Raw genomic sequence first — 286,557 nt, forward strand, 5'->3', positions numbered from 1 at the left:
CTTTTGGCCAATATGTGTTGACTTTGATTGGCTAGAGGTTGCCCTCTTCACATTATTTATATATGAGCTTACTGACAAATACACATTTAATGGATGTGTGACGGGAATTACATCATTGTGCAATCTATATTGATTCATATTCATTAATATTCTTTCAATTTATTTGATATATTTGAAGAGGAATTTTGTTAATTTCATTGATCATTTGAAAATGGTATCGAACTCAAATATATTCCAATACATTTAGATTTATTTTGAAACGACCTTTGGATCAAAATACAGTTTTATTTTCATATTTGTTCCCATTTCTTGTCACATTTCCTATCCAGGGTGTTCTGTGCACTTCTTGGTTTCTTTTACATCTAATTTCATTTAAAAAAGAGAAGCATTGCACATATTTGTACCAAATCTCTCATACACTCTTTCAACATTCGCCAAAACAATCCCATTTCCCTGAACTCAACACCAGTTGTCTACAGCATCACTCATCATCTCGGTGCACTGTGCTGACTTGACAGAAGCAGCATGAGTACTATTGCCTTTTGATAGCAATGAAATCTCATCGCGAGTGCACATGACCTCCCCTCGGTGGCTCCCTCAGCGTGTGTGGCCCTCGGCATGGTTGTCAGGGGAAACATTTGTGCCAAAGACAAAACGTGTGTTCACTACAGGCATGCACTTGTGTGTGTGGGCTGCGAGACGTGTCCATGTATGTCATCTCCGAACATTAACAAGTGTAAGTAGCCATCGAGGTGATGGTGAACTGTTGAACTCGAATGTGATCCTGCGTGGCACAACATCACAGCACCCTAAATCGAGCCGGCTCCTGAGAGCAACTTCTCCACCCCGCCCCATGCAACAGTCAACAGAGTGGTGTCGGCACTTGTCTCTGGGGTGCACCGATATGGGTTGAGATGGAGGTCGGGAACTGAAATGCATGGAAAGACTTGCAGCTGTCCAACACTTAGCCCGGGCCATGCCCATGCCTCTGCATTAGGATCACTCACTTTCTCCATTCTGCTGCAAACTGGGATAAAAAATGAAGGGAGAAAGGCATCCTTGACAGCTGGGCGCCGGTGAACCCTGGCTGACCTTGAGGCCACGCAGGGCCGGACTGGACTGCGTGCTGAAGCTCCACCAGCCATCATCACATCCTGATAAAAACCACCCAGTGAGGTTTTAGCTGCTGCTGCAGGCACAAGCTCACCTTGACCTGAAAATGTGTCCTCCAGACATGAGTTTCACCAATAAAACAGACAGTAAAAACTACAAAAATAAGTGAATAAATGAGTGTGTCTTGTGTCCCCCCCACACACACAAATTTAGTGAGTGCCATGGCCTTCTTAAATCCAGTGTTTTGGTCCAATCTCACTATATATGTGTGTGTGTGTGCATGCCTTTCTGCCTGCCAAACTGTATTCCACCTTTGAATCCCAGCATGTGTGTGTGTGTGTGTGTGTGTGTGTGTGTGTGTTTGCATCATGTCTCAAATTAAGTCAAGCTTTACCCTAAGATGAAACCAAATCATGCGTTCACTCTCTCTAACAAGGGAAGCATGCTCACAATTACCCAAGATGTCAGATCACTCAAGCTAATGACAATAATCACCCCGGAGACCCGCTCTGCCATTCGCCCATGCATGGGATTTAATTACAAGCTATTTCCCCCCTCTTATTGCTATCCTGGAATTAAAACCCATCAGACACATCATATCTGATAACTCTGACCGCCTGCTGCATTGATACAGTCATACAGTCATACTTGCCCTCCTCATTACCCTTCAACCCATCACAGAGCCTTGTCCCCTCATCTTAGCTCGTCACCAGCAGCCTTTTCCCTTTCCCTTCAATCTGCCTGCATGATAATTGGGGCCCGTTTGAAAGGTCCTACTCCGTCTGTCCAACTCAACGAGCCATTATTCTAATCTGGAGATGTGAAATTGCCTCTAATTTTCCCTGATGCCCCTCGTCAATTGCCTCTTCTTCCCCAAGCTCGCATGGGGAAGGCACATAATGATCAAGGAAAATGGTACAAGGGTGTGTGTATATATATATATATATATATATATATATAAAGAAGGAGATGTTATGTAACACAATGCTTGTCGTCGTGTGAGAACGTCAGCTCGGAGGAGAGAAACCACAGAGTTCTGCTGCTTTGTTCTTCAGAGGAACACCACGGCTGGCTTTGGACCTCTGGAACAAGGCTTCCCCTTCTTTGACGATAAGGTAAGACAAGACAGTGTAGCCGCATGACACGGTGACATGGTGACATGGTGACCACAGCTTGAATAGAGCCGTGTTGGTTTTGAATGCAACACGATGTGTGAGTGTCCGCGGGCCATTGCTGTTTATAAACAATATAGTGTTATCTTAGAAATAACAGCGGTGCAAGATTTCAGCGAGAAAAGTGCAGAACTAATTGCGTTAATTAGTTGATATGGTAACTATAGCAAACACACGAGCTACACACAAATGACATGTCTCCCATAACAACTTATGGTTCGTTGTTGACCTATACTCCCTTTGTGGATGACATCACACACATTGTGTCTAATGTTTGCCAGACAGCTAACAGCAGAGTGATGAAAGGAAGAAAGAAAGTGGCTGTTTATTTAACTGGTTTCATGAGTCCAAACCTAATATAATTGAGTGTAAATATAGAAAAAGCTCATTTAAACAGTGTCACCGCCAAATCGTGCAAATCTGTGCAAACGGCCGTAAATCAGGTGCACGTTTATTGGGGGACTCGGATAACCATTTGTTATCTTATCATGTCAACGGCGAGTGTTCTGCTTGAGCTCACTCGAGACGAGAGAGAAGGAGAAGCTTGTTAAAATGCATTTAGCCTCTTCTCCTCGCGGCAGGCATGTGCACAGACATTTTGGGGGGCAGGTGCTCAAACCCAAAAAAAGGGCACCCAATGCCAAAAAAAACTCTGACAGAGTTGAAGCATAAGCAGCAATACACCGATGAAGCTGTCCTCGACCTGCATTTCTCATGGCAGCATCAGACCGCTAGCTTACATTTTCTTTATGAATAAAGATGAATTATTGTATAGCAACAACAGTACACACGTTCTGGTTGGCTAATGGGTCGTCATGCCAGCCACGTATTGCCCTCCTGGTCTGATACGGATCCGTACTGCCCTCTTACATCATTTTCCAAATGAGCGAAATTGATAGACATCAACCAAAGAGGAGTGGTCCTCAAACTAAGGCCCGCAGGCCGAATACGGCCCGCCTCCACATTTGACCCGGACCTCTGAACAACACCAGAGGCCTTATGATTTTTTTTTCAGTCTGGCCACGCAAATTAGCCCCTGTTAAATAGAACGGAATAAGAATGATCTCTCTCTCTCTCTTCTCTCTCCTCTCTTCTCTCTCCTCTCTCTTCTCTCTTCTCTCTTCTCTCTTCTCTCTCTCTCCCTCTCTCTATATTCTCTAAACATAACTAACGTCAGTAAACAGCTGCAAGGCTTTGAAATCACGGATTTCGTGAGTTTTTGTTTGTTTATTTGTTTAGGAAACGTCGGACCAGTTGTGACGTCATGTTTTCAGCAGCGCTAATGTTGTGGTTGATTTATCACAAAACAACATGAGGGGACAAACACCGTCATGACCTGTATGTCTGATGCTGCGGGTCAGAGGAGAAGGAGGTGCACCCTTTTGGTGGCGCGAGGAGACCTGCGCGAGCACTAAGTGGAGGAGGAGGAGGGAGGGGCGCGGCGGGGGGAGGGGAGGGGAGGGGGAGGGGGCTCGTGAGCGTCGCGGAGCATGTCGGGGCGAAATTCTCAAATAAATGCCCCGTCGGATATTAAAACACATTTGGGGGGACTTGATGACAGAGAGAGTAATTTTTATTCTTAAATACTGATGAATGAAGAAAAAGTGTCTCCAGCAAAAAGGGCAAAAGGGGCTGGTGCTTGAGCACCACTAGGGCTCTATCTGCACGTGCCTGCCTCGCGGACTGGGTCTCTGGCGCATGGAGTGGCCTCCGTCCTCCGTTCGGTGTAAAAAGAAATGAGTTGGTTTTAGAGATCGAAGAAAAATATATTCTAGATACATTAAATGTGTTAAAATATGAAAACGGTATTGTCGTCAATGCTGACTTTCAAATTCGAATAAACAATTAGGAAGTCACGTATCGCTCTTATCCTATAGGTCCGTGAGTAAAAGTCACACTGCAACCACCGTGCGTAAAGGTGGCAGTCCACATCCCATGGTTCACTATATGGGAACTGTTTTTTTGGCCATGTTGGTTTAAAAAAAAATGCTTTGATAAAACATTCGTCAAAATCCACGACCGGGTTATTGACACACTGCAGCTGATGTTCCGGTTTTAAATGATACGTGCTGATCTGTGAGTGCATGGTTAATAATAAAACTCTGTACACATTGAGGCCGTATTTCATCAACTCAGACTATGTGCCTTTTACGGGTTGATGATTACAATCACACGTTCATGTATCTGCCTTTCAATGACTTTAACATATACATAAAAAAGCTGACTAATAAAGCAGCAACACCAACACACCACACACACTCAAAAAAACGATTCAAGCCCTTCTTAGAGGTGACACATTTAAATATTGTTTGATACATTTAAATAAATCAATTACAAAACGAAGATATTTATATTGAATGGGTGTAACACAAAATGTATGAATACTTTCATTTATTAGATTTATTTAGGTTACACTCACAAAAACGATTCAAGCCCTTCTTCGAGGTGAGACATTTAAATATTGTTTGATACATTTAAATAAATCAATTACAAAAATAGATATTTATATTTAATGGGTGTAACACAAAATGTATGAATACTTTCATTTATTAGATTTATTTAGGTTAGATGGTGTGCATATCAACTCAAAATAAATGTGTTTCATTGAGGACTACCCTTTGCGCATGCGCCAGCTGAAAATCAGTTGTTTACATGAGGTGACGACATTTTCAGAGCTGTACGGTGGTGTAGTGGCTAGCACTGTCGCCTCACAGCCAGAGGCCCGTGGGTTCAATTCCCAGTCCGGGCGTTCCTTTTGTGTGGATTTTGCATATTTTGTGAGTTAGTTAGTTTATATTTTGAGTTGGACAAACACAAATTAATTAAATTTAATGAATATAGTTATTTTATTTTAGATGTATTTGATACAAATGAGTTGGACTAACTTAATTACATTTTATTGCACTGATGTGCTAAATTTGAGTTGGAGTTGCATATAATTATTGGATGGAAAACCTGCCAACAATTTAATTGAGTTCATCCAATGAGTCATTTCTTTGAGTGCACATAATATCCATCCAACAGCCATTTATTAGCATAATGCTCACAGCATGTGGACCATGCAGCTGAAACTCATTTCCTAAACACGTAGATCCATGCACACAATCATTTTAAATGCTTTAACAAAAATGCAGAGTCTCTTGGTAATCTGCACTCACTCCAAGGAAGTGAGAAGTTGCAGTGAAAACAAATCGAAAAAATATATTTGACGCCTTGTCGAATATTTCTGCTGTAAAAATTGTATTCAAAACGCACACAGAACACAAATAATATGAACACGGTATCTTAAAAACACACATTTGAACACAATTCAGTACATTTTCTAAAGAGACGGCCTCGAGAGCAAACCAGCAAGTTCATTGGAGCCGAGCCCCGTGGGCTGCATCTCAATCCACTCACATCATCTGAGGCCTGGGCATCGCGTCCTGGTGGAGGTGGTTGGGATACCAGTGGCCGAAGGTCATGTAATTGTTTGGGTGCATTTGGGCTCCTTTGTTGGCCACGGAGACCTCCCAACGCGGGGGCATCCCGGGTGAGCAGGGGGACACGGAGCTGGTGCTGTGGAGATGTTCGCCCTCGGATCCGCTGCCTCGCTTTATGATCTTTTTATACTTGGATCGCTTATTCTGAAACCATATTTTCACCTAAAAAAAAAAGAGACAGAGAGAGAAAATGCACATCACTGTTATTGCTGTTAACAATCAGTCATAAAAAAAGGAAAATCATACCGCAAATGGCTTTTGTTGTTGTCAGCGCAGCAAAACTTTCCACCAAATTAAACTCGATACACTTCACAGATTTGAGTCTTCTTTGTGTTTATGTAAATCCCCGGATGCACTCGACTGAGTGGCATTAAAACTGAACTCTCCTATTGTTCGCTGCTCTAAGAGTAATGGTGCATGAGTGTGACAGCAACCAACCGAGACCGACATGTGTTCTTGTGAAATAGAAACAGCTCCAACGCCTTTTGGGGACCGTTTTTATTTCACAATACTTTCACGTGTTTTTAATCTAAGCCAATTTCGGCTGATTTCAAAATAAAATACATATTTATTTGTTTTACACGAGGGCGATGGTGTTAAAATGCGTTAAAAAGCTCAATTTAAACACTTAAAAAACTACAACAACAGCACGAAAGGCAGCACGTGACCGAGGTAATTGTTGAGATTGAGGAAGCAGCTCAGATGACAGAGTAGATTTAATTTGTTTATTGCTCATTCTTAAAATGTAAAACAAAAAGTCAAACTACTTTAGGCAGCGACATCTGAAGACTTCTTTGTTCCAGTGGAGAATGATACGTTGACAGTGACACGTGCACCTGCTGTCTCTCCAAAAATATATGTGCACACATGCGCGTATAGAATTATTCCCATTCTTCAAGATCTCAGCATTTCCAAACATTTACTGCTCGAGAAATCGCATTCTGAATGAGTGAAATTGCAGTTAAACACAACAACGGCAATAACAAATACAGTTATTGTAAATAATAATATTTTAAATAATTGTAAATAAATTTAGTATTGAGTATAACTGGTTTAATTTGCATTTTGTTTGCTATAACATAGAAAATGTCCCTACTTCTATAAATAAAAAATAAATAATTATTCTGATAATTTTGGAACTGCAGTCATGCTGCATTCAAAGACCTTCGAGGACCTGGCTCGACAAAGGAAATAAAGGCATGAAAAATAAGTACAGTAAATAAGACATTCATTAAAGGATCAAGTTACAAATCACAACAAGTTGGTCTCTCATTTGATCTCCTGCAGCGCTGTCATCCTGCATAATACAGCAATTAAGAGGTTTCCCTTTCCAGATTTCAACATCCACTTTCTCTCATACATTTCTCCATGTTTTAAGTTCGATCAATTAAAAAACGATTAATATCTTACTATAATTAGCCAATATAAAATGCAGTTATGCTGTTTGAGGGGGAATATTAGGTGAATTATTATAAGTGCAACTTTCCTAATTACTCGCATTATTAGCATTAGCATTTATTAATAATAACCCCCAAAAATAATGCTACAAATATACAGCTATACTATTACTACTACTACTATTAATGATAATAATAATAATTTCCCCCATTATTAGCATTAGCATTTATTCATAATAACCCCCAAAAGAATAATGCTACAAATATACTACTACTACTGATAATAATAATAATAATAATAGGAATAATAGGAATAATAATAATAACAATAATACAAATAATAAGAATAATAGGAATAACAATAAGATAAGAATAACAACAATAACGACAACAATATTTCATGTAAATCCTCGACAATTTCCCGGATCCATTCGGGCCCGCTGGCTTAGTGGAAGGCCCACCTGAGTCTGGGTGAGTCCCAGTTTGGCCGCCAGGTCTGCGCGCTCCGGTAAGGCCAGGTACTGGGTCTGCTGGAAGCGCTGGTGCAGAGCCTGCAGCTGCAGACTGGAGTAGATGGTCCGAGGCTTCCGGATCTTCTTCCCCTTGCCATTGAGACGAACGTCCCGGCTCTCGATGGCCGTGGACTTGTCGCGGTCTTGTCGATTGAACAAAAGAATATTTTAATTTTGACATATAGACAAACAATACATGTCGTGGTCGACAGGCCCTGCACTGCATAGTGTGAACACCTAAAAGTATTTCAAATGGCTATCAAATGGCTATCATCTTAAATAAAGCGTCCCCAAATCACATGGCCATACATGGAGGGATTCATATGACACATGCATGCTTTGAGGGTAAAACTAGATAAGTGGAATCACCAATTAAACAGTATGGTCAATAACATTAATGGCACCGTCTGTCTTTATTGAATAACATGAGTGGTAAAGAGGGAGCATGGGAGGAGGTGTTTTGAATGTACAGGCCTTATTTGGACATTACTGACCTGCTGACGCATGCATATAACTTACACTTTTAATTTATCACATACTATATGACGGGGGGGGGGGGGGGGGGGGACATAGTATTTGTTCATTTACTAAACCTTGAACTTCACTGTTGTTCTCATTATCAAAATGCCAAATTGTCAATCAGCGCTCTGTGCGTAAAAACATTTTTCAGGGCATATCCTAATTGTATAGCCATGATAGAACAATTGAGTCCGGCTCGATTGGACTTCGCCACATACCTGTGTGCTCTAATCTGCTGTGGGCCAGACTGCTGCTGTTGCTGTGATTGCTGTGCTGGTAGGACATGTACGCAGACTGGGGATAAGTGTTCGCCGCGGCGGGGTAGGCGTAGCCCAGGGAGCGGCCATACGACGCGCTGCCGGGAAAAGGACTTTCGTGCTGGGAATGCGCGGCAGCATGCGCGCCATGGACGGGGTAAATGTGAGAGAGTCCAGGGGAGAGCTGCTGGTGTGCCGGATGTCCGTGGCCAAATTCTAGAAAGGCCGATTTGGAGGGATCTGAGGCGCTCAGACTGCCGGGCACGAACCCCATAGACATCATTAGCTAATATACGCGAGTCCATAAACCCCGTCGCTCTGAAGAGGCGTTCATGGGCTCTGTCGGGCAGCGAGGACAACTTGGAACGAATCCGCGCGCGCGTCCAAACGCTTTGCTCTTGAGTTTAGTTCCCCCGCCGTAATAGTGAGTTAGCGCCTGCATGCTCCATGTTTAGGAGGTCCCACAGCATCGAACACACGCGAGAGGGATCCTTCTTTACATCTTTGGAGGCGCCCGCATGATTCTTCAATCACACACACACACACACACACACACACACACACACACACACACACACACACACAAACACCTTCTTCTGCCTTGCAGATCCTCGGTCTCACTGGCATCCATCTGCGAGCTCTCTGATTGGTCTCCAGCAGCCAACTGTCACTGGAGCTCCTCCATTAAACTTTATTAACATGTGATGCAGAATGCAGCTCTGCAGCCAGCGGGGACCTCCTTCTTTGTAGATTATGACATGATTTGGGCATATGTAGAACATTTTTTATTATAATCGGTGTTGCGATGCTTAATATTGTGTATTAATATAATAATAATAATATCCTGAACACATGTACATGCTTTAGAATGTTGGATAACGTAATGAAAATCATAGCTAGATAGATTTATTTAACTTTGAATTTATTTGATATTGTGCCAATTTAATTCAGTTTCAAGAGGGTTCAATAATTAGGTCACAGAATATGTGCAATGTTGATATGATAGAGAAGAAAATGGCTAATAATGAGCTTACACAATCAAAATAAAAAAAGTTTGAGCTCTTATAATGTAATGTAAAATTTTATTTGTAAGTTTCGTTTATAAAGTTCATTAAGTTTCATTTTCAGTCACAACGTTTCTTAGAAACCCTAAATGAATAAAGAAATAATGTGCAGGTAAATTTATAAGTGTATTGGAACAGAATTTCCCTCCATGGTGCCTTCTGATGAACTATTAATATAAAGAGCTTAATGGTGAAGTCAACATCTCGCCATCACTCAGAACACTATTTTCTGATATTTAAAATTAAATTGTGGAGCAAATGTTCACATTTTCATCGTCAAATACACTTCAGGAAAATCCCTTAAGGACATGAGTAAATATACTTCACTGTCAGATTTGCATGAAAAATCGCAGTATGGATCAATGCTAGAATATACATCATGTGTTTGATTACAATATAATATATACAACTCAATGTGACAAGAATAACAAGCGGATCCAAAAGGGGGTTTGATGTCAGTTGTAAATGAGACACTAAATGTCAGGCTTTTAAAAATATGGTAACGATAAACCTATCAAAAGAGGAAGGGATTGTGGGACACATTACTGAGTCAGCAAAACAACTGCATGTAGTTGGGAGAGAACATGGTGACCAGGCTGAAAGAGCACCATGGCCTCCATGGTTCAGTCTCTATTGACTCATTCTCATCTACAGGTGGAGAAGACAAACAGTGGGAGAGAAAAAGGGGAGATCCAGCTATTATGACTATATTTTCAATACATTCTGTCACATTTCCTCTCAGCTAAATCACATACTGTGCAGTGAATATACAAGCACAGTGTTTGGTGGGTTGAGCTCCATGGCCAACCCTGTCATTTTGGTCATGTCCTGCCCATGCCTGCTACTGAAGCCAGCAGCCCTCTCCAAGGCCCTCTGGAGGCTGTTCTGCTCCCCGCAGGCCTCCACCGAGCCGCCTGAACTAAGCCACAAATTATCTTCATGGTCAAAATGTTCAGTCACCAAAAAAGAAAAAAAAGGGAAAAAAGACTGAGAAGCCATTTTCATATCGTGGATGCACGTTTCATACATGGAATGATATTATATAATGAGATAATGAAATTATGTGGCTATTTACAGCAGCAGCATTGATATAGCGCAACCCTGTATCACAAAAATTACGTTCCCCCAGACCTAAAATACAATTTGCAGTTACGTTTGACTGAAACGTATTTCTCTCCAAATTACGTTTGACTGAAACGTATTTCTCTCCAGATTACGTTTGTATTTGACGTATTATAATGACAAATACGTCTCTGATCAACGTATCTTTGCCGTTTGTTATCTCTCTTTTCTACAATGCTGTTATGAATTGTAAAAAGCGTCCTCTAGTCTTATTTATTATTATGTTATATGTTGTTTCGCCTGCGTATTATGACAGCAATAAGCGTTGTAACGGATCATATGAATTGGCGTGAAGACTTACTGCTGGTGACTCTCCTTTATTTTCTTTCTTTAATTAAAACACGTAAACTATCACCACCTTAACAGAGTTAGTCCCATACGGGTCAAATCAACTATTAAACTTGTTATAAAATGCGCATCTGTCCGTAATCAATACCATAAAGTTCACATTTTAACCTAAAAAAAGTGCGCTTCCTTTTAATCTTTCAAAATAAAAGTCTGATTTGTCTGTTAAGCGGAAGTAGTATAAAACGTCTATTTTTATTCAAACAATACAATATAAAAGGCATACATCAAAATCAATAAGGAAAATGCTAAACAGTCAAACAACTCAAAACAATAAACCCTTCATAGCGTTATTTACAGGCGTGTTTACTTCTCATCAAACAAAAAGAGCAGGTACCCGGAAAAATCTGGGAAATAATTTGGGAATTGTTAATAAAACATGATTTACCCTTCAACTTCGACTGATATGCATGCAAACTAATACATCGTTTCACACACACACACACACACACACACACACACACTGACAGAAACACATAGACACTCACATACGTACACACACACACAGGCAGAGACACACACATACTCACACACACACAGACACACACTCTCATACGCACACACTCTTACACACGCACGCACACACACACAGACAGACACACACTCACACACACAGAATGACAGACACACTCTCACACACAGACACACACTCAGACACACACATACAGACACTCACATACATACAAACACAGGAAGAATCACACACACGCACACACACACCCACACACACAAATACACATGCACACACACGCATACTCTGCAGACTGACCCATGACCTCCCAATTGTCTCTCAGATATAACCCTACTGCTTTATATTTAATATATTATATTTACCTAAATATAAGACTTTGAGGTCATGGGGGGAATCCTCTCCAAAACTTTCACAAGAGAAAATTGTCACCGTGCCAATAACCCTTGTACGATCCTTAAAACCAGTCTTTTAGTTAATTTTTCATACTTTCAATCAACTTAAAGATCTGGATTCTTTTCAGATTCAAAGAGGGGCATCTGAATATGAATACCCTAGAGTTTTGGACCGATAGCTCTGAGTTAAGGGCCCCAAAAACAGGGTCAAATTGGGCCCTTTTCTCTTAAATTTGCATATTTTTTGACAAGTGCAAAAATGGCCATAATCTCCTAAATATTTGTCCTGGAAATCCCAAATTGAACACAGACACTCAGGACAGGGCCTACAATGAGGTGATGGGGTGAAATTTCCTCCAAAACACTTTGACCCTTTGGACCTGTTTTTGGGGCCCTTAGCTCAGAGCTATTGGTCCAAAACTCTAGGGTATTCATATTCAGAGGCCCCTCTTTGAATCTGAAAAGAATCCAGATCTTTAAATTGATTGAAAGTATGAAAAATGTACTAAAAGACTGGTTTTAAGGATCATACAAGGGTTATTGGCACGGTGATAATTTTCTCTTGTGAAGGTTTTGGAGGGAATTCCCCTCATGACCTCAAAGTATTATATTTAGGTAGATATAATATATTTAATATAAAGCAGTAGGGTTATATCTGAGAGACACTTGGGAGGTCAAGGGTCAGTCTGCAGAGTATGCGTGTGTGTGCATGTGTATATGTGCGTGTGTGGATGTGTGTGTGAGTGTGTGTCTCTGCCTGTGTGTGTATGTATGTGAGTGTCTGTATGTGTGTCTGAGTGTGTGTGTGTGTGTGTGTCTGTCAATCTGTGTGTGTGTGTGTGTGTGAGTGTGTGTCTGTCTGTGTGTGTGCGTGTGTAAGAGTGTGTGTGTGCGTGTGTAAGAGTGTGTGTGTATGAGAGTGTGTGTCTGTGTGTGTGAGTATGTGTGTGTCTCTGCCTGTGTGTGTGTGTACGTATGTGAGTGTCTGTGTGTTTCTGTCAGTCAGTGCGTTTACATGCAATCGAATTATTGGCTTAGTCGGACTAAAATCAAATTATCCGTTTCATGTAAACACCTTTGTCGGACTATGTGCGGTCCGACTTCGATCCGATTAACACCCCTGGATAGCTCGGTCCGATCCAGTTGATAATTCGACTCTCGCGGCATGTAACGGTGAATTTGATTCGGAACTGGACTTTGCGTCTTTGCGCATGCTCGAGATCCCGCCGCCCTCCCTCCCTCCCATCCTCCCATGTCGTGACCCGGAAGTCGAAAGAGACGATAAATTAAATTCTCCGTGTACCTTCGGCGACGGCGTCTTCTCTCCGTTATCAACTCAGCCAATAGCGCCATTTGCATTCGCTGTACTCCTATTAACACCATGGAAGAATAATAGAGGGATGTAGCTTCGCCTTGCTCTCTGTTCGCCATCTTTCTCGAAATGTTGTGGTTGGTAGTGGTGAAGAGGTCAAGCGGAAATGGCTGTATCACCACGAGTTGTAATGAAAACAGCGCCACCTATCGTATCGGATATGACATGCTTTCGGCCAATGATTCGAATTACTCACTGCCATGTATATTGGGATAACAGCAGATCCCCCAAAAGATAGCATAGTCCGACTAAAGCAAGATTCGAATTATACCATCATGTAAACGCACTGAGTGTGTGTGTGTGTGTGTGTGTGTGTGAAACGATGTATTAGTTTGCATGCATATCAGTGGAAGTTGAAGGGTAAATCATGTTTTATTAACAATTCCCAAATTATTTCCCAGATTTTTCCGGATACCTGCTCTTTTTGTTTGATGAGAAGTAAACATGCCTGTAAATAACGCCATGAAGGGTTTATTGTTTTGAGTTGTTTGACTGTTTAGCATTTTCCTTATTGATTTTGATGTATGCCTTTTATATTGTATTGTTTGAATAGATATAGACATTTTATACTACTTCCGCTTAACAGATAAATCGGACTTTTATTTTGAAAGGTTAAAACGAAGCGCACTTTTTTTAGGTTAAAATGCGAACTTTATGGTATAGATTACGGACAGATGAGCATTTTATAACAAGTTTAATAGTTGATTTGACCCGTATGGGACTAACTCTGTTAACGTGGTGATAGTTTACGAGTTTTAATTAATGTATTGTCACCTAAAAAAATAAAATAAAGGAGAGTCACCAGCAGTAAGTCTTCACGCCAATTCATATGATCCGTTACAACGCTTATTGCTGTCATAATACGCAGGCGAAACAACATATAACATAATAATAAATAAGACTAGAGGACGCTTTTTACAATTCATAACAGCATTGTAGAAAAGAGAGATAACAACCGGCAAAGATACGTTGATTAGAGACGTATTTGTAATTAGAATACGTCAAATACAAACGTAATCTGGAGAGAAATATGTTTCAGTCAAACGTAATTTGGAGAGAAATACGTTTCAGTCAAACGTAACTGCAAATTGCATTTTAGGTCTGGGGGAACGTAATTTTTGTGATACAGGGTTGTATAGCGATATGGCATTTACAGTTGGCACGGTGACAGATTGATGTTGCAATAGCAGCAGGTGTTGCATTTCGCTCCCGTCTTACGCATGTTGAAAAACAACCTTTTGTGGGTGTACAGTTCACAGAAAAGTCCCACTTTTTGACAGATGAATGAGATCAGGGAGGCCAAATGAAGATAAACACAAATGCTTTGAAGACACATGAGGCCTATGGGGCAAATGTGTGCAGCTCTCTCGCTCTATCTCTCCTGTGAGGCACTATATACCAACCGCTGAATGCAAAGGATTGAGTCCATGAAGATCTGTCAAAAAAAGTGAGGCGGGGGGCCCGAAAGGTGTGGTGGGCACGAGGGGTGTGTATGAGGCAACGAGGGAGCAGGGAAAACAAGGAGGCTCTTTAGGGCTTGTAATTACGTCTGTATCGCTGTGGGTGAAGAACAAAGGCGAGCCCTGCAGTCACAGAGCAGGGATGGGTCCATCGCCGTGCGCTATACACGCACAGGGGATGATGTTGAAAACCGTCTGACTCCTGGTGCGGCACAGACTCATTGGCGCCTAACTGTCGCTGTTGCTGCATGTGTACATCTGCAGAGGTGTGTCTGACATAGGTGCGTGTTTTCTCTCTCTCTCTCTCTCTCTCTTACTCACTCTCATACACACACGCCAGTCGAGTTTGTCCATCACGCAGCTCTGATGCAGTGACAGCATTCTTTGTGTGTACAAACCAAGAGCACATTCCCAGGCAACTGTCGTGGCTGTGATCTTCCTCACCGGCACGTCATGTTTTACAAGTAACCCTGTGTAGCCGGGGCCCGAGCCGAGGCCCTGACTCAGACTGACAGTCCACGACCCCCGAAACAGGATGCCAGGATTTATTATCACAGGTTTATGCTCACCACATATGACAGACGCGAATATAAAGAGCCACATTTCACCAGCGCATGCCGTGATGGGTCTGAGGGAGAGAGTGTGGTTTGACCCCAATGATCCCACCAGAAATGCATTAAAAGGTGGACAAGCGGTGAGAAAATTTGAAAATACCTGCACAATAACCCACGTGTGCATTTCTAACCATGTGAAAAACAGATTTTCAATGATTTGTTCTGATTTTTAATGTTTTTGTATATGATGAATATTCCATCCACATGGAGCCATTTCCTTCTTTGCTTTTAAGCCATTCTGATTGGTCAATCATTTTGCATTCCCCCCTCATGTGTCATATATATGGAACACGATCCACATGCCCAACGCCTCCTGTTGTCCAATACTTTCCCATCAACAAAGCCAAATGCAAACACACATATGATGTAAGCTTTTTCTGCCTCAGGAAAGAGAAGAAGGGGGCGGAGGAGGAGCCACCGCCGAGCAGAGGATGAGATGAGCGGCCTAATCTGTCCTCCAGGCGCCAATAGGAGAACTGATGTCTGCGCGCTGGCGTCTCATTCCACAAGTGCAGCCACGTTGCCGCTGACATACGTGCATGTGCGCTCGCGGCGCGCGAGGGCCCGAAGAGTTCACCGGCGTTACGTTGTACGTCACTCACGTGTGAAGCGGCACATACACATCACCCTTTACTGCGGATCAGAAAAGAAAGACACATATTTATTTTAATGATTTAGGAGATTATTTCTATATGGTCTGTTTCTATGAGGCATCTGCATTACATTTGATTGACCAGTTTATTGATGATTGAGTATATATATATACATACATTAAATGCAAATGCAGTCTGTTGATGTGGACTGACGTTTGATTGATGTGATTTCTCCAATAATTATCGAAATATATGTCTTTTATTAGTATTTGCTCATTTAAATTAAGATTTAAATTAAGATTAAGATTTCACAATTTCCAAAAAGGGTGACATTATTTGAAATGTTTTGTTTCCTTATTAAAATGAATGTTTTTGAGGTATTAATTAGACACATTTTCCATTTTTAGCCAGCAAATTGTAGACTGTAATCAAAATATTAATGTTAATCTGCTGTTTTTGCATGTGTAAATATAAAAGGGCAATTAGCTTGGACACTTTTAATTCCTTTAAATTGTGCTTCTATATGTATCTGTCTTTGAAACCACGAATAAAATACAATTTAATAATACAATATTGAATGACCATAATTAATTTCCAATAGTGTTGGAACAAAAAAGGCAGTTCCTTTGCACATTTAATTTCATGAAAAAAAAGTTGCATTTTTCTCTGCAACTCTCCAAGTAAATAAAGTCATTAATCCTTGTACATTTCTTCTGTTTTAAATATTTATTTTGACACACGTTACCTGAATTGTTTTTATTGGAAAATTCTAACTAAAAGCCAAATAGTTGATTTAAAATCTAAGAAAAATCGGCCTAATTAAAGCTGAAGCTTCCCACAAACATCAAGCTATTCAATAAATAATCAAATAAATAAAATGAGGGAAAAACACACACAAACTATAGTTTGTGTGTGTTTTTCCAACGTTCACTTGGAACGTTTTTCGAAGTGAACACCAACGTTTCGTGGGAAACGGAGGAGTGTGTCTCTTGGCTCGAGCTCCGAATTCATCATTGACGTAATTGTTGCCAGACAGCGGATGACATGCAGCATCGCCAACCGCCGATGAGTTAGACCGTATACACTTTTAATTGATTGGTTGAATATCGATGCCTCGTCTGCAATCCTTTAACCGGAATACGCGCGTGTAAGCCAATCATTATGTAACCGGAACGCAGGCGCGGTGTCACGCGCCGCATCCGGTTCAAAACGGCTTTATTTACAGAGAAGGTTTCGGTCATGTATCTAAATTATACATTTGTTTTCATTTCTACCTCCGCATTGGTTGCGGCACAAATGCGCATTTGGTATGTTTCGACTGCCAGGCGCTGACACACAAACACACGCACACGCATACGCGCGCGCACACACACACACACACACACACACACACGCACACACACACACACACACACACACACACACACACACACACACACACACACACACACACACACACACAAGTCCCTATAGACTTCAGAGTCACGCAGTGTAACCTGTCCACACAGATGCAGGTGGAGCAGCTGATGGACATGCTAAGGGTCAGAGGCAGCATGTTGGGTTGCAGCCCAGTGCTCCGGCTGGAGCTGCACTAATAGTGTGTGTGTGTGTGTGTGTGTGTGTGTGCCTGCTCCACATCTGGAACAAAGAAGCCAGTCTGGGTCTATACACTCGGTGTTTACAGCTCTGTTGTTTTTTCACACTCCTCGCAAAAAAAAACCTTGCCCAAACACACATTCCAGACCCACCATCTCAACATGGGGGAACAAAAAATATACTATATTTTTCCACTGTAAATGTAGCCTCTAGTGCCAGGGGGAGGCCGGGTATACTGGCACGGATCAGTGGGGCGACAAGAGGGTGACAGTTGTCCATGAAGATCCTGGCCTGTATGGTGGCTGTGATGTGTCATCTGAGGTCAAAACACCTGGGGGGCGTGGCATCAACCGCTGGGTTTTTACAAGCTTTTGAGGAGATACCTGTCGCTACATTCTGGCAGTGTTTTTTAAGGACATCCACTCAGGCCATGTGTGAAGACAGTAAAGAATGAAGACTACAATCACAACGATTTCAGGCCACGCATCTCCTCTCCAGCGCTGGACCTGTTTATAACGAGCCACAGATGTTTAGACAAGAACATCATTTAAGTATGATGGTGTTTTGTTTAGCTCTTCCCTTTTGGAAGAGCAGATGAGTTAACATACGGAGGTGGAAAATACTGAACATACCCCATAATGATTTGCCCTGTGGGGAGTCACACATGCACGCCCAATCAACACACAATGACGCATGGCTCAGGGTTGTAAGGTTTAGACAGCAGTTCCTGCTGAAGACCGGTTTACCAGGTCCAAGGATTATCCATCTGAAGTTACCGGCTGCCCCTCGTGGGTAACGTGAAGCCCCCTTTGTGGTCTGCAGGGCAACAGTTTGTGAGGCATGGCGTCTGCTTTGAAAGGCCCGAGTTGACGAGGATGACAAGCCTCCGAGGATGAGACATCTGTCTGGGCGGTATGGACGGGTCGTCTGGACAAGTGACAGCGGGCACTCACTATTTCTCCATGTTATCAATGACATCAATATAGCCTGATGAGAATTTGAGGAAAACGCCACTTAGGTGTCAAAACAAGTTTGCAGCAAAGCACAAATACAGCAGTCCTCTTATTATGAATATCCAGTGAATAGAGATTTAATATTTGACCTGATATAGAGCCGGCACAGCCGTGAGGTCAAAGCCTTTTCTTTATAGCTATTCAATGGGGACAACTTGACGGGATCAAGTTCAGCTCCTGACAACAAGCCCTGGCTCTGTCAAGTGTTAAGTTCCATTGTGGCCGACACTAGCACACAATGGCCCCCCCATCACCCGGCCTATCCCACTCTGCCTCTCAAATGACAACATCTCTCAGAGAATATTTAGCAAAATTATTTTTTTAGAATCATGCAGCGTGGGAGTATAATTACAGGACTGTCTCAGAAAATTAGAATATTGTGATAAAGTTCTTTATTTTCTGTAATGCAATTAAAAAAACAAAAATGTCATGCATTCTGGATTCATTACAAATCAACTGAAATATTGCAAGCCTTTTATTCTTTTAATATTGCTGATTATGGCTTACAGCTTAAGAAAACTCTAAAATCCTATCTCATAAAATTTTAATATTTCCTCAGACCAAGTAAAAAAAAGATTTATAACAGCTGAGTGTTTGTCAAGGCTCAGGAAACCCTTGCAGGTGTTTCGAGTTAATTAGACAATTCAAGTGATTTGTTTAATACCCTACTAGTATACTTTTTCATGATATTCTAATATTTAGAGATAGGATATTTGAGTTTTCTTAAGCTGTAAGCCATAATCAGCAATATTAAAAGAATAAAAGGCTTGCAATATTTCAGTTGATTTGTAATGAATCCAGAATGCATGACATTTTTGTTTTTTGAATTGCATTACAGAAAATAAAGAACTTCATCACAATATTCTAATTTTCTGAGACAGTCCTGTATATATATATATAAATATTAAAAATATATATATATATTATATATAGATGTATATATAAATATAAAATATATATATATATTATATATAGATGTATATATATATATGTATATATATATTAATTTTTTGAATGTACATATGACAAAAATTGTAAATCATGATACCCAACAAGGTATTATGATGGAAGAGATTTAATGAAATATGGAAAGTTGAATGGGGCAGTGACAAGCAAATTTATAGAGCAACGTGGAGGGTTTATTGGCTTAAACACTGAGGTTGCCCCTCAATTGCCCCTCAGATTACCCCTCTGCTCGCCCTCCCTTCCCAGTGTGTTGGAATAAAGATCAGATATTCCTGACAATAAATCCCCCTAAATGTACCTTTTAAATCAAAAATTCTTTATACAATTTGCAGGTTATTTTTTTACTTAACCACTCATAATGACTTTAAATACAAATTACGGGTTACCCTAAACTGGAAAAGAATTTAAGGACAACTCTAAGAAGATTTCTCTCTCGTATTAAATGTGTATATAAGACGTGAACAAAAATGTAAGAACATATTTAAACCTGCAGCAGTGGATTGTTTGGCCACTTTGGGGGGCAAGAGAAACAAGCTGTGAAGCCAACGTTGACATATTATCACCTTGAAAACTAACACGGGGCAATTGTTGGCAAACACGGTCGTCTATTTACACATCCAGCAGTTCCATAGCAACATCAGCATTCCTCGAGAGATTAATGTTCAGTCCAATATTCCCGAGCTTTGTTTTTGATCTGCACCAACTCGTGAGAGAAATATCTGTGTCTTTAGCTAAATGCTCCACCATAAGCTACCACCGACTTGTTTCTCTGCTGTTTGCTGCTGGGCAGGTAGCTCACAGTGTCGTTTTTAGAGCTTTTACACTGAAAACAGCTTCTGACAACCAAAACAGGGAAGTTACTGATTAGAAAAACCCCCAAAAAGACCATAAAGAGGCAGAAAAACTCTGTAAAGTTCAAAAGTCAGGTGATTATTCTCTTTTTTTTATTTTTAAAGGACACCTTTCACACACAAGTACTCATGTGATACATAGCTGACATGAAACACATTCATTCTAGCAGTTTTATTTCGGGTTTTACAATTTCTTTTTCTTTCTTAACAAGTTCCTCCTCAAGAGTAACTTCAAGAAGGAAGAGGAGATGTTTTGTGTAAAACAAGCATGAATGAGTAAACAGTCACAGTAAACTACTAAGACGCCCGGCGTTTAAAGTTGGCTCCCCTGACCCCGGCCTCGTCCTGACCATTTTGCTGCAGTGCTTCAGGTGTTTAACCTTGTCATATTAAAGCGTTTGTCACTGCAGGGCTGGGGCCGGGGATTAAAAAAAAAAAGGGCCTGTGCTCCCAGATCATCAGATTGTCAGTTGCTGTCTGAAGCCTGCCAAGAAACATCAAAGACTTAGAGGACTCGCTCAATGTCATCTTTGAACCTCACACAGAACACGCCCTCTCTCTTTCTCCGTTTCCCTCCCCGCCTTCATTCTTGTCGCGCATCGGAAATCTACTTTGATAATTTGAAGCAAAAAAAGTTAGATCGATATCAATGAAATCCGTCCCGAGTTGGAAAAAAAGGAGAAAGACGTTTCGTGGGATTTGTTTTCAAGCGCTCTGTCGAGGTCTCAGTCTGAGCAAGCCCGGGTGTCAGGAGGAGCAGCCACCCGTCAGCTCCTGGCCAAGATTCGTGGCTGCGAATGAGTTACCTGAGGCGGAGATCAAAGTGAGGCAGAACACATATAGGCCTCAGCGTTGCAGGGCTTTCATCTTCTCCGACATCTCTGCTGGAATCATGCTTCTCCACCTGTCTGTCTTGTTTGAAGGCATTAAAGGACTGAAACTAAAAAAGGTCACGTTAAACAGACACATGAAAATTACCTGTCTGATACAAACATGACAGAACGCTCGTAAACAGGTCGATTCTGTGTGTTTTATTACTTTTTCTTCTTTCTTTTTTTTCATACTCGTCAAAACTAAAATAATCTGACCTTGCTTTCTCAAAGTGGAGCTCTCCTCACAGTGGAGGCCAGTCCAGTGGAGAGCTATTTGCATTCCACAAGTGAGAGTGAGGACAATTAAGCCATTTCCCCTCCAATCTATCTCCCTGCAGCCAGCCATCCAGGCAGCCCAGCAGATCAATGGGAAGTGCAGCTGCACAAGCCCATGTGTGCCAGGCTGTGAGCGGGAGAGGAGAGAAGATTGGGGTTAAAACCCTCCTGGCCCTCAGATTGGCTCCATACCTGCAGTCAAAGCACAGAGGAACCGGCAGCTGTTGGCAGGCAGAACACGTATAGAGGAAAGTTCTACCCCTCCCCATCTGTAAAAGCATTACAGGGTTTCTGGCTGTGCACTCATTGTTTATTTGGTTAACAATTGGAGCTAAAATGTCTATCATGTATTCAGCATCGTTTATAGCTGAAAGGAGGGAGCTCTCTAGTGGCTGCTAGTGTGCTCCCCCCCCCCCCCCCCCAGGCACCACAGACTGGCCACTCCAAAGTCAATTAGCCAAATCACTTCTCACAAAAGTAGCCGAGTTCTGCTTTCAGCGGCCTGCAGGCCCCCTCAGGTGTCACCGTGTTGGTTTAAAGGTGCGGGCAGCGAGCCTTGGTTTAAACTGCGTGGGATTAGAACAAACAAAAGAGCCATGGATATCTAGCTGCACCTGTGCAACTTGCTTCTCAAGGGCCGCTAATACAGGGAAAGCCTTTGGTCCAAATGGCGGGCGCTCAGAACCTAATCTCCCAGCTCTCGGGCCATGGCAGGTATCCGTTACCACTGTACCCGGCAGCAGAAACCGTCCCCGAAAACTTGGACACAATCGCACAGACGTCATGTGACAAGGACTTCCATCCCCGCTGCCCCCCGACCCGGTTCAGGTGATCAATCATTTACATGTGTAATTAGGAACGGGTGTCAAAACAGAAACTGTACACTGACTCGAAGGGCCCTGCGTGCAGCGAGCTGACATCAGACTTGGCAAGTCAGGGGTAGAGAGAGAGAGAGAGAGAGAGAGAGGGGTAAGACAATGAGATGGGGAGATGTGCAGGTTTTAGCTTCTTACCACCCATAGGGGGAGAAATCCTCTTCAGTATATTGAGTTATGATATGCATATGGCTGTTTATATGGATGTTTATATATATTCTGTTCATATGGATGTTCATAAGGATGTTTATATGTGTTTATATGGATGTTTATATGGATGTTAATATGTTTATATGGATGTTCATATGTTTATATGGATGTTTATATGTTTATATGGATGTTTATATGGATGTACATATGGATGTACATATGGATGTTTATATGGATGTTTATATGTTTGTATGGATGTTTATATGTTTATATGGATGTTTATATGGATATTCATATGGATGTTTATATGGATGTTTATATGGATGTTTATATGGATGTTTGTATGGATGTTTATATGTTTATATGGATGTTTATATGTTTATATGGATGTTTATATGGATGTTTATATGGATGTTTATATGGATGTCCATATGGATGTTTATATGGATGTTTATATGGATGTTTATATGGATGTTTATATGTTTATATGGATGCTTATATGTTTATATGGATGTTTATATGGATATTCATATGGATGTTTATATGGATGTTTATATGGATGTGTATATGTTTATATGGATGTTTACATGTTTATATGGATGTTCATATGGATGTTTATATGGATGTTTAGATGTATTTTTATATGTTTATATGGATGTTTATATGGATGTGTATATGTCTATATGGATGTTTATATGGATGTTCATATATTTATATAGATGTTTATATGGATGTTTATATGTTCATATGGATGTTTATATGTCTGTTAATATGGATGTGCACATTTTCTTATGGATGTTTATATGGATACATGGATATATAGATATATGGTGCTTTCATTAATGGTGTGTGGTACTTTATTGCATTCATACCTGTATTTTGAATACAACCATAACCCTTAAAAAATTAAAACATGTGAAGCCGAGCCGTGTTTGTTTGTTTGTAAAGGCCTGACCGTCTTAAAGGGCTTCGTAATAACACCAACATTCTGGATACTGAAACTAAAATCATGGGAAAAGTGAATCTCCGGCTGCAGATCAACAGATCATCTAGTTCCTAAGTCAAGTGGTTCAATCCTCTCCTGAGTGGCCAACAAGCCATTCAGCCAATGTGAGGTCATAACAAGGGATTACACCGCAACAACGAACACGTCCAGTGTAAACGGATGCTTTGAATACACGTGACAAAAAGGACAAGGGACGCTGTGACATTTTTTTTTTAAAGATCGTCTTTTTCACGTGTGGCCCGAGCTCAAACAACAACAAATGCAGCTACAGTAAGAATCTGATCGGAATTTGCAAAAAATAAAAAATAAAATAAAAATAATCTCCGGCTGGGGTCTTTGTGACGTTTTCCCACGGTCAATGGGCGTGTCGGTAACCGGGCAGGAGAATGCAGAAATACCACTGCCCAATAATCCACCTGTCACCTGAGGGGGATAGGTGTGGTGCTGCGGGGCTAAGGAGGGGATATGTGCAGGTTACCGTGACTTATGATGGACTCATCCAGCCACCACCTCAGAGCCCAGGGGGTGTTTGAAAGAGCCGGTCTGGGGAACTTAGTTTAGAGTTTCCCAGTGAAGAGTGGCTGAGCTTTGAAGAGGCAGGTCCAGTAATGAATTAGGAGTATTGTCTGCTCGGAGGGAGAAGCCTCCGGGTGGGACATCAGATCAAAGGAGGTCCTTCTTTATTACTTATACAGCGTCGGTTCAGGTATGCAACTGGACAGAGCAGAGGGCAGACACGGTGACCCTTACCAAAAGGTCTCGGACTGACGATCCTAAAATACATTTATGAGGAAGGTTTGTTATGACAAGAAAACTCATGATCATCATCATATTTGTGAAAGTAAACCGTTCAACGATGGTCATATTCAATATCATTACATTGCATTACATTTAGCTGATGCTTTTATTCAATGCACATCGAATAGATTGAAAGAAAAACCTGCTAACCACTGACCCACAGTCCCTCAAATCTCGACCCACATATCAACAAACCTGCTACAGACTTGATCAAAGCTTTTGTGCTGGAGACTTCTTTTTTTCCCTGCCATGAGATATTGTAAGTAAGCAGAAATCGGGCCACCGAGTCTTTTTACAGTGCAGCGGCCCGGTGGAATGCACTGACCGCTCCTCTCAGGTGGCCCCTCTCAGTCCTGGGGCTGCGCCGGCCTCTCGCGGGGTCATCCTCCCGTGACTTTGTCCTCGGCGTGGACCGGGAACCACAGACCTCCACTTTGATGTCAAAGTGGTCGGGCTTAGAGGATGAGGCAACGACGCGAGAGACACACCTGGATGGAGTGGAACTAAACGGGAACTTCAGATGGTGCAGGAGCAGATGTACAATATAGAATGGTTTATAACACAATAAAGCTTAAACTTAAACTAATCGGAAGCTACATCTTCTAAAACTAGTCTTACTATTACATGTGACTATGCTGAATAAGCAATTATCTCACAGAAAAACTAGCAGAACACTCGATAAATCTTATAATAATGCAAGTATGCCCCTGACTTTTTCATCTGGCGCCATCATCACATTAAATTTCCAATTTCTCCAGTACTTTTGGTTCATGAACAAACACCTGCACACCTTTCCAAATGTAACACACGCTCTGATTGGCTCACACAAACCAACTAGCTTGCTGCACGGTAACAGGAAGGTGTATATAATAAAAAATGCACCATCATATCGCAGAGTTTGTGAGTTGGGTATGAACTTAAATGTTGATTCCAATGTTGTGTACAATTGACATTTATGGACATAAATCTTTTGAAAATTAATGATTTAACAAGGGCTCAACCCTAACATGCCCAAGTGTGATAAGTATGATGTACATCCTTTGCTTTTTTTATTTCACGTCCTTTTTGCTTTACATCCAGTTTTATCTTTGTAAGATGAATATATTTCCACATTTGTTTATGATATTGACAGGTTGTTAAAACCTTTAAAACAAATGCCCATTCACACAAGTTAACCCTTAAATAACGCACCAACACACATGCAACATTGTCTGGTTCTGACTGTAAATATATGATACAATATATTTATATAATATTTTAAATATCACGACTGCAAAAAATATTTTATTTTAAATCACATTTCGGGGTGCATGACTGGCCAGTTGCTGTCCCCACTGTTTATATGTTAAGCGGGGCAACCCAAGGGATGCCTATTCCTCAAAATGGTTGACAATGGCGCCCATTGATTGACAGACTGAATCAAATAAGCTGCAGAAAGTAATATTTATTTGAATGCAATAATTATTGGCTCATCAAAAAGTCGTCACACGAAGTGTCCACTGACGACGACGACGACAACCCCCCCCCCCCCCCCCCCCCGATGAGGACGAGCGTGGCCTCTCGATGTGGTGGATTGCTTTCCTGTGGGAAGAGTTGCTCTCCCGGTCGGCCATTTTTCCGATCCGTTTCACGCCAGCTGGGACCGCTGCTCAGCCACCCGGCCGTAATGTCATAATTGTCCTGTTCCCCCTGCTCCTCTCCAGCCACGGGGACACAATGGATGGCAGCTTATAGGGCCGAGAGTGAAAAGGGCCCCCGGCTATAACTGGGTGGGTCCCAGATTACTCCCACACCTGCTGCTCTCACCTTGGCACTGTGAATGACTGTCCGGGCCACGAGGAGGAAACCAGCTCTTTAGTTTATATTAATGACGTCCAAACCAAGTGAAGAAATGGCTAGCGCGCTGTTTGTCATTCGGTGTGCCTACACTTTTATTATCTTCTTCACTGATACAACAAATTAAATAAATCAGCTGTGCGCCACAACACACTTGAAAACAAACATGACCCAGCAGTGAAGCTCCCCAGAACTCAATTAGCCCTGATGACTCGACAAGGGGGAGCTCGTGTTTAAATCAACCACGGAAATTATTGCTAGGGAGACACATAATTGATTCAGCCCCCCCCCCCCCCCCCTCCCCCTGGACAACAAAACTATTACTTATTTCTGTTTGTCAGCGATGACAACAGGAGTTTAGAGGAGCAGGAGGGGAAAACAAAACTGCTCACGTGGGACCAGACCTCCTCATACGGGGCGGCAAACGGCTTCTCTGTGCATTACAATATCTATGCATTACAATAAAAGGAAATACACGTAGAAATCTTTTTTATTCAACATTTCTTTGGGGCATACATTCTATATAATTCTCATAGATCATAAAAGTTAATAAAAATGTAAAAGTGAATATGTTTTTGGTAACCTCACTTATTATTCATCCCTGGTGAATACTGTATACAGCCTGGTGAAAACATAAGCACCAAAACAATACTGGGGGCCGCTGGGGACTAGTGAACAGGTGTCTACTGCGTATATGTGTGTGTAACCTCATCAGTGGAGGTAAATGAAACCACAATGCCATCTGCCATAAGTGCATGTATCACCTCTTATAGCTGTAGGTACACAGAGAAATAACTGATGCGATGAGAGTGTAACCGAAAATCTCTTTTTAAATAATCCATGTCCACGTTAATCCTCGTCTTCTCAAACATCTCCTTATAAGTCACTGTATAGCTAATTTGTGGCGGACGTAGGGCCGCCGCCGGGTAGCGATGTACTTCCTGTGGGTCCGTCCCTCAGTCTGGCCCACCGAGAGATCTCACGATAAAGGTTTACGGGTCTGTTCCTCGCCAGCTGCCTCCTCTGGTCACGTTAACTCGGACCTCATTAGTCATAATCTGCTCCCATGGGCCGGTCTTGAAAACCTCAGCCTGCATGGCAACTGCATAGAAATGCTCGGAGCGAAACGTTCCTCTTATATGCCTGACCAACCCCACTCAACAAAAAACAACCGGTTATCTGATGGAAATCTTTGGCGGTCCTCCCGGGTTGAATGAGGCGGTACAACTTCAGATCACAGACATAGCTACTTCTCAATATCTGCATGTGTGGACACATATGCCTCATGGTGGAAAGGCAGCCGAGTATAGGAGAGTTTATCAGATTATAGCCACCAAACCAGCCAAAAAACATTCATATAAATTTTAAAGAACGTCGGCATATTTGGTCGTGGTCGTGGACAGCGAGAAAAAACTCAGTATCGAGCAATGACCTCGGGATAGGAATCCTGGGCTGAGGAATTTAGTCGAGCTTAAGCGAACACAACGGACTGGTAGCAGAATGACAGATCCTGCTCATATCCAAACATGCAACCTCTCCGTCGGCTGTGTTGGGGCCAGCACCTCAAACACATCCATATTTCAGTGACAGAAGGATCCGGGGTGAAACAACCTGTTTACCTGTAATCTGCTTCAAGAGGAGCGAAGCAGGCCCGTAACGAATGGGAGGCCGGTGAGATGATCTGCCTTCGGGAGACCGCGTCGAGAGCTGGAAAATATAGAAAGACAAGCTATAGCTTCAGTTGAACAGCGCTTTTTGGTAGAGTCATCAAATCAATTCCAGCAAACATCCCAGAATGATTCAATGTAAAGAAAGTATCAAAGACGTAGTTCTACTTTGTAGTTAAATATTTAACATTGATTCCAACACTGACATAATAAGGACATCTTATTCATAAAATTCAGTATATTTATTTATATATATATATATATTCAGTGCAATGTGATATATAAATACCATATAATATAAATATTGTATAATATGAATCTCATATATATATATATATATATATATATATATATATATAAATATATTCAATTCAGTTTCAATTCAATTCAGTTTATTTGTATAGCCCAATTTCACAAATTACAAATTTGTCTCGGAGTGCTTTACAATCTGTACACATAGACATCCCTGCCCCAGGAAAAACTCCCAAATAACCCTTCAGGGGGAAAAAAATGGAAGAAACCTTCAGGAGAGCAACAGAGGAGGATCCCTCTCCAGGATGGACAGATGCAATACAGGACTGTCTCAGAAAATTAGAATATTGTGATGAAGTTCTTTATTTTCTGTAATGCAATTCAAAAAACAAAAATGTCATGCATTCTGGATTCATTACAAATCAACTGAAATATTGCAAGCCTTTTATTCTTTTAATATTGCTGATTATGGCTTACAGCTTAAGAAAACTCAAATATCCTATCTCTAAATATTAGAATATCATGAAAAAGTATACTAGTAGGGTATTAAACAAATCACTTGAATTGTCTAATTAACTCGAAACACCTGCAAGGGTTTCCTGAGCCTTGACAAACACTCAGCTGTTATAAATCTTTTTTTTACTTGGTCTGAGGAAATATTAAAATTTTATGAGATAGGATTTTAGAGTTTTCTTAAGCTGTAAGCCATAATCAGCAATATTAAAAGAATAAAAGGCTTGCAATATTTCAGTTGATTTGTAATGAATCCAGAATGCATGACATTTTTGTTTTTTTAATTGCATTACAGAAAATAAAGAACTTTATCACAATATTCTAATTTTCTGAGACAGTCCTGTATATGTAATGTGTACAGAAGGACATATTTTGAGTTTAAATACATTCAATGACTGTGACAGAGTGTATGAATAGTTCATAGTCGGCATATTCCACGATGGAGACCTCCACGATCCATCAGGCAGATGGCGGTGGGGAGGAGGAGTGGGCGGAGTCTCAACAGGACAGTGGCGTAGTCAGGAGCAGGAATTCCACGACCCAGACCTCGATGATCCATCAGGCAGATAGGATCTATGTCGTCTCATAGGGTCCGATGACCCCATGAGACGTGAAGTCAAAAGGACTCCGGGGAGAAAGCAGAGTTAGTAACGTGTGATTGAGAGATGAAAATTCATCCTTAAGGAGAGAAAAAAGAGGAGATAGGTACTCAGTGCATCCTAAAACGTCCCCCGGCAGCTATAAGCCTATATATAGCCCATATATAAAATCTAATAGAACATGTCTACATATTAATATTATTAAAATAATGTATATTCCATGTTGCCAAAACACAAATATTGACAATTTGCATTGTTAAGAAATCTACTTAATATTATTATGATCATTTTTTCTACTTTTTTTGTGTCCAAGGTGGGTGGCCCTCTTTATGGTCTAGCCGCCCCTGTATATAAAGTGTGCATTTAAGATGAGAAAACCAATAAAAGTCAGTGGTGCAAGATCTCCCAAATGAAGTCCAAGTAAACAAAGTCAAATAAACGATGTGGAGGACATTTAGCTTTCAAACAATCCATAGTTAACGTCAGAGGTAAATACCGCATTTAGTTATTTATTTAAATCTTTCCCCAGGTCGTCACGTTTTCCCTGCCTCTTTAGTGTCATTGTGATGCAGCTTTCTGCTCGAGGCCCTGAAGGCCACGAGAGCCCAACACGGCTCAGGGGGGGTCACCTTCCATTGTTTGGCGTAAGAATTAAAAACCCTTCTGTTTTGTCGTCTTTTCCCCCCTTTTCTGCTTTACCTTTTTCTCCAGTACGCACTCGGTGAAGAGCTATAGGAGGAATGCTGTATTAAGTCTGGACAACAATGACAACAAAAACATCAACAAAAGCAGAAGGGCCAAACCCGACTAAGTTACATCCCCGTGACATACAATGCCCCCTGCCCACCCTCCATTTCCAACCCAACCCCTGCTCCCCTGCCAAGCCAAGAATGCTGCGGGACAGTGACCTCTCCACCCGAGAGCCCCATCTCGGTTTCTCAGGAAGATTAGAAGGTTGTGGAGGAACTGGGAGTGTCCCGTGAAGCTCGCTGCTGATCCCATGTTGGACGAGGAGTCCAGCTTCCTGCAGGAGGACTATAGGCTTGAATTTCATGCACGTATTGTTCCAACCTTGTAGGGTTTTTGTGCTTCATTGGTTTGGCTATAACTAAAAAATGTCAAACCAATGCACAGCAGTTTTCTATTTCTGAGACATGCATTATGAATAACTGAACGCAGCCTCGTTAAAAGGCCTCCTCCTTCTCCTCCTGTTAGCAAACATTACAGTGTGATTGGTGATTTTTTTTTTTCATGAGATCCGCTTTCAAAACATGGGTTTTCCATTTCCTTCCGTGTTGCTGTTGGAGCGCTGCCCAATGTAACACCCTGTTCATTTAGTGTCTGTCTCCCAAGTGATGGTTCATTCCCTGCACCTGCCCTCAGCCCCTCCTGTTGTTTCATTCCCTTCACCTGCCCCCAGCCACTCCTGTCTCCCTGATCACCGATGCCCCACACCTGTGTTTTTCCCCCTTATATATTTACCTTCGTCCTTTTGCCTTAGTGAAACAAGTTTTTTCATTTCACTCTAAAACCTGGAGTCCAGCCTGTTTCTCTGCACCTGAGCTTCACCCATGACAACCCCGTGACAACCCCGTGACAACCCCGTGATACCCAAAGCCAACGTCCCAGCCGTCTGCGAGGCTCCCCGAGAGAACAGAGCCACAGGGAGCACCATCAGGTGTGTTCCTCATGCCGGGGAGCTCGTCAGCAGCTGTCTGGGTGGCAACAGTGGCCCAGGAACTCCCACTGGTTATTACACGGGGAGCAGGACGGCATAACCGCAGCCTCTCTAGGGTCTGCATGTTGTAGATGATAAAATGAACATTGAATAAAACATACAGAGCTTCACTTTTTGTATTATGCTATTAATTGTAGTGTGGCTCGAGATATGACATGGTTCATAAATTGATCGCCACTTTGAAAATTGGATGGTTTGCGGACACATTCATGGTCACCACAGGATGAATACTTTATTTTTTGGGGGTGAATATCCATAAGCATTGGATGGATTACCATGAAGTTTGGTACTCATATCAATTCCCCTTTGCCGATCTCTCATCTAATATTTAGGATTTTTGACAGCTGCTTCTGGGATGGTTGAAATAATGCGTGCGTGGTGTCTTGAGCCTTAAGAATTTTAAAAAATTGTAAAGGATAGGTTGGACTTAATTTAAAATCGGCTAAGAAAATGGAAGCGAGTTATGGTGCACACATTTAAATAACATTTACCAAGACTTTCATAACCTTTGAAAATAAATTACCAGAAGGTTTGCTGTTTATCTGTGACCAAATAAACCAACTTCACAGACTTAGTGACGCATGGCAAAAAAATAAAAAAGGGAGATGACATCTATACATCTGCACGGCACATTTAAGGATTACCTCAACCATAAAAAGGTCACACTCTGTTACACGGGGGGAGGAAAGAAAAACAACAGCAATAGTGGCAGAAAGAAAAAGAAAAAACTCCTGACACACTCCAGATATTAACATCTCTGCAACAGCTGGGTGTTTCCTCTGCAGACCAAAAAGAAAAGAAAAGAGTTTTCTGCTATTAAAGCAGAAAGTTTGAGATTCCAGCGTCAAGATAAAAAGCACGTATAGGCCTGATAACCCGGGTTACCGCCATTATTACAAAGTGTTACCAGATGCTGCCATAACACAATCATCAGTCTCCAGGTTATCAAATGTGTTCTTTATTTTCTTTATATCACATTTCCCAATTGGTATCCTCTTTGACACGTATTGTTGTTTTCTCAAAGTTGGTGACAAACACCTACATGCTGTAACACGTACATGTATAAGGCATTAGGATGTGCTACTTTAAGGGAATCAGAGAATCAGCCTTTTGTTTCTGTTGAGCTGGCAGTTGGGTGGTGGCAGTGCCTGGGGATTACAGGGGTGTAAGAGGGTAATAACTAGCCCCAAGCTTCTTATCAAGCAGTCGCCTTAAACTGTCAGGAAACAGGTAATCATGAACAAAGCTTGTCAACAAAATACTTACAATTTGACCTTTTGGGCACGTTAAAAAGTCTGTTGGCAAAGTTTTAAACTATTTCAGTAACTGAGATGGAGCTAATGACATTTACCTACTGTGTTTATATCATTAATGCGTCCTTTAAAAAAAAAGAAGAGTAGTGACACATACATTTATAGTCTCGTTTTCCATTTGTAGAAGAATAGAAGAAAAGGTGAGTGTCACATTATACGATGTTTGCGAATAGTCTGAAAGAAAATCACGTATCAAAATATCAGCGTTAATCCAAGTATTCACATCCTGTACACCGCAGTACATATTGATGTCTGCATATATAATTTTGTACATATTTTAAACACATTGGCCAAACTATTGAGCATTTCCACTATGCAAATGAAGTGCCACACATAATCAATATTGCTTAAACGTGTCAGATCCCCGTCATACTCAGGCTACAGTGGGTCTTGTGGGTATAGACCATGCACAGGTCTGTCTTTGGGTTCACTTTGACTCATTGGCTCGCAGGTCGAAGCAGTTTAAATGCATTGCTCTCCTGCGAATATCTATCCCCCCCCCCCCCCCCCCCCACACACACACACACTCAATGATTCATTTCTGCAGGAAGTTGCAGATTTGTGTGCATCTAGGTGCGGCGGAAACCCAATCCATCAGGGCAGAGCAAGACGGGTGGGCCCGCACTGTCTGACATTATCCAGACACCTCCGTGACAGCTCGGGCTTCACTGCTGACACAAGTGTTGCCGGCAACATAAGCTGGCATTGAGGGCCGAGAGAACGCCGAGGAAACAAGTAGCTGCAAATCAGAAAATGTTGAAATGAAAGAGCTGGCTTGTTGTCGAGCAGGATTTCTGTCAAGCTAAAAGACATTTCTCCTGAAAGATCACAATAACACAAATACAACGCGTTGTTGTCACGCATACAACATCTAATATTGAAGCTATATCTGTGTTAATATTAATTCAATTATATAATCCTGTGTTTCTTCAGAAATTGAATTATTTCGTGTACAATCTCACCGCTTCCTACTCATTTCAGTTCAATCACAGATCTCTAATTGTCATATCGAATGTCTCTCAGGCCCAACAGGAGCGTGTCCTCTCTTTGTTCAGGTCCATTTGCTAATCCACACAACCGGCTTCCTACTGCAATCAAAACTTTGTAAACTTCACAACTTCTGCTGCTTTATTTCAACCTCCCTCTGACCACAAAGAGGTCTAAATCGACCCAATTACTTACTGCTTCCTTAAATGCTCCAACCAGATGAACTGATACTTGCCAGGAATGGCTCTGTGATAACTATTTGTTGATATTGTGCATCCTGTGAAATGTCTTCTTCTTGAGCATCCCCAATGTGACTTTGGGGGAATTTCTGAAGGGCACTGATAGAAATAGGATCCACTTCCATTTCAGACAAATCAATCCTGCAGATAGAGGCTTTCCTGCCTATATGGAAGCTTTTGTTTTGTTGTTTTAATCAAAACTTTTTGCTCTTTTAGGAATGCAAAACGTTTTCAATTAACATCCACTTGCAGAACAGTCCCATCCTGTAGTGCTACGTAAACAGCAATGCCACCGAGAGACAGTGAGGGTGACAGATGAGCCTCTCCTCTCTGAGTGGGCTACCATATGGTAGCACTCAAGGAAAGTAAGGGTCTGCTGGCCCACCAGTAATTAGTAGACGGCCTCATGTTCGTATTTCTTTTAATAGCTCAACACGGCCCAGTGTGGACTAAAAATAAACAGGGCAATTATAGGCGGCAAGGAAGGGCATCATTTGAGGGGTCCGACCTTTGAACCCTGTGTCAGAGCCCATAGAGAGGTGTCCATGTGGACCACCTGCACCCCTCTGAGCCCCTGGGGAAAGGAGCCATGTTATGTTTATGTTAGGGGTCAGGCGCAGAGGTATAAGCAATTGTAGGGTGAACTAGATGTGTGAGTAAATACTGTCTATTTATATCACAAGAGGAGGCTAAATGCTCGCTGTGTTTTGGAAATGCAACGGGGGCAACAGCCGGTTTGCAAGTTCAAACTTATCCATGAGGTTTTCACTCAATGGAACTCGATGAATCACAAAATTTAAAACAGGCCGCGGCAGAGTATTCGATGTCATGAAGATGGCTCGTGAAAAGACCCCTGGCTAGATCGCCATGGTAATATGCCGCAGACCTAATAACACATGCTCCCAAATGTCGTTATGTATTGAAATTGGCTTCTAAAAAGGTTCCCTTCACTCATCGACTCTTTTGGATATGGCGTCACCACTCTTGCAAAATCCTGTGGAACTTGATGAAAGAAGTGTAAGAGGTTCTCTTTGGAGGAGGGAGGGGGAGGGGGGGGGATATATCTGATGATATTCCCTATGAGTGATGAGTGATATCTTGTCTCAGCTGAGGTGATACGTTATACATGTAAACTTGTACGCCGTGAAAAGCCGTGCAATAAGAGGAGAACACTGATTTGCCAAAGGAAGCTACAAACAGATGGTGATGAAAGAAAATATTCAATCAGGAATACATGCAGCACAAATAATATCCAATCAATAAAATGCCTTTCACTTTGATTGGACCAAACACTAAAGTGATGTCCATTGTCAGACTTAAATGCTATTCTTGAGTTTAACTTTGTAATCTGCTTCATCAAGTCTAGTAAGAGCGGTGGAAAGTGCCATATCTTATCCTTGATTTAAAAGAAAAATAGAAATTAAGAAGATATGAAATAGCTTTTTTATTTTTTTAATCACATACTATACCTCAAACAACAAATCATTGTGCTGGTGAGATTAGAGTAAAACAGAATGACCAAATAAGGTCTGTTAGTTTGTTGTAACCTGAAGCTACAGTGACTTCCTGTTTACATCATTGATTCCTTCCTATTGGAAAGTCCAGCACATGTTTCCTTATCCTCATTACATAAGACTTTTACAGCGAAGACTCGTGCAGCAAAAACATGATTATTTACTTTGTATGGTAGTAGCAACTTTAATGCATCACAAGCAGAGATACTGTCTCTTTTAACCAAGCATTTTTCTTCCTCGTAAACATGGAAACCTACATTTTCCACAATGCAATTCAACCGTCAACTGCTCAGTCAGAGAAGTGAGTTTGTTACGCTACTCGTGTCGACTGTAGCTTTGAGCCGCTGGCCTAAAACAAGATGAAGAGCAGGCTACAGAGGTCTGCTAGGACTTTATACATTAATATCCATTTATAGATTAGCTCTCATGACTCAACGACCTGATTCTAAAAAAATATTCTTGAAACACTTTAACAGCTCTCTATGATGGACGATTGGATCATGTCAGACTTGTCGCAAACGCCTTGATGTACAGCACAGAGATGTTTAATTCCCATTCCCCCTCCCCACGCATAAGTGTGTTTTCTTTCAATTACGTCGTCGGCTTCAGTTCGAATCTCTTTCTCTGCACAAGCAAGTCGGCCGGCGCAGATGTTCACATCAGTGCAAGAACAACAACAAAAGTCTTTGACACCTGGCAACTCTCAAACAGAACTTGGCACCAAAGAAGCTGCGAGGCTGTCTCGGACCGACCTTTCACCTTTCGTGATGTCAATGATCCCTCGGACCAATTAGATGCTGGAAGCCGTCCTTGGACTCGCCTGGCCTCGGACGCAAAGACAAATGATTCTATCAGATTAAATGTTTTTTAATGGCAGACAGAGAGGCCAAGTGTGGGTCTTTCACTAGAAGCCATATGTGCATTGCTCTAGTTATCACTGCAAATGAGGCTCATTTGTAACCAATATGTGAATGAAAAGTTAAGCTCATGGCAGCGATGTGGAGGAAAACGTCTTGTTCAGCGGCGTGACAATTTATTTCCTAATGTCAATATCACTCCATCATCAACGTGTCCTCAGATGTGATTGACCATGAGAATAACTAGCTGGCTGTAACACAACATGGAGTCATATCATGTAGCTCTGCATTTGAAGCGGATTATGGCCAATATGATCTGACCTCAATCTGCCAAGAGAAACAGCGAGAGCAGACCACACATCCACAGGCCTCGCTATTTTTAAAACCCACATTTGGACCAGGTCGCTCGGCGCCCACCACAGCAAAGGCTGCTGGACCCATCATCCAACCCCACACATATAGACATTGTCCCTGAGACTAGAGCTTCAAAGGACCAGCACGGTCAAACATTGTATTTTCAGTCTCTAGTTCTGGGCCACACAGTAGGGCAAACTGGACCTTATGTAATGGGATGATTTTCCACATATACATGCAGAGGCCTATGATCACCCATCCATCTCAGGGAACGGGTTGTGGGGTCCTTCACCTGGCTGCGTGGTGACCTGGCCATTCCTACGGCCCCATGTCAGTGGATTAATCCCCCCTATCCCCAGGAGAAGAAAGACCCCCGCACCACTTATGAAGCGTTTGTTCTTCCTGTCAACCTTCAATTGAGGATAATTGTCTCTTTTAGATCTCAAGAGCCTGTGATCTGCCATCCATTGAGCCCAAAAGGAGGTTAGGTTTCACCTTAGGTTGGCGTATGGGGGGGCAGATTAAACATCAAAAGGTTAAAACTGGATTCATCAGAGGAGCAGTCCTATTATGTTGTGTGTGTTGCGCAACGTCTGACACTGAGTGACAGCATCGCTGTATCATAGACGATGTAATGTGAGGGTAAAAAGGATCGCTGCAGGTATCTGGGTTAAACTGGTGTTACTGGTGTTATGCAAAAGGTTATTCACAAATCATTCCTATGAGGTGTCTGGGATTCTGTTTACTGGTTCGGTTTTTTTTCTTTTCTGACTACTTCAGCCCCCTCTGGTTTTTCCTTCACTCACACATGGAGCAACAATGCTATTCAGCTTCAATTCAAATTTGCATCACGGTTCCAGCGCTGCGGACATCAGAGAGGACATCAGAGAGGTCTTCCTTCCCTTCCTGCCTTTGCTCTCCTCTTTAACACCCGCAGCTGGCCGGGTCACATAATCGCCTCCTGTAGCACAACAGCTGGGCACCAGCGAGAGCATCAGGCCGCCGACTGATCGGTGGTTCGGAACCATTTTCAACCTCTGAGTTCAACTCAGATTTTGCCTTATAGCTCACAAGAGTCGTGCACGACACATAAACACATCACACACACACAACCTTTCTTCCCTCCGTCTGTCACACACACACACACAGTCTGAATTGTGGGTCAGTGCCTCATGTGGTGACAATGTGTGCGCTGTGCTGTGGCAGTGGAGGCAGCAGTCAGTCTGTAAAAAGAGGAAGTGGTGCTGTATACCCCTGAGGACTAGGGTCCCGGGAAAGAATGTTTATCCTGTCCACCAGCCTTTGATCTTTTACTGTTAATCACTTCCTGCACACTGTATATGAACTAAGCAGCTCTGTGCTGCAGCGCCGAGGCCCGGCAGCCATTTTGAAATTTATTAACAGAGAGAGAGAGCTTGAAATCACGCTCTCTCTCTCTCTCGTGGCGCTTTTTGGATTCACATGCGATGAATGTTCTGACCACTGAGAACAAATATATTACAGTTGGGAACATGCCTAATTGTCTTCTGACATAGTGTTGGCCACATTGTGCGGGACTTCCAGGAACAGCAAGCATAACGAATTACAGTAAAGATGCCACGCTCGAAGGCTCCAATGTGCATCTACCACACCAATGCGGTCGCAGCGGCGGTGACGTTTTGGAGGCTTTATAATTCATATTCCCTGCCAGTGCTGCAAAAGTCTCCAACCCTCAATGCCACCGATCCCACGAGGAGGGACACAAATGTTCTCTCTCGTAGCGGCAGACGGGGGATGTCTGGCTTTTTCGCTCTCACACTCTCGCAGATGCACACCACCCTGGGTGCGAGACCCTGTGCAACCAACACACCTAAACCATGCACATTTTACCCCCTCCCCCCCCCCCCCACCACCACCACCCTCGAGCATCTGAGAGCATTTATGCAGCTCTGGAATTCAGAGGGTCTAAAACCCCACACCTGGCAAAGTAGAGATCTGCAACCAAGGACATTGAGGGACATAAGAGAAGACAAAAGCCTCGCTGTGTAACTGTTGCACTGTGTTGGCAGAAATCATACACATGCAAAGCGCACGCAGACAAAAGTGCATGACAGGTTGGAAAGCACCCGTCGCCTGCGGTAGCAGGCCACTTGGTGTGTTGCTCGGTGTGCCAGTGGGTGGATGCGTCGTTGAAAGACTACAAGCATTCACTCCTTTTGTCTCTTGAGTGATCGGCTCGCATTGTAGTCGCTCCAGTAGATCGCGTGTGTGCGTCGTGGAACTGCTTTGAGAGTGTCATCACAAGACGAGCGAAGGATTTGTGAAGGTTTTTGCTTCTATTCATTTTGGATTGTGTGAGTAGAGCAGTGTGTTTGTGTGTGTGTGTGTGTGTACATGAGTGTCTGTCAGGAGCTTTGTTTTAAAGGTCTCTCCTATCACTCATTCAGCAATGGCCTGCAGCCTGTTCTGAAGCATGCATCCTGCTTGAATAGGCCCTCCTTGCGCTCTCCGTCTCTCACACACTCACTAAAACTATGCACACACAGACACACCACATAAAACAATGAAATAAAAGCACAGTAGTGAAGAGCCATTGTTACTCTGTAGTTTGTATTTCCATACAAACTTCCCCATTATTGCGATACAAAGTTATTACAATCTCTCTGAGCTTAAAACAACCACGGTGCACGTCAATACGCAAAGCCGCAAAGCATGCACACAAACCACAAACACTGCCGTTACACAACTAGTGAATTTAAAAGTTGCACGTCTGACTAATTCGGAAGGTTATAATGTCTGCATGTTTTTCTGTGACTATGTACGTGTGTGTGTGTGTGTTCACTTTCCTCTGACGGAGCTTGCGTGACTGGTGTGGAGTGTGAGTAGAGATTGGAAAGGTTCCTCTACCGCCTCAGGTGGAAATAGCAGTGTGTTGTGTGCGTTTAACCTCTTTTAATCCCACAGCAACTTTTTAAAAGGGCATGTAAAACAGCAAGCACCCTCAGGTAGCTGCTCAGCACACACGGGCATTATCAAAATGTTTACATGCGTGGACACTTGAGTTCCCACAAAGCTCTTGAGCCACCATGTCGAATACGTGCAAAGACAGTAAGATTTGTGGGATAAGAAACTCTGCATAATATATTTGCCGAATTAAAAGTTAAGCTTCGCGTGTTTACAATGCGGACTCATGCGTGCAGCTCACAGTCTCCTCTCCATTACTCATCTCAACAGGTTTCAGCAGCTGTCTGCGACTTAGTGCAGTCGAGGTGAGTCAGACCACGCTGTCCAGTGTGACTCACTCGCCCATCGTCATCCAGAGACCAAAACATTATTTATCTTCTTAACCAGTGTTTATTGAGTGAAACCTAACCAGCACGCTGGTCGTATCCTAGCCGCCGCTGGCACTTTGACATAGCTGCAGAAATTCCCACCTAGAGCTACAGGTCTGAGACCCTCAGCTCCTTTCAAATCCAGATTGTTTGCCGTTGCCTTGAACAACATTCAAGGATATCAATCAGCAATGACCAAGACCCACCATCAGTCAGCGCAGCCCGGGCGTTAGAGGTGATGTACTTTCGAGAGTGGATCAAGCAGGCGAAAAAGACACCTCAAACCTCTTAGTCCCTAATAAGCAGCACAATGTGACCCGACCCAGTTTGCCAAGCTTTAATTCATATGACAGTATTTCACAAGGTGTATTTTCTTTTCTCAATATAAACATTTTGTATTAATGTTGTGGACAATTTTCTTTCTTTAAATTGAATTCTGACCTTTTTTATAAAAAATGTTAGACACAACTCTTTTTAATACCAATGTCAATAATCATGTGAGATGGGATTTTTTCAGATTTTTTATATTTCCGCAATTTTAATTTTATTTCTCGCTTTTTAATGTTTTAATGAATGCTCTTAATTGTTTAAATCTTGTTTTCTTATGTTGAATGCTTCTAATGGTTTTCTGTGGAACACTTTTAATTCTCTTGTTGTTGGAATGCGCTATACAAATAAGATTGCCTTAGCCCTGTATAACCACCGTCATCTACTGGAGGCTGCAGAGCAGCTTAGCTCAAGCAGCCGGGGGTTAAGAGTCAACTAAATGTACAATGAAGACTTTCTGTGAGTGAGTCATCACTTTTACTTCTTTCAATTCAACAACTCTCTGCAGGCAATTGGAACCGGCCTGACTCTCTATTCTGTATACGTGTTATATTGTCACCACGATAATAGCTTACACGTTTACAACTGTGATAATGATGATAATTACAATGGATTTGATTATAAAGGAGGTTTTCGTTTTAGTTGTCGGGTCATGTCTCTTTCATGTTTGATTCGCTCACGTGCACGTAATCTTGTAAAATAAAAACGTTAAACAGATTATTTACAAAAATAAATAAAGGAATGAGCACATGCAAAGGATTTCATTCAACCGCAGAGATGCAGATGATAGAAGATGATGGACGAGTTGGAGGTGAAGAGACTACAGTCAGCATTATGCTAACATATGCTCACTTAGTTAAGCGTGTTAGCATGCTAACATTTGCTTCATGACATAAACACATGTAGAGCTGAGGTTGACAGGAATGTCATTTGTTTTGCAGGCATAAACCAAACTGTTGGACCAAAAGAAATGTTGACCTGATATTATTTTTTCCTGAGAGGGAGCCATGAATTTCAGCAGCAAATCTCATGACCCATCCATCCGACAGGGACCGACCCGCGACCTCTAGAGATGCGTCGCTAGCACGCAGAGCTTTGTTGTGATCATTACGGCAACAACTAAAACGTCCTCAGTGATCCAATCGATGCCACATTTGAGTTCGGTCTCTGGTTCTTTTGTCGTGTTGTTTCAAAGAGCAAGGCCAGAAGAGCTGTGATTCCTGATTCTCTGTTAACGTTGTTTGTGTTTCTTTCATTTGTCTCGAGCGCGGCAGATGTCGCTGCTCACGCTAACGACACAGCTCTCCCATTCCCTCCAAACCACCCACCGTTGTCGTTCAAAGGCAAAATGCAATTCTTATGTAATGTGGAGACGTTAAAAAAAAAGAGAAGCGTGGCAAAGAAAGAGGTAGAGTTTGGCTAGCCCCGAGCTAATGGGATGGGATAGGATGGAAAAAGGTGGGGTGGAGGGAGGCACCCTGCTGGTTCCCAGTACAAGTGACAGAGTGACAGGTGGAGAGGGCTGTCCCGTGTGTGTGTGTGTGTGTGTGTGTGTGTGTGTGTGTGTGTGTGTGTAAGCAACAGAGAACGGGGCCTTAGGGATGGGGGGTTCACGTGTTCTACTCTTGTTCTGACAGGTAGAAACCCCTTCCCCCATCCCCCCTCTTTCCCAACGACCCCTCCCCTCAACCCCATCACCATCCAGTATCCACGCAGCGCCCAACAGTTTCTTTTTTTTGTATTCCATCTCGGGGTTCAATCTGGTCAGTGCAGCCCCCTCGTGCTCCCGTCGGTGGGCGTGGGGCAGCTTAAAGATTCCCATCTGCTGTCCTTGACTTGGTGCCAGGTGTCCGTCTCTGATGCAGGAAGTACTGGGAATTGTTGAGGCTTTGCTTCCTGGTTGATTTTAATGCTCGGGTTCGAGAGCATTAAATGATATTTGTGTTGGAAGCATGAATAAAAGTATTGATACTTACCATCGCATTGAAGAAAGACAGGCTTTGTCTCTTGCTTTGATGGTTGCTAATATTAAAGAGATTGCTTGGGACATGTTTGTGCTAAGCGAGCCATAGTTCTTTTAAAACTTGTCGTAACATGAAACCAAATTTGAATCTTTCAAATAAGTTTTAAAAAACCTGCTCAACATATTCAGTTTTGATTTACATCTCTGGGGTTGAAGTTAGATTACATTGGGTTTGGGTTTTTTGAGGTTATGGTGAGGTTTTGGACATAGTTTCACTTTCTTTATTGCAACATACCACCCTGAGCCCACACAGTACTCTCTTTGTATATCTGCAAAAGTGAACATTCATTTTTCATATTAAAAAAACTGTGAGGAAGTTGCAAATGTGGAAAAATCTCCAGCTTCAGTTTTGGCTTGTGCTCGGTGTTCTTCATCCTATAAATGAACTTAATATCCCAAAGAACTGAACTACTATAATTACTTAAAATACATTACTTCCGTGAATACTTATTTTTGTAAAACACAGGAATGTATTACTTTGTTCTATGCCATGGTAATAAGATGAATACTAAAACACTTTATCATGTTGACTTATGTGTGTGTGTGTGTGTGTGTGTGTGTGTGTGTGTGTGTGTGTGTGTGTGTGTGTGTGTGCCAGTCTGCAGGAGACAGGGAAGTGGTGGCCTGGTGCCAGTAAACACAGAGCTTTTGTTTGTGGGAATCGGCCTCAGGTGCAGTTGACCTCTGACCTGTGAGCCTGCAGGTTGAACAAAGGGCCATTAAGGGGAGCTGGCCATGTCTCCACTCCAGAACGACTGAGACAGAGAGGTTTACAGGAAGCGTGCACGGGGTCAAGACTTGATGCAGATGACGACGTGGACATATGGATCATATACTTTGCCAGCATTTGAAAAAAAATACACAACTCCATCATAATCACAATACAACAATTGGTGGTCCGGGTCTAATAAATCAATAAATGGAACTTTTCTTACACCCAATCCAAGTCATCTCACATTTAACATTAATCAGTTCACTGGATATTTTTTGGGGGGACCGCCACCCATCAAACAAGCGCTGACAGCCGCAATCGACACTTGTGAATCCAGACTAGGTCACTTCATCATCATCTGATCACTGAAACAAGGGTCCCTTGGAAGTACCCCCATGTCCCCTCCGTCACCGCTAGAACAAAGTGGAGACGGGGGCTTGTCCTTCGGGCTGTAGCTGGTGACAGGTAAGTCCCTTGAAACCAGCAGCTACACACAATGGATCTTAGTGTCTCGTCGGACCCTGAGGGTACAATGGGGTCACTCAGTCAGAAAGCGTTGGGGTGTGCGGGGCACCCCGTGCACTGACTGCCTTTACACCTGAAACTGATCGGTAATAACACAAATCTCCACTGAACACACACACTTGCTCCTGCTTGCATGTTTTGCGTGCTGGTTGTTTATGATTTGCATGTTAATCCTGCTGTACTGTATGTGCATCAAGCCAGGAAACAGTCCTCTGGTGTCTTCCCTCCTCCATCTCTCTGGCTCAACACTGCCACCCAGTGATCGCATCCAGGGAAATATCACAATATCACCCAGTCAGTCGTCAGGCTTCGGGGTCCGGAGGCCTGCGGTTAGGTAGACAACATGACCTCACTGTCATGGGACAGGATGGGATTTTCCACTGCACCCCCACAGCGAGTCTGCCCAGACCCCCACCCTCCGTACACCAGGATGCTAACAAAGACCTGTGCTCGGCATAGTCAGAAAAGTGTGCAGTGGACACCTCCATATGTCTCAAAATGTGATGTATAGTTCACAGTGGGCCGTCTCTAATGAAGCTGCTATGATTTTCTTCCCCGGTTATCAGGTGGTTCTTTTCTTTCATTCTAAAGGTGCGACTGTGGGTCAGTGGTTCGCAAGTGTTTTAATCAGGAGGTTGGTGGTTCAATCCCCGCCCTGGTCGATGTGAGCGAGACACTTCACCCTGTATGATCTCTGTAGCTGAGTCTAGGGTATATGAATGTAACGTGTAAGTAGCTTTCATGAAAGCGACAGCTAAATGTGATGTAAATGCAACACGCCAGGTGGAACTCTAAAGGTAGCCCGGCCTGTTCTCCCTGCTTTGATCAATTACTTAGCAATGAGGAATGGTTCTCTCACTGTGCCAACTGAGATCTGTTGCACAGTGGCACATTCCTGAATAAGATTAACAATGACACCAATTGTGTTAATCAAAACAAGAAGATAATAGAAGTTGCGTGCGTGTCAATCTTCTTCTTGTTCTGAGGCACGTAAGCGAGGTTAGAGCTGAGACTCATTTGTCAGGTAATAAGTGTCTCGGTCCCCTTGAGTTCATTGTCTTCTGCTATTATCCTAATAGAGAGCATCATTAGTGGTTCTCCTGGGGAGGCGAGCGGGCTGTCAAAATGCAGATGTAATTAGTGATGGGGAGGAAACAGGAGCTGAGTGGGCCCGTCACAGCGCCTCGGAGATCATATAGGTAAAGGTGGCTGAATAATTCAAAGTGGACGCCAGTGGAGCTGCTGCTTTCCCCCTTAAGCTGAGGATGGAATTCAATCGTATGCTCATATTATTACATAAACCACTATCTTCGGGGCTGTAATCACATCACATAATCGCGGTGTATATAATGTGAAATGGATCACTTGAACCCACAGAGGCTGCAGTTCCCCCACAGAGCTTTGTAGTACTTTTTTTCATTGTTTTCCAGCTCCTAACTCTATCGTTGGTTCACTCTTACTGTTTCGGACCAAAAAAAACTGTACGCTAACGGCAGATATTCTTTTGAGATCACAATGAAATGCCAAATCATGCCAGTGGGTGTATCGTAGAAGGCTAATGGCCCCTTCTCTACTTCTTACCACCCTATTTCCACCAACCTTGCTCTGACCACACCCATCTCTGCCCTCATGTTGATCTCAACTATAACATCTGTAGAGTCACAAAACTAAATCTTATGCAAAGAGCCTCTTCGTCCGATTGTTACATTAAATTACCAACAAAAAGTGTTCAAAATTGCGAATAAAAAATGGTTTAGTGTAAAAATCTAACTTTGTATTTTTCTTTTTGGGCCTGTTTGTAACTGGTAATGTCCAGAAGTCCGTCCCCTGTGAGCTCATGGCAATCCAACTACAGCCAGATGTTTTTTTTTTAACTTTCTAAATCACTCTAATGAAGGCAAAAATACTTTAAAATAAATAACAAAAATATTCGCTTTTTAAAAAATCTGACAAAAGCACTGCACATTGTATTAAAAGCTCACAGCGATTTTAAGTGTGCTGCGTTTCATTCTAACAGATCTGTTACGGTCTGTGGTGCGGAGGACCCAATCTCAACTGGAGTTTCTTGAAAAAAAACCACTTTCTTCTCAAGACAGGAACACGGACGAACACCACACGGAACAAAAAGGGACGATCCGACAACAGAAGGACACAGATTAAATACACAGGGGAACGAGACACAGGTGGGGACACAGGTGGAAACAATCAGGAAAGAAACAGACACGCACAGAGAGGAAAGAGCAGGGAAACAGGAAACGAGACAGGGACTTCAACATAAAACAGGAAACAACTCAAATCCTAACACTACCCCCCCTTAAAAGATGGCTTCCAGATGTCCCAAAGTTCAACACGGGTGGGTGGAGGGGAGCCGGAGGAGGGGCCAAGGGTATGGCGGACAGAGTCCGGGGGGCGGGCCGGAGGACGACCACCCGGCCGAGGGACAAGCTCCGGGGGGCGGGCCGGAGGACAGGAACGGGGAGCTAGGGGACCGGGACCAGGCGATGAGACCGGAGCGGGACGGGTCACGGGGAACCGGGACGGGTCACGGGGAACCGGGACTGGGCGGGACGGGACACGGGGAACCGGACTGACGGACGGGTCACGGGGAATCGGGACTGGACGGGACGGCACACGGGGAACCGGGACTGGACGGGACGGGACACGGGGAACCGGGACTGGACGGGACGGGACACGGGGAACCGGGATGGACGGAACGGGACACGGGGAACCTGGGCTGGACGAGACAGGACACGGGGAACCTGGGCTGGACGAGACAGGACCGGGGGAACCGAGACCGGCAGGGATGGAGATGGAACAGGGGGAACTGGGACCGACAGGGATGGAGACGGGACAGAGGGAACTGGGACCGGCGATGAAACACCGGGAACTGGAACTGGCGACGGAACATCGGGGACTGGGACCGGCGACGGAACACCGGGAACTGGAACTGGCGACGGAACACCGGGAACTGGAACCGGCGACGGGACATCGGGGACTGGAACCGGCGACGGAACACCGGGGACTGGAACCGGCGACGGAACACCGGGGACTGGAACCGGCGACGGAACACCGGGGACTGGAACTGGCGACGGAACATCGGGGACTGGAACCTGCGACGGAACACCGGGGACTGGAACCGGCGACGGGACATCGGGGACTGGAACCTGCGACGGAACACCGGGGACTGGAACCGGCGACGGGACATCGGGGACTGGAACCGGCGACGGAACACCGGGAACTGGAACTGGCGACGGGACATCGGGGACTGGAACCTGCGACGGAACACCGGGGACTGGAACCGGCGACGGAACACCGGGGACTCGACCAAACCTCGACTGAAAGGCAGCGGCCAGTTCCCGGCTGAGCCTCCGCGCCTCCTGGCAAAGAGGGTCATCCTCCACCGACCAAGCGACAGCCGCAGGAACCGTCGACGGCTGCCAGACGGGCTGCAGGGGCTTGGGCTGGTAGACGGGCGGAAAGCCGGGAAGGCAGACCGATGGGTACATCGGTCTGAACAAATACGCCACACTCTCCAGTGCTGGGTCCATTCTGGTCGGATCGTTCTGTTACGGTCTGTGGTGCGGAGGACCCAATCGCAACTGGAGTTTCTTGAAAAAAACCACTTTATTCTCAAGACAGGAACACGGACGAACACCACACGGAACAAAAAGGGACGATCCGACAACAGACAACAGAAGGACACAGATTAAATACACAGGGGAACGAGACACAGGTGGGGACACAGGTGGAAACAATCAGGAAAGAAACAGACAAGCACAGAGAGGGAAGAGCAGGAAAACAGGAAACGAGACAGGGACTTCAACATAAAACAGGAAACAACTCAAATCCTAACAAGATCATGGTCAGGCATTCGTCTTCCCATAAACAATAAAAACACGTAATAAATATAAATGTATACGTAACATATACTTTATTTTTAACCACTCTGTTGAACTGCTCACATACACTCTGCCTTACACGTGTGGGAACAAACATCCCAAAACACACTCGGGTCTCAGGAGTCTGATGCTCTGCTCTGCGACACCTTGTAGGGATTACAGGTGTTGGTTTTCTTTTCCACCGTTCCCGAGCTAATTTGTCAGTACACATCAGTACGAGAAACCTGATCATATTCAATAATTCATGACATATCTGAACTCTCTTCCACTCTGTGCATTAACTCCTCTAAGGCCTCTAAAATAACATTACTTTGTAGATTCTTCAAGACAAGAGAGACAACGCCTACCACAGTGACTAATATCGGGTTGTAACTGACTGCTGATCAGATATATATCTTCACTTACTGCTTATTTAATCATTTTAGGAATTGATAGGCGGGTGAAGTCATGGCAGCAGTATAGGTGTCCAACAACACTTTGTCTCCATTTACTTAACGTGTGCTTCATTCTGCTGCCGGCTACACCAGAGCCATAAATCCTGCCTGAAGTGACATAGGAGCCAGCCGATAAATAATATACACGGTCCACCTTACAGTGTGACTAAGCCAAACCTCTTGACATGAGATGGCCGAGGCTTAGCACGACATTAGCCTTTAACACTCAAAGCTCCGGCGGCTCTTGGCCTCGGAGGTGTGTGCTTGTTTGTATACAAGTTCCCGCAATGCCAAAAGGGCACATCTAAACAATATCACAGCCCAAACTACATATTTGCACATGTGTCAGAGTCATATATTGTCAAAAAGGCTGGCAGCACAACACTTAGGTAGCTCTAATCAGAACAAAGCCTTCAGCGAGTGGCAAACTTGATCAAACGAGAAACTTCCATTTGGTTCATCTGAGGTGGAGATGTAATTACACTGTGTCAGTAACTTGGAGCTGATCTAGCGTGCCACACAGTTCTCTATTGGCGGGGACAATGGCGTCAGTTGGAAGGAGAACAACAACAAAAATCACCACACCCAAAAACAATGTGACCACATGGGACATTTGATGAGCCGTACTTCTTGTTTGTCAAAGGCTGTGACCTATATCCTCTGTTAAGATAAACAAAAAATATGATTCCACTTACTTTTTACTCATGTAAATGATGTCCAGGTGGTGTTGCAATCTAATGAGCAGCTAAGCGCACGGTTACTGTCATATCAGTGGATCCCTGCTCACTCTACCACCTGCTGGAATGCAGGTTTCCCTTGATAATTGGGCCAATTAGAGATTCCCCTGCTTCAGTATCCCTCGTCGTGTATGAACCCTGCTATTACTATGGCACAACTCGACCATGAAGACTCACCTCAGCCGGCTTATCTTAATCATCATATCAGCCGGCTTCGGTTAGGCTTCTGCCTCGGCCGATATGCGAGGACTATGCGGCGCTATTGTACGTTAACGACGAGAGAAAGTGGGTCAATTAAAACAAAATGGCCGCTATCATGAATTAGCAAATGCTGGCTTAACCATGTAGAACGTGCACATAAAGCGTGTGTGCGCCTACAAAAGTGAAATATGTACACGTGCTCACACAACCTGATATACAAAAGCAATAAGCAAGCTCCTCAAAGGCATCTGTGACAACCGAGATCAAACAGAAAAGGTGTGGCGGCGCTGGAAATGCATCAATGGGGAAACGAAGACAGGAGTCTACGTTCAGCGTTTCATCTTGTGCATCATGACAGCTGATGTCAATCATTTGCTTTTGTTTTTCATGCATGCCAGCCGTCGCTTCAAGAATAATATTACGCTCACACGTGAGGCCCTTCTTCTGTCTCCGAGCGGACAAAGGGAGATTTTAATGCCAACTCATATACCTTTTTCCTTACATGTATAGCTACCTACTTGCTGCTTGAGTTTGGGAAGCACTTCAGACTGGAAGATGACATGGGAGAGGAAATAAAGTGAAGTTGTGAGTGATACAGTATCGTTTCAACACGACCAAACCCATAAACAAACACTAGATGTGTAACACAAAAGATTATGCCCGAGTAGAAGCCCAGAGGTACCCTTCAGGTTCAGTGTCTCCACCAAAGCTCTTGTTTTCCAGTACACAGTGACGGAGACAGCAGACAGAGTCGGTAAGTGTTTGTGTCGGTCCAGGACTAAGCCCTCAGACTCCGCTAGTCCCCTAACGTCTACTCAGGTTCCTCAGGTTCTCAGGGTCCGAGCTGTGTTCGGTTCCCTGAGCGCTACCGTGACACTGTCCCTCCGAGGCCACAAACAGTAATTTTGATGGACTCACACAAACAGGCACATAAGCGCGCACACACACACTTAGTGTAACACCCCTCCTTTTTGCAGAAAGAGCATCCCGATGGAATGCGGCGGTGTGTGTGTCTGACGCCACACTAAGCCACCTCAGTCCTGCTGAGGAGTCTACTTTTGCAAGCCCTGTCGTCTGCGTCTGGCCATCACAATCATGAGAAAATCACTAGGTACCTGCAGGCGCATCTCCCAGGTTACAGGTATGCCTGTTGACACATGCTAAATCCCCCCTCTTTCTCCCTGGTTGGTGGTGAACGCGCTTGCAACGCCCTGTCTAAACCGCAGACATCACATAGGCCGCTGAGCAGCGCAGGACATGTCGAGTCACGTGACGAAAAACCGTCGGCTGGGTCGATGCCTCGTAAACATGCGTGAGTGCAGATCTGTGTGCGTGCACACTAAACACACTCGCACACGTGAGCGCGCGCATCCACCGAGCCAACCAGGTAAGGTGCCGCTGCCCAGGGGGCTTTTTGAGGCCTATAGCAAAACCGCAGTTGTGCCTGTTCTAGTCGAGCTGCTGACAGATGGGAGTGCTGGCACATTCCTCTGACAGGTGACGGGAGGAGCTCTTATTTGATCTGCTGCCGAGTGGCGACAGAAGAGGAAGAGCTAGAGAAAATAAAAGTGGCCTATATACATCTCCAGTGACTACGCTGCGAGGTTGTAACTTGTAGAACAAAAGCGGCTAATAATGAGAATGCTAAAATTAGTCATGAAATATCTCTCCTGAAACTATTTTGATCATATACTGTATAGTCGAGTGAAATGTTTAGGTCATTTTAGAAGATATTTACATTTCTTCTCTGCTTCATCACAGAAAACTAGAATTGTAGTTTTTACTACTGTACACATATTTGCTGTAGATACGCAGATAATATGATTTGACATGTAACAAATGTGACAATCTTGCAACACCTGCAATGTGAGGAGCATTGTCATTATATTTGCAATGCTATATTTAAAAGGCAAGTGGTAAGGCCGAGGATTATGTTCACCTGTATTGTATATTGAATAATCTATTAAACGGTTCCTAAACTATGGCGCATCATGAATCTTCAAAATATTAAAGCAAATGTATTAATTAATTAAAGAACATATCTAACTGTACAGGGATACTACACTTGGTATCAATATTGTTAACATTTTTTATTTGAGAATAGATATATATCATAGACTAGATATCGTAATATGTGCATTACAGTAAAGTGAGTAAATCTAGCTTTTCTATTTGTTGCCTTTACTCATTTAGTCATGTACACAAGATGATTATTTATCAGAAATATCATTGTGTAAATATTTCGCGAAAGCAGCACGATACTGTTTCAATGTCGATATCGAGGTATTTCGTCCAAAGCATTGCGACGTTCTCCATTTGTCAGATAATAATAATAAATAAATAATAAACACTTAGCCTTTCCTGTAATATTGTACATGTTCGTGAATGTAGCGCAAGCGAATGCCCACATTACGAGCTAAACTGCGATGAAAAGATAGTGAGCAGAGGTAAAAACAAGTGGGTCAGAAACGCTGAAATTAGGGCTTCTTACAGGAAGTTTTAGGAAGAAAAGTGCCGACCAGGAAGAGAATATGTTGAGGAGACCCGTTGAAACTGTAAATGATGACAGTAAACCAAGCTTAAGCTACTGGAGCGGCGCTCGTGAAGTCTCCACAGCGACGGCTAGCAGCGGGACAGGAAGTGTAGCATGGCCCCGACTGACAGGCAACAACAGATCATCTTAATGGAAATGAACCTCCTGTTGCTGAACAGAGGGCCTGCCCTACGCTATGGTCATTTAGTGGCGGTGCTACTGATGGTACCTGAATAATCACTCAGTGCGGTTACATGCAATCGAATTATTGGCTTAGTCGGACTGAAATCGAATTATCCGTTTCATGTAAACACCTTAGTCGGACTATGTGCGGTCCGACTTCGGTCCGATTAACACCCCTGGATAGCTCGGTCCGATCCAGTTGATAATTCGACTCTCGCGGCATGTAACGGTGAATTCGATTCGGAACTGGACTTTGCGTCTTTGCGCATGCTCGAGATCCCGCCGCCCTCCTCCCTCCCATGTCGTGACCCGGAAGTCGAAAGAGACGATAAATTAAATTCTCCGTGTACCTTCGGCGACGGCGTCTTCTCTCCGGTATGAACGCAGCCAATGGAGACAATTGCATGCGCTGTACTCCTATTAACACCATGGAAGAATAGTCGAGGATGTAGTCACCGCTCTCTGTTCGCCATCTTTCTCGAAATGTTGTTGTTGGTGGTGGTGAAGAGGTCAAGCGGAAATGGCTGTATCACCACGAGTTGTAATGAAAACAGCGCCGCCTATCGTATCGGATATGACATGCTTTCGGCCAATGATTCGAATTACTCACTGCCATGTATATTGGGATAACAGCTGATCCCCCAAAAGATAGCAGAGTCCGACTAAAGCAAGATTCGAATTATACCATCATGTAAACGCACTGACTGATCTAGTGTAACGGCTGGTTGGACAATGACATTAAAACAAAATAAAATGTCACTCTTGTGAACATTTTATAATCTTATTAGTCCGACCCCTCGTGCACTTTTACACTACATGTTTATTCCCTCATTCACACACTGATGACGGGGGCCAACTGGACACATGGAGCCGGAGGTCGAACCGCTGACCTTCTGATTGAAGGAGGACCCCTGCTCCTGAGCTACAGTTGACCCTGACACATGTATTCCCTAGAAAACGTTTAGCCAGACGTGTGGGTACGGTTACAGTGATTCACAGGCTCGGCCAGCAGCATCCCACCGTATCTGTGACGTCACCAAATGCTCCCATTTATTCTCAGGAATGCCTGAAACCACACTGTGTACATCACAATGCCCCCTAAGACTACCAACCACACATGCAAACAAACCCACAATGCCTTATATACACCCTAATGTGCTGTTGTCTCCACTGACAAGCCGTGTTATCCTTTAATGTGGGTGGAGAATGGCGGTTTTGTGATTGATATGCCACATTTGATGCTTGTATTTGTTTTTGCCACCATGGTGACTAAATCCAGGCGTAGGAAGAAACAAAAGCAAACCTGGAAACAAGAACGAGGAGATTCAATTGATCAGGTAGGCCTTATTAAAGAAGCATCACATGCTCTCGTCCTGTAGCTGACACGTATGACGTATACAGCACAAGCCGTGCCAAGCTGCAGAATACATGTCAGTGTGTTAAGAATACTGTCGATATATCTATCAGCACCGGCTCCACGTTTGTTTTCGGGTATCTGTCATTCTAGCGCAGGGACACAACAAGCGCAACGCCTGTTGTTGAGAACGCTCACACTCCTGGAGATATATTACATTTCAAAGCCAGGCTTGACATGTAGACAGGCATGAGCATGTCTAAAGCAATATCAAGTTGTGTAGGGGGGGGGAAAAGAAAAGAAAGGTATATATCCCCATCAAGAGAACCACCTGTTGACTGTTAGTTAATTATACCGTCTTGTGACAGCGGTCGTTCCAGTGTAGCGACTGCATCATGTTGGGAACAAGGTCGTCCTGTATTTCCTGTTGCCTGCCTGACATGTCGTCCTCCTCAAACCACCAAACTGCAAAGCTTGAGAGAAGGAAAGAGGGGGTGAAGCCTGTGAGGTTGACACTTCCTGTATATATATATGTATATGTATTTATATTTATTTATTTATATATATATACATATTTATTAATATATATTTATAGATATAAATGTATATATATTTACATATATATATTTACATATATATACATATTTAGATGTGCTTAGTTATATATATATATACAGTATATATACATTTATATGTGCTTATTTATACATATACAGTATATATATATATACACATATATATATAAATATATATATATGTATATATATATATACACATATATATAAAGATATATATATATATATAAATTTATATGGGCTTCTGTGTAAATGTGCATTCACATGTGCGTTTGGGGAGTGGGGGTGGACGTCGGCTTGTGGAGGGAAGGTGGTTCAGCCACCGCCCTGACTGACTTCCAGGCTCCCCCGGCAGAAACCGCATACCCCCCCCCCCCTCCTCATCCCATCTCCCCACCTCTTTCTCTGCTCACCCCTGCAGAGGCCGACGCCAGATACAACAGAGCATCCACGAAACAAACACAAACTCCCACCGTCCTCCTCTCTACGTGGCTCGCAGCGGTTGTGCAAGACTTTTTGGGAGAAACTCCTTGTTTATATCGCAACCATAATACGGTAGAGCTACAAAGAGAGGCTCCGGCACCACTCAAAACATTACTGACCACCTTCTAAACACTGAAATTGAGCCCCATCGAGATGTAAAGGTTCTTTTTGAGGGGGTTCTGGAGGTTTGGCTCAGCATGTCAAAATTCAGTTCAAGCTTTAGAAATCCATAAAATAGATTTTCAAATTATAATTTTTTTGTCTAATGCTCTTTCACAGTACAAGTCATGTTACTGTATGAATGTGTGGTATTTAAGTCTATACATCAGACTGTAAGAGGCTCAGGAGGGCTGGTCCCCTCATGTCCCCCTCCATAAACCTCCAGCACGCCTCCCAGTCTAAGCACTGCCACTCTGTAATTGTGGAGAAACCACAGCACACAGCCCCATATATAAATACCCTATTCTCCCAGCCTTGTCAAAATAAAGGTTGTGCGGGGAGAAAGAAAAAGGGCTTTTTTCGGTGGCCCTCTCCCCTACTTTGGAGCTATTTTTGAGCGAACTAGCTCTTTACCTTTGGGTGAAGCTGCAGAGATTTGAGTATGAAACATGAAGACACATTTGAGGAGGTCCCTTCCTTTAAAGTTGAACATCAAGTGAGCAAAAAATAAATAAGGCCTCTCTATTTTACAGTCGGAATAAGAAGGGTTACTAAACGCCGACATGTTGATAGCGTATACACGACACCTTTATGACAACACACAGGTGAGCTGACGTGGGTCAGTTGAACAAGGCCTAAATCCTTTAACGTGGCGGTAGAGGAAGAGCTACAGGGATCTGTGAAGAATTGCCAGAGCTGTGTACACACGGCAGCCTGTTGACACGCAGCATGCTTTGATCTGTGTTTGCAGTCGAAGGACTTCCTCATCGTTTGGGCAGACCACTCACCTGTCTGAGTCTACAACACTTGACTTCCACTGAGCATGATGCAACTCCTCATCTCAATGACTGGGACCATGATATGTAGTTTATGCACTCGCGATAACTTCAGATGTGAGTTAACAATATATCAGGACGTTGTTTTAAATGAGTTTCCTGTTGATGCAATTATTTTGTCTACATCTCCGTCCCCTGAATGTACCTGAAATTACCTGAATGTATAAGTTCCATAGCCTTTAACCCTACATTGGGTGGGGAATGAGATTCTGAATTTAAATCTGTAATTTCCCTGAGACATAAAAAAATAGGAAAATCAATAAAACATATTTACAAATAAAAATAAAAATAGTTTCCTGTAGAGAACCATGTGTTTTTTGTTTTTGTTGGTAGTTCTAATAAGAAAAGAGACAGTTGGTACACTGGTAGTCAATTAATTAGTATACGTATTTGAATATGAGCTTAACGTGTGAAACGTACCTCTAGGTAAGCATATCATTCAACATATATGAAGAACAAAGTTTTAAAGGATTATTAAGTAATTCATCTTTTTCCAAGGGTCATCCTATTTTTTCTATATCAACTTAAATTCTTCTTTTCAGGAAACTTCCAATTAATTTGGCCATAACTGGAATTGAAACTTAATAGAAAATGTCTTTGTATCACAGGTTTAAGCAGCTAGTTTGCAAATAGCATGTCTAATGTTAACTCTAAAAAATAATAAATGTTATTATATTCTTGTATAAATGTATGTTGCTGTCTCTCATACCCAGAATGTGTTGTCCTGCTGCCCCTCGTGTCATATTAAGCTAAACGTGTGAAGAAGAGAAACTTAGAAAACGTGATGCTTGTGAAACTATGAAGGTGAGTTTCAAGTCCTAGGGGTGCTTTTCTGATATGAGCGTTGGCTTGTAAAGCAAACTTCTGGAATCAGAGGTTTCTTATTCTTTTTTTCTTCTTTTTCTTCACTGTTTAATGGTCGGAAATTAAATATTTGACTCATTTCTGGTTTCTGCCCACAGACTTCCTTAACTGGGAAAACACATGAAACTGAGCACCGCTCCGCTTGAACCGAGTCTCAAACAAGATATTAGGCTGCTTCTGCATGTCAAAATCATTCAAGTGCTACTCATGCAGTGTGCCAAAGAAATATGTCAATTCATTGACAGCAATATCATCAAGGACTTGGATGTCCCTCTGGCTCTCAGCTCCGATATCATGACTCCATCACGATGCGGCCTTGGGCTCGGATGAACTATCCATACAGCCCCGGATGTGCTAATGAACATGCACACATATTGTTTCTTTCACACATTTCCTTCCCCCTGCTCTCTGTCTCACACACACACACACACACACACACTCACACACGGGGCAGGCAGCCATGGGAGGAGGGAATGCGAGGAATGCTCCAAACCCCGGGCTGGTGTTCTGACTCGTCCCAGACTTCATGCCGTCACCGCCGGGGTCTGTGGCCAGACCTCCCTGTGCCAGACCCACTGGCTCCAACACCCGCCCAGGCCAGCCGAGCTGCAGCTCGCGACCCATAATTAACCAGCAAGCCGCACTGTAGCGCACATGCCACTCCCCCCCCCCCCTCACCCCATCTGCACACTACTGCAGGGGCCCCTTGGAAACTCTAAGAAGTATAATATATCACGTGGTATACTGGTAGATGAGGATGCTCTGGGAGACCCTGGAGGAGGAAGTATCGATGATGTGTATAAACGTGTATTAACAGCGTGAAGCGTCAACACTTTCAATAATTTGCGTGCAAGTGTCGTGAATTCCCTGTGTTGCAATTTAGCATGGGATGCTTTAGCACATAATTATAGTCAGTAAGTCACTCTGGGTGAAGATCAAAGTCCAAAAACTAAATGTTTTTTCTGAAGAGTTTACGAACTTGGAGCATGAGAAAATAAAAGCGTTGCAGCCTTTTTTTTTGATGGAGACCAAGTATATGTGTGTATCTTAGTGTGTATTAAAAGTAATGCCAGGGTATCTGTGATTGTCCCAGACTGGCATAATTAAGGTTGAGACGTCTGGTGGTACACTCGAGGAGTAAAGCAGTGATCATCGCCATTCTTCTGAAGGCTGCTCTCTTGTTCAGGCAGGAAAAAGGCCTTTTTATTCAGGGAGAAGTTCCTTTAGATCAGCCAGAGGGTCTTATTGAGGAATCTTACACCAGCTATAGTTTGGTGTGCACGAGCGTTAGCGTTAGCGCTAAACGGCGTGAGAAGGGCCCAGAGTGAAAGATTTCTCGCTTTAGCTCCTTTTTGAATGCCGAGCCAAACTCAAACAACTTCTGAATGCCTGCTCTTAGCGGACAGACACAGAAGATGCTGCCAAGCACCAAGTCATAAAGTCATAAAGTCATAAAGCTCCATCCATCCTCCTTCTTCCCTGTCAGAGGAGACTCCTTCCCCGCTATGGGGCCACGGCTTGTAAATTTAACAGGGCTTCCTCGAGGAATACCTCATCCTTTGAAAGAGAAACAGGAAAATTACATGGTGGACGTCCCTCTTGGTTTTTCACCCCCTTTCTCGCACTGTAATTTGTTTCTGCAGCGGGTCGGCCTAAAATAACCTTAACCTAATATTCACAACATAGGGAGACTTTGAGAAATGCTGGAGGTCTCCCCTTGGGTGGCAGTGGACCGTCCTCGGCCCAGGAGGCGTTTCAGAGATTATTTACCTCTCTTAGATGAAACGTGATATGGCTATAAACATGTTCATCTGGTCAACTGGTTATCCCGATTCTCAAATATTGTGTCACGTTTGTATTGATGTGGTTCGTCACTAAAATGACGTGAATACACAACGGATCCTCGTGTCTCGGCAAATGGGCCCGCGGCCCCGTTTCAGCATTATTCCACACAGTCTACGAGGCTCAAACCAGGAAAACCACTAAACCCAATTGATGGGCATCAGAAGAGAAATGCCCATGATCTCACTTGAACCAAAGTTTCCTACAGACAGGTTTCCCATTAATCTCGAGGCTCCGCTCTTCTCCATATCCTCGAATTGGCATGATCAGCAGCCTTGACGCCTCCGATGTTTGCACGGGCGAGGGTTTTCGAAAAAGGTATCCAACACGACGCAATCTTCCCGAAAACCTGGCAGTGATTTATGGAATATGCGGTTCCTATTGTATGATGTGATTAAGTAGTGTCTCAACAATTGCTGTTGACAAGCAGACTCGGTGCAGGTGAGAGGAGCATTGTTTACTTTGCCTGCGGGTCGTCATCAAAGTGGATAATGGGATATATTTTAATAAAGCACTAAATACACGTGCATTTGTATGCCAGGACACACCGCACAATGCCTGCAGACATAAATATAAAGCCAGCATTGCCTCATAAAAAACACTTGCATTCGCATACACACGCACACAGAAACCTACCCCGCTGGCCCCCTCCCCCCTTATACCCCAACACACACACACACCACACCACAGGCACCACACACACACACACACTGGTTCTCATATGGAATATCGTGGGTGGCGCTGGACCGGTGGAGGGCCATGCAAATAGCTCGGGAGCAACCCCTCCATTTGAGCGACCCAAATTTCCTTTTCTGAGGTCGGCTGCCTGGACTGGAAGTGCTGCGCAGCGAGCCTCCGGTCGCCACGGGAGACCACAACGGGCCACGCTGACAGCACTTCACAGGGGCCGTGGCGTGGCGGGGGTGACCAGATGGCCCTCCACACACATCGCGTTGGCACACCGAGCCCTCCCACACACACACACACACACACACTCATATCCTTGTGCACACGGTACATATAGCGCATTTGCATTTAGTCATGCATTCATGCACCTCTATAGTGTGTGTACACGCGAGTGTGTCGGTATGTTTGAAGCTAAGTGCTAACGGGTTCTTGTGATTACAAGGAGATGAATGCAGATCACACAGACTGTGCAACTGTATGTATGTGGGAAGATGGGAGGATGTGTTTGGGATGTGTGTGTGTGTGTGTGTGTGTGTGTGTGGTTCAGTGTGTGTGTGTTTGGTTTGTATCTGTGTGTGTAGGAGGTGACTAGTTTGCTTTACAGTTTGACTTTTAAGTATTTGTGACATTGGTTGGTATTATATATGTGTGTTTGTTGGAGGGTGAAACTCCACGGACGAGAGAGATGGAAAAACGTGGAAATGGAAGAGGTCCTTTCCACCACCGCCACAAATCAGTTTGATTTCACGGCGAAGCGTTCGCTCTGCAGGTACACCGTACTGCGTTGGTAAAGTCGTTGCGCAGCCGTTTGGGGCTGTGGAACTTATTTCAGGGATTGGATCTCTGGCTTCCAACAGTTTATAAATTCAATTAGATTCAATTCAGTTTATTTGTATAGCCCATTTTCACAAATTAGAAATTTGTCTCAGAGTGCTTTACAATCTGTACACATAGTACCCAAAACCTCACATCGGATGGAAAAACTCCCAAATAACCCTTCAGGGGGGAAAAAGGGAAGAAACCTTGAGAAGAGCAACAGAGGAGGATCCCTCTCCAGGATGGGCAGGTGTAATATATGTAATATGTACAGAAGGACAGATTTAGAGTTAAAATACATTCAATGAATCTGACAGAGTGTATGAAAAGTTGGTAGTCGGCATCTTCCACGATCGAGACCTCCACAATCCATCAGGCAGATGGAGGTAGAGAGGAGGAGTGGGCGGAGTCTCAGCAGGGCCATGGCATAGTTGTAGTAGGCATACTCCACGATCCAGACCTCGATGAACCATCAGGCAGATAGGATCTATGACGTCTCATAGGGTCCGATGACCCTATGAGACGTGAAGTCAAATGAACTCCGGGGAGAATAAATGTTATAATGTATAAATGTTTCGATTTTGACCAAGGATAATCAGATTGAGATTTCCGGTGGGCCAATCACAGAGAGCCGAAGGTCAGCGGCCACAGGGTCTTATTTGAAGGTCCTCTTGGCCGGTGAACAAGCATTCTGCCCCTCTGCTCTTTGTATGTGTTTGTGTGCGTGTGCTGGTGTCTGTGTGTGTGTGTGTGTGTGTGTGTGTGTGTCTGCTTATGCTGCTCCCTCTCCATTTAGACACAAATATGGGCAATAAATATGTAATTAGAATAACACATATGCTTGCGGAAGAAAAAGACCAGACAGACATTGAAACCATCGCTGCAGACGGGGCTCTTCGCGGTGTGTGTGTGTGTGTGTGTGTGTGTCTGTCTGTGTGTGTTTGTGTGTGTGGTGCTGATCGAGTTCTAACCGAGTATCAGATCACGCGTTAGAGTGGTATCGATCTTTCCATCCGTCTCTCAGCAATAGAGCAAACAAGCACACACATCTCAAGATGGAGAACAAATGTTTTCAAGAATAAATAATAGATATTTAAATGTAATTCTATTTAAACTAAATATTTCAATAAAATATCCAGATTTATTTATTTTTATTAAAAAAATAATAATTTAAAATATTTTCTTCATCCACTAAAACTCAGCTGAACATGAATGTTTTCCAGTAAAGCCGTTGAAAAAAATAAAGAGCTCCACTGGTGGAGTTTGGGGGTTTGAATGTCTTGCTCAAAAGCACATCAGCAGCAGTAAGCGTATCATCCTTTCCCAAATATCTTCCCAGCTGTTTTGTGGATTTGAACCAGAGAAGTTCTAACCCCACCTGACATACATCAAATCAAACTGAAGTTGTAATAATGGGTATCTGTCTTTGGGTTGAGAAGATTATACAAACGTATTTACAAGTAGATTTCAAAGGCGTGCAGAATATAAGAATATGCTGGATAAGCACTTAACCTAAGATGGCGTTTCCAGGTAATCTAAAACCGTAGCTATGCTACGCCGGTGCCAATAAACAGTTTAAGTGCCGTTCTCAGAGGTTATTACACTATATCATGCACTATATCTGTGCCAGAAAACACAAAGCATTTACTAGAAACTCAAAACAACTATGAGGAACCGTTAAAAACACAAGCGTCTGGGCAGCAAAGGTGGCAGAAACAGCGACCGTGTTCCTCCTTCAAAGACCTTTTGTTTGGAGTGGAGCGGCTGAGCGCTGCCGTTCAACAGTGGACATTTTTACCCTGAGACAATATTTCATCGGCCCTTCAGAGAGGACCTTTTTGCTTCCTTTTCCTGTGGTTTGGCCCGATGCTGAGCTCTCGGGAGAGGGGAACGGCCAAACCCAAATGTAGATGCTCAACTTGGCAGGCTCTCCACGGAGTGTCCTGACCAGACAAAAGCAGGGAGAGAAATACAGCCATTTATTTATATTCGCTGTGGTTTTGCGTGTTGTGTCCTAGACTTCCAGACCCCGGGTGGATATTCCGTCTGCAAGACGAAGACAGATGGATGGCTTTCCATTGACTTATTAACGGAAACCTTCGGGATTATCGTCAGATCCATACGTGTTAATCGAGTGTGACGTTTGGATGTGTGGTCCAGCCCCCCCCCCCCCCCTCGAAAAACACTCAAGATCTATCTTTCAGAACATCTCATGGTCCTGTAGCGTCTTGACATGTTGTATGGTGGTTTGTAATGACAGCAGCAGGGGAGAGGAGGGAATTTGAGCATTGTCAGAAACACCAGCTTAGACTCTGTTTCTATGAGTGATGACCTCACCGCTGTCACCCAAGGTATGGAACCAATTTAGAGGAGCTCCGCCGAATTGCTTGTGTGTTCAGATTTGTCAAACTCCGGTACATCTGGGCCCTCCTCCACTTTAGTCGTAACTACTGGGGAGACTGTGTGTATATGGGTAAGGGTTGGGGGTTTATAATTTAAAAAAAGATTCTCCCATCAGAAAACTGTGCTCGAGCCTCTCTGACTCACACCTAAGTACCGTTTCTATGTGGGAGAGCCCATAAATGAGTCAACCAAAGCTATTTCTATATAGGCTTAGAAGTTAGGATGGGGGGAGGGCTATATATGTTCACACACAAGCACACACACACACACACACACACACAGTGGCTGTGGCGAGCTAGACCTCTCTCGGTCAGGAGTTGGTGCCAAGAGCAAGCCGAACAGTGGAACACTGGGAGTCTTGTGCCTGATTTCGGAGCCTCTGGCTCTCTCCCGACCTCGCTTCAAAATACACTGCGGCTTCGAGGAACAGCACTCTCAGCAGTAGGGAGGCCAGGCATGGAAAAATTTAGACGCAACAAGAGAGACGGAGGAGGGGGGGGGAAAAGAGGCAGGCGAAATGTATGTGTGTGTGTGTCCGAATTTTGCGGCCGTGAGCGTTTTCCTTAATGTTTTTTAAACACACTTACAGCGAAGGGAAGAGGATTTGAAATCTGAAAATGAAAGAAAAAAGTGCACTGTAACCGTGTGTGTGTGTGTAGCCTCTCCAAAACAACATTGCGATTATATGTTGTAAGTTACAAGTTAGCCAGCTCCACGATTTGAGAAAAAAAACGTCACGCCGCGTCAAATTCAATCTATTTTTTTTCGCACGGGAATATTTTTCACTTGAGAAATCAACCACTTGTTCAGGCAAAGCCACGGATTATCACAGCACAAAGACCAGCTAATCACATGACTTTCCATTTCCAAAAAGATTCCCGCCCAGTTTTCTCATTTGTTATGTTGTTTGTATTACTCACTTGTTACAGTTTAAGCCTGCTGATCCAGCATGACACAGACGAGTTGCTCTGACATCTCACCCGACACCAGAGGATAATGACACCTTCTCTTGCTAATAGCGTGTGTTATTGCTACAGCACCCTGTAATCTCTCTCCCTTCTGATGCTGGTAATGGCTTGAAATATCAAACTGGCCTGCAGTGATACAATCTATGCAAACACATACGCAGACACAAATAGTATGTCATAGGGTGACACTGACACGGATGCACGCACACGGACAACTTCCGGGAAGCCAGACGAGGGATCTTACACTCTTTTGTTTTTTCGTTTCAGGCTATTTGCTTGTGACTGATGTCGTGTTGTCTGTGCCGGTCTGAATTTAGATCAATAAGACTCAACCGAGCCGCACGCTCATTTAGGATCACATGAAAGGGGGGCTTGGTGTCTTATAATATATCTTCTGTCTGTACCACCTTAAAAAGTCCCTTTTTCGAAGGTGCTTTGCCGTGTGTGTGACTTATGTGCGATTGCTTTGAAAGTGCGGCAGGTGAGAGGCAGCCTCATAAGAACAAGTAGGTATACGGTTGAAGTAGCATCAGAGGCCCATATCAAAGCCAGTGGAAAGTTTTTTCATACCCCAGTTCTCTGCTCCTTTCATCATTTTATTTGCTCGGTTGGGAAAAATCACAGTTTTTTATCTGTGGGCCAAACTGAACAGAGACTATATGCACTGTGTATTCAACAGAGCATCTCTGAGAATATGTTTGATGGTTACTGTGTGGGCCTTCCTTCCTGTCTGCCTCAGCGTTTAATCCCTCCGCTCTGGTACTCAAATTAGTACACCGCGTTCCCCCCAGGGGGAAATATAAAAAGTTTAATACCTGAAAGACCCACCCACATTTGCAGGTATTTTATTAGGCTGCATTTATTTTTTTCCGAGTGTTCGTATAGGAGAGACATTCGTTACACTTTATAGACACAAGCCAGGGTTTTATATATATTGCATGTTTGTGTAAGTCAATGGAAGTACATTCTTGGAAAAGTACTGCTGCTTTCCCTTCAGACGAGAGGCGGAATTCTGCCCGAGGATCTCCAATCAAAAATGTTTTGTCTGCTACTCACTCACAGTTTACACCTCAACACACCTCAACACACCTCAGCACACTATAGCGCCGATTGATTTAAGGTGCACGGGCACGCCTGTGGGTGAGGGAGGCACACAAACCGAAATAAGGGCACGGTGGGGGGCGTTGAATACACGAGTTCACCAGAAACTGGGCCTCGGAGAGGAGAGAGGAGACGCGCGAGTGGGTGGGGTGGAAGGTGGGATGGGGCAAGAGGAAAAAGGGGGTTCTGCATACATGAGAAGTGAGTGACTGAGTGAGTGAAGAGATGAAGGAGGGGAGGAGAGGATGAAGGGAGGAAGGAGGTGGGAGGGAGGGTTGCTTCCTGTCGCCATTCCTGCCTGCCCACATAGACAGCTCGAGAAAGAAGGAGAGAAAAGAGAATATCTGGGCGGACTGCTGGCCACATGACATTCTCTCTCTCTCTCTCTGGGTCCCTTGCTTTTTTTCCCCCGCGCCGAGTGATGTGCTTCCCTCCCTCCCTTCTCGTTGCCTCCCCCTTTCCCTCCCTTCCTCTGCCCTTCAAAGCTTCGACATGTCATCTCCCACCACAAAAACAGAGGTGGGAAGACTCGCTGGCGCTACCGCTGCCTCAGGGTGTCTGGCACTAAAGCTGCCTGCAAATACAGCAGGGAGAGGAGGAGTGGAGGAGTGGAGGGAGAGAGAGACAGACAGAGAGAAAGACAGAAGGAGGAAGAAGGATATAGAGACAGGAAAGTCCAAAGAAAGACACAGGGAGACGTAGGGAGCAGGACGGCGTGCTTGTAAAGCCCATGGCGGCGGCATCGACGTGTCTGTAGAGAGGAGCTGTTATTAAGGTGGAGATGAGTCCTGTCTGTTGCTTTTAAAGCGACACTGCCGCAACCGCACCGTCTGCCTCTGAAGTCTCTCATGCAGCTGACTGACGTCGATGGAGAGGGATTGAGGAAAGAGATCTCAAGCGATGGGGGTTTGAACAGTTTCAGATGCAGAGCCGGTTCTCGCTGTGTGGCCTGTCCCCGCCATGAGAACCACAAGAACACAATAACACCCTTAAAAGGCTGAACAAATGGGAGGAATCGGACTGCGCTTAATGTAAAATGTATGTCAACCACAAGCCCATAATTGAACATATCTTCTGCGATTCGAATGTAATCTTCTCCAGGATACCGTAGTATTTCCCGCGACTTTAAATACAGACCATCGCCAGCCGTTGCTGGTGAATAAACGATTCCAGGCCCACTGTTTGCAGCGCAGAGACCACGAAATTTGCAGATTGATTTAAGGAGCAATTATGCACTTGGCTTTTGAACCTCTGAGGCTTTGGGAATGAATTTGGCGATTGGCTCCCAGACAAAATAAGCACATCTAACCGAACAAGTCCTCGCCGTATAGGCCGAGAGCGTCGAAGAAGCCACAAGTCCCCATCGAAAAAGAAGGTCGCCAGACGGGGATACCGGTGGGCCTCTGGGGACCCGAGGGTTCTGACCCGAGAACCAACAGGTGAACTTGTTAATGGGAAAAGACAACAAACAATCAGATTGAGACACAGTGACAAAGTACAAGAAACCTAAAGAAAAATTTAGATTTTGGAGGCGGCAAAGACCGAAGACGAGGAAACAACTGGCCTGGCTCTCTAACTCATCACCCCAGAGCAACGTGTTTATTTACTTTGACGTCAAACTATTCCTTGAAACGAGGTCATAGAGTAACAACTAATTGACTCAGACAATTAACTTTTGCTGGCAAGGGAGTTCCTTGCAAAGAAAATAAGTCTTCAAGTAATTGAAACCGCCCAGTTGGTTGTACCGGTAATGCAACTCGTGACGGAACCGATGTGGAAATAATAGTGAAACCGTAATAAAACATGAAGGTCACAACTTTACAAGACATCCGCCGCCATGGAATGAATTCCATTTGAGAATGACGCAAGGTATTCTAGTGACTACGTCCTCAGTCGTGAGGTAACACTAAAACACGAAACACTTCACGGAGATGATGAACGACTTCAAAAGCCAAGAATCAGACACTTGTAACGCAGGCAGAAGCGTTGGGAGCTCCAGTGAACCTCCACCACCTGACATCATCACCCTTAAAGAAGCGTGACGGCTGCGGCGATAAGACATCCACACGGCACGCCGACGTCTGAGTGTGCTAGGCAGGTCGGGGGAGGGTGGGTGTGGGGAGGCCCTTATTATCTAATAGTGATGACTCGGGCTCAGGGTGCCATCAAGCAAGGCCGCTGATACGGTGTTATTATTATTATCTTTATTTAAAAGGGACCATGTACAGTTAAAACATAAGTGTTGTAAAGTAGTTCTGAAACTGGGCACTTCGCAGATGATGGAAAACAGGCTTCCGGACGCGCGTGAATTAAGTTATCAACATTTAATGGCAGGAAGTGTAAACAAACATTCAAGGCGCTCTTCCTCCGGGCCCTCAGCCTTGCGGCCTCGGGGATACCTGTAGAAGAGACCCGATTTCTCTAATCCACGGAGTTTCATACTCAATCTCACTGGCCCCGGTCAAAACGTCACTTCCGGTCAAGTCGCTAAACAAATATTTTCACAATAAGAGTCCCGTCTTGTTATTGTCCGCATTAAAGTCACTTTCACAATAAAAGTCACTTCACGGAATTCAATCGGCCTCGTCAATCTATAATACTAACATAGTCACTCTCATGCAATATACATTAATTCTTGCCATTTACATTTGCATAGAGTAAACATTACCCCTGCTTCATAATACATTAACAACAATATCAATATTCTCCCTAATATTTTCCATTATAATATCTTTCTATATGTATTAATTTAAAACATAAGACCTCTGCAGATGTTATCGAAATAAACTATTTCAACCTAACAGTGTCACCATTTGATGCTCTGTACTTGAGTTTAGCTATACAGCTCATTTGCATATCTCGTCTCTTGACAGACCATAAAACACGTAAAACAAGAACAAACAGTCCAGGATAAGACACATTACAACAATATATGTGGTTAGAAGAACAAAAAATACACACAATGCAAACCTACAGCACATTAAAAGTAAATAATACATAGTATTAAAAGTAAGTTAAAAAAAACATAAATAATACGAAATGTGGTGTTTGGTGCCGAGATGCGAGAAGAAAAAATAATCTAAATACACACAACCGATGCTTCTATTGGTCCACGATCGATGGAGCCAATGCCATGACACCGTTGTCTCACACTGTCAGACACATGGAGACAGGATCACCACCAGCATTTACCCCCCCCCCCCACCCTCCCCCACCCTTCCCCAGTCTGAGCATGCAGAGGCACACCAGTAATATTTTCATTCTCAGAGAGCCTTGAAGAAGAAAAAAAACCTAAATGTGTGGCTCTAGAGAAACCACAGTAAAGGGCCACAGGGCATCAAACGGGAAAAACAACTACGGGAAGAAGCAGCCGAGCAACAGTGAAAACTCCTCTCGTGATTAATAGTTACATGTACAATAGGTTGTACCGCATACCATTGTGGATGGAGTCTTCCAATATACAAAGTCTCATCTTTACAATTGAAACAATTTGTGACTCACAAATAAGACTTGCATACATGTTGTAAAGAATTATATTTTCACATTTGAATGTTCAGATATAGGATCGTAAATAAATAGCAGGGTAGCATAATGTATATACAGGCGTCATCTATTATTAATTCAACACAGTGGGTCCTCACTTCACTGTGTGCAACAACACCCATCCAGGTTTGTTTGTGGTGGTAAAAACTCTTCATGATGACACTTGAAGGGGTAAAAACTCACAAACAGTACACAAAAAATTAATTTAAATCTAATTAAACTCGTAATAAATATCACATTGCCCCGGATCAAGGCAGAACTTGCACATTTTTTATTTTGGGGGATATGTACACACACTGAAGGTGCTCTGCAGATGTTGGCGGTTTGATCTGTTAGACAACACTGCCCCCTGCTGGCTGAGATGTGTCCTGTAAACAACATATTTAACGAGACATACAACTTAAATTAAACTTAAATATAATAAGGGAATAAATGCACTGGTCACATATCATTCATGAATACCTTAAAAGAGAACATTTGCTAGTTGAATGTAGCATCTTACGGTCGTTTAAAGTTCCATCTTCAGTTTTCTAGAAAGAAAATACGGTAAAATAGTTACACATTTATAGATTCTGCATTTTTCAAAATAGGGAGGAGGACAATAAATGTCATTATTTGAGCTTTTAAGAAAGTAGCCTAACATCTGATACACATAATAATTTAAAAGATGAGTATTTGTGTATGATGTCAGCTCCAGTGAAGTCCACTTAGTCCCCATGAATGGACTCATGTGTCAGTGTGAAGATGGGTCCAGATGGGGTGGAGATAGCAGGTCTACCAGTAGGCTGTGAAGGTGATGATATCAAGCAGCACCTGTAATAATAATAATAACCTTCAATTTTATATAGCGCTTCTCTAAATACCCGAAGTCGCTTACAGAGTCCAGAGTCCAGTAGTCATACACACACAGTCTGTGTAGTCTAAACACGGTGCAGCATCTTTGGGTTTTTACTCATCTGATAACACAAACATGCAAACAGGAGATTATCAGCTCGATCTAAAAATGAACCGTCCTCGACTGCCCCAAAGATGAGGAATAAAACATGTAGATCAATTTAAGACTTTATATATCAAGTCTATATAAAAAGCAGTGAGTCTTGTGATTCGACAATTTACCAAAACGCAATATGGAAAGCGCTTGTTTTCATGACTATGAAAACAAATGCTTTGTTCTGTAACTGCGTGATCAGTGTGACATAACTTTAATCTGAAGAAAGTTTCTTACAAACAAAATAATTCCTTAAGTACTTGCACAGCCACTCGGGCGTTTCAAAATGAGGATGATAGCATTCTTTAAGTCTGTGTTGTTGCCAATATGCATCACCAAAAAGGTCACGGCACTTAAAGGCTCAACTGAGGTGGAAAGAGCACTGGAATTGTATTCAAGTAAAAGTTCTATTACATTTGACTGAAGAACGTTTCTATCTTACATGTTCAAAGGAAAGGTTTTTTTTGTGGGGGGGTGTTATATGATACTTTAGTTAAATTCAAGAACATATTTAGGCCATAAAAACAATTGCATTGAGAGTCAACGCAGCATCAAGAGCCCTTTTGTCCAAACACACACTAAATTCCATTTGCGCCCTCTGCACGCGACTGATGAGCCATTTGAAATAAGGAACCGCCTTCCTCCTCATAGCGTGTAGAAGGAACCAGAAAACAGACACAACTCAGGCAATTAAACAGAAATGACCCCCCAACGGGGGGCAATAAGCGGCGTTATGCTACATAGCGTGACCTGAATAAGATTAGATTGCATTAGATATTAGATTAGATTAGATATTCTTTTATTATTATTATTATTATTGTTTATTTATTATTATTATTATTATTATTATTATTTATATATATTTATGTATATTTAGTATTTTAGTATTAGTATTTAGTATTTAGTATTGCTATTGTGTTTTGTGTTTTATTTGTATCTTTTATTTGTATTAATGCTCTAATGTGCACCCGCTGCTACTAAATACTAAATACTAAAATACTTAATATACAGAGGAAACAGAATATATACACAAGGCAGTGAGTGAATTTCCAGCAGGTTAAAGTGGAAAATAATCAGAGCCTTCATTTAGAATGAGCAGCTGCATGAAAATATCACCAAGACATATAGACACAAATATACACTTCCTCAAAGCAGCTACTGACCACAAATACACACATTAAAGGCAAAGGAGAGACTGTTAGTCGACATTGAAAACACACACAAACAATAATATGGCCCAATAACCAATCACCATCCTCTCGGAGGGTTTGAGTTCTGTCCCACTGTCAAATAAAAGCACACACATATGTGTTGAGCTAGTATTGTGATACGTTGCATCAAAGTGACGTCACATTCGTATTCACTGCATGTCAGGCCCTCACCCACTAAACAGGTGAGGTCAGTTAGTCCCTGAGGGTTCAGGGGTCGAGGCCCAATGGGGGACATCAGGATCGGGCCCTGACGTGGGCGTGGCCTTTGTTCGGTGCCCGCTCACGCCCTCAAAAAGAATCTCCTTCTTCTTCTCTGAGGTTTAATGGCAGTTGGCATTCACAATGTTGCATCACTGCCACCAGGCTTTAAATACTCAGGATTTCTCTTTTTAAAGCTTTTTTTCCACATTCCTTTCACTCATAAATAACGAAATAAACACTTCCTCCCATGATCACTGTCTCCAAACACCAATATACTTTTTATCTGCCGTTATTTCTTCGTCTTTTAAATTCAATGTATATCATAACAACAGGTTATCTACCATTTATCTCTTCGGGGGGATCAGATAACAATGTGTTATGATCTGCCCTCCTGCGGATTCATCTCCTTTCTTCTATTTCATACTCACACACTTTATCAGGACAACAATATAGCACTGTCTATGACGTTATAATAATGTAACTTAGTTGGTGCGTGTTTTTCGCCGCTGTTGCACAGTCTGACAAAAGACAGCCTGTTATTATTAAATATCTGTATGGCACCACAAGGTATGACTGTTGTTTTTCTTCTTCTCCCATTTCCTCAATAAAAAATGACAGCAATTCATTACGATGACAGACGCTGTCTCTGTGGACGAGTCTCTCCCTTTAAAATAGAAGCACAGTTGATGATTTATTCAACCAGAATACAGTTCCAGCTCTTACAGAAACCAGTTTGACGGATGACATCATATCATATGAAGGTGATCCACAGGAGCATCTCTCTTGCCTTAATAGAGTCAAGGCTCATGAAAAAGGGCCTGTGATTATGCTTCATGTGCAGCTCTTTAAATGCCATATGAGCTTTAAAAATGAACAAAAAAGTCACAATTTTGAGGGTGAAACGTACCTGAAGCTTTACACACCAGTGAGCAGCTCCTCTGCGTCTCATGGAAACACTGCGTTCTGTTATTAAGGGAACTCTTTGTGACCGATTCATTTCATATGCAAATGTTGCGTGCGTCTGATTTATTTTGATTCAACACTCCACATTAGCCGTGTGCACACGAGAGGCTGTTCAGGTGTAATTGCCTTTTCCGGCCTAATTGTGCCGGGCCTTTCTTGCTTTTTAGAAGCACCTGTGCGTGGATCAAAGCATTTGATGTGTGTGTCAGCTTCGTTTCAAGTGGACGTCCTCACAGCACACATATTGGCAAGTAATTGCCTCTCCAGACGTTTATATAGCCAGCGTTGGGGAGAAAACTCACCTTTTTATTGGAGTATAGAATTGAGATGGCCATGTAAGTAAAGATCACGATAAGTGTGAACATTGTAGCAAATATTTGACTGTTTGACTCATATATTCCATGAGCAAAAAGTTATAAATATTGATATATTTCAGTTTGCGACACATTTTATACATAAACCATTGCACTTGAAATGTCTACCGTCTATTTGCTGGTGTATTTAAATAATGAGCACTGTTATTCTTAATCTGTTTAGTCTCTGACCATCGATGTTACGCAGAACCGTTGGCAATTTACTCTTAGGTTTTTATAAATCAAAAGGTCAGAGGTCACGTCTCTGTGTCATAAATCCCGAACGAGCTGCCGAGTCAATGGGCTAACTAATAAAGCGCTCCTTCAAAGCAGATGGTAATATTTGCAAAGCTTTGGCCAGACAGCCGACGCGCCTGCATGTCCTTGGTGATATCAAAGTAGCACGTGCACATCACAAGGATACTTTTTAGATCAATAGCAATCCAGATGTCTAATAAAAATGGAAATGAAAGGTGAGCATCTCAAATGTAAATATTTAAGCTTTCGTATTATTGAAGATGTTTTTTTCTAAGAATTTAACACGGCTTGTAAACCATTGGATGACATTCGTTCCAACTATGAGAGGAGAAAATACAGTAGATGCACTTGATGATATTCTTTTGATTCATCAGATATTAAATGTGTAATGGCTGCAAAAAATACTTAATGCTCGAGATGAAAATAGACTTAATGTAATATAGCAATTGTGGAAGTTTCCAAATGCGATGGAAGCAAGTGCATGCTGGTGTTTGGAGGGGGAGGGGCCTAACAGCATGGGGAGTAAAGGTATAAATGCACCCTGAATCCAGCTGGGGCAGATAGAATAACGTTGAATCACATCTGCCCAATATCTGGTTAAATGACTTTTTAGCTTCTTTTTTTTAAGATAAAAAGAAACAACGTTATCAAAGAGATACAGAACCGAAGCATTTCCTCCAAACCAAAGAAATGGATAACTGGAAGATTCATTTTGTTGTGGTAACTTTTTGTGCTTTGGTGCAAACCTATCAGGCACAGTCTGCTCCCGGGGAAGAGGAGAGGAGGTTATCTGAAGACTGGCAGGTGAGCGTCCGTGATTACGTTAACAGAAGTATGTTGATAGGCAATGTAGGAAATAATATAAAGAGAAATGTGTATTTTAAATGTTTTTTTCTGGCAGGATGAGTCAATGGAGGCCAGTCTGACCCATCCGATGGTCAGTTTGATGAAGAGATCTAAAGCCCTTCGCTTCTATGGACTCATGGGGAAACGCTCAGGTGGCCTCACTCTGCAACAACTACAAAAAACATGTCTAAAAAGTTGTTAATTTTCCTTGTATGTCTATGGTGATGAATAGAAGAAAAAAACTGGTACATGAAAATAAATACAGCTGTAACTGGTTATTTTTGTATCTCTCACAGGTATAAAGAAACCTTTCAAAGTAGACAGACGTAAGTAGCTTGATGTTGATTTCGCCTCAATCTAAATAATGTATTTATGGCCACGTTCGTTATGAAAAATAAACGAGTGCATTTTTCTCACATGTATAGGAAACAAGGGAGAGGTGTTTGTGGGTCTGATGGGGAGAAGCGTTTCCAGCGGCGGTAAAGCACAAACATCAAACAGACGTATATCCAAGTCATTTTAAAATATCAAAGCAGCTTTATTGATATTAAAAAATACCAAATACACATTTAACAGCTATGATTAAAAGTACAAGGCCCATTGAAATGTTGAGTTCAAATGTTTTATGATTCTTTTTATACAGGATCTTTAACCAGAGAAATTCCATCTGCAACAACCACTGTGATCCATGTTTCGGAGAAACCACAGAAGCAAGGTATGATTGAATCAGTATAAAAACCTGAGGTTGTTTTATTTCTATGTGCATTCTTACAGTGGCATTGTCTTCATTTTGTATTATATTCTCAGCAAATTCAAAATATCCATCATTTATATGTCCATCCCTTGGCAGGTTCATCAGAGGAATGGGTCCAATTCCTGTTTTGATGGAGCTTGAACAAAACAGAAGTACACATTATTATGATCTATACAAGTTTACACCAACCAAAGAAAATGTTACCATACATCATACTCCTGAAGATTCACCCCACCTACGGTTTCAATCCATGCTAACAATTATCGTATTCAGCCCAAACAAAAACTACCATCTTAAAAATTCACATTTCTTGAATGAAATAAAAAAATAACAGCATATAAATGCAGCTATGTCTTCTTTTTGCATGAGGAAAAGCAAACATTCATGTTATCCACCATACTGGACAATGTATCATTTAACATTCAAAGCTTATTAGATGATGGCAGTTAAAAAAAAAAGAAAAAAGAATAGGACAAAGATTCTCCACTGTTGTTTGACCATATTTAAGTTGAGAATCGTTAGACTTGGAACGCATGGAACGTAAAATATAAAAAAGTCTTTTTAAAGTTCAGTGACAAATAAAACCATGAATGAAAATAAGAAAAGAAAGAATGAACACTGGTCTTTATTGACAGTTCGTAGGTCGAGGCTACTTGTGGCTGCTGAGGCTGAGTGGAGTGCTTATGTCCCTTTGGGGGGGGTCCATTTCAGGGAGCTGGGGTCGATGGTTTTGTTGCTGTGGCCTCGCTTGATCTCCTTCGCCTTCCACTCGTCAATCAGGTCCTAGGGCGGAGAAGAGAGTTACAAATATAATACAACAATTAAATTATACAAAACACGAGTAAAGTTGAGCTCACGTCAAAACAAGTTAAAAGTTATTTATTTGACCGTGAGAAAACATTAAAACGTTTTTAAGATTTAACAATTCAATTAGATATCCGAGTTTGTCAGCGTGATGAATAAATTTAATAAAAAAGATGATGAATTTAAACCGATAAAAAGAACTACACAAGTCACTGGACTGACGTCTTACCTGTCGCTTCAACACCAAGTGCTTTCCCTTCCAATACTTCAGCATCTGAAGAGACTGCAGGGTGCTTACTATGTCCACCGGATTGACCGCCGTCTCCTGGCTGATCTCTGCGCAGCAGTAGATAATGCACCAGTGAATATGATTTGTATATGCACGCGTTGTCTTTGTTCAAGACCATCTTTGAAGGCGTAAATAAACGTTTGCCAACCAAGCCACATTTTGTATTCCATCTTAATGATGGTAGAGTAACCGTGCTCACCTTTGATGGAGATCTCCTTGCCCTGGAAAGTGCACATGTATCGGAGTAACACCTCCTTCCAGTAGCTACGGTAACTGATGAGGCCCAGGTCAGACAGAGGCCGTTCGGGTGAGCCCACCTTCTCCTCTACTTTGGACAGCAGGTAGCCTAAACAGAGCACAAGAGAGCCAGCGGGAGTGGTTAAAAACTTCATTAAAAAAAAAATTGTATTTATAATAAAAATATTGTAATAATGTAGATTTTATTCAGGTGTCAAAACCATACATACAATTAAAACAGATAAATTAGTAAAGAATAAAATAAATAAATCTGGCAATGACCCATAACAGTCTCATAAAATATCCCTGAATACCTAGACTTAGTCTTAAAGTATATTCAAAAATATTCAGCATTTTTTTGAATAATTTTGGCACAGTAAACAATCGACAAAATGAGAGAAAAAACAGAGTGAATCTACAATCAGTGAAAATAGACGTACTGAAGTCGATGAGCATCTTGCCGAAGCCCTGCCTCATGTACTGCGGCATCGTCAGGATGCAGGACACATTGTAGTTGAGGAAGGAATTCTTCTCCTGGAAGTGATATAAAAATTAAAAAAAGAACATTCCAGTTGCTTGCACCTTCGAAAAAATATAGATTACACAATATATATTTTCTTATATACTGTATACACAGCAGAAATCTCAATTATTGTTTTTTTCCTCCTCCCATTTACCTTGGAAAAGTATCCCACTAAATGGCAGCCAGTGTTGTCGGCCTCCGTCATGACGTAGAAGAGAAAAGGCTCAACGTCGTAGTACAGCGTCTTGTGGTCCAGGAAGAGCTTGGCGAGTAAACACAGGTTCTGGCAGTAGATCTAATGAAATGACTCATTAGGAAGATGTCAGCGTCTGTGACGCTTGCTTTACAGATTTATGTGTCTAGAAGATATCGACAAAAACCAGAAGGGGTAAAGATTTCAAAGTCTCCCTACCTTATTCTTTTTGCCATCAACTTCAAACACAGATATTCCCCCCTTCCTGTACACCTCGTCTCCTGGAGGATGCTTCCACACACACTTGGCCTAAAGAGACACATAATAAACACGCATATCAGCATTATTTCCTAAGCTCCCGGGGAGAATAAAATGATACTGTATATTTGATGGCCATAATGCGGTGTTAATAGGCTTGATATGCAATATGAATAAATTATATTTCCAAATGTCTGGGGAGTGTATTTGAACATTTAAAGATCTTTTTAGCTATAATGATTAGAGATGCACCGATCAGGTTTTTGGTGCCGATCACCGATAATACCGATCACCGATCACTGAAATCAGTATCTGCCGATCCGATAATACCGATCACGGTGTCGATTGAAGCATTATATTTATTGTGTAGCATTATTGCCTAGGACTATGAGGAAATACATATATAAAGCAACTCAAACATTAAAGAAATTACCGATTTCTTTAAACATTTATGACTTTTACTTTGAAAAATGTCCTAATTGACACATTAAAATTGTTTGATTGCTATTGTAGGGGATTTCAGATATGTATGGAACACATCTGCATTATTCATTTCCTGGAACTCTTGGGGAAATCTATATACAGGACTTTTTTTAACATTCAAAAGTCTGACTTATTTTTATAAACTCTTCCTTGGCACAGTAAAAATGTTTTAATGTTAGCATAATTTAAGCTAAATCTCAGGAAAGATCGATAAAGATACAAAATCAGTTCATTGTTTACTTGTATATGTTAGTGTATGATTTGTCGACATCTTATTTTGAAAAACGGATGTTGTTTCACGTGGTTCTTTCCGCTAACTTTGCAAAACCGGATGTTGTCACTTAAATCCTTCCGCTAACTTTATCAAAACCCTCGCGCGCTCCCGATCGAATGCGTTTACCGTGAACATCAGTCTATAGGGGCTCAGACATGTGAGTGTCGGCTGAGTTGACCCAGTGATTCAACTCGGGGGACGGGGACGCCGCTCGGTGGTGAGGATCCCCTCGTGGACCTCTCACTCTGCGGCCCTCGCCAGGCGCATCGTCTCCGTTGCGGTGCGCGGCGATTGAAACGTCTGATAGTTCTCGCAGATGTTACGTCATCTGATCGGCCGTTTTGAGAACGCCGATCAAAACCGATAATGGGAATATCGGCCGATATGGATCGGCGCCGATCAGATCGGTGCATCCCTAATAATGATTATGAACCATCACCGAGTTAGTCAGCTATCGTTTTCTTACAGTAGATATCTCAGGAACAGACAACAAAATTAAATATACTAATGAAAAATCAGTAATCGGCATAACATTAATGGTGTATTACGGGCCTGGAGATTTTAGTCATGACTCTCACCATATGTCGTCTGAGAATGGTCTGGCTCTTCATGTACTTGAGGCAGAATTCACAGACGTAGAGGCGACCTAGGCGTGCATACTCCTCGGGATAGGGCGAGTGGTACCAGGTGTCCAGCTCGTAGCGGCCAAACAGGATGGTCTTGATCATGTTACTGCCCTCAGTGATCTGACCCTGGATACGCAGCTTCTCCTGCAGGAGGGAAGTACACGCCGTCACTGCTGGTCTTCACATCAACCTGTATGATAAGGCTATTCAGCTGCATTTATAGAAAGCATCACAATTGACAAACTGATTCAGTATTGATGAAAAGATAAAAGATAGTAGCTAAAGACCAAAGATTCAAGTAAACCACCACATCACCTGGCGATGAAGATAGAAATAAGAATATTAAAAGAACAACACTGTTCCTGTCAATACAATCTTAAACTACTACATGGGAGTCTGTGGAGCACAGGCGGAGAGTTGGAGGACCCTGGCCGAGGCCTTTGATTGGCCGGTCTGCGTTAGTACATGGATGTTGAAATAGAAAGACTCAAGACAGAGAGTCAATGTTTTTGTATCTAACACCAAAGCAGGTAATAACACTGCAGCAAATAATCAGCCATTATTTTTTTGAATACAAAGACATTAACTAGTATTTATTATGATAACATAAATGCAGAAATGCAGAAATTAAGCAGCCATTACCAGATCTTCAGATGCACGGGCCTGGGCTTTTCTGAAGAGCTCCAGGTCATATTCACTCGTGATGTTCTCCAGCAAAGGCTCTCTGGTGTTGCCGTGTGTTTGCCGATGCTCCTGTGGACCAGACAGAGGAGTGGATATTTTACGATGCATCGCCCAATATACAAACGGAAAATGGCAAGTTCGGCGTGCCAGCAATGTACCATGTGCTTTTCTTTCTGCTCCTTCTGAAGGCCAGAGTTTCGCCCCTTCCTCATCTCAGACACCTGCTCTTTGTATCGGCTCTGTTTCAATGTTGGCGTCTGAAAATAAAAATACATAACATTTCACAATAATATCAAACCTGCACAATAACAACTAGATTTGTAAACACTATCAATTGTGCAACCCTCCATAATGTTAATATGCTTCACGTTGGAAAGTAAACATAATTCATGTGATGTCAATCATTGCAAAAGGGAGATTACCTGGTGGCGAGTTGCATGGCGCGAGTTGTTTTCTTCCTTCACCTCCTCCTCTTGTTTCTCACGGCTGACGGCTTTCACCTGAAATGAGTACGGTGCCGCTCAAACTGTTACATATTTATTAAATATTGCTACGTAACATATTATATGATACCAATTGTCAAACTTGTTTTGTTATTCTCAACCGTAACTAACAGGTAAATTACATCACCATCATCTCACTTTGCATTCATCAGCAGAAAGATTGTGGTAAAGAGGGCAACCTGATACAGCAAAATGACGTTCATGTTTTCCCGTGAGATGACCTTCGTAAATTGACAAAAAAGGAGGTAATTGACATTAGAACAAAAGATAATACATGATGTCACTGACTACAAATCAAATTCAGTATATTTAAATAGATAATCAGGGATTCCATTGATGAGCATATGTAAAACATTTCCAGAAGGGAAGAGATTTACCAAGTGAATTGCATCCTGGCGTCGGGCATTTCATGTTGAAGTTATAAGTCTCGTGACAGCGACGGCGCTTGGGTCGATGGGAGAGGTCCTTGTCCGAGTCTCCTCTGTTGGCTTGATCTTTGGCCGTGCTCTCATCGTGAGAGGCATTGGGGCTGGAGATGTCCAGCTCAGACTCAGAAGAGGGGGCATTTCCCGTAGGCGTCAATGGTGGAGATTCATCATGGTCAGCAGCTCGCTTCAAGTCCGGAGTATCTAAAGCAAAAAGGAGTCAAACCACAACGTTCATTTTACACCTGCGAGGAAGTACACTGTCAAAACGTATATTGTGTCATTATAGGATGTTAGCCAACCCTGAGAGCTTTGGCTAAGGCGAGTTGAGGCTCTGGTGAGGCGCTGTCTCTTCGGTATGTTCCCATCACTTTCCGAGCTATTGGTCTGTTCTCTTTCGGCGGAGGAGTCCGAGTCTTCAGTTCCATCTGAACCACTCCCGACCATATGTCTCTATCAGGGGGAGGAAACTTAAATGAAGCATCCTATACAAATTGTGTTACCGGTGCAATAATGTAGAAGCTGTTGGCCCCAGTGTGAGTGATGTAAAGTAGACAATAGGGGTACACAGCACATTCAATGGAGTTAGCTTACTATGAACTGTAGATTATATATTAATAAAACCAGCATCTCGGACTACGAGGTGCTATTAACGGGTTTAACCGCCGTTATTGTCCAGCTCTGGAATCAATATTTGAGAGAAAGGCCACAGACAGCTGATGGCTCACTGTTAGCATAGTTTAACAGCTGTGGCTAACGTTTTAACTATAACAGTTGTTAACAGTTAGCATTGTAATACTTTTCAGAGGGCAGCTTGTCAAATAATATCAAAGTTGCTATCCATAGTAGTGGCGACGCGACCAGGCATCAATCTTAGTTAGCATTTTAGCAACGTAATATTGTTAGCTTAGCGCCCCGGTTTTCTCGTACAGCTAGCTGTCTGTTACCAAACAGCTTGAACACATCTCCCATCTTAAAATACACTGCGTATTGCTGCTTTCCCTTCTGCGAATATTTACATATTAATTACATAATGCATGTTATGTTAGTCTCATGGTAAATTCGGCATATGTATAAACCCAAAAAAAGAAGACGAAATGTCAGTAATACCAATGTTACATTTCGACATTTGGTTTAGCTGTTCTTCACTGCCCACCAAGATGTAACGTAAATGATATTCCTTGACGTGGATCGAAATGTGGACAATAACTAAATATGACAAATGATAGTTGAGCAACCAATGTAATTGTTAAATGGTGCACGGTGGACTGAATGTGTTCATAACAAACCCCATGTTGCAGCATGCTAAATGTTCCAATTATTGAATGTAATATGGTGGAGCGTAAGCTAACGAGAAGTTAGCTAACGTTAGCTCTCGTGCGACCTACATTCGTTCCTACCTGTGGTCTGCGAGGCATTTTCAGCTTGATGTGCGGCACTTCCTGCGGGTTTGCAGTCAGAAAAGGCAGAATTTCCCAAACTTAAAAAAAAGAAGCACCGCAGAAAACTATTTATTGATTTTTTTCCAGGCAGAAGTTTAAATGTACACAGCGTTTCCCCGGGTCTCGCGGGTCTCTCGCGCCACATTCCCCTCATAGACAGGCCGGAGAACTGCATTTCCGGTGAGAACGCTCCGGCGTGTGCACCTCCAAACCAGCAGGGGGCGATCTTTCTTTTCTCGTCAATACCATTATAATACATTTGACACACTAAAGACACAAGTGGCCTTTTTTAAGCATTTAAACGTAGTTTCTTTGGCGGATGAAGTTTAAATATTTAAACGTTTTTCATGCTTCAATTAAAGAGTCAAGACAGAGTTACACCATTGATGGTCAGTCAACTCTTATTTACCATTTTCATATGAAACAAAAATGTTAACATATATCCACTTTTTGTTAAATAATCCAAATAGTTCCACGAGTAGCCTACAACCCTTACATTGTTTAACACACACACACACACACACACACACACACACACACACACATATATATATATATATATATATATATATATATATATAATATATTCGTATTTACAGTGTTCTATGATGCAAACACATAGCAGGGTAACATTAGAAGAATATTAATAAATAAATATAAATAATAATAAATAAACCTGGATATGTTAGCGACAATGGTGACGACAGGAATCTTAATATTCATATATATATATATTATATGTATATATATATGATATATATATGTGTGTGTGTGTGTGTGTGTGTGTACACAGCAATAATCAACTTGTCACTTAATCGTTGCATTGTTTAATGCAACACAGTTCATACTATAGATTAATCAAAGTAATGTGTCTGTGCAGAGTTGTTGCTGTTATCATATTTATATTTCCACCTCATTCTGCTGTTTCTTGGGCGAACACCGCAGAAGCTGCTGACCCACTGTCTCCCAGGTGGTTGCTTACTGCTGCCTTGTGATAATCCATAAATGTGTTACCTTCACATTTAGAATGCATGGTTTCTAGTTATCAGGGCGCCTTAAATGTAATTATTTCCCTTTCATAATTTATCCTGCTCTTAGTCTGGTAGACGGTAAGCTGGTTGTTGTACATCCAATATGAAAGGTGATTTCCATTTGTGTCTTTTGGGAAACAACCCAGAATAATGATCAGGTGGTCCAATAAAACCTTTTTTTTTCTCAACCAAGATCTCAAGTCACCAGCCTTTTTTAATTTCTCAACTTCCTGTTTATTGTCATATTCCTGGGCAACATACAAAGTTATTGACACATTCATCATGTTTTAAAGATCCGTCAGTTTTTTTCTTGGAGCGATGCTGCTTCGTCATAAAAGATATGTTTTCCTTTGATTCAACGAATATGGATAATAACCGTAGAAAGTGAACCCACATATCTCAGTACCTATAGAAATATAAATGGGGTTTGCGTTAATTGTAGGACTGGTGGTTCAATCATTCAAGCAAATGAAACAGATAATAAAACTCATGTATTAGAACAGGGCTATTCAACTTCAGTAGCAAGTGGGCCAAATAAGAAAATCACAGGGGGTGTGAGGGCCGCACAGAATATTGATGAGTTGTTGACGGGGGGGGGGTGCTAGTGAGAGTCGCGCGCGAGCCGAGAAGGATTGTTGACGGGGGTGCTAGTGAGAGGCGCGCGAGCCGAGAAGGATTGTTGACGGGGTGCTAGTGAGAGAGGCGCGCGAGCCGAGAAAGATTGTTGACGGGGTGCTCGTGAGGGAGGCGCGCGAGCCGAGAAGGATTGTTGACGGGGGTGCTAGTGAGAGTCGCGCGGGCCAGAGTTAAACTCAAGCGGGCCGCATGCGGCCCGCGGGCCGCTAGTTGAAGAGGCCTGTATTAGAAGATGTATTACATTTATTTTTTTACTTTTTCTGGAGGCACAATAATACCCAAATAAGGAAAATAAACACACAAAGCAGTTAATTTCTTGACCCTGTGCTGCCTGTTGCGATACCTGGAGCTTGCAGCTTCATTTTGACATTTAGCACCCACCTCATTTTCCTACAGCATTCAGTTTAACACAACAACCAACATCGTCTGAACAACAACAACAACAACACAGACTCCACGGCATCTCAGAGGCTGTGCAGGAAGTGTCGTGACTCCCACCGTGATCAGGATATTCCTAATTATTAGTCATCACCGTCACATTGTTCAAATGTAATGCTTAGTTGGCTGTAGCATCCCTCTCACACACACTCACAGTCAGATTCATAAATGTATAGATGCTGCTGCTAATGCAGCGCTACCTCGTGGCTAAACAACATGGTTACTCAGACATCATATCTAATGTGGTCGCAAAAGCACAAAGTAAATATGCTGTAATCCTTGAGCCCAGCATTTGAGAAAAAAACTCAGAGGGACAGCTAAAGCAAAACTGAATGAAGCATCTCAAATCAAAAAGTCCAGGATGTTCTGGACCAAATGTGGGGACGATTGCTCCCACTCTGTAGGAAAAGCAGCAACAAAATAACACTAATGACAAACAATTAAAAATAGAATTAAAACGACCTATAAGTGTGGCTTATATGGGTCGATTCATCTGGTCCAAGAATGACATATTTATTGTTTCCAAGACTTCCGGTTCAAAAGTGAAAGCGGAAAAAAAGAGGAACAAAAGTAATGTAATTGTGTCAAAATGCTACATTTTCAATTTTTAACAAAGACCAAACTATTGGGGATGATTACTGTAATACTTCTGCAAATACATTTTTGAATACATCCACGATTAAAAAGGAATAAAAAGGAATAAAAATGCATTCAAAAAGACAACGCACTTGAAAATGTTTTTGATTTCTTTAATTTCTTTATGTAAGAAATTAATTCCATTTTTGTTCCTCTTTTATCTTTTGGACCTTGGCGATTCGAGAATCGCCTTCCCACCCACCCTTTCTGTGAATCTCACAGAGCCCCACACCCCATTACCTCTCTTACCACACGTCGTGGTGGGGGTTTCTGTTAATTCACAGAACAAATTCCTGCTGGAAGTCACTTCTATACATAAACTCTGTTTCGGTGGTCCGTGACGTCACTAGCGACGTCACAGAACCAGAGAACATACATGTCATGTGACAATGTTTCCATGGTGACCTCGTCTGTCCGTGTAGGTTTTGTTCGTCTGTTTTTTCGTTTCATTCAAAATACGGAATACGGAAATAACGTGGTTTCTTCGTTTACCGTTTGAAACCGAAAACGGAAACACAGAAAAACACTTGTGTATTCCGTTTCTGTCTGAAACCAAAAACGATAGAACGGAAGTGCTTAAAATGAAAGTCAAAATAAAAGCCTGTGATATATATTCAGGGGTGCACATAACTGGTATGCAGGTACGCATGCGCGAAGATAATCAACAATGCGTAATGCCACTTGTGTTACTGCGCCTTTGCGTACTTGACCGATCTGATATTGATCGTCTCTACACAGCAGCATGTCATTCTGTCTCTATTGTCGCGTTAACACTTCCTGAGCTCCGCTGTGAACCAGGGTTTGTCGTTGTTATAACTCACCCTGGAGCTGGATGGAATACAGCTGTCCTCACAGAAGCTGATGTAGGAAGTTACAGCCTCTGTGTACTCATCCAGGCTGTTGGTAGCAGTCCTGAAGACATCCCAGTCAGTACAGTCCAAGCACGCCCGTAGATCCTCCAGAGCCTCACTGGTCCACTTCTTGAACTTCCTCACCACAGGTTTGCAGAGCTTTAGTCTCTGCCTGTATGAGGGGAAACAGATGAACCATGACGTGGTCAGAGTTTCCCAGTGCAGCTCGAGGGCGTGATAGGCCCTGCTGATTGTTGTGTAGCAGTGGTCCAGAATGCTCTTCTCTGGTAGGGCATTTAATTAACTGTCTATATTTAGGGAGTTCGTGGCTGAGGTTTCCTTTGTTAAAATCCCCGAGTACAATAACTAAAGAGTCCGGGAAGGTCCGCTCCACACACCGTATCTGTTCGCGAGGTCTGTTGTGCCTCGTTCACGCCTGCGCGGCATGTAAACTCCGCCAGGATGAATGAAGCGAACTCACGTGGGGAGTAGAAGGGTTTGCAGTGGATGATAAAGGATTCCAGGTCCGGCGAACAGTGCTGTAGAATCACCGTTACGTCGTTGCACCAGCCGTTGTTGAGGTAAAAGCAGATTCCTCCACCCTTTTTTTCCGGAGAGCTCCATGGTCCCCCCCCCCCCCCCCCCCCCCCCCCCCCCCCCCCCCCCCCCCCCCCCCCCCCCCCCCCCCCCCCCCCCCCCCCCCCCCCCCCCCCCCCCCCCCCCCCCCCCCCCGCCCCCCCCCCCCCCCCCCCCCCCCCCCCCCCCCCCCCCCCCCCCCCCCCCCCGGGGGGGGGGGGGGGGGGGGGGGGGGGGGGGGGGGGGGGGGGGGGGGGGGGGGGGGGGGGGGGGGGGGGGGGGGCGCGGGGGGGCGGGGGGGGGGGGGGGGGGGGGGTGGGGGGGGGGGGGGGGGGGGGGGGGGGGGGGGGGGGTTTTCTTGGAGCTAGATGTTGCTTTAATACTAAAAAGATATGTTTTCCCTTTGATTCAACGTGAATATGGATAATAAATCAGAGAAAGTGAACCCACATATCTCAGTACCTATAGAAATATAAATGGGGTTTATGCTAATTGTGGGGTGGACTGTGTTCTGTTCAATCATTCGAGCAAATGAAACGGATAATAAAACTCATGTATTAGAAGATGTATTACATTTCTTTTTTTACTTTTTCTGGAGGCACAATAATACCCAAATAAGGAAAATAAACACACAAAGCAGTTAATTTCTTGACCCTGTGCTGCCTGTTGCGATACCTGGAGCTTGCAGCTTCATTTTGACATTTAGCACCCACCTCATTTTCCTACAGCATTCAGTTTAACACAACAACCAACATCGTCTGAACAACAACAACAACACAGACTCCACGGCATCTCAGAGGCTGTGCAGGAAGTGTCGTGACTCCCACCGTGACCAGGATATTCCTAATTATTAGTCATCACCGTCACATTGTTCAAATGTAATGCTTAGTTGGCTGTAGCATCCCTCTCACACACACTCACAGTCAGATTCATAAATGTATAGATGCTGCTGCTAATGCAGCGCTACCTCGTGGCTAAACAACATGGTTACTCAGACATCATATCTAATGTGGTCGCAAAAGCACAAAGTAAATATGCTGTAATCCTTGAGCCCAGCATTTGAGAAAAAAACTCAGAGGGACAGCTAAAGCAAAACTGAATGAAGCATCTCAAATCAAAAAGTCCAGGATGTTCTGGACCAAATGTGGGGACGATTGCTCCCACTCTGTAGGAAAAGCAGCAACAAAATAACACTAATGACAAACAATTAAAAATAGAATTAAAACGACCTATAAGTGTGGCTTATATGGGTCGATTCATCTGGTCCAAGAATGACATATTTATTGTTTCCAAGACTTCCGGTTCAAAAGTGAAAGCGGAAAAAAAGAGGAACAAAAGTAATGTAATTGTGTCAAAATGCTACATTTTCAATTTTTAACAAAGACCAAACTATTGGGGATGATTACTGTAATACTTCTGCAAATACATTTTTGAATACATCCACGATTAAAAAGGAATAAAAAGGAATAAAAATGCATTCAAAAAGACAACGCACTTGAAAATGTTTTTGATTTCTTTAATTTCTTTATGTAAGAAATTAATTCCATTTTTGTTCCTCTTTTATCTTTTGGACCTTGGCGATTCGAGAATCGCCTTCCCACCCACCCTTTCTGTGAATCTCACAGAGCCCCACACCCCATTACCTCTCTTACCACACGTCGTGGTGGGGGTTTCTGTTAATTCACAGAACAAATTCCTGCTGGAAGTCACTTCTATACATAAACTCTGTTTCGGTGGTCCGTGACGTCACTAGCGACGTCACAGAACCAGAGAACATACATGTCATGTGACAATGTTTCCATGGTGACCTCGTCTGTCCGTGTAGGTTTTGTTCGTCTGTTTTTTCGTTTCATTCAAAATACGGAATACGGAAATAACGTGGTTTCTTCGTTTACCGTTTGAAACCAAAAACGGAAACACAGAAAAACACTTGTGTATTCCGTTTCTGTCTGAAACCAAAAACGATAGAACGGAAGTGCTTAAAATGAAAGTCAAAATAAAAGCCTGTGATATATATTCAGGGGTGCACATAACTGGTATGCAGGTACGCATGCGCGAAGATAATCAACAATGCGTAATGCCACTTGTGTTACTTCGCGCCTTTGCGTACTTGACCGATCTGATATTGATCGTCTCTACACAGCAGCATGTCATTCTGTCTCTATTGTCGCGTTAACACTTCTCGGCTTTCTGTCTCGCGCGCCGCAGAGCTCCGCTGCCGGCGTGTGCGCGCACATCGGGACGGAGAAAAAAAAAAGGTCACTATATATATAATGTAAATGCAAATTGTAAATTCAGCCTCCTCTACAGTGACAGTAGAGACACAGTCCAACACAAATAGGAGTACAATTTACATCATATGTTTAATAATTTATATGGTTCTAAATGCTGTTTCTACATTTTCAGGGACACCTCAGATTACCCTGCTCTGTTTTTTGTCTCCCTGCACCCGCTTTCACCCTCTTAGCACCCAGGGTCGGGGGTGGCTGAAGGATTGGAGATCCAGAGAATACATTTGTTTTCCAGAGAGTTCCACTGGTAGACTAATAAGGGAAGGGTCTGTGGCAGCCACGTCTCCAAGCAGCTGATACAAACTGCTCTATATATAGCCTGCAGGCCTCGTCACTGCATTAGAACACACAGTCCAAACGAACAAGCCACATGCCTTTTGCTTTCTGTAACTTAAATAGGAAAGTAGTTTTTGTCAGAGTACTGCAGCAAGATCTAGAATGAACAAGCCTAAAATTGTTAGACCAGAGGAGAGGTAAGTGATACCAGTACTAACATCCTTATTTTACTAATCCTAATATATGATCATATATTTTATTCCTAAGAATAACAGTTGATCTGTGTCTTAACAGTCAGCCAGCACATGCACTGTGGTTTGACAGAAAGAAATATGTAACCATCAACTTCATAGTTCACCGACCTAAAGAAGTCCAGGTTGACATCCAGCCAGATAAAATGATCTTATGGTGAGTTTACTTCTGTTTCTCTGTTCTCTATCTTTCTATCTCTGTCTCAAGCAACATACTTTTGCAACAGCGTTTGTCAAAAACATTGTGGCCAGACAATAACATTAAGCAAATTGTATATATTTTTTAACTATATTGTTCCCTTCACAACAGCTGCAAAAATGACACAGATGACGTGATTTACAACGAGCTGCACTTCTACGAGAATGTTCAAATTCATGTAAGCATCCGATTTCTTGCCAATATGAGACCTGTCATGACTTGTCACGGTTGTCGTCGCGAGAGAGGACCCAAATGCCGACATTTACTGAACAAACTAATATTTACTTCCAATACTTCCAAAGACCAGACAGGAACGACAAAAACTCGGCCCAAACAGTACGAAGCCACACTGGGAATGAGACGAACAGGGATTACATACACAGGCAGGCGGAGGTGATTGGACAACGGGGAACGAGACACAGGTGAACACAATGAGGGCAGGACCAGCAATCACACACAAGAAACTATCAGGGCCAGGGCAGACAATCACAGGGAGACAGAAGACACAAAACGAGACACAAACTACAGATCATGACAGTACCCCCCTCCCCCAGGGACGAATTCCAGACATCCCAAGCGTTCCACACGGGTGGGTGGAGGGGAGCCGGAGGAGGGACCAAGGCTGCAGAAGTAGTCCGGGGGGAGGGCCGCAGGACAATCACCAGACCAAAGGGCGCGCTCTGGAGGACGGGCCGGAGGACATGAGCGGGGAGCGGGCTCAGGAGAGGAAGTCACAGGGGTACCGGGGTCTGGGGATGGGGGCTCCGTGGGACCAGGACCGGGCAACGAGACATGGGGAACTGTGACTGGACGGGTCACGGGGAACTGGGGCTGGGCGGTACGGCGGCGGGATGGAGAGAACCGGGGCCGGGCAGGATGGAGGCGGAACACAGGGGACTGGAACATCGGGGGCTGGAGCCGGTGACGGAACACCGGGGACTGGAACCGGAACATCGTGGACTGGAACCGGTGACGGAACACCGGGGACTGGAACCGGTGATGGAACTCCGGGGACTGGAACCTCGGAGGCTGGAGCCTGTGACGGAACTCCGGGGACTGGAACCTCGGGGTCTAGAACCGGAACATCGGGGACAGGAACCGCCAACATTGACTGCAGGGCCTGGAGGGACTCCCACATCTCCTCAAGAAGAACATGAGCGTTAGCTGGCCAGGCAGGAACCGTGCAGCGGAAACTGAAGGCTGGGTCCATTATTGGTGGCTTCGTTCTGTCATGACTTGTCACGGTTGTCGCCGCGAGAGAGGACCCAAATGCCGACATTTACTGAACAAACTATTATTTACTTCCAAAGACCAGACAGGAACGACAAAAACTCGGACCAAACAGTACGAAGCCACACTAGAAATGAGACGAACAGGGTTTATATACACAGGCAGGCGGAGGTGATTGGACAACGGGGAACGAGACACAGGTGGACACAATGAGGGCGGGGCCAGCAATCACACAGAAGGAAACTATCAGGGCCAGGGCAAACAATCACAGGGAGACAGACGACACAAGGACTTCAAAACAAGACACAAAACGAGACACAAACTACAGATCATGACAAGACCAATGGATTAAAACTGATGATACATGTTGTACGTTGAGTTGTACAGTCAGTGTGATGCAAACAAATGATAAATTAGTTTTTCTTCCTTTCTGATAACTCTTCGAAGGACTCCAGAGAAAGAGTCTACGACCGTACCATCAATATCTTGCTAAGGAAGGTGAAGCCTGATTATTCATGGCCTTATCTCCAGAAGGATCTGGCTAAGGTAAGTGTGTGTGCGTGTGTGTGTGTGTGTGTGTGTGTGTGTGTGTGTGTGTGCACGCTTAAATTGGTGAGTAACAAGGTTTTCTAAAGTTATCTTATGAATTCCATGTGCATTTCTTAAGAGTCTGGATTCTTTAGAAATTGTGAAATATTTTAAGAAATATGTATTATATTTAGGAAATATTTCTTATATTTCTCATCACAATGTTTGCAAATGAAGAGAAACTACAGTACATAAGGTGCCGACCCCTGTTCTAAATTAGAAACATGGGTTTGACTTCCGATATTTCAAAGGTTAAATGAAACTTCAACATTAAGTATATGGTTATGAATTATAAGTGTGTTTTTCCTTCTCTTTGCAGCCCAGCTGGATTTCCGTAGACTTTGATAACTGGAGGGACTGGGAGCATGAAGAAGACGAGGGAAAGGAGGAGTTTGATAGATACATGGATGTGAGTAAAGGCAATTTGTCCAGTTATAAAATCAACTAAATAATTATCATGTTAAAGAGTTTAGGACACCTTACCTGTACTTTCTAATATTGACTTCCTCTGAGTTTTTGTGTGTAACACTTGGGTTTTTCTCTTTCAGATAATGAAAGACATTTCTGCCAATAAAGGAAAAGCACCAGATATGGGTGATCTTGACGTAAGTGCAGTTCTGGTAGTTTGGGAGGTTACTTCTAAAATATAATATTAATTATTTCCATTTCATCATTTCAATTTTGACATCAACGACTTTCTTCCTTCTTCTTTGGCAGTCTGACTGAGACTCACAGTAACCTGTCTCCTGTGTTGGAGGACACTACAACTGTATATGATGCTGACAACAGTGCAATGTTGATAAGATTTGTAATGTTTGCATATGATGTGAAATGTTATTGTCCAAAATACATATCTTATGTGTGATGTTTTCTATGGAATTATTTTTTGACAGATTATTTGTCCACTGTCGATGTAAATTTTAACAAAAAATAAGTTTAGCAACTAGCGTTTGAAAGGCATTATGATATGTTGCACATAGGATCATATATGCTATGTTACTAAGCTGTTACCGATAAATGAAAGGCTTCATATTGGATTATGGGGATGGGCGGTTGTTTGATTCACTCACTCCAGAAAATGGCATTAAATCAAAAATAAGTATGCAAGGTTCATTCCTTATTTTATTTTGAGTACACGTTTTACCTGCTTATATATCAGCAGACAATTGGTCTTCTATTGACTGTTGGTGAAACTAATGGTGTGCATGTTCTAGCACATGCTTTACAAACCTATATCAGTTGAGTGCATTTAATTATTATCTTATTTATGTACCCTCGTGACAAAGTCTATGTCCTTAATTTTTCTCCAAAAACAAAACAACTTTAAAATGCCTTTTGCGTGTATATGGCGTTTTAAAAAGCATGAAGTCATGTAAAAAGAAATACCAGTCGAAGCCGGTCTAACAATTTAGTGTGTATTTTTGCTGGGTTCCTGCTCACATGGGTGTTGAGGGAAATGAGAGAGCGGACAGGATCGCTAAGAAAGCGCTTAAATTCAGGAAGGAGGAAATACTGAGTATTCCGTTTGGGAAAGGGGAAGCAAAAGTAGTTATTAGAGATTACGCAATGTCATTAAGTGCCACTCCACGCTCGCAGCCAGTGGTGTAGTCCAGGGTATACACCGGTATACGGCGTATACCCACTTATTTTTCAGTCAGCATTGCGTATACCCACTTCTCAATCACCGCTGGTGCCTGGTGCGCATTATTTATAAAACAGGGCGTTTATCCTTTGCTGTATGGCAGGGCTCTTCAATAGGCGTCCCGTGGGCCGAATCCTGTCCCCGAGCTGCTTTAGGACTGGCCCCCGGAGTGTGCTCCAGTAAAAATTCTCACTAGCCTCAACAACTTTCCTTTGCGCGAGTATAGGCTGCACTTCTCCAGGGACCACTACACCACTGCTCGCAGCTACAGTATAAGGGTAGCTTTTTTATGTAGCTTTTTGGTGTTGTCAACAATATTGTATTCGATCACACGTACTCCACATTTGCAGTCCCCCAAAACAAAAGTAAATGACTGCACGCGCACCCCCCCCCCCCCCCCCCCCCCAAAAAAGCCGACAAACAGCTGTTAAGCGATAACATGGCGAGGCGCCGCGTTCAATCCCCGCGCTCCTTCACCCTAGTCCGGTCGGTGCTGGGCCAGTTCAGTGTTCCTGCGCAGTCTTCTATTAGTGATCCTGCCCGTTGGTATGAATCCAAAATAGAAACAGTCGCCGGATTGCTGCAGTTCTGAGTCCGCTCAACAAGTCCGCCGCCTGTCAGCGCGCTCCAAACAAACAAAAAACTCGCGTCATCTCCCCCTCGTCACCTTTTATAACCCGTGACACGTACAAATAATAATAATAATAATAATATAATACAGGACAACACATGATCCCAACTCAATACAAGTGTATGCGAGGCTGCATCTATCGTCACTGGGTATTTACGACACTGAAGTCGAAACCTAAATACCTAAAAACCTGAAGGGGGCGCCAAAAGTGAAAAACTACATAGTGGGGCTTTAACACATGATTCAAAACACGCTCAGTGCAGCCAAACACTATGCACAACCCTCACTGAGATAACACCTACTGTCACCCAGAATACACTGAGAGTAAAAACACTAGCATCAAACACCAATACAGAAAATACTAACTTTTCATCTTTACAGTTTGAACAATTTCAGTGACTTCAAACAAAGTAACATTTTCTTCAAAGAAAAGAGAGACATTCTTTCACATGATTTATTTAATTTTTTAGAACATAACTTCTTTAAGGTAAATGAAAATGAGCAGTTTTCTTCAATAGTCTGTAGTAATTTACGGAATTACAGTAATGAGAAAAAAAAGGTAGAAACTAAAAGTTCATACTGTAATTCGAACAAATAATTGAGGGGCTAATACTGCCTCTCTCTAGCATCAGGCCACATGTTGTCATCAACATCACATCTAATGTTCTCTCTTGCCATGCACCTGGGGAAGAACCTTCTGGAGGGCCTTATCCATCCCTGGCAGTGCTCTGGACTCGTGTCCTCACAAAAGAGACATTTGGTCATGTGGGTGGTGACCAAACACTTTTGTTGCACCCTCAACCCTGCCTCTCTCAATGAGAGACCATGGTTCATGACATGCTCTATAAGTGTAGCCCTTATTTCATCTAAAATAACAGCTCTTTGTCTTACTCCACGCATCCGCCCTCTCCCTGCCACCCTTCTCCCTCCACGAACCCGTCTTCCTTATTCCATTTCCAAAATGAGTCTTTCTGAGCTCTACCTATATATACTGTAATATATATATCTATATATGTGTGTGTGTTCACTAACAAGTCTAAAACAAGACACCTGCTTAGCCTTTCAGCTGAAATTGCAATCAGCAGTGTTTGAGAGGCACCAGGCTGAACTCTATTCCGTTTTGAATGTGTGGTTCACAGTTTGGACAGCAGTGTGTTAGCATTTGAACAAAGTGCTGTAAATCCACAGTGTTGTGCAGGTTGTGGTTAAAGTCACGGGATAAGTGTGTAGAGTTTTGAAAACTGTGTTCAAGCAATGAAAAACAAACTAGAGTTTGGTCCACATGAACTGCTGCTGTGCAGACTGTAGTTAGAGTTTTGCACATGTGACTCCAGTTGTGCCCACTGTCGTTTAGCAAACGAAAAAAACTGTAATACAGTTATACATGAATCTGCACACTCCGGTACAGTAGGTGGCGGTATGCACCTAGGCAAGTTGGTTGCGATCCGCCATTCAAATTTAAAGAAGAAGAAGAAGAAGCCGGTCTAACCAAGTTTGGACTACATTGCTTGCCGTACTATACTGACTAGCTTAACATGTGTGCCGGTTAGACTGTTTCCTTAAAATATCCCCCAGAATGGCTTTTCAGTGTCAACGAGACTGCTATATGAAAGAGGTATGAAGCGGTTTTATAATAATTCATCAGCGCTGCACTATTTAATAGCGCGCAAAACACCACGTTACCATTTTAGCTCTGCTGAGAGGGTTAGCATGGTTGCTAACTACAGTAGAAGCACAGTCTTAACTATGGGAACACGAGCCAGTCACCCACTAACTCACGTTACTATCACATTTAGTTTAGGGCATTGCACGTTTGGTATTTGTTAAGTTGCATAATGTAACGTAAACACGTCAGAGTAGCCCATTGTGGACTCAAAGCTAGGCCATCGCTATGTTGTCAAAATGCAACGTCAGGGTTTTGTAATTTAACGCTCTAGCGTTATGTAATAATTCACACAGTAGCTCGCGGTTAAATGGACGCATTTATTATTCTGGTTTGTTTTGTTCAAAGACTTTACTAAAGGTTTATAATCAGACATCTGATCGATCATTGCCTGACTCCCTCCCCCTGAAGGTTGTTTACATGTCCTCGTGGTTTTCCTTGTAGTTTGTGACCTCGGTAGTGTCCTGCTGCCCAGCTGAGCTCAAACATGAAGTCAATGGAAAGAAAGAAAAACTCAAGGGCTTCAATGTGAAGCTCCAAGACACCATCTTGTTTCCTGAAGGAGGCGGCCAAGTAAGACTTTTCTATATCAGCTGTAAGTGTTTCGTATCAGAAGTATTTAACAAGCCACACTACATGTCACTGTTGTCCTCCTTCAGCCAGATGACCACGGGCTGATTGGAGATGTCCCAGTCTTGAGGGTGACGAGGCAGGGACCTGACGCCGTGCACTTTGTGAGCTCACCTCTGGAGGTGGGTCAGGAGGTGCAGGTGAAGGTGGACTGGGAAAGGAGGTTTGACCACATGCAGCAACACTCAGGTGAGTATCTGAACGCCAATGGTCAGGGACTGTTGTCTCTCACATTGATATAACACACTTGCTCTAAGCTGCAATTGTTTTTTTCCTGTTCCACAGGTCAACATTTGATCTCGGTTTTGGCAGAGAACCTTTTTGGATACGAGACCACATCCTGGTATATTACCGCTGCACTGCGTTATTTCCCTGTAACTATAAAAACCTGTGAATTTATAGCTCTTCTGTTTTTCTTTTGTTTCTCAGGGAACTGGGGCGTCAGAGAGGGGTCATTGAACTGGACACTCCCTCTGTGAAGCCTGCCCAGCTCCAGGCTCTGGAGGAAGCCTTAAACGAAAAGATCAGACTCCATATCCCCGTCACCGTTCAGCTCCTCTCTAGAGATGATCCTTCTGTGGAAAAGGTGCATTTACTGATATTACTGCTGCTAAAGTATGGCCCTCTTACTGCGCGATCGATTCAGGTTTTAGATATTATTTCGATAATATTTTTCTTTTGACTGTACGACATCTATTAAAAATAGATTTTACTTCAGTCTATCACATGAGGCGTGTGTGTGTGTGTTTTGATTTTATATCTACAAGGTGAGGAGTCGGGGGCTTCCAGACGACCTTGCATGGCCGATAAGGATCATCGATATCGAGGGTGTTGATGCCAACATGTGCTGCGGAACCCATGTGTCCAACCTCAGTCACTTACAGGTTTAACTTCCCACACGCACACTTAAATTGGCCTCATCTGACTTATACAATACTTTTTTACATATATTATATACAATCCAAACATGGATCCATGTCATATTTGTAACATTTCTCTTTATCTGAATTTTAGGTTATAAAGCTACAGGGAACTGAGAAAGGAAAGAAAAACAAAACAAACCTGATCTTCCTGGTAGGAAACAGGGTTTTGAAGTATGCCGAGAAAAGCCACAGCACAGAGCGATCACTGGTGGCTCTCCTGAAGTAAGTCTGACTCATCGAAATATCACTATTATGAGTGCAGTTCATTCTTGGGAATTTTATGATGGGGAGAAAAGAAAAAAAACTTTTGTTCAACAGTAATGGACCCAATGAGCACGTTCAGGTCGTTGAGAAGTTGCAGAAGTCTGTTAAACTACTACAAAAAGTAAGAACATTTCATCAGTGATTTCTAACTGGATATGTGTGTGTTTGCTGCTGCATAACACACTGCACAAAAGGGCTCTAACTTTCATAAACATGTCTTGGGCAGACTAACGTGAGCCTGCTACGAGACATGGCCGTCCTCATCACCGAGAACTTTAAGAACAACCCCCAAAGAGGAAACTTCTTCAGCTTCCACAAGTAAGAGAGGGCTTGTCGGTGAATTCAGCATTAATGTTTAAAATCCATCTTTAGAAGTATTAAATAGTCTTTCTTTCTACAGGAAAGGCGGCGACCATGAGTTTATGAATATTATTGCCAATGAAATAAACATTGAGGTAAGTTTATGACTCGACTGCTCACTTCTTGGTATTAGCTGTTAAATGTTTTTGTTAACTTTAATTTGCTCTTAGGAAACTTTGGTTTTCCTGACTGTTGGAGAGGAGAAGGGGCCCGCTTTGTTTCTCCTGGCTGGACCCAGTGGACAAGTGGCTGAGATGGGCCCGCGGTAAGACTCCACCACATTCATTTAGGCTCCGCCTTTAATTTAAGATGGCACTATAGGATGTGTTCTGTGCTCCCCAGGGTGTTGGAGATGCTCCAAGGGAAGGGGGCCGGAAAAAATGGACGTTTCCAAGGAAAAGTCAACAGCTTGGCTCGGAGAGGGGAGGTGGAGGCTCTCCTGCAGCAGCACTGCAAACATCACACATCAGAGGAATAATAGACTCAATGTTTCATGACAAAAACATATTTCTTTAGGCAATAATGATAGCTAATTTCTGTGATAATGTTCATTACTGGATCTTCTGTACATATGATTCTCACGTGCAGTTTTTATTGATTTAGAAATAGTCTGTCAAATCTCATTGCCAGTCTCATTAAGTCCTTTTGTATGTGGAGTCCGTATTAAATGTCTAGCTCAAGGCACCTCAATGTTTAATTTAACAGACGATTAAACTTGTTTTTTTATTAAATTGCTGCTGCTCATATTGTTCAGCTTATTAGACAATAGACACCAGTTTAATTATTATTTATTTAAAAGACTTGTGAAAATGTAATATACAAAAGACGGACACGGTAAACACGAGTAAAGTCTTAATTTGTTTTTGGCACGATTACGTTGACTAGAAACTCTTGTATGTTGTAATGCAACAGTCCTGTAATAAATACAGTGGTGAAACTTTTTTCATAGTAATCATTTCAAATTGCTGTTAATCACCAAATTTACATTTAAGTTACCAAAATAGTAGAAACACCTGACCTTAATGTGCAATCGCATACATATAAACCCAAGTGCTGAAATTCTTGCACTCACTTTTACCATCAAATGAACAATTAAGAGTCGATTACAGGACGGTTGTCATTAAACTATACAATGGGTTCTAGGGGTGTGTGTGTGTTAGAAATCAGTGTTGGAAACATTACAAGTGTATTGCTAAAGAATCTCAGTTTAGCGGTGTAGAATAAGTGCTCATAGTAAAATATAAGAGTGCAATTGTGCAAGCGCCCCATCCCATTTAGATCTTTATAAAATACTAGAGGCAGTACAAAAAGAGATTGCGAGATTGTTTGGCAGTAGACGTGGACGGTTAGTGTGACCATCCTGTCGACTTTGAGTCCACCGCTCCGGGTTATTGTAGTGGTCTCACGATCTTCATTGAGATGTAGTTCTGTAAAAAGGCCAAAAAAGAACAATCTAGTTACTGATGCTCATGAAGCACACAACTTCACATCACCTGCCACGTTACGGTGAACGTGTGTGTGTGTGTGTGTGTGTGTGTGTGAGACCACTGCATGCACTTGAGTTCTACCAGCTCGATATAATAGTCAGATCATCGTCCGTCCTTACCGGTAAAGAGTACAACAGGATGGCGAGGAAGAGCACCACTATGGTGAGGAGGATGAGTCCGATGAAGAGGCACCGGAACCTTCTCCACACGATGAACTTCATGGTCTTGCATGGGTTGGTGAACCAGAAGAAGGACGTTTCTGGGCGACTGAGGGTCGTGGGAAAATGAAAGACGGGGTGAAATTTGATATTTTGCTTCCAAAAAAAAAAGTCTGATATTTTAATAAGGTAAGAAACATGATCAAGATACATTTTTAATCTGCAGGATGGTAGATGGGCATGTTTCACAGGCGGGGTTCTTACTTGGGAGGGTCCAGTTTGGGGTTCATATTGGGCTCGTCCCTGCCCTTTCCTGCAGGTTTCTCATCTGCTTGTTCGTCACCGACAATCTCCAGCGTCATCTCCACCTTTCCCTGTGAGCAAGACGAGTCGAAAAGGTGAGCAACACACTGCAGAACCACGCAGGGACAATACGGATCTCTGACACTTTCAGAATATTCAAATGAAGCAGAATCTATTCAGACTCATGCAGGTGATTACAAACCATTAAAACATTTTTTTTTGCCGTAACAAATATAAAAGACAATATCAGTGTTCCTCTGATTAAATTAGTTAATGTGGAAACCCAGCTGACCAATTAGAACAAAGCTGAGATGCAGGAATGATTTCATTCCTTTTCTTGGTTCACCCAAAACATTATTTAGCCAAAGATGATCTTTACTTCATTCCTTAATGCTGGCAAAAAGTCCACTGCTGTGTTTTAAGTGAGAGTTTTCTCCCCATCTACTCTCATAGCTCCAAAAATGTATTTAAAAATAAAGCATCCATCTTTGGGTGTATTTTCTATTCATACTTACGCCCAGGACCTTCTGTCCATCTTGTTCGATAGAACACGGCCACCAGCCTCGGACCGACTGCTGAGCAAACAGAGACTTGGCTTGGTCCGACTTGAGTGGAGCTCCCGTTTCCAAATCCTCCATCATCTTCAGAGAGCACTTCTCTGGGGTCTTTGCAGGAGCCACCAGGTTACGCAGATCCAGCTCCACAGTGCCTGGGACCACAGAGTATTATACTATGAACGGACAGGGGTTGTAATGGCTGAAGGAAAATATGAAGCTAAATATATATATTATATTTTTAAAAGCTTTGTTTGTTTAACTTTAAAAGTCTCACCAAGGTAATCATCCAGTGAGAATTTGTCATTATCCCATATTTGGACAATAAGCTTGGGGGGAATCCTGAACTCTGTGTTGTCGAGACTCCAGAATTGCTCCTGTTGAATAAAGAAATTGGGAAAAAAACGTTTTAGATTTGATCAATGCAGGCGACATTTTTTCAAATCTGTACAGCATCGTTGAAGCCTTCAGATACGCCTCACCTTCTTGGAAACCAGGCAGAGTTGTTCAGCCGGCAGGTACTCAAAGTCAAAGATGAGCCTCCAGTTGAAGTTGCCGTCTCCGTCCAGAGACCTGTAGTGGACGTCAGTCTTCTGCTTGTTGTCCTCCATGCCCGGCATCCAGCTGACCACAGGGAACAACAGGTGTGAGCATTCATTGTCCGGTTCCACGGTAACCTTTTACGATACAAGCTTTTAAAGAATTCGAATAAATGTAAAATCAGCTCAAAAGAAGATTTTAGTAATTGCCGCTGATGAAAAAAGCATTAAAAAGGCCAGCAAAAAAAAATCTGCCAAAAATGTTAAAGTAAAAGCCATGAAGACCGCATCAGTAGCTAGTATCAATCTCACAATAATATTTCACCAACGCAATCGACAAGTGTTTGACTTACCCTTTGACGTAGATGTCACTCATGTGCTCTCCCGTGATGCTGGTCTCGTCTAAGGTCACATCCGTGGTGTTCCAGATGACCGCACGCAGGATATACCTGACAATTTTTTTAAAAGGCGTTGACTCGGTGACGTCCAATGGGACCAGCGATGACGCATCGAAATTTCGGCGCAGCACTCACTTCTTAGGCTTGCGTGGCGTGATGTCAAAGGGAGGTCCAGGGGGGCCGATGCTTTTGGGGAAAACATCCACCCACATCTGAAGCCGTCCCTAAACGAACACGTTATAAAAAAAACATGTTTTACTAAAATGGCGGCTTCAGGGTGATCGTGGACAGAAACAAAGTGTTTGGGCCGTGACATTAACCTGAGAGATGTTGGGCTGGAAGGAGCTGTAAAGGGTCCGGGTCTCCACGTGTTCGGGGGCGAGTCCTTGTTTTCGGAGCACGTGCAGACAGAGGCGTTCCCGGGCCGGACCGAGGTGCTCGTGAATTTCCTTGTTGTTCTCTGGACGTGGAAACGAGATACAGCTCAATTAGGTTTATTTTATAATACAATTAGTCAGATCAGATGTGGGAAAAGAATGAGACAATAAATGTAATGTTTGATACCGTTTTGAATGTCAGCTGATCCACTTTGATCCAGACAGCACAACATTACACATTGAGATATTTTCGACGTTCATGAACGATGAATCTGAGCGACCTTGGTGTACCCGGGATTTTTCCTTTCGCAAAATCATGATGTTTTTTTGTGAATATTTTTCCAACTTTTAATTTATTTCCAATAAATTTGGTATAAAACATGCATGTACCCCTCAGAAGGAATATTAACATTGGAGATAAATACTTTACAAAACTAATGACATTTCCACCAGCCTCAGCTCTACTTTATGTTTAGTCCTACCTCGCAAATGTCGGCATGTTAGCGTCATCATTGTGACCAAAACACAGCCTCAGAGCTGCGAGTGTGGCTGTAGACTCCTCGTCTCGTTAAATACATACTTTAAAGCTTGCCGATATATTAGCTTGCAGAAAACATTGCATCTATTAAGTCATGACTATTAATGGCATGTGATAAACAGTAATGGTGGTTGGACGACTGATTCAGATGAAGCTGCCCATTAAGCCAGTTACAGCTTAGCCCGGGTAGATATAAAAGGTTGGGGCATGCCGCAAAGTATCTGCTCTTTGCTTGAATGAGTGTAGGCCTCGTACGTTAGGTCAGGACTGGAGAACGGTGTCAGCCGCCAAACATCATTTTACATAAATACAGTGTTTCCGTAAAAAGTCATCCAACTTTTGGCCCATTTCACTGGGAATGAATCACTGTAAATGAATTGCAAGCCACTCAAACGTGTGCCACAGGTGTACAGGTCACACCAATAGAGATATAATAATAAAATCAGTGTTACTGATGAATCAAACACACAATTATATTTTTAAACCTTACCAAACTGAGCCAGTGTGTATTCTTTGCCATTGAAGACCATGGATGTGCCGTTGTCTTCCGTCCTGGGCTTGGACAGGCCTTTGAGCCGAGCCAGGTTATCCAGGACCTCAGACGGCTTCAGCTGGTCCCGCCACTTGTTGATGCCCGAACTGAGACAAAAACAGAATTTTAAAAAGGATTGATCATGAACGCAGGTTTTTTTTTTTTTTAAAGAAACATTTCCTAAAGTTTCCCCCTCAAGGGGTTTCCCTTACATGCAGTAGCTTTGGGGCAGGCCACAGTAGGAGTTGTATCGGGACAGGAAGCGGTTCTCCAGGTCTATCACCGTCTCGCCGACCTTCTCGTCGCGGCTCAGAAGATCATAATCGTAGATGGAGATTTTTAGGTCCTTGTCCTGGGGCAGGTAACACGCCATCTCAAACATCCTAAAACAAAAAAGGAGTGTTTAAATACGGTGCAACTTCTCACTCTTAAGAAAGTATGGCCTGCAATATCAACATATTCTTCAGAGCTTAAAAGTAGTCCATTGGTCGCGTTTACCTTCCAAACACAGGGCTCGTGCAGTTGGGTATGTAATGGTCTCGATCATCAATCGTCTTTTTACCCAGAGACATCTTTATGTATGGATCGCACTGAGCAGGAGAGAGAGAGAGAGAGAACACAAGTTCAAGCGTAAGACGCCGAAGCGTGCCGATTTTATTCCTACTAATTAAAATGCAACACAGCGAAAATGAATTCTCACTCTGCCATTATTGTCTTTGGGCTGCAGGTCTATGGCCCGGATCACATAGATCCTGACCAGACACTCCTGAGGTCTACTCTCCGGCAGCTCTCTGAACTGACGGGGAGGCGGAGTGACGCCTGGGTCGTCTGGCAGAGGGTACACCTTGAAAGAACCCTGCACGTACAAGAACACACACACATACACTCTAAAGCACTGGCTTTCAGCCTGAGCCGAGGAGATTTCACAGCTTTATTTTGGATAGATTCGGATCGAGTGTTAGGTGTTCTGAATGTCTACCTTTAGCTCTCCGACCACAGAGGGGTCAGTATCCCCATTTTCGTTCTTGCCCCGGTACAGCTTGAAGGTGCAGCAGAAATCAGTCAGCCCTTTGAACTCTGGGACATCCTCCAGTCCGCATTCATACACCTGAGGATACACATCACGCATGCAGGTCATCGACAACACTCGGCGATAAGACATACAAACAAATCAAGTGAAGTAACACTGTAAAGTCTGCCGTGTGTATGAAGAAATGAACTTACTTTGAGGGTGTCGTATCCTTTTTTGAGGTACGGGCCACATCTCTGATGGTCTCCAGTCGAAGCGTAGAATTTACTCCACCAATCGACGGTCTCCTTTTCCTGAATATGGAATTTCTCATCGTGAAAATTCATATAAATACAAACATACGAATATGAAATCTCATTGATAGTCACTCGTTTACGCTCACCTTCTCTTCAAGCTTTGGAGAACGAAGATGTCATTTGGCACAAAAAAGAGAAGTAAAAAATACAGACACGTAGGAGTAACACATATGTAAACAAACACACAGATATACAATAGGCTACACATATTGACAAGGAAGTCAAACAGTGAAGGAAAGATTGAGAAGGAGGTCCGGGTTGCAATTTTTTACGACGGACAGCAGGTTGGAAGACAAGGGCGTAACAAAAAGGGTCCGTGCAGAACGTGCAGCTGCATTAAAGCCCCGGGCCACTAGGGGGCTCACTCGCACCACCCGTCCCGTGACTGACAACATGGCACCAGGAGTTTATAGACATCCACTCCTACCATGAGTGGGACCTGCCTTCGAGTTACGTTTACAATAATAATTATAATGCAATACTTATTTGAGTTCTGTATTCTAAATATGAAGCTACCTCCAGCTGCTTACTTTAGCATTTCATTAAACGGCTAGCTTGCGTCCGTCCCTAGCTATCATCTCTAAAGCTCACTAATTAAAGTTACACCCTGTTTGTTCCTATGACAACCAAAGTGGAAGAACTAAGAGCAAAAATTCAAGTGTAGAAATGGATTCAACACATTCCATTAGGGAGCGTTATGGTAATCCACTGCAACAGTCGGAAAATCTTCTCGGAAAATATTAGAAACTCTACTTCTAGCAAAAACTACTTCCATGCAAAAATAGATGCGTGGAAGCCTAATCTGCTTCAGAGCCCGTTTACATGTTGCACCCTTGGTGTGAAGAAGAAGAAAAAAAGATCAAAAAGTGCTCATTAAAATAGTGACAAATTAAGTCCAATCGCGGTCATCGTGACATTCTCCTGATTAACGGCATTGTGACGTCGTTTCGATACTTCTGTCGTAAAGCTGTGGATTAAGTGATCTCAGCCTTCCGGTGTCATTGGTGCCCAGCCGTGCGAATTAGAAAGCCATTATAATAATTTACCATACATACAAAGTGGGAGGTAGGGGAGGCCATTTTGTCGAGAGCAGCTGACATGCTGTGCATGAACTGTAAGCCAGAGTATTCAAGCCGGTCAAATTTGACTAGAGAGCCAAATTCTGCACTTCTTAGTGAGGAAACACGAGGAAACCGAAAACTACTTCTGGTAAACATGATGAAATATATTCTGTTGTTAGGTGTCGGCGGGAGTTATACCTGAACTTCTAGCAGGGGTCTCGTCTCCTCCATGTTAATAGAGAGATGTTTGGAAGGAGACGCCATCATAGCCACTGTAAGAAGTGGGAGGAAAACATTTGAATAAGGCTATTCATTTGTATTTAATAAGTTGGGAGTCATTTGTATTGCTTTGCATGAGACGCTTACTTTTAGAAGTCATGGCTCCCTCTGCAGTGATGACATAGGGGTCACATCTGAACTGCTCCAGAGTGGTGATGGTGCATTGACCGACCACAGGCTTCCTGCCAAATGGACGGTGGTCAATCACCTTCAGCACAATGGGAGGTGTGTACATCTCCTCCTTTGGAAGCAGCTGCATGAAGTTTGCGAGGGAAAAGAAATGTGACTTTACGAGATGGTTTAAAAGCCCTCTGCTTTGAGGTCGTTTTCAGGATTTCACTGCAAAAGATAAACAGTTCATCGTAATACGTTTGCTTCAGTTGCCCCGCATTTACCACTTTGAGGAAGAGGACCGAGCTGGGGAAGTTGGGGCTCTTCTTCATGTTCTTGATGACAACCGACTCCACCCTCTGCCCCCCACACTCCACCACCAGGCTGGGCGAAGACACCGAGGCCAGCTGGAAGGGCTCCATGTTCCTCAGGCCCCATGCAAGAATCTGAACACACACACACACACACACACACACACACACACACACACACACACACACACAGAGGTGATGGTAAGAGACATTATGTACATCAGTTCAGAGGGCCGGTGTCTAAAAGGTGTGTGTTACCTCCACAGCAGTGAGCTGCACCACAGGCCGGATGCCCTGAGGAACCATGTAGAGATGTTCTCCTCTCTTAGAGGGAAACAGGGGAAGATCTGACTCTCCCGACTACAAAAGACAGAGACAGTAGAGTATGAATTATGCATGCTTTTATGTTTACACACACACGCCTCAATAACATGGCTGTGTTTTAAAAACTGTAAAGTAGCCAGGACAAACCTTGTCTTTAAGGATGAGTTCTGCCGCCAGCAGCGCCTCCCCCGCCTTCTGACCCTTCTGGATAATGGGGTACCACAGCAGCTTGGGTGTCTGGTCCATGCCTGGATGCAACTTCACCAGCGGTGCGCAAACACTGCGGCCCAGCAGCTCATCTTTCCCCTGGGCAGAAGATGACATCATGCCTTAAGCGAGAGAGACTTTTAGGAAAACATCACAGTTTCAGAGGAAAGGTGGACAATTTTATAAGAAGGAAGAAAACATAAGAAATGACACTTCACACCATAAACGTCTAACTTGAATATCAAGACCATTAGAGGGCCATTAGACATTTTCTGCTTGAGATATTTTAGCGAAATTAATTTAATTCATGGTTCCCAAATTGAAATATTTGTCACTTTACATGCAATAATCCACAGTTGACTGTATTTCAGGGTACATCATTATACAAAGCTTCTCCATGTACCACTTGGTCATTGTCGTAGAACTCCAGAACAACTTCAGGGGGGCGCTGAGCAATGTTCTGGGGGTCTCCGAAAATCTCGATGTCATTGAAGATCAGAGTCTGATCCCAGGTCGGGTTCAGTGTTGCCCGCAACTTCTCTGTAGTCTGACTAACATGCAGGAAGGAGACGTGTGCATATGGATCTGCAAAGAAGAAGAAAAAACACACACATGGTTTAATGGTCGTCTTTCCACATCCATCATTTCTGCAAGAAGTTGAACCTTACCTGAAAAACTATCTTTGTCCATAGATGCCAAGTTCTGTGCCTGGTAGACGTAGACACGCAGATGGTACATGTGAGACTCTGTGGAGAGGGAGAAGAATAAATAATCTCATTTAAGTGCATGTATTTGTACGTGCACTCTCATTCATAAGTGTCACTATCTGCATCACTCACTGTCAAAGGTGCAGGACACGGTGGGCGTGTTGGCTCCAAACATCTTGGTGGCGTCCTTGGATCCTTTCTCTTTATCGTCATTATCAACACCCTGCAGAGTAACCGGAAGCGTTTAATTTGTTTATGCGTCATACCGCCAAATAAAAAGACGCCACCATGGCACTGTAGATGTATTTAAGACACAAGTAAATATTTGGCGACATAACAAGCCCGGATCCGGTTCATTCTCTAATACCGGCCTTTCCTCTCCGACTCATATGTGGTCGGTTTTGTGTTACATTGAAGCCATTTGAGCCACACTCAAACATTCTCTATCTCCACTCACCAACGCCCCCTCCAGTTTGAAGATGGCAGAGGCTCCGAGCCGGTCCTCCGGCGCCATCTTCCGCCTCCAGCGCCTGCGACGGAACGTATCCGAAGAACGCTCCTTCCTGTGGAACTTCCAGCCAATCAGAGACGAGAACTCCCAGCCGTCAACGTCCCCTTGGTCCCGCTTCTGTAACCAAAAGATAAAACGAATAGCTAAAACGTTGTTTTTTTTAATGAAATGAGTGATGCCCGATGACCCTGCTCTGACCTCCACAGCGCCTCCTGCAGGGACTGCAGCTCTGGTGCGGCGTCGAACAAGCCTCCTCCTGCGGTGGATGTGGTACACCTTTTCTGCAGGGACCCAGGACCGGGGCTTGTCATCTGGGGGGAAAGTGACTCCATACTCCCAACCTGCGAGGTGCAAACGGACACACAAACAATCTGACTTGCAATTTGGACACAAGCATATTGTTTTATTTGATATTATGACCAAGCAAGGAGGCAAATCAGGGACCTGGGAGAGAAATGCAATTTTCTCATTTATTTATGCCTCCAAACGTCTTGAAGAACACGCCTCTCTGAATGTTAGCCGGTGGTGTGTGAATGCTGCACCTTGATCATCCACAGCTCTGTTGTCATCCACCGTCCACTCCTCCTCCCACACCCAGCCGGAAGGACGCTCAAACTCTGCAGGGTTGCGGCTCTTCTCTCCATTCTGTGGGACATAAAACCTCAGCTTCCATTTTTTTCATTTATTAACGGCCCTCTCATAAAGATTAGTTCTTACATCATGGACATCTGGAGGAAAAACAGAATGTAAAAATATATATAAAAATGGAAATTCAATGTGTTTCTGTGTCGTCGTCATGCATGTCTTTGTGCTTGTGTGATATTTAAAAAGCCACCAGGCACATTTGCACGTCGGCGTGCACGTCTCACCACGTCGGTGTACTGCTCGGAGGCGGGCTTCCAATCTCCACCCGGGTAGCGAGTCTCGTTCTGGTACACCTCGTCCATGAACTCCTTGTGTCCTGCATCGGCCTCGGTTAAGAGACTGAAACACAAAGTCAAACCTGTGTGTGAGAAATATGGAAACACATTTGACCAAAAAAAACTATTATCATGCCAATGTGACATTTGGCACCCTCCGGTGGTAGTATTCAAAAATCCTGGCACGCAGACACATGTCATAACTTTTGGTATGATGGAGTTATTATAAGTGCTGCACAGTGTGGAGCGATAAGTTGGGAGGAACCAGACTGTTGATTGAACTTTTTTTTTAAAAGAAGATTTTCTCCAAATCAAGCTGTCAGAGTGCGAGTTCCTCTTGTTGCTCTGCATATGCATTTCTTTGGGATATATTGAAACTGTTCGCTTATGATGCGAAAAGATATAAACAATATAAAGAGGTCTCGTCTCGAAACAATCTGCATATACTATAATTCTCCATTTTATTCTGCCCTTTTTCATCAACTGTCTTCACGTGCCAGAAATACCGCAGAGAGCGACTCTAAAATGTACTTACGACTTTGGCATGTAAACAAACAATTACACAGTCAAGTGTAGAGTGTGTTTTGGAGATGGATTTAAGAGTAACTGTACATAACCTCTAGTTCACCAGCACAGTCTGGTACCGTGTCATTAAAGCATGACAGGAATGTAAACAAGGTGAACAGACATCGCCCACTTCCTCTTCTCTAAGTCCACGGAATGCGTGTTCACTGGAAAGAGTGCACCTCCGACCTCCATCGCATGGCGACACACACACACACACCTTTAGAGGAGGAAAGATGCCAAATTGTCACCGATAAATACACTCACGCTCTCTCCGGGTCGATGAACCACTCGGCTTCCCACTCCCATCCTCTCGGAGGCAGGAAGTACTCTCGTTTCAGCTTCAGTTTGCCAGTTAAATCGGAAAATTTGTGGCGCCCCACGAGTCCTGTGGTCCCCCAACTCCCAAACACCTCGGCCTGGTTCTCGTACTGAAAATGCAAAAGGATGACATGTTCAGCGTAAGCGCCTCTCTCTCTTCCCTCTCGCATTCAAATTAACTTTTTGGCTTAGGCAAATGCATAAAACACATCCTTTCTATTGTGAGCATCAGGGAACCGTAATATTTCGGAGCACCCCGTACCAGCTCAGCAAACACGCTGAAGGTTCCCTCGGTGTAGGAATTGAACTTCTTCTCATGTGCAGCCAGACCCAGCCACATGTTGACTCGGATCTGAACCGGCACCTTCAGGCCCTTGTTCTTGTCCATGGGGTACTGAAGGGAACAAAACAAAGAAATGACATGATGATGTCAGATACATTAATTACCAAACGTACCAACACTTCTGACAGACACCAACATCACGGAGGTCTGGATCGTGGAATATGCCCACTACCAAGTATGCCATGGCCCTGTTGATGCTCCGCCCACTCCTCCTCTCTACCTCCATCTGTCTGATGGGTCACGGAGGTCTGGATCGTGGTCCATGCCAACTACCAACTATTCAGACACTCTGTCATATTCATTAAATGTGTTTTAACTCAAATGTTTCCTTCTGGTCACATGACATCTATTGCATCTGTCCATCTTGGAGAGGGATTCTCCTCTGTTGCTCTACTGAAGGTTTCTTCCCTGTTTTTCCCTGTGAAAGAGTTTTTTCTATTTCTTGGGAGTTTCTCCTGATCCGATGTGGGGTCAAAGGTCAGGGATGTCGTATGTGTCCAGATTGTTAAGCCCTTTGAGGCAAATTTGTAATTTGTGATATTGGGCTATAGAAAATAAACTGAATTGAACATCAGTTCAGATGGCAACTAATACAACGGATTACGACATAAATGCGTCTTGACGTGCACCTGTAAAAAGACGGTCTGTGTCTTGCCACAGTGCTGCCCACACGCCTGGTCGCTGTGTGTGGAGTGGAGGACTTGGTGGGCAGGGATGCGACTGTAGGCCACCCTCTTCTCCCCCCGCAGCATCCAGATGATCACGTCAGGCATGCTGTTCTGGGGCTGGACAACAACAACAACAACAAAAACAGGAGAACCAATGCAGAATTATGGATGAGCAAAGCAACACACCACTTGGAACCATTATTTTAGGTGGTGCAGACCTCGTCAGCCAGCTGTTTGAGTTTCTCCGCCCAGGTCTCCAGGTCCGGCAGCGTGTCTCGGATCTCGGTGGCCTCCTCCCTCATGCGCCGGGCTCCGTCCTTGATGCTGGTCAATGAGCTTTCTCGTAGCTTCTTGATCTGAAGGTCCAGGGACGTCAGGTTGGAGCAGCCCTCCAGCTCCGGCGTTGGGAAACTGGGGGAGGAGAGCGGCGACGAGAATGGGACATCGTGAGATTAAAATAATGTAACTTCTTCCACCGGGTCTCGTGTCATTTGTGTTTGGGTGAACACGCTTTCATTCTGTTCTGTCAGACTCTCTTGAGGTTCATCTTGACTTTGTAATACATTGAAAAAGGTGCGTCGACAACAGAAATAAGACATCACGTCCTTCATTCACCTTTCTATGTCTTCAATCAGCTGATTGAGCAACTTCAGCCACACCTCCACAAGTTGGTTGTCGGAGACTTTAGCCGACATGGCAGTTTTAAACGACTCCAGGTTGGATTGCTGCAAGAAAAACAAAATGGAGGGGGTGAGGATGACGCTCTCCCATCTATAACCTCTGTGACTCACATACACATTAGGACAATACAGTATGCTTCAATGGCTGCAAACCCATCGATAAGTCATAACGTCAACGTTTGAGGACGACGCGGCATTACCAGGCGGTGAGCAATGTAGAGGATGATGTTGACAGAGTCCAGGCGGTGGCTGATGTCCTCCCAGCACGAGAGAACCACAACCACTGGCTTGGTGTTCACCCAGGGCAGGTAATAGTAGTGGTTACCTGGAACAAGTACACACACACATTTAAAATCCAGCAGGTTTTAGTGCCTCTTTACTGCGTGACACTAGATAGTAGCTTCCTCACTCACCATCAAACACAGCACAGCTATACTGTGTGGTGGAGGACAGCGGTTTGCAGGTTGTGTCCAATTTGTTGCCGTAGTTACCGATGCTGACCTCAAACTGGATTGGCTCTCCCGGTTCATGTATCATGGATGCGCTGTGGAACACTGCACACAGACTGTAGTTCCTCCTCCTCTGGTACTTCTAATGAAGGGAAAGAAAAAGAAGAAATAGAAGGTAGATTTTTTTTTTTTAACCAATGAGAGAAGGACGAGGGAAACGGAACCATACTCGTCGGGTATAGCCGGGCGGATAAATGGGCACTACACCTGCACCACCAGGATGTCGTCGCTGTGGATAGCGTCGACCGTCTTGTCTGCTTTGCCCTCCATCTTGGTGGACAGCTCCACCAGGACCCTGCCCCTGTAGGCCACGCCCTCTCCCTGCAAAAACATCGATATGAAAAAACAGGTGAAAAGGGAGGAAACGTACAAAATGTGGAAAAGATTCAGAAGAAAAAATAAAATGTTCACTACTTTGCCATAGTTGAGATCCTGATAGGGGTCTGGCAGGCCGGTGAACTCTCTGGGGCTGCCGTACAGGTTGATGTAGCAGGGCCCAAAGACGGGCAGGAAACCCACTTCAGACTGCCCCGTGTTAGCTGTGGAGAGATGATGGACTTAAAATCCCTTTATAATCAGACACAGAGAGAAGCGATGCCAAGCTTTGATGTTAGTACATCGGTGTTGTGGTATTAGAGGAGAGGCTGATTAACAGCTTGGAGGTGGAAACAGTGAATGCTGGGTAAGCGAGTGGCAGGCGACAAAACGGTTAGACACTTAAATACTGATATCGAAGAGCACAGCACAGCTTCATTGGCAATCTGCACAAAAAGACTAATTCAGCGTGCACAACATGCTTAAACGTGTTACATGTCATGCAACACAGGAAGGGGAAAAGAGCACAATTGAACCTTCGTATGATGGCATTTCCCCATTTACTGCATGTTCCTCTATTCCAGGAGAAAAAAAAGACAATTCAAGTACCACTTAGATAGAAGTCGTCACCAACAGGCATGTCAGTGTAAAAATAGTTTTCAAATTGTAAAAAAAAATGTCAGGGCTTTCACAAAAGATCCAGACCTATTAGGGACTTAATTTCCAATTATTATTTAAAAAATTAAATAATGTTTCATTCAAAACAAAATCCCACCTTCAATCTCTCCACCAGAGGAGGCTATCTTGGCCAGGTTTAGGTATGTAGTGCCGATAGCATCATTTCCTGTCAAACGATCCCTGCAACCACACATGACATGTTTAGACTCCCGACACACACATTTACAGGTAATTAACTGTGAAATAACATGCACATCTCAAAATCAGAGCATAAAAATGCTCAGATTGTTCACCAGGGGGGAAGTAGAAGGAGTAGAAAAACAAAGTATCTTTCTTGCTGTTGGCTTTTCAACTCTGTATTTATTGGGTCAGAGAGCCGAGCGTGTTCTCAACACCTCCTGGAGGCCCACACAGTTGTTCTAACCTTTCCTCTTGGACCTATTTCCCTTCAGCCTTCCTGAACCCGAGTTATCGGACAGTTTGTTCGCTCAGTAACACACAGTAATGAAATTATCCGAGAGACGGTGCCAACAGGATCCCAGAGAATGTTACTGAGGGGAAGGGAGGGGCCGCACAGCCTGAGTCATAAGCTGCTCCATTAGTCTCATGTGGTTGATGATGGCACACACACACACACACACACACACACACACACACACACACACACACACACACACACACACACACACACACACACACACACACACACACACACACACACACACACACACACACACACACACACACACACACACACACACTTAATGTTTTTAATATAAATTATACTCTTGTTCGACTTACCAATCAAAGACTGTCAGCTTGACCCGCTCACACATGGAGGGGAACTACAGGAAACACAAGAAGCAAGTTAAACGGGACAGAAATTCCTTCATCGTGACCATGACTTCTTTGTTCTGAGGCACTCGGTCAGAGCAACACTTCCCGTCCTCTCACCTTCACTTGGAGGTTCAGCACTTGGTTCCACTCGGGGTTTGCGTTCTTCTCAATGATCCGAGTGCACAGCTGGAGGGAAACAATCAATCAGCTTTGTCATCCATTACGCAATAACATAGTATCCCAGCATGCAACGCTGCAGCAAAGAAAATGTTCAGAAACCTTTTTGCCGGCAAAGCGAGCCTCTAAGAACGGATCCACCAGGTTCTTCTTGTTTTCATCTCCCCCGAAAAACTCTTTCATGGTCTGGACGAATGCGTCATCCACTGCAATGCAAAAAAACATTGGAAGAATTAATTAATCGATAATTTTCTCAGTTTTGATTTCAGCAAGCTAAATTGTATTTAAAAAAAAAAGATGTGCAGATTAAATTGCACAGGTGTCAAACATAGGGCCGGCGGCCCAAATTTAGCCCTCCACATCATTTTATGTGGCCCCTGATTGCTTGAAAAGACATACGAAGAAAGATATCCTGTGCTTTTATTTTGAAGGTTTCAAATTAAATGGATTCACGTTATAATATTAGAGAAATGTTCTTAAAAATAAAAATGGAAAGAAAGTTATTTAACAATATTTTCAGGAGTAGTTTATACAGTGTTTCAGTTACAACCCTCATGATGCTGATGTGGCCCACGGTGAAAATGAGTTTGACAGCCCTGATTCAATATAATATTAAATAACGAATATGTGATAATGTCTTACTCTGGGGAACGTCCTCCGCCCTGAACACCTTCAGCGACAGGGTGGCCCATCTCAGAGTCACACCAGCCGGCAGAAGCAGATTACTCTCGATGTCGTCCTGATCGTCACACGAGTCCCTCTTCTCTGCCTGCAGGGCGCGAGAAGAGACGGAACAGACAAGAGTTTCATGAAAGACGGCGAGGGACACAACCGCCATATTTACATGCGGAAAAGAGGAAGCAACCCAGCGCCGGTGAAAATCATCCCGAGAGCTGCAGTGCGAGTCGTACCGGAGGCTCGTCTCCGGCGCCCACAACGAAGAGGCTGACTTTGAGGTAGCCTTTGGCCCCGGAGCTGGAGTCATCTGGATCGTTCAGCAGGAGCCACTTCCTCATGACACAGTGGGCTGCATGACACACACACACACACACACACACACACACACACACACAGTCAGCACCATCGGGTAGCATGTCGGGGTAAATTAAATCTAACCGTAAAGTTATATGTTGTGCTTACTTTGTTTCTACCAAGTTAATACTTTCCCTCTGAAGGTCATGATAACGTAACAGTCTAATTAAATATTAAAGACAACGTTTTTTAGAAACTGTAAAAACAACTAATTAGGGTCCTCGTCGACTTCGTCGTAGAGGAACCTATTGTTTTTCAAAGGTTTATTATCCTTTGTTGTGTTCAAACGTCGTCTGGCCGCACACCGTACGCCCCAGCAAACAGAAATTCCACATGGACAAGCAGACTGGCGAAATTTTTTAGATTATTGAGTTTTCATATTCGTTTATAAAAACTTAGCACACACATTTGAAGTCAAAGATGTAGTTACCTGATATGATTTGAAAGCTTTGAAATGCTAATATGGCTCAATAGCGCCCCCTAGACTGTATTTTATGTTAAAAAGGCTACGTTATTTGCCCCCGATGACCGATTACCTTTAAATTCATCAGACATGTCCGCTTAGACCTGTTCTAAAAAAAAGTTCATTATGACCATAAGCTCCGCCCACTTAGATTTCCCGCCATTTTGAATTATGTCAAAAACACATTCTTTTCAACTCCTCCAAAACGATAGTTGCGATTCATACACGACTTGTTGTGGTTCATTATTCTTTCAATGCAATCAAAAATCTTTAAAAGATTGTTGATATCTCATTGTGTTCAGAGAATATGGAACAATGAACATCAAGGGGTGTGGCCTAATATTTAAAGACACCTAACTTCCAAATCACTTTGCCAATCCTCACCAAATTACTAGACTATGTTGACATGACATCCCTTAAAGTACCCTAATTGTTTCATAATATTTGAACATTAGGGGGCGCTACAATACATCCCTCAATATATGCCTTTTTTGCATTATTTTCTCACGTTTTGGGGTGTTGTTAAACAGTTAACTCCTCCTAGAGCTTATACCCGATTCATTCCAAACTAGGCCAGTATAGTCTTGAGACCTTTGTCTTGAGAAATCTTTGAAAGATTTAAAAAATATTAAAGTTTGTGCGTTCTCCAGACCGGCAAAGAAACACCATTCGCCATTAAAATGTAAGTTGATGTAACTCAGCCATACATTACCCAATCTGCTCCATATTCCTCGTATGTACTCACCTTGAAGACATCCATATGCTAATTTTAAATTCCAGTCATAGCGCCACCGAGTGGCCAAAGCAAATCAGCCTAAAAAGCATCACATTCACATGTAATTTATGTGAGAAGGTCTAGACTTCACGTGGATACACATGATGCATGTATATGTTCAAATTGTCACAGCGCCCCCTGCTGGCAACACTGGACTCTCGAATCTGCTCCAAACTTCTCATGCTTCATAGAATTCACGGCCTGAGGATATCAACAAGCCTTTTTTCACTCAGAGTAAAAGCGCCACCGACTAGCAAAGTAAAATCAGTGTCGCGTGACAAATGGTCAACCGCCCGAACGGCGGGCATGCGTTCTTGGCCGAGGGGGCCGGCGTCCGGCCGGCACCCCCGACGTGCGAAGCAGGAACGAGGACCCGTTCATCGCTGCTTGCAGCTTTAATTCACTTTTGATTTATCTTCTTGCAATTTTTCAAAGCCAAATATTTGATAATCTAAATGGGGGTTTGTCTACTTTTACTTAACCTTGCAGGAACTGATTGAAGTTAGCAACACCAACATCTTGTAAGTTGATAGAGGGAACTGTACATTTACACATCCAGCTGATACAGAGCCATAACATTCCTCTGGAGTCCCATTTCTGGCCACCAGGGGGTCTAATATTCACTCTGTTTAGCCCCCAACTTTTGCACACAAAAAATCAAAAAAATCCAATCCTCAGGTTTGAAAACAGAAACACCCACAAACAGTCTCCACATTATAAAAAACAATTCAAAATAAAACTAGAATAACGCTCTCTCATTCAGACCTGCACAAGACAAACGGCAGCAAATGTAAATGACACACAAATCTGTGGTTCGTGGCGAGCTCACCTGGTTCATCATAAACATAACCAACGTCCAGCTGTGTGAGAGAACACCAAATCAGCCGGATTTCATCCAGAGGCATTAACCAAATTATTTAAAACAAATGTGTGAAGACAAAATGAGACGAGGTACCTTGAACTCTCCCATGACACTGTCAGCCCTCAGCGAGTAGGAATTATAGACCTGCGGAGGAGATCGCTCTCGGTTTATATGCATTCGTACACATATTGACCCGAGAATTGAAAATTAAAATCTGCATCCGTGTACTGACCCGGAAGCTGATGTGCTTCTCAAACAGATCCGACGGGAGCATGTGGACGTTGTAGAAGAATATCTGCAAGAAGAAAAAAACATCCAAAGTTTCAATAAAAAGAATAAACATTTAGCACAATATAACCCAAGCTAAACTATTTAAAGTGTTAAACTGATCACATTTCAAACCCCCGTGTCTTTCTATGGCCTCTAGTACCTCGTCAAAGAAGGGGTTGTTCCCCCTCTTGATCCTCGTCCTGTGGGTCTGTCCACACACGTTCACCTTCACCACTGGTTTGACGTTGTTGCCAGACAGCTGGCGGGCCTCGATGATTCGGACACGAATCTGAAGGACGTGAAGCATCACGGGATCAATTTGGGTGAACCCATTCAACGTGTGACGGCTGCTTCTGTTCTAATGCACCTCAGGGCACCGAAATACTAACGACAGACGTAAACATAACCCGAGTAAACCCAAAAGTACCGTTGTGCCCACCTGGAAGGGACTTAGAATTTAAATATAAAAAAAGGAAGAAAAAATCTTGGGGCATGAAATACTTTTGTAATTAATGCCAAAAAAGGTACAAAATGAAATAAAAATGGATGATCTTGATCTGCGTATTAAGAATATAGCGCGATGGTTTTTGTTTTTACAGCCTAAAAATGTAAATGTGACACACAAAATATGAGACAAAATGTTTAATTTCTTGACTCGTATTCTTTGAATCTGAATTTTTATTAAAATCTACAAGGTAAGTAAATCAATATTTTAGCCAGTTCATATTCTGTTTAAAGTATTTTAGTCGGGTCAGAACACGAACAAGTCTACAGCCGTGTTATCAGCTTCACTAACGTTAGCATATTAAAATATGACCAGATTTAAAAAGCAGGTGATCCCCCAAAACTTCCATAACAATTCGTCCTCTAGGTGCATTTCAATCCTTGAGATAGCATATTCTAATGCATTTAAGATGAGTTATATAACGGAATAAGTAAAGGCAACACATGCGTCATTAAAATGTCTCTAAAACACGAACCGACCTGGAAGTCCTGAGGTTTATTGACGAGTCGGTGGCGATTCTGTGCCCGGGCCATCTTCCTCCGAAGGCTAACGGACTGACCGGGTGTCGAGGGAACGCCTGCCGAGCCACTCAGGCCCCCGTCGGGTAAAGTCTCCTCTCCCTCCTCACCACCACCTCCACCTAAATCAGCAGGGAAAAAAAGAAGATTATTTAGTATCTGGCACACATTTAATGCCACCAATCTTCACAGCATCACTCAGGACTACGCCACACACCAGCGTCCACTGTGGAGTCTCCCGCCTGAGGGTCATTGAGGTTCGGCGCGGCATTGGCTGGAGGGTCGTAGCCAATCACAAGATCGATGGTCGCCTGGAATTAAATAATTGTGTTATTTATTTCACTATTCCTTCCTGTTGCTAATATTTGTCTTTTATTCACCCAGAAAGAAACTTACTCCAATACCCTGTCCGCTTGCATTGACCAAAGGAACATTTTTGGATGGCAGTGATCTCATTTGCCCTGAGGCGAGGTCTCTCAGAGAGATTTTGGTGGACCCTAGGAATCTGTTACGGGAAGAAAAAAAACACACAACAGGGAATAAAAGCATGTGCTTGGCAAGTATTCTGCACAGATTTCCTGAATTATAAGGTCATAAAACGAGCTGCCATTCTAGTCAGGCAACGTATCAGTCATCAAGTTACAGACCACACAGAAACGCTGGATGTGAACTCAGTGATGTCACATTTACAAAGGGGACATAGAGCCGGTCGCCGCCCAGAGCTAACAAGCCCTGCATGCTGGGGTAAACAAACGCACCTCGGCAAGGAGGCACACAGTCAACGCCGCACAGAAGCTACCAGCTGTGTGTTCAGATCATCTTGGACTGAAGAACTACAAATTCACCAACATCTTCAACCTCTCCCTGCAACAAGCTGCAGGCCCCACACGCCTTAGAGATACCACCACTGTCCCGAAAAAAGGCCGCAGTCACCTCCCTCAGCGGCTACCGCCCGGTAGCGTACTGCTTTTGAAGGGCAGTGTACGTCAGGATGCTCTTCATCGACTTCAGCTCGGCCTTCAATACCATCATCCCCCATAAACCTTGTGCGTAAACTCAAAAACCTTGGACTTTCTACATCACTCTGTTCATGGAGAAATCCAGCAGCATCTACTAGGATCACACACACACACACACACACACACACACACACACACACACACACACACACACACACACACACACACACACACACACACACACACACACACACACACACACACACACACACACACACACACACACACACACACACACACACACACACACACACACACACACACACACACACACACACACACAGTGAGTGACTACATCAGCTGGTGTACGTCCCTATGTGCACCTCCCAGGACTGTGCGTATGTTCCCCAACCAAAAACCCTGGTTTAATGGAGACATAAAAAATAACATCAGGAAGAGACGGGACGCCTTCAAGTCAGGAGACCAAGAGGAGTATATGAGAGCCTGGTACGAGCTGCAGAAGTCCATCAGAGCAGCAAAGAGGGCTTACTCCCAAAAACTTGAAGGCTACTATCTCAACCACAACACGCGCAGGATGTGGCAGGGGATCCAGTCTGTCACTAACTACAAGAAAACCACAACAACCACAGACCCCCGTGATCCCACCCTTCCAGACAGCCTCAACTACTTTTATGCCAGGTTCGACAGGCTGAATACGGACACACCCTCAAAAGCCCCCTGTGACCCCATGGACTTTGCCTTTCAGGTGACTCACACACAGGTCCTGAAGGCCCTGAAGAGGGTAAACCCCTACAAGGCTGTGGGACCTGATGGAGTTCCCCCCAAAGTCCTAAAGGTCTGTGGGGAACAACTAGCCGGAGTGTATACTGACATCTTTAACCTGTCACTATCTCAGGCTGTAGTTCCCCGTATCTTTAAATCCTCCATCATCATACCAGTCCCCAAAAAACCAGACACACCCACCTTAAATGACTTCAGGCCAGTGGCACTCACACCAGTCGCCATGAAGTGCCTAGAAAAACTGGTCCTCGCCCACATCAACCACACGGTCCCGGACAATGTCGACCCCCTCCAGTTTGCCTACTGCCCCAACCGATCAGTGGATGACGCGGTAGCAATAGCTCTACACCACACTCTGCAACACCTGAAAAGCCGCAGAACGTATGCCAGAATGTTTTTCCTGGACTATAGTTCTGCCTTTAATACCATCCGCCCGGGAAAACTAATCAAGAAGCTGACAGACCTCGGCGTCCCAACTCCAACCTGCAACTGGATTCTGGACTTTCTGACAGAAAGACCCCAGGTGGTGAGAATGGGAGGACGGGTGTCTACCGAGCTCACAGTCAGCACAGGATCCCCACAGGGCTGCTGCCTGAGCCCCAAACTATTCACCCTGTACACCCATGACTGCACCTCCACCCAGGACAACACCATCCTCATCAACTTCGCCGATGACACCACCGTCCTGGGGCTCATCAAGGGAGCGGGGATGAGTCGGGCTACAGGACCCTGGTGAACAACATCCTGGTCTATGGAGAGGAGAACGACCTCATCCTCAACACAAACAAGACCAAGGAAATAATACTGGACTTCAGGAAGAACCCTCCCCCTCTACAGCCTCTCATCATCAAAGGGACTGAGGTGGAGAGGGCTGACGGTACAGATTCCTGGGAATGCAGGTGACATCTGACCTGAGCTGGACTCTTCACACCACAGCCACAGTGAAAAGGCCCAGAAAAGGCTTTATTTCATCAGGATGCTCAGGAAAGCTGGTCTGAACCATCGCCTCTCACCCAGGCCTATAGAGGACTGATCGAGAGCATCCTCACCGCAGGCATCACTGTGTGGTATGGAAACACCACACAGGCAGAGAGGAAGGCTCTGCAAAGAGTCATAAGGACCGTGGAGAGGATCACAGGGACACAACTTCCGTCCATGGACTCTATGTATGTGCAGCGCTGTCGGAAAAGAGCAGAGGGAATCATTGGAGACTCACTTCATCCAGCTCACTCTCTGCTCAGACACAAACACTGCACATACAACCTGAGACACAGCAGAGCGGACAGCATCGTCACCCATAGGACACGCTTCTTCAACAGCTTCTTCCTGCCACAGTCAGACTGATGGCACAACACAGCTACTGAGAAAGAGGCACTCCTTGAAACTGTGAAAATGTGCAACACTACAATCAGTGCAATAGCTCCACACAACCTTCCCCAACATCTGAACATGTGCAATATCCCCATATCACTGTCCCCTCCCCCTCCTTCTTTCCTTTTACAAGCCAGGTACAGCACTAGCCTACTTACATACTTATTACTGTTTATACTGTAAATATTGCATACATACACATTACCACACTATGTACAGTGTTTTTTGTACGGTGTTTTGAGATATGTTTTCATATTTCTTATTGTTATTATAGTGTATGTGTTGTTGTTTGCACCCTTGACCTCGGGGAGAACCCTGCAAAATAATGATGATGTGTCTGACTGCTGGGCACAGACACACACACACACACACACACACACACACACACACACACACACACACACACACACACACACACACACACACACACACACACACACACACACACACACACACACACACACACACACACACACACACACACACACACACACACACACACACACACACACAACTTGTTCACTCTTAAGCCATTGATGCCTGTGTTTTATGTTTTATTCATTATTATTTAAATCATAATGTCTTGTCTTAATGTTTTTACTTGTTGCTGGTGCACTGAGTGATGAGTCGGCAACTTAATTTAATGGATTGTTAATTACATTTTATCCATGAGAGAATCCTTACTTTTTTATTCGTCTCCAATTATCAACATTTTGATTGATTGATGATGAATAAGGAGACCAAAAATGATCTAATGGATCAACAATTGTAAAAAGAATGCATCAAAATACAGGATAAATATTAAAGTTGAACTAAAATTGTTATGACAGCTGTGTGGCTTTAAGCTTAAGTCTTAAAAAACATAATTATATAAACTAAATGCACAAAGTGTCTGTCAGTCTTAGATCTGACTAACAATATACATTAAGTATAAAAATATATATATATCAATAAGGGTAGGCAACAAAAAGTCCTCAGAAGCATCAAAGACTCATCAGACATGCCAATCAAAGAGTGTTTTTCCGCTGTTGACAACAGCTACTCGGCCTGGATAGAATATGTCCCGGTAAGAAGAAGACGTCCACCAGGCCGTGAGAAGAAGCCGACACAACCTACACAAGGTCATTTAAACTCGCCTTCCTTTAAAAACAGCCTTTAGTTATCAAGCTCCTCTTTTATGGAACCAGCTTCCAATTTCAGTCCGGGAGGCAGACACAGTCACCTCATTTAAGAGTAGACTTAAGACTTTCCTCTTTGACAGAGCTTATAGTTAGGGCTGAATCAGGTTCACCTGGTCCAGCCCCTTGATATGCTGCTATAGGCTTATAGCTGCCGGGGGACGTTTTAGGATGCACTGAGTACCTATCTCCTCTTTTTTCTCTCCTTAGGGATGAATTTTCATCTCTCAATCACATGTTACTAACTCTGCTTTCTCCCCGGAGTCCTTTTGACTTCACGTCTCATGGGGTCATCGGACCCTATGAGACGGCATAGATCCTATCTGCCTGATGGATCATCGAGGTCTGGATCGTGGAATTCCTGCTCCTGACTACGCCATTGTCCTGTTGAGACTCCGCCCACTGTTGAGACTCCGCCCACTCCTCCTCCCAACCGCCATCTGCCTGATGGATCGTGGAAGTCTCCATCGTGGAATATGCCTACTATGAACTATTCATACACTGTCATATTCATTGAATGTATTTTAACTCTAAATCTGTCCTTCTGTACACATTACATCTATTGCATCTGTCCATCCTGGAGAGGGATCCTCCTCTGTTGCTCTCCTGAAGGTTTCTTCCCTTTTTTTTTCCCCTGAAGGGTTATTTGGGAGTTTTTCCTGGTCCGATGTGAGGTTTTGGGGCAGGGATGTCTATGTGTACAGATTGTAAAGCACTCCGAGACAAATTTGTAATTTGTGAAATTGGGCTATACAAATAAACTGAATTGAATTGAATCAAAAGCTTCAAGGCATCCGAGCATCAGCAGGCTGTACGCCGTGTCACTGCACTGCAAGAGAGAAGAGAGATGAACCGGAGACAGACGCTCAGATCGGGTTACCGACACTTTCGGTCTCTACACAAAGAGTTTGAGTTTGGTTTGGCAGGAGAAAGAGAGTTGTTGTTTTTGCTGCTCTAAGAGGAGGACACAGGGAGTCAGTGACTCCATGAACCTGGTATGTAGCCTTGAATCTCACTGGAGGACCATGAGAGAGGGACATCAGGATCAGTGTGACTCTCATTCTCTCTGTGAGGACTTATGAATCCAAACTATTCAAAAAGCTCAGGTGACTCGAGTTAGGCGCCGTCTCATTTTTTATTAACTTCTCCGTTTTTCAGCTGGGCTGAGTTCTGAAGCTGCATTCAAATAAGACGAATCATAGGCTATCAAACATCTTCTAAAAAGCTACGGGACAATTATTAACGCCCGGAACTGTGAACTGTGTGTATCATGTTCAGAATATGGAGGTCAGTCATTGTTTTCCACACACACACACACACACACACACACACACACACACACACACACACACACACACACACACACACACACACACACACACACACACACACACACACACACACACACACACACACACACACACACACACACACACACACACACACACACACACATACATACAGAGTCTGTGACTAATGCCCCCGGGAACGTCCCACCTCGGCTGATAAAGTTCCCACGTCCAAACACTCACAAATCACTTAAGACATAAATGGTGTGTGTGGAGTGATAATTGGGTGGAGGTGCAGTTCTCTCCTCGCCAGCGGGACGACGGACAGCAGGAGTTCTTCAGCCAGCAAACAAGTTAAAAACTTTTGGCCTTTTCCACTTTTCTTGGTCAAATTAAACCTCCTCCTCCGACATAACTCATGCTCATGTCTATCGCAGATCTGCTGGGATGGCAGAGTGTGATGACGCGGCTCATCTCGGATCTGTGATAAGGAGCTAAATTAGCTAAAAGTCAAATATTTGGACATACCCGAAGGTTTTATATAAAAGGATTATCTTATCTTTATGAAGACGGGAAATTAAATGATACTCTGAGAGTCTGATGCGAAAACTTTTTTCCAGCCAAATCCGACTGAATGATTTGGATCAGCCCCACATTCCTCGTGCAAGTTAATATTTAAATGATCATATTTAATTGAGCATTTCCTGATATCGTCGCTAACATGCGATGACTGGTAAAAGTCTGAAGCCCCGTTTACAGCATATTGCTCATGAATCTTGATTTGTTTTTTTAAAGCATACACGAGGAGGTGCAACGCAGGAGATTAGGGTGAAACTCGTTCATGGTTAAACATTAACGGTGAAGGGACTTTTGACTATTATTATTTGTAGCCATGTTAGCATCGTAGCTTTAGAGAGCAACGTTAGCCCACCACTTAAGCCTAAAATTAAAGATCTCAACTTCTTGTAAAGTGCTTCCCGGTCCCCAGAGGAAGAATCCTGATCCGTTTGACCCCTGACCTTTCATCTAGTCCAACCATGAGCTTTATATGTGTGATAAAGAGAGACGACTATCGGACGGATTGCTGTGGAATGTGCAGAGGAGACATTTTAACGACGCATGTGCTGCCTTTACTTATTCCGTTATACAACTCAGCATCTTCTAATGCATTTAAGATATCTCAAGGATTGAAAGGCCCCTAGAGGACGAATTGTTATGGAAGTTTTGGGGATCACCTGCATTTTAAATCTGGTCATATATTATGATTAATTTACCTTGTAGATTTTTATAAAAATTCAGATACAAAGAATGAGTCAATAAATTAGACATTTTGCATCACATTTACATTTTTAGGCTGTATTGATGCACACAGTGGGAACTCTGTCAGACAATCTTCTTCCTACATCCAATTAGTTTAGAAAACAATTCTTGCTTTTCTTTGGTTCCTCCTTTTGTTGCCGCGGCAACCGGGATTAACCCAAAACAACAGCTGGAAAACCATTTGAGAGAGAGAGAGAGAGAGAGAGGTCCATTTCTGCTCCCAATGTAGTTCTGTAGGGAGTGTGTCAGACAGACCAGCGGAAAACTTTACTCATTTTAACAGGGACACGCGTGCTGCAGAGGCACATTTGACAAGCTCCACCCCCAAGTTATGACTGTCCCATGCACTGGGGGAACATTCACTCGAGAGATAGAGATATACCACTTTAATGTCTCCGTTAGACATAAAGTATAAAGTCAGATGCCCTTTAATGTGATTTCTTTTTCTACAAAAGACAAAACTTTGATGGGAGTAATGAGTGATGTCAAAGACCTAATCTTTGTGGTTGGTCTATATTGGTCCCAGATGTGATTTTGGCTTCATGTGGAAACAATGAGCGAGTTTAAAAAACACATTTAGAAGCATTTTGCATGGCAGCAGCTCTCCATACACAGTGTGAGAGAAGTCCATGTAGCCTGTCTGTACACAACTATGTAATTTGGCAATTAAATGCCCACATGAAGTGTTCTCCCTGCTCTCAGCAACACACACATGAGACAGAGAGAGAGACAGAGAGACAGGGGGAGAGAGAGACATAGAGAGAGAGAGACATAGAGAGAGAGACAGAGCGCTTTGTTTTCCAATAGAGAGAGAGAGAGAGAAAGAGGGGAAAAAAGCCAATTCATTCATCCAATGTTGCCCAATCAGGATCAGTCCTCCCACAGAGTCCACAAGTCTCAACATGGCAGTAGGGTGTGAGGGAGTACTGTCATCCCAGAACATAACTCAAGACACGGGGAACTGAGAACAATATCTAACTTGCCATCTTTGCTAATGTGTGTGTTGACAATGGCCATCCTTGAACCAGTGGGTGGAATGTTCACTTATTTTGTCCACCAAGGTATAGACCATCTAAATGACACCCAGAAGGTGTTGCGGTGGTCCAGCAAGGCGGGGCGCTCATCTTCTCTTTCCTCAATGTGATTCATGTGTTGCACAAAAGCCAAAACCAACAAGAGGAGCAGTCCTGTGGGCTCGCGGTGCACTTACTTATCTTTCCCAAGGGTTTCGTAGTCTTTCACAATCACGTCTATGTAGGAGCTGGAGTCCAGCCCGATGCCCTTCAGATCAAACTCGAGCACCTGCGAGACAAGATGGAGGGAATAGTACTTAGTACATTGTATCTGAGGGCAGGACCTCCAATTGATGTAAATATTGCCGAGTTGTTTTTGCGTTCATGCTCAATAAACACTGTGACAGTCATGAGATGATTGTCACAGCTTATGTTTACCATGTGATGTGCACTGCTGCACGTATAGAGGGGTTTATCTTATATAATACAGCCATTATTTCTGCTTTCCTTAAGCAGCTGATCAAAACTAACCGACTAAAAATGAAAAGTACAAGTTTGGACATGTGTGTGTGTGTGTGTGTGTGTAGGTGTGTGTGTGTAATTTATATGTACCTCATTCCACACAGGATTCAGCTCACTGTCGATCGATTTGGTTTTCTTCTTCTCATCTGAAAAATTATTTCATGCGTTAAAATGAGAAAACATCAGCGTATCCATAACAAGGAGCAAAATGTTATAGAAACATGACTTCTTCAGAGCAGGACACACACACACTTTTGACCCACTCGTTTAGCTGACAATATTACGTTGTTGAAGTCTGATGGCAGCTTGTGGAAACCGTTTGTGTCGGAGGGAAGATTGTGAGAGAAGCTGCCACACCTTTGAGTGATGATGGCAACTACGGTCAAAAAAACAAACAGCTGAGGGCAACTACCTGATTGCCAGGAGTAGTATTTCCTCCTCGTGGAGGCAGTACCTGATGCCATTTTGATTCAGTAGCTGAAAGTTGATTTCCTTCTTTGCTCTGTCTGAACTCAACTCGGGTCTCTTCAGCTCTACCTGACATGTCGAATAATAATTTAAATACTATATTTGAAAGGAAAACAATAACAATCAGTCATGTTTTTTATTTGAACCATTGGATTTCCACTTGATGTGCAAGAGCAACAAGACCATAGAATAATTTGTATTGCATTGACTTCCATATAAAACAGCAAAACTATGACGTCATCAAACAAGTTTAATCAATTATTTAATCCAGAAAACACACGACAAATTTTCTTTAAAGACCAAATGTTCGGCGACAAGTTCCAAAAACACAACTTTGGGACTTTTTGAGGCTCACCCTTAAACAGCACCGAGGTGATTGGATCAGGGCTTCCGATTTTCTTCTTCGGCAGCCCTCTGGCCGATTCCACCACCACGCGCAACATGGCACCGCACGGGTCAAGAGACGAGGAGCTGGGGAATGAAGTGGGAACGCAAATGTCCTCAGGCTCGTCGTGGCTCTGGCATTCTCACTACTCCATCATCACTGGAGCAGACGGGGCAGGGCGGAGGAAGTCCATTTCCCGGTGCCGTTTGGTGAGCGCGAAAGGGCGGATCACAGGGGAGGGGGGTAAATATTCTGAGTGGAAGTCAGCGAGCTTCTGCCGCCCCCGTGTGAGATTAGCTAAATTCCGTGTTCCTCCATTAGAATCAGTAACTTATTTTAAATCACTTCTTAAAACCCATTTTTATAGAACAGCTTTTCAGTGATGTCGTCCTTTTATGCAGTTCTTTAGTTACCCTAAATTAGTTTGTCTGTCTGTTGTTTTTTATTTTTTATTTATATCTTACCATTCTATTTGTTTTGCCTTGATTCTCTGTAGAGCACTTTGTAAAGTCTGTTTTTTTAAGTTGCTATATAAATAAAGTTGTTATTATTATTATATATTGCAGTATAGCCCAAAACTATTTCGTTGAGAGGGTTTAATGACGTCAGATGTTGCTGCCACTCTTCGGGGTTAAAACCTCTGCAAGCCTCTGCGTGTTGTAGCACTGAGCCACTATTTGGCTCTGGCTCCATCCGGTGGCTGAATGAGGTAACGACGTATATAATATGTGACTAGCAAATACCTTAATAACTTTCAGGGCTCTTTGTAAAACAAATAATAAAAACACTTAACACTGCATAGGCAAGAACATATTTCAACTAAAAGCAAAAATAATCCAACCCACAGTATATATGTAAATATATATTTTAATTTAAAATAAAAGTGAATATATATTTTTTATTTTTATGTATTTTGAATTTTAAAAAATTATAATATTTGTATTAAATATATATATATATATATATATATATATATTCTTGCTGTAAAAGGCAGGAAGCCTGTTTATGTTACACCTGTGTATTTCTTGCTATAACAAGTACAACATAAACTGTGGGAAATGTGTATTACTGCCGCTATTTTTTGTTGTGCATTACTTACCATTGCATCATATATGTAGAGCCTGAATTATGTAGAGCCTGTTATAGTACAATCTACTGGTGTGTGTGTGTAGACAAGACTGAAGACACTGCCCTGCAGGCCAGACTGCACTGGGACCTTCAAACCTTGTGGGAGGCCACTCCGGATAGCTCATGCGCATTGAAGCGGTGAGCGAGAGTGAGTTGCCTGACAATAATTAAACTGCAATAGTTGCAGAAGTCTGTGAGGCTCTAACAATTGTGACTATTTCTAACCTAAAATATATTTGCAGTCTCAAATGTAACATTGAGGTTTTTGTCCTTGTTGTGTTTAAGGAGCGGCCTTTGTCCTAAAGTGGCAACAAAAAAAACATGTTCATCAACCAGATGAATAAATTAAAAGTAAAAACAAAAAAGCGGGATGTTGAGCAGTTGAATGATTAAGCCGACTAGCAGTCGTCATTTCGGAAGCTCTCAACTCTCCACGGGTCTTCTCACTGCAGCGATGTGTTGACTTTCCCATCTCGGAGAGGTCAAACACTCGTGACGGATGGCTTATTGATCTGTGGACCTGGACATTCCTTCCCTGTCTGGAGACGAGAAGCTTTGTTTGAGGTCTGCCTGAGAAGCCTGAGGAAGGGATGGAAACAAAGGCCCTTTCGACTCATGTGGAGGAGCTCAGATGGGCCTCAGTGCTGTGCGGGAGCTGCGTCTTGAAACACTGACGACTTCAGATTCAACCTGGATTTAAAATCCAACAGGAGATGGAGCAGCATCCAGTATATGAACAATTTTAAAGAAGCGTTCAAGCAGCGAGGCTCACGTTGTTAATATGTATTCTTCAAGAAACAACAAACATCCCTGGAGGCTTTATGAGAGAGAAATACCACACAGCAGGTTCTGGTGAGTTTTCTTTGGCTTGCTCCTATTTATAATAATAATTCAAACTTAAATAGCGCTTTTTTTAATTCACAAAGATGCTTATTTATCTGATCTTGATAGATATAACTGATCACTTAAATAACTGTGTATGACCTGTCTGTTATTGCAAACACAGGTTTGCTAGTTGTGCATGTGATATGGCTGTAACTTCATAATCATCCAATTAAAACAAATCAAAACGTGGTTGTCGGACTTGGTGCGCGCCGAGAGAGCCACCCTGCGAGCGACGGAAAGAAAATGGCAAAAAACGAATCAAGCGGAAGACTTGCTCTACTATCAATCTCTTCTCTCCTCCTTCTCTTCCTCTATATCTGCAGCCAAAAGCTCGTTCTACCTGACCAAAATTCAGTCTTCCTTCTCTAACCCTAAAAAACTCTTCTCTATCTTTTCCAACCTCCTTGATCCCCCCTGTCCCCCTCCTCCTTCCACCCTTTTGCCGAGCCACTTTGTCGACTACTTTACAAACAAGATAGATGACATACGCTGCTCCTTTACTAATCCATCTTCTATCACCTCACCAACACTAACTTCTTCATCCCCCTCTCTTTCCTCTTTCACCCCCCTGTCTCCCAATCAAGTTCTTAGCTTGGTGAACTCCGCCCGACCGACCACCTGCGCCCTTGACCCCGTCCCGTCTCCCATTCTCCAGGCTATTGCTCCTGACCTTCTGACCTTCCTCACCCATCTTATTAACAGCTCCCTCTCAACTGGCTGTTTCCCTCTGAAGGAGGCGAGAGTCAACCCTCTCCTGAAGAAACCCACGCTTGACCCGTCTGAAGTCAGCAACTACAGACCGGTCTCTCTTCTTCCTTTTCTCTCCAAAACTCTGGAGCGAGCTATCTTGAGCCAAGTGTCCTCCTATCTCCACAGTAACAGCCTTCTTGACCCTCACCAGTTTCAAGGCCGGCCACTCAACAGAGACTGCCCTCCTTGCTGTCTCTGAGCAGCTTCACACTGCTAGAGCAGCCTCTCTCTCCTCTGTCCTTATCCTTCTCGACCTTTCTGCAGCATTTGACACCATGAACCACCAGATCCTTATCTCTTCTCTTCAGGACCTGGGGATCTCAGGCACTGCACTCGCGCTTTTCTCTTCCTACCTTAACGACCGCACTTACCGGGTAACTTGGAGAGGATCTGTGTCTGATCCTTGTCCTCTCACTACTGGGGTTCCTCAAGGCTCCGTCCTGGGTCCCCTGCTCTTCTCTCTGTACACAAATTCTCTCGGCTCTGTCATTCGTTCGCATGGCTTCTCCTACCATAGCTATGCTGATGACACCCAACTGATCTTCTCGTTTCCATCGGCCGAAACACGGGTGGCGGCGCGAATCTCTGCCTGTCTGACCGACATCTCTCAGTGGATGTCTGCTCACCACCTGAAGATCAACCCTGACAAGACTGAGCTACTATTCCTTCCAGGGAAAGGCTCCCCCACCCATGACCTGACTACCACCGTCAACAGCTCTGTGTTGGCCCCTACCCTGACTGCCAGGAACCTCGGGGTGACACTAGACAGTCAACACTCCCTGACAGCCAACATCGCTGCGACGACGTGTTCCTGTAGGTACATGCTGCACAACATCAGGAGAATACGTCCTCTTCTTACTCAGAAGGCAGCACAGGTTCTGGTCCAGGCTCAGATCATTTCACGCCTTGACTACTGCAACTCCCTCCTGGCTGGTCTACCCGCTAAGGCCATCCGACCTCTGCAGCTCATTCAGAATGCAGCAGCTCGACTGGTCTTCAGTCTCCCGAAATTCACCCACACCACTCCGCTCCTTCGATCTCTTCACTGGTTACCGGTGGCTGCCCGCATCCGCTTCAAAACATTGGTTCTGGCGTACCATGCTCTAGTCTAGACGGATCGGGCCCCGTCTACATCCGGGATATGGTCACACCGTACACCCTGGCACGTTCGCTCCGCTCGGCAACAGCCAACCGACTTGTGACTCCTGCACCTCGAGCTAATCACTCGAAATCCAGACTGTTTGCTGTCCTGGCTCCTCAGTGGTGGAACGAGCTCCCCACTGACATCAGGACAGCAGAAAGTCTCTACATCTTCCGCCTGAGACTGAAAACACATCTTTTCCGACTATATCTGGATTAAAACACAGATTTGCATTTCAGTGGCACTGGAATGGCACTTATTGTGGTGCTTTTGTGGTTCGACTGAGTTGAGGAAGTGTTGCTTCCTGTGTTCTTGTAGTTCTTGGTTTGTACTCTAGTTTGGATGCACTTATTGTAAGTCGCTTTGGATAAAAGCGTCTGCTAAATGACATGTAATGTAATGTAATGTAATATTGTGTTTACAGTTGTGGGCAGAAACTCCAATGGGATTTATTTAGCTTTTTGCAGGCTGTGTGTCTGTCAGCTTTTCGCTTGCTCTGCCCCTCTATAGCCAGAGAAACAAAATTATTGTCCACAGATTAACCCGGGATTTAAATTAATACTGTTGTACATACACTACCGTTCAAAAACTTGGGGTCACCCAGACAATTTTGTGTTTTCCTCGAAAACTCACACTTTTATTTATCAAATAAATTACAAAATGAATAGAAAATATAGTCAAAAAAAGGTTAGAAATAATGATTTTTATTTGAAATATTAACGTGGTTCTTCAAACTTGTAGCTCAAAGGAAGACCAGTTGTATAGCTTCTCTCTACAGCATAACTGTTTTTAGCTGCGCTAACATTAGAAGGGTTTTCTAACCCTCCGTTTGTCTTCTAAGGCGACAACACAATGTACCGCTAGAACACTGAAGATGGGCCTTCATACCCCTCTGTAGAGATTCATTAACAACCAGAGAATAGTCATTTACCACATGAACAATGTAGAAAGGGTATTTATGATTAATGTAATGTTATCTTCATTGATAAAAAAACAGTGCTTTTACTTTGAAAAATAAGGACATTTCTAAGTGACCCCAAACCTTTGAACGGTAGTGTATATGTGTGTATGTGTGTTTATGTATGAAACTTATGACACACGTTCTTCTGTATATTGATTTATTGTATTAATTGCATGACTCCAATGACCTTTGTTGATGACACTCACACTGGTTCCTCTGCAGCGCGAGCCGACAGTGCGAGTGGTTGCTGTCTCTCACCCTCCTCCACTCCGCTATCTCAGCGTCAGCAAGGGAGGTCACATCACCGTCTGGAACAGCGGCCTACACATCCTCAAAACTCTCGCGGTGAGTGACATCATGGTCATACTTTTACGTCCACGTGGTGGGGTACTACACACTCACACGTTTGTGTACTTCCTGTTTAATCCAGCTTGCTGGAGATCCGACGGAGGAAGTGGCCAACACGAGGAGGTTCAGAGGCTGGACCACCGATGCTGTCTCTATGGGCAACGTCCACAAGGTTGCCATAGCAACCGACTGCAGGGACTTGCACTTTGTCAACGTCTCCACGGGCAATGTATTTGAGGATGTCCACCTCTTTGGTACACTTGATTGTCAACATGCTGAATTGTTCCAAACAAGGCTGAACATATAATAAGTGAAGTAGTTGTCGACTCTTAAGATGTTTCATGTTTTTTCTCAAAAGGGTTTCGTACTGTCCCGACTGCTCTTTGCTACTGGCATGATGTCCAGGTAGGAAACACCATTTCTTTGAGACAAATTCCCTCTGAAAGAATTCAACCCATCCTTTAAATCTATGTGGTTTTCCCCTCCCAAGTGTCCAGAACGACCCTCTCTGCTGCTACTGGGGGATGAAAGAGGAGGAGTCCACGTCATGTGGTTCCTGAATCCATCCAAAGGTCTTTTCAAGAGTCTCACCAACAAAGAGAAAGGTCTACGGAGGATCTTTTTCCCAGTAAGCTCGGCACCAGTGTGGCAGTCAGCAATGGCGACCGCTTCCGAACCAGCTTTATTGGCCATGTGTGTGTGTGTGTGTGTGTGTGTGCGTGTGTGTGTGCGCACATATGTTGCACACTTGGACACATAGGACATCCAGGCGTGCCTGGGTTTTACGAACTGTTTTTACTGAAAGCACAGAAATACATCACAATGAGTAACACAACTGCAGGCTGCAGGCTGTTTTAGTCTATGACTAGTTGATACAACTAGCGTAGCGTTTTCTCTCGCGTTCTTCCCAAAGGACCTCTGAGCTGACCTAAGTACCTGCATGAGCTTTACTCATCGTAACCAGCATTAACCTCTCACACAATTAGAGCCTCGATTGCACATACACACATGCCATGTGAATACATTAAACAATTAGCAATCAATAAAAATAAGAAATACATGAAAATATGGGGGGGGTGGGGGGTGGTCAATGTCCAGTTCCTGATATTGTGTTCATTGTCAATGAGGGCCCCACACATACATGGAATTTGACTCCGGTTACACTTACGCTCTCATCGTACAGACATGTTATTTACAAATAGTAGGATATATATACAAAAAAAAGGCATTAAAGATGACAGAATAGCAACATGTATGTACAATATAAAAACAACAGTGACAGTGAATTGGGGGATATTAGTGCAGAAAGAAAGTGATGAGTCGTTGATGACACTTCACAAACACACATTTACTGTCACCCACCGTGACGACAGGACCTGGGTGAGCACAGCGACGCGGTCTCCTACCGCCACGTGCCGAACATCCACCGGGAACCGATCAACCGGGTGATGTTTGAGCCCGGCGCCAACATCGTCATGACGTCATCAGAGAGTGACACCACCTCGGTGGTCTTTATGAGCGTGACCCTGAAGCAGGAGCCTTACATTTGGAAATGCAAGCAGGTAACCGACTTTCACGGATCAATACAAACTTCAAATGCTACGATTAGCGTCAGAAACTTTTGAATCGGTTCGTTTTACAATTTTCCGTTAAACCGAAATCACTTTGAAGATTTAAGGTGTTTGTTTCCACGGTGAACTCATTCAGAAGAAAGATCCAGAAAGTTCCTTCAAGTTCTCCCCCTACTCCATTAATGTGCCACAGAGTTTGATAGTAGAGTAGCAAAGTGTACATATTACTACTACATGGTATTGTGGTCAGACCTGCATAGTATCCTGAAGGTGTTTATGCATCAGATGTATATTTCTAGTAAGAAGGGAGTGAAATGATTTGGGTTCTTATCCACTTTTAATGTGGATCAAGGTCAGATGGAGGTCACCGCACTCTGGACTGGGTGACCCTGACTTCTCTGGGTGAAAATAGACTTTCACTTGTTTATAAATCAAATCAAAGTCCTTACGTGCCAAATGCAGATAGGACTGGACTCATGCAGCGAACCTGCCAGTTTGATCCAGAAGCATGAGACGCGAGTCAGGTTATTTCTAAAGACTGTGCAGAGAAGGTGCAAAAAGCGCTATTAAAACTGGGCGGTGATGCTTCTGGTGATTCACAACGGCTTCTTTTGAAGGAACACGTAGCTACACCAATTAACGGTCTGGGCATTTTAACAAAGAGGCCACCCTTAAAAACTCCCGTTAAAAAAATAATGAGAGCAGCTGACTTGTTTATTTTCCTGAGGCGTGAGCGTGCTTTATTTAAAGTTTCAAGTATAATGAAGTATAGTCTCGGTGTGCCGTGTTCTTTTTGTCTCTTTTCAGGGAGCCAAATGTTTCGACTACAACGCGTCTCTGCGGTTGCTGGTGACGGGAGGTCGTGACCGAGCGGTCAGACTCTGGACCCGCTTTGTGACCGCGCGTCCCGTCGCCACGCTGCCGGGTCACCGCACCGCCGTGCTAGATGTCGCAATCTACCAACCTGTGGGGCAGATCTTCAGCTACTCCAGAGATGCCGTGAGTCGTGAACGATTAGGCTTCAAATATAAAGTGCATTTATATTGCTTATTTGGGGATTTTTTTATGATTTGTTGTGAATTTCTTTGCCAGGAGCTGAAGATTTGGGACATTTCCAGCCATCACTGTCTGAAAACCGTCTGTCTGCAGTTCCCGTGCCGGCAGCCGGGTCGAATTCCAGAGCACGGCAGCTTCCCTTTCCTGTTGCTGAGCCCTCCCCTTCCTGAGCAGACCCAGTCTCATTTGCTGGTGGGATGCAAAGATCACCTGGCGCTGCTCAACCTAGCTGAGGCGAGAAGAGGAGGAGGGGGCGGGTGGTCGGCGGGCAGAGGAGGGGAACCCGGGGGTCCGGCCCTCACCTGTGCTCTGTACAACGCTTCCCTGAGACAGGTGGTGACCGGACACGCCGACTCGTCCGTGTCTCTGTGGGACGTGGAGACGGGGAGGAGGCGGCTACGGATCCTGAACGCTCACGGAGAAGATGAGGTCACCTGCATGACTCTCGACTCCTCCCACAGAAGACTGATCACCGGAGCTCGCAATGGCACGATAAAGGTTAACACCAAACATCCCCATTCACTTCCACATGTTTACCAGTTTGTTAATGAGAAGACAACTCCTCCCACACAGGTGTGGAACTTACTGAATGGCCTCAACCTGCACAAGCTGGAGCCCGTCACCGACTCCGAGGTCACCGGGTTGACCTGTCTCCATAACAACCAGCTGCTGTCCGTCGGGTGGAGCCGGCGGGTCGCTCAGTACGACATTGCAGCTGCCAAGGTCAAATTAAAAGGCACTTTAAATAATCCACAGCAGTTTCAAATCAATTCACATAAGACAGGTGTTGAATGCATTTCTGTCTTTAACATTTAAAGAACTGGAAACTTGCTCGTTAGCAGTCTTCTTCTTCCTTTCTGTTTTTGGACATCAATCAACTCAAACCATCAGTATCATGAGAACATTGCACCACGGTGCTATAGTGGTCATAACCTCCACAAGGTACCGAAAAATCACATCATTAAAGCCGTGTGGTTACAGCTCATTTAACCGCAATGCACCACATTAAATTGTGGCCTTGGACCGTGTTGCATGTCACGCCGCTCTTCGTCTCTCTCTCCAACACTTCTACACCGTCCTCTGTCAATTTTCTTTTAAGATTGATAATTAATTCTTTGGAAGTGCATCAATCAAATATATAATAAATCAAGATGCACACATCCAGAGACGTCTTAGCCTTCACACTTTTGCTTATTCACAAGTTCCCATAGTGACCAGTCAAGTACAGGCTTAAAACACTGCGTTTCTTTTAAGAGTGCAGATTTATCTTTTTTTCTTATGTCAAGCATGTTTCAGAGCTTAGAGAGAAAAGATTCACCACATCCACCGACACATTTCTAAAGTTGAGGGCCAGTATAAACACCAGTATGAACTGCAATGCGAGACAACAGTTTTGGACGTGCATTTTAATTTCACACCTTAAAATTCTTGTGTTACACTTGTGTTACCTCTCAACTTTTAACCACCGTCTGCTCTGTTCGACTACAGGGGCAGCATTCAGTATTAATGGACTGTTTCTCCTTTGTGAAACCCCCTGTGTCAGCAGAAAAAGTCAAAACAAATATGAGGAATTTTTTTTTTACGAGTAAATGATATTAGCGAATGACGTAAATTTCATTAAGACATGCACCTGGTGAGATCACGTACACCTGTACATGCAAAACCCGAATTTCTGACGTCCATCATGCTAAGCTATAACTTTACTTTATCTTTATTTTCTCATATACATATATATATATGTATATATATATTATTTATATAATATATAAATAATAATATATAAATATGATGTATATATATAATTTATATATATAGAAAAATAGACAAAGATCACAAATATATATATAGATATAGATATATATATATATACTTGATATACACTACCGTTCAAAAGTTTGGGGTCACTTAGAAATGTCTATATTTTTCAAAGAAAAGTACTGTTTTTTCAATAAAGATAACATTAAATTAATCAAAAATACACTATACATTGTCAATGTGGTAAATTAATATTCAAGGTGGAAGTGTCTGGTTTCTAATGAAATATCTCCATCGGTGTATAGAGGCCCATTTACAGCAACGATCACTCCAGTGTTCTAATGGTACATTGTGTTTGCTAATCACCTTAGAAGACTAATGGATGATTAGAAAACCCGTGCAATTATGCTAGCACAGCTGAAAACAGTTATGCTGGTGATATAAGCTATAACTGGCCTTCCTTTGAGCTTGAAGTTTGTAGAACAAAATTAATACTTCAAATATTAATCATTATTTCTAACCTTGTCAATGTCTTGACTATATGTTCTATGAAATGTTCAATTCATTTGATAAATAAAAGTGTGAGTTTTCATGGAAGACACGAAATTGTCTGGGTGACCCCAAACTTTGGAACGGTAGTGTATATATATATATATATAAAGTAAAATATATTATATATAAATATATACTTAATCTTTGTCTCAAATATATTATATATAGAGAGAGAGAGAGAGACACACCATCCTAAGTCTTAAGAGCAGTGAGCTGCTGTAAAGCGCCCCGGGGAGCCATTCGGGGTTCAGCGTCTCGCTCAACAACACATCGAGATGTGGACGGGAGGAGGCGGGGAATCGAACCGTCGACCTTTGTGAGAGTTCAAACCAACTCCATTCCCTGAACCGCAGCCACCACATTCGAAAAAGAGCTGACCTTAACACTGTAGCCCAGAGGTGTAAACAAAATCAGTAAACTGGGGGAGGAAATAGGGCCGCTTTCCACAAGGCAGCACAAACAATTACATGTTATGTCAGACCATTTGTAAACTGTCACAGTGGGAAGTGGAGATTTCAACCAACAACCAATCTGCTGCTTTTCAACCTACAATACCACATCCAAGTGTTTTTATTTTGACCATGGTAAACAGCTGAGCTTTTATACGTACATATGTGTATAAACATTGTATATCTACATATATAGGATTTGTATGTAAGAGCAGACGTGTCGTGGAAGTCCAGCGGCGTCCACACATCGGACATTCTAGCCGTGTGTCAGTGCGCCGCTCTGGGGGTCGTTGCCACGGCGAGCCACGACGGAGAGGTCATCGTGTGGAGGCTGGAGACGCAAGGACCGGTGCTCCACCTCCAGAGACCGACACACGGAGGGTGAGACTATTCAGCCGTGTTATAGAGATAGCAAAGATGCACAAGTCCAGGCAGTGGTGGAAAGTGAGTGAAAACATTTTTCTCAAGTATTGCACTTAAGTGCATGTTCGAGGTACTTGTACTTCAGGTTATGACACCTTATACTCCTATGAGAGGAAGATGTTGCACTGCATTAAAAAAAACATATAAAACATTCATGAAATAACATCAAACAGTGTTTTCCAAACTTCTTGGTTAGTGTCTGCTTATAAAATTTGTATAGTGTCTAGTTGGGGCCCTTTATCACATTCAAGTGGTAAAATTATCCAATATTTCCAATTAAAATTAAATAAAAGATCAGAAAAAAGGCAATACAAAGTGAGCAGAACTAGTTTTTTCTTTCTGGCCCTATTTATTAAATCACAACCCCACCAACGCAAACACTAGCTCTACTCTGGTTGTAAACATTGTTTTAGTTAAGAGTTCTGCCTTCTTCGTGGTAAACATCATTGAGGCCTGTTTCTTTTTCCCGTCTGCCGGTGTGTATCTAGAGTTCTGGCCCCCGTGAACAGCCTCTTGTTCCTGCAGCATCGGGCCGGCGACAGAAAGTTGAGAAACAGAGGCGTCCTGGTCTCATCGCAGGCCGGGCGGCTCTGCTTTTGGAGCCTCACGGGACAGACGCACACTTGTGGTGAGAGAATTCTGTACGCATGATTCTCCTCCACTGAATGGACTTTCTCCTCAAAATCCCCATTAAAAACGTGTGTAACTCGACCCGCTGAGCACTTTCACACGGCCTGACCCTTCATTACACGCACAAAATTGTACAAATCCACAAGCTAAATTATTTAGGCTGTGCAGAAGTGCTCTATGGTTTGAGTTACGCACTTCCACAACCTGGGTTATGACAATCATGTGAAAGAGAGCATTCAAAGGAGGAGATCATTTAAGCTGTGAGGAAGTGTGGCAGCTCAAAGTGGGCGGGACCAACACTTCTTCATTTTACTCTCTGGCGTATCTTTTTCTTGCATACTGGCACTCACGCTGCTATAACTCTTATTTCTGTAGCTCTGCATATCAGATGCTCTGGGCTCATGAGCCTTAAAAACTATTTGGAGAGCATCGACAATGAGGGCGCCGTCATGTTAACAATGTTCATGTTTTTTTAGTGAAATGACTACAGAACTTTTATGAAACTTCTCTTTTGATTTAAAGAATAAAGTTTAATAGGGCAAATTATTCCAGAAGAATTCATTGTTCAGATGAAAGCTGTGAAAAGTGTAAATAATATTTAAAAAATGTTTAACTACAACAAAGTTAGTCTTAAAGCTTTTGGGGTATTATATGTAGTAATAAATGGTAAATATTTTTGTAAAATTGCTTAGTTTTAAATCAAATATTATTACAAATCTTCTTCGTGGGAAATACACTATCTCCTAGCATCTTTTATTTGACTTTAGAAATTCAGAATGTAGAATTGATTACTAATGATTACTAAAGATTACTAATGATTACTAAAGATTACTAATAATGATAACTGGCCAATACACACGCTGACATGTGAATAAGTGCCGGCACTTAATTTTTCCCATTTAAACCCCTTTGCAGAGATTATCATTCATTCAGAAGTAGATTCAAAAGTTCAAAGATGTGAGTTTTTAATAAAACTCTCACAGTATGAGAAGCACCAACTACACAAGCAATTGACAAGCAGCTGTCAGTTTTAACGATTTACCATAAATCAGATTCACAAACAGACCGAGGCGTCAGCGACCGTCGGGCCTGTCCCGTTGCTGGCAGCCCACCTCCACTGTGTCTCCTTCCAGATCCCATCTGTGTTTAGTGGTGTCGGATGACCGCTTTACGAGCATGGGTGTGTTTATAAGTGAGCCAGTCTGCACGTGTGTGCATGGATATTGCAGCATAAAGGAATTTAAGGGTGAAAGGGAGCTGTGTGAAGAAATATTTAAGGGTGCCAATTTGTCTCAGAAGTGAATTTGTCAAGACGATCATGAGAAATATATATTCACCTGGATTTTATTTGTTTTCTTTACGTTTTTTCAAACTTTCTCCTCCCTATTCCAGGTCAGTTCTACGCTCCAGACCAGCCGGGTGAGCGTGTGCTGAGCCTGACCTCAGATCAGCTTAAAAACACCACCCTGGTCACTGGAGACACAGCAGGCCGGATCCAGATTTGGGACATCTGTCACTACGCACTGGACCTCCAACACGAGATGGACGTACGTCTTTGTGTTTGTGAGCCGGCGATAATAAATTAAAGATGGCGTTGCCTGAGGTTGTTCTCTCTCTCTCTCTCTCCACACAGGCAGCCTGTGAGCGGCCTCCTCTGCTGCAGCGGTGGAAGGCTCACGACAGAGCGTTGGTGAGCGTGGACATTCTCGAGGTGGCCGGCCGACTCTTCGTTCTCACGGCCTCAGCCGACGGCTCCGCTGGACTGTGGACGAAAGACGGAGACCGCGTGGGTTCTTTTGGGCAGGAAGAGGTGTGGGATGTTTGTGAACCGGATACTTACCAGAGGTGAGGCTCATGAGCTCAAAGTCTCTGTGACACTTGTCAAATGCGCTTCTTTTTTTTAAACAGTATTAGAGTGGGCTCAGAAACGGCAGGGCAACTATTACCAAGTTATATTTAAATACATTAAACAAAGTCTTGCAGGGATATGGTAATCATAACAATTTTTTTAAATTGTAATTTTTCCTAATTTTCTGAACCCACTGAGGGTTAACACATCATCTCTGCGTTTAACTCTTCTGTGGTTAAGTCCATACATGCATAAGAATGTCCATAAAGCATATTGAATCTTAATTAACAAAGACCACGCCATTAGAGATCTTGGTTTTAAATGGTTTATAGCGAGGTGGAAAGAGAGGGTTGGGTTAAGGAAGTGAAAAAAGGGATCGAGGAAGGAAGGGATGTGGTTCTGGTGGCTGGCAGAAGAGTGAGAGCGAGAGAGAGAGAGCGAGAGAGAGAGAGAATTATCTAAGTTCGGAGTTCTACGTTTTATAAAACACCAAATACGGTCCAAGTTTTTGGAGGAATAACGTGACGTGACAGCCTTTCTGGGATTTGATCATAACATTCTTCCAATAGTAGCGTGTGCAGGGATGTCCAAATAAGTGATGATATAGAGAAATACGTCACGGTTAAGTGTTTCCTCCCCCAAAAAAACTTCCCCTCGTCGTTTCCACATACATTTGAGTCTCCAGTTTGGTTGAAGGTCATGAACTCTGCACTCGCCCCGGTGCCGTGTGCTCAACTGTATTTATGTGTCATGTCTCGTCATTTATGTTAAGTTTTAAGTTTTAGTTCTGTTTTCCATGTCCGCTTTTATTTTGTAGTAACTGTCCTCTCTTGTTTCAGAAACTTTATTTCCTGCCCCGGTGTTTCCTCGTTAGTGTGATTGTCTGCTCCACCCCTGATTGTGTCCACCTGTTCCCCATTACCTCATGTATTTAAGCCTGTGTCTACCTGTGTCTTGTGTCAGATCGTCTTGTCTCTTGTCTCGTCCTGATCGTTCTTGATAGTGTAGTTTTTTGTCCTGGTTTGCTTTTCCAACATAGTTGTGATTTTGTTTTGTACTTTGTTCAAGTCTTTTTCTGGCATAGCTGTGATTTTCTGTTTTCTTATAAACCCTTTTGATTCCCCTGAACTTTGGAGTCGTGCTTTTGGGTCCTGTTTTTTGAGTCGTGACATTATGTCACATCATGACCCACAAAGGAAAGACCGCTGCAAAGTCGTTTATTGTGAGAGAGACAACAACAAGCAGTCAAAATGAAAGCCAGAGACAGGACATGTGAGAGTAAGAGAGAAAAAGGGTGTGGGCTAAAAGTCAATTATGTTATTGCATCATCTTCTCTGCCTCGGTGGCCTCTGATTGGCCGATCATCCACGATGAGCGATGTATCTGCTGTAGCGCTCTCACCAGTGTTGTATGATTCAGACTGTTTTAACCGCACGCCAAATGTACTTTGAAAGCTGACGACATCCCCCATCAGCTACGCTTTCTGTTCAGCGTTAAAAAAGTAAATGTTACGTAACATAAGCGTTTTGGCATCGGTATGTGAGCATGTTAGCATTCTGACATCAGCGTCGGCCGAATGCCGTTTTCCATTTGAACTGGGAAGTCTGGATTTTGTATTTTCCAGTCTGATAGTCACACAAACCTCCTCAAACCCCAAATTACAAGTAGCTGCAGTTAAAAAAAAGCTGTATTAGTAACAGCCTGTTTATAGCCATACAAACAGTACTGTACAACTCCTAACTATACACATGTTGCTATGGTGTAATATGCACAATGTAGTTGTTTTCAACTGGTATTGCTAACAATGGCGACAACATTACGTTGTCATGACATTTTTTTGGGGCTATGCATTGTCCATATTTAAGCCAAGCAAGTAAATACTGTATTCTAACACGTGTGTTAAGGTTTCTTTTAAACAGTTAATCAGTGTAAAGTTCCATATGTTGACATCTGTCGGTTTTGTTTTTACACAGACAGTTGTAAAAAATAACCCAAAATATCCTCCAAGCAGAGATCACCGTCTAGTTCAGTGACATGAACAACATTGGGAAACCTGTGTAAAGTAAACAGCTCTGTGTTTGCACAAGTCAGTTCCCTCCAGCAAAGAGCGATATCTTTTTGGTTGTGACATCGACAGGAAGACACAGGAGACGGTGAAAGAAGACATGAGGATGGCAGAAAGTGACGAAGAGGAGCCCAGTGGGGGTCAAAAGTAAAGTACCTGGCCCCACCAGCAGGGGGTCAAACCTCACCGGAGGAATACTGTTCTGACTAGTCCTTTTAGTCCAAACAGGTGTTTTGAAGTGCTACACACACACACACACACACACACAAATGCCATCTCCAGTTACATGTCTCCGCTGGAGATGTGCCTTGACATAATTATCACTTTCGTCTAAATTCCTCCACACATGGGGTTTCGGGTGTAGCTGTTGCTGCTGCTGTGGCAGAAAAAGGCGTAAAAGGTCACGACGGCCTTCCGAGGTAATTCAACCTGATACCGTGATTTCAAAATGGCACGCAATCTTACCACATTATGAAGAGAAGAGCCGGAGCATTCTTCACATTCTCCTCCACTGAAGTCTGGAGCTTAGATCGTTAACATTTGGGCAAACGTACCGCTGCAGAGACGAGAGCCAGATTGTTTAAGAATAAAAATAGAAAACGAAGTGGAGAAATGCTCACGGTGCGTGCGTGTGTGTGTGTGTGTGTGTGTGTGTGTGTGTGTGTGTACACACGATATTTCCTATACTTTCCTTTCACTGTCATGCCCATTACTCAGAACTGGTCAAAATAAGCAATTAGCAGTGCTTTCTCAGCCACCACACCCAGACAGACACTGTTATGTACACAAGCAAATATAAATGTTAAATGTGTCTCTTGTCATTCACATTCGCTTCTTCACCCGCCGGGGCAGCAGAGAACGACCACAATCAACCCCCGGCACCACGCGGCAAACACGCCAATCAGCAGCTGACGAGCGCAAACATGTCACTCTCACCCTGTTGTCTTCTTTCCTCTCCTCCGTGCGCATCCATCCACACGGCCATCATCTGCTTGATGACATTGGCCACAACAAACACTACTGATTGGCTGTCGGTGCCCCCGTCATACTCTGCAGGTGTCTTCCAGACTGATTACTGGATCTGTTCAATGTTCCTGCCCGCTTTATGAATACCTGATTATTACGTTCTGTTGGCGCCCAGTGACTGTGAGGGCAAATGATTCATCTTAACTATTTCTAACTTTTTCACTAGCAAAGAAAGAAAAATAAAGTACAAATGAACTAATCAAGCGACAGACTACTGAATTATTGGCTTTTCCACCTGTTGAACTAAACCACCAGTAAAAAATAAATAAAAAATATATACACTTTTATTAATCCCCAAGGGGAAATTAGTTCTCTGCATTTAACCCATCCTTAGTTATTAAGGAGCAGTGGGCTGCGGTGAAGCGCCCGGGAAGCAACTGGGGGTTCAGTGCCTTGCTCAAGGGCACTTCGACTTGCAGCTAATGGGAAGAGCGGGGATCGAACCCACGACCTTGCGGTTGAGGGACGGCCCTCTTACCCCACTGAGCTAAAGCTGCCCCAAATAGTAGCGTGTCTATTTAAAATAAGTAGCGTGTAATACCAGCTGCCATTTAAAACAACAGTATGAGGGAATAACAATAAGTCATAAGTTTAACTTCTAAACAATTAAAAACATAATTAAATTAATTCACCCATTTTCTGCTACATTCTGACTTAGCGTAAAATGAACAGCAGCATAGTTTTGGTTAATGTTAGCAAGCTCTAGATAAATTGAGCGGGACTATAGAGCTACATTTTAGCATTTCCATTTGAGCATATACCAATATGCTGCTGTTTTCTAAAATGTGCATAATAATTACTGATTGACATTTATTTTGTATTTTTCAATGCATTATCTAAATAGCTATATACTAAATATTAACTAGCTTTTGTGGACATCCAGTAGCGGCCAGCATGAAAAATACTGGTCTGCAAGCAACACCATAAAAGGCTCTATCAATTCTGGAGAAATTTGAGGGCGCAGCTCCACTTCCTTTCGTTCCGGCTGTGGCTGTAAAAGCTCCACGCTCAGGCTGAAGTTGTGCAGAAAAACAAGATTGATGGGAAGGGAGAATAAAAGTGGGATGATTGTGGAATACTGCAATTCTATTTTAAACAAATCTGACAGGAAAAACCTGATTTATTTCATTTCGGTGTTCAAATACCTTCACACCTTCTTTCCTAGTTATATCTTAACCTCTCCTCTTCTTTCTCCTGATACCTCCATCTATTGAGCTTCATCTCTCTGTTTACTTCTCCTCACTGTGACGTTGTCCCTTTAATATTGTGTCTTGTGCAGCTAATTTATGTGGACTGACCACCGCGAGATCAGACAGGAAGTTGAAAATAACGTTCAATCGATTCATCTGACTGCTTTAGATGTTCGTTGAAGAGTTTTAGAAATGCCTCTATGATGCGGCTCCATCTTCATGAAAATAGTTCTCTGAACCTGAAGCAAAAAAGTCTGTTTTTCATTTGCCTCTTTTTTTAGTCATATTCATTTTCCAGGAGTTGCCTCCATCGAGGATTTACCCACAATCCCCTCAGTGTGGTATCAGAGTTTGACTCATCTGGAAGGAAACACGAGCTCCCTACCTAGTCAGAAATAAACGAAGATGCAGACATGAATGCTGTTTTCCTGCCTTCCTGTTTTTCATAAAGTCATGTTGAAACTGCATATTGAATTAAATGTCGTATTAATACTCCGCTGGCACGATATTTTCCCTTCGAAACAGACTGCACCACATTGCATTTAATCTTTTTTCGCATTCGTTTTTTAACCATGCTAAACTCTGCTCACATTTCCTGACGTGTGGTCCATCTCTGACTCATCTCTTCTTTAAATGAATGGGTCTAACGTTACACGCTGAGAGTATGATGAGAAGATTGAAATCACTTTCATGTTTATTGGCAAAATATGAGATACATTCAGCCAGGGCTCTCAAGTCTCACGCATTGAGCGTGAGAGTCACGCATTTCGGTCTTATCTCACGCACTCCCGCCACACATCGAATTCCTCACGCTGAAAAAACCTCTCGGCTATTCAATGCTTGAATGCAGGGGTGCTCAATACGCCGATCGATTGTTCCGCTTCAGAGCTCCGACGCCGGTCTGCGCGCATTGGGATGGAGCAAAAAAATAGTCACTAGCACCCCCACCCCACCCCCCTCCGTCAACAACTTTTTTCGGAGTAGAAATAGTCACTAGCACCCCCCCCCCCCTCCGTCAACAACTTTTTTCGGAGTAGAAATAGTCACTAGCACCCCCCCCCCCCCTCAACAACTCTTTTCGGCTCGATGCCGGCGCGCGCAACGGTCAGCTGTATCGGGTGCTGATGGAAATCTCACGCTTGCCTGTCTTCAAAACTTGAGAGCCCTGCATTCAGCAGTCGGTTAGCTTCTCTTAGCATAAAGGCTTGAAGTGTGGGAACAGCTAGTCTGCATGCTACATTAAAACAACATCTAGGCCTATCTGCACACCAGCATCTCTAAAACCCACTATTTCCACATTATTTCTCATTTGTTTAATCATTACAAGTGTAACATTGACACATTATGGTTTATTACCCTCTGATTCCAGCTAAGCTACGTTAACTGTGAGCTAACTGTACCCGTTAGCTTAATTCTGAGTGCTTTGTGCTATTTCTTGGCCGGGCGGCGCAGTCACTTCCTGGAGTTTTGATGTCCCGATAACGTTTCCTTGTTGCCAGCCTTTAAACTCGGTGGTGCTAAAAGGTTTTGGTTACACACCTCCACAATACCCTCATGGTTGTATTTCTTTTATCAGCCGTGTAAAATGTCCTAATGTCTGAGACTTGTTTTGACTCATTCAGACGGACAGACATCTGAGCCATCACACCCATGGATCTCAACCCAACCCTGCACATGAATGCATGAAGGCTCTGCTGAATTGCACAAATTGGTGACGCAAGACTTAATGCCCTATTTTTGCTTTCTTTCCATTTTACAATTTTGCAACTTCTTTGCAAAGGCTTGCCTGCTCATCCTGGAAACAAAATAACCCTGGTTATTTTAAGCACGTTTTAGCGTGGGAGGAAGTGAGCGCAGAGCCCCTTCTCCACTTCGTTTCCCTGGATAAATACAAACAGACACAGCCGGGACAAACAGAGCAAGTCATCTAGACTGCACTTTTGCCCCCGAGGCATCTATAAGACAACATAGCATTCGTGAAATGTGTTGTTGTTTTCACAAACATCTGAATATATGTCTATATGACTGCTGGGAGGCAACAGATACGGAGATTGGCATTCAGTGATGCATGTATTTATCCCACCCATATTTCGTGCAGACGAATAAAAAGGAAAAAGACGTATTCATAAATATTTCTCAGTTTGTTGTTGTTTAGTTGAGGGCTCTTCGAGAGAGAGGGAGAGAGAGAGAAACCATGACCAGCTGACAAAAACTTAAAATGGAAAGCTCCTTCAGTTGTGAAGAAATGTGGCTTCCGCTGGTCTAAAAACAGATATTCTTTACATCATGCATTTGGGTCAAAACAACAACAAAAACGTCTCCTTCTGTCTTTGTCTTCTCCAAGAAGGCAGCAGTCACCCACTTAGCCTGTGTGTGTCTGTGTGTGTGTGTGTGTGTGTGTGTGTGTGTGTGTGTGTGTGTGTGTAAAACAGAAGCTTTTTTACAATCCGGCTAAATGGCAGGTTAATAATTGCTTTTCTCTAATTTACAACATCAGCAAAGATTTTTTCTCGCTCCGTCCTCTCTTCAGAGAGGTCAAATACCCTGGAGAACAACTCCCAGACACTCGTGCGTAATTGTGCACACACACACACCTAAATAGACGACAGATGCTCCAAAATACCAGAGTAACAACAGCGCAGATGCAGGCAGGGAAGTGCTCTGTGAGGTCTTTATTGCTTTAGTACAAAGCTGCTGAGGGCTTTTAGAGGCGTAATGGGGGGGAAAACTGCCGTCGTCATTCATACACTGTATGTTTTCACAGGAATCGGAGAGGGAGAGAGGAAAGGAAAGGTGTCCTGTGAACTGTGAACTGTTCCAGCACTGCCCTTTTTTTAAATGTGGGTCTCCTCCGTAGACCATGAGGGTGACAGGGAGAAAAAGAGAGGGATTGATGTGTGGGAATCTTTGCCCAGAGCAAAACAGACTGGACGTCTGTGGCGAAGAATTAAGAAGCAGGAGAAAGAGAGAGGGAGAGGAGAAAGGAAAAGAGAAGGAAGGAGAGAGAGATAGAAAAGATGGCAGAGGAGCAAAGAGGATGAACGTCTTGAAGGAGGACATGAAGCGCGGGATGGGAGGGGACGAGAGGATTTGATGGAGTGAAAGAGGACTCTTTTAATGAGGAGGAGCTGAGGAGATGACAGAGGGAAGGGAAGCTTGTCTGCACGCTCACACACACACTTCACACACACTAAAACACCTTTAAATCTACACGTGCACATTCACAATCACCCTGCCAACTTAAACACGCACACACACATGCATGAATGAAAACTGGACTTGGAACTGCAGCTGTACACACACACACACACACACACACACACACATTGCATCAGACGTGGTTTCATTCAGATCCGATGTGACAAGAAGAGGTTCACAGTCTCCACCCCTTCCTGCTCCCAAGGACTTCTGCTTCAGAGTGTGTGTGTGTTTTCTAAACCCGCTCACTCTCAATCTCCTTTCCTGTCATTTGATGTGTGTGTATACCTGCACACACACACACACACACACACACACACACACACAAACACACACACTCTCTCGCTCTCTCGTCCCAAGAGCGGCAGGTTCCCTGGAAGCAGCTAAACTATCAGTGGCCGTAGCGAACACATGCTCGCTCTCGGCTCGACTCTTTCTTCAGTCGCTGCCCAGGGAGGAGGAGGAGGAGGAGGAGGAGGAGGAGGAGGAGAAGTGAGGCTGGAAGCAACAGACTGAAACACACAGATAGAAAAGAGAAAGAGACAGACTTGGACAAACCTCTGCCTGGCTGACTGTGAGAGAGACTACAAGTGATGCCTCTCTCTCTTTGGTGGAGCAGCACGTAGTTCTTTAGCTTCCTTCTTCATTCTTCATCTGTGTTCAAACGATGAGGAGGGACCGTCTCTTCTTAGCCGCGACCCTCACAGCCATCTTCTCCGCTGACCTCTACTTTATCCTCCTGCCAAAGCTGCGCAGCGTGGGGCTGGGATCGGGACACTTGTGTCCATGCGGCGTTGCCAACAACCTCACCCTTCCCAGCCACGGGGGTCTGGCCACCCCGCGGCTCTCCAACTGGACTTCGGCGCCGCCTCCGGACGGCACGGCGTCCGAAGCCGCCGACGGGGGCTCCAAGCTGAGAAGGCTGTTCGCTCACCCTCTGTACAACATCCAGACTCCGATGCTGGCGCCGGAGGAGAGGCTGCTGGAGGTGGAGCTGCTGATGGAGTACTATAGGAAGAAGATGTCACGCTGGCAAAGGTCAGTTTCTGGTGTCACACACACATTTGGACGTTGCTTATTTTGGTTTTACGACGGCTGACAATTATCATGGCTTGTGTTGCTCAACGGCAAGAGGAGCAGGTTCATGTTGGCTGAGTGTGGAGGACTCGTTGGGGCTTGACTGCGGTCACGGGGGCAGGGTCACCGGCATCACGGCCAAACCCGCCTGCAGACACGCACACATGTCCGTGCACATAAACACACGTGTGCATTAGTTCACGATAACAGACGTACACACACAGACAGACATCAGGATGGGACAATTCTGTGCGTCATAAAAAAAGTCCAATGTCGGAGTGGGCTGGCGGCAGGAAAACACTCACAAACATGTCCCCCCGAGAGCTGGCGGCTGGAACGCTCTGTTCAAGGTAAACAAGGATTTAAAACTGCTAAAGCCCATTTTTAATCGGTGGGAGCCGGAGCCGTGTTGGAAAATAAGAAGAAATATGAGCAATGGATCCCCTCTCTCTCTTTCTCTCTCTCTCATACATATGCACCAAAACAATAGATAGCCCAAAGGCTTGTTGAAGACTTGCGCCAAACACACCTAGGACAGCTTTTATTATCATAAATAACAAGGAAATGGATTTTTAAATAAATCTCCTGCTGAACCCGTGTATGTTCGTTTAAATGTTGCTCCTTATGAGACATTCTTCACGTCCTCTTTGCTACACTGTCTATACTTGTCCTGATTACCGAGATCTTTCACTTCATATCATATTTATAGGTCTATTGCTCCATCATCTCTGCCCTTTATGCAGCCCAGTGATGGAGTTTGTTTGTGTTGGTGAGACTCAGCGTGGTCAGCTCTGGCCATGTGGTGCCACTCCAGCCACAGACGTTGTGTTTTTGGTCTCACATTATTGTGGCTCGGGATTTAAGTTTCGCAGAGAGGAGAGGAGGCAGTGGAAATTAAAAATGCTGGTAGAACAACTGTTAAAAACAATAGAGAACCCATACGACAACGAATAAAATGTGGATATTTCAAAGCAAATTTGACTACGGGAGGAGTAATGAAAACAAAACATTTATAAAACAGAGTGTGTGAAATGAATTCAACCAACGCCCTGCGACCCCGTGTAGCCGCTCGTATCCTCTTTCATTTAAAACACATTCTTGTAAGAGCTGCTGCTGAGAAAAACCTGTCGAATGCACTTTGCCGTGGATTTCTGGCACCGAGTACCGTTCCAAAAAATCTGTGGTCTTTCCAAAATAAACTACTGCTTTTAAAGAATGTTGTAAGCAGTGATTCCCAAGCAGTAAATGCCTGCTCTCTTTCAGTCTGCTACTTTGTTGTTTATGTAACATTCAAAAAACGTACGATAACACATATCCCAAATCTATTATGTTACCGTCTTCATCCCCTTCAGTTGACCTCTGCGTGGCCTCTTCCTCCTCAGACATATGAAAGTCTACAGCGAGGCGGTGGCTTTATCCAACATCACTTTGACCAAGCATGACGTGACCTACGACCCCCACGCCAGCTGGCTGGAGTTCCACCGGGGAATTAACCGCTACGCTCTGTACGCCCGCGAAGACCCCGCCATCCCACAACTTCTAAAGGACATGCAGAGCATGACCGTCGTCGGCTCAGGTGACGGATGGATTCAAAACATATGCGTGTCGTTGTGAAATGATTTGGGGATTGCGTAATGTTATTAAAAGCATCCTTTAGTTGTACTTTATGATTTATGCGATATACATGTCTGTGTCCATGTTAAAATGCTACATGTGTGATGCTACATTATGAGCTAACAAACCTTTCCCTCTTACAGATTACACTCAAGATCAGAAGGCCCTAAAAGGATCATGTGATTGCACCCAAGGTAGTTGATCAACTAGGCTTCTATATATGTGTGTTTGGCTTTTTTATCTTCTTTGTGTTCGATCTCTGACCGGCTCCTTTGTTTCTCTCTCCGTGTTGTTCTCGACGCGCTCGTCGGCGCCGTCGGAGACGAACACACTGCGTCCTTTGTGATTCTTTTTTTTCCCGTTCTTTTGGGCGTCAAAATCCAGATTCGGCGTAAGTCTCTGTCTGCGTGAGAAACTTTTCTCTGGGGCAACAACAAAAAACAAAGCAGGCGTGTGTTCAAAAGGCAGAGCTCTTAATTACAGTATAGGTCTGAGGGAAGCCGACGTCGACTGACGCAACCAGAAGCCGCCTACGCCGTCGTCTACGAACTCTGAGCGAGAGCAACGCTGCAAACGGAGGGATGGATCAATGAAAGACGTCAAGACCAAGTCACTCTGACTTTATGTTTTAATTTGAGCAAAACTAGCATGTATGGGGAATGGAGTAATGATGCAGCTTTCTGTTCGGCTCCAAAGCATGCAAAGAAAAGGCCGTAGTATACTTCTTCAAGTAGAAGTATGCACATTAAAGCAAAAAGAAGTTCTGTATTTTCAGACTTCCACATATTTTTTATATAAAGCCAGCTTTTTTTGTCCCGCCTGTGCCCCGACCAGCACGGTTACAAGGCACGACCACACACACATCGTTCACTGCCAAGAAGAATAGCAACCAAACAATCCGTCCCGTCTGCTTCAATGTGACCTCGGAAGATTTTCTCATCCTCTCAGTGGCCGGAGCGACATAGTTAGTCGACCGGCCGGTTTACGCCAGATTGGACCTGGAGAAAAGTAGTGATTGTACAGCTTATGCGAATGTAAACTAATAACACCGTGGACTTTGACAGCGTGTGTGGTTAGCCTGACCGACTGCTGTGACATCATAATATACAGCCAGAGAGAGAGAGAGAGAGAGAGAGAGAAACCCCAATTACTTTATCAGGGAACTGGCAGATCAAAACCAGTTTGGACCGGCCTCTGGGGTATTAAGCCAAACACCAAATACGAGGGGCGGGATTCACCAGAGGCCCCTGGTATATCTTATTGCAATTAAAAACTTTGTTTTTAATATTGCGACAACATTATATCGAGATTCATTAGCTCCACCCCCCCCCCCCCCCTCCATACTCACACACACACACACACACACACACACACACACACACACACACACTCGACTAGACAGTTTTTTGTTAAGCTTTCGTAATGTTGTCTTTCTCTCTCTTTCTGTCTCTAGTTGTGAAGCCCAGCGGACATCACCTGAAACTGGCTCTAAAGATGCAAAACTTTGCCAAAGCGATGTTCAAACCCATGAGGTGAGGACTGAACCCTCTACAGTATCTCTGACTTAGTCCCTAAACACCACCCATGGATTTTAATGTGGAGGAAGGTGCAGGTGTTTGGGGAAGAATGGCACTGAGGGTTCTGCAATCCGTTAATTACAGTCCTGGGTCAGGCCGAACCATCTAGTTTCTGCTGAGACGATAGTATTTGTCGTGTGTGTGGGTGTGTGTGTGTGTGTGTGTGTGTCAGGCAGCAGAGGGACCAGGAGACTCCAGAAGACGTGTTCTACTTTGTTGATTTCCAGAGACACAATGCAGAGATTGCCGCCTTTCACCTGGACAGGTACGCCACTCCCCTCCTCTCAGAACGCTCTCCATCCCATAATTACGCATGTCCTTGTTTTAACCGCCATCTTTTGTGACACACTCTGTATCGTAAGTGGTCTCTCAGGGAATTTCCGCGGCAGTGGTGCCTGTGGTGTTTGGGTGTAATTTTAGTTTTTTGTTGGACGTCTGTCGTTTTATTGGCTCCAGTTACGTCTGTGGTGCAAACTGAAGTGCAACGAATGTTTTTACTGTTATTTTTTCTTCTTTTATTTTTTCTTCTGTGTTTTTTTATTTTAACTGGGTGTTTCTTATGTTGCTGCCTGTCTTGTCCAGGTCACCCTCGAAAAAAGAGCAATCTTTAATCTCATAGGGATTCAACTGGTTAGATAAAGGTTTAAATAGATAAATAAATCCAACGTATATGTCTTCCAGAGTTGTTACATAATTGGTAACAGAAGTTGTTCCCGTCATCCTCCGTTGTTCCCAATGTTCAGTGATGAATTGCAAACGTCAGCTCACTGATAAACTGAACTCAGATGCTGAACATGGTAAACATTATGCCCGCGTTGCATCAGCTGGTTAAAGCTTTAACATCTCTTGTGGAGCAGTGATGAAATTTGATTGTAACATTTACAGAAGCAGAGGAGGACTTGTTGTTGTATAACAGAAACAACACGCAATCACAAAAAATCACAAAAAATAAAAACGTGCAATCACAAAAATCTAATAAAATAAATAATAACATGCAATCACATAAAATAAATGAAATTAATTAATTTAATTAATTTAATTAATTAAATTAATTAAAACATGCAATCACAAAAAATAAAAATGTAATAAATATCCGAAATAGTTTTCAACAAATCATTATAAATTATGAAACTATGTCTCTTGGGGCAAATAAATCACCCAAACTCAGCACTCTGCTGCAACATGTCTGCCCAGCCCAGGATTTGCAAACTAGAGCTGATCAGTATAAACCACAGACAGCAGAACACACACACACACATACACACACGCACACGCGTTGTGAAATTGCACATGAGCTGAGGTGAGGGTGATTCACTCTGAGACATCCTCATCTGTGCTAGACAGTATCATTAAGGAGCTACACACAATGACAAGTCATCGCTTCAGCTCACGGAGAGACGGAAGGCGGCGCCACGTCAACAACTCAAACAATCACTATAATTATTATTCTGCTGCCTATCTGCTCATATTCTAAGTATCTATTAGTCTTTCAAAATGCACGTTTACTGTCCTCAAACCCAAACAGACAGCTCGTTCCTCTGCCACACGGCCACTCAGACGCACACACTGATTGTTGTTTGATTACTGTTAGCAAGACAAGACTGCAACACGGCCCTCGGGGAGGTATAAGCTCTCAGTAGTGTGTGTGTGTGAGTGTGTGTCAACACAGCCAGCGAAATCACACAGCGTGGAGGCTGTCAGTGGGATACAGCCGTTGATAAGAATCAGTGGAAATGAACCTGTGAAGTGAGGCGAGGAGACGCAGATAAGGGAGCCGTCATCTTGACGGGGTTCACGTTGCATTTACATTTAAATTCAATGTGAACTTTTCTCTTCTGAATCTCATCCAACTTATCCAAACTTCTTCTTTTTTTTTTAGGATCCTTGACTTCCGGAGGGTGCCGCCGGTGGCTGGCAGGCTGGTGAACCTCACGGGAGAAGTCCTCCATGTCACCCACAACGAAGACCTACGAGGGGTCTTCTTCACCTCGCCAGGTAGTTAAAAAAAAGAACAGCAGCACATGTTGAAGATGAGTTGTGGTCTTAAATAATGCACTTGACCATTTCGACCGAAGCCTCTCTGAGTTATTTTACTTCTGGTTTGATGTTCCCTGTTCCCTCTGCTTCCCAACAGCGAACAACGCGTGTTTCTTTGCCAAGTGCCTGTATGTCTGTAAGACTGAGTATGCGGTGTGCGGTGGGCCCCACCTGCTGGAGGGCTCCCTGTCCGCCTACCTGCCCGGCCTCAGCATCGCGCCCCGCATCTCCATCCCTAACCCCTGGAAACGCTCCTACACCTTCACCGGGCGAGAAGAGTAAGGCCTCGACCTCGCTCGAGAGAAATACTGTAATAAATAATGTAAATAAATCATAAATAATTTAATCAAAAAAATAATTAATAATGTAATAAAATAATAAATAAAATAATAAATAATGTAATAATAATGTAATAAATAATTTTAAAAATAATGTCATAAAATAATAAAGAAAATAATAAATAATGTAATAATAATGTAATAAATAATTAAAAAATAATGTAATACATAATAATACTAAATAATGTAATAAATAATTAATGTAAGAATAAATAATGTAATACTCTAAATAATAATAAATAATGTGATAATCTTTATTTTAGAGATTGAATACTTCCATTTGACCTCCTGTGATACGAATACAGGGATGTTGTTGAAACGCATGTTTCCCAAATGTATTGGATGAAAACGTACAGCACGGTGTAAATGTGTACTCTCTTTGGATGACTGTAATCCAACAGTTGTGGGCCTCCAGTTAGATAGGAAATTCGAGTATTTTCAAAGTAAAATGAAAGAGCAGATTTCCTGTAAATCCTGTTGGTGCATATTGGACAAATCTAATTAGGGATGAAGGAGGTGGAAGAGTACTTTGTTTAATTAAACCCTTTCTGGTTTTGCTCACCACCCACTACGTGTGTAACCAATGAAGTCAGTTTACAGCCTCTTCCATACAGAGATCTGCTGAGCCGGTACCATCATTAGAATAATGTTTATAAACCAATGCACTGAGGGCTCATTTTAAATTGTGTTTTCTCAAATTGTTTTGAACATCTGATCAAAACATCCAAATGCAAAACCAGTTCCTTTTTTATTGATGTAGTTTGTCTTTTCATTCAAAGGTGGGAATTGAACCCCTTCTACTGTGACACCGTAAAGCAGCTGTATCCCTATAACGCTGGCAACAGGCTCCTCAACGTCATCGACATGTCCATCTTCGACTTCCTCACGAGTATTTTATGCCACTTCAGCACATGTTCCTCACATAACCCCCCAGAACCTTTACCCCTGAGAAACAATCTTTCTATAAAGCTGTTGTCCCTTTGCATTACAGGCAACATGGACCGGCACCATTATGAGATTTTTACTAAATTTGGGGACGAAGGGTTTCTCCTCCACTTGGACAACGCCAAAGGGTAAGAACAACAACAACAACAACTGTGATGATTGTGAACTGAACCGTCGTGGCTTGACTTCCTTATCGCATCTCGTGCTCAGGTTTGGGAAGCACTCTCAAGATGAGCTGTCCATCCTGGCTCCATTAGCCCAGTGCTGCATGTGAGTATTTATGTATTATTATCTTTATTTAAAAGGGTGCATGTACAGTTAAAACATAAATGTCACCATTTGATGCTCTATGTACCAGAGTGTAGCTTCAGGTAATTTGCATCTGTAGTCCCTTGACAGACCTTAAAACATAAAACATAAAACAATAACAAACAGTAAAGGATAAATACACACAATGCACAGTTACAGTACAGCATTTTAGATTTAAGAAGAACATACTATTTAAAAGTAAGTATTAAAAACCATGCAAAGTAAGTAATAAAAACCATTAAAAGTAAGTAATAAAAACCATTTAAAGTAAGTGTTAAAAACCATTAAAAGTAAGTAATAAAAACCATTAAAAGTAAGTATTAAAAACCATTAAAAGTAAGTGTTAAAAACCATTAAAGATAAGGAATACACACCATTAAAAGTAAGTGTTAAAAACCATTAAAGATAAGGAATACACACCATTAAAAGTAACTAATAAAAACCATTAAAAGTAAGTGTTAAAAACCATTAAAAGTAAGTAATAAAAACCATTAAAAGTAAGTGTTAAAAAACATTAAAGATAAGGAATACACACCATAAAAAGTAAGTATTAAAAACCATTAAAAGTAAGTTATAAAAACCATTAAAAGTAAGTATTAAAAACCATTAAAGGTAAGTGTTAAAAACCATTAAAGGTAAGTAATAAAAACCATTAAAAGTAAGTAATACGAGCCATAATAATTGTGCTCAATGAGTACAGCGCTAGAAGAAGAAGTGGAACACAGCTTGTGGATTCACGCGTTTATCCGTGAGATGTTTGGTTTACGAAGGGATGAGGGACGTGTGGTGTCTGGAGGGAAATGGATCTCTCTCTTCTCTCCTCAGGATAAAGAGCTCCACCCTGATGCGGCTCCAACTTCTGGTCCGAGCGGAGTTGAGGCTCAGCGACGTGATGAGGGAGTCCCTGGAGGGAGACCCTCTGCGGCCCATCCTGACGGAGCCCCACCTCTTAGCGCTGGACCGCCGGTTACAGAAGGTCCTGAGAACGGTCCAGGGCTGCGTCCGGAGGCTGGGCAAGGGCCATGTGATCACCAAGGACTTTGTCAAATCCAGGCCTCAGACGGAGAAGGTCAGCTGACCCCGGAGGAAAGGGATGGCGCTCCTCGTCGTATAGCTGCTCGCTGCTCAGATGGTTTTTAAGCCGTGAATGGAGAAAAACAACACTGTGAAATCTTCAGAGAAGGAATGAATCTCATAGTGGGACTTTAAACACTGCAGATTCCTGTCTTTTTGTTTTAATTTCCTTCTCTCAGGGTCATAAATTCCCCCAAGGGTGCATTTTTATGACAGATCTCTCACTTTATGTCCAACCAGCTCAGTTTGGAGTTAATACATTTGAAATAAAGATATATTTTAAAAGCCCAAAAAGCTGTAAAAGTGAACAGGATTTGACTTCAGGAGCTTTCTTTGATACCTGAAGCTCAAGTGATATGCCTAAAAAAAAAAATCAGCAATGGAGTTCATATTCACAAAATAGAGCTGCCATGCACTGGATCCGTTGTTTATCACTGAAATAAAACATCTGTGTGTCCATGTGATGTAATAATGATACAATAAAAAAGTTATTTTGAACATAAATAATCACCTGCGAGTAACAGATGTGTTAAGTGTGTGCATTGATGTATTTGTGGGAGAAGGGTGCAGTTAAAGCTGCCAGTCGGTTCCCTCCACCTCGAGTTCCAGACGTGTAATCTGTGTGTCTCATTGGTTTAACCCTCCGGTTACCTTAGGGTCAATTTGACCCCATTCAATGTTTAATGTCGGTGTTCTTTCGGGTCAATTTGACCCCAGGCTGTTTTTCACTGTGTCAAACATATAAGAAATATCAACTTTTTTATATATTTAAAGGGCTATTTAGGTAGTCAACAAACAAACATAAAGTACCTCACACTTAAACTTGGAAAACAATATTAATTCTAATAATTTTCTGGAGGTTTTAATTGCTGGGGTCAAATTGACCCCAAGGGTAAAATATGTCAGTAAATATAAAGGTAACAGGAGGGTTAAACATTGAATGGGGTCAAATTGACCCTAAGGTAACAGGAGGTTTAAAGAGGTTCAACACATCAGTCGGCTCAAACAGGTGGAGACAAGAGTCGTGGCTGCTAGCCTAAAGCAACAGAGAAGCACGTGCGATACCACACCGCCCTAATGATTCAGAACCGAGCCAACGGTTCACTGTGGAGGCGCTTGAGCTTCGGCCTTCGTTACTTCCTTTGTTCTTATCTAACAATCCTGATGCATTCCAGGTCTCCGTGTGATTTAAAGATGAACATCCAAAGCTATTTTTAAGATGTCTTTGGGATGCCATAAAAAAAGTCAGACAGGGATAAGCAGTGAGATCATACAATGTGGTAAACACCTTCATTCCACAGCGCAGCTTCACCAAAACATAGCAACAGGATGTATAATGTTAAACCCCTTGTCAAGAATTAAGATAGAGGAAATTAAGGACCAGATTGATTTTATACAACTCCAAATAATTAATAGCAACCATTTTAATGTGGTAAATGTTGGTAGTTTCCCCAGAGCTAGTACATTTGTTAATAAATTAAAAATTCTGCTCATTATTTGAAAATATCACAGCATGGAAAATCTACCTAAAATGTCTAGTCATAACAATCCTCAGAGTATTATTATTATTATGAGTAGTATTAACCAGAGGTAGCATGTTTAGAAATTAATCCTTCATAAAAGATAAATGGAGTAAAGTTTAATTTGTGTAATGTGTTCATAGAGTAAAATATAACAGACTTACGGGATGATGTTGTGCTTTTAGGCTTTTCTGCAACATGTCTCCCCCTGGTGGACAGATGTCATATTACATCCGTTTTCAGAGCCACCAAAACACCATCCAATCCAAATAAATCAAAAAGTCAGTGACAGAAAGAGGGAACGACTGCACTGGACCTCCAGTACAACTGCAGTAACACAGCCAAGCAACATAAAAAAGGACTTAGCCGACAAACAGGTAAATCTTTTTAAACTTTTTTATTGCTTAAACTGCCATCTGGAACAATCTATACCAAAAGGATAAACATCTTTGCACATACAGGAGATCAAACTGAACACAGGGTAGAATAGAAAAAGAATGGTCCTCTGATCGCCTGCAGCTCTCAGCGCTGCAGACCTAACAAACTCACTGAAGATCGGGCTAGCAGGAGGTGATTGACGACTACCGTAAGCCCGGGTTAGGTAAGCTAAGGCAAACCGGGACAATTGCAGTGTGGCTAAACGTTTGAGAAATAAAAACCCAAAATGATGCTGCTATTTACACAAAAACAATAATATTTCGATAAAAGGTTGAGTGAAGCCTAACGGAGTCAGGATAAGGATCAAATATGAAAGATGATCAGTTTTAACTGTAAAGAAACATATTACTCACGTCTTCTCACTAAACCTGGCTCCCCTTCAAAACTCGGCACCAAAAAAAAAAATCTAATCTTTTTTCAGACGTACAGACAAACATCTCAATTCCAAGCCGCATCCCGGTGCTCCGGATGAGCCCGGGACCGACACACCACTGGTTCCATGTCCTTTCTGGTAACAGACAAGTGAGGCAGGAATGAAGAGTTAAGCCTATAATCCAAAAGTCAACATTTTGTGATTTGGTAAAGATCTTTAAAAAAGAAAAAAAGGAAAACACACATATACACACACACACACACACACACAGATTTAAACATTGTATGCCATCTAAATAGTCATGAAGCAGTTAAGCGAGGGAGAAACAAACAAAATATTTGACAAAGTTCCTGCTTCTGCACACGACTGCAGGTTTTTTTTTCTCGTTTTTTCTTTTCTTCTTCTTCTAAATACACGCTTCCATTCATACCGGATCACTGGATGCCTAAAACATCATGCCAAGTAAGCGTAGAGAACAGATCACAAGCTAATCTGATGAAAAGACAGCCACCTTTTCAAACAGGCAATAAGCAATGACACTAGTTTTAAATACATATCCGCTCACCTGCGACGCTTTAATACATAAATACTTCAGGTGTCCCGAAATCCATAAACCTTCGTTGCTTTCCCCCCCCAAAGACTTCACTTCAATAAACCATTTTGATCTATTCTTTAAAAAGTTTGAACCCCGTGACGTTTAGACACAATATGATTTACATACTGTCGTTTGTCAGCTGACAAGAAGGAGCATTTATTTTACTTTGTGGCACTGGACACCTAAAATAGAATTTATGGAAAAATAAGTGTTTACAAAAGACAGTTAAACCTATTTTTATTTCTTTTTAAGCTTACCATCACTCCAAACCATAAGTTTATCATTTAATCAATGATGGTAATAGAACTATGATCATTTTTAACTATACTATGATAACATTTTGATTACAAACCATAGTAACCAAGTTATTTGGTATATACTAAAAATAATTGAATACTGAAATACACTTAATACTCTTGTGTGTGTTTTTATTTCCCTTTCTTTTCTCTCCTAGTCAAGGCAGTTCTCGTATGGTCGTTCCACAGATTAAGGAGGACACTATGGGTAATAACTACTTCCTGTTTGGAGCTCCAAATTTGCACTTTCGCGGCAATGCATCGTTTGCTGTTGTGACCATAATAAACATTTGGCACAATAAAATAACCGCGAGTTGTACGAGCTCTCTCCGACTAAGAGAAACGGACTCGTCGCCGTCTCACAGCACCAAAAAAAAACAACGAAAGTAGCACATCGGTCATATCGCTAAAACCTTAACAACATCTGATAAAATGTAAAGTGATCCTATTCTTTTTGTTGTTTTTTGGACAGTTTCTAGGTTCTGATCTAATCAGACTGACCAGAGTCAAAAAGAAAACTCTTTAACGGGTAAGAAGAAGAAATCTTTTTTCTTTTCTTTGACCCTTTTCGACATACATCTGCAACAAATTCACCAAAAAGCGGCGTGTAAAGTTTGATTGTCCCGTCTCATCCGTCTGAGAACCTAAAGTCTTCCAGATCTCCTTCACAAATCCTGCTTTTGCGTTTTTGAGTCTAAGAAAAAAGAAAAGCGTAACCAGCGAGTACGTTGAGAACATAGGTAGTAACGTGGGATGTGACTGTGCATACAGGGTAGCGGGTACAGCAGCTGGTAACAAGCGCTGGTGAATGGCTGAAAGTCACCTCAGTGGGACGCGTGGCGACGACTTAAATATCTTTTGTGTGTGAAACAAACACACACAAAATCAGAAGAAAAAGAAAAGGGAGGAAAGCAAACGGAACAGAAGAAGGAAAGAAAAGCAAATCGCATTGGTGGACCCGGGGAATAAAAAGGAGAAAGGAGGGAGATGGTGGAAGGAGGGGGAGGGGGGTTGGGGTGGGGGTGGGGAGAGAGACACGCCCCCCCTTCAGACGGACAGCGAGACGAAGCTGTTGTACTGTTGGATGTTACGTTTGAGAATGTCTGAACAGGGACCCAGGACGCGCTCGAAGCGAGGCCGGTCCAGCTTCACGCACTTCAGGGGGCCGCGGGCGACCACCGTGGCGGCGCGGGGGCGGTTCATCAGCAGCGCGATCTCCCCTGGAGACACGCCGCAGAAGTCATTTAGCAAACGTGGAGATATCAAGTAATTAGATGAAATAATTTTTTTTACATTTTAAAAAGTGTGGTGATGAGTTCTTACCAAAGTAGTCAGAGGGTCCTAATCGCCCCACCTCCACAAACTCCTCGTGCTCTGAGCGACGCTGCAACACCGCTGCAGAGCCCTGAGACACACACAAACACACACGACAGAGGAAAAAATCATATCCATAAAAGTTCATTCTTAACCCTTGTGTTGCCTTCGGGTCAATTTGACCCGATTCAATGTTTCACCCTCCTGTCGCCTTCGGGTCAATATGACCCGATTCAATGTTTAACCCTCCTGTTACCTTTATATTTACTAACATATTTTACCCTTGAGGTCAATATGACCCCAGCTATTAAAATCTCCAGAAAATTATTAGAATTTATATTGTTTTCCAAGTTTAAGTGTGAGGTACTTTATGTTTGTTTGTTGACTCCCGAAAGAACACCGACATTAAACATTGAATCGGGTCAAATTGACCCGAAGGCGACAGGAGGGTTAAATATTGAATCGGGTCAAAATGACCCGAAGGCAACACAAGGGTTAAAAAGACAAATAGGTTTTAAAAATAACTCGTACCACCAGCAGTTAACTGATCATATTAACTCTTTCATTTCTTGATGGCGAGCTACAGGAATTCATTCATTCAGATCTTCATGACTCTTGCATTAGTGACACATTACATAAGCATGTGTGTGTTTATGACAATGTGATCACATTCAATAATGAAACGAAGCTTTCAATCAATGAAACAACTTAACTCGTGAAAAGTAGAAAAACAGACATCAGTAATTCAGTGAAATGTTTTCATGCATACAGACTCTGACTCGATTAAAATCAGTTTAATACCAATAATGAACAATACATTTAACACTAATAATTAGCATCATGATCAATTAATTCATTATTTTGTCTCCAAAATATCTCCTCTTTTTTAAATCATAAATTAATTGTGCATCATAATTGATATTTTCATATTGTTAGTTCACAGAAATGTGAGAACATTGATAGATTTAAGAAACGGGAGCCACTATTTAGTCACTTTGTTGCATTTTATTAATTTTTATGATCAAAATAGATACAAATTAACTTTCTTTTGATCGACTAATCGTTTCAGTTCAAACACCAAATATGTGTTAAATAACAAACAGGTTGTACTAGTTTGAAGAGATGAAACAGTCCCATCGATCAACTGGTTGATGCAATTTTAACTAATTATACAACTGGTTAAACTTCAGAGTGCAAAGGTCAAATCAAGGCGTGTGTAAAAGGCGTGTGCGTGAGGGAAAGTTATTCATCGTAAACATACCTCTAGGATGATGAAGAATTCATCTCCCGGCTCTCCCTGCACAACAATCTTCTGTCCGTCCTCAAACTGGACGGGCTCCAGAGCGTCAGCGACTGTCAGGCGCTCCCATTTGTCAAGAGACTCTAAAAAAATTTTTTTTTAAAAAGTCAGCGGAAGTGACAGACAACAAATAAAGAGTAAAAAGAACATAGGAACACTCATTTAAAAGGTTTAACCTGTTTTCATTTCAAGTGAGATATTTTTAGCAAACCCCTTTTAGGTTATTTTAATCTCAGCAACAAAAACACAAGTTTGAATACTTCTCTTCTTCTATTCTAAGTTTTGGGATAAGGCCAGGGGAGGACATTTACATATTTCTAAGGGGACAGTTTTTTCCCCCACTGACTGAAATCTAGGGGCATTTAAAAAGAAATTGGGGGCACTTTTTTAAACTTGTGAAATAACATTTAACCTTTGTTCAAAAATAATAAATATACTTATTTAGGCTTACAGTATATGATAAATTGTCATAACAATGGCAATTATAAGACTATTAGGCAGTAGCCTACAGATTCAAAGTGTTTTCTTAGATTTATTTAAACAAATCAGACAATCTTATTTATTTTTATTATTATTTCTTTGAGGTTATTTTTTTATTTTATTTTTAAACAACTATTAACAATTTCGACTTATTTTTTGTTTTTTTTATAATTCAAAATTATATTTATTGATTTGTTTTTATTTACCTACCTAGTACAGGCAACACAGATAGGACACACACAACAAAGAACACAAACAAAACAGTATTAAATTATCAGAATTATTCGAGGAAATTATGGGGTAATTTCTTGCCCCTCTCCTCGTGATATCAGGGGCACAATTATATTTCTTAGAGGTAGTTTTGCCCTTTGCCCTCGTGTATTTCTGACTCTGGATGAGGCCGATATAATACAAACATGAACTCACCTAAAATGGACACTTTCCTGAGGAATTCCTCGTACATCTTCCTCTTTCTCAAAGTGCTTCCCTGAAGAGAAAAGATACTGGTGTTGACTTCATAAACATGTGTCTCTCTGTGCATTCCATACCAACAACACGTCTGCTTACCATAAGTATTCTCCTGTAGCTATCCCTGTCGATGCCCCACAGCTTCACATTGGTCTTGGCTCTAACCGTGGCCGCCCTCGGGGTGCCGTATATCAGGGCCAGCTCGCCGAAGCTGCCTCCCTCCCCGATGCTGGTCACCCATTCGTTGTTCACATACACCTGTCACATCGATGGCGTAGACGGCGCGGTGTTAAAAGTGCAAAACGGGATTTTAAAAAACCATTTCCTGCTAATTATGATGAGGAATGGGATACTCACATCCATCTCCCCTTGGTCGATGACATAGAAATTGTCACCTTCGTCACCTGTGGGGTGAGGGGGGTGACAAGAACACCGTTAGCTCCACACGAGGACATGCCAGGATTTGGATTCACGTTAAATCGCTGAAAAGATGTCGTCCTACCCTGCAAAATAACTGTTTCCCCGGCGATGTAGGTGACTGGAAACATCGCATCAAAGATGTCACTGGAAAGGAGCAGACGTTTGAGATGTTCAGCTGAACACAGTTACACAATTAACACAACTTTATTATTAGAAAAAGCCCTCTTTCCAAACGGTACCTCCTCTCATTGTCGTCCAGGTGTGAGAAGAGCACGTTCTTTTCGATGGCTTTGGCCAAGGCTGCCATCGTCTTGTAGTCTTTTGGAATGACCTGAATAAAACCGCACAAAAGATGTCACACGACTGCTCATCCTACCGATAGCATCAGATTGTTGATGTAGATTTTCGGCGTTGCGACACTCCCGCCATCTGCGACACTCTCGCCGTCTACCTTTCGGACATACGAGGCGGCGTCCTCCTCCGTGTAGACCTCGGCGCTGAAGGCTCCTCTCCGCCGGCGACCCTTGACCACGGGGTTCATGGGTGGAGACACCTCCTCATCACGCGAGTCTGAGCGGGAGCTGCCGGCATTCTGCTGGTTCTGCTTGGCCTCCTCCTGGAGGAGAGAGGAGGGAGTTGAGGTCTTAAGTTCCTCTAAGTTAAGTCATTGGCCATTTATAAAAGCACTTTTTGGCCAATAAAGTGCAACATAAAGTACCATATACAGGCAAAAACAAAACTATTTTTCAAAGAAAACCATGTTATGCGTTTCATTTAAAGCACTACTAATCTGAATAAATACAGTAATTTATAAATAGGATAGTAAACTGTAAAATATTCGCCAAAAAAATTCTAAAATAACCTCCATCTCAAATTAGTAAGATAGCTAGATAGCATACAAGCTACAAGTTCTGTAAGTGTGGTGATGTGGAATGTAAATAATTATTTTAGCAGTATTTCTAAACTGAATTTAATAAATCATTAAAATTAAGCAGCACTAACTTCACTAAACTATATGTTTTTTACTTATACTTTTAGTGAATGTTAACAGCTTTCACAAGCTGGAACAAAGTGTAAATGTACATTGGGAAGTCCAAAGCATGTGTGTACTGAACACACAACTTTTGTTGACTAGTCACAGAGTGAGCAGCGCACAGAAACAACCGAAAAGAGGAAAAAATAAAAGGCATTAAAGTTAGAAAGCTGATTAGCTCTTAATGTTATAAACATGTTTTTGTTATTGCTACTTGTTTCTAAGCCACGGTGCTGTTCTCAAACACTATGATGGAAAAAAATCAAAGTTAAAAAGATATACAAGCTTTAAAGCAAAACATTACTATTATAAGTGCTTTAGGCCAAATAAGAAACTGCTTCATCATTGACATCCACTGTGTCATGTGTTGTTGTTTTCCACCAGAGATATAAAAAGGAAAGATAGCCCGACCAAGTGTAGCTACAGTTTATGATGTCAATTATCAGCTGACTTATGAAACAGCAACTGTCTGGTGTAATATAGGAGTATAGAATGATCAATGATCTGCCTTCTGCCCACTGACCAATAAGGACAAACAAAAAAGCAAAGACACAAACCTTCTCCAGCCTCTCGAAGTACTCCCTGAGGAAGGCCATGGGCCTGTCCGGCCTGGAGGTGCACAGCTGGACAATGCAGTCCTTCAGCAGCTGTTGAATGTTGTGTTTCTGCACGTACTGCTCACACTCCCTCAGGCTGCGCTCCTCCTCGCTGCTCGTACTTCCAGACGCCATGACGACAACCACAACCCTGCTCTGTGACCTTTAACCTTTTTACTGGTGAGAGTGGACAGTAACGTGGGGTGGGGGGAAGGGGGGGGGGGGAGGAGCATAGTTTTTAGATCATCTCTGCACAACGTGGAGTCACAGGATTACCAGAGAGCAGCGCAGAGTAAAGGGTGACTGTGTGTGTGTGTCGTGATGAGAAATGGACGGACAGAAAACGTAAGAATGTGAGAAAAATAGACCCAGAGTGTGAAGGCACAGAGAGACGGGGTGTTGTTCTGGTACTAAGGAGACTGAGTGTTTCTTAGTGTCAGCAGTGAAAATGGGTCATATGATGTGTTCACACAGATCTGAACACAAACAACAAACTAGGACCAAGTTTATTTACTCAAAACAACTTGACTTTCACCAGCCTGAAAGAATCCCTTTTATCATAGAGGCAGCATCATACACAAGGCCTAATTTTTTGTTGGCAAATGGTGAAATGAAGGCCAGAGAATCAATTGGATTCAAACCATAAAAGCAAGTGCACTTGCTTTGAATTTCAACATCTCAGGACACAATGCTGCCACTGAGCCAAATAGCCCGACAGATCCCAGATCATGTGATCAGCCTTATATAGGCTTCTTCAGATGGCTCTGAGCTTGATCAAGCTGTGTTGTTCGAAAACAGGAAGGCCTCATGTAACCGACATGTGCATTTCTTTCTTTTTTTATGAGTAAAAGACAAACTTCCTGTTCTTGCAAAAGTATCATGCATGTGCATTCGTATAATGGTCTTCGGATCATATCTAATCAAACTAGGCCCGGCGGAGATTACTGGTCCTGTTATCAAAGATGAGGCTGACACCCTTTATGCAACTAACCACACTCACAGTTCAAACTTGGCAGGCTTGCTTTAATCTAAACCTATAACTGAAGTGAGAAATGATACTGTTTTCCAACCAGGATAGATCAATAAAGAGATGAGACTACAGACTCAACAGCAGGGATTTCCTGCCATATATTAACAGTAAATTGTTCTTGTTCAAATATAGTAGGAAGTGAACGTTTATGACTAACGTGTACATTTTCTGATTCAGTTACTGAGCTGCAGCATAACCTCTGCTGTCTACTCAGAAGCTGGCTGTCAATTAAATTAGGAGTAAACACTAGGATGCACAAATGACCTTGCTGAAAAAGTGACAAAGGGCTATGCTGGAGGATGGATGATGATAACGCATCTAATGGTTTACACATTGAGTTAATGTTATCCCCTTTAAGGGACAGTGTGAAGCAAATGCCCCGTCTGTAACACCGTCTAGGTCAGGAAGGCTTCATGAGGAGGCTGACGGCTGCAGCGCAAATAACAGCAAACAGACTGACACGGAGAAGCTACCTGCCCGAAATAATAATAACCCGTAAACACCAAATGTGTGAATACGTGACGTTGTATACGTTCGCGTAACCGTCTTTGTCCGACGTTACGCAAAACGGTGTGTCTAGTTTGATGCCTAGCTGGCTAGCTCGGTGCAAAGGCAAAGCTCTCCTCCAATGACGCCATCTTGAGTTCTATCATAAACAAACGGGAGACGGAGGGAACAAATTTCACCTATCCAGATGACAGATGAACTGGAGAAACGCAAATACTCACAATGAACTGTAAATTCCTGCCGAGCCCTTCGATAGCGACTCGGATGGATGATATTTCTCAAAGCGTACCGTTACCAGATCCTCCTCGCTTCGATTTTTTTCCCCGAGCCCTGGACCGCTGCCCCACCGGATACGGCTGAGAGCCAATCAACGGTCGTCACTGACGTCAATACTCCTAGTTCTGACATGTGAGCACGTAACCCCTGGCAACCTTAAAGGGGACCACACGGAAACCGTGACGTCAAGGAAATAGTTTAGAATTGAGAAGAAGAAAAAATCGATTTAGATCTGATTAGAAATTAGCCTGATAAAAGGAATCTCTCAGTGTTGTCTTTATTTAGACCTCCTGGTTCACTGCAGTGTGCATGGACTTATTGTTATTACCAACATGATGTACACATGTAATTAAACAGAAATACGACCCCTGTCATAATTATAGTATTACATATAATGTTATTACCAGTAAAACAAATTCAAAGCAGTATTCTAACATTTGACTGGTCGCTAATTTTATTGATTTATATCATATTTGGTAGTTTAATCTATAATAAAGCATAATTTTAGATAAGCTGGTCATGGAGTAAAAGTAGTATGTATCTATGATATACAGTAAAGTAAAGAGTAAAGATAAGCTATATAAAGATCTATTTTTAAGGGGTCTAATAAATATATAAAACTTCAGGGGAACTATTTAACATCTGTATTTGGGTAGGCTATGCAAACATAAACGTACAAATAAATAAATATACCTAAAGATAGATAGATAGATAGATAGATACTTTCTTAATCCCCAAGGGGAAATTTGTCGTGACAGTAGCAGCACCAATAAACCAAACACACAAGAATAAAAATAAAAAAACACAAAATATAAGAAACAGGGATGAAAGATATAGAAGTATACAAAGTAAAATAAAAGTAAAATACAAAACTAAATATATATGTACATATACAACACACATGCATACACAACACACAACACCAATGACAAATCAAATACAAAAATATTAAATATAGACAGTGTGCAAAAAGCAAAGTGTGTGTATATGTGCAGATGAAATGAAATGTGTGTGTATGTGTGTAGTGCAAACAAATGAAATGTGTGAAGTGCAGATCAACATAGTGTAAATATTAAGTTATTATTGCACTATGATCTGGCAAGAGGTGATCTGTTGTAGAGCCTCATAGCCGTCGGCAGGAATGTTCTCCTGTATCTGTCCTTGTGGCAGCAGAGCGTGAGGAGACGTCTGGAGAAAGTACTCCTCTGTCCCTGTAGGAGGTGGTGGAGAGGGTGGTCCGGGTGGTCCAATATGGACAGCAGTTTCTTCAACGTCCTCCTCTCCACCACCTGTTCCAGGTGCTCCAGCTTGCAGCCGATGATGGAGCCAGCCTTCCTAACCAGTTTGTTAAGACGGCTGGTGTCACCGGCTCCGATGCTGCTCCCCCAGCAGACAATGGCTAAAGGCAAATAAGAACAAACAACATACTATTCCAATCAACAACAATAAATCAATAAAACAACAGCTGAATGTCTTTGTTCATCAGTTGCACATCTCTCCCAGGGTCGTCGGTGTGTCGCTGCGCCGACAAGCAGGAAGAAAAGCTTGACACGTGGTTCATCCAATGAAATCATGAAAACAAGTCCTCGTGACGACACTGTACGTGTAATAAGCCAATCAACCGTATTTTCTGATAAATGGGCGTCTCTTGTTTTATTGGCAAATCAACTCAAGCTCTAAAAAGCTCGACCAATGGAAACGCCGGAAAGGAGGGTCAACCTGGTTCCACCAGCCAATCAGCATGCACCTCAAATTGAAGCATCCACCCATCAGCTGTTTTTGTTTTGCGGTGTGGACATTGGAAGTTGATAACATAATAACAACAGTGTAGACTGACCCAAGGGACCCGGCACATCGAGGAGGTGGACTCGTTGATCTTTTATCCTGTTTAAATTTGTGATAGTCGACTCGGCGCGTGGTGTGCGCCCTCTGAGCCAATCTACCCGGACATTCCTCTCCCTGAAGAGTGTGAGCGTGGCGCTTGAAGGAGTCGGGGGGGAGGAGAGGAAGCGGGTTCCGGCGGGGAGGGGGGGTCGACCCGAGTCCAGCAGGAGAAGAGGGGATATGGCGGCTCCGATGGAGTCACAGGAGTCCCAGGACGCACCGGACGGCGCTGATGCGCAACGAGCCTTCATCTGCGCCTCGTTTAACCAGGACACCACGTAAGCGACCCGCGAGCCGGGGGTTAGGGGCCGGTGGGCCCAGCGTCAACCCAATCTGACTGTTGCATAATAATTTTTTACAGTAATAAGTTAACGTCAACAATCAGGGAGTTGTGTGCGCCTGCGTGAAACCAGAGTTCCTATAGACACGACAAACTTCTCGATGAGTCCATAAGTGGAGTAGGCCCGTTGAACGTGAGACAACAGTTAGTAGCGAACCTTCTCGCTGTTGTGTAATAAGACACAACGTAATGCAATCGATTGAAAACAGGCCACTACAGTGTCCCACGTACGTGTCCACTGGACACCAGTTAATATAATAGTTTAATAATCAGGTTATAGTCATATTATTCAAAGCAACTTTACAGTAAGAGGTTCCTGTGCCATTGTTGTTTGAATCCACTCCACTGATCCATGTGTTGGGTTTATTAACTATAACAAACCAATCCAATGGCTCTGATCGTAAAACCACAGTCAACAGTCTTATCTCTCTGACATCGTGTATTCATCAACTTCAACCACGATAAGAGAAGCCAAGCTTCCTTGGGGGATATTAACACATTTCAATGGGAGATGCATTAAACAAGAAAGCCTGTCATAGATGACTACCATCCCCCGGATGAGGTAAAGCCTGGATCTGACCTGGTGACCCCTCTTGTCAGTAGCAGGCACACATTGGTCTGATGCTACTTGCATGGAAAAGTATGGCTCACTTATTAATACTGTAGAGAATTATCTCGGCTCATGCGACTGTAAATTGGATCATGACAGTCACAGAGTAGCATATAGCATCCATTACATATATGTTTACCCTGTTCTGTGCAGCTACACAAGGGATTGTACGTGTGTGCAGTGGATCATTTTATTATTATTTTCAATTGCAAAGCAATTCCTTTTAACCAAATCCATTCACTAATCTGTTCAAGTAATACCAAACAAATACAAATGGTTCTCTGGGATTATTTTACTGCAACAATTGTAGACTATATGTGTATCAAAACGTTGACAGCAAATGTTGGTATTGTGTGAGTTTGTCTGTTTGTGTGTGTACATCAGATTCCACGTGCCAATTTTTTAAATCAATGTAATTGAAAATGCTAATTAAACTGTTATGAATGTATTTTTCACCTTATAATAAAGGTGGATGTGGCTGTGTTTGTGTTTTGTATCGTAGCTCTCTGTCGGTGGGCACCAAGACCGGCTACCGCCTCTTCTCAGTCACTGCTGTGGACAAGCTGGACTGCATCCACGAGGGAGGTGAGATGGACACTGTAATTTGCTCTCTGCAGTCGACCCTAAAGGTTAAAGTGACAGGAAGTGTTCACACCGTACATAATGCAGACACGGCTACACATCCAGTCGTGCATATACAGTCAGAACATTGTGTCACCGCAGCATCCACAGTATTAATACATGGGTGCTCCTCTGCATGGAGAGGGTAAACACAGGAAATGTCCTAATCCTCAATAGCAGGGGTGTCAAACTCATGTTCACCGTGGGCCATATCACCATCATGGCCGCCCTCTTAAAGGGCCGGAAACACTTTATAAACTCCTCGAACATATTGTTAAATAACTCTCTTTGCATTTGATTATTGTTTATTTGAGTGTAGAAATATTGTACATCAGAAAATGTCTCTACTCTTACAACATACATCCATTGAGTCCTAAACCTTCAAAATAAAAGCACGGGATATTTTTCTTCAATTTCTTTAAGAAAAGGTGATCACGTGTCTTTAAAGCTGCCAGGGGCCACATAAAATGATGCGGCGGGCCGGATTCGGTCCCCGGGCCTTGTGTTTGACACCTGTGCTCAATAGCAACAATGGAAACACATTTTCTTTGGAGGAATTTGAGCTCAATCCTGTCCTCCTTGTCGATGGGACTGACAATTTCCATATTATGTGTAGCTAACGTGGTTTGATGATAGCAGTAAAGCCTGTGTCGTTTGTTATTTAAGTGCAGGAATGTGTAAAGGAAGTGACGGCAGAAGGTGCGCCAGCTTTATCTGAGGGAAAGCATGCGATCCGTATCCACGGTCTTTCACTCGTCCCTCTCCCAGTAGAGTGTCAGGACGTTTACATCGTGGAGCGGCTGTTCTCCAGCAGCCTGGTGGTGGTAGTCAGTCTGTCCATGCCACGGCGGATGAACGTCTACCACTTCAAGAAAGGCACAGAGATCTGTAACTACAGCTACTCCAACAACATCCTCTCCGTCCGGCTCAACAGACAGGTACCCGTGATCCTTCAAAGTGGTTGCTTCTGCTATGTTATATGTATATATGTTAATGTGTCTTGATCTTGTTACCTCAGCGGCTGGTGGTGTGCCTGGAGGAGTCGGTCTACATCCACAATATCAAAGACATGAAACTACTCAAAACCCTGCTAAACACACCCAGCAACCCCACAGGTACACACGATACAGACATCTGGATCAACAAGTGTGCACACCAAAATCAAAAATTACCTCACTTTTAAGCAACAATATGCAACTTTTGCTGAAGTGACATTTACAGGATAATGCAAAATGCTAAATCACACACAACAGTATCAGTGGCGGCTGGTGAAATTTTTTGGGGGTGGGGCGCAGTTTAAATAGCACTCAACAATGAGAAGAAAAGAGGTTTTGAGTAGAATATTGTAAAAACAAAGCTTTATTTAAAGAACACACCGTGCTCAACACTGTCCAATAACAACTATCAACACACTGTAACTTTGGGCATGAGAGGTTCAGAGCAGCTTTAAGAAACATTGGGTTGGGTTTCAGAGGTTTGCAAAATAAAAGAGTTTCACCCTCACATGAAAGCGGTTCAGAGCAGAATAGAGTCAGAAAGAGATCACATGTTACATTGGGTGACAGAGTAGACCCACTACTGTAAAGAAAAGTAGCCCTCCTCTCTTTAAAGTTGGCAAACTTCTCAATAACTCTCTGGTTAAAGTCAATCATGTCTGTAACCAGCCTGTTTCCATTATTCTGGAGGGAATGTGTCTGTTTTTCAGAACTTCTTTGTTGTGTTTTCGATGCCAGTTCGGTCTCCTTCTGCTGCTCTGCTCTGCAAACAGGGTTAGCTTCATGCTGTGAGCGAGTTATCTTCATGCTCTTAGCTAGATAACTGCGGCAAGATTCGTGCTTTACACTTGTCTGCAGCTCTTTAGATCCCTCACCCCGTTGTAGTCCAGAGAGTTTCAGTCCCAGGACTTTGGAACGACAGACAGGAGAAACTAAACAGTGCATTACTCACTGAGCCTCCAGCTAACAGCTCCGTTAGCAACCTGCTCCCGTAGCTCCGTGGAGCTCTCTGGCTGAGGGAAGATACTGGTCTCTGATCTGCCGAATAGTCCAGTCACGTGAAATAATAAAACGATGTCATTGGCCAATGAGCGCACATTTTTGTGCCCCAAGATTCACGTTTCATCCGCCAATGAGAAGCCGTCCTTGCCGAAATGACTGAAATGTTTGCTCGCTCCCGCACACACACATTGGGCCGGTGTCCCGAAAAAGGGGAGGGGCTTCTCTCCGTGATAATGAGTGGCGATATATAATATTTTTTCACATTAACTTAAGTGGTTGTTGACAGGCTGACGGTCTCCCACACACATTTAGCGCGTCAACACGGTATATTTACTATTTAAATGATTTGGCATATAATGTTTTTTGACAGGATTTTTCTTTTTTCAAAATTTTAAGAGGGGCGGCGCCCTATCGCCCCCTATGGACGCACCGCCACTGAACAGTGCAACAGTAGCACAGGCAAAGAGGAGGAGTCAGTATCGTCAGTTGAAGAACACTTATGCTAATATTAGCCACGTTGAGCTACTGGTCATACCAACACTATTTGAATATGCATGGCGTTGCTTTAACGCTACTTGGGAGGGCGCACAGTGCCAATAGAGACAGATACTCAAACCATGCATTTGCTAAATCATTTGATGTTGACTAACTAGTGTGTTGACTCTTTGATTCGGGAGTTTTCAGGTACCGCACTTGACATAAATTAGACCCACACAGATGACACACATGTAGCTCCATTGTAAAGCAACTGGCCCAAACTGGCACAATAGGTGTGTGTTTGTGGAAAATTAAAACGAGTAAGAAACAGAAGAGTGCCTTTCATCCTCCGCTGTGCTCCTTCCGTAGGTCTTTGCGCGCTTTCCGTCAACCACAGTAACTCCTACCTGGCGTACCCCGGCAGCGCCACCATCGGAGAGATCACCGTCTACGACGCTAACAACCTGGTGAGGCCACGTTAAACTCTGACATACACCACCCTTCAAAAGTTTGGGGTCACCCAGACAATGTTGTGTTTTCCATGAAAACTCACGATTATTTATCAAATGAAAAGCAAATATAGTCAAGACATTAATAAGGTTAGAAATAATGATTTTTATTTAATATATTAATTTCGTTCTTCAAATTTGTCGCTCAAAGGAAGGCCAGTTTTTTAGCTGCGCTAATATAATTGCACAAGGGTTTTCTACCCCTCCGTTAGCCTTCTAAGGCGATGAGCCAACACAATGTACCATAAGAACACTGGAGTTGGGCCTATATACACCCATGTAGATATTTTAATAAAAACCAGACTTTTCCACCTAGAATAATCATTTACCACATTAACAATGTATAGAGTGTATTTCTGATTAATTTACTGTTATCTTCATTGAAAAAAACACTGCTTTACTTTGAAAAATAAGGACATTTCTAAGTGACCCCAAACTTTTGAACTGTAGTGTAGCAACAAAGGAAACAGATTTGCAGCTCTAAAAAAAAAAAAAACTGAGGTGCCGTTGTCCTCAGAAATATATTCTCCGTTCAGAGCACCCTGACGCTGATCCAAGCCCACGACAGTCCCCTGGCGGCCCTCACCTTCAATGGCTCCGGCACCAAACTTGCCAGCGCTTCGGAGAGGGTGAGCATCCCTTTTTTTAAATGATCCCTCCTTCCGTTTCATCGCCCGCTGGCTTCTTCCTGTCTGACCACGTTCTCCTCCGCAGGGCACCGTCATCAGAGTCTTCAGCATTCCTGAAGGAACGAGGCTGTTTGAATTCCGCAGAGGAATGAAAAGGTGAGCGCTCCCCCCCTTACATTTCAGCGAGAAAACATGAACGATCACACGGTGGACACGAGGGGGGTGACGGAGGGTCAGCAGTTTAAATGAGGAAGACTTCCAGTGAGGCAGACGTCTCCTGCTGCTCGGTTGGCTGTGAACGCACTGGGCCGCTACCTGTGTCAACGCCCGAGCATCAGCGATAAGGACACTGTGCTTAAGACGAGGGGAAACATTAGACCCGACTGATGAGGCCGTGACACACACACACACACACACTAGGTGTCGTGATAATTTTTTATTAAAATAAACATAGGGAGAGTCTACATTTTGGCTCTATGTGGTCTTGTGAATAGATATTTCTTTAAAATATATGTATTAAAAAAAATAAAAAAGTATCATCTAATCATAATTCTTTTGTTCTTTTCCGTCTCTGTCGGTGTCAGGTATGTTAGCATTAGTTCGTTGTCCTTCAGCGCCGATGGCCAGTTCCTGTGCGCCTCCAGCAACACTGAGACGGTCCATATCTTCAAACTGGAGCAGCACAGCCCAAGGTAAACACACACACACACACACACACATACGGTCTATTTCTACTTGTTTATTTATCCACTGCTTGCTGAGAGACTATTTACTTGACTAACCGGCTAAGACTAACTGAGCTCTGTAATGATGAAGCTCCTTCCTCCATCCAGATCAAAATGAAGCATGTTAGTTGCAGACTTAAAAATAAGAATTCTCTGGTGAAATACGAGGAGTCTGCACTGTCCTTTTCTGAACCTGGCATGGTTCAGAAAAGGACAGTGCATGGACGGACCAGCACCCTCTGCTGTATGTCACACGTAAAGCAGTGCATTATAGTTTTTCTATGACGTTCCACCATCTTTTCATGCAAAATCCAGAGTTGCAGAAATAAATCCGAATGTCTCCAGTGGTGATTAACTCTGACCCACATGGTTTCCTTCCAGTCTAGACGAGGAGTCTCCGACATGGTCGGCGTACATGGGCAAAATGTTCACGGCAGCCAGCACCTACCTGCCCAGCCAGGTGTCCGACATGATGCATCAGGACCGCGCCTTCGCCATGGTGCGACTCAACATGGTCGGCCTGAAGACCATCAGCGCCCTCGCCACGTAAGGCCCAGCTAGAGAGGGATGTTTTTCCAAGAGGCGTATCTATGTGTGGCGTGAATACACAGTGTGTGTGTGTGTGTGTGTTTGTGTTATGTTTGTCAGGATTCAGAAGCTCCCTCGCCTGCTGGTGGCGTCCTCAGATGGGTGTCTCTACATTTATAATGTGGATCCACAAGATGGAGGCGAGTGCGTCCAGATCCAGAAACACAGGTGTGTGTGTGTGTGTGTGTGTCTTAAATAAATGTCGACACGTGAACACAATGTGGCTCTTTTTGGTTTATGCTCATTTCCCCCCGGTGAGTTTGGCGCTACGCTGTCGTCACCGTCTTCGTCTTCTCCGTCCGTGCAGGCTGTTCGACTCCAGCGAAAAGCAGGTGGAACAAAACTCGGCGGCGAATCCAGAGGACGTCTCTCCCCAACCAGCCAGCCAATCGTACGCTGCCACTGTGGCTCTGCCTTCAACCCCGCCCTCCTCCACCACTCTCACAGGTACAGTACTCCTAATCAAAACCTTTAACTGGGTACGTATATAAACCCTACTGTGCACTCTATTACTCTCGCTGTTTGTACTATATGGTTGAAGCGTTACATTTTGTTATGCAACTCCATAAACTTGTTTTAAACATGGAGATGCTGCAAAGTAATTTATTTTCAAGTAAATATGTTCTTCTAATTAGTCGTAAATCTTAGAATTGGTTTCCTCAAAACTTTCTCAAATGGCATCCTGGTCACAAACGCCTCCTCTTCCTCCTCCCAGGTTACTCCGAGGACGGCGGCGTCGAGAAGGGTGACGTCATCCCCGAGCACGAGTTCGCCGAGGGCCCCGTGTGTCTGGACGACGAGAACGAGTTCCCTCCGTTCGGCAACCAGAGTAATTGACCAAATCCTTCTCTCGTGAAACATCCGATCCAAACCCCTGCACAACATATCAGACTGTTTCAAGCAGGAGGTTGGACCAAAGTGTTCCTGTGTTGAGACAGGGCGACACCTTCCACGTGCACCTCCCCTGCTGGCCGAGGGTCAAATCTCGCCAAAATGTTACTTCCAGGAATAAAATATTAGACAGATTGAAAGACTGTCCAAGGCTCCCAGTGTTAACTCCCGTGTTACGCCATTAACAACAGGGTTCAACTTTGTTTTTTTTTGATAATGGAACCTTGACAACACAATGGTGTTATTGTTGCACAATATTATCATGGTAGCAATCAGATGTATATGCGATTGATCTGGCAGAGACGGAACTGGAGCAGACTGAACATACTCTGGTCGTAGAGGAGACACCAGGCGGGCCTGGCCTGCGGCCATTTTGAAGTAACCACGGGCAAGATTCACAAAATTGCTCTGAGGAGAGGTCACCTGGAAGGTCATTTTAGTGCAGATAATAATATCAATATGAAATGAATCAACTCTCTGAAGATCATTTCTTGTTTTCTGACACTTACAAGTCTAAGAAATAAGCACCTGAAAGTATATGATCAGGATTTCTTTGCCTGATGGGTGTTATTAATGGGCATTACATGTTTCACACATCAGTAAAGAGGGGTAATAGTTCACTCGAGAAGGACATCATGTGGGATCATGATACATTATTTAAATCATGATACATGCAGTCAGTATAACATGACTTACAGATGCAGCTGTCAATACTAATTATTATGGTAGCAATAGATGAGACTAAACACCTGCAGAGTCACACATGTAACCTGACAACATGTGGAGAAGTCATCAGCTAACTGGGAAAAGCTCGATGGTGGAGCTTTACACGGCAACGCCACAGTCCTTGACTTTCAGTGATATCCTGATATTTTTGATTTACTATAAATGATGCTGAAAACCATATATATATATATATATCTCAACATGCAACTCATTTTTACTTTGAAATATACAAGTATTACACATCAACGCATAGACCTACCAATGCGTAAATATATTTTGAGGATTTTTATTGTGTGTATAATGTATATATAACATTTTTATATAGTATTGTTATAAGTAACATGGTAATACCATTCAATTTGCCAAAAGGTGGCGCTGCTAGGACACCTGTACGCTGTGTTGAGCTGTTTAATACTGGACATGACACCAGAGACTCATTAAAGCTGAGAAGTGATTCAACCTCTGCACGTTTCTATTTGTTCTTTTGTTAAATAGCATCATTTATGTTGACACCGTTTAAACACTTGGATAAATCTAATCAGATAATAAAGCTGTGGAGATTAACAATCATTAATTCTCTAATTACACTACAACAAACGGTTTTAAAATTGTAGTTTTGTCTTTACTGTCTGACAATCTCTTTTTTTTTAAATGCGTTTATCTCACAACTGGTCAACTCTTTGCAAACAAAAGCTGAGCACCTCAAAAGGAGTTGTTTGAGCTTCTCTTTTGGCCTATTGTGAGCGTGCGTGTGTGTGCATGTCTGTGTGTGTGTGTGTGTGCATGTGTGTGTGGTTTCCCCACCCCCTCAGCCTAGTGTGTGGCAGCGGCACACCACCTGTGTCGGGTCACAGCAGGGCGCGGCAGCCGCGTCCGTGCTGTAGTCTGCTGTGGACGCGGACGTGTCGGTGGCAATGTCCCATAACAACATTTCCCTCCCGCGGGCGACACTCTCCGCTATCGCCCGGTATTCTGGCGTCTCCACGTCCAGGGGTGTTTCCTCCGCCTCGTCGCGCTCCAGGTCAAATATCAACGGCGGGTCGTGGAGCTGCTGCATTCCTGTTGCACCGCCACACACCTCAGCTGCACCTGCATAGAAAAGAGTGTATGTGTCTTAAGATAACAAGCGGCGCTGCAGATGCACCGACTGTAATGTAGATTGTTTTTTGTCCTGGACATTGCGTACCCGTGATGTAGAACGCTTTGTGTGTCTCTGTTCGAACTGTCTGCAGGTCGCCAAACTTCCCCGCAGCACCACTGTTCGGGTGGAACAGAAACTACAAGAAAGAGGAGAAGAACTCCTGAGAATCCTAATCCACGACCCCCACTGACACGACAGGGGAATTATTTATACAAACAGAAAGGAAGACTGAAAACAACAACAAAAACGAGTACCTCATGACCGGTCTTATCACCGCGCAGGAAGACGTTCGTGACGTCAATGCCATCGTACCGTCTGTCTGAGGGGGGAGTTACCTCAGCCAAGGACAGAAGGGTTGGGAAGATATCCATTCCACTGAAAGAGGAGCGGAGGAGACCGTTTTGCATCATGCTGAGTCCCGAGGTATAAACTAAACATAGGAACAAGGACATGGGTATCTCAGGCACTGCGCTTTCCCTTTTCTCATCCGACCTCAACGACCGCACTTACCGGGTAATTTGGAGAGGATCCGTGTCTGAACCTTGCCCTTTCACTACGGGGGTCCCTCAAGGCTGCGTCCTGGGTCCCCTCCTCTTCTCTCCGGACACTAATTATCTCGCTCCGTCATTCACTCGCATGGCTTTTTTTATCATAGCTATGCTGATGACACCCAACTGATCTTCTCGTTCCCCCAATCTGAAACACGGTTAGCAGCACGAATCTCTGACCGTCTGACTGAAATCTTTCAGTGGGTGTCTGCACACTACTGCACCAATCCTTTCCTTCCAGGGAAAGGCTCTCCCACCCACGACCGGACTACCACTTTTAACAACTCTGTGTTATTTTCCAACGACACCTTATAAAAACAGATTAGCACTTCATTGGCACTTTGATGGCATTTACTTATAGCATTGTGCAGTTTGGCTTTCTTGAAGAAATGTTACTTTCTTGATTCTTGTTGTTCTGAGTTTGTACTCTTGGTCGAATGCACTTATTGTAAGTCGCTTTGGATAAAAGCGTCTGTTAAATGACATGTAATGTATTTGAGGGATTTAGCCTCTGATTACTAGTCAAAGGGGAGTACCTGAGCAGGGCTGAGTTGGTGATGTTTGCAGGGATCCTCCCAGGCCAATAAGCCACTGTTGGCACCCTGTGACCTCCCTCCCAGGTGGTCTGCTTCGCTGAGCCTCCACCTAGAATAAACTGTACAATATCAATCCCCTTCATAAAGCATGCATGAAAGGATTTTCCAATTTCTCAGGATGTTTTTTTCTATATACCTCTACTGGTCTGCCACTTTCCCACGAAAGGTCCGACATTTCCTGCATACAGGCACTTCTTTTCCCAAGGGCCGTTGTCACCTAGACACAACACACACACACCACGACTATTTCTAGAATAACTATGTCACTGGTAGTGTGGGAGAGCATAAACCATCCAGCAGACTAACCAGTGAACCAGATGAGAGTGTTGTCTTTGTCTGTGGCGTCCGATGCGCTCTTCACTGCCCCCACCAGGCTGTCCATCTCTCGCAGGCTTGCGGCGTACACTTCACCGTCGTCTGGGCGGCGGCTGGTGGCGGAGGCATCTGGGGGGAGGGGAGGGGCCAGGGGAACATGCATGTGAGCCAGCGCTATGTAGAGCAGATAGGGCTGTCCTCGCTGCCTGCAGAGACAATCAATAATGGAGTTGTCAGAAAACATCAATGATTTGCACAACGTAAAGCAATAACAAGATACATACGATACTGGCACCCCCAACATGGCATTTTGATTTTTTAAACTACGTGTTTGCAGTACACAGCTGAAAAATGAACTCACGTATGTTTTGTGGATTCAGTCATGTTGGAAAATATTCTATGTGCCATTCATAGTGCCTTGAAAAAAGGTTTCCAACTTTAAAGTTCACGAGGACAAAAAAAATCGTAAATATGTATTTTTCATCCAATTTTCTAGCAATATAACTATGCTCCATATTTTTAATTTCTCACTTTGAAAACTATATATATATATATATATAAAATTCAATATTCATATATACAGTATATGAATATTGAATTTTCTCATGTATAAATATTTTTTGTTCTTAATTTGAACTTAACTCAATACTTTTAAACTCTAATACAGTGCATGGCCCAATTTAAATGAAATTTAATTAAACCTGTAAAAACAGCCAGAAATTGCTAAATATAATTTCAAAGAGGTTAAAAAAAAGTCATCAACCACTAGTGTTTAACTGGGATGTGCAATGAACATGTTGTGTAATTGATCAGTGTAATGGCCAAGTGACATTCTAGTTCAGTTTTAAACATCGAGTACCCAGTTGGCTATTGACAGCAACACGACTGACCCCTGCACATGACCCTGTTATGCAGAACAGCTGCAATCAGCAGGGTTTACTGCCCTCCTCCTGTCCCTGCAACACACACACAAACAGACACACGCTGTTGCATCACAAGTTTTCAGGTCAGCTAGTGGAGGGGTGCTCCATTTCCCAAACAACAAGCCGTGGATCACCAGTGACCTGAAAGCACTTTTCTAATAAGAAGAAAGCAGCTTTCCGGTCTGGGGACGAGCTCAGGAGAGTCCAGCGCGACCTGAATCTCAGAGCTAAACCGTTTCTTCAATAGATTTAGTTCACAGCCCTCACCTGTCTCCCCCACACAACACACCTTCCAAACACCTTCCCCCCCGCCCCCTTCTCTATGATGACTGACCAGGTGCGAAGACAGCTGGAGAGACTCCCCCAAGGCAAAGCTGCAGGACCTGGTGGCTTCAGCCCCATGAAGGGTCCTGAAGACCTCGTGTCCTGCAGCACCTCTACAACCTGAGCCTGAGACGGGAGGGCGTCGTGGGGCCTGGTCCCTGTTCAAGGAACAACTTTATGTTTATTGATGGCCTTTTAAACCTTCTGATTCTGTTGACACCTGTTTTTCCAGCTCTCTTGCTCTGCCCAGCAACTCATGGGCTCATGCACACACAAACAAGTCTCCCAAAACCTGTATTGGCAGATGATCCAGATAAAAAGCTTCATAAAGGGAACTAAACCTCCGAAGCTTCAAACTTTACTGGCTTTATGTTTCCCGAAATGAAACATTGGTAATAATCTCAAACTGCTCAAGTAGACGCTGGCCAAAAAATAAAAAAAGACTTGGCTGTGATAAATGATCAGGGTATCAATATCTCACATGGAGACGAGAGTGTTGTGAACTTTTTAAGAAATCTTTCACCCTCACTTAAACTGGAGGAGTAGATATCATCAGTGGATGACACTCTGACACAAAGTAGGTCAGAAACCTATTTCCCTAAAGTACATTTTTACTCGCCTCTAGACAAATTGTTTTACTTATTAGCGGTTATAAAATAACCATGTATTTGTGTATTTATCCCTCTATTTTAGTGAATGAATTCGAAGTTTCACCCATATCCTCTTGCCACCCGAGTAAACTCGTGTTTCCAGGATAATTGAAATGCTGAAAGTCAGTTGTCCGATGTGACATTCTACTAGCCCCCGGGCCGACGGGCAGTCCCAATTGTTGAGCCCTGGCTTAATTAAAACACCCAGGTGGCATAATTAGGTTGAATAAAAAAGGAAAATTACACAGAGACACTCAGGTATTATGATCAGCTACATCTGCCCCGTGCGGTTTTTAAATGCATGGGAAGAAATTGAATCAATGCAACCTTATGATTCATAAAAATATCTGTATGGAGGCAATATGAAACCTTTTATTATAGTCACGGGATGTCGACATTAGACTTCATCACACACACAAACATGCTACACAGACTGTATTTAGGAAATATGAGAAAGACTTGTCATACATATTTGTGTCAAATTTAAATGTCTCATTGCGTCGTGTGTGTTTGCGGCCTTACTGTACCTTGCGTGGCGTATAATCCTGGTCGCAGCAGACTGGTATTGCCCCGTGAGGGTCCACAGGTCGAGCGGCTGCTCCACAACGCTGCTGTTTTCCATCAGAGGGAGGCCCACTGTGGAGGAGCAGCCGCCATGCACACTGCTCTTCAATCTGAAGGGAACAACGGAGAATAACAACACGGTACTTGTATGTTATGAGTGAGTAGTGGTTAGAAGGGCATAGGATGTGCATAAAGCGTGGCCTGATCAGACAGGAAGCAGTTTGCACTGTTTACCATATGAGAAATAAGATGGTTATGACTCCCGATGTATTTAAACATAAAAAGTGTTCACTCATTTGATATCAAAGGTTTATGATTACATGTATTGCATGATCTTGTAAAGTCTAGAAAACAACAAACAAGAATAACCTTTAGTTTCTCTTAAAATGTCCTATCAGAACTTAGACAGGTAAAAACTGTGGGTCAGTGGTTAGCAGGTCCGTCTTTCAATCAGGGGGTTGGCGGTTCAATCCCCGCCTGAGTCAATGTGTCCTTGAGCAAGACACTTAACCCTGAATTGCTCCTTGTAGCTGAGTCTACGGTGTATGAATGTAATGTGATTGTAAGTTGCTTTGGATAAAAGCGTCAGCTAAATTAAGTGTGATGTAAAGATTGGAGTATAAAAGTCAATTTAACTGTCAAATATATATATTTTTTAATTGTAGCTGACCGACATGTATTGGTATTGTTTGGTTTGTATTTAAATGTGTCCACACTATATGCTATATTGTGTTTTTATGATATAGAAAGCTCTCCATTTAATTGCACTGTTCATGTTAAAGCCCGACTAGGGAGTAGAACATTTGCGATAGTGATCTCTCTCTGTCTTCATGAGTTTTAGGCCCAATATTTGACCTGTGTGAAACTGCCCTTTCAAATAAAAATAAGTGAAATCCATTGTGAGAGAGCGTCCTATGCGGCACACAGAGACACACCTGATCACCTGATGTCCTGATGAGTCACAGGGAGGACACCGAGGCAAATCATACCCGGGTATGTCAGTGCAGCCCATGTCATTACTGTAGGGGACACCAAGGTAGTAGTCAAAGCCTGCCAAGGAGACAACACACATGTTTATAATAGTTTACTAACAGTAGATGGCAATCGGGTTTATTTGTGCTTCAATTCTGATGTGCCCGTTCTCGTAGGCAATGGAATGTGTATCCCGAGCTCTCATTTACCTCTGTTGGTCGGACCGTACGGTCCATTGTGGCCGAGGTGCCATTTCCCAATCATGGCGGTGTAGTACCCGGCTGTCTGTAGGAGGTGGGGCAAGGTGACTTCAGACAGGGGCAGACCGGCCACGGAGCTCACGGCAAAGTTGTGAGTCACGCCGTTCCTCAGGCCGTAGCGGCCGGTCAGGATGGCGGCGCGGGACGGCGAGCAGGTGGAGGCGGGAGAATGGAAGTCCGTCAATCTGGAAGTCGTAAGGATACTTTCAGAGTGATGGGGTTTACACCAGACTTTGTAAAGCTACTTAATACACCATAATTAAGAAATAGGTTATCGACCTTAGTCCTTGCTCAGCCATCAAGGTGAGGTATGGCGTGTTGTTGTGAGCATCCAGGTCACCCCAGCCAATATCGTCCGCCAGTATGATGATGAAGTTGGGCTTCTTACTGGGCGTGTTCACACTGGCTCCACGGCGGTACCCCGTGTGGAGCAGCAGACCACACATCAGCATCCCAGACAGAAGCCACGGGGTGAAACCCGCCACCATTTTAGGTCAAGATCTGCAGCGAGGTTACAGAGGTTTCATTTAACTTTAGCATGGCCAATGTAACGCCATCGTATCCAAAGTCAAAAGTTGATGAAGGGTAGTCGAAAAGTGAGCACATAATTTACAAACTTAAAATAGTTGCTGTATTATACCATGGAAACAATAAACAAGCTTGTAGATGAAGAGATTAATACACTTTAAACCACTTGATTCATATAACCTTGTGGGCATGTTAACATGCAAAACCATATAACCTAGAACGGGCACTCGGTAGAGCGCATACCTTCGCCGCAGCCACTTGGCATGAGAGTGTGGGGAACTGTAAATTGATGTAACTTGATACCGGATATTGTGGTAAACATCACAAAAGAATTATGTATGAACATCAGCCTGGATTTGTTGATTTAGAAAGAAAACCATGGACCATGACCATGACCTTTGACCCGATTGATCCCAAAATCTAATCAAATGGTCCCTGGATAATATCCAATCATCCCACCAAATTTCATGCGATTCGGTTTAATACTTTTTGAGTTATGCGAATAACACACAAACACACACAAACACACACACATAATTACACAGCGATCAAAACATAACTTTCCGCAGAATGCGAAGGTAATAATATAAACATATTACATTCTAACACCGTAGACACAGCTACAGGGAGAAATTCAGGGTTTAGTGTCTTGCTCAAGGGCACATTGACTAGGGCAGGGATTGAACCACCAACCCCCTGATTGAAAGACGGATCTGCTAACCACTGACCAGTCGCAAAAAGATTCTATGCACATTCAAAAAGGAAAACAGTCTGCAGAAGAAACAACAAGTCTATATTTGATGGTATTTTTGCTGTCATTCCTCCAGCCAGACCGTGGAGGGACATCAAGGTGTGCGCGCGCAATGAACAGAGTGTCTCGCATACACTCAAAGAAATAACTTGTATGATTTACTTAATAAAATCCTCGTAACAATTTGCACTAACACTAACTAAGTAACTTTTACTGTTGAAGGATTAAGTAAATCCTACTAGACAGTGTTAAGTATAACATACTTAATTTTAGAGTAAATAACCATGAAAATACTAAGTAATTGTTACTTAATTATGCTTAAACATAACTTATATTTATTTAGCTAATTAAGTAAAGTCTACTTAACTTTTTCTCAAACAGAAATTTCAATGTTATGAAATTATTAAGTAAAATCTATCATTTAGAGTTATGAATTAACTAGGTAGATTTTATTATACTTTATAAGTTAGGATTTACTTAATAAAATCCTCGTAACAATTTGCACTAACATTAACTAAGTAACTTTTACTAGACAGTGTTAAGTATAACATACTTAATTTTAGAGTAAATAACCATAATCTTTATACATCACAAATCACAGCCACAATGCAATTCAAAATATTTATTTTGTCAGCAAATAAGATTCAATTTTATAAAAACTCTTGTTTTTCTTAAATAAAAATTCAGTGTCAAGAAATTCACACTTAGGATAATAAAGAAAAATAAAATACAAATATATAAACATTTGTTTTAATCTGCAATCAAGTGACAGAACTGGTGCCTAACTTGACACAACACCAACATGCATGTTGAAACAGCTGCTGAACATTTACAGTCTGTGTACATTTATGCAACCCTGCATCACAAAAATTACGTTCCCCCAGACCTAAAATTCAATTTGCAGTTACGTTTGACTGAAACGTATTTCTCTCCAGATTACGTTTGTATTTGACGTATTACAAATACTCTGATCAACGTATCTTTGCCGTTTGTTATCTCTCTTTTCTACAATTCTGTTATGAATTGGAAAAAGCGTCCTCTAGTCTTATTTATTATTATTTTATATGTTTCGCCTGCGTATTATGACAGCAATAAGCGTTGTAACGGATCATATGAATTGGCGTGAAGATTTACTGCTGGTGACTCTCCTTTATTTTCTTTCTTTAGGTGACAATACATTAATTAAAACTCGTACACTATCACCACCTCATCACCACCTTAACAGAGTCAGTCCCATACGGGTCAAATCAACTATTAAACTTGTTATAAAATGCGCATCTGTCCGTAATCTACACCATAAAGTTCGCATTTTAACCTAAAACAAAGTGAGCTTCCTTTGAACCTTTCAAAATAAATGTCAGATTTATCTGTTAAGCGGAAGTAGTATACAGGGTGTCTACAGGAATAAACCAGTGAAATTTAAGACTTTTTAAGACTTTTTAAGACCACGTCGAAATAAAATTTAAGACCTAACTTACGATGGAAATATACATTAATCTAAATAAACTAATTCAAAGTAAACACACTGATGTCTGTTTAAAATTAACAGTATGGTGTAATGCAAAAGGATAACACAAATGTCATTGCTGTTGTAAATTATATTTATTAATAAATTTTCAGAACATTTAAGTCCCATGAACAAATGCTTATATCAAGTAAATATATTTTAAAAATACAGGCAACATAGTTCCTTTTGAACAAAAAAAAATCTATAAAATAACATAAATAACAATTCCAGCTGCTTTTAAAATGCAAATTCATTTACATAATAGAATGTATGTGTGTCAGTTCTCATGTCTCTATGTGATGGATGTTTGTCACAGGTTCATGTCTACTCCTGAGCTTTTGTGAATATACTAGGAAAACAATCCTTTTCAAACTGTATTAATATAAAAACTTCCAGTTGACATTTGGTCCATTCTCCTGGAAAAAAGAAAAAAAAGGCAGACATTAGCCAAACAACAGTCACCACATCTCTTCATGACACCACCACTTCAGATTAATGTCAGACTGGATAAATATGAATGAAAACTATTTTTACAAATTAAGCAACGTGAGCCATCTCTTGAGCCTAGTGAACACTATGTGACTACCATTCTAAAACTATTTTTAATTAGTCTAATTAATGTGTAGTGCGCCTATGCATAGCTGTTATTAACTTGACACATGAGTAAAGCTTAACTATATGAAACACATACTTATATACAAGAGGATAGTTAATACATATATTTATGTTAGACTTACTTTGAGATGCTGAAGTAGGTCCTGGTGTCATGGCCCATGAGCTCTATAGGATCCTGACTGGACCTGGTCATTTCACCAATAACGCACATGAAGTCCAGCTGTCTGCTCGCGGTGGTCTGGTCCAGAGTCTCGCGTGGTCTGGTCCAGAGTCTCGTGGAACAGAATGAAGAACACGGCGCCCTGTTGGACTTCGTGATGAGCTCTTTGTTGCACGGGCTGGATTTCCTCCGGTGACCTCCAGCGTTGTAGCGTTAGCGTTCGTTCGAGCAAGCGGGCAGGAGCTACGGGGGCAACAGCGCGGCGCGGCAGCAGCTACAGCCCAGCTCTGCTGGCGGCCTTCGCTAATCTCTGTTCTTGCTCTGCTCGTGAGATTCCACCGCTGGAAAGTCTCGCGACACATAACGCAGATTCAGAAGCATCACCCACCGTGACCAGAAACACTCGTCTTTTCAAGCCGTTGTTGAACTTGCATCCTGCCATGTTTTCTAAACTAGCGATGCTTCACGTTAGGGGGATAGGACCGAAGCGGGGGGGCCTAAGAGGAGGGCCCCGTGACACCAGAGAGCAGACACTGCAGGAGCACCGAGCAAAATACGGACCTGGCGGAACAGATTGCCTCATATTCGTAATGACATGACACCCAAAAAATTTAAGACCAATCCAATCTGAATTTAAGACTTTTTAAGACTTTTTAAGGCCTTATTTTTAGGAAAAGCAATTTAAGACTTTTAAAGACTTTTTAAGGACCCGCGGACACCCTGAGTATAAAACGTCTATATTTATTCAAACAATACAATATAAAAGGCATACACACACACACACACTGACAGAAACACATAGACACTCACATACGTACACACACACACACAGAGACACACACATACTCACACACAGACACACACTCTCATACGCACACACACACAGAATGACAGACGCACACACACACACTGACACATACATACACACGCAGGCAGAGACACACACACACAGGCAGAGACACACACACATATACACATGCACGCATACTCTGCAGACTGACCCTTGACCTCCCAATTGTCTCTCAGATATAACCCTCCTGCTTTATATTACATATATTATATCTACCTAAATATAAGACTTTGAGGTCGTGGGGGGAATCCCCTCCAAAACCTTCACAAGAGAAAATTGTCACCGTGCCAATAACCCTTGTACGATGCTTGAAACCAGTCTTTTAGTAAATAAATCGCATCCCGCCAACATCTCCTTGCCTTCAAGGAGGATCGATACGTCAATGGGATCTTCTCCATCGGTGCCACGGACAACCACGATCCTCACGATGTGTTGAGATGCATCACTGCGGCTGTCCACCTGTATATAACATACAATAAGAATTTAGACAATGGTATCAACATATTAATTAACTAACAGCTAATTAAACATTACACAAACTTTGATACAATAAAATGAATAAATAAATTTTAAAAACTTACCAGGCAGTCTTCAAATAACGCCTCCTCTTTCTCACCAAGGTACAGGATAAGGCTGCGGATAATAGTTTCTTGTTTCATCCCAATGCTTTGGTTCTGTGAATAAATAAATATGTTGTCAATACTGAACCCCTTGTTCATGCAAAATGAACTGCATATATCTGCAGAAACAGTGAAAGCAAGACTCATTTATGGAAGCATGGAGTGTGGAGGAACATAGAAGAAACAGAGTAGGAGTAAGCCCCTGTCAACAACCACTTCAGTTAAATGTGACTACAAATAATATATCGCCACTCATCATCACTGAGAAGCCCCGCCCCTTTTACGGGCGCTGGCCAAACGTGCGTGTGCGTGTACAGCCGCACCAAAAACGTCTTGTCAAAAACCTGCCGGGCCAAACAGCGCGGTGTACCTGTGGAGCGGACCTGCGTGCGCAACCAACCGTTGATTTTGGGTTCAAGATATTTAAAAAAAGAAAGGAAAGAGTACGGCGAACACCACCATCTATTCCATGAGTTGTGTCTCGATGGCGAGGCTTCAGTTGCACTTCCGACCGAGCAGGAGTCAGTTGAGCACGGTGTGTTCTTGAAATAAAGCTTTGTTTTTTACAATATTCTACTCAAAGCCTTGTTTCTTCTCATTGTCGAGTGCTATTTAAACCGCGCCGCCCAACAAAAAGAATGTCACCAGCCGCCACTGAATGAAACCGACAGAGAACCAGACAGCAAACATGAGCTAACACAGCGCTGTCATAGCTAGCATGTTTCAGTCTTATTTCAGTATGTTCAAACAATGTACCGAGCGTTACTAACATAAAGCCGGCAGCTGTTGGAATATTGCGGCTCGCAAACGTCTTTCTCTCACACGCGTAACAAGGACCATATATTTTCAAAACGTAGAGACGACTTACTTGTTCTGGCATGAAGCTCTCCTCCAACGTCTCGTCCAACGTCTCCTCCAACGTCTCGTCGCGTTGCCGCCTTGAATGCGAATTGCGCGCGTCGATTGTTTCAAACGCGATAGATGTTTAGATTAATTAAAATGTACTTACCTTTTTCAGTTTATGTTCAGTCATTATAAAACATGTAAACAGTATGAGAAATTGGGGAGTAACATTTACTCTTCCCGCAGAGTTAATTTATTGCATGATTAAAATGTGTAACTTTTACTTAATAAAGTCTAGTAATCAGTGAAACGTATTAACACAATGTAGAATATATACCAATTAATTAAGTATAATTTACAACACCAACAATTTATTTTTTTGAGTGTAACAGCCGTGAACTCAGACCTGTTGCCCGAACTACAACCCCCCAGTGAGTGCAAGGGTTGTGGGGGGGGGAGAACTCCCGGTAAGCTGATCACACCTCCAGGGAAGGGGGTCCGAGTGGCTGTTGTGTCGGGCACATGGTGTTATGCGCCTTCAGAGTGTGTACTCCCCCCCCCCCTCCACCCCCCACGCTTGAGTGGTTGGAGAAAGTGCGCGCGTGCGAACGCGTGTGGTGAAAAGTTCATTGGTGCTCAAGACAACGAGGAGGACGACAGCATGAATGGGGAAGCGTATTGAGGATTAATAACGTGTCTTCGGCTCTGGAAGAGCTCCACCTAGGTGAGACGAACACGCGCGGCTTCCACACGTACCCGTATGTACACGTTAGTAACATATGTCATGGCGGCACAGAGTAGAATTAAATACAGGGCTCAAAACACACATGCAAGTACTTACGAAGTGTGTATTAGTGTAGTCGCGGCGCTGAGAGCATGGCGGTCCGCCGCGTGACGCCTAGGACTATTTAACATTAGCCCCCCCCCCCCCTCCTAATTAAGGAAATAAAGGTAAAGCATTGTCCTGCTATACACTTTAAATGATATTAGATTTCTTCAGAACAGGACAAGGTAGCGTCCTCAAACATAACTTGACTTGTGAGTTAAATATTTTGATAAGGATCCTGTAACCGCACAGACACTGATTTACAAAAACCTGGAGGGGTTACAAGGATATTATTCCCCCCACTGTCATGTTGTTGCTTTAATGTACACCTCAATTTCTCTAAAGGAAAGACCTCCTCTTTTAAGGGTTATTATGGTCTGTTTGTCTTCCTTTGTTAATATGTTTTCTTGCCATTATAAGAGTAATATACGACTTCCTGCAGTACAATACTGTCCAAATATTGCTTAAGAGGGTCTAGTAACACAGTCTTTAAACAGACAGTAATCAACACAAGTGGAGACACCTGTGGGAATTGTTGGCATTAACGTTGCAGAACAGCTGCAGGTTGTTAACTCATTCCTTGTTTCCTGATATAACTCTGAAATGTACATTATTTGTACATTATTTTTTTCTGTTTTTGGGAACCTAAACTTTGTTGTTTAACTTCTGGCAGTTTGCCACTTACCTTTGTACCATTTCAGGTTATTCACCGGGCTTGAACTGCTTAAATGTCAATAAAGGGTGTTCAAAAACTTTTGATCAGTAGTGTATACAAAATAATGTATGTTATATAATTTGATAATAAAGGTTTTTGGAAATTGAAAAAAATAAATCCAAAACTGGACTATTAGCAGTCTTTATAGAAATATTTATCCATTACGGCGAGCCATTTAAAATCTGTTATTACATTTTAGATTTCCATAATTACATTTATACTTGTCAAAAATGCTAATTAAATTTATTCACAAAAACGTTGTTAAGAGTATAAATAGTATTTTACAATATCTACAACTATTTAAATCTTTCAAAATGTAAGTGGACCTTAACCCTTGTGTTGCCTTAGGGTCATTTTGACCCGAATCAATATTACACCCTCCCCCCGCCTTTGGGTCATTTTGACCCGATTCAATGTTTCACCCTCCTGTTACCTTTATATTTACTAACATATTTTACCCTTTGGGTTAAATTTGACACCAGCAATTAAAACCTCCAGAAAATTATTAGAATTAATATTGTTTTCCAAGTTTAAGTGTGAGGCACTTTATGTTTGTTTGTTGACTACCGAAAGAACACCGACATTAAACATTGAATGGGGTCAAATTAATCCTAAAGCGGGGGGAGGGTGTAATATTGATTCGGGTCAAAATGACCCTAAGGCAACACAAGGGTTAAATGGCCGTTTTGACATTTAACATCAGGAGTGAAAATAATTACAGATATCTGTAACCAGAAGAGTATTTTCAGATATCCACAGTGACATCTTTCCTATACTGAAATTATAATTTCAGATATCCATAACTTTGTTCTTTCTAGGGAAAATGACACAAATTGTGTGTATTGACACTTTTTTATTTAGGATATTTTAAAATGTTCCTGTTTCACTAAAACTGTCATTTCTCTTTACAGGGCATGGCGCTGTGCGGAGGGAAGGGGACACGTTTCTTGGGGCCCAATGTGTACCCACAAGCCCCCGACGGAGGCTGGGGATGGGTGGTGGCTGTGGCCTTCTTCGTGGTGGGGGCTTTCACCTACGGTAACATTAAGATCTTTGGCATCTACCTCCAGGACCTGATGGACGAGTTTGGGGAGACCAACAGTCGAGTGTCGTGGATTGTCTCCATCTGCGTGTTTGTCATGACCTTTAATGGTGAGTTTAATGGTTACGTGGGAGCAACCAAGTAAAGTACAGACTTCACTAGAGATTGAAAATTATTAATTATTATTATTAAGTTATGAGAGTTATTGTTCTGTTGTCTACACTAAACTACTCTTATTGGGGCCTCAGGTCCTCTCTCCGCAGTGTTGACCAACAGATTTGGGTTCCAACCGGTCGTTATGATTGGAGGATTACTTATTGTCTCCGGTACCATAGCAACCAGCTTTACCAGCTCTGTCAATCAAATGTACCTCACCTATGGTTTAATTGCAGGTATTTAATTGCTTGTTTCTTCCTATTTGAACAGCACATTCAGCTAATATTCTTTGAGGTTTTTTTTTTTTTAGCAGCTGAATTTCAGAATAAAAGCTTGAATCTTTTCCACGGTGCAGGTCTGGGCTACTGTCTGACCTTCCTGCCCACCGTGACCATCCTGTCCCAGTATTTCACACGTCGGCGGGCTCTGGTGACGGCCGTGGCCTCCACCGGAGAGTCCCTGTCCATGTTTGCCCTCGCACCAGGTGAGTGCAATGGCCTCCACGGAGGTTTTATAAGGAAAGCCATGTAACCAATTTTAGTTGTTGTTGTTGTTCTGGAGTTTGCAACTCTTTACAGCAGGGTGACCTGTACAACTAATTTGGTGATAGGAAAACTCAAGCAAAGAGTTAGAAATATTTGTATTGGAAGATTCAGATGCTTAAACGGTAAGTTTAGCAATATTATGCTTTTTTTTTCTTACTGTCGAAAATGACCAAAAAGACAAAAAAACTGATCCCACTAACAAGTAATCTGTGTAGACTTTGACTGACATTTTTCTTACTTAACATTAGGGATGAGAATTGATAAGATTTTAACGATTCCGATGCCTTATCGATTCCTGCTTATCCATTCGATTCCTTATAGATTCTTTTATCGATTCTTATTGGGCAAGGGGTGAAAAAAAGAGCACAAACGGGTTTATTTACATTAATTTTCTTTTCTATAATGCTGCACACACCATATACAGTATGTATACATACACATTTACATTTCTTAAAATAACCAAAAACATTTATACATATTCCTCTTTTTTTTTCAAAATGTGTTTATTTGGTTTTTCCTTTTTTTTTTCTCCTAAAAGGAGGAACAAGTTACAAATACAGTAAACATATGAAACATGTTACCAGACAATAACAAAATAAAAATAAAAATGATAAAAAAATAAAATAAATTATATAAAATGACACTGCATACTGGATGGCACACTCATTGGTACATTTGTGAGGGGTATTTAGACAGTGGGTTGCTCAGAGATTGTACATGGGTCATGACTGTAAGGTCACTTTAGAGCCCTAATAAATTGGGGGCCCTTTACAAAGTCCAAGAAGGAAGTCCACATCTCTTCAAACTGTGCATATTTTCCTTTCAGTGAGTATGTTATTTTTTCCATGGCTATAACTTGTACAATGTCCTCTAACCAGCCTCTGGTAGTCGGCTTCTGTATAGATTTCCAACATTTTGCAATAGTCCGTCTGGCTTGTAGTAGGCATAGGATAACCATCTTTATGTTAGCTCTGCTGAGGTTAATGTCCTTTGGTATGAGTCCCAAAACACACATTATTGGGCACATAGGGAGAACCACCTTTGTTGCATTTGAGAGTGTCTCCACAGCCATCCTCCAAAATTCCTGTACTTTTGAACAGGACCATAAACAATGGAAAAGTGTCCCCCTATGTGTTTCACATTTAATACATACATCAGGAATATTAACATTGAAACGGTTCAAAAGCTCTGGAGTGATGTACAGCCTCATGGACCATTTGTACTGTAACAGTCTGAAACCTGAATTAGACGTTTGTGTTTGTGATTGGGAACAAATATTTTGCCATTCCGACTCCGTTATCTCCTCCCCTATGTCTGCGCACCAGGCAAGTCTCTTGTCCTCTGATGTCTCTGGAGACCCAGCTGACAAGATCTTATAAAAGATGGAAATAAGTCTTCTCTGGTGAGGTCTTACCATAATGTTTTCTACTGCTGAGAGGTCAGGTATTGAGAGCTTCTTTTGGGTCTTATATATGAAGTCTCTGACTTGTAGGTATTTGAAGAAATGTTTAGCAGGTATGTCAAATTGTTTTCGAATATCTTCAAATGACATGAGAACACCCTCCTGAAAGAGATCTGCTATTTGCCAATACCTTTGTCTGCCCATAGTTTAAATCCCTTGTCTTTAGCCCCTGGATGAAAATTGTTGTTTCCCCAAATGGGTGTGAACTGCGATAGATTTAGGGGAACCTTTAGGTATTTATGAACTTCATGCCAAGAACGAATGGAGTTGGAAACAAATGGGTTACCTGTGAATTTCTTTAGTTTATCTGGCTTATCTGAGTATAGATACATATGAAGAAGTATGTTGGATGAAGTCTCTCTTTCCATGGCCACCCATGCGAGTGATGAACTGGATCTGAACCAGAAGGAGGTTGTCCAAAGCTGGCATGCCCAGTAGTACCATTTGAGGTTGGGAAGGTTCAACCCGCCCCTGTCATATGGCAGGTATAGAGAGAGGCGTAATCTTGCTCGTCTGTTACTCCAAATGAAATTTCTGAAGATTTTAGTCATATTTGGGAAGAAGTTTGTTGGAGGTGGGAGTGGTATACATTGGAATAGGTAAAGAAATTTGGGTAGGACATTCATTTTGAGGATATTAATCCTGCCAATCATTGAAATCGGCATTGTTGTCCATCTGTTAATAAGATTAGTTACTCCTGATATCACTGGGCTATAGTTAGTGGATACAAGGTCCTCTGTTGAATGAGTAATTTTGATCCCCAAATAAGTAAAACTGGATGTATTCTTAAATGTTGTTTGTATTGGGGGGCAACTTCTCTCTGATTGTTTAAGAAAGAGGATATTTGACTTAGATTCATTCAGTTTATATCCTGAAATTGATCCATAAGTATTTATTAATCTAAGGAGATTTGGAATGGAGCTCTTTAGTTGAGTAAGGAATAAAACTATGTCGTCGGCGAATAGTCCTATTTTATTCTCCACATTCCCTATTCTGATACCCGTTATACTGCTGTTTTGTCTAATTGCTATTGCAAGTGGCTCGATTGCTAATGCAAACAGACAGGGGCGAAAGTGGACCCTGTCTGGTCCCTCGTTGGAGTTTGAAGGGTTGGGAGGTTACAAAGTTCGTCATGACTGATGCACTTGGGGTGTGATATAGCATTTTCATGCACTTACAGATGTATTCACCAAACCCAAACCTCCGAAGCACTTCAAAAAGATAATTGTGTTCCACTCTGTCAAATGCTTTTTCGGCATCCAGTAAGTAAGTAAGTAAAAGTTTATTTATATAGCGCCCTTCGCAGTACGAATACACAGAGTGCTTTACAATAAAAACAATAAAAACAGTAAAAACAGTACAACATCATCAATATCATCATGTTAAACAAAGCAGCAAGGTGCTGAAGCCAGTGCTACATCACAAATTGCGGGTGCATTACCTCCAGTACACAAGACTTTTGAGCAGTCACAAACGCAGTAGAAGAAACCAACAAACAATAAATTAAACATAGAGAGCAGAAAACCGATAACACACAGAAACCTAACCCAGAAATGCCTGTTTGTAGAGATGTGTTTTTAGCTGATTTCTGAAGCTTTTTTCGGACTGAGCTGCTCTCAACACCTGCGGAAGTGTGTTCCACAGGCGTGGGCGACTGCAGCAAAGGACCGATCGCCTTTGTTTTTAATCGGTGCGCGGCACTGCCAGGAGCCCTGGTCAGCTGACCGTAAGGACCGGCTGGGCGTGTGCTGTATGATGAGGTCATGTATATAACTGGGGGCGAGGCCGTGTATGGACTTAAAGGTAAAGAGAAGCACTTTGTACTGGATCCTATACTGGATTGGTAACCAGTGTAGGGCAGCCAGTATAGGGGTGATGTGACACGATTTCTTTGACCTGGTGAGTAATCTGGCAGCTGCATTTTGAACCAGTTGGAGGCGGTTTATGGATGCCTGGTTTAGACAGGTGAACAGTGAGTTGCAATAATCCAGTCTGGAGGATACAAAGGCATGTATAGCCATTTCCATCTCAGAGTGGGCGATGATGGAACGCAATTTCGCGATGTTTCGCAGGTGGAAAAAGCAATTGCGACTCAGAGTCTTGACGTGTTTATCCAGCAGCATTGCCTGGTCAAAATGAATACCGAGGTTTTTGATGGTTGGGTGGACATTGTTTTTGAGAGGGCCCAGATGTTCTAGTACCCTGGCTCTGGTGCCATCGGAGGCGATGACCAACACCTCGGTCTTGGTTGCATTTAATTGCAGGAGGTTGTTAGCCATCCAACCCCCGATGGCGGCTAAACACTCCATCAGGATGCTGAGGGACTGCATATGCTCCGGTTTAAAAGAGCAAAGCAGCTGGATGTCGTCAGCATAAAGGTGGTATGTGATGCCAGAGAATGTTCTGATCAGCTGACCCAATGGGATCAGGTATAGGGCAAAGAGTAACGGGGCCAGCACCGAGCCTTGTGGTACCCCGCAGTGCAGAGGGGCGGAGTCGGATTTATATGGACCAGCTGACACTGAGAAATGTCTCTCACTGAGGTAAGAGGCAAACCATTTTAGTGCTAGACCTGACACCCCAACCCAGTTCTTTAGCCTATCTAGGAGAATACTATGGTCGACTGTGTCAAAAGCTGCACTCAGGTCTAGCAGGACCAGAACAGAACTTTTGCCACAGTCGGAGGCCATCATGATGTCATTAGATACTCCAAGAAGGGCAGACTCGGTGGAGTGTTTCTTACGGAAACCGGATTGAAACTTGTCACCAATATTGTGTGTGGCCAGGTGGAGGTTAAATTGGTTAGCTACAACTTTCTCCAGTACCTTTGAAATAAAAGGTAGCTTAGATATGGGCCTGTAGTTTAGAGGAGAGGAGGGGTCCAGGTTGGGCTTTTTGAGGAGAGGTTGGACGGCCGCCTGCTTAAAATAAGAAGGCACCACACCCGTGACCAGAGACATGTTTATAATTTTGACCAGACTGGGGGCAACAGAAGAGATAGCTTCTTTTAGCAGGGAGGTGGGCAGGATGTCTAGGGGACTAGAGGAGGTCTTCATGGCATTTACTACCTCCAACACCTCCTCCAGCTCAACAGGTGAGAAGTTGCTCATTGATGGTACGGAAACTGGACTGGGGACCGGGGGGCAGGGGGAGGGGGTGATGTTGGCTCTAATATCTGCAATCTTGTTTACAAAAGACAACAAGAAGGTGTTACATTCCCTGTCCGAAGACACAGGAATCGATGGAAGAGGGCGAGCCACGATTTTGCTGATGGTGTTAAATAACACTTTGGGGTTGTTTTTGCTGGAGATAATGAGGTTTTTAAAGTAAGCAGCCCTAGTAGTTTCTACCAGAGTGTTAAAATCAGCTGTGAGATCTTTATAGAAGAGTCGATGGACTTCTAGGTTAGCAGCTCTCCACCGTCTCTCAGCTCTGCGCCGTTGTAGCCTGAGCGCATAGATTTCCTCATTCATCCAGGGAGATGGATTAGTTGGACGGACAGAGCGAGTGACAAGGGGAGCTACACTATCCAGAATGGCTGCGCAGTGGGCGTTAAACAAGCTCACTGCGCAGTCCACGTCATCAGACTGCGCCATCAAAACATTGCTGGGGAAACTAGTTCTGGGAGTCCAGGGAGACTATTGCTGTGTCTGGGCTTTCCTTCCTCACATCTATAATATTTAGTAGTCTTCGAATATTATGGAAACCTTGACGACCCTTTATAAAACCATTTTGGTCTGAGGCAATCAGAGACGGAAGATGGTTTTCAAGACGTCTCGCAAACACCTTTGCTATAATCTTAGCATCTGAATTTATCAGTGAAATAGGACGATATGAACCACATTTTGTGTGGGGTTTATCTGGCTTTAAAATCAGTGTTATTAAGGCATTGGATAGGGAGGGCGGTAAATGTTCAGCTTCAATTGATTCAACTAACATATCGAAGAGTGGTGGCACAAGCTTCTCCCCAAAGCGCTTGTAGATGTCAATGAGTAGTCCAGAAGGACCTGATGCTTTTCCTCCGTTCATATGGGACAGCGCTTCAAACAGTTCCTCCTTTTTAATGGGAGAGTCTAGCTTCTCTTTTACCATCTCCTCTAAGGTTGGAATGGAAAGCTGATCCAAAAAGGAGGCAAGGTCATCATTAGTATCCGGAGTCTCTGACGTATAAAGGTTTATATAATATTTTTGAAAGGTTCTGTTAATTTCTGTCGGATTAGTTGTTGTCCCGCTTTCAGTTTCAATCTCGGTGATAGCTCTTTCATTTTGCAGTGTTTTAATCCGCCATGCTAGTAATTTGCCCGATGATTCTCCCTGATCATAGTAAGTCTGCTTTAACCGAGTGATACTGTTTAAGGCCTTACTTGCTGTAATCTCATTATATTTAGCCCTTACTTCTGAGAGCCTCTGTAAATTCTCCGGTGTATTATTCACCGAGAGCTCCCTTTCTAGGTCTTTAATATCTCGCTCAAGTTCAGTCATAAGGAGATGCGTCTTATTTGCAATGTTACTGGTATAAGAGATCATCACACCTCTAATATAGGCTTTGAAGGCTTCCCATCTAATGGATGCTGAGGTTTCGTCTGTATTTGTAGCAAAGAAAAGCTCGATATTTCTTTCCACCGTGTTTAGAAACTTCTGATCATGGAGCCATCTCGGGCTAAGCCTCCACACTGTTTGGCCCCTGGGATGTGGAGTAAGGCGGTAATGCAAAAACAGTAGGGCATGATCTGAAATAACTATGCCTTTGTGCCCACAGTCCTGTATATTGGCCACCAGAGTCTCAGAGATTAAAAAATAATCTATGCGGGATTGTGTTTTGTGTGTGTTTGAGTGGCACGAATATTCTAGTGTGGTGGGATTTCTAATTCTCCAGATATCGCAAAGATGCAGCTCTGACATAAAGTGGCCTATCACCTTCGGGTATTTGTATGGGAGCAGTCATTCCTTGATGAACGGTCTAGGAGGGGGTTAGGAGCACAATTAAAATCTCCACCCATTATTATTTCACCTCGAAAAGATGAAACGGTCATAAAGAGATTACTAAAGAATGTAGAATCGTCATTGTTGGGCCCATACACGTTTACCAAAATGATTTCTTGATTCAAAAGAGTTCCCCCAACCACCACAAATCTACCAGCAGGATCCTGGAGAAGCTTGTGAACCCTAAAGGGGACTGATTTGTGGATAAGGATTGCTACTCCTCTTGCCTGTGAGGAGCAGCAGGAAGCTAGAATTTGCCCAGGCCATCTCCTCCTTATACGTACAATCTCATCGGATACTAAATGAGTCTCTTGGAGAAATATGACTTTTGCTTGGAGATGTTTAATTCTGGACAGTATTTGCTTAATTTTAACCAATTTTCTCATACCTCTGACATTCCATGAAATAATATTGAGATACGGAGCACTACTCATAACCCAGTCTAAGTAATATTACCGTTATATCTACAACTTCTCTTATACCCTTGGAGACCAGTGTGCCATCAAAACATGAAAAATAAAGAAAAGAAAAAAACGAAAAAACAGTAACAAACGCCCCCTCTCTAGAACAGAGAAGGAGCTCTCCTAAATCCCTGCGCCCCCAAATTGCACAGCCCCCACTCACCCTCCTGCAATACACTGAAATTCCGGACAACTTGCATTGATCCTTAACTAAGGAGCAACTACAAACCATTGAACACAAATGGGCAGCACCCACGTCCGGCAAACATTTTAAATATATAATAAAATAATAAAACGTAAACCCATGTATGTACGATTACTGACCCGTGACATTATGTAAAATGAAACCAAACGTATTGCTACTATCAAACCAAGGGCCAGCAATAACACAGCCAATGTGATACGACACTCTTATCCAAACAAGCTTAGTCTATCTTTCATCCGTTTTGGATCCAAGCGAGCTAGCGAAATCTAGCCGGCCTCACTCACTCACTTCACCGTCCCGTTCCGTCTGAGACCGCGCGGTCTCGATCTCGCGGATGAAGACCTCCACATCTGATGGAGTAAGAAACGTAAGCATTTTACCCTTGTGGTAGATTCTCATCTTTGCTGGGAACTGTAATCCAAACTCAATATCCAGTTTATGCAGTCGGGTTTTCACGCCGTCGAACATTCTCCTCTGCTGCTGAATCTCCGCGGAAAGGTCTGGAAACAACATCACACGATTCTCCTCGAACTGCAGCGTTTTCTTCTTGCGAGCAGCATTCATCACCCGGTCTCTGTCGGCCAGCCAGCGGAATTTCACGAGAATCGCCCGAGGAGGAGGTTTAAGGTTTGGCTTGTTAGCTTTAGCGTTAGCTGTGGCTGCTTTTGGAAGTCTGAAGGCTTGGTCGATGGAAGGTGGCGTCAGTAAATTGTCTTTACCAAGGAGGTCGGGTAACCACCTGTTGAGGAAGGACACCAGGTCACCTCCCTCCGCGTTTTCTGGCAGGCCCACCAGTCTCACGTTCAGGCGGCGCTGCCGGTTTTCCATGGTCTCCACTGATCTGGCGAGTGCTAGCATCTTTCTTTGAGTGGTTGCGGAGACGCTAGCTAAGTTGTTCAATTGGTCCTCCGCGGAACTTATACGGGATTCTGCTCCACCTAGTCTTGCGGAGAATGACTCTAAGGCTTCTTTGATCTCGTGATTTGAGGTGATAACTTCTTTGAGCTGGGCAGAGAAGTCTTTTCGAAGAGCGTGAATAGCTGCTAGGATTGAATCGTCTCTAGCTTGGTCTTCTGTAGCTTCCGCTAGTCCATGTGTCAACTCCAACTCGCCGTCTTTCTTCCTCTCTTTACCTCTTGAACTTGTTTTACTTTGCTTCATTTTGGATCCTCCTTATATCGTGCACTTATATCACTCGACTAAGACTTTTTGCAAACTCAAACGAACGGGTTTACATTTATATATGATATATTTTGCCGGAGCACATGGGCTCTGCGACTACTCACGTCCACGTCATAACCGGAACCATACATATTCCTCTTGAACTTAAAATAAAACTTACATAACTTAAATAAAATGTATTCTGTTTAATTTAAACATGTTCCTAGAAATTACAGTGCTCCTTCCTTTTTTTTAAAAGGGTATATGAACTGAGCTGCCAAAAATGAAACTAGCAGTGGCAAATACCAAGTGTGCAACCATCAATTGTATGGATCATGAACAATTCTTGTGCAGAAAAATAAGCATGTCTGCTTTCTCCGGGAGGATACGCGATCTCTCAGGACTTATTGTGTCTCCAGCCGTGGAGATCACTCTCTCAGATGGGGTGGAGGTGTACAAGACGTGCTAGCTGTAGCCTGTGACCCAGACAGACTACCAGCCTCTGAACCGGTCTGACTCTGAACGTCATCAGCTAAATTGGATGGCAATGGAGATTATTTATATAGTGAAAGCTGGTTTACACAATGAAACAAATGGCACTAACAAAATCGCTGAATTTGCTGAGCTGACAATGACATAAAGCCACATTAAGAGGGGAGGCAAACACGACCTCTGCCTCAATGTAGGGGGCTGAAAATGGAAGATTCTATAGCTAAGCTAGCGTAGCTATATGCTAAGTTTAATAATGGATTAAAAATCGATATGCTCAGTTTAATAATGGGTTAACACGATAACGCGAACGTTTGCTGATAACACACGCCCTCCGATAATTAACACCGTTACGATCAAACATTTCTCAAAACTGGACTTTCAATCCAAACGTGAATTGATCAATAATGGGAGACCAATGCCGGAGCTCAAATGTATGCTTCAAACGAAGGGACAGAAGATAACTTGATCGACTCCACACAATAAAGGCAAATTGCTTCACACAGTGAGTGGTTGTGATCACTTTTGAGGAGTTTACCTTGGACCAGTGGTCCCCAAACTACGGCCCGCCTCCACATGTGGCCCCGCCCCCTGAACAATACCAGAGACGCGTTCCGATTTATTATTTTTTTCACCTGGCCCGCTGCCGTTGAGATTTCAGTGAGACGCGGGGAAAATGTGAAGTGGTGCTCTTCACAATAAAACATCTTTGATGGGACGTGTCGCGTCTCGGCCAATCAGCGTTCAGATGTCCACAGCGTTTGGGAAGTTAGGTTAGCTTGAATGTTAGTCCGCTACATCTGCTGCTGTCACGCTGCACGGTGTAGCGATACTAACAAAGTACCCGTGCGTTAAAAACGATGTGATTTAGCATATTTTTAGTCTCGATACTTCATTAAAAGAGCGATCAGAGCGGACGCACTGCTCCGCTCCGTTAAATGTGTGCGCTCAGCCGTAATGCGCGCACACAGGTGAGCACACTCACACTAGCACTTTTTGTCGTGTGAAATAGAGCCAAACTTTAGAACGCCTCTGCCTAGTTGCCATGTTTGCTGCAGTCTGAAGAAGAAACTAAAATAGTTCGTGCATGCGCAACGCCACAGAGGACCGTTAGCAGAACCGTTCAAGAATTTGGCTGACGATTCCAAACAATCGGTTCACTGGGAACCGGTTGTAAAACAGAACCGGTTCTCGATTCCCATCCCTACTTAACATGAACATGGGAACTGCAGTTTGATTTGAGTCAAGCCCACATACTCATAAAAAGTACACAAAAAATACACACTTTATTCCGTTTGAGTAATATTTGATGAATAGCAATGCCCAGACTGCATGTACTACTCACATCTCGAACCCTCCACGCGTATGACCCCATTGCGTATGCTATTCTATTGATGAATACTCAGTTACTACCTCCTCTTGCCCCTCAGCCTTTTCTGCATTGAGGGAGCATATTGGCTGGCGACACACCATGGCAGTGATGGGAGCTTTGCAGGGCAGCGTAATCATCTGTGGCGCTCTGCTTCGGCCAATCATTATCAAACCCGGATCTACCCATGAGGCGAACGGAGTGTCCCCCAAGGAACTGGAAGCTTTTAGTGCCCCAGAAATTGCGGAGGGCACAAACCCAGAAGACTCTATAATAAACAATACCTCACACGCACAAAAACACTCCCATAGTCCAGAGAATGACCCAACAGGGGTCTCTGTGGTCACCGGGGTCTCTGGTGAGCAGTCTCTAAAGGACCTAGACGGCAGCAGCCCGGAGGAGAAGGCGACCTTACTGCACAAAGACGCACAGGCATCTGCGGGAAGCATCACGGCGGAGATTACAGAATTTGAAATGGAGGCGAAAAACGGCGAAGATGCAGAGAAACCAGCGATGAAAGACGGAGGAATCAACTCCTGCGACGAAGAGCCGCCCGCGAAGAATTTCAAACTTCTCGATTTCACCGTCCTCCGAGAGTGCAGCTTCATCCTCTACTCTCTGTTCGGACTGTTCGCCACGCTCGGCTTCTTCGCGCCCCCACTCTACATCATTGAGCTGAGCGTGAGCCGAGGCGTGGCGCGCGACTTCGCCATCTACATGCTCTCCACCATGGCGCTGGCGGAGCTCTTCGGCCGATGCTCCATCGGGTGGATTCTGTCCCGGGAGCGGTTCAGGAAGAAGAAGCTGTATGTGCTTCTGGCGTGTGTGGTCGCCATGACGGCGGATCTGGTCGGGTTTACTTTGGTGACGGAGTTCTACGGCCTGGTCGTGTGCTGCTGCGTGTACGGATTCTTCATGGGAACCATATCGTGCAGCCACATCCCCATGCTGGCGGAGGACGACGTGGTGGGCATAGAGAGGATGTCTTCAGCTGCCGGTGTCTACGTGTTCATAAACAGCTTCACTGGGCTGGCTGGACCCCCACTTGGAGGTAAGTGTCATCCTGCAGTGATACGTGTATTATCAACAGAGACTATGGTTTCACTTTACTGCAGCTTTTATCTGTTTAACACGTTTCAGGGCATTTCAGATAGGACTTTACCCACAAATCAAAGCTGAAAGATGGAGAGCGAGACAAAGAATAGAAGACAATGAAATGAAGCACAGCAACAGTAACAGCATTAAAGCAGTGCTGGGGTCTATTTTAAATATACAGTGCATCTGGTAAGTATTCACAGCGCTTCATTTTTTCCACATTTTGTTATGTTACAGCCTTATTCCAAAATGGATTAAATTCATTATTTTCCTCAACATTCTACACACAAAAACCCATAATGACAAAGTGAAAACTGTTTTTTGCACATTTATTACAAATAAAGAACGAAAACATAATTCAATTCAATTCAATTCAGTTTATTTGTATAGCCCAATTTCACAAATTACAAATTTGTCTCGGAGTGCTTTACAATCTGTACACATAGACATCCCTGCCCCAAAACCTCACATCGGACCAGGAAAAACTCCCAAATAACCCTTCAGGGGGAAAAAAAGTGAAGAAACCTGGAGGAGAGCAACAGAGGAGGATCCCTCTCCAGGATGGACAGATGCAATAGATGTAATGTGTACAGAAGGACAGATTTAGAGTTAAAATACATTCAATGAATATGACAGAGTGTATGAATAGTTCATAGTAGGCATATTCCACGATGGAGACCTCCACGATCCATCAGGCAGATGGCGGTGGGGAGGAGGAGTGGGCGGAGTCTCAACAGGACAGTGGCGTAGTCATGAGCAGGAATTCCACGACCCAGACGATCCATCAGGCAGATAGGATCTATGCCGTCTCATAGGGTCCGATGACCCCATGAGACGTGAAGTCAAAAGGACTCCGGGGAGAAAGCAGAGTTAGTAACATGTGATTGAGAGATGAACATTCATCCTTAAGGAGAGAAAAAAGAGGAGATAGGTACTCAGTGCATCCTAAAACGTCCCCCGGCAGCTATAAGCCTATAGCAGCATATCAAGGGGCTGGACCAGGGCAAACCTGATTCAGCCCTAACTATAAGCTCTGTCAAAGAGGAAGGTCTTAAGTCTACTCTTAAACGAGGTGACTGTGTCTGCCTCCCGGACTGAAATTGGAAGCTGGTTCCATAAAAGAGGAGCTTGATAACTAAAGGCTCTGGCTCCCATTCTACTTTTTAAGACTCTAGGAACTACAAGTAGTCCCGCATTTAGTGAGCGTAGCTCTCTAGTGGGGCAATATGGTACGACAAGCTCCTTAAGATATGATGGAGCATCACCAATCAAGGCTTTGTAGGTTAAGAGAAGAATTTTAAAAGTGATTCTTGATTTTACTGGGAGCCAGTGCAGAGCAGCTAGTGCAGGAGTGATGTGATCTCTTTTCTTAGTTTTAGTGAGAACACGAGCTGCAGCATTCTGGATCAACTGGAGGGACCTAAGAGATTTAGAATATACACTTTTATTAATCCCCAAGGGGAAATTAGTTCTCTGCATTTAACCCATCCTTAGTTATTAAGGAGCAGTGGGCTGCGGTGAAGCGCCCGGGAAGCAACTGGGGGTTCAGTGCCTTGCTCAAGGACACTTCGACTCGCAACTAATGGGGAGAGCGGGGATCGAACCCACAACCCTGCGGTTGCAGGACGGCCCTCTTACCCCACTGAGCTAAAGCCGCCAAAGTGGATTATTAGAGCAGCCTGATAATAAGGAGTTGCAGTAATCCAGTCTCGAAGTAACGAACGCGTGAACCAATTTTTCTGCATCTTTTTGAGACAAGATGTGCCTGATTTTTGAAATATTACGTAGATGAAAGAATGCAGTCCTTGAGATTTGCTTTACGTGGGAGTTAAAGGACAAGTCCCGATCAAAGATAACGCCAAGATTCTTTACAGTGGTGTTGGATGCCAGGGCAATGCCGTCTACAGAATCCACATCACCAGATAATTGATCTCTGAGGTGCTCAGGGCCGATTAAAATTACTTCGGTTTTGTCTGAGTTTAACATCAAGAAGTTGCAGGTCATCCATGCTCTCATGTCTTTAAGACATGCTTGAATTTTACAGAGTTGGTTGCTCTCCTCTGGTTTTATCGATAGATATAGTTGAGTATCATCTGCATAACAATGAAAGTTTATGGAGTGTTTCCTGATAATATTGCCCAAAGGAAGCATGTATAAGGTAAATAAAATTGGTCCAAGCACGGAACCTTGTGGAACTCCGTGATTAACGTTGGTGGTTATCGAGGCGTCATCGTTTACAAATACAAACTGAGATCGATCTGATAAATAGGATTTAAACCAAATTAGTGCCGTGCCTGAAATGCCAATCGACTGCTCCAGTCTCTGTAACAGGATGTCATGGTCAATGGTGTCGAATGCAGCACTAAGGTCTAACAAGACCAGGACAGAGAGGAGTCCTTTATCTGCTGCCATTAAGAGGTCATTTGTAATTTTCACCAGTGCCGTCTCGGTGCTGTGGTGTTTTCTAAATCCTGATTGAAATTTCTCAAATAAACTATTATGATGTAGAAAGTCGCACAACTGATTTGCGACCACTTTCTCAAGGATCTTGGAGAGGAAGGGGAGGTTAGAGATCGGTCTGTAGTTAGCCAACACCTCTGGATCCAGAGTGGGCTTCTTCAGGAGAGGTTTAATAACAGCCACCTTGAAGGAGTGTGGTACGTGGCCTGTTAGCAGAGACACATTGATAATATCTAATAGAGAGCCGCCAATTAAAGGCAACACGTCTTTAAGCAGCCTCGTCGGGATGGGGTCCAAGAGACAGGTAGATGTGTTAGAAGTAGAAACCGTTGAAGATAATTGGTCACGGTTGATGGGAGAAAAGCCCTCCAAATATACACCAGGGCATACAGCGGTTTCCAAGGCCATTCCACTTGAGGACAGATTGGCACTGGTTATGGGCAAGAGAATATTAATCTTGTCCCTAATAGTTAAAATCTTTTCATTAAAGAAGTTCATAAAGTCATTACCACTAAGGTTTATAGGAATGCTCGGCTCCACAGAGCTGTGACTCTCTGTCAGCCTGGCTACAGTGCTGAAGAGAAACCTGGGGTTGTTTTTTCTTTCTATTACTGATGAGTAATAGGCTGCTCTGGCATTACGGAGGGCCTTCTTATATGTTTTAAGACTATCTCGCCAAACTAAGCGGGATTCTTCGAGATTAGTTGAACGCCATATGCGTTCAAGCTTTCGTGACGTTTGCTTTAGTTTGCGGGTCTGAGGGTTATACCAGGGAGCAAACCTCCTCTTCCTCACTGTCTTCTTCTTCAGAGGGGCTATCGAGTCCAGTGTCATTCTCAAGGAGCCTGTGGCACTGTCAACAAGATGATCAATCTGGGACGGACTAAAGTTAGACCAGGAGTCCTCTGTTATATTGAGACGTGGTATCGAATCAAATACAGAAGGAATCGCTTCTTTAAATTTAGCTACAGCACTGTCAGTTAGACATCTGGTGTAGAAACTTTTGACTAACGGAGTACACTCCGGTAGTATAAATTCAAAAGTTATGAGGTTGTGGTCTGACAGAAGAGGATTCTGTGGGAAGACGTTCAAATGCTCAATGTCAACGCCATAAGTAAGAACAAGATCAAGCGTGTGGCCAAAGCTGTGAGTGGGTTTCTGTACTCTCTGACAGAAGCCAATCGAGTCCAACAAGGAGATGAATGCAGCACTAAGGCAATCATTATCAACATCCACATGGATATTAAAATCTCCAACAATAATAACTTTATCGGTTTTAAGAACCAAACTTGATATAAATTCTGAGAATTCAGATATAAACTCTGAATATGGACCTGGTGGCGGTACAGAATCACAAATCGAATTGGCTGTAGTGTTTTCCAGGTTGGATGTGAAAGACTAAGAACAAGGCTTTCAAATGAGGTGTAGTGTAATTTTGGTTGAGGATTAATTAATAGGCTCGATTCAAAGATGGCTGCTACTCCACCTCCTCGACCGGTGCCTCGAGGAATGTGAGTATTAATATGACTTGGAGGAGTCGATTCATTCAGGCAGACATATTCTTCATGGCTCAGCCAGGTTTCAGTTAGGCAACATAAATCAATGTGATTATCTGATATTAAATCATTTAGTAACACAGCTTTAGATGACAGAGATCGAATATTTAGGAGACCACATTTAATAGACCTATTTTGTTGCACTGCTGAAATAATGGTGTTAACTTGTATAAGGTTATTGTGTACGACTCCTCTTCTGCTTACTTTTGATTTATTTAATTGAAGTGGCCGTGGGACAGACACAGTCTGTATTCACAGCCTTTGCTCAGTACTTTGTTGATGCACCTTTGGCAGCAATTACAGCCTCAAGTCTTCTTGGGTATGATTCCACAAGCGTGGCACCTATTTCTGGGCAGTTTCTCCCATTCTTCTTTGCAGAACCTCTCAAGTTCCATCAGGTTGGATGGGGAGCGTCAGTGCACAGCCATTTTAAGATCTCTCCAGAGATGTTCAATCGGGTTCAGCTCAGGGCTCTGGCTGGGCCACTCAAGGACATTCACAGAGTTGTGCCAAAGCCACTCCTTTGTTATCTTGGCTGTGTGCTTCGGGTCATTGTCCTGTTGGAAGATGAACCGTCGCCCCAGTCTAAGGTCCAGAGCGCTTTGGAGCATGTTTTCATCGAGGATGTCTCTGTACATTGCTGCATTCATCTTTCCCTCAATCCTGACTAGTCTCCCAGTTCCTCCCGCTGAAAAACATCCCCACAGCATGATGCTGCCACCACCATGCTTCACTGTAGGGATGGTATTGGCCAGGTGATGAGCAGTGCCTGGTTTCCTCCAGACATGACGCTTGGCATTCAGGCTAAAGAGTTCAATCAGACCAGAGAATTTTGTTTCTCATGGTCTGAGAGTCCTTCAGGTGCTTTTTTGAAACTCTAGGCGGGCTGTCATGTGCTTTTTACTGAGGAGTGGCTTCCGTCTGGCCACTCTACCAAACAGGCCTGATTTGTGGAGTGCTGCAGAGATGGTTGTCCTTCTGGAAGGTTCTCCTCTCTTCATAGAACAATGCTGGAGCTCTGTCAGAGTAACCATCGGGTTCCTGGTCACCTCCCTGACTAAGGCCCTTCTCCCCCGATCGCTCAGTCTGGCTGGGCGGCCAACTCTAGGAAGAGTCCTGGTGGTTCCAAACTTCTTCCATTTCTGGATGATGGAGGCCACTGTGCTCATTGGGACTTTCAATGCTGCAGATATCTTTCTGTACCCTTCGCCAGATCTGTGCCTCGATACAATTCTGTCTCGGAGGTCTATAGATAATTCCTTGAACTTCATGGCTTGGTTTATGCTCTGATATGCAGTCAACTGTGATACCTTATATAGACAGGTGTGTGCCTTTCTCAATCATGTCCAATCAACTGGATTTAGCACAGGTGGACTCCAATCAAACATCTCACGGATGATCAGTGGAAACAGGATGCACCTGAGCTAAATGTTGAGTGTCATGGCAAAGGCTGTGAATACTTATGTACATGTTATGTTTTCGTTCTTTATTTTTAACAGATTTGCACAAATTTGTAAAAAACAATTTTCACTTTGTCATTATGGGTTATTGTGTGTAGAATGTTGAGGAAAATAATGAATTTAATCCATTTTGGAATAAGGCTGTAACATAACAAAATGTGGAAAAAGTGAAGCGCTGTGAATACTTTCCGGATGCACTGTAGATCAGATGTAACATCTTTTTTAGAGGCTTTCTAACAGAATAGCTGTTGTCTGCTTTAAAGAGCTCCATCATTTAATACTTCACTTCTATAAAGTTAACTTAACAAGAACTCACGGAAGACGGATTAACAAAAGGATGAAATTCAAAATATCTACCCTAATTTCTATATTTGCTTTCGGCTGCTTTTTTCTTCAGATCTTTACTTTCTTGTACGTGTCTCATAAACTCCACTGAGATAACCCTGATAACATCACAATGACATAATCAGGGTTATTTTCTCAGGAGGCACTTTGCAACCATTTCCACAGGCTGAGATGTCCTCGTGGCCTCTTTTTAATTCTCCTCTCTCCCAGGTGTGCTGGTGGACGTGACTCAGAACTATGGATCAGCCTTCTACTTGTGTGCAGTCGGCATGGGAATTAGTGCCTTGTTCCTGGGTTGTGTGAAATGTGCGAAGAAAGGATTCGTCTGCAGGAGGAGGACCTCAAAAGGCCCCGAAGACGACCATGAAAGGGAAGGAGAGGCTGAGGAACCGAGTGGAGCGCACGGCCCAGACAAAAGAATTGACGGCCCTCGGCTCGCTCTGAAGTAGACGAGCAGCCCGAGGCCACGAGAGACGTCCAGGACGTTATACGTTTTGCCTGAGCTGATAAGACAGGATAAGAGCAATAAAAGAGTCACGCCACATGAGGGTAAAGTCTACAAGGAGGAGAAAGACCAAAAGTATTTACGATCTGAGGGCATTCTTTAGAGCTTTCACTGCATAATATGCTGTGCCTTATACCTAATGTACCAAACTGTGTGTTTTTCTAAAGTCAATGTTCTTACAGATGTTTAAAGCTTCAGGCGAGTGAATAATACCAGAACCAGGCCGGCCAACTGTGATGGACGTGTAGCTGTGAAAACCATACATTGTCATTGAAAGTGTTGATTTGTAATCATAGCTTCAGCAAGCTGACAATACAATGTTATGTGATATGAGATATCAAAATCAAGTGTAGCCCTCATAATATATTTTGATAAAGTTACGACTACTAATAATAATAAGGTGTATATATATAATAATATATGAGTTTTCTAATTTGTTTTGCTTATTTAAATTTCTAATTGAGTTGGTGATCGGTGGTCATTGTTTTCTGGTGTGGGAGATCAACCGCCAATCCAGCTTCACTATCAATTAGAGGGGCGTGGCCTGAACGGAGGTATGGTGGTGAAATAGGTGACAGCAACAGCTGTTGAGGTCAAAGTCATGGTGGGACGTCGAAGGGCTGACTGAAGAAACACACTCCTCAATGTCAGTTTAAGGGTTTAATGACAGAGATGAAGACACCCTGAAACAGACAGTGCAGCAAGATGAGCTGACAAAGTATTACAATTATGCATGTATTAAATAACGTAATACACATATACAAATAACGATATACGGTATATGCACATTAACTAATAACGTAAACAGTTCTCACATGAATGAGTGGATGAACATCTCGCCTCGAGGTGGAATGGATGAATGACGAGACTAAAATGGACGCTGACATTAACGGAAGGCAGCGTGGCATATCCGGTCAGGTAATTAGACGCTGCCCTCTAGTGGCCGGCGGTACACTCTACACTGACCAATAGTTATGCCTGTAGGATCAGGTAACGATCAGTGTGTTGAATGTATGCTGCCCATTGACTAAATGTTAGTGATGGTGAGATGAAGCCTCATGAGGCATCGAACCACTTCAGCCAATTGGTTCGAGAAAGGGTTCATTTCTCGAAGCTTCATGTGCTCACGAAACCACCTAGTGGCCAAGTGTATAATCACAGGCAGCTGTATCTGAACCACATAATGTGATGCATTGAATTTGTGTGTCTGTTATGGCTGTTGGGAATGACTGAATTACAAAAATGTATGACCAAATCATTTCTGTACATAAATCATCACATATGTGCATAATAAAATATTGTATTAATGTATTCTGTGTGTGTAAATGTTCCCAACATGGTAGTATCATATGATATGGTAGGTTGTGAATTAATGTTATTATGAAACGCCCCCTCCATTACACGACACACGCTTCGAAGCTTCGGCACATCTCGTAACAACACTACTAAGTGTTATAGTAGTGTTGATAATCTACTCGCGATTATCATTTAGCTTCACACATGTTGATCTGCACCAGGAAAGCCGGATGAGCCACATTGGGGGCTCTTGTGAGTCAGGGGACGACAACCGAGGAAGCTGAGCTGGTTCCCGAGGCTGCTGCCTACAGACCTGCTGTTTCTTATTCCGTCAGACAATGCTTCCCGCTATTCACTTCCCTTTCCCAACATATCATGAGTACTCACAAACATTTCACTGACCCTTTTGTTTAGGCTTGTGTGGACAAGTGAAACGGTCACGACCGTTTAAGGCCACTACGATCTCCAGCAACGACTCGGGCCTGCAACGGGGGTGTGGTTGGTGTGTGTGTGCTAGGATGTGGTGTGAGTGGATTTGTGTTATTTGTTTTATTTGTGATATTTATTATATTTGTTGTGGTGGTTGTATTTGTGGTATTGTAGAGGTTCTTAGGAAGAGAGAGCGAGTTATATACATTTTGTGGGTTTTCGTTGTATGGGGATTGGTGTTTAGTTTAGTTTAGTTTAGTGAATAAATATGCTGTGGCGTGCATTATGAAACGGTTGGCTGCACCGTCCCTCTGTTAAACACAACCCAGGACCCCGCCCATCGTATATTGTACAGAGCTACATGGGCCGGGGGTTATATAAGCTATTGTCATTAATGTGTGCGTCTGAACCCCTTTATTAGGTTTAAAGGTTTTGTTTTTATATACTAACTCGTTCATCATTTTTGATTTTATATACTTTAACGTATGAATATTTTATGTACATTTTGATGCGTGTTTAGATAATATAGATTCAGAAAACGTACTAACACAAGAGCCATTTGACCTTTCTGAATCAATACAACATAAACCTTATGAAGTCTGGAGTGGCCCTCTGTTCGTCCTGACATTGTGTGTAACGGTCAAGAAAAACTAGGATTTTGTTTTTCCTTCAAATAGCAGCAGAAATGAGCATATATTTTAAATGGTATCCTTGAGTTGTTGTTTTTATGGCTTTGCATTACTTTGTGATCTGAATTAAGCCATAATCAAAATGACCCGGGAGAGAATGTAAAAAAATTACTTTTATATATTCAAGAGCAACTTTTTTAAATGAGGTGTAAAGAACCGTTATGTATTCTGATTTGTGTCCATGATTCTTGGGACAACTACTGGAACTGAAATAAACAGAAGTCTGGGTAAAATTCAACCCGTCATGATGGTGGTGGTGTCATAACTAGTACTTCTATACTGTATGTTATTGTCAACTGTAAAAGATTAAAAATAGCTGAATTTCGGTTTATCATCCAGTCTGAAAAAAAGTTTTCTTGACTATCTTTTGCCATGTGGCCAATCTCATGGGTCTTTAAAGAAGTATTTTTCATCAGAGTTTTCTGACAAAAAGAAAACAACCTGTCACTATTGAGTGTTCTTATCAGCAGTATTGAACAAATAAAGGGATAGAAGATGCACACTCAAAGGTTCAGAGTACACACATTGAGTGAGTGGTGGCAAAGCTGAAAACACCCATTCCTGCAAGCACAGTAGTCACTGCAGTTGGATTCAGAGATGAGATCGACTTGATCTTTACATTTGAGAGTCTTCTTATTTTTTGAGGGAGGTGAAATCTGCCACGGTCATTTATTTTCCATCTAACATAAAGTATTGACTAGACAGAAGAGAACAAAACAAAGAAATCTCTCCTGGATTGTATGTCTTTCACCCAGCACCACCTAGTGGCAGCTCAGCCACATTACATCACCAGAGACAACTGATGCTCATGACGAGTAATGTGTATGATTTACTTTGTTAAAATAATATTCCTCAGCTTGTTTCTCTCTTCTTTGACATTGTCCAGGTATTTCAACAAATGTACTGTGTGTTGGGGTGCATAGTAACGCAATTATTATTGAGCATTATTAATCACAACGAAAATAATATTTTCTTAGGTGAGAGAAGCCTCTCCAAAAAAAAAAGGCCCCAGGAGTCTATGGGTTAGAGGTCATTATTTTATAACAACCAAATTGGAGCTGGCTAGGAAAGGAAAATGTATAATATATTACTTAATTAGAATATCAAACAATATAATATACACTACATATGATATTGGATGGAAATGAATAATATAAAAAAGACTGCAAAAAAAGGGGATATAAAATAACAGCACTTACAAATGGAATCAATTATTATTATTAACAGAGGTAGCGTTGGTAGCAGACAACATATATCTCCCAAATCTACATAAAATGTTTATGTGAAAGTAAAGAAATTCACACACACACACGCACACACACACACACACACGTATTTCACATGTTTGTACCACACTTCCGTTCGAGGACGCAACAGCTTCACATCAACACTATTATAATACTTATTTTACGAGAAATTAATTAATTTATTAAACACATAATCGGTTCCAATATTTAGAAGTTTACCAGTTCACCACGGAGGCGCCAGGGTGAGACAGGAAACCATTTCCGGTGTTGTACATATTGCGATGACGTCAGGTAAACAGGGGGGCGGAGCCTCCTTTAAGGAAACATTGACGACCATTGAAGAAGACAAGCCTGCCGCTGCTATGGCACGCCTCACGACCCCTTATTATCGGTTATCCTACGCCGAGCGAAATTAAAACAAATACGTTTTCGAACTTTTATTATTGAGTTCCTTGAATTGAAAGCTGCGTCAAGTTCGGCGAAACGACGGCCGCGGGCACGGAATACGAAAGCGGAAGAACTTTCCGTGAGCGTAACGTTCGTGCGGCGGCGCAGCGGTTAGTTAGCTCAAGTAGTTAGCCGGCGGTATCGCGTCGCACGGGAGCAGCTAGCAGGCTAGCTCGCTGTCATGCCGGGAGTTTCTCGAGATTTTACTGCGTACACGAGAACACCTCGCAGCTAGTTCGCCTCCAGACAGCCCAGCAGCGGGTTCGCTCCACCCCCCCACCGAGGCGCAGGCAGGGCGGACTGGACTTGGAGCAGTGACAGGTCTGAACTAACGGCGGAGGGCTTTTTCCTCCGGGGGGGACCGGTGCTTTTCAACCGTCGGCTCGCTCACACGTCCGAGACTTTCTGAGGATATGAGCGCGAGCTCGCCACACTGGAGTTCCTACTAAACGGTCGTGGAGCTGTAACGACACCAACGCTTTAACATCTGATATCTCAAAAGGAGTGTCAAGCGTTCTCTTTGCCCCCACCCCTCCACCACTCTCGCCCCCCCCCCCAAAAGACACCCGTCTACACTGCAGAAATGCTGACAGACAGCAGGTAACACTAATAACCGTCATTAGTTACACATCTTTCATTAATAGAGGCTAGTTATCATTACATTTGGACGATTGTGTCACTGCTGTAATGCAGCATTGTAACTCGGGCATCTATTTCAGGAATCAGAAGCTAACACTAAAAAATTTATATATATATATCCATGCTGCATGTTTAATATTTATAAATATATATATATATATATGACTAGTGAAGGTATGTTAATTAATGTGTTCTCATAAAGGGAGTGCCACATGTCTGATCATATAACTGCCTGAGTGTGAGTTGCTATTTTTGGTTCCTCTTCGTTTTCTCTCTTTCTTCTACTCTTCCTTTCCCCACCCGATCTCTTTCCCCCTGCCTGCATCGCTTCTGTCACACGCTCCCTCCGTCACTCTTCCCATCACTCTGTATTCCTCTGCATTCACTTTTCTCGACGCCCCTTCCATTTCTGTTTTTCCACAGGAAGCGACACCGAAGCTGTGGCAGTGAGGAGGACCAACAGCTGAGTTCTCAGGCCAAGAGGTCAGGAGGAGGTCCCAGCCTGCTCCTGTCGGATTTGGATTCCGAGGTGAGATTGACTTGATCTTTACGTCTGAGAGTGGTGAAATCTGCCACTGTCATTAATTTTCCATCTAATATGAAGCCTATTGACTGGATGGGACAAGCAGTCTGAAATCACGTGTATAAATACGTAAATGCAATGCACCACAGACGGGAAAAGCACAGAATGTTTTATTTACAGTATCTGCATCCATCCATGACGCTCCAATTCAGAGCCCATCTCTGTTCTGTTTTTTTTACAGTCTTCCAGCAGCGACAGCAGTAATGGCATCAGTAGTCCAGAGAGAGCGATAGTGGCCACCACCAGGCCATGCATACACAGCCAGAAGAACTGCATCACCCAGTGCTCCCTCAGCCCAAAGCCTGAAGACTCTGGTAGCTCCTTGCAGCATGGTTTCCATGGTGATGGCAGCAGTGTCTCTTACGACGACATCAACAGAGTGCTGAGGGAGGCGCACTTCAGTAGTCTGCAGACCAGAGAGCGTCCAGGCTCAACATGACCGTGACCTCTAAGCCCTATGCTGACCTTTTGTCCCTTCGCCCATCAGTGGTGACACTACTGGCACGGTGGCGCCTCCTTGAACGCCTCAAGGAACCCATTTGGGTCAGAGGGAAAGGGGATGATTTGTGGGGAGGTTTACAGATTCTGGGCACAATGGCTCATCCCCACTTCACCATGTACCATTTGTCAAGACCATAAGCACATCTGCTTTCCCATGGCCTGGCCACTGTGGTTGTCTGTGCAGTGTTGATGTGTGTGTGTGTGTGTGTGTGTGCACGCACCCTGTGCACTTTATAAAGAGAAGTCATGCTCTCTACACGCGTGCGTTGATGCGTGGACATTGTTATTTGTGCTAATCTCAAGAAACGTGTGATGATCCAAAGTGCTTGCGAAACTAAATAAAGCGAAGCACTTTACTCAATAACTCCTCCCTCTGTTTACTTGGACCGGGGAGGTCAGCCGCATGTTTGTGTCTGAAGCGGGAGAGACGTTCGCCATCCCATTCACAAAGGAAGTTCATGTAGGCCGTAGGATTCACTCCCAAGGAGCATTATTAAAACAATTCAGTAAAATATCATTTCAGCCGTCTTTGTTTTCTCTAACCAAAATGAAGATTAAATTATAGTGCTTTTGGAGTTTATTTTGCTCTGAGTCTTAAGAGGTTTTGGTGTGGCAGTTCAGTGGCTTCAAGGTAACGGAAAAGAGATTCTTCATGAGCCTCACCACCAAAATCCAACCTCAGATTAGATCCTGGCTAATTCTAGAGCTGAGAGCGGGCGGTGTAATGCCCAGCGCCTCACACAGCCTCAAGAGAGCGCTCTGAAACCAGTTTGTAACTACGTGTTTACATTTACACATTGTGGGTGTGTGTGTGTATGCGTCATACGCCTATCAGCCGTACTTGGTTCTGTATGGTTCAATATGACCAGTACACTGTTGCAAAAATAAAAAAAGATGTGAAAGTGATTCGTAGTTTATGTAATATTTCCAAATCATGACATGAAAGTGTCACAGACGCCATTTTAAATACAGTGTGACGAGTCATTGGTGTAGCAGTTAAGAGCCGTAACCAAAACACAGCAGGTTTTTATTGTTCCTCGGCTCAGCTGTTGCCAAAGTTCAGCTTGCGTTCACAGAAACACGTCAGCAGCGTTCATCGTACACGTCGGTCGGTTGGATGACCATGTTGGCGTGTGCTGCACTGGAGCATGTAACTGGAACAACATCAGGGAGATGCTGAAAGGTAACCTGCCTCGTATTTGGTTACACAATCATCCGCTTATTCAAATGTTATTTTGCATTATGCTGATGGAAGAGGTTTTAATCAAACAATGCCACACAAATTATCTCAATAAGGAATTGTTCCATAAGTTATCCACTAGTCTTTGATCATGCACTCTACAACTACTCAGGCGTTTGTTTGTGTTACACGGGAGACTATAAATCATTTGTAAACCAACAGTCAGAACATGTACACTTGACATAATGGTTAAGTACCAAAGATATGGAAGACAACTTCTCAATTGCAGGTTTAGGAGACCATTAGAAAAACAACTGTAGTGCAAATTACCATTAGAGGGATTCTCCCTCGGAGGTTGAGGACGTGCTGCAGTCGTTTCAGTTCTCTAAAAAGGAATCCTGAGAGAAAGCAGCTGTCAATAATAAACTGTAATACAAGGCAAGTATTGTTGTTTCACACTTGAGAAATGAGACTTCAGCAAAGCTTACAGACCGGTCCTCGCGTAAGAGCGCGGGGGGTTACCATGCCGACAGTCTCAGGCCCGCCCACCGCTTCATACAGAAACATCCAAACAGAAATGTGAATCTGCCGTTGTGATATAGTGCTACGCTGACAGATCCGATCTTGGTTTATAAAATTAAATAGATTTCTAAAAGTATATATACACGTGATGACATCATTGGCTTTTAACTGCGACAGCTCCGGCTGTTCAACGGTGGTCAAAAGTTCAGAAACGTGAAGGCCGATACTGGTCGACTGCTGTTAGATGCAACTGCGTTGCTACGATACGGAGACTCATCCCTGGTTTTACTGAAGTCAATACTGTTCTGCACGGCGAGAGTCTCCGTCGAGCGGCCGCCCGTCGTGTCCCTCTCTGTGGGGGACGTCCCACTCGTACACAGGGGCCTCGCCTTGGCCACCAGCTCCATGCCGCTGAACAGGGACAGTCGGCCCAGCCTCCGAGGCTCAGCGCGGCGGGAAGAGCTCCCGTCTGTGTGAGGCTCCGATTCCTCGGCCACCAATGGAACCTCAGCCGTCCTGACCGGCTCCGACTGGTTCGCCAGCTCCCCCGAGAGGTCTCTCTGGGCCGAGGACAGACTAGAGGGGGAAGATGGGTGGTTTTGTGGTTGGGGGACACCTGTGGGTGAGACGTCAGGCCGATAATTGTTGAGGGTGGGGTTCTCAGCAGAGTGGTCTGGTAGTAGAGGGTCCGAGTGTGTAGATGTGGTCATCTGAGGAGTCGTTGCCGGGCGGCTGCTGTTCGCTCTATCCTGTCTCGGAGCGTGGACAGTTCCACCCATCAGAGCCTCAAACTGTCGCAGGATCTGGTGAGAGGAGAGAGGAACAAACAACTCAAATACAATACACCCTCGTTTTGAGTGTCCTGTGAGTCTCCACCATGTCGGCTCCCTTTAGGGCTCTCACCGTACCTTGGTGGCTTTGTTGGCCACAGGTCCTGGAGCCTCCTCGCTCAGCTGGCGGAGCCTCCGCTGTGTAGCTCCAAACATTTGTTCCAGAGAGAGGAGGTCAGAGGTCAGGAGGCCTGCGACAGCAGTCAGTGCCCGCTGCGGGTTTGGAGTAAAAGAGAGATATGTATATTAGTATTGCATTCTATAATTAAGTTATTAATCTCAAATAAATCAAACCATTGTTACCATCTTCACAGTGTTTGAGGGATCCTGAAGCCTGCTTGAGAGCAACTCCACCACGACCTCGCAGTTTAGGATGGAGCACCTGACGGAGCAAATGAGAAAGGGATTTTTTTTTTTTAAACTGACAAATATTACTGTTAATAAAAGGCTGACTCAGCAGTATTATCAGTCTGAGTTTAGATGCACGGACTCTTTAATGAAGTGCTGGCTCTCCTCTCTGGACAGGAACACTCTGGAGCCTTCAGTCAGTCTGCTGATCAGCGCCACCTCCTGGCCACAGTCCCCCAACTGCAGGGCTTCCACCCTGGAGGCCAGAGGGAGCGTTAAGGTGCGTTCACACCAAAAGCGATGCGATTTTTTCGCGCGACCGAATCCCATAAAAAGCCAACGTACAGACGCGCGTGGCTGCAAAAGACGCAATATTTTTCCGGGCGACGCGTTTACAGCGGCACAATTTTCGCCCCTCGTTGAAATATATACATTTTGAGGCGGTAATCTCGCAACTCGGGCCAATCAGCTCTTGAGTTGCTCATCGCGTCATCGCTGTCCCGCCGCGGTTGAATCAGAACAAGACGGACAATAATGTTATGAACACAATAACATATATTATATATTATAATGTTATGAACACAATCACAGCGTTTAGATGTTCCGCTCTCGTAGCGCTGGAAGCGGAAGTCTTTCAGACGTAACAGTGACTTCATCGGTGAAAGTGACCGAGCTGAGTGAGCCTACGGGTGATGTCATCAACCCAAACACGAGGGCGTTAGTGTGTGGGACGTCCACAACAAATATAAAGCAGAACTAGTGGTTAGTTATTCTGGTGGATGAAGGAAATGATAACGGTCTTTACGGAGACGAGACACGGAGATAAGCCCCGCCCCTCGCGGAGCGTCTCGGCGCTTATGGCGTGAACACGGCGAATGGTCGAGCGAGTAAACTCACGCGTTTTGGGCCACGCGAAAAATCGCATCGCTTTTGGTGTGAACGCACCTTTAGAGTCAGAGACTACGCGATACCTCTCCAATGCGATGACGGCAGGTCGACTCTGCCACTCACCTTTCTGATAGGTCCCCGCTGCTCTCTCTGCTGGCCCCCGATTGGCTCCCGGTACCAGCTGACTTGCTGCTCACAGAGGCTGTGCTGTTAGCTGCGATATCCTGAGAGGAGCTGTTGCCGCTGTCGGTCTCTTCCCAGCCGCCTCCCACCTGCCCTGGACATCGCTGGATCGATGCTGCCGCCAAGACAAACAGCAGTAAATACATGTACAACTCAAACTCAAATAAGTCGAGCGGGTTCATACGTGGATACATTTAAGATTCACGCTTTCTACTTAGAAAGCCACGCCCTTCGTCGCCATCACCTGCGACGTCGACGTCTCACCTGTCGGTGTGCGAGCAGGCAGGTTGTAGGCACACGCGGGCACGGCCACCTCGATGGGCCCGGACGGCGCGGCTACGGCCTGGTAGTGGTTGTCATGGAGACGGATGCCCTGGTGCTCAATTGGGGGAAGGACAGCGCTGGCCACGACCTCTGCAGCTTTCTGGATCTTATCCAGGAGTGAGTCGCTGCCTGCTGGCAGGAGCAGGTAAAGACAAGAGGGAAAAAAAGGTCCAGAAATGAACACAGAAGTGTGTGAGTGTGTGAGTGTGTCTGTGTGTGTGTGTGTGTGGTAGTCTTTATCCATCACCTGTCCCCTGCTTCCCTGGACTGTATCCAAAGCCCTGCATTCCTGACCGGCGGGAGGTCCCTGAGCCCATACCTGGACGGAAAGACACACTCTGGGCTTTTAGTTCACAAAATACAGATAACCTGATGAAAGTTTATTTTAATAATTCAAGCTCCTTATCTCTCCTTATCAATCTTATAAATCAAGCTCTCTCTAATATTTCAGACGTACACTATCACTATATACAGTAGGAATGAGTTGTGACAGTTTGGATTTGTGTCCGAGTTGGTAACATATTTATTTATTTTTGTAATGCCTGATTTTGTTAGGCTATCTATTGAATCTCGTTTATCAATAAAAAGCAATACGAAGAACATTTAGACGGTTATAAAACATAACTTATTGTATTAATCCTTATCCCGTGACTCACCCATTGTTGGCAGGGCTAGGTTGAGCGGAGGAGACGCGCCGTCTTTGGTGGAAATGGTATCCGTGAAGAGCAACCGGGCCACGTCCTGCAAACAGAACAAAAAGTGTAAATTGAGTGCGTTCGCCGAGCCGTCACAGATATGATTGACATCATTTTAACTACAGCCGGGGTGCTCACCTGTGCTGTGTTTCTCACTTTCTGGTACAATGCTGTGCCATGGATGGGATCAGGAGGGCCGCTGTACACTTAAAAAAGGCAAAAACACCCGACAGCGAGTGAATAATCCGAACAACGAAGCGGCCACAGGGCGATTCGAGTTCAACGGAGCCGAAAGGGGCCGACGTCTAACCTGATGCCTGCTGGATGAAAGTGGAGTTCCTTCGAAGTTCTGTGAGGAAATAGTTTGAGCCATGACCACAAAGATGGACAAAGATCTTCAGCACCTAAAACACCGGCAGCATGAGCAGAACCTTGAGTTACTCGCAGACAGGAAAGGGATACAAATCATTTAAAACTAGCATAATAATCACTGTTATTACCTTAAGTTTGACATGACAGGAATCCACCTGCAACCGCTCCAGAAGGTACTCCAACAAACACTGACTGCACCCTGAGGACTCATGGGAGATTTCTACAGTGTGCCGATGGTTAAGGATATATTACCTTCATAGCACGAGAGACTCAGTGTGTCGGGTTTAAGAAACGTGGTTATTTCCTACATATCTTAACTACGAAGAGCACTTCCCTGCTGTCCTGTTTATATCATGAACTTACTGACGTGATTTTATTTTTACCGACTCCCGATCAGGAGAATAAACTTGTTGACATAAACTGCTTTTGGATGAGAACATCAAACTGTGGATGGATTCCCATCCAGTTATTGTACCTGAAGAGTTTTCATTGCTAGGGTTTCTGGAAAACAATATATATGACTTCAATTGTCATTTGAGAGCTTTATTAACTTTACATTAAAAAGGGAGATGTGTCACAGAGCTTTAATGTTAAAATCAATGGATTTCCATTTGTCCACAGAAGCTGGCAAAGGATACTCCCAATATCTTGGAATAGATAGCCAGGACAGGGGGCTTCACTGTCTGCTGTAGCCTTCATCAGAGTTGGGACCTTCAGTCGGTGGAAAAGATGATGGTAAAAGAAGAAGAAAAGATGTATACAAGTTCAAAGCTGTGCTAGGGCATCTCGTATCCCACAACCGAACAGCCGTGTACTTCAGTTTGATTCACGGCTAAACAGAGTCTTTTGGACAAACAGACCGTTATAACTACGCTGAATGACACTAACCATGCCCGCTGCTTTAAGAATTCAAGAAACAAGCTGGCAGGTCAACAGGAACCTGGACATGAGCCAGCTAATGTGTAATGATCACTGTTAGCTTGCGAGGGCTACTAGCAAGCTAGTGCTGGCACAACTTAACAGATACAAACAGACACGCGAACGTACGTCATACTCGTCTCGCGCCGTTCAGCTGTAACTCGTGTTGGCAACAAGTAATGGTCGTACACAGCACTTACTTTCTGAAGAAAAGCCAGTCGTTCCATAAATGTTGCCATGATTTAGCAATCCTGGCTGCGGGTTTACTCATCTTCCTCTGAGCGGTACGAGGGGAGGGCGGGGTTCGCGGTGACAGCTAGCCAATCACAGAGCAGCAAGTATCAAACCTGGCGTCTATTGGCTCTCTGGTTACGCCTACGAGCAAAACAAGAAACAGCGAATCAACTTCAGGGAAACTAGCGCCGGCTATTTGATTGACGTGTCTATGAGCCAATCACATTACAGAACGTCTTCCTGGACGTTTTCTTGATGACAGGGTCAACAATATGGCGCTCTCCATGGATTACAGAGATGCTTACTTGTTTTATTATCGACAACGTTTGCTAGTACATTTAATAAACTAAGTGTTATCGGGTTAACTTTTCATTTCGTTAATTAGTTTAAGTTAGTTAGTTTGACGCCTGAATAGTAACCATGTCTGGGTCAAATGCCTGGAGTCGCAGTCGAGAGAAAATGAGACTTTTCCCTGAACTTTTTGCACAGTGTGCAGGAGAGGTAAGCAATGCTGTCTTCACTTAAGGTTTGGAAATGATGTCTTAAACCTCCGACACAGTGCACATGCAAAGGAATTCCAGCTAGCTGCCTGTGCGACTGCAAAATACAGTCCTGTGTTGTTATTCTCAGATTGGACATTGAGGATGCCAGTTATCAACACTATAAGGTAGATGTCATATTTTTGGATCCCCTTGTTTGTGGAGCCAACCTCACTCTTTAGTATTTAATTTGATTAAATGTGTATTAATATATGTATGATCGGGTTTAGCTTCAGGTGAATAGGTTGAGCTGTATTGGCGTTACAAGACACAAGAGGTCAGCAGAGTAGAAACATTACAATAACAGAGAGGAGCATTTTTTTTTTTACATGTGAATCTTTCTTTTCCCATTAGTGAAAAAGACGATAACTTACTATGATTTGTTCTATTGTTTAAAGTCAACTTGTGTATGTGATTCAGGCAGCAACGTATGGAAAGTGTGTGGCAGCTACCACAACAGGCAAACAGGAGCTGAGGAAGGACATGTGTGCCAAGGAATTTGAAGCACTGAAGACCTGCTTTACAGCTGCAGTAAGTGATGACGTCATTAATCCTCCTGCTGGACTTCCTGTAGTTGTGATAGATGCGCATGATTGAAAAGTAATGCTCTTTTTTTACAGGCCAAGAAGAAAGCCAAATGAATGCAAACTCCCGGCTTTGTTCGAGCTGTAAATTCAGTGGAAAGAGACGTCGGGAATATTCCAAGTGTTGCTGGACTTCTGCTGCCGCGTCGTGAAAACACAACACGTCCTCTACTTGGCACCGTCAATGAACTGGTGTTAAAAAATTTACTGCTGCTGGTCTTTAATATGAAAGAATGAATGTAATATACAGAGGTGAATAAAACAATGGTGTTACGACACGTCTTTCTATCTGCTCTGAACACAAACCGACAGCCGTGGATGTAATAGATGTTTTTAATTCATTTTTTATCAGCAAAATGTACAGAAAAAGCCTTTTTCAGAAAAGTTGGAAAACAAAGAAGCACGACAAACGATCCACATTTTATACTGTACTTTACAGTAAAAGTAGAAGCACAAAGAACACTGAGGAAATAAACGTAACATCTTGTTTTGATATATCCACAGCATATGGATTGGAAGGCACTGATTAATCAACTTGGAATATATATATATCGAAGCAGGAACGATTGAGAACTATAGTTTTGGATCCAGCTGATTGGTCCAGCATGAGGCTGAAGACCGTTACTTTGATTTTAAAGTATTGGGATACGACGTCGACCGAGAGGGCCGCATCACATCCAACGTGTGGTACGTGTTCAAAGACAACTTAAACATCGATCACAATTCAAACACCGAATATTATAATATATACATAATGTAAAATAAATACAACAGAAAATCCACATGGACAATAAAGCACGAACAGAGGCCGACTCCACGACAAACAGGAACACATCCACCGCGTCTCAAGACGATAAAGAAAAGGTATTGCATTGATTCACATACATTTTTAAACGGGAACCCTTTTCAAATTCTCCCAAGAGACAAAAATAAGTTAATATTTACATGCACTTTGTTCTTTAATAAAAGTGTGCGGCTTACACGGTTAGAGACGAAGATAAACTGTTCCTCTTCGTCCGCATCACGTCTGAAAGCAAGAAGGAATGTTAGGCAATGGGATGATATAGTCCACGGTTCTCAAAGGTTTCCCCAGGTGCACATTATCTGGTGAACTTGCTGTCCAATCATTGAGTGCGAGTGTGTGTGTGTGTGTGTGTGTGTGTGTGTGTGTTATGTTATTTCGCCCCCTCAACCTCGGAGGCCTGTTTAATCTGCCGCGAGTGCACCATGGCCCCCGCCAGGAGCCGCTCCTCCAGGGCCACGTGCAGGTCGGAGCCTCCCAGCTCCAGCAGGGGCTCCAGCCCCGGCATCCCCCTGGACGCCCCGGTCTCCTCCGGGGGCCCTCCGGCTTCCCTCGGTCCCAGCGCCCTGCGTCTCCGCCTCAGATCCGGCTCTCCCCGGTCCCCGATCTTCTCGTGGGAGCCCTGGGGGGCGCGAGGCTCGGCTTTGACGGCCTCGGCTTCCGCGCCTCCTCCGGGGTCCGCCTGAGCCGCGGCGGCTTTCTCTTTGAGGTCTCGCCCCGCTTTCTTCAAAGCTCCACCAGCCTCTCTGCCGGGCCCCTGCGCGGCCTGCCGGTCTTCTATAGCTCGGCCCAGCTGGGCCAGCCTCTCCTGAGCCTCTTCCGCCTTTTTCTCTTTCTTCGCCCTCTCGAGTATTTCATCGTCTGTGTTCTGCATCTCCCGCTGAAGTCTCTCGTCTGCGGCCTTTTCCTCCAAGAGTTTCGCCTTCACGGCTCTCTCCACCTCCAGCTCCTGCTCTTTGGCCAGCGTCTCCTTCATCTCGCGATCGCGCCGTTCTTTTTCCACTCTCGCCTGAACTTCTTTCTCTATCTGTTCTTTTTTGAGATTTTCAATTTTCTTCTTGACCTCATCTAAGTCTACTTCCTCCTCTTTAAGTTGAGCTACCTGATCATTTTGATCAGAGCTTTTCTTCACGAGTGGGACTCCCCTCGCCCCGAGCTCACTCTGCTGACGGGATTCTCCTCCAACTGCAACTTGGGCATCCTCCTTGTAAGCTACTTGATCGGCTGCTTGATCGGCTGCTTTTGGAGCCCCGACCTTTGCACCCTTGTAACTGGCCTGTGCTTTATTCTGGCCCACGGCCTGAGGCTCCGCTGCTCCAGCTCCAGCCTCAGCTGCAGCTCCAGTGCCAGCTACAGCAACAACTCCAGCTAGAGCCCCGGCTCCAGGGCCATTACCAGCGCCAGCTCCAACTACAACTACGGCGTCAACTACAGCTCCGGCACCAGCACCAGCTACAGCACCAGCTACAGCTCCGGGACCATCTCCAGCTACAGCTACAGCTCCAGCACCAGCTACAGCTCCAGCTCCGGCTACAGCTCCGGGACCAGCGACAACACCAGCTCCAACATCAGCTCCAGCTACAGCACCAACTACAGCTCCGGCACCATCTCCAGCTACAGCTACAACGTCAGCTCCAGCTCCATCTCCAGCTGCCTCCTTGGGCTGCTTTGCAGTTGAGTTCAGGCCAGACTCTTTGGGCTTCGCTGCTTCCTCATCCATCTCCTCCTGGAGGCTTTTCTCTGCCTCGCCGTCAGCAGCCCCTTTATTTTAAAAACAACAACTTTTGTCACACGTATTTCTTCCATTGAACAGCCACCTACGATCTCAGGTGTCCTATCGGCGATGCTCGAGGCGACGTGCACCCACCGGCAGGTTGTTTCTGGTGGATTTCCTTGTGTTGCTCTTCTATGAAATCCAGGAGTTTTTCCTGCTGGTCGAGAAGTCTCTTCTGTTGCTCTTGCTGCTGCTTGATGACCTGCAGCAGCACTGCGTGGTCGAGCTGGCCTTCTGGAGGACAGAAACGTGGAGTTCAAATATGCCACAAACGGCTCATTAGTGAAGAAGCGTAGTTAGACTGATGGAGGACCCGTCTCTAGGTGAGAGGAGAAGGGAAATACTCCACTATGCTTTAGTCTGGTCTCATGGATCCATTCACACACATCTCTAGATTCTAGTCTTTAAGATAAATGGGAATGGGCAGCTGTACACACACACATACACACACACTTTGTTAGGGAGGCAAGATACAGTGGCACATTATTTAGTTATATGATCATAATGCATATTACCATATGCAGTGTATGTGTAAATAGCTATGAACTTCGCCCAATGAGTGAGTGAATGAGCGACAGACAGAGATAAACAGAAGAGGCTATTCATACCTGCAACCAGCTTTTTTATCACTGTGATAGAAGTCCGGCAGAGAAAGACAGAAAAAAGAAGTAAAGATGGAGAAGGACAGAGAGGCAGAAGGCAAAAGTAAAACAAGAAAGTCAAGAAAGGCAACACACAAAAAAAGACTGCGTGGTGTCCACAGCAAGGTCAAGAAATAGGAGAAAGGAATGGATTTAAATATTTCTGTACGCGCACAATAAGACAGTACAGACACGGAGATATTAGATTATACAAGATAAAACAAGCAAAGTGAAAAATGAAAAAGAGTCAGGGACATAAACATGCAGCAGGCCACAGCAAATATTGTAGTTTGTTACAATATAGCCACCTCAAAAGGAAAAAAAACATATTTAATTATCTTTTATTAGTGAGTGAGTGCTTTACTTTGTTTTATTTCCCATGTCCTGTTTGTTTTCTTCGAATCGCTCGTATTTTAGTTATTACCTTTTTAAGAATAACTCATAATAATAATAATACTTGTAAGTTCTCGTAAAGTAGGTGATGTTTGCTTGCTGCATGAATGTTGGTTATAACTGTGTACCATCTCAAATAAAAAATGTTCATCCAGCTGTATTTTAGATTCCATCCGAGCCATTGTAGAAATACCCCCCATAAAAACCAACAATGCATCCCCAAATGGTAGATGTCTGATGAACTGAACTTGTTGAATTGCTGTGAGGAAGTGACCTAAGACCATTAACTGGACGTTTTCTACTCCACTCACCGTCCATTTTCTCATCGGCTGTGTCTTTGCTGTCTGCAGCCGGGACCACGTCTCCTTCAGAAAGAGCTGAAGAACAACCAAACATCAACGTTGTATTATCTGAGCTCTGTGTTGCGGTTAGGGGGACACTCACGTTTCCCTGCAGCATCTGGAGCTTTGCCCGCTTCATCGGTCTCCTCAGCTTCGTCCCCGGCAGGAGGATCTTTCACCGGGTCGAGGTTCTCAACTTCCTTTGGCCGGGGGACGTCCTGCTTTTCGTCTGCCTCTGCGCCCGGCTTCTCCACCACTTCATTGGAGCGGACTTCCCCTCCACCCACATCTACCTCCTCTTTCCCCACGACAGCCACGACAGGCTTTGGCTTCTCTTCAGGCTTCTTGTCCTCTTTGTCCTTTACCACCACCGCCACCACAGCTTGGCCTAAAGGTTGCTCTTCGTTCTTTTTCGGTTCCCCCGGTGGCTTCTTGTCTTCATCCATCTCTACGTTGTTCTTTCTTTTGTCCACCTTGACCGCGTCGTGAGGGATGGGCGGCTCATGGCGGTGCGCCTCGTCCTCTGGCACCACAACGCCTGGGAAGACGGAACAAAACGTCTCTCATTCTCACCGGTTCAAAATCCAGTGAAGAGTCCAGCGTGGGTCCAGCTTCCTTACCGGCACCAGGGCGGTCCAACTGCGCCTCTTCCTCCTTCCTCTTGGGTAGTTCCACTGGTCCTTTAATCTGGGGGGGTTCAGGCGGGTCCCTGTCTGCTGGTCGTACAACCTCCACCGCCGGGGGGTCAGGTTTCTTTACCTCCAATGGCTTCTTGTTCGCGGGGTTTTCTACACGCAGAGACACAACAACAACAAAACTATGACAACACTGCTACTGAATATCACCTCTAATAAAAGGGCTCCGATCCCATGGCCGACCCGGGTTCCCTGTCACAGCAAAATGTGTAAATATGTCCTTTCGTAGAATATTTATACAGCCATAAAAAAAAAGTGTGTGTAAGAATATGTTTTACTCTTGTTTAATACCGCTGTTGCTGGTCTATAAAGTACGAGACGCATCACTGCGAATAAATTAAGAAAACATAAATTTGATAGCTCATTTATTCCACCGTTTTCTCTTGTCTGAGGAAAGTAAAATGACTGTTTTCTAGTGCATGCCGGACATGAACTCTTTATTTTCTTGTGCTGTTGAGTTTATTACACAAGTTTACTGCTGGCATTAAGATAAATGAACACCTCCGGTATATCTCACATGAACTGTGGGTACTGGTGCTCTCGGGTTTAATAGAATTCGAGCCGACTCGTGGAGCCACTAGGTGGCAGCAGGCACCGGCAAAACCAACACAGCTGGTGGGGATTAATAACGGAGCAAGAGACAGAAGAAAAGAGGGAGGGAGATGTATTAACATTGAAAGTGACAAACAGGAAACAGGTGTGTCGGTTGGACCCCATGAGTTTCACCTCCAGTCAAAATATGAGGAAAGACTGGAGTACAACTAAGAATCACAAAGATGGAGAAAGAAGGTGAACAGATGAGAAGCTGATGTTATTGAAGAACCGCGGGGTAAGGAGAGGAAGCGGAAACGAAAAGCCACCCCCCTCCCCCCATTCACCCTAAAATGAGTACATAGACCCAAAAGGTTCCTCTCCGTCTCTTCTCCATTCGTTTCATCTGCTCCCCTCCACCCTCCCCAAAACCCATATCACCCTCTTCCCTTTATACAGCCAGAGCTCGCAGGCATTTTATAGCTGCCACAAGAGATGTGGGGGGGGGGGGGGGAGAGGTGTAGACGATGTATTTTGGGGGGGATGGGGTGACAGGAGAAATGAACAGAGGTAGAGGGGTGGAGAGAAATTACTGGAGTTTGAAGGGCATCACTCTCTCTCCATCAATGTCAAGCGCTCAGACATTATCAAGAGGTTATCTCCTCGCCCGGCCGGCCTGTCGATCAGTCCCCGTCCGTCTCCATCTTTTCTTCTCGCAGAGATGAAAGAAAGCCTTTCTTTGGCTGCGACTTTGTGCTTTTGTTTTAGTCTGGCTGGCCCGGCGCCGCTGGCTCAGACCGTCTTCACGTTGCCGTTTTAAATAAATAACAGATGACCCGCGCTCCGGCCCGTTCAGGTGCATGCCTCTATGGTTAAAAAGTAACCGACGTTCTTCTATTGTCCACCGAGCTGATAAGTTATAGCCGACCGTTAGCCCACGTCATCATCTTTACCGTGCGGTTCAGGGAGGTCTGGTAAAAGCAGGTTGTTCTTGAAAGGTGCCGGAGGGGGAGGAGCTTGGACATTGGCGCGGTGGCCCGTGGAGGAAATCGAGAGGGTGGTAAAGGTGCTGACCAGCAGGATGCCCAGACCCACGAAAAGCACCAGCTGAAAAGAGACAGCGAGAAAGAGGAGAAGCACAGCGGGTCAGCGACGGACACATTCTGCCTGAGCGATCAGCAAAGTGCGTATTCTGACCGTCACCTGAGAAACGATGCTGCTCTTGTGGATCTTCTTGTAGATGAGCGCGGGGCATATGAAGCAGATGAGGCTGCCCATAGTGGCGCCGGTCAGGCCCAGAATGGTTTCCACTGGAGAGAGAGAAAAGGAGAAGAAGAACAGAGAGATCATCTCGTCGTCCTGTAGAGCGACTCTGCAGCCGTTAGTGGCTACGTGTTGAAATAATGACCTCAAGGTTATGGCTACAATCTTTAGTTGACAGTAATGGATAAACAGCTAAAGTAGTTAGATGTATAGATAAAAGTAATAGCTATTAGATAATCAGTTTAAATGATGAATCAAAAGTAATGTATCAACTATCAACGGTATGAAAATATCATAACAATAATACATTTTCTTGTTAATTATCATCCATATGGAAATCAATGGAGATAAACACATTTTTAAATTGACGGTGACGCGTCAACGAAGGGATACTCGAGCTCATCCTATGGGTACGTTAACATTAGCTAGAACACGCTAATGTAAAGCGTACCGGGCCAACATGGCACCAACACGGCACCAACACGGCACCAACACGGCCGCAGGTGAGGGGTTCGGGTTCCACACCTCTGCTGCTACAGAGCTCAGAGCTATTCTCCATACCGATGCTCTTTATCACCGGCTCCCATTCATACCTGCCTCAGCCATTTATAACCGGCACCCGCCCAGCGCCAGGCTCCCTGCCATGGCACCCTGCTCTTGGCAGAGGCGAGCCCTGGCCCCGCCCCCCTGTCTCTGGCCGGGCGTCGGGCCTAGAAAGCCCATCGTTCACCCAGAGGACGGACACCATATTGTCTCGCTCAGATTTAGTGTCTGTTCTCCCCAGGGTCCTTACCTCCCTTCTTCTCAGTCTATTAGTCTGATTAGATACACAAAGGGCCAGCCAAACCCACAGTGTGTGTGTGTGTGTGTGTGTGTGTGTGTGAGTGTGTGTCTACCCAATCAAAAGTTTTACAAACAGCCTCCATATCAAAAGGATGAATAAAACATAAACTCATTCTAACCTTTACATCTGACCCATTTTGGAGCGGGACGGAAAGACTCAAAGAACCTGACAGAGCCAATGTTGGTGTGTACATATATTTGTGTGTGTGTGTGTGTGAGAGAGAGAGAGGGGGGGGGGGGGAGAGAATAATAGCCCTATCTTCCTGTCTGCCCGTCTAAAGGATAAAAGTTAGGGCCCTGATTTAAGGACTGTGTTAGAGTGTGACAGTCACTGACTCGTAAAGTCACATTCACACACGTCGTAAAGCTCCCCGGCTACTCCGCTCACACAAAGGAACACATGCACCTTGAAGACCTCCAGTCAGCAAGCTGTACACACACACACACACAATTTCAATCTGAGCCGGATTGTTCGCACACACACACACACACAGCATGTACCATTGGGGATGAGAATGCCTCCACACATGGTGCCGAATACAATGCAGAGGGTGATCATCTTAAAGCGCAGAGGGGGCATGTATCCCCCGGAAGCAAACGTCCCATCCTTCTGCTGCAAGATGGAAACAATGAGTGAGAAAGACACAAAAAAAACCTCCAAAAAAATAAATCGCACAACTGTACAATTTCATACAAATACCAGTCGTCGTCATCATATTACCAACAGAAGCAGGACTGCGGAGCCAACAGATGGTTTTCTACAGTGCAGTTTGAAACACCAACCCTTCAATAATGTATATGCTGCGCGGTTTTCTGAACCATAACAGGAACTGTGCGTGTTAAAATATTTAGGATTTAGAAGTCAGACGGGGGTCATCCGACGTCACGCGTGAGCTCCACAGCAGGCGGTTCCAGAGGGCTCTTCTTATACGGACAACATGCTTCTGTTTCCATTTAGTGTCAAACTGCATTACACATAGGATGGGAGTGCCCAGTTGGAAGGCAATGGAGTACACCTTGTAATATTGTGCAATAAATAATTAAATTAAAAAGGAATATATATGTTGTTGTTGTTGTTGTAGCAGCGTTCACGCTAACCTGCTGCTCAAAAAGCATGGTGTTGATGGCCTGGCGACAGGGCAGGATCATCATGGGGAATCCCACGGCCACAGACATCATGAAGCCCACGCGGATCATCTCCGTCACCAGGTTGGACGGGAAGTTCATCAGCACGTTGCCGGCAATGTTCTCCGTGAAGCTGACGTAGCCAAAGAAACCCACCTGGTTCAGAGGAGAGGCGGAGGGAACCAAGAACGGGGGGGGGGGGGGGCAAAAAGAGGGACGCGTAAAAAAACGTGGAACACTAGGACATTAAAAATGGTGACGGACAGCATTCAATAAACGGCGCTCACCGTGATGTAGAAGACGGTGACCGCGTTGAGGCTCGAGGTGAAGATGGTGCTCATGCGCTTGACGGACGGCTCGTCCAGGCTGTCGTAGGTCGGCAGCACCTGCCTGTGAGAGACGAGGCGACAACGCAACAATGACACTCGGCATGCTGCGTGACACACACGCGCACACACACACACACGCACCACACGAGTGCCGCTGTGGTGCGTTCATGTGCCGCCCAGATTATCAGACACACGACACTCCTGAGCCCTCAGCGGGGAGAGCAGTCGCGTGAACGTCACATTAGTGGGAGCTGCTCTGTAGGCTCCTGTAACGAGCAGCCAGATGGAGGCTTATTCGTGACATTTAATAACCAAATGATGAATGTCTTCTTCTCCGGGCCGTGTCAGCATCCAACTTATTTGTGCTTGTTTAGCCCATTTGAGCTCGAACACCATTAGACAGTCATCAGTGCACACGCATGCAATTAAGTGTTTTCTCCTTAGCTGTAGTTATTATCTGCATTGTTTGTTATTGATTGTTGTTCAGACAACTTCTGCAAAACTTGATCTAAAATGATCTTGTCACAAGTCAAACAAGAAAATTACAAAACTACATATAGATTATGACATTATCATAATTTTTATTTTAGATTAAATATCAGTTTTCAACCTCCCAACCTGATGGGAAAACAATTAACTAAAAATACATTATATATTCTTACTTAGTTTGTTGTTTTCGAGCTAATGTTTTGTTTCATACATCAACTCCCTTTACGCGTTACATTAATTACACCCAGGATGGATCATTTGTCACGTTATTTATGAATAGATTAGTTGATTATTATTTGCAAAAGTTGGCCCCAAAACCGTCAACTGTAGGTCAGACGCACATAAATATAAAAGGTGAGAACATCATGTTGTATGCATCTTATTCTATTTTAATGTTTTGTACTATCTGGACCTCGAGCCTGAAATAAAAGTTTGATTGATTGATTGATCCAACATGCACATGAATTTTAAAAAAAATATGTTTTGCTTGTGGATTTCTTTTTTTAATCAATATATATTAACTAGCAATTAATGTTTACAAATTGCCGTAGATTTTAGTAATGTCTTGACAGCGAGGGTGGTGTAAGTAGGAAGTGTTTGTCTATATTGAGTGTGTGCAGTAGGTACTCCTGAGTCTGTCATCCTCCCTCTGTCACACACATATACACATATATATATCTATACACATATAGATATATATATATATATATATATAACAGCAAGTGCCTGGCAGGTTTTAGAGCATTATCCACATTCCTGGCAGACTCTTTGTGCTCACCTCCTCTCTTTCTCCACGTCCCTCATGTATGTGTGAAGAGAAGAAACGGAGAGAACAAAAGAGAGAGAGAGAGATCCACTCCTTTGCCTGTCTCTCTTTCGCACAGTTTTATGAGCAAGCGCTGTCCCGTGGTGCTTGTTCTTGATGCTTGTTTAATCAGTAAATCTCAGAGCCAAGGTTAAAGAAAACGGCACATGGAAGTGGGAAGCTGAAGTATCCAACGGCCACTCGCGAGTCCGCACTGAGGGGCCAACGTGTTTTTTTTTGTTGCTTTAACGCTGCCCTTACATGGAGGAAATATGACGGAGGAAGTCTTCAAAGTGAACGCGCGTGCGTGTATGTGTGTGTACTGTAGATAATATCATTAACTTGGAGCTATGACAGTCGCATCACAGAGAGGCACATTTTCGCTGCACATGTTTATCTTACGTCGCTCTATAATCGGCGAACTGCTCCTCGCCGCAGCCAAAGAAGCGGCGGGGCCGGCTGCCGTGCCGCCGTAATGGTGATGTTAAGTAATGTTTTAGCTGAACGTGAGCACGCTTCATGAACGTCATAAAAATCCAATGTGCTGAGAGCGGTTTAATCAGCCCGTGAATACATCAGCGTGTGTCTGCAAGATGGCGGCGGCCCAAAGCGTTGATTAGCGGCTTTGGCTTCGGTCGCCTTTGCTTTGCGTGGACTGACCACAGGCCAAGAAATCCCCCCGCCAAATATCCCTCAGCGCAGCGAGTGGGAGCCGACGCACAAAACACACACACGTTTTTTTCTTTCTTCCAACATGCGCAACAACTCCCTGGCTAATGCGTCCGCCATACCATAATGTCACGTCGGCTTTGTGCGATTGCATTAATTAAAGTCTCATTTGAGTCTCATGGCAACGGTGACCCATTGCTGCCACTTACCCCGCTCGCCCTCACACAAACAAACCCCGGTACAGCAGCACCACCCAAACATCTGGACCCTAATGACTTCCACAAAAACACTCGCTGCCGCCACCCCCCCCCCCCAAATACGAGAGTTAAGACTTTGTACACCCGGATCCCATTAGGCCGGCACATTACCCTTCGCCGGCTCGACTCACCGCAAACCCCACAGCGAGCGCTAAAGCAAAGAGGACAGGACAAAAGAGGCAGTGACATGCAGATGAGTGAGAATGGAGAAGTAAAGGAGTCCGGTTGGCTCAGAGAAACTGCGATTACGCTGTAAGAAGTGACATGTTGTCGTCGTCGTGGTGCGAGCTCCGCAGTCGCTGCGAGGAAAGTCGATGCGATGCAGAGATTTGGTGTGAAAACGCTCCAACTGCCCAGCACAGAACATTTTTTAAAAAAGATCTTGATGTCCAGTGATTGCCAGACTATTTAAGTCAGCGTTCACATTTGTTTTGACAATATTATGGTTTCAAATCAGAAAATCTGATGGGAATATGGACGTCTCAAATTCTCATTGTAGCTTTCTTTAAAGTCACAAGAGGCGTGTTGGTTCTACAAAGGGCAGAAACTGATGAGCTGACAGGGAAAAGCACACCGGCAATAATAAGCAGCCTCCCTTTACGACAAGCAATTCCTCAACAACCACCTCATCTCCAGCACACGCGTGTGTGTGTGTGTGTGTGTGTGTGTGTGTGCGTGCCTCTTTACATGCCAGACTCACCCAAAACCCTCCACCCTGGCTTACAGCAATGATGCAAGTGCACATGCATTCACTATAATGTTTGCTCAATTTCTACATGCAGCTCTGGAGGATTCACTGCCGGAGTCAGACAGTGGAAACGCCCCCATTTGAGCATCTATGTCTCCCCCCCCCCCACCCGCCTTATTTGACATTAGTTTCATTACATGGTCCTGTGCGGGTGGAGGGGCAGGGGTAGTACTTACGACTGACAGGCGAAGGCCATCCCACAGATGGGGAGACAGCGAAACACACCCTCCCAGCGCACCACATTGACCTGCCCTAGCCACCAGCCGCTGAGCAGCCCATGTTTGAACGAAGACAGCACCACCTAAAGGGAAGGAGGGGGGGAGGAGAGGGGGGGTTACGACCGGGACCAAATGAAGATGGGGAGACGGAGGGGGTACGAGGAAGAGGAGGGGGGGCTGCACCCATGCTGGCGGCTCAGTCGGATAATGAAGGTAATCAATGAGGAGAGAAAACAACAGAGAGAATGAAGAAAAGGGAAACAACAGAAGAGGCACGACAAGAATCCTCTTGCTGAACATAAAACCTGCCGCGGCTGAAGAACCTGAGGAACGACGGTGATGTGTGATGAATTCACGTGAAATCAGGAATTTGATGGAAATAAAAAAGGCTCATAAAAAGGTGATGGAGAGACACACAAAAAGAGGCCCCACAGGTTTTGTCGATCAGCATGTGTTTCTTACGTCCTGCTCCTTTAATTACCTGACAAAGCCCCAAAGGACAGCAGAATCTCCCCCCCCCCCCTCCAGCCCCCTCCCACACCGCTAATCCTGGGTGTGGTGCGGTGGTGGGAGTGCAGCGAAGATGGAACTTTCAGCTTAGTATGGTACACTTCTCTGCCTTACAAAACTGCCACCAAGAACACACACACACACACACACACACACACACACACCCAGTCACACAAACACACGGCTCAGACCAAACCCAAATTAAAAAAAGGTGAGAAATGGGGATGACTGAGGAGTGGGCGGAGGGTTCAGGTAGGTGGGATGGGGATTTAGAGAGCATACGGGTGCTGGGGCGACATCTGGCTTCCCTCTCTCCAACCCCCACCAACGGCCCGTATGGTGGTGTTATTGCGGGGGTGGTTTCCATTGGTCTACTTACGGGTGACAGCAGAAGGTTGTGGCGATAATGGGCAGGCACTGAATGACGCCCCTGAAGCGCCACAGGTGAACCCGCTCCACCCAGGAGCCTGAGATTAAGCCGTAGCGCAGGGACGACAACACTATCTACAGCGACAGCAGCAGAAACAGCAGGGGGGACAGAGGGGAGCAAACAAAGGGTGCAGAGGAGGCAGACGAGGGGGGGAGTGAAGGAGGGCAGAAGGACACGAGGGAAACAGGAGGAGGAGACGGAAGTAAAAGGATGCAATGAGCAGAAATGAATAAAGAAGGGGAGGATGAAATGAGGGAGGGAAGGAGATACATCACTGTTAGAGGGTTAGGGATCTGGACTGCTTCTAAAGCCAGACACACACCACTGCTCCGGGTTCCCACCCGCACTACCAACTACGCGTCACGTCGGACGAAGAGGCCGTAAACAGCAGTGTGGAGTCTGTGGAAGCAGCGATACGGGTCAGGAGAACAGAACCGCACGCACACACACACAGACGCACACACGCACACACACACACACATATAAAGAGGAAACGAGCTGAATCCCACGAGGCAGAGAACTCCTGCTGGACCGTCGCTGGAGTCAAACGTGTTCGAGCACACTCAGACCTATGAAGCGTGAACCAATCAGAGTCGTGTGCTCAGTGCTGCTCCTCGTTAAATGCAAACAGTGGAGCATCGAACGTCCGATCGGAAAGAGATGGACCAGTTGCTACTTGAGTGGCACATGAGTGCGTTGGCTTTGATAATCGCTCTTGTTTTCCATACTGATGGCTGTTTACAATAAAGTCAATGTTTATGGTTACATTATTGTTATAGTTATTATATGTTTATTATAAACCGTCTCCTGCTTGGACATTACTGGCCAGAGTGTAGCCAGAAGTGCAGCATAAATCAAATGTTTTGGAGAAAGACACAAATCCAACATCAACAAAGGGTTGAGCAAAGGCTACATGGCAAATATATTTGACTCATAGTCGTCAAACCTGAATCTTCTCATGTTTCCAGGTTCCTGAAGGCGCTATGTCCATATAAGCATGAAGGTTAGTATGAACATGCTGCACAATGGACAGAAAAGGATGTACAAATAGGAATCTTGTGTCGACTTAAGATAACAGAATAAAAATATTTCCTAAAAAAAAAAGATGTAATTTGACATGCATGCAAACAGCATGGACTGGGCAAGAAAAATAAGTCTGAAATATGTCAAATACGTTTGATATATTAATAATCTGGAAACAAATATAGAAAAAATAATTCCCTTAATTTGCAACGGGTTGTGATTTAGTGGAGTCGACGACGTGACCTCCATTTGCTTTGCACTTACGGCGCTTAAAATGTCTCCAGTGGCCATTTCCATGTGGCGTCTCTCTCCCGGGGGAAAGACTTAGTTTGAGCCAATAAAGAGCAGCGCAGCAATTGTTTTCTGCCTGATGTGATTTAGTGCGACGTTGCTCTTTAAAAAAGAGGAGCAAGGAAATATTGTGTCAGTAAGGAAGACATAGTATTGTGCAATGGAGCAGATAAGGAGGAATTAACATGGAAGACAACGGAATAACATTTGTCCAGACAATATTCTGAAAAACAAATGAGTTTCGAGTTCAAACAGAGAGCAAGGTCAATGAACTGTGTCGCAGGTTACAAATGCATTTATAGTATTTATATGCTTGGGGAAGAAGACTGCACAGCGGCGGAAAACACATAACATAGACAACAGAAAGCATCAACACAATTCAAGCAATCCTTTGACATTATTCAAAGGAAATAAAGTAATATTAAAAATGTCTATCACAAAAACTGTCCTCCCAAAGCAAAGCCAGAGTGTTTCCACCGCAGTGTGTGGCTGCCTGCGTGTTGTTGGGCTCACCGTGAACATGAAGAAGGTGTAGAACATGAGCGCCATAGCGGAGAAGGACTGGATGGAGGACATCAGGTTCCTCTGCAGACTCAGCGGGAGGACGATGAACAAAGACACGGCGAACAGCAGCAGCACGCGGAAAATGCCCGTCACCTGGAGACGGCAGTGGGACACGGCAACACAACATCGTTTCTTCACTGTTGACGCACAGACTTGATTCTACCTATTCGTAGTAAGTTGGTTTAACTCAATGAATCATATTATAACAACAGTTTTTTGCTGCAGGAGTGAACTGAAGTCTCAGAACACAGACCAGCGCAGTGGATAACAAACATATGTTCAAAGATTAAGAGATGAATAGAGCAAAATATGATCTCAAACCTGTAAACCCAACAGCTGGGCGAAGAAATTTGAGCCCAGATCTGCTATCACGACGTAGAAGGCAATACAGGTCCCCAACATCAAACCGATCATACTACAGGGGCAGAGAGAGAAGACGGGGGCAATCTGGATTACTATTAGTGTCTATGTTTTTAGAAATAAATCCACTTAATTATTATACATTTATGATAATTATATGTGGAGGATCAAGCCACAATTTACACTTCAAATACAGAATAATGTGAATTAATATATATAACACTTGCCTCAGCTCCACCACTGTCTTTCCTGGTTTCCCGTAAGCATGGAAAGCTGCAGAGACGAGAGCATCAGTGAGAACAACAACATGCGGACAAGTGTAACTTTCTGTTGTCATGATGGCCATCGCTGCTACTGCAAACTGTTGGTAATAAATACAAAAACAGCTAATTCGACACTATTTAAACTCACCCAGTCCAGCGTAGGTGCGTCTTTTGGTGCTGCTCGCTGTGTTGACCAGGAACATGCAAGACTTGTGGGTCATCCACGAACAGAAGAACAACAGGAGAGTTCCCAGCACTATCCCACACTATAAGGACAGGACACGTAAAACACACATAGAATAGTCCTGAAATATGAACATCTTACTTCATAATTTAAAGCTAAATAATGCCCTCTATGAAATCTTACAAGCACCCTTTTTTTGTTTGTTGGTGAAGTGACCTTGAATAAGTCGTGATAACTACTGCTACACTATCTTCAATGTATTGCAACAGCAGTCCAAATAGGAAACAGATTTTACAGTTTTCCATGAAGGTATATGGAAGGTTTTCAAGATAACAAATGAATAGATCGCTTATCTGTGTAAATATTATTATTGAGAATGTACACTACTGTTGAGTAACATGAGTGCTTAACAAATCAGTTTGTTTTAACAAATCAGTTTGTTGTATTTTTATTTGAGGGTAATTTAAGGGCCCAATACAAACAAATGTAGGATAATTGTTGGGAAGATATCAAAGAACTGCCCCACCCCATCTGTTCTTTAGTTCCTTACGTGCATTTATACTTAAAAATACTACAAATAACCATCATATAACACCGTAATTCTCCAACATTACTTTACTTGATGGAGGACATATAATAATATTTAAAGTACATTTAAAAAAAGGTCGCAGCAGCCCACCTGTTTGTAGCAGAAGGGCATGGTGAGCACACTGACTCCGACGATGCTGTTCACCACGTTCATGATTAAACCCCAGTTAGACGCCGTCATCCTGACCGCGTCTTGTTTCGTCCTCTCTTGGTGAGAAAACGTCAGACCGAACCACGGGTCCAAAGCGGGGACTCGGGACTACAGTTCCGTGTGTTTTTCTGGCTCTTCCGCCGACCAGTGACGTGGCGCTGCCAGAGCAAACACACGAGTCACTGCGAGTTAAACGGGTTTCTCGCTTGAATATTCAAATATCTATGTAAAGAAATACACCAGCACGGAGATTAAATACAAATAAAAAATGAATACCGGAGTGCCATAAAGACAATAGCCGTTAGCTAGAAAGCTGCAGTTAACCGTTAACGCTAGTAAGTCGCATTAGTTAGTTAACGTTAGCTAAACTAGGTTAACCTCGGCAAGCAACCCGTTTACGTCATCATAGATGGTTTCCTCACATCAAAAGGCCATTTATTGTTAACAAAAAAAAAGTGTGTGGAAGCGACAGGTTAACGGGAACTCTGTTCAAAACAAGTCGAACCTAGCTTTTTTTTTTCTTCTTTTTTTCCCTGAGCGCGTCTCCAGGAAGTCGAGATTCCAGTCGAGGAAGTGAGCGACAACACTGGCTGGCTCACCGCTGTAGAAACTCTCGGGCGCCCACTAGTGGACACTTTATGAACATACTATGATTTAAACTCCCGTTTTCTTTTTTCGCTTTACTTTTTCTTCCAGCAGCAATACACGTGGTTTTTAATTCCGGAGAAGTTAGACGTGCCTACTACAGTATATTTTACAGGGAAATATTTTTTTTCATCAGGGTTTGAAATACGAGCCAATGAACGCAGAGGTACTTTAATTTGCAATAACAGAAAGCATGTGATTGGTTTGCTGGCTGTGTATCTGGTGACCGTGGGAGTTTGTTTAACGCGGCAACTGTTTGAAAATTGTAAGCGGCAACTGTTTGAAAATTGTAAGCTAGTTGCTAAATAACAGACAAAAAAACCCTGGTTAAACTCCAGACCATTGTGCAGCACAAAAATACAACATATTGGCTCCCGAGCAAAGGCAGTAATTCAGATGTCTTGAACCCCTCCAGTATTCAACAGGACCCGAGCGTGACTGAGGCCGAGAACCACAACTGTTGCATCCCATCTCAACTCGAGGCCCAGTCTGACCCCGAAGCAGAGGCCACCAGGTAAGCAGCCACACTGTCACGTTTCAACCATAGTTTATTACCAACAAGTTCAACAGTTTATTCCGTATGCATGTAAGCCTTAAAAGCTGAGTTAAGATCTGAAAACTGTTTATTTATTTTAATTTGGAAAGCCATGCGGTTACACTCTAAAATTAAACACCACCCAGATAAGTTATCTATACTCACTCACTGTGGAAAATGAAGAGTAATCATTGTTCATATTGTTGTTGCAATCATGTGGCGTAAATCCTGTGTGAAAAAAAGTTATCTACAGGTTTTGATATTGTCATTAAGATTGTGTATTAACGACAATGTCACAACAACAAAAACAACAACCATGGTGTTATGACCAGGCACAGGAGCTCCTCCTCGTCATCTAACTCTTCCATAATTATGTTTTACAGCCAGGAAGTTACAATGGGCCTAATTATATATATATATATATATATATATATATATATATATATATACAAATATTATATTAATTAATATATAATTCATTAATTATATATATTATTAATTATTATCAATTAATCAAAGCCCTCCTGACAAAATCTCAGACAGGTTTATTTAAATATAATTGATAAAGGCCCAAAGTGATCAAAGTATCACAAAACAATGCGGAGGTTGAAAATATTATTTTAAATGTATGTCATTTAGGTTTTAATTTTGTGGTCCTTTGTGGGGAGTGGGGGGGGGGGTCTGAACTAGTCAGGAACAGCTGGATAAAACTACCTACGATAGAATAAGTTAATATAAAACAGTGTTTCCCCATGGTTTACAGCTTCGGGGGGAGGGGGGGGGGGAACCGACCGACCGACACAAACACTTGAAACATGTTGGTGTTCATTTATTTTCATGTCACCACAAAGGGTGCACGTTTTGTCACTGCAGTGGATTTTTCGGTGCTTTTCAAAGAAGAGTTCCAGAGCCTCTTGATAAGGAAAGTCAGAAACAGCTGGCCCATTAATTGAAATCCGCAGGCAGGCAGCAAGATGGTCTCCTTGCAGCCTGTTGCGGATGTTTGTCTTGACCTGCAAATACATAAACTGTTAGGCTTTAAAAGTGAAAGCTGATATCTTAGAATAGTGATAGCTTACACAGCAAATCCCATTGTAAAAAGTCTATATTACTCTGTTCATGGTGGAGAAGTCCCTCTCACAGTTTGCACTGCTGACTGGGACTGTGAGGGCAATGGCAGCCAGCAGCCGACTTGTTGGGTTAGGGTCAGCGACTTGTTCCATCTTCTCCACCGTGGGAGCGTTTAAAAAATGCAGATATAGCGGTTTGTTTTTCACGCGACATATTCAACGCTCTCTGCCGGCTAGTGGGAGTGTGCTCACTTGTGTGCGCAGACACGCTGGCATCGGAAATCTGCGGCGCGCGAGACGGAGAGCCGAGAAGTGTTAACGCGACACGTAGAGACAGAAATGACATGCTGTTGTGTAGAGACGATCAATAACAGACGGCTGTTTAGTTTGTTTAATAAAAGAACAAAGACGTGCTCTTAAAGAAAAGGGACCTTAAATTACTTCTGCTGTAATCTGGCGCGATAGAGAAAATTACAGGATGGCGGGCGGAGATTTCAGGGGGGCGGGCCGCCACCCTGATAGAATGGTGAGGGAAACACTGCACTTGTGTCGAGGTCCCACACGGGAAAATCAAACGGCATAACTTTTACTTTAGTTTTGACACATCACAGACAAGTCTGAGGAAGTCCTTGTAGACTGGGTGATGTGTCTAGGTAAGCTGTCGTTTTATAGCTCCAACCTAACACAAGTACTTTTGCTTTGTTTGAATTTTGTTGTGATTTTAAGCCAAACTATGATGTTTTATGTATTTAACATAACCAAGTAGTGGTGTTGCCTCTGGCACTCACAGCTTCCTCTCAGTCATTGGTTCAGACGTGTCTGTCTGCCTGTGCATGTAATCATCTGTTTTTGCAAGAATCTTGGGTTGAATGGCCAATTTATGCAATTAACAGCTAATTTAATTTCTTCAATCAAATTCATGCAGAGCAGTGTCAATCTTCAACTGTGGGGAAACTATGAATATTCATATATTTATATATGGGCAGATGCCCAATCCCATTGTCACAGAAGTAGGTACCTTAGTGTTTCCTAAAAACAGTCATACAAACGTAATTGTATTAAAAGTATTACTTTATTAAGTAATTACAAAATTAATTGAAATTAAAAAAAACATTCATAAGTACAAACTGCAACAATTTCATTTCCTTCCATAAACCAAGGTTTATGTTCATTGTGTCGACCAGTGTTCCCCAAACTAAGGCCCGTGGCCCGGATACGGCCCGCCTGCACATTTGGCCCGGCCCCCTGAACAATACCAGAGACGCATTATTATTATTTTTCAGTCTGGCCACGCAAATCCTAGACTAGTCGCTGTCAAATAGAACGTGTGAAGATCCCGGAAAGGGTTATTAATATTTGGTTATGTGTGGCTTTCTGGAAAACAATAAATGTTTACATTTAGGCAACGATCGTCACACATTTTCTGTTACAAACTGACCCCGGCCCCAATCAGAGAAGGGAAGAGTTATGTGGCCCTCACAGGAAAAAGTTTGGGGATCCCTGATGTAGACGGTTGCAGGTGCACGACGACTGAAGAGGCTTCAGCTTTGTCCCAAAAGAAAAGGGGAAATACAGAAATAGAGGCGCCGCCTCCTCTTCTAGTGGGTCACAGGTTCTCAATCTTTACATTGGCTTTAAGGATATTGTTGTGTATTATACATGTAACTCTCTGTTGTGTCGCTTGTTAATAAAGGTGGTGTTATTCTCCCTCTTCCTCTTCTCTCGATATGCGGCAAAATGAATGTTATACAAACTGAGACAACATCTCTGTGGTGTGTTTGATGTCGTTGAATATTGAAAGCAAACATTTTAAATTCAAACTTAAACTATAATTTATTTTCTGACTTTTAATGAGATACTCTTTTTTCTGACTTCTTTGACTTACTAAACTATTACTTTGATATTAATTAATTAATTTATGATGACTTGTTGATGCCTTTATATGGTGAACTTTACCACTATGACTTTTTAGGATGTACTATATTTGTTCTTTTCTTTTTTACATATATACTCTAACTTTTTTAGCACTTTTTCTCCCAACTATTCTATGGCTTTGTTATGACTTTCTTATTACTTTTTTTGCTGTATTGTATTATGAATTGTATGCAGCTCGCTCCGGCTCCTGTTCAGCCCTCCACTGGCCTTTAGTGGTCCCAAGTCCCCCTTGGCAGTGGTCCAGTGGGGTCCCCATGTGGTTTCCTGGCTGAATTACTGTTGCCAGAGTCCGGTACAGAGTTCGTGAACCTGGCGTAGCGTCTTCTGCTGCGAGTCTTCGCAGGAACAATGGACTTGGTGTACAGGCCTGACTCTGTGTAAAAGGGAATTAAAATGGTAAACATATATACATAGATGTACATACATACATATATACACACACATATAAGTATATATTTATATATACATTCATACATACATATATATGCACACACATAAGTAGGCTACATATATACATAAGTGACACCCTGGATATTTTAAGGGCAAATATTGTTATCAGAATTGTTATTGTATTGTGTTAGTACCTTGCCCCCATCATCCTTATTTCACCTCCTTATCCTGCTTTCACTTGAAGTAGCTGCAGGGCGATACTTGTGTTCGCCAGTAGGGGGCAGTAGCGGGTTTTCCATGACTGGCGCCGTAATTCTTGTATTAAACCAGGGGTCCCCAAACTTTTTCCTGAGAGGGCCACATAATGTTTCCCTTGTCTGCTGGAGGGCCAGCGGGGGGGGGGGGTACTAGTGAAAGTGTGCTCACCTGTGTGCCCGCATCGTAGCCACTCGCTGTGAGACAGAATTTAACGGTGCGCTCTGATCGCTCTTTTAATGAAGTATCGATACTAAAAATATGCTAAATCACATCGTTTTTAATGTACGGGTACTTTGTTAGTATCGCTACACCGTGCAGCGTGACAGCAGCAGATGTAGCGGACTAACATTCAAGCTAACCTAACTTCCCAAACGATGTCGACATCTGAACGCTGATTGGCCGAGACGCGACACGTCCCATCAAAGATGTTTTATTGCGAAGAGCACCACTTCACATTTTCTCCGCGTCTCACTGCAATCTCAACGGCAGCGGGCCAGGTGAACAAAATAATAAATCGGAACGCGTCTCTGGTATTGTTCAGGGGGCCGGTCCAAATGTGGAAGCGGGCCGGATCCGGCCGCTGGCCGTAGTTTGGGGACCACTGTCTTAAACAAACATGTTAGACCAGCATATCACAGACAGTAACCAGCTATTAATGTAAGTCTTGGTGTTTACCGGTGAGAAACATACACAAGTGCCATATATATAGTAATGTTATGTTCGCTCGCTTCGGCGGTGCTATATTTTGATAGTTATTAAGTGTGTAGTAGTTAAGGAGAAGACAGTTAATTAAGGATAGCGCCGTTTAGCTAGCGGATGCTAATCGCGAGCTAGCGTTTTAGCACCATTGTGGCATCAGTAACCTGCCTGAGAATTACATTGTTCCATGAAAGATTAGATCGTTACATGTTGTGTCCCCTGACAGATATAAACAGTCGTATGTACACGCATAAGTACTTATATACATACACAACATGTACATACATACATATAAGCAGGTTTCCTAGTGGAAGTCACGTGTCAGTGCCTTCGATCTCCGCGGCCTTGTCCGTCACCATGGAAACATTGTCACATGACATGTAAGCGCTTTGGTTCTGTGCTGTGACGTCACTAGTGACATCACGGAGCACCGAACCAGAGTCTATAAGTAGAAGTGATTTCCAGCAAAGCAGCAGGGATTTGTGAATCCCACAGGAGCGGTGGGCGATAGGCGATTCAGAATCGCCTACATGGGAGGAGCGATTCATAGGCGAGTATGATTATGAATCGCCGACCTCCCCAACGGGGTGGGACGGTTTGGCGAGAATCACCTTGTGTGATTACTCCTACACCCCATCCCGGGGTGGGTTTGGTTCTGTGGGATTCACAAATGGGGCCCTTATTTAACCCCTTAGTTTAGTTTAGTTTAGTTTATTTCGATCAGCTAGTGAGAGTGTGCTCACCCGTGTGCGCGGATGTGTCTGCGCGCATCACGGCAGAGCTTCGATGCCGGCGAGCCGAGAAGTGTTGAGGGGGGGGGGGGGGGGTGACGTCAATAGTAGGTAGACGAAAATTACAGGGTGGCGGGCGGAGATGTTATAATGGTAGGGGAAACACTGTAAAATATAACAGTCACATGAACCGTTTTTCTGCGTTATGAGTGTTTTTGCTTTTGATACTTTATCGTTGCTTAAAATACTTCTGAGCTTTTTCTTGAGTAGGATATTGAATGAAGGACTTTTACATGTAATTAAATATGTCTAAAACACATGTTGCGTTGCTATTTTTACTCGACTAAAGGACCTTTACAAGTCCACCGACGAGCTCTGTAATCATAACAATACCAACAGACTTGCATGAATCCTGTTTTTCCAGATGCCACAGCGATTCCCTTCAGGAAAGGGAAACAGGCAACAGAGGGATGGGAGGTGGTGTGGTGGTGAGGGGGGGGGGGGAATCGTAGATGAGAACATACTCTGGCGCGAACATCTGAAATGTTGTATTTGGGTTTATTTCAGTCAGTCTCAGGCGCTTGTCCGGTGCCCTCTCCCATAGACCACTATTGTGTTGTTTGACCAGGAAAGAGAATAATGAGAAAGGGTTTGGAAGAGGGGGGGGGCAGGGGAGGGGGGGCTTGACCTGGGAGCTTTCCCTGAGCCGGGTGTGCTTTCCCCCGGGGACGAAGGATTTTCAGAAGCAGAGACGTGGTGAAGCTTTGAGAGACGGACAGGAGGGAATTTTGAATCGCGTAGACGGGTGTGCATATGCGTGTGTGTTTGTGTGCACATGTGTGTGTGCCTTTGTGGCATGATTGTGCAAAGTCCTGTCGGACAAATCTGTACATTCTTTCAGTGATATGTCGTCATTTTGTATCTTGCATATTCACACAGTTTCTATTCTTATAGCATCCATTGTCTCACTCACTTATTTAACATTTAACCCTCCCAGTCTCCGTTTTCAAAGCCCTGCCTTCTCCCCCGAAATGATATAAATAATGTTTATTGTCATTACGTGTGCATGCCTATGAGTGTGTGTGCATGCATATGTGTTCGATCAGAGAGGTTAAGACAGGAAAACCCTGGCCATTGTGCAGCAGTGACCCCTCAAAATCAATGTGACAGACCGGCTGATTGGCTGGAGGGTCCTGTCTCTCTGCACCTAATCCCTCAAGGTAGACCCTCAGCCAGGCCTGCTGCGCTCGTAAGTGTGTGTGTGCATGTGTGTGTGCGTATGTGTGTGTGTGTGTGTGGATGTATCTCTGCTTGTATGTGTGTCTTTCTGCACCTAATCCCTCAAGATAGACCAAAGGCCATGGGACGGGGTATTAGTGCAGTTACAGGGGGTCAGGCCAGCATGTGTGTGTGGGTGAGAGAGAGAGAGAGAGAGAGAGCTCTAGTGTGAGCTCTACTCCACAGTAGTCCAATTAGGCTGCAGAGTACCTATGTATTTCTATGGGACTCAGCCATGTGTGGAGGTAGTAGTGGGTTTTAGGGTGGGGTAGTCGAGGGCACATTTTAGGGCAGATTTGGACGAATCACCCAGTCGGGGCGAAATTAGACGCAGGCATCTGGATTTGACCTCGGGCCCTCAGCGCGACCCCGGGTTACTCTGGGGTCGCGGGCCACAAAGCAGAGCGCTGACCCCACACAGGTCAAGCATGCGGGCGGCTGAAAGGACGCCTTTGTGGCGGCCTGGCATGCTCACTATTTCCCATGAGCACCAGGGGACCGTGTCTGCCCAGGAAACTGAATCGGAGAGCGGGCCAGACAAGGTGTGTGTGTGTGTGCGCGTGTGCGTGTGTGTGTGTGTGTGTGTGTGGATGGAAACCACAATTGATTTTTGTTTATGTTTCTGCTTGTTTGCTTTCTGATTATCACTGACTGAAGGTCACAGTTTAGCCTGATTTTTATTTATTACTTGCTACGTGTTTATTTTTGGAGGCCACAAATCTGTCAGGTAAAAAAAAAAAAAACCTTTACAACTGCAATTCATGTTGACAGATTAAATACTCCTCGCTTAAAAAAACAATTATCCCCTCTCAAATCCAATCCCGCCGTCCTCAGCGCCTGAGAAAGTTGACGTTTCGGACATGATTTTGCACTCGCGCTTATGTTTGTGTGCCAGTGAGAGAGAGATGTGGCGGAGAGCTCTGGGTGCCTGTGGTCGTTCGCTTGTGTACATCTGTTAGCGCCTCCTTAATGAGGGCATGCACGCTGCCTCCAGTCCTGTGTGTGGCCCTCGGAGAGGGAGAGAGAAGCCCTCTGCTCCAGTAATCACATTTAATTACGCGGCGGCATTAGACGGGCTATGAATGGGGTTTTTAGGCAGGCCTCTCACACAGAAATTGGCCGCATCCAGCTGAACATTGCCCACCTTTGTCCATGCCCGTCCCCAATATTCTATTAACACTTTGTCATTTGACCATCGAGCGGAGCACCACGCTCCAGCGCTAACAACTGCTGGACTAATGCCCGCACATTAAAAAAAAAACTGGAAGGCGGAGGGAACAATGGAGGTTTTCTTGGCTGAGCGCCTGCGTCTGCCCCGTTAATGAAGCAAATGGACCAAATGGACCACACGGACCACACGGACCACACCGAGCCGAGCGGATAGAGGGTGGAGACGGGTGGAGTCTCAAGGAAGAAATACCGTCGGGTCTGTTGATCTCAGGTTTTAAGAGACACATTCGGGGTGTTTCTTTTGGAGAGAAGAAGTGGAATTTACTTTGTTAATCTCTGGGGGGGGGGGGAGGGGGTCTTGCTCTGTGAAATCAATTTGGAAGCAGAACGTTTTGTAAGATGACGTGGGATTTTGTGCTTGAGGGAGGGATGGAGAATGAGAGAGAGAGGGAGAGAGGGAGGGAGGGAGGGAGAAAGATAGAGAGGGAGGGAGAAGGAGAGGGAGGGAGAGAGAGAAAGAGATAGGGAGAGAGCAGGAGAGAGAGAGAGCAGGAGAGAGGGAGAGATAGAGAGAAAGAGAGGGAGGAAGAGAGAGCGAGAGAGAGAAAGAAGGAGAGAGGGAGAGAGAGAGAGGCCAAGTCGCCATCTGCACCGCTAAGTTCTGTATGCGTGCATGTGCAATGCGTGTGTATGTGTGTGTGTGTGTGTGTGTCTAAGTGTTGATATGGACATGAATCACGATGTTTAGATGCAGGTAGATGTTTCCGTTCCCGCTCTGATCACCTGGCTGAGTGTCAACTGGCGTAAACATCCCAAAACTAAACATGTGACTGTGGCATGAAAACATTCAAAGTGCTTTTTTTTCTTTTTTACCGTATTAAGGCTTGAAAATGACCCCCAAAGCATGCTGGGTACATTTTGTATTTTTGTTGCTGTATTTGCTATTGCACACAGTAACACAGAGTAACACGCTGTTTGGGTTTAATTCTTGTCATGTGAATCCAAAGTTTCAGCGCGATATGATATTATATTAAATATGACGCAATTTGATTCAAATTATATTATTTTATATAACTATTGAACACAATCAGTTACATTTATATAAACTCACAAGAGGCAACAGAAATGTTATTTGACACTTTTATTACTGGAGAAAGGAGGAAGGAGGACGGAGGAAGGAGGAAGGAGGACAGGGATGGACATGTGGAGTGGGACATTTATAAAAATAAAGGTGCGTTTTAAAGATGACAATATGTATCGATGTTATTGATCACTACATCCTCACAGATAGATGAATCGCTACTCCGCTATTTAATTCCTCTTTTTTTTTGTCTTTGTTTCAGGGGAAAAAATATTTTCTTGACTTACTCACTCACACTTACACACACCCTCTCTCATACACACACATCATACTCTTTCTCTCTCTCTCTCACACACACACACACACACACACACACACTGTGTCTGAGATAACGCCCAAATTGACCATAAATCCAGAATGTTTTTAAGAGGCCAGACTCGTAAAGAGAAAAAGTGACAGAGCAGCACTGATGGGTCAATACGGCCCATCCTACCACACACATTCTCTCTCTCTCTCTCCCTCCCCTCCCCCTCTCTGAGATGTCAGATACAATACATATACACACACACACACACACACACATGCAGTGTTACATTTGCATGAGAACACTCGATCACATTCATACATGCATATTCTATACATATCTTACGCACATTACAGCTCATGATGTACAGTATGTGGGGACTTGCACGAGTGTGTATTAACACACACATACACACACAGAGGGCCGGAGTGTATAGTGAATGGTGTGTTTGACTGGAACAGAATGACTGCGGGGATTCATGCTGGCTTTCCTCTATTAAACTCTGCAATAAGGCTCACTGTGTATGGGAGTGCTGACGGCCTTGCCCGCCTGGATGATCTACAGCCCGTGTGTGTGTGTGTGTGTGTGTGTGTGTGTGTGTGTGCATGCATGCTAAACCCCTCTACCTGTTCCCAGTGATCTATAGCTCCAGGGGATTTTATATACCCATAATATAGGAAACATTTGTGTGCATTTGTGTGTGTTTAAATCAATGTTTGCGGCGTCGCTTTTTTCCGCTAAAGGTTTTTGGAGGTTTGGCAAACACGGAGGGAGGGAATTCCTTCGGATTCGGGCCCGAGACAGAGGAGGGTCTCACCGGTGGCTCCAGGCCGTGATAATTTACAGCGCGCGAGCGTGCTGCGAACTGAAGGGGGGGGGGGGCCTCAGTGAAGTGGTGGCAGCGAGGCCGGGCCCCCGTGTACATCTCTCCAGGAGAGAGATGGTGTTACCCCAGGTCCCTCCGCCGGCTCCTCCACCTCTCTCCTCTCTCGCTGTGTGTGGCGTCTGCGGCTGCCACCAGAAATAAAACAGGCCTTTTATTGAAAGCGCTGCTTGGCATTGGCTCTCTGGTGCCAGCGGCATCATTAAGACTTTAGGAGTGGCACTTAGCACATGGACGGCCGGGTCCTTATACCCCAATGCATGTTGGGATTAGTTAGTTTAAAAAAAATGTGTTTTATTTCTTTCGCTGATTTATTACGTATGCCGGAATAGACGGCAGCCCCGAACGGCCTCGACCAACCACAGTGAGCCTTGTGTGATACTCGTATTAAATATGCGTTTCTTAAAGTGCACTTAAAGTGCTCCGTGCTCAGAAATGAGAGGATTTAAAAAGAAAAAATGATATCCCAACCGCAAAAAGGATTACATAGAGGAGACATGAGAAGAAGCAAACAGCAGTTTGACGTTGAAGGAGTGAGTCTGGAGGAGAGTCTGACGGCCGGACCGGTTCCCACATTTGCTTTTCGACTCTTTTGACCGTTTCCCAAAAAAAATCCTGCAAAAGGAGTTTCCTGGAAGTGAAACTCTGAGATGTTCTCACAGTCCCTCGTGAGTCGTGTGTGCGTCGTGCCACATGGAGGCGCAGATGAGATGTTCAAAAGGTGATTTTTACAAACAAAACTGAATCGGTTGGTTTGATTTTTTTTGCCAAGAATCCACAAGTTTTTTGGATTATGTTCAATGCCCCATGTTTTTGATTTGTGATTCAAGCTCGGTGTTTAAAAAGGGTTTGTTCACGTACATTACAGGCGAAATTAGCCATGCAGCTTTTTATTATTTATTATTATTATTTTATTTATTTCCTCAAGTTTTAAGTCTGTCAGGTTTTTGCTTTGAAAATTCTTAAATTCAAAGTTATGTGTATGTTCAATGTGGTAATAAGTTATATCCCATTCACCATCATGGCGGTGGAAGAAGACCTGATTAAATGAAACTATATATATATATTATATATATATATATATGTGTGTGTATGTGTGTATATATATATATGTGTGTATATATATTTAAATGTATACACATATATATACATATATTTATTTATATGTGTGTGTGTGTGTATATGTAGATTTTTAAGGAAATAAATCACAATTAATCCCATATCTTTGAATACACATTAATATCTCGCCTCATAACGTCACAGCAAGACAGCAAAAAGTGGACAGATGCAAATATTAACGTACAACTCTTGTTTTTCTCATCTTTCTTACGTGTATGTGCGTGTGTGTGTGTGTGTTTGTTGATGCAAACACAGCAGATTCCCCGAATAAACAGGAAATATATCTTCAATCCCAAGACATGCTCAGGCACTTGTCAGCACAAATTATGGCCCCATGCTCATAGTTATGGATGTTAAATCAGTACAGCAACACACACACACACACACACACATATATATATATACATATACATACATATATACATACAAACACAGACCTTAAATTACAGGCCAGAAGCTTGTTTAACTCTTCCCAGTCTTCTTCATAGTTTTCCACATTCCTCCCAAAGTCTCCCCCCCCCCCCCCCCCTTGAAGGATATACTATCCTTTTTCCCCTCTCTCCCTTTTTCACAAGCCTTCCCCGCCTCTCTACTTGTTCTCCCTTCCTCCTCACCGTTCAGCTGTGTGATTCCCTCTCCGGAGGACACCGTCGATCTCTCCCTTTCCGGCACGTTTGGGAAGCACCGGGCGGCCGAGGGGAGAAGGACGAAGAGGACACAGTGAACCGGAGACAGAAAACATATAAGAAGCAGAAAGAGATAGCTTAAAAGGGGTAAAGAAGAAGAATAAAAAGAAGAGGAGGAGGAAGACACAGGCTTTCCTCGTGATCGCATCATAAAAAACATATAAGAAGCAGAAAGAGATAGCTTAAAAGGGGTAAAGAAGAAGAAGAGGAAGAGGAGGAAGATACAGGGTTTCTTCGTGATCGCATCATCTGCCCCTCTTGACAAGAGAGCACCTATTTTACTAAAGCCCACACATTATGTCCTTTTATTTATTTTCCTCCATTTAGCTTCTGCCAAGTAGTCCAAAAACATAAACCTCAGTCTATGTGTGTGTGTGTGTTCTTTATTTATTTGATGATCCTCGACTCCAAACCGGCCACAAGGCAAAAAAGACGATGCGCATATAGGCGAAGAGATATTCTTTCAACATGTGGGCACGTTTATATCTGACCTGGCTTCAATCCTCCCCCAGGCCATGCTACACACACACACACACACACACACACACACACAGAGAGACCCCTGCTCTGGTCAGCAGTCCTCTCCCGGCTGCGATGGAGCTGACCCTCCTCCATCCTGAGGCTGAGCGCGGTGACCGAGGCGCCGCTCCTCCTCCTCTCCTCCGAGTTCCCCCGCTGACCTTTACAAAGAGTTTCATTGCTACCAGACGGCAGACGAACCGCGGATCAGCGTCCCGGAAAATCAGGCCCGGAAGATTCTTCATGGACTCCCCTCTGATGTTTGTTCATCGTGACGTTCTTCCTCGAAAGATCAAATGTGTTCCAAGAGCTTTCCCATTTTCTCAGTTATTTATACATATTTCTTTAATCCACCAACTTCCCAGACCACTTGCAGTGCTGATATTACTACTTTGACTAAACTTGTTATAATAGCAAAATGTGGAATATCATAAGTGTCAGTAATTATTTTTTTAGTACATTTAGAATAAATAATGTTGACTGAATGAATGCTGTTAAACAGCCGTAATGTTTAATGATAATGCCGTTTTAAAGGTTTTATTGACCCTTTAATCTTAGAGCATATCTGGATTTTACAAAGACTTCCCGAGTAAATTCCCCCAATGCAACCAGACACCAATAAGGAAGTCTGTAAAATCTTGTAATTATTTAGTTTTTGAATTTTTAATTTAACTGTTATTTTTGCTGAAGGAGATCTTAATCCAGAAAATGATGGTGTAGAAATGAAGTATTATTTATTTATTTATTTTATTTGTGGCCAAAACATAGTAGAATTGGCATGTATATATATATATATTATATATTGAGATATATATTATTATATATTACATATATATATATATATATTATATACTACAGATGTATTAGGTAATATATGATATCATATATTGTAATATATATATTGCATATATATTATATATTATATTTGATATTATATATTACATATATATTATATTAGATATATATATATATAGGTTGTTTTTTTAAATACCGCCTTTGTTTATAACAAGTTATAAAGTTACCTTATTTTCAAAAACTCCTGAGATATCTCAGACAAATTTGGCACTGTCTTCCTTACTGTTCAAGAACAGAACAGATCTATTGATAAGGAGATTTCGAGAGCCAAACATGTCCGTTTTCTGTGGTATTTTATTGTAGTTACTAGTTTCTACAACGTGTGTGATGCTGGATCACATGACAGCCGTGCAGCGGCTCACTTCTCAGACTCTCCACCTTGTGAAACAGCTTCCTGTGCGTGACACGATCTTCCTGCTCTCGCACCGCGCTCGTTTTCTCTTTGCAAAAAAGCTGAAATGAAACTCACGAGGAGGCCGATCACAAGACGGAGCAGCGCGTGTGTCTGCTGACAGTTTACGCTGACGGACGCCGCCTTTTAGTCAGGGGCCTCTGAGCCTCCTGATTTGTAATTTTTGTGTGTCTTTTTTTTCTCCAGTCACTCCTTGCCTCATCGCCTAACGTCACACACATGACGATGTATCATTACTTAAAGCCCACTGACCTCCACACCTCCCAATCATTAACATACCAACCTCCTTTAAAAAAAAGTGTCATGTGCTCTCTCCCTACACACACACACACACACACACACACACACACACACACACACACACACACACACACACACACACACACACACACACACAAACACAGCCATGTACCAGAGGCTAACATCTGTAAGGCATTTGTACAGTGAGATGATACCCAATAATAAATAATGTGAACATTTGAAACTAATTTCAGTCCTTCTCAGGGTGACCCCCCCCCCCCCCCCCCCAAACAAGGTCAGGGAATTGTGTGTGTTGTAGGAAGGCTTTACAGTGTATCCGAGTATTATCTATTTAAAAAAAACTCTCTCCTTCAAATCTCACATCCCCCTGCTGACTTTTAATCATACGAATCCTTTAATTGGTTCAGTTAATCAGATTCAGCTGATCCGGGATCAGAGAGTGTGGTTCGGTGTGCGGCCACTAGAGGGGGCTGTGGCTCGTCCTTTTGAGTCTCGTCCTGTCGCCTCCCACAACACAAAGCCAGCTGATCCCGCTGGTCACAGGTCAGCAGAAAGCCCTCAAAAGTCACCGGCGTTCCAGTTGAGCTGATTCAGAATCCAACACACAAAAAGCTGCAGCGGAGAGCCCGAAAGTTTAGGATGTGGCTCCTCATCTGTCCCTTCTCCTCCCGACCTTTGACCTCCACCTCTTCCTCCTTTTCTCTCTCTCTCTCTCAGGACGGCCTGTGTGGCATATTTAGTTGTTGTCATGGCAGCAAACTGTTTGTTTGAGACCGTGACGGGATTATCTGTTATGTCACCTGACCTGACCTCGCTCTGAACCCGCGCTGTCGTCGTGTGATGTCATCTCGAACAAGACACCTTAAAGGGTGTGTGTGTCTGTGTGTGTGTGTGTTGCCTTTTTATGAAGGTGAAGATGAGCGAGAAAGGGAGGGAGAGGTGGCATGTGACGTGTTTGTCAGCTACGGGGGAGGAAAGGGGGAGAAGGGGGGGGGGAGTCAATCTGACCCTGTGACACACACAGCCACATAAACACACACATATGGGCAAATGCAGCACACCTTCACATCTGGTTTGGCCATTGGGCCCATTCTCAATTGACGTGCCCTTCCTCCAACACACAGACACACACACACACACACATTAATTCTCCCTGTAGTGCTGCTCCTCACTCCTTTCACTATCACTGGCAGAGTAAACCCACCATGTGAGAATGATGAATGGGCTATCCTGCACCGGAAGCACATGTTAGAAAACCCCTACAACCTCGGCCTGCTACACACACACACACACACACAGCATGCTTTCTCTGACACTCTCGTCCACTATCCTCTCTGCTGTTGACTTCATAAGCCTCCTTCCTTCCTGGTCGCCACATCTGCCCTTCCTACACACTCATATCCCCCCCCCCCCCCACCTAAGATCCTTGTGTGTGTGTTTGGCTAATACAGAGGGTGTAGTGTCTTGTCGATGGTGTCCATTGTCGTATACACACCTGCAGGTCCTGGGCTAGTGTTGATTGTGTGCTTTTGTGAGTAGATGTATTTTAAGTACACTCGATGGTTGTGTGTGTGTGTGTGTGTGTGTGTGTTGCGTATGTGTGTGGGTGTGCGTGGGTGTGTGTGTTTACGTGTTTCACAAGCAGAAGCCACAAATTCAGAGATTTAAATTCTTTATTAAAAATGTTACGCATTGATTTGAAAGAAGAGAAACACACACACACATGCACACACACACACACACCATGATCCAGGCGCCAGTATTCCAGTTTAGCATTGCAAATGACACATTTCATCCATCTCTTCTGCAGCTAGAGACATCACATGTATAGTTGACCTGAGGGAGTCTAAAAATTAGCCAGGGGAAATGTTGAAACTCCAGGTGGTCCGCAACCAATTAAATAAAGCATCACACACACACACACACACACACGATTGAGAGAGAGAAGCCATCTTAGATGCAGGTTAGAGAGAAAAAGAGAGACAGGAATTGTTTTTTTCCACAATGTTGGGGGGGGGGGGAGGAGAAACAAGTTTCATTTGCTGTCAAAACATTTGTAGTGGAATTAAACATATGGATGCCACAGGCAAAGTGAGGGTTGGAATATATTAGAGCTGCACGATGTTACACTAACCCTCCAGTATCTTACACCGCTCCGAGAGATTAATGGAATAAAGAGGAGGGGGAGGTAGAGGGGGGAGTGAGAGTGAGTCTGTCTGTCTGTCTTTCTCAGGTCACTGCAAAAATCTATATTTTTCCACCATACACCCTTGTTGTCGAGCCGTACACACACATGCACACACACACACACACACACACACATCAAAACCTAAATATCTCCTGCCCCGACTTGCAATCTGAAATCTACGTTAATTAGACACGTCCGTTTAAAATTGTAATATTTTATTTATTCATGAAATCTTCTCCGGAGGTTTTCCCCCATTTGTATTGAGAAGAAAACACTCTGAGTGTAAGTGCCATTCCTCTACAGATAATATTCTGCATCCGGTTCCAACACGTTTCCATCACCATGTCTGTTAAATTGTTTTTTTCTCTCTCTTTTATTTTTATTTTAAAGAAGCCCAGGGAGCATAATACTGCATCGATTTCTGTGCTCTATTACATTAGTTGTTTCAGCACAGCGGGGTAATTGGGAAAGGCTTGTATGAGTAAATTTCAGTGCAGAGAGAGAGAGAGAGAGAGAGAGAGAAAAGGAATGTGCAGATACGTTCACAAATGAATAGTGGGCTTGTTGTTTTATGCCCTCAGAACGGAGAGAATTGAACTATGCGTTGATCGTCTCAGAGGGAATAGAGCCTGATGGGAGGGGGAACTCACAGGGTACATGCAGACTCTGGTTAGAGTTAGAATGGAGAAGAGATTTTAAAAAAATACTTCTAATATACAACAAAAATAAATCCTCATTGTGGTTTTCACCTCTCCTTTAGGGGGCGGGGCTTCTAGGTTCATATGAGTGTGATACCACTTACTGCCATATTTGCTGTGAATGTGCACTCATAAAAAAAGAGTTTCAGCGGTTTTGGACCCTCGACGTGTATTTACACACTCACCAGGCGACTGGCTGGAAACACATTATTGTAAATTAATGTAGATATAGTTTGGCTATGACGTACCACTGCAGTTATTATTATTTATATTTGTTACATGTTACATTCATTATTGTTTTTGTCTTTCTTCTTCTTCATATGTAACTCTGGAGGTTTTGTAACGAACAGAGTGGGAATGACATTTAGCCTGAAAATGAGGCGAAATTGTAATTTAAAAAAACCTCTTCACTTTTATCCAATGATTAAAAAGTTAAATCTATTAATTAAAATGCGCTGAATGAGAAATGGCTGTGTACAATAATAGATGTATACAGTTTTTTTCCCCCTTTGTGATTTTTAATGAACAAAATAAGGAAAACAATACAAATATAGAATTACACAAAAGTCACTAACCCTTGTCAAATCTAAAGATATATAAGTCTATAAAAGTGAGGATAGCTTTACTCTCATGCTAAGTAACATAAACACTCACAATACTTGAATTACACGAACACAAACAGCCTCCTGGAGCGAGATTAACCCGAAAATAATTAAAATGTCACTATGTATATGTCTTTAATCTCCTCTTTATCATTTGAATGAAATTATATGGTTTGACGGTTCAACGTTCACTTGTCTTGAAATCTCCCCTCACAACTCTCACGGTTTAAAAGCAGATACATAATCGTGAATGTCTTTCAAAGGGTTTAAGAAGAATGTTTAAAAAAGAAAAGAAAAGAAGAGGTAGAGGGGTTTAGTTCTCCCTTCTCCGGAGGCTGCAGGTAAAGCCAGCCCCCCCCCCTTTCCATCCCCCCTCCTCAGTTTGTAATTATTGTTTACACTCTTTACTGCTAAACCATCTCTTTTTTGTGTGTGCCATGTACTAATTTCACGCTAGACGGTCACAAAATTATTCAGCATTCTCGCAATATGTGAACGTCGTGGATACATTTTGTATTTTCTCTCCAATTTAACAGCACGTCGTGGTTTTGACCGTAAAAAAAATATATTGCTAAATTTGTATTGAGCAGGAATTTCCCTCCCAAAAAAGGGCGCAGACATGACAGTTGCCCCCTCCTGTATACTAAAATTTGGTAAACGTGGGCCCTGTGCATATGTTAACATAACGATGTACCATCAGACTTGCACCATTATTGCAATTTCAGGGGTCCGACCGTGTGAGAACGACGGCCAATTTATCATTCATTGCGCTAAATCACAGCGGAGACTGCATTTAATTGAGTTTGTATTGTATTTCCTAGCTGGGTGCCTTCTCCCATAGGGCGGGGGGATTCTCTCTCTCAGGCCATCTCGGATTCCCGGTGCATTGGTGGCAGGGAGGGGAGGTTAAAGGGGCGAGGACCCCTCGACCCCTCCACCCCTCCTCCGCCTGTCTTACCAATCAACTGGTAGCGAACATTGACGTTTTTCATGTAAAGTAGAGCCACGACAGGCGGCTGCAGATATAGTGTCTTTTATAAAGTGGTTATTGGTATGAAAAGGCGTTTAAGTATTTAAGTAAAGAAAAAGGGGAGGGGGACGTAAACACAACCTCTATTCTTAAACCAGGAAGTTAATTGTGTCTTCAGAGAAGCAGCAACTTGCGCCGTGTTCACGGAGTTGAAATAAACGTGGGAGAAAGCAGGTTTACCTCTGCGCGTGCGCGTGAGTTTATGGAAGCAAGACACGTTGCACACCTGAGCCCCCCTTTACAGTCCGCTTCACAGGACCCTCCATTTGCGTCCTTTTAGTGCGCGCGAGCCCGTTACGGAGGCGTGGCCGGTCCCAGTAATTCAACGTTTGACTCCCCCGGTTTGAGGCGACTGTTTGTGGCCTCGCACGGACACTTCCCAGCATGCTCCGCTGCTGTGGCCCGCTAAAAACCTGTTGACAGGAACGTCTGAGGGCGGTTTTATCATATTTATAAATTTAAATCTATTTGCACTCTATTTATATTCAATAGAAGTTATCAACGGCGAGCTTTCTTTCAGGTTTGCATAGATTACGCTCGTGAACATGCGCGCGCAAACACACACGCGCACAGAGCTCGTTTGTCTGGTTTTTAAATAATTCAGGTATAGAGCTATAACAATTACACATGCACAGAAGACACACTCGCACGCACCGGGGTTGTTTCATAAGCAAATAAGATACAACTGAAAATATTTGCTCTTTTACTTAATTTAATAAATAATCCTGATGACACACAGACACGAAAACACCGAGCATTTCACACAGGCACAGACCCGGACAGCTTTGAGGGAATAAACTGCAAAATGGACAAACCCGTTGTATAAACATTTTATTTGAACAGTTTACTAAATAAATATGGAAAGGACAAAAAAAGTTCTGCACGTAGACAGCTGTCAAAACTTCATTCTGATTGAATGTTTCAGCTAATATTTAGTTTAGAACATTTAAACTGTGACTGAAAATCAAAACGATAACATTATCAATTAAATAAATTAAATAATGAATTTATTATGTCATATTTATTTACATGTGTTGTTGATTGATATTGACTTAATTGCATTAGGTTATATCTGGAACCTTTTTTTCCAATGCAAAATTATTTTTATTTGAATGCTATTTTGCAATATATATATATATAGTTATTATTATTTATGCATCAAAATGCGATTAATTCATATGTATTTATTACATTTCTTATTCCAATACTAGTATTGAGAATAACGTTTGGTTAGTTCTCGTCAATCTGCGTGTTAAATATAAATGTAAAGTATTAATATTAATACTATTGATATTTATTATAGTATTAACATTATTATTCGCGTATAGTTGGACGACATGTCAACCGTGGTAAAGTCTGCAGCTTTAAGTATTTAACACACGTTAATACAAAACAGAAGTGGTCGTGCTGTACGTTAATATCCCGGTTAATATCCTGAGTCTGCGTCTTGTTATTGTTATTATTGCTATTATTGCCTCATCGTGCCGCCACAGAAAAGCTGCAGTCACTTTGAATTAACTTCACCAACACGTTAACCCCTCACTGCACCAAACGCGCGCGCGTTAGTGTGTGGGGGGGGCTTTGGATATTTAAACACACCCTAAAATACAAAGTGTTATCGTGGTTTCCAATAATGACAACATTATCAAAATAAAAACGCGCCTGTGTTTGACGGTGAAACAACAGAACGGACAAAAGAAACCAGAACGAGGCCTTTTGTCCAAAATGTTTAAACCGAATTACGAAAACGGCGAATAAGATAATAAGGATAATATGTTTGCATTTTAATGAGCTGCTGTTGTGCTTTCTGTGACGATTAGGAGAACTAAAAGCGTGTTCTTCAAAGTGAGCAGACAAGACCTCCGTATGTAATTATGTAAAGTGGGCCTGCAGACTGCAGCCAGCCTGTAATTTCACATCTTTTTTTCTAAAGCTTTTTAAAAGAGACGATTCAACGTCAACCCGGGCGACAAGAAACAAGTGAAATACCTTTTAAAGATCCTTAAAATCGGTTGAAATCACACTCAATGTGTATTAAACGGTTCTCCCACTGGTGCCACATTCTCTACGGTTGTTTGTGTCAATCGGTTTTGGTATTTGTCACTAAAATCAGTATAATTTTAATTTATTAAATCTAATTTTACATTTGCAGACTCTGTATTTTAACCATAGCCTACAATATTTTACATTGTGGGTAAAAAAACTAACTAAAATGTCAGATTTTATAGGACCTCTGGACACACACACACACTCATTCTCCCTCACACACACGTACACACACACAAAGGATCCCAACATGGCGAATGTGGCTCGCCCACCCCGTCAATCGATTTTTTAGGTTTTTATTGGATTGAGTTTTTCACGACTCAAACGCACCATCGCCTTGTTTCAACCAGATTTAAAATAAAAGGGGAAACAATTCAGAAAGGCTAAAGTAGTTAAAATGAATACGTCCAATCTTAAATTTAAATTAAGTTATATTTCTACAGAGGGAAATATCGTCTATTAGCATCTATATTGTTTTATTATTAATTTATATAAATTGTATAGGTAGTTTTTTATTTTGGATAGTTATTAACCTGTTATAAATTGTATCTACAAATGTAGCATATTACACAATTAATACGATTTTATTTAGATTTTCTAGTCAAATATATTACAACTAAATAAAGAACACACAATAACAACAACAACAACAACAACACTGTCCTACTAACCTATACAGCTGGGCCACGTGTTAAAGATGCCAAATACAAAATAATCAGAAAATGTCTCACCTTTGTAACAAAACAAAAAAAATCTATATATAACAAATAAAAATAGAGGGCCCGTTTCGTCCAGTCTTCCGTCCTCCGTGTTCTCCTCGTTCTCGGCAGTGTAACTCGAGCCGGCCGCACGGCTGCAGCTAAATAAATCTCATACGCAAAAGAAGGCTTTTGAAAAATGGCGCCGTGCAACAAACGCCTCCCTGTCAGCGTGGAGGGGGAGGAGGAGGAGGAGGTGTGGGGGGAGGGAGAGAAAGAGAGAGGGGGAGGGGGTGCACCGAGGGGCGTGCCATGTGCGTCGAGTTGCGTGCGATGAGGCTGTAGCCTCTGCTCCGGTGTCGGTTGTTGTATCTGGATATGAAGCCGTCCCCGGTATTCACCGGTAGAGCCTCACACGTTGAACCCCCTCCCCTACCTTCTCTCTCTCTCTTTCGTCAACAGCACGTCGGTACAACCGTCTGAGAGACGCGGCGCCGTGTCTTTGCGCACCGAATGAAAAGCGCTCTTCTCGGGCGACCGCTGCTCTCCGAGCCGCCCCCTCCCCCCCTCTCTTCCTTTCGCTCCTCACGGTGTCTCTCTTCGTTTTTCCCACAGCCGTTTCTTCGCGTGGAAAAAAAAAATGAGCCTCCGTGCGCTCTCCTTCTCCTCCCCCGTCTCCCCACGTCTCCTCTCTCGGTCCGTGGCCGCTTTTTTGGTACAGAGCGGTAACCGTTTCCACGAGCGCAGGTCGCCATTCCGGTTCACAGGCAGCCCGTGTAACCGCGCCGTGTCGCCAGCAGCTGGGGCTTCCAGGGGAGAGTTGTGAAGAGGGGATCTCTCTCTCTCTCTCTCTCTCTCTCTCTCTCTCTCTCTCTCTCTCTCTCTCTCTCTCTCTCTCTCTCTCTCTCTCTCTCTCTCTCTCTCTCTCTCTCTCTCTCTCTCTCTCTCTCTCTCTCTACTGCGGAGCGGCAGTGAGGGAGAAGAAGAGGGGGAGGGAGGGAGAAAGCCCACGCTGATAGCTGGAGGGAGCCCCAGCGCTTTTGTGTGTACGTGCGTGCGCATCCTATGCGCGCGCATTCTAATCGTTGCGAGGAAATCCTTTCTGTGGTTGTGTGAGGGAGGATCAACAAGCAGCTGGAGTAAAAACAAAAACATCAACTTGTATCTTCTTTCAAATATAGTTTTTTTTCATCCTCCTTTTTTAAAGTATACAATATTGATTTTTTTGAGCATTGTTTATGTGTGTGTATTTGTTCCCCACTTTGTGTACATTAGTGCTCCTATGTTTTGCAGCTGTGAGTTAATCTGCGAACACACACACACACACACACACACACACACACACACACACACACACAAATAGGCTGTTCATCCATAGTGAAGGAATTGATTCAGAGCAATTGTGTGTGTGTGTGTGGGGGGGGTTACTGTTGGTATTTTCAGATAAATCACTCTCGGCTTGCAGAACAGTCAGTCCTCACCTATGTAAACGCACCCCTGAGGGCAGCAGATTTATCTGCAAGAGGACGTTCACCTCCCGCTCACGTGCGCGCACTCCAATGAACGTGCACACACACACACGCACACACACGCCTCCCACCCCCCCCTCCCTCTGTTACCCCTTCTCCCCTCAGCCTGGAGATGGATGGCCCATGTCCCTTTTGTCTCGATGCAAATGGACTTTAACCCCCGAATTAATGGGTAACTCCCCAGAAAGGCCCAATAATGGTGCGCTTACACACACACACACATGCACACACACTCTTTGGCTGGCAGGCTTCTGATTTGATACATTTTGACTCGTCTGTCGAACATTTACACAATATATGCGTCATATTTATCTGAGCAGTTAATTACACTGATTAACGATACTGATTTTATTTGTCATTTCTGTGTTTCCCATCTCCCGATGGAGTGCTTCTAAAATCAAATCAAGCTCGGCTGCGGGATCGCACACAACCGCCGAGGCCTCTAGAAACCCCGGCTGTGCGTCTTCCTTTTTATTCCCTCTATAACACCGAAATATCACATTGTTGTAATTCTATTTTCATTTTATGTGCAGACATTTTAACTTTTTAGTCGCGTTGAATCCCGTGCCGAGTGCACGAGATGATGACTGACGCCTTAACGTGGAGCAGGGGAAGGGTGCAGGAACGGGGGGGGGGGGGGGTAGGGGGGGGTGTAGATATGATCCCCCATTAGCTGTGGCGCCATGCTGCTCCGCAACATTACCACAGCACTAACATTTTTATTTGAGCAGCCCCCGCTCACTCCGGTTGATCAAGAGGGAGGGGGAGCGAGATGGAAAGCCTCAAAGTAGCTGTTTCGTGTGTGTGTGTGTGTGTCTTTTTTGTGTGAACAATAAACCCACTTCCTCCATGTATACCTGTCACCCCTGAGCACAATCAATGAAACGCCCCCGTTTGCTTGGTGTCAGGAGCAGACTGCAATGCCACGGATGTAAGAATTCATCTGGGGAAGAGGCCACTTGTTGGAGGAGATGACGGCAGCCGGCTGGGGAGGAGGAGGAGGAGGAGGAGGAGGAGGAGGAGGAGGAGGAGGAGGAATGGAATAATTTCATCCAAGTAAGATGGATGTTTTTAATGCATCTGCTTCACGTATACGGTCTCCTCCACAACAAGTAAACATAAACATATCTTTATGGACACGGGGAGGACATTGGGGAAGAAACGTAGTGAAGGGCTGTCAGTTGTGTGTGTATGTGTGTGTGTGTTGCGTATTTGTGTGGGTGTGCATGTGTGCATGTGTTTGTGCGTGTGTGCATGTGTGTGCATATGTGTGTGCGTGTGTGTGTGTGTGCAAGTGTGTGCGAATGTGTGTGTATGTGTGTTGGGTGTGTGCATGTGTGTGTGCGTGTGTGCATGTGTGTGCATATGTGTGTGTGTTGTGTGTGTGTGTATACACTTTCTCCCCATAAGTAGATTTTTATTTTGAAGTACTTCCCAAAGAAGTCCGATGTGATTCCGTGTTATCGGTAGATTTGCTCTGGGCTGAAACCAGAAGAACCCATTAAGGTTCCTTCGAAGCGCTTCATGAATATAATAACCACAAACTCATAAACTCCCATTTCTGTTTCTTACCCCGTTCCCTTTCATCATCCTCTGAACCGTCTCCCTCTCTTCTTCCGCCTCTGGTATCGCCACATTCGCTCAGTCCCATGATGCACTGGGTGTGTATTGTTGTGTAGTCGATGAAGGGGCTTTGTCAGCGCGCTCGCAACTCCCCGATACTTCACCTGGAGCAGCCGGCGCTCGCTGCACCTGGTGCGGCCCCCGATGCGGCCCCCGATGCTCCTGATTGGTTGTTCACATCCTTACACCCACATCACCAATTGAGGATTTTTCGGAAAATAAATAGTTTTGACCTTCGTTGGATGTTAATGATTTAGATCAGAACATTCCACCATTAGACCCTTTGTGAGTGTGTGTGTGTGTGTTCTTTTTTTAACATGCACTATTACCATGAAATCATGGATTTGTAGATCTTCTCAACTCAAAATCTCGGCGATAAGAATAAGCTTGGTTTGCGGTTTTCATCCTTCCCGCCAGATTTCACACGTTCGAGGCTCTTTTTGATGTTCAGAGTGATTTTTCCAGAATAAGGGTCTTGTTCCTCACGCGGTCCCAGCCCCCCCGATCGCGTTGCGGCGGAGCGCCTGACGTTCTGGTGATCTGCTAACCACATCGCCGCATCTTTTAATCGCAGGCATGCTACTGCCGGCCCTCGGGGTCAGAACCAGAGGTTAAAAAAAAGCAAAGAAGAACAGACTTGGAGACGGTAACGAGGGGGCATCGGACGGAGTGAACGTGAGTCGGCCCTTCTGCGGCTCGAACTGATTGGAGTTGACCTCTGACCTCCCCTCACAGGGTTTTCCGGCACACACTTCCCTTTGCTCCACGGTCGGAGATCACATGACTCTCCTGGCCCGGGCCATGCAAGGCTGCGTGACGCTGCTGCAGATGTGGGGAAGGGGTGTGTGTGTGTGTGTGGGGGATTATAAAAGGGAAGAAAATAAGTTTTTAGTAAAAGATTGGAAGTAGAACAAGGGGTGGGGGGTGACACGGAGAACAAGTAAACGCGTCAGCCGACAGCACCGAGGGGAGATGGGGGGGGGGGCACAAAGCTATCTTTGTCTCAGTTCTGGCCGCCGCGTTAGCAGCTGCAAAATGAAGGGGGGGAAAAAGTTTAGAGAGGATGGATGGACGATGACGTTGAAGAGACGTCTCTGTCTGTCGCTTTAATGCAGCTTCATAGAATATTCATACGCGGCGCGGCTCAGACGGAGAGATGAAGAGAAAAAAAACCTACGCGGCAGATTCCAGATAGAGGCACCACTGTGTGAGCGGTGATGTAACGCGGTGGCGCTCTTTTTATGACTGATTGTGCGTTACAATAGAGCAAAGATGAAAGAATGTACTGCTCTGGGAAGAAAGTCACATCCCAGGATGCTTTGCTCTCTTAGCTCACCCTTTTTGTGGCCGCTTCAGTTATGCAGCCACGCTCACCTACGGGGTCACTGGGCCTCTATACACTTCAAGAACTGTATGTGTGTGTGTGTGTGTGTGTGTGTGTGTGTGTGTGTTAGCGCACAGTGGACTTGCTCTCTGGGCCAAAAATCACATGACCACGTAAAAGTGCAGAAACAGGCTCCGTCTTTAGGTCCATGTGGCACCTTGAAGTGTTTTCCATTTGCCAAAGAGGAGCTGTGGCCTCAAATTGGAACCAGAAACAGGTTTAGCATCTGATTCTTAACCTATCGCAGCTGTGTCACACACACACACACACACACAGAGACACACACAGGTGCAGCTGGCTGCGAGCAGGTTCGAGAGTGAGCGACTGTATTCCACCGCCGCTAAATGAGCAAATCTCATCGATCTCGTAAACATTCGTCCGCGTTTATCGACGCTACAACGTTGTGCGGTTCGGTTTTGAAAAAAAGCTCGTCGGGGGAAACGCACACAAGGACGAGCATTGTCTCTTCTGCAGCTGCTGTGTGCGGTTGTCGTGGACGTTACAGATGTTTCCTGCACAATAAACCTGCTCGCTACATGCATGACGCACGTGATGGAAAAGCTTTCAATGCCACGAGACATGGACTTTGTCCCCAACAGGTGCTCGCTGTATTATATGTGTCATATATGTATTTATAATCTATGTTTTTTATGTGAGGGAATCCAGAGGTGAAAAAAACAAACACCTGACACCTCCTGATGCTTATCTCCTCGAAGGTGTGTTTACCCAACAGTAGCGCAGCGTGAGCCGAGAGGGGCCGTAAACCGGCCTGCTTTGGCTCCTTCCAACGAGGAGGGAAGGGGAGAGGGGTTTTTTTCAGGCCGTGGGCTAATTGGTCGAGATGATTTGAGTCCGATGGAAATTGTTGGTCATTGAAGTTCGGATTGAGGCGGCTGAGACTTTGGGTCGCGAGAGAAAGGCGCGGAGGGCGGGAAAAAAACACTGTTTTTTCCACGAGGTCGTGAAGAATTTTAAAACGTGACAAACCCCGTTGTGTAAACTACCTTGCAGGTGTTACTCATAAAGGAATACGCGCTCCAACCGCGGTAACAAGGAAAAGTTATGATCATAAGGCTTTATGAGATAGGACAAGGGCTGGGCGTGTTCAATGGACTGTGGCGATAGTATCAACACGCGGCTTTCCTTGAGCTGCTTTTTCTTTTCTTTATTTTTCACATAAATACACTCAGAAAAGTGCCATAAAATTTAATAAACACAACAAATTCAAATAGGTTGTACTTTAAGTGATGAATATAAAAAAACAGTGCGATAAGATGGTCATATATTTAACATTTTGGAAAGTGTACAGGGGTTTCAGCATAAAGGCTGTAACTGCAAACCCCACAATGCAACAGTAGGCCGTTAGAGAGACAAATAAAGGTCACGTTCCTGAGTGGGTGGGGTCTGCCGTGACTCCTCCCACTTCCCCTTCCCATAAATCTTTTCAAAAGGCAAAGAAAAAACTATTCTGGAAGGATTTATGGATGTATTGTTGCTTTCAGTCTTGAGAATAGTTTTCTATTTTTGGGGAAATTACTTTGAGTTAGTCGTCGGACTGGTGAAGCATATTGTTGTTGTTAGATGTTACTTATGATGTCACTATGTCTTTATGCAACATAGTCCACTGAAATATAACACGGGGTTGACCGTACACCATTCATATATGTATTTACTTATTTTGGTCTGAAGCAGCCAATGATTCACATGTTGCTTTGTTAAAAAAAATCAAGGATATAAAATGAAAAAGAAAAAACGAGTCATTTCTTCTCCTTTCTGTTCTTCTGATTTCATTACGATTTTAAATGGAATTTTATTTAAATTAAACAAGAAAACAAAAGTTGTGTATGTGTGTGTGTCAGGAGAGAGAAAACAACAACAAACCCCTGCAGACTCATTACAGCAGCTATTCTACAATAAGTTGAGTGAATTTAGCTCAAATTGAATTGTGAGAAATCTGTTCCTCGTTTTTACCGGAGACCCCCTGGACCCATACAGAGGACGCCTAGAGGTCCTCCTCCTCCTACCCCCCCCCCCCTCTTCCTCCTCTCCCTCCTCCTCCTCTTCCTCTTCCCCTTCGGGGTTCTGGGCCCCGCTTCCCCCTGGACGCGGCGATGCAGGGGTTAACGTGGTGACGTGGTGCTCCTGAAGCGGTGACCCATGGGGGGCCAGCCAGTGGGGGCTGCAGGGGGAGACGAGGAGGGAGCTGAGGCTGAAGTCCCGTTCGGGGAAAGAGGGACGAAGACTTGTGCTTCAACCGCCGCGTTTCTGCAGCTACGTCCACGTTGCCGCGTGCAGGTTTCGCCTCTTCCGCATTCATCTCCTCTTTTGTCTCAGTAAACAGAAACTCTGCTTATGTGTTTGGGTTTTTTTTCTTTTTCTTTCTTTCTTCCATGCTCGATTATTTGTAATCACGTCTTTGTTTCAAAGCGACGACATGGGAGCACCCCGGGCTCTCTAACCCTCTCCCTGGACGCCAGAACGGGGAGATAATTTGCACTTTTACGCACAAACTTGTCCGGACGGGTTGGAATTAATCAAAGCCTGCGCCAACGCGCAAACGCCGCGGACTCTTTAACGCCGGTGCTAAATGTTTATAGCGTAGGTACAACTGAGCCGTGTGTGCATGGCGGGGTGTGCGTGCGCCGGCAAGCCAACACAATGCCTCTGAAAGCCGGCAGAGAAGCTAGCAATTTATATATATATATATATATCGAGATATTTATATATATGTGTGTGTTTGTTATTGTATATATATATGTGTATATGTATATATATATATATATATATATATATATATATCGAGATATGTATAGATATATAGATATATATACGTGTGTGTATGTATATATTTATATATGTGTATGAGTCTATGTATATATGTGTATATATATATATATATATAAGTATATATATATATACAATGATAATAGCTGCTGGTGGATTTGAAAACAAGGTGGGTAAATTGTGACCTCCAGGTGGTAATTAGGGATATAATTTGAGGAAACAGCTATATATATATATATATATATATATATATATATATATATATATATATATATATATATCAGATTTCCGGATCTGATTGTCATTCCAGACTCCAACTATTAAATAAAAAATTAAATAAAACCCAAGCACGGCCATTCCGTAACATCACGTTGTAGGTTAAACACACACACGGTGCCGCGAGACACAGGAATCATTACCCAACACCTATAGTTCACTTTGATAACGCTTGTAAAGAGAGAGAGGGGGGGGGGGGTGGGCAGTTAGTTTGGTCCGAAAGAGTGGTTGGCGTCTTGTCAGAAAAAGGTGTGTGTGTGTGTGTTTTCGTACATAAATGTATGTGAAGCTTGGATACATATTGGTGGGGATAGAAGTGGGTGTGAAACTCATTGATGGAGTCCCTTTGCCCCTTCCTTCCATGATTTAAAAAGAAGAAGAAGATGAAATGCAAGAAAGCTTCTTTTTACTAGACGAGACGAGAGAGAGAGAGAGGGAGAGAGAGAGACTCTCTCCATCAATTTTCAGTTTAATGTCAGCGCTATAGCTCCATTGTGAGAGAGAGAGAGCGAGAGAGAGAGTTAGAGAGAGAGAGAGGACGCGTCATCCAGACATAAATTTGCTATTACAGCCTCACGGAGACTCACATCCACAGGATCCGGAGCTTAGTCGGGAAAACCCCTCCGTGGATAAATCCAGCGGAGAGAGAGCGAGAGAACGAGAGAGAGAGAACGCGCGTGAGGAAACGGAGCGATATTTAGGTCCACTTTGTGTTTGGATGGAGCGAGGAGAGGAACGGGATTGTTTTTCTTCTTTTTCATGTTTTTGAGAGGAAGAGAGAATCTTTTTTATTGGTTTATTTTTTCTCTCCAATTCATATCGATTACAACGATGTGTGATGTGGAGACGGTCTTGTTATAGGTAGGTGTTGAATTATGTACTATATGTTTTAATTCAATCATTCTCACATCAAATTAGTTAGCGAGGACTGGGGGGGGGGGGGGGGTATTTGCTTTAGTTTACAAAGGCGTGGTTTGGGGGATAAAGCTAAATAGTACTGATTAGTTTTTTTAGGGGGGGGGAGGGGGGGTTAATGACAGGCGTATTTGGAGTCCACAGTCCAACAGGGGCCGAGGGAGAAAAAATATATCTGTTTATTTCTTTATTTCTCAATTTAGACATGGCTGCTCATGTCGTTTGGGTTTCTTTTTATTTGTGAGTCCGTAAACACGCGTAATGATGTTTTTTCTCTCGCTCCCAACAACTTCAAATGCGCAGCCATGACGCTGTTTTATATTTAATCCTATAGTCAACTCCCAATATACCACCCGGATGGATGGATGCATGTTTGTGAATCTTCTTCAACATTGTGTGTATCAGTTTGGGCGTCTCGGGGGGATGTGTGTGCCAATACCGTGGCGCGCGCGCGCACACACCCACACACACACACACACACACACACACACACACACACGCACACAAGGTGATCCAACCATTCCCTTGTCTTCCCTTTATAGTTGATCGGCTCCACAGTTGGCTGTTATAGTTTGTCAAGGCTTACTTGTGTTATATTAAATTACACGGAAACACTGTATACTGAGTCGCCGTTGATCTGCCTCCCTCTCATGCACACACACGCACACACACACGCGCGCACACACACACATCAAAAGCTTTTGGCAACAAAGCCATCCATGCTAGATGACACACGTCTTTTTCGGGGTCCTTTTCCTATCATATTTCTGACTTGAAAAAGTGTCATTAAGGACAAGAAATGACGTCCTCGATTTAGATATTGATGAAGACTATCTTTTACAATATACATTATAGACCGTTTATTCATCTCCTCCCTTTTACAGTGTGAACATTTTTATTTTATTCCTTGCAGTTTAATTTATGAGTAATGGTGGTTCCCAGTCACTCTGGGGTCAAGTCAGATACTTTACATCTGAATGTACACATTGTCGCACAAAAAAGACACGCCTGTTAAATCCACTGTATATATCTGCTTTGCTTCTTAGTCTCATCCTCCAACCATTGTCTTTATATATATATATATATATATATATAATGTGTGTGTATGTATATGTGTGTATACATATATATATATATGTATGTATATATATGTATGTGTATATATAAATATATATTCACATTAATTAAATATCCCTGAAGCTAAATAAATACAGCACATGAATGTTAAATGTTAGAATTCGCAGCTATATATATATATAGATCTCTCTCTCTCTCTCTCTATATATATATATATATATTTATATAATATGTAGGATCATACAAGTGTCATTCTGGATCATGGTCAGGCCGTGCAGGTTATTGGACACGTGACTTGTTTATTTCACAATTATTGGTTCATTGTAAAGTTAAACGGTGTTTGATATGGCGGGTTGTTCAGGCCCAAATGTTCCTGTCGTATTGTTCCTTTCGACATGCGGCCTTAACTCCAAATTAAATTGTTGTTGGGCGAGTTCTCTTTTGAGAGATGATCCAGATGTGGTCTGATTAGGTGTAATCCCTCATCGTCAACACGACCCCAACACAGCTAAGCAACGGGCTGCAAGAGGAGCGGATCACTGCATATTCAACATGTTTGTCTTGTGATGACATTTATTTTTATTCTAGTCAATTGCTGGTGCGTCACTGCAGCACCATATACGTTGATCCTGGTCTGAGTAACACCTTATTATTGTTGAAACAATCAGTTGAGATTTAAATGTTGGGTAAGGAGTTGCAGGCCAGCTGACCTGTTGACCCACACACCTCTTTGGAGGTTTCCAATCCAACGTGCACAACCACAAAGACGTTGTCTTTCATTCTCACGAAAGTTTGCGTGCGTGTATAGACGGCGCCATTGGGGGCGCATGCACGTGCACATGTTGGGAGACAGGCATACTAAATGAGGTGGCGCTACACAGGTCCGTCACATGTCGGGCACACCATTTAAAGCCCGTTATCTGCGTGTATAATAATCAACATTTCACCATCTCCTTGGTTCAATTAGCTGGTTACAAACTACACATCATGAGGACGGCACGCCATTGGCTGGTCGCCTCCACCTGCGTGTTTTGATGGCCCACAAATAGATGCGTGGTGCTTTCATCTCGCCCATACACACAGGCCCCGGTGGTGATTACAGCCGGATACATGCTGCGTGACAGCCACGCATTTGGTCCCCAAGCCATCCCCTCTGTCGCCATCATCATCCTCACCATCATCTTCTTCTTTTTCTGCTGTATCTTCATCCAGCGTCATGTGAAGGCAGCATGCTGATCTAACAGTTGTGTCTTTTTAAAGCGTTACGAGAAGGACAAGAACATTTGTTTATCTTCTTTATTTCTTTCCTTGCCGTGACCCCTCGGCATGACCCCGCGGCTCCTCATATCTGCCGGGGTGGTCAGAACCCGCAGCATCATGTCCGCACACAAAGAGAAGAAAAGGTCATGTTGTGTGTGTGTGTGTGTGTGTGTGCACTCAACTTCTGACTCGATCGTGTCGTTGTTCTTTAAGCGGTAATGGGTTGTTGTTGTTGTTGTTTGTTTGTTGGTGCTGGCCATGCACAGAAAGCGTAACGTTGCATTGGCCACCAACATCACTCCTACTAGAGCGCACAGAATATGCACGTATTCATGGTTTTTTCTCACTCTAATATAGAGGTATTGTCTCGTGCGGGTTGCGCCATGCACCTTTAGATATAGCCCGGGCGCCCCCCCCCCCCCCCTCGGTGACCGGCCCTGGTTGGAAACCCGCATCATTAAAGGGCGATCAGAACTATCTGCGGAGGATCGGGTGGTGGCCCTGTGTGGAGACAGCTCTCCATTTGGACCTCATTTAAAAAGCAACCTCGCCAATGTGTTTCCCGTTGACTGTGAATTATGCTTTTTTTTCTTCTTCTTTTTTTTTGCTCTTTTCTTTTTGTGGTCCTATTTAGATGTTCAGAAGTTTATTCAATTAATGTTGGGAGGATATGGCACCCACTTTAAGCACTTCAACCACTTTTTATGTGCGGGAAAATAGCGTCTGTGTGTGTGTGTGTGTACCTTTTTTAGAGACTTCACTCCTCGTGAGGTGAAGATGCAGTGGGTTAGAGTTCACTGGACGGGATGCGGGTCAGGTTGCACACAAATATGTGTTTGTGCAACACATCTAAATAAGACGATAATGTTTGCATTTACATTGTTTATCACATTTCTATTGTTACAAAATGGACACACACACACACACACACACACATCCGCATAGCGAGTGAAAGCCCGTTCGGCTGGCCGGGATGAGTGGCTTCTCGCCCGCGACGGAAGACTCTGGCACATCGGTCTGTATAGTGTGTGTGTGTGTGTGTGTGTGTGTGTGTGTGTGTGTGTGTGTGTGTGTGTGTGCGTGCGTGCGTGTGTGTGAGGGGAGAAAAGAAGGGAAGGTGGAAAGTGTCAGTCAGGAACGCTTCATTGCTCGAGGACAATCCACGCGCAGGACTGGTCCGTTTCAAGAGCAATCAGTCAATCCGCATTAATTACCCCCCTCTCCTCCTCCCCCCTCCCTCCCTCCATCCGCCCAACACGCACACACACACACACACACACACCTTCTCTGGTCCGTGCAGTGCCAACGCTATAGCTATTATACGGTGTGTGTGTGTGTGTGTGTGTGTGTGTGTGTCTGTATGTGTGTAGGTGTGTGTGTTATGCTTTCTCTCTGTCTGTCTGTCTGTCTCTGCAAACACGCACACACACATCCCCACGCGCACGTGCACATGCACGCGCGCACACCCAACCCCCCACCTACCCACATTTTAAGTGAAAAAAGAACCAATAAAAAATCAAGCTATAAAAAGGCTTTTTTTTCCTTCTCCTTGTCGCTAAATAAATTAAATGCAGATTTCTGTTTTTTAAGTGCCGGAGTCCTTTTGTGAGACTGCGGAACAGGACTCGTTATTGTCCCGCTGTCATTAGCGCTGAGGGCAACACGGCTGTGGCAGAGAACAAGGAAACCAAGGCATCTACAAAATGGATAAAAACACATATATGTAGTTATAGGCTACTGTTTGGTATCGATGTATTCTGGCGTTGGGCTTCTACGGTTGGAAACACAAACAATATTACCAGGTTGTAATATCACTGCAAACCTGTTGGTTCAGATATGTTCCTATTAAGATCCAAAGTGCCTGGCGGACTCCAGAGATATAGCCTATTATATAATTATTCTTCCTTATTCAGGTCATGCAGCCTGTGGATTTTTGATGGACACCGAGCACCACCTGAGTTCCACAACTCCACAAAGGTTATGTCATCTTCGAGGAGCCTAATGCATAAATGATAATTCACAGTTGTCGCTGGTTGCATGGAGCACATTTGGGCTATTAAAAATATCCACTTTGAATGTGGAAGTATATGCAGGATAAAGCTAGATTTGAGCTTTTGTTGTATACACTGTGTGTGTGAGCGCGTATGTGGACACGTGGTGGCTGAAGCCCATTGGAGAGCCAGCCAGCGCTGTGGAATGCAGGCTGCTATGTAAATAGAAAAAGAGGGTAACGATTATCTAATTACAGACGTGCACACATCTGATCGCGTTGGCGCTATTTGAATGGAGTTATATAGGTAGATAAATCTATATATATATCAATTAATTCTACTGGATGCACGAGAGCATGCACACACTTTATAAGCTGCATATCTATACGGGCTGCAGACCAGCTCAGGTCTCCTTTGTCCAGTGTGTTGTGTTGGGGGCTGGACCAAAGCAAGGGAGCCTCTGTTTTAATGTAAAGAGACATCAGCTGTAACAAATCTACTTTATGAAGTGCATTCAGTGTTGTCAGCTTCAGACAAGTTCAGATAAAAGCCATTCAGGTGCAACCACATGACTGAATCTTTATAAATGTATATATAATAGACATTTAACCCACATGTTGTATTAGTATGTTTATGTAGATGTGCTTTATTTGTAATACACACACGTTTTGTAAAAGCAATATTTTTATTTTTACAATTGATTTATTTTGTATATATTTTTTAAGGTCATTTAAAGTTGTTTTTAATGCACAAAATTAAATAAATTCTTATATTCCACTTTTCAGAATACACGTCATACTGTGTTATTAAAAGCGGAAATGTCGATTAATTATTGAACAGTTGACAATAAAAGAAGTTTTAGTCAATATGTTAGGCGTAGCAGCAACGCGGTCCACGTTGTTTGTCACTTTTTGAGGCGAGACCGTCCTCTGGTTTAGTTTCTGACCTGTCGCTCTCTTCCCGGCGCTTCCTTCTGCAACACAAACTTTTCTCTCTGTGTTTGAAGAAAAGAAAAGAATGAAGGAAGAAGAAGAACTCTCGCAGCAGCAGCAGCAGCAGCAGCAGCGGGATGTTTTCCGGTTCTTCTCGCCGTCTTCTTCTTCCATTTTTCTAAACACAACGTTGTCATTTCGCGAATCTAGCCTCTACGTTTAATACAACGTGTAATCCCCCCCACCACACACACACACACACACACACACACACACACACACACACACACACACACACACACACACACACACACACACACACACCCCTCCTCCCCCTTTTTACCGTATTCCCTTTGATTTAGTCACTCTTGACTCTCCTTTTGCTCTGGGGCCAACGGGGTTCGCCGTGGGGGGCGCCTTGAAACCGCCCCTCCTTATCTCCTTTCATCGTTCTGCGCGGGGCCGCCTTGAAACCGCAGGGGCAGTAATTGCTTTTTTCAGGCAGCCCAGTGCGGACTGGCCAGCAGCCAATCAGAGCCTTGTTTACACTCGGTGATTGACAGGGTTCTGGCGACGCGCCAGCCAATCAGGAGGCTCGCCAGGGCCGAAGCCCCCCGAGTTTTAACCCTTTGCCTCCATGTTGAAAACCAACCTGGACGAGAATATTAGCCGATAGCAGCTCATATATGTCGACGTGGAAACACACGAGCCTCGTATCCTTCCACTTTTAATTGGCTAAATTAGTGAACCGTGCAGGAGGCTAACCCCGGGGACAGTAATGCGTTCACATTACGCAGTGATTCAATTTGCACCTTTCTGCGCGCGCGTGACAGAGAAAGGTAAACAGACATCTAGACTTAAAATAGATGAAAATAAAAGCATTTTGTATTTACCTTTTTGTCTGTGTGCGTGCACGTGCCCTTTACTGTTTCAGATGCCTTTACATATATGGCATACTGATGGATACTGTGAGCTTGCACTTCCATTGTCACAGCGTTTACATGATGCAGAGGATTTAGGGACGTTTACATTTGATTTTTCTTCTTCTTTAAATCCTCCCAGTATCCCATGTGGACACATTTTATACATCAAACTTACACTTAACGTTATACGCCTGACAATTAAAGCTCCTATAAGCTTCTATTATCTTAATGTGGTCGTGCGAACACGCCTTTGCTTCGCGAGCCCCCTTATACGTTCAATAAATCACACACAGATTCTGCAAATGAGGATTTATTTAGCGAAACGCACGCGCTGGGGCCGAATGAAAAAAGCAGGAATTCCCTCAAGGAGCGTCAATTAAAAAAAAACTATCACATCATCGCTGTCACAGCACAAAAAATAAATATAAAATAACGACACACTCGGAGCACATCGTGCAGCATCTGAACCGAGCTGCAGCGCGCGGCGATCACACGGAATCGGCTATAGATGCTATTTGCTCTCCACCAGTGATGAGGGGAAAGAAAGAAAAAGTGCGGGCGGCTCCACTTCCTCTCCTCTCCTCTCTCTCTCTCTCTCTCTCGCGCGCGTACACTGAACAGCAACGAGCGGTGCCGCCTGTCTCATCGCATTTGCTCGGCGCACGCAAAGTGTGCGCCGAAGGGCTGCGAATCAAACGCCCGCCGTTTTGCCTCCGCGGCTCCGGGGCCGACTTCCTCATTGGCTCGCAGCGGCTGGCCAATAGCGGCGCGTGTTTACCGTCGGAAGGGGGCGGGGAGGAGAGGGGAGTGGCGGCGGCGGCGGCGGTGGTGGTGGAGGAAAAGGCTAGGGTGGGGTGGGGTGGTGGGGGCGCCTCACGGGCACGCTTTCACATTGTCGTTCTCAAACCAATAGGCCTGCGCGTTCACCCCTCCCCGCGCACACACACACACACACACACACACACACACGCCTCCACCCCCTCCCTCCTCCTCCTTCTCCTCCTCCTCCTCCCCTTCCCGGCGTGTCTGAATCTCCGGCTGCATGAACGAGCCTCGATTCACTACAAGCCTGAACTTCTACGATGCGTCTCTCCCATACCTCAGCGGGCTGCGCGGCGCAGTCTGCAAGCAGCAGCGCACTATAGGATGTAATCAATCCCACATGTTTCATCTCTGCGACTCGGGGGGATTTTCACTTTGAATATTTTTGTACTTTTTTTTCTTTCGTTGTGTAACCGACTCGCCAGGAGAAGAAGAAAAAAATGGATGTAACTTACCAGTGAGTAGCACATAATTTTTATTGTTACATATTGTTACAATGGGCTTAATGTGTTTATTTAAATGGACCTTTAAATATCTATTTCCCCCAAACCCCTATTACCCCCTGTCATGCCTTTTTAGAGAAGTAAAAAGGGTCAAATACAAGCTGATATGACTCTGATATACTTCATAGAATAATTTTTTTTTAACACACCCCTTAATCAGTAAATATAATATTTCAATTGAAGCAACACATCTCACCACTCTACAGTATTTTTGAAGGATGTATTTTCAGACCACTCCTGTCCAGTCTGGAGCTGTGGGCGATGTGTGTGTGTGTGTGTGTGTCACTTTTTTGATTTGACCTCTCTTTACAGCCACATTTAACTGTGTGTTTCTGATTCATTCAGAGGACTATATTCAAGAGCTCTCTCTCTCTCTCTCTTCAGATCACCTCCTCGCGCCGCCAGTTTTATAGATGACAAATTGTAGAATATTCTTTGTTCGTTTTCTTTTCGTGTCGGTGTGTGTGTGAGTGTGTGTGTGTGTGTGTGTAGGTGTGTGTGTGTGTGTGTGTGTGTGAGAGAGAGAGAGAGAGCAGTTCAGTTTATGGCTAACTGCAGTGCTCCCCGCATCCCCCATCGGCATGACGGCTGTGGAGACGCCGGTCTGTGCTCGGCTCGGCTCGGCTTGTCTCTCGTGTCTAGTCGGCCTCTAAATATCCGGATTTCGTGTCTCGGTGATGCTATGTGACTTCACTTTATTGCAAAATTGTGGAAGGCACTGAGTTGGCCTCTAAACCGGAGCCACTAATTCCCTTTTTTTATTTGTATCTTTTGTCCCAAAGCATTTATGATTCCACGGGTTTCTGTTCAAATAACCTGCTTTGAGATTCAGAAAATACAATTCGCTGCCTATTGGCTGGCTTGCGTGCTGAGTTCGTGGAATGTCGATTTTACCAGTATTGGGTACTTTTTGTAAGTGTGATTCTCCGTCTGCGGGTAGCTTGACCCTCTGCAGGGCAGTGGTGGAGGTGTGTGTGCGCGCGCTTGTGTGTGCGTGTGTTTGGGATTGGGGGAGTCAGGTGAAGTGGAAGGAAGTCTGAACGCCTTCTATACGTAGACACGCACACACACACGTGCACGCACACACGCACACACACGCACACACACACACACACGATACAGTCGATCCAAATGATAATCCACCCCCCCCCCCAAAAAACCTGTATACGCGCGATCTGCTCACGTCGTTTTTTGTTGTTTGCGTGGCGCGAGCGATAGCAGTGGATTTAGGTCCTGTTGGATGTAGCCTGAGTGGCTCTCTGTTGACGTGGAATGTAAACACCGAGGACGTGTGTTTACGGGCCCGAAATGTAAAAACGTATAGACAAATGTCAGACGAGAGTGGTTTATGATTGATGTCCCTGAGAGAAGGGCCATTGTTTCTCTCAGCCTAGGGGACAGCGGAGAGAGAGAGAGAGTCCATTTTGCCTTCCCAGTGCGCGTGCAGCGGTGCGCGTTTCTCTCCCGTTTCACCCTAATTTGGTCCCGTGGCGATGGTTCAACGCACGAGAACGTGGCGCTGCACCAACGGAAGGGAAATCACATTATTTAAATGCACTTGCAGTTTAGGGCAGATGTTCTCATGTAGATACTGTACATGCATCCATTGGCTGGACACACACACACACACACACACACACACACACACACACACACACACACACACACACACACACACGCACACACACATACATTCACTCTGTCAACGCTGCTGAACTTTGGAGATTTTCTCTCGTCCCCAAACGCTCAATTCCTCAAAGTTGGAGTCCTTGAGCAGCTCGCCCGTGAGTGCGCGTGCGCGTATAAAGGAGACTCGAATATCTGAGCTCGTGCAGCCATATGCACTTCACAAGCCCCCTGGTCCACCAGAGCAGTTGATATTTTTTTCTTTGTTCCTTTATCGTTGATTCCTGGGAGGTGCTATCAGCTACGGAGCGCCGGATGGACGTGCCATGCATGGAGACGCGTAATAAACGCACTGGAGGTGTGTGTGGTGTGTTTGGTGAACGCATGGCACCCACAGCTCTCACTATGTGAGCGTCACACGGAGCCCTGTTTAAGTCAATGACCCACGATAAGGCATACATATAAAGTCGATGGTTTCCTAGTCTAGTTCACTGTTTATTGCTTCGCTCTTTCGCACCGCAGCATAAAGGTGATGTGATTTGTGATTACGGTGTATTACTGTATATATAGGTATACTATATACGTAGAGATGCTGCTGCCACGGCCAAGAGGCGAGGGGCCACTGCTGCTGACCCCGCAGGAGAGTGGACAGACATAGCTTTTTCATTCCTGTTTTCATTGATAAGCAACAGCACAAATAACAATACTGCAGTTATAACGATGACATATATAATATAGGCTATATATATATTTATATATATATGTATTTTTTAAAGCCAAACATCAAAGGTGAAATAAGTTTGGTTATTCCATAGAAAACGAGGATCAGTAAAGTCTGATTTCTTCCAAAAGCTATAAAACACCATTGATCCAAGTCGGACGGTTGCGCGCCTGTGTGTGTGCGTGTGTATAGCTACCGGATCTCACGCGAAACCCACGTTGTGTTGTTTTAAATGATAGAATATCATCACGTCCTCCTATAAGAGACACGACTGCTCGTTAAATGAGTGTCCAATGGATCAGATTTTATGACACCTGAATGAGGAAAGAAATCAAACTTAATTTACATAAACAACAACCATTAATCAGAGCAGACATGTGTGTGTGTGTGTGTGTGTGTGTGTGTGTGTGTGTGTGTGTGTGTGTGTGTGTGTGTGTGTGTGTGTGTGTGTGTGTTTGGGCGCTATGGGAACTCTGAGGTTGGGGACTAAGATATGCATGTCGCCAGAATTTAGGGTTCTTATTCGTCAGTATTGGTCAAATGATTTTCTTCATACTCCCTCGAGGTCCGGCTTGTTTATGGCCCTTGTTCGGTCTAAAGACCCAACAACTCGTCCTTCATCGAGAGAGGGGCTTTTTTCTTTCTTTTCTTCTCTTTCTTTTTTTACGCCTGTGAACTCTTGTACTTGCATATGCACCATTTGTTTGTACCTGAGCCAAACGCCCCCCCCCCCCACCCTCTTCCTCTCCATTCTTTTTGGCTGATAAAGAAAGCTCCCGTGTGCGTTATTTGCATCGTGTTTGGTCACAGGATGAAGAGGAGGAGAAGGAAGGAGGGAGGGTGGGAGGGAGGGGGGGACTCCAACGATGAGGTGCAGGGTAGTTCCACATAAACTCCGCTCCACCACCTTTTTCTCTCTCTCTCTCACCGGCGCGTAAATCGTCGTTAACGAAATGAAACGTAGAAGGACAGCGGCGCGCACGCGAGCGTGAGAGCGATATGTAAATATGGGGGTCGTTCTTCTGTGTGAAATTTGAATTGCTTTTGTAAACGCGGGTTGTTTGTCTAAACATGAACTGCGACTGTCTCTCAGCGCAGCATCTTGTTCTCCGGCTCTACATCCCGGGTCGGCTCATTCTCGACTGTCTCTCCCTCCTGTAGGACATGACGGGCGCGCAGTTTCCACCCCGCGAAGCAGCCAGAGCTCCGCTCCACGCGCGGGGAGCAGCCCGGAGTTCATAAAAAGGGATTATTTTGCATCTGGGTGCCCTGAGTTCCTTTTCGGTGCCTCCGGATTTTTTCCCCTTCTTTTTTCCACTTCGGATTTTGGGGGATTTATCGGCTCCGCAACCGGTGATGGAAAGCCGAGATTTCGCTCCTCCGCACCACCTCCTGACGGAGCGGAGCGCGCTGGTCCACAGCGCCGGGTCTCGGTTGGCGCCAGGCGGCCACGGCTCCGTGCAGCACCCCGCTCACTTCCAGCCGGGGAAGTACTACTCGTCCCACCTCTCCATGGGTCCGCACTCAGGTCAGTTTTAAATGTGGTTTTAGTGTGTTTAAATTTGTTTTTACAAATTTGAATAATGTACTCTCTTTTGTATATGAATATATATATATATATATATATATATATATATATATATATATATATATGCTCTCCATATTTCAAACTTGGGAAACCTTAAAGCTCCTTGGGAAGAGCTAAATTACTGTGGAAGGAAATTGCTCAGCTTGTGGGCTATTATATTATATATATATATATATATATATATATATATATATATATATATATATATATATATATATATATATATTTTAAAGGTGGATACATCTTAAAGAGTTCTATTTTCTTATTTTATTTAATGAACTGTTCTCATGGATGCTTTCTGTGTGTTACATATAAACATGATCAGTTTAGTGTTTCAGCCTCGTGTAAAAAGCCACACATGCAACACTGTGGGACATTTCCCTTTTTAAAGAAACTTGGCAAATCAGATTAACTCTAAATTGACTGCATACCTCTCTTTTTTTCCTTTTTGGATTCTCAACCTCTCGTTGATTCTTTTTTTTTTTTTTTTACATTATGGGATTATTTGTCTTTATCACACATGGATTATTTGGCGTTTTCCCAGTAGCATAATCTTGACATAGATTTATATGCTTTCATCAATTAGTAATTGCCATTTCAAGTAATTAATTAGAAATGGGTAATTTCACTGCTTATATTTCCTATTAAACAATAAATGAAAGCTAATAGGCGACTCTACAGTTCCTGGGCAACGTTTCCTTCCTTGGTCGTGGTGCAGGTTTAGGTGCTGGTGGGTCTGGGGGCATATGGTGGTTTTGTATCTGGGGGGTGGGGGGGGGGGGTCGCGGGAGGCTGGAGGGCGAGCTCTGGGTAATAGAGGTTGCGGGTAATACCAGAAAATCCGGTTTCTATATCGAGCGGGGACGTGACGGGGTGCGAATGGGTTGACAGTGCATGCATTAGATTTAACAAGTAGCTTTGGTATCCTGTCTCAATAGGGTGGGGGCAGGGGGGGGGGTGTTATCTGGGTGTGGAGAGAGAGAGAGAGAGAGAGAGAGAGAGAGAGAGAGAAAGAGAGAGAAAGACTCTAAATCATACGGTGTCTGTAAACTGGACTAACTGGATGAACGTAAAAACGTGCTCGATCAGAAATCTCATTAATTATCATTTATCAGACGCAGACTGTGAATCAATGGTCGTGTGTTGGGATCCACACGTCCTGTGTCTGCCCTCATCTGCATATTCATTAGCTTTACACAACAGCAAGAACAAGAGAAGAAAAAGAGAAGAAAACCGCAGAGGCAGACGTCCAGGGTGGGATTTTAACTATTTTCTTTAATTTAGCACATTTTACATTTTATTTGTTTTAGCAGAAAATGTAATTTCTACATTTCCGGTCAAACACATTGAGCTCAGCGCTCTGTTTGCAGAAACTATAAAGCGGTTTGTTATCTGGTGTGTTTGAGGTCCCGGTTCATGAGCTCTGATCAATAATAATAATATTATTATTATATTATCAGCTCGTTTTGTCTTCAGAAATGTTCTTACACTCTAAAATCACATGTTTTTACTTTAACTGTATTGTGTATGCAACCCATGTACACGCTTTAATTACCAATACAATATGCATTAAAATGTGTCATAGTTTAGGATTTTCTGGAAATACATTTTAAAATATAACATATTGTTATTGTAAATATTGTGTGCAACATGTATCATACAGTGTATTGCCCTGCAATACTTATGTATTATGGTATGATACACGTTAAATAATTTACAGTATTTACACTTCTCTACTATTACAATATATTACGCAATAAGTATATTCATTTTACATTAATAGATCATTTTATATATTTCATGAGCCATTTAGCTTCACACCTCCTTAAAATTTGACCCACGTGATTTTACCCAAAATATGTCCGGTGTGTATTAACACACATCTAACTTGCATAACAATTTAAACCGATTACACTCGCCTTTGACGGATATCGCTACCCGCTGATGTACATTATGGTCCAATTTAAAGATGATTCTGTAAAGTTGAAAGGAGGAAAAAAAAGGCGTAGTAATGCCGGGTGATAATGCTATTGAAATATATTCAAGAGGGCCTCTCACCGGGTCTCAAGGTGCATGACACTGTATTGAGATTCCAGATATCCAGACTCTCCATGCATGTCCCTGATGGGGTTTTGACTGACATGATGGGCATAGAGGATTGTTGTTTTGGGATGGGGGTTGGGGTACGTGTGTGTGTGTGTGTGTGTGTGTGTGTGTGTGTGTGTGTGTGTGAGGTTAGGATGGGGGGTTACCTTTGTGCTTGCCCCCCTCAGAGATTCAGAAAGCTGTATGCCTGGCCCTAGGCCTCGGCACAGGGGGTAGATATGATGTGGGGTTGGCCATACCAGGGCAGGGGGGGGGGGGGGGGTGGGAGTGTGTGTGTGTGTGGGGGGGGGGGTTACGATGGGGGTTTGTTTCAGATCTTTGGAAAGAGACACAGACACATTTTTTTTGTTTTGTTACTGTCTCACAGGACCAAACCGGGTGTATCACTTACAGTAATTCAAAGTATGAAGAAGAAGAAAAAACACACCCTCTCACCCCCCCCCCCTCTGTTTCTTCATATCCCGGAGAAAAAAGAAGAACAAAAACTGCAATCCATCAATTTGCCGAAGCCTCTTATTTAGATCAGCATGGTGTCTGCTCGAATGTGGTCGCGCGTGACGAGGTGATGGAATGACAGCCGCATACCGACGCCGAGAGATTCAGCCCACATTTGATAAAAAGCCCACGATGACATTACACAGGCGTTTAGATTCCTGATAGGAGCGCCGGGAACACCTTTTTCTCTCCTTCCCCTCCCTGTTCAACTGCTTTTATTCCAGTCTTCCTTTCTTTCTTTTTTCACTGTGATGTTAGCCCCTGGGCGCTGTGTGTGTGTGTGTGTGTGTGTGTGTGTGTGTGTGTGTGATTAAGGTTAGGTTTAGCCTGCAGTAGCACAGGTGTGCAGTATTATGAAGGGCGTGGTAAAGCTTGTCATTGAACAGGTGTGTTACTTCCCAGACAGCAGACGTTTTTTGTTTACATGACTGTGTGTGTGTTATGTGTATGTGTGTGTGTGTGTGTTCGAGCATGTGTGTGTGTGTGTGTGACCTAGTAATACAGACAGAAAGAGCACCCATTCATGTCACATGTGTGAACGCATGCACAGCTGTACACACACACACACACACACACACGGTTTCTATATTAATCTGCTTGTGTTGTTCGTGCTTTGAAAACGTAATAAACCGTAATCAGTGTGTTTTGGTTGGACGAGATAACGTCGCCGCAGCTTCTCTCTGTCTCGTCCCTCTATCTTCCCTCTTTGACCTTTCCCCTCTTCTTCTCTCTCTCTCTCTCCTTCCTCTTCCTTCTTCCCGTTCAGTCTTGTTCGCGAAGCGCAAGATCCCGCAGCTAAACCCTGCGATATTTTGTTCGCTATTAATGTGTGTATCTGTGTGTGTGTGTATCTGTGTGTGTGTATCTGTGTGTGTGTGTATGTGTGTGTGTGTGAGACGTGCCGCAGCCCCGTCCATTCATCACCCGGCTGTCAGTAACGTCTCTCTTCTCTTGGAAGTTCTCTCGACTTTGGCTTTGATCGTCACGGCAGCACAGACGAGACACACCCCTTCGCCCTCCTACCTGCACACACACACACACACACACACCTTCGCACACAAACAACTCGCATGACGTAGACAGAAAATATGGTATGTGTGTGTATGTGTGTGTGTGTGCGTGGAGCACTGATTATGTCAGAGGCCCCTGTTTAAGAACGAAAGAGCTGAGTGAAAAGAGAATATGAGCATGTAAATGATAGATGGATGGATGGAGCGGGGGAAGGGGCGGGAAGAGGAGGAGGAGGAGGAGGAGGAGGAGGAGTGGGAGTCGAGAGGCTGAATGTTTCCACCTGGCTGCTAATCCAGTCAGATTACCGCCGCCTGACGGCTCCCACCGGCCGCCTCCTCAGCCCGCTGCCTCTCAAGAGTGAAAGCTAGAGAGAGAGGATACGTGTGTGTGTTTGTGTGTGTGTGATGAGTCAGCAGTGAATGAGCCTCAGACAGACCCCACCCCCCCACACACACACTTCACCAGCGCTACCCACGGTACGAGGGGCACATCCCGGGCGACCCCCCGCGTGCAGGAGACAGCTGGTGGAGGCTGCAGCCATGCCGAGCTGCCATTGGACGAGGAGAGGACGGAGCGGAGTGTAAACCGTCAATTCAGTTCAACTCAAGATTTAAAAAACACACACACACACACATAGGATTCATCAAATATAAATGAACAATATTGGGTTAATTTATGGCTTAAAAACATGGTTGTTTTGACCCAAAACCAAAATATGGGTTCTGACTTCTTTTTTAAAACTTACTATTTATTGTTGATTTTCAATAACATGTGTATACCCCTTTAAATGCCACATACACATTCCTTACAGTTTTAAAGTAACGCTCCTATTAACCGTCGTTTAACACTCACTTCAAACAAATTTTATATAGAAAATTAAAAAATCACATTTAACACACACATTTTTTTTTCTCGATGGCACCCTCGAAATATTGGAAAGCTCTGAATTCACACCCAACGGCGGCGCCGGCGTACTTATCGCAACTTAAAATAAAATATGCAACAACAAAAAAGGGCAAAAGAAATGGAGCGTCCGCCGCGTCGACGCGTCCGAGGCACGAAGGGAAGTCAGCGGAGGCGTTGGAGAACATTTACATGACAAAGAGGACTCTTTGAGATCTCCGGCACATCATTTAAATACTTCTCCCCTGAGTTCTGGTTTTGTCTAATCAAATCGACCTCGCGGTAACTGTGACTGAGACGTGAGCCGGCACAGAGGTCACAGAGGTCACGACTCGGCGACGCGACGACGGAAACCTCGAGGATGAAACCCAGTCGAGGTTTTTCACCGCTTCTTTTTTTTTGTCCCTGCAACCGACAGAAGACTTTCTGTCTCGTCTCCAACTCTCGTCCGACATGTGAACAGCTGCTTATTGTCGCGGAGATGGGAGGGGGGGGGGGGGGGTGCGCTTGGTTGCGACATCTCCGGGGTGTGAACACACACCCGCCATCTGATGACTTGGCATGTGAATGGAAAGCACCAGACTTCCTGTGGCCATGCGCTCTCTCTCTCTGCTCTTCTTCTTGCTCCGTCCATCCCTGTCTTCCATCGTTCCTCTTTGACCACATGCTCTCCCTCCTCCCTCCCTCCCTCCCTCCGTCTTCCTCCCTCTCCTTCTGCTTTCCTCTTTCACTTCCCCTTCGCTCCTCTCAGCTTTTCGAGTGGTCCTCCAGCCCTCCTTCCTCCTCACAGCCACGTATCCCCCCCCCCCTCTTCCGACCCCCCACCCCCTCTCCATCTCTTCTCAATCGATCCCCCCCCCCCCCCACACTCACACACACACACACCTCTTATATCCAGCTCCCATCTCTGTCTAACTCCCCACACACCCATCGCCTCCTCGCGTTGTTAGCAGACCGGCTTCGCTCCTCCTATTTCTGTCTCAATTTCATCCCTCTCTCTCTCTCTCTCTCTCTCCCACTCCTTTTCCACATTGCCTCATTTGTCCCACCCCCATACCCTCCCCTCCTCTCCTCTCGCCTCCCCCCCCTCTCTCCCCACCATCCGGCCGGTTGTTAACGGGCCCGTCCCGGTGCTACTCGGCCCACGGCCAACTCACTAAATCAGAAACGATTGGAGGATTTGGCAAGAGGGAGTGAGAGCTCAGCGCGGCGCCTTTGAAGTCGGAGAAACGAGAGAAAAATGACATTTTAAACAGCCCGCAAAACACAAGGCTAAAACAGCTTCTTAGGAGGAGGAGGGGGTGTGGCGTGTGTGTGCGTGTGTGTGTGAGTGTGTGTGTCCATTAAAAAAAAAATACAATATAAGGTGTTTTATGTGAATGTGTGGCTGGTAGATATAAAAGCATGAAAAAGAAAGTGTCTATTCCTGTGTGCACAGATGTGTGTGTGTGTGTGTGTGTTTATAGATGTGTGTGTGTGTGCATGCACAGACACTACAATTCCCAGCTATTTTATGGCTTTCCACATCTTCACAGGGGTCAAGGCACTCCCCCTGTTTCCGCCTCGTGACAGAGGTGATGTCACTTTGGGGGGACAGCGGGGAGGGGAGGGGAGGGGGGGTGATGATGTCACAGTCTCGCCAGATCCACAGGCCTGCAACCTCCCGAAAGACGCATACCGCAAAGCAGCGAGGTGGCGCAACCCGACACCCCGAGAGCGGCCGGCTCGCGCTTCATCTCGGGGTCACGCTTTCGGCCGACTCGGCGACATCCGAGCCGACTTGTTTGAGTTTCCCTCTCTCCGCTCTCTCTTCGTGTTTTGGGTCTCCGTTCGATTCATTCCGGCTCCGTTCGGCCTCTTTCATATTGTAATGGGCCTCCATTCAGGCGAGTGTGTGTGTGCGTCCAGTTTGTTTTGCTGTCAGGGCCTCAGATGGATGGAGGGCGCCGCAGGTTCATCGGGAGGTGAGGCGAGAGAAGCCAGAGCCTTCCAGCTCTTCTGAGTCACACCGCTGATTGGACAGATTGAGTGTTTGGAGTGAAAGACGGCTAATGTGCTCTTATCCAGGAAAAAAGGTCCATATCTGTGTGTGTGTGTGTGTGTGTGTGTGTGTTTGTGTGTGTGATGGGGGGAAGAGAGTAAAAGAGAGGAAGAAGCAGCTGTGTGGAACAGCATGGATCGTTACACAGTGACACACATGAAAGCATTAAGTATATTCAGGAGCCGTCGTTGAATATACATGGAGCTGTATGTGTGTGTGTATGTATGTGTGTGTGTGTGTGCATGTGTGTGTGTGTGTCTTCTGTGCTCTTGCCCGAGCTGAGACTTGTGAGAAGGAAAACAAGGAGAGTGAGAGCAAGAGAGAGAGCGAGAGAGAGAGAGAGGGAGAGGGAGAGAGAGAGAGAGAGAGAGAGAGAGAGAGAGAGAGAGAGAGAGAGAGAGAGAGAGAGAGGGAGAGGGAGAGAGAGAGAGAGAGGGAGAGAGAGAGAGACAACAACAACAAAGATCTGTCATCAGTCATTCATGGCTAATCAGTCTCGTGGGACGTGCACACATTGCACACACTGCAAAACACACACACACACACACACACACACACGGTGTTGAGGTCCTAATACTACTGGGACTGCTTGTGCCTCTGTGTGTGCCTGTCTAAATTTTGGATCCGGGCTGATTAGAAGCACACGCTCCCTTTTTTGCATGTCTCTCTCTCTCTCTCGCTCTCTCTCTCTTTCTCCATCTCTCTCCCCCCCCTCCCCTCCCCTCCCTTCTCCTCTACTTCTTTGATTGTTGGTAAAGTGTCTCTTCTCCTCTCTATTTTTCTCTTTTGTCTTTTTAATAACCGCCTACTGTCTTTGCCGGTCGTTTTTTGATGTGTGTTTTTGTAACGTTGGGACGCATGTGTGCATGCATAATACAGGGCGGTCTACTGAGTGTGTGTGTGTGTGTGTGTGTGTGTGTGTTGTACGCCGTGCTTCATTAGAACATCTCAGTGTTGGTGTTTCTTTAACGGCTTTTCCATTTGTTTTCCGCTTTGTCTTAAAATAAAAAAGAAAGAATGAAACGGGCTTTGATGGCTCGGATGTTGATGTTATT

General features: G+C 43.7%; 15 protein-coding genes across 33 annotated transcripts in view; 8 read left to right on the top strand and 7 right to left on the bottom strand.

Annotated features, from left to right (window-relative positions):
* Positions 1-5,295: 5,295 nt before the first annotated feature.
* Positions 5,296-8,961, bottom strand: dlx4b (distal-less homeobox 4b). The gene is made up of 3 exons (XM_056429677.1): positions 8,414-8,961; positions 7,626-7,819; positions 5,296-5,929 (listed from the first exon to the last, which is right to left on the bottom strand). The coding sequence occupies exons 1-3, from the start codon at positions 8,733-8,735 to the stop codon at positions 5,681-5,683; spliced, it is 765 nt and encodes a 254-aa protein (XP_056285652.1). The 5' UTR covers positions 8,736-8,961; the 3' UTR covers positions 5,296-5,680.
* A 63,047-nt stretch (positions 8,962-72,008) lies between these two features.
* kat7b (K(lysine) acetyltransferase 7b) lies at positions 72,009-79,111 on the bottom strand. The gene is made up of 14 exons (XM_056429519.1): positions 78,948-79,111; positions 77,850-78,000; positions 77,500-77,751; positions 77,261-77,343; positions 77,042-77,119; positions 76,778-76,876; positions 76,578-76,688; positions 75,888-76,079; positions 74,514-74,603; positions 74,256-74,396; positions 74,019-74,112; positions 73,541-73,687; positions 73,282-73,388; positions 72,009-73,031 (listed from the first exon to the last, which is right to left on the bottom strand). The coding sequence occupies exons 1-14, from the start codon at positions 78,963-78,965 to the stop codon at positions 72,930-72,932; spliced, it is 1,665 nt and encodes a 554-aa protein (XP_056285494.1). The 5' UTR covers positions 78,966-79,111; the 3' UTR covers positions 72,009-72,929.
* Positions 79,112-85,781: 6,670 nt separating this feature from the next.
* On the top strand, positions 85,782-95,046 carry LOC130204125 (alanyl-tRNA editing protein Aarsd1-like). 3 transcript variants are annotated; one of them, XM_056430663.1, is made up of 17 exons: positions 85,782-85,921; positions 86,019-86,132; positions 86,286-86,352; positions 87,852-87,950; positions 88,312-88,401; positions 88,541-88,597; positions 92,373-92,501; positions 92,588-92,747; positions 92,844-92,901; positions 92,988-93,144; positions 93,326-93,442; positions 93,573-93,703; positions 93,800-93,866; positions 93,972-94,063; positions 94,146-94,200; positions 94,276-94,370; positions 94,448-95,046. In XM_056430663.1, the coding sequence occupies exons 1-17, from the start codon at positions 85,887-85,889 to the stop codon at positions 94,581-94,583; spliced, it is 1,659 nt and encodes a 552-aa protein (XP_056286638.1). In that variant the 5' UTR covers positions 85,782-85,886; the 3' UTR covers positions 94,584-95,046. The 3 variants fall into 3 exon arrangements, with proteins under 3 accessions (XP_056286638.1, XP_056286637.1, XP_056286636.1); XM_056430661.1 differs by lacking the exons at positions 85,782-85,921; positions 86,019-86,132; positions 86,286-86,352; ... (1 more) ...; positions 88,312-88,401; positions 88,541-88,597 and adding an exon at positions 91,775-91,880; XM_056430662.1 differs by lacking the exons at positions 92,373-92,501; positions 92,588-92,747; positions 92,844-92,901; ... (6 more) ...; positions 94,276-94,370; positions 94,448-95,046 and adding an exon at positions 88,710-88,857 and having other exon boundaries at positions 85,788-85,921.
* Positions 94,878-123,972, bottom strand: LOC130204122 (myoferlin-like). Of its 3 annotated transcripts, XM_056430653.1 has the most exons (55): positions 123,542-123,972; positions 122,809-122,864; positions 122,394-122,485; positions 114,662-114,770; positions 114,483-114,576; positions 114,227-114,387; positions 113,403-113,531; positions 113,205-113,267; positions 113,066-113,116; positions 112,940-112,970; positions 110,752-110,867; positions 110,483-110,609; positions 109,943-110,046; positions 109,781-109,849; positions 109,628-109,671; positions 108,924-109,006; positions 108,685-108,723; positions 108,248-108,372; positions 108,041-108,154; positions 107,738-107,915; positions 107,525-107,649; positions 107,260-107,369; positions 106,863-107,055; positions 106,606-106,761; positions 105,896-106,027; positions 105,580-105,743; positions 104,698-104,812; positions 104,371-104,473; positions 104,027-104,169; positions 103,775-103,945; positions 103,450-103,540; positions 103,279-103,356; positions 103,014-103,195; positions 102,551-102,709; positions 102,338-102,439; positions 102,053-102,214; positions 101,745-101,910; positions 101,577-101,650; positions 101,373-101,429; positions 100,404-100,415; positions 100,216-100,314; positions 99,971-100,099; positions 99,692-99,847; positions 99,490-99,581; positions 99,204-99,374; positions 98,950-99,098; positions 97,865-98,004; positions 97,680-97,768; positions 97,500-97,595; positions 97,090-97,231; positions 96,885-96,984; positions 96,569-96,762; positions 96,015-96,124; positions 95,712-95,859; positions 94,878-95,532 (listed from the first exon to the last, which is right to left on the bottom strand). In XM_056430653.1, the coding sequence occupies exons 1-55, from the start codon at positions 123,627-123,629 to the stop codon at positions 95,494-95,496; spliced, it is 6,222 nt and encodes a 2,073-aa protein (XP_056286628.1). In that variant the 5' UTR covers positions 123,630-123,972; the 3' UTR covers positions 94,878-95,493. The 3 variants fall into 3 exon arrangements, with proteins under 3 accessions (XP_056286628.1, XP_056286626.1, XP_056286627.1); XM_056430651.1 differs by lacking the exon at positions 101,373-101,429 and having other exon boundaries at positions 123,542-123,969; XM_056430652.1 differs by lacking the exons at positions 101,373-101,429; positions 108,685-108,723 and having other exon boundaries at positions 123,542-123,967.
* A 3,349-nt stretch (positions 123,973-127,321) lies between these two features.
* LOC130204124 (WD repeat-containing protein 49) lies at positions 127,322-140,364 on the top strand. Of its 6 annotated transcripts, none has more exons than XM_056430659.1 (14): positions 127,322-127,828; positions 128,659-128,781; positions 128,867-129,038; positions 129,143-129,189; positions 129,275-129,412; positions 130,158-130,346; positions 131,163-131,354; positions 131,448-131,909; positions 131,985-132,134; positions 134,364-134,548; positions 135,079-135,218; positions 136,613-136,767; positions 136,854-137,065; positions 139,987-140,364. In XM_056430659.1, the coding sequence occupies exons 3-14, from the start codon at positions 128,939-128,941 to the stop codon at positions 140,156-140,158; spliced, it is 2,142 nt and encodes a 713-aa protein (XP_056286634.1). In that variant the 5' UTR covers positions 127,322-127,828; positions 128,659-128,781; positions 128,867-128,938; the 3' UTR covers positions 140,159-140,364. The 6 variants fall into 6 exon arrangements, with proteins under 6 accessions (XP_056286634.1, XP_056286635.1, XP_056286631.1 ...); XM_056430660.1 differs by having other exon boundaries at positions 127,322-127,799; XM_056430656.1 differs by lacking the exon at positions 127,322-127,828 and having other exon boundaries at positions 128,020-128,781; positions 131,448-131,645; positions 131,745-131,909.
* Positions 140,365-144,760: 4,396 nt separating this feature from the next.
* On the top strand, positions 144,761-154,029 carry fam20a (FAM20A golgi associated secretory pathway pseudokinase). The gene is made up of 11 exons (XM_056430507.1): positions 144,761-145,586; positions 147,008-147,201; positions 147,383-147,433; positions 148,693-148,771; positions 148,989-149,081; positions 150,696-150,811; positions 150,951-151,131; positions 151,971-152,080; positions 152,183-152,264; positions 152,347-152,406; positions 153,271-154,029. The coding sequence occupies exons 1-11, from the start codon at positions 145,216-145,218 to the stop codon at positions 153,521-153,523; spliced, it is 1,590 nt and encodes a 529-aa protein (XP_056286482.1). The 5' UTR covers positions 144,761-145,215; the 3' UTR covers positions 153,524-154,029.
* Positions 154,030-155,417: 1,388 nt separating this feature from the next.
* Positions 155,418-164,224, bottom strand: LOC130203753 (cAMP-dependent protein kinase type I-alpha regulatory subunit). The gene is made up of 11 exons (XM_056430150.1): positions 164,111-164,224; positions 162,314-162,529; positions 161,175-161,339; positions 160,963-161,054; positions 160,806-160,867; positions 160,661-160,707; positions 160,403-160,561; positions 160,262-160,322; positions 159,317-159,438; positions 158,065-158,146; positions 155,418-157,961 (listed from the first exon to the last, which is right to left on the bottom strand). The coding sequence occupies exons 2-11, from the start codon at positions 162,485-162,487 to the stop codon at positions 157,789-157,791; spliced, it is 1,137 nt and encodes a 378-aa protein (XP_056286125.1). The 5' UTR covers positions 162,488-162,529; positions 164,111-164,224; the 3' UTR covers positions 155,418-157,788.
* A 1,906-nt stretch (positions 164,225-166,130) lies between these two features.
* LOC130203741 (WD repeat domain phosphoinositide-interacting protein 1-like) lies at positions 166,131-174,625 on the top strand. 4 transcript variants are annotated; one of them, XM_056430133.1, is made up of 12 exons: positions 166,131-166,327; positions 167,502-167,584; positions 168,287-168,558; positions 168,639-168,735; positions 170,464-170,561; positions 171,140-171,232; positions 171,318-171,388; positions 171,817-171,924; positions 172,339-172,503; positions 172,606-172,713; positions 172,853-172,992; positions 173,261-174,625. In XM_056430133.1, the coding sequence occupies exons 1-12, from the start codon at positions 166,230-166,232 to the stop codon at positions 173,380-173,382; spliced, it is 1,455 nt and encodes a 484-aa protein (XP_056286108.1). In that variant the 5' UTR covers positions 166,131-166,229; the 3' UTR covers positions 173,383-174,625. The 4 variants fall into 4 exon arrangements, with proteins under 4 accessions (XP_056286108.1, XP_056286110.1, XP_056286111.1 ...); XM_056430135.1 differs by having other exon boundaries at positions 168,389-168,558; XM_056430136.1 differs by having other exon boundaries at positions 168,392-168,558.
* Positions 174,433-187,387, bottom strand: LOC130203740 (arylsulfatase G-like). Of its 2 annotated transcripts, none has more exons than XM_056430130.1 (11): positions 187,171-187,387; positions 180,735-180,956; positions 180,405-180,640; positions 180,159-180,273; positions 179,187-179,333; positions 176,754-176,968; positions 176,584-176,664; positions 176,388-176,496; positions 175,558-175,678; positions 175,349-175,439; positions 174,433-175,251 (listed from the first exon to the last, which is right to left on the bottom strand). In XM_056430130.1, the coding sequence occupies exons 2-11, from the start codon at positions 180,941-180,943 to the stop codon at positions 174,971-174,973; spliced, it is 1,605 nt and encodes a 534-aa protein (XP_056286105.1). In that variant the 5' UTR covers positions 180,944-180,956; positions 187,171-187,387; the 3' UTR covers positions 174,433-174,970. The 2 variants fall into 2 exon arrangements, with proteins under 2 accessions (XP_056286105.1, XP_056286107.1); XM_056430132.1 differs by lacking the exon at positions 187,171-187,387 and adding an exon at positions 186,736-186,814.
* LOC130203739 (monocarboxylate transporter 7-like) lies at positions 186,928-209,816 on the top strand. Its single transcript, XM_056430129.1, has 6 exons — positions 186,928-187,053; positions 188,782-189,022; positions 189,161-189,304; positions 189,424-189,552; positions 199,805-200,794; positions 206,870-209,816. The coding sequence occupies exons 2-6, from the start codon at positions 188,785-188,787 to the stop codon at positions 207,106-207,108; spliced, it is 1,740 nt and encodes a 579-aa protein (XP_056286104.1). The 5' UTR covers positions 186,928-187,053; positions 188,782-188,784; the 3' UTR covers positions 207,109-209,816.
* Positions 209,817-211,152: 1,336 nt separating this feature from the next.
* Positions 211,153-213,901, top strand: si:dkey-21c1.1 (uncharacterized protein LOC100150256 homolog). Its single transcript, XM_056430137.1, has 3 exons — positions 211,153-211,872; positions 212,335-212,440; positions 212,676-213,901. Exons 1-3 carry the CDS (start codon positions 211,856-211,858, stop codon positions 212,931-212,933), a joined length of 381 nt encoding a protein of 126 aa, XP_056286112.1. The 5' UTR covers positions 211,153-211,855; the 3' UTR covers positions 212,934-213,901.
* An 84-nt stretch (positions 213,902-213,985) lies between these two features.
* tepsin (TEPSIN adaptor related protein complex 4 accessory protein) lies at positions 213,986-219,559 on the bottom strand. Of its 3 annotated transcripts, XR_008833530.1 has the most exons (14): positions 219,456-219,559; positions 218,976-219,048; positions 218,466-218,557; positions 218,276-218,369; positions 218,104-218,171; positions 217,927-218,011; positions 217,518-217,589; positions 217,211-217,402; positions 216,887-217,061; positions 216,018-216,131; positions 215,831-215,909; positions 215,606-215,740; positions 214,506-215,500; positions 213,986-214,149 (listed from the first exon to the last, which is right to left on the bottom strand). XR_008833530.1 is itself a non-coding variant. In XM_056430128.1 (13 exons), exons 1-13 carry the CDS (start codon positions 219,492-219,494, stop codon positions 214,895-214,897), a joined length of 1,821 nt encoding a protein of 606 aa, XP_056286103.1. In that variant the 5' UTR covers positions 219,495-219,559; the 3' UTR covers positions 213,986-214,894. The 3 variants fall into 3 exon arrangements, 2 of the variants coding, with proteins under 2 accessions (XP_056286103.1, XP_056286102.1); XM_056430128.1 differs by having other exon boundaries at positions 213,986-215,500; positions 217,211-217,399; XM_056430127.1 differs by having other exon boundaries at positions 213,986-215,500.
* Positions 219,560-219,735: 176 nt separating this feature from the next.
* ndufaf8 (NADH:ubiquinone oxidoreductase complex assembly factor 8) lies at positions 219,736-220,888 on the top strand. Its single transcript, XM_056430138.1, has 3 exons — positions 219,736-219,990; positions 220,449-220,559; positions 220,649-220,888. The coding sequence occupies exons 1-3, from the start codon at positions 219,910-219,912 to the stop codon at positions 220,667-220,669; spliced, it is 213 nt and encodes a 70-aa protein (XP_056286113.1). The 5' UTR covers positions 219,736-219,909; the 3' UTR covers positions 220,670-220,888.
* Positions 220,889-220,942: 54 nt separating this feature from the next.
* Positions 220,943-237,424, bottom strand: slc38a10 (solute carrier family 38 member 10). 3 transcript variants are annotated; one of them, XM_056430125.1, is made up of 18 exons: positions 237,322-237,421; positions 236,840-237,057; positions 236,125-236,242; positions 235,941-235,986; positions 235,675-235,768; positions 235,303-235,446; positions 232,494-232,618; positions 229,308-229,410; positions 228,994-229,176; positions 228,397-228,508; positions 226,993-227,099; positions 226,743-226,896; positions 225,184-225,351; positions 224,667-225,101; positions 224,534-224,599; positions 223,797-223,817; positions 223,282-223,422; positions 220,943-223,175 (listed from the first exon to the last, which is right to left on the bottom strand). In XM_056430125.1, exons 2-18 carry the CDS (start codon positions 236,927-236,929, stop codon positions 221,788-221,790), a joined length of 3,495 nt encoding a protein of 1,164 aa, XP_056286100.1. In that variant the 5' UTR covers positions 236,930-237,057; positions 237,322-237,421; the 3' UTR covers positions 220,943-221,787. The 3 variants fall into 3 exon arrangements, with proteins under 3 accessions (XP_056286100.1, XP_056286099.1, XP_056286101.1); XM_056430124.1 differs by having other exon boundaries at positions 236,840-237,424; XM_056430126.1 differs by lacking the exon at positions 223,797-223,817 and having other exon boundaries at positions 236,840-237,423.
* Positions 237,425-267,303: 29,879 nt separating this feature from the next.
* bahcc1b (BAH domain and coiled-coil containing 1b) overlaps positions 267,304-286,557 on the top strand; it is a 60,627-nt gene continuing 41,373 nt past the window's right edge. The window contains exons 1-2 of one of the 2 annotated variants that reach the window (XM_056430016.1): positions 267,304-267,449; positions 278,520-278,886. In XM_056430016.1, coding sequence (XP_056285991.1) covers positions 278,715-278,886 — 172 coding nt within the window. In that variant the 5' untranslated portion in view covers positions 267,304-267,449; positions 278,520-278,714. Of the gene's footprint in view, positions 267,450-274,696; positions 274,966-278,519; positions 278,887-286,557 lie in introns of those variants that run through there. The other variant, XM_056430017.1, reaches the window with a different exon arrangement.

The sequence above is a fragment of the Pseudoliparis swirei genome, chromosome 13, assembly GCF_029220125.1.
Source record: "Pseudoliparis swirei isolate HS2019 ecotype Mariana Trench chromosome 13, NWPU_hadal_v1, whole genome shotgun sequence".
NCBI classification, from domain to species: Eukaryota; Metazoa; Chordata; class Actinopteri; order Perciformes; family Liparidae; genus Pseudoliparis; species Pseudoliparis swirei.

Coding starts and splice junctions, on each gene's coding strand:
- LOC130204122 (XM_056430653.1), bottom strand. CDS start 123,629: ATGTTGCGCGTGGTGGTGGAATCGGCCAGAGGGCTGCCGAAGAAGAAA. Junction 110,047..110,482: donor GGCGGAGGACGTTCCCCAGA/GTAAGACATTAT, acceptor TTTGCATTGCAG/TGGATGACGCATTCGTCCAG. Junction 103,541..103,774: donor TCAAACTGGAGGGGGCGTTG/GTGAGTGGAGAT, acceptor GTTACTCTGCAG/GGTGTTGATAATGACGATAA.
- LOC130203740 (XM_056430130.1), bottom strand. CDS start 180,943: ATGGTGGCGGGTTTCACCCCGTGGCTTCTGTCTGGGATGCTGATGTGT. Junction 176,665..176,753: donor CACTCTCATCTGGTTCACTG/GTTAGTCTGCTG, acceptor TGTTGTGTCTAG/GTGACAACGGCCCTTGGGAA. Junction 175,440..175,557: donor GTGATAAGACCGGTCATGAG/GTACTCGTTTTT, acceptor TCTTTCTTGTAG/TTTCTGTTCCACCCGAACAG.
- slc38a10 (XM_056430124.1), bottom strand. CDS start 236,929: ATGACGGCGTCTAACTGGGGTTTAATCATGAACGTGGTGAACAGCATC. Junction 236,243..236,839: donor TGCCCTTCTGCTACAAACAG/GTGGGCTGCTGC, acceptor CTGTCCTTATAG/TGTGGGATAGTGCTGGGAAC. Junction 235,769..235,940: donor AAGACAGTGGTGGAGCTGAG/GCAAGTGTTATA, acceptor CTGCCCCTGTAG/TATGATCGGTTTGATGTTGG.
- LOC130203741 (XM_056430133.1), top strand. CDS start 166,230: ATGGCGGCTCCGATGGAGTCACAGGAGTCCCAGGACGCACCGGACGGC. Junction 168,559..168,638: donor CCGTCCGGCTCAACAGACAG/GTACCCGTGATC, acceptor TTGTTACCTCAG/CGGCTGGTGGTGTGCCTGGA. Junction 171,925..172,338: donor CTGGAGCAGCACAGCCCAAG/GTAAACACACAC, acceptor GTTTCCTTCCAG/TCTAGACGAGGAGTCTCCGA.
- LOC130203753 (XM_056430150.1), bottom strand. CDS start 162,487: ATGGCGTCTGGAAGTACGAGCAGCGAGGAGGAGCGCAGCCTGAGGGAG. Junction 161,055..161,174: donor CCGCCTCGTATGTCCGAAAG/GTAGACGGCGAG, acceptor GGTTTTATTCAG/GTCATTCCAAAAGACTACAA. Junction 160,708..160,805: donor GGAAACAGTTATTTTGCAGG/GTAGGACGACAT, acceptor CTCACCCCACAG/GTGACGAAGGTGACAATTTC.
- LOC130204124 (XM_056430654.1), top strand. CDS start 128,632: ATGACACTCACACTGGTTCCTCTGCAGCGCGAGCCGACAGTGCGAGTG. Junction 128,782..128,866: donor ACATCCTCAAAACTCTCGCG/GTGAGTGACATC, acceptor TGTTTAATCCAG/CTTGCTGGAGATCCGACGGA. Junction 129,190..129,274: donor GCTACTGGCATGATGTCCAG/GTAGGAAACACC, acceptor TCCCCTCCCAAG/TGTCCAGAACGACCCTCTCT.
- ndufaf8 (XM_056430138.1), top strand. CDS start 219,910: ATGTCTGGGTCAAATGCCTGGAGTCGCAGTCGAGAGAAAATGAGACTT. Junction 219,991..220,448: donor TTGCACAGTGTGCAGGAGAG/GTAAGCAATGCT, acceptor TATGTGATTCAG/GCAGCAACGTATGGAAAGTG. Junction 220,560..220,648: donor AGACCTGCTTTACAGCTGCA/GTAAGTGATGAC, acceptor CTTTTTTTACAG/GCCAAGAAGAAAGCCAAATG.
- si:dkey-21c1.1 (XM_056430137.1), top strand. Junction 212,441..212,675: donor TGTCGGATTTGGATTCCGAG/GTGAGATTGACT, acceptor TTTTTTTTACAG/TCTTCCAGCAGCGACAGCAG.
- fam20a (XM_056430507.1), top strand. CDS start 145,216: ATGAGGAGGGACCGTCTCTTCTTAGCCGCGACCCTCACAGCCATCTTC. Junction 151,132..151,970: donor ACCTTCACCGGGCGAGAAGA/GTAAGGCCTCGA, acceptor TTTCATTCAAAG/GTGGGAATTGAACCCCTTCT. Junction 152,081..152,182: donor CATCTTCGACTTCCTCACGA/GTATTTTATGCC, acceptor TTTGCATTACAG/GCAACATGGACCGGCACCAT.
- kat7b (XM_056429519.1), bottom strand. Junction 74,397..74,513: donor TTGATGGCAAAAAGAATAAG/GTAGGGAGACTT, acceptor TCATTTCATTAG/ATCTACTGCCAGAACCTGTG. Junction 73,389..73,540: donor CAAGGAGATCTCCATCAAAG/GTGAGCACGGTT, acceptor ACTGCTGCGCAG/AGATCAGCCAGGAGACGGCG.
- tepsin (XM_056430127.1), bottom strand. CDS start 219,494: ATGGCAACATTTATGGAACGACTGGCTTTTCTTCAGAAA. Junction 218,172..218,275: donor TTTCATCCAGCAGGCATCAG/GTTAGACGTCGG, acceptor GCCTTTTTTAAG/TGTACAGCGGCCCTCCTGAT. Junction 217,062..217,210: donor GCCTGCTCGCACACCGACAG/GTGAGACGTCGA, acceptor TCTTGGCGGCAG/CATCGATCCAGCGATGTCCA.
- dlx4b (XM_056429677.1), bottom strand. CDS start 8,735: ATGATGTCTATGGGGTTCGTGCCCGGCAGTCTGAGCGCCTCAGATCCC. Junction 7,820..8,413: donor CAGCAGATTAGAGCACACAG/GTATGTGGCGAA, acceptor TCAATCGACAAG/ACCGCGACAAGTCCACGGCC. Junction 5,930..7,625: donor TGGGACTCACCCAGACTCAG/GTGGGCCTTCCA, acceptor TTTTTTTTTTAG/GTGAAAATATGGTTTCAGAA.
- LOC130204125 (XM_056430663.1), top strand. CDS start 85,887: ATGAACAAGCCTAAAATTGTTAGACCAGAGGAGAG. Junction 88,402..88,540: donor AGTTTGATAGATACATGGAT/GTGAGTAAAGGC, acceptor TTTCTCTTTCAG/ATAATGAAAGACATTTCTGC. Junction 93,443..93,572: donor CCAACCTCAGTCACTTACAG/GTTTAACTTCCC, acceptor TCTGAATTTTAG/GTTATAAAGCTACAGGGAAC.
- LOC130203739 (XM_056430129.1), top strand. CDS start 188,785: ATGGCGCTGTGCGGAGGGAAGGGGACACGTTTCTTGGGGCCCAATGTG. Junction 189,023..189,160: donor GTTTGTCATGACCTTTAATG/GTGAGTTTAATG, acceptor TTGGGGCCTCAG/GTCCTCTCTCCGCAGTGTTG. Junction 189,305..189,423: donor CACCTATGGTTTAATTGCAG/GTATTTAATTGC, acceptor TCCACGGTGCAG/GTCTGGGCTACTGTCTGACC.